The following is a 278,018-nucleotide window of genomic DNA, read 5'->3' as shown; positions in this document are numbered from 1 at the left end:
GTTATTTTTCCTCTTACACTTAGAAAGTGGTTGTATATCCCCAGGTCGAACAGTGTCGCGACGAATTGGACTTTTTCTAGAGCATTAATATGCAAAAAAGTATTGTTGGGCTTTACGTGCCAAAACCACAATCTGGTTATGAGGCACACCGTGGTGGGGGACTCCGGATTACTTTAGTCAACCTGGGGTTCTTTAACGTTCACCCAATGCTGCATTGATATGCACATCAGAGACCGCATTCAACACAGGGCATGCCTACACCAACATTGGTAAAATTTGTTTTTTACGCTGCTCTTTTACGTTAATACTTATGTGTTTTAAACTTTGTTGCAAGTGAAGGGCATGCCCGGCATTTCTAACTACGGATTTAAATGTTATGACCAAGAGCCATCCTCTGACAGCATAAGACCTCAATATTTCACAGGTGAATTATTTTTTTATTTCAACTGGCCACTTAACAAATACTTATGTCTGATTTTGTAACATTTTCGTAGTGAAGCTAATGTCTACATAATTATTTATGTTTAGGGCCATGCTATTAGTGATTCATCATTTTTATAGGCGCTTCAAGTCGGCCGCCAATAAGAACAATGACTCATTAGATGCCCTTGCACACAGTACACAATCATCCACAAAAATTGTATCCCGGTTCAATAATATCACACATATTGCTAATAAAAAACTTGGCACTCGGCCGCGCAACGCTTGAAACAGCGAAGCTGTGTGATCGTAGCCCAGCATTTTCCGGAAGTGCGCGCGAACTTTTCATGTTATTACTCATGTAGACGATAATTTTTTTTCGCGCGTCTCGGACTTACGGCCGACACTGCGCGTTGCACAGCGCAGCTTGCAACACCGACACCGCGTTCCAGGAGACCCGCTCCGTGAATGCGTCGCTCTCTCTCTCTCTCTCTCGCTCTCGTAGCACGCAAAACCTCTTCACCTCGCAGAGCACGAGCGTACAAACGCGCCAGCTGTGGAGGAATACGACGACGCTCGAACGCAATCATATGGTTAGCATAAATGTATGTTCTGGCAGCGTGGCTGTATAGACTACTGGTTCCGACGCTCGCTTTGGGACCGGAGGTACGCGGCCTCGAAACCCACCTCTGCAAGAAAGTTTATTAATTTCTTTTTTTGGTGGTTTCTTGATACGCACCACAAATTACGGCTGGCTTAAACAGCTTCTATGTTAAAAAAAAAGAAATTCGGCAGAGACATTTCAAACTGCTTACGTGTGGCTATGCGAAAGCGATATATTCCCTTTGGTGCAGTTTTGTACGGAACGGCGTTCCAGGAACTAGTTCCTTTTGGGAGGAACGGAGGAATGCCACCATTCCTTTAAGGCTCGGTGGAACTGTAACGGTAACTCGTTATTTTTACAAAGGGACGGCAGAGGGAACAGCGTTCCTTCTGTAAACGTTCCACGGCACTAAACAGGCGCACTGACGCACGCACGTATGCAGCACATCATGCAAGGCGCAAAGAACTACCGCTTGTCTGTCACGTGACCATAGTGCATTTTTTTCGCGAGTTCCGCATTATATTTTTTAATGACTAGGCTTCAAGATTGCCACGTGACGCTCCCTTCTGTAGTTTCTTTCCGCCATGGCGGCCTGTCGGACACTAACATCGAGTTGTAACTCTTGCCGAGTTCAAACAAGGGTCTTTACTAAATTAAGAACATCTATTCTGGACATTTCTTTTTCCGCTCATACTGCAATATTGGATCAGCATTCATTAAACGCCTAAGTATTGTTCCTTTCGATGCGGTTTCTTGTGCTGACATTCAATTATTATCTCCTGAGACCCCTTGCACATTGCCTTCCACATTGTTTTTCGAAATTCACTCGGAAGTGATTACGCAAAATATTAACTCTGGTTGTGAAGAACGGTGCATGTGTAACTACTGTAAAGAAGTGGTTTACTCATATTCTTGTCATCCGCTTTCGAGAAATTTGACAATAAATTGGTCTAAACCTCTGTGTCGTCCCACACGGCCGAAAGACTTCGAGGCGTATGTCGAAGTCACCGAGATTTCGAGAAAATACCGGACGCGGCAGCAATATGGCAATGTACTACACGTAGTTCCATCTTCATCTCAGCGTTCAAACAATGAAATGCAGTTTTTACCACAGCTTACATGAGGAGATGATGGAGATAGTCATTTTTTTCACGTACATGGAGGCGGAGCTTTTGGCATCTTTCCGTGGTATTATAGCGCCCACCGACGCCGCAACGCGGGGCCCTTTGGTCGGCGCTAAGGCACCGCCTGTCAAAGAAGTGAAAAAATTAAGAAGCACAGCGCGTGCTCGAGGCGCAAACTCGGCACGCCCAGTGTCGTTCTAGAAGCTAGCCACGCTGGTCGTCGCAGCCGCCGCTCGGCTCACCACCTTCGCCATTTTGAGTAGGGACGACGGCACGGCTCGTACGGCCGCTGTCACGTCATCCTACAGTGGTGCTACACTATTGAAATTTTAAAAATTGTTTTTCAAGTTCATGACATAACACTAGGCAATAAAAACTACCGTGAAGAGCGATTATGTCCCGTTGTTGTGTCCGGGTCTCAGGAGGCTTTTGGTGCATGCGAGTAACTTTCTATTTGCAGATCTGAAGCGCAGTATCCTGACTGCGCATTTGAAGACCGAAGTGGAAAGCGCCGTATGTGTTGCACTTGTAATAGACGAGCACCAAAGTGGCAGTTAAACATGTCTGGAGTATGTCCGGTGCTGCTTGAAAAAAATTCGTCTAGGAGCGTTGCTTTGGATTCTTTTTATCTCCAGATAATGTGCCGCCGGCAATGTTCAAATTCTTATAATATACTTAGTTTGATGTGAGATTGAAATTGCACACGTTATTTCGTCGCAACATTATCCGACACCACATTTTAATTTCAAACAATCAAAGGTAACGTTAATGTAACGACACGTTACAATGTTAGAAATGTAACTGGAACGCGTTCCATTCGCCTTAAAGTATCTTGTAACGGGAACTCTTTCCAAGATTGGGAAGGAACGAGGAACGAGCTTTCGTTCCTGGTTTAGAGGAACGTGTACAACGCTGCTTTGGTGAAATGTTTTTTCCGCACGTTCCGCCTCCGTGCAAGTTCACCCCTGCGTTCTAACGGCGCTTCGCCGAGGCCAAATGAAAATGCGCTAAACGTCTGAACGCACTCGACGAGTTCGTAACTCGAAGGAGCGCTCCGCGGCGTTCAATTGGACATAAATACAAGGGGTCAGGCAAGGAGACACCCGAAAGGCGAAGCACCAATGGCGATAGCAACTTAGTAGAGAGCTATACGGAGTAAGGATAGTAGTTTTATCAGCTGTATCAACTTGGAGATGCAGCAGCACCCGCAACGCGCAGAACTGTTGTCGACGCCGTCGCTGTTTTGCCCGCGTTCGCACCGAACGCGCGCGGCGTTGGTGACTGTTGCCAGGGCCTCTGGGGGCGGCTCGGAGGTTTTCGACGAGATCAGAACGGGAAACTCGTCGAGCAGCGTCGGAAGTCTTTACCACCTTCTCGCCTCGCAACGTTTTTATATAAATACACATTTGGTGCCACAGTTGAAGGGCCTAGTTTGCAGCGGAGAAGTGGAGAGGGTGTGGAGCTTGGCCTTCTTTTTAGGCCGCGCGGCAGCGCAGGCTGTCGCGTGGAGGGCATCTTGCTCCTTAAATCGCTCGTCAATTTGGCGAGCAAATTCGTCTAGACGGCTAGTGAGGTTGGAGAATTGTTGGGTGAAGGCTTGGATGGCCGTCTGCACCACGGCCTGAATTTTGGCCTCCACGAGTTGTTCGAATTGTGGGGATAGGGCCGGGGTTGCCGCGGCCGATGTTGGTGTGGCCGAGGAGGTAGTGGGAGTTGCAGCCCTCTTCTTGGCCGGCTGTTCGCGAGTAGGAGGAGAAGGTAGTAGGGGAGGGAGTTTATGAGCGGCCGAGGTCATTGTCGCCGGAGTAGGGGTGAGGACCTTCAGGAAGGCACGCAGCTGCGACTGAAGGCGTTGGTTGGTGTTGTGGAGGGAGGCGAGCTGTGCGCGGACATGCAACATTTTCTAGAGGGGGTTGGCGGAGTCCTGGCAGACTACGTCTGCCCAGCTCACCTCACTGGTGTGGCGGCCGGGTTCCTGCGCAGGTGGTTTTTGGGGGACTGGAACTGGGGGTTGCCTGAGTCCGGTCCAGGAGTGGGATCAGGCCATAGGCTTGGTACGGTTGGAGGGCTGTTTCAGGAGATGGCTACGGTTTCAGGCTGTTTCAGATGTATCACCTATATAGTACAGAGGAGTAGTAGAGGTGCTTCGGCACCCAGTCTTGTTCGCAAAGTCTTGTTCGAGGTAGTGGTGTCGGCGTTGTGGGTCGGGAGTGTTGATGAGGACGACGTGTTGGAGGGTGTTGATGATTATACGGTGTCTGGCTTGGCCTCTTGGTGTCCGAGGCGGGCTGCTTGCAGAATCCCATCGCGAAGCGCAACGCCGTTCACGGTCCGAAGGTTGAGGCCGCCACGGGGACGGAGGATGATTTTATGATCGTTGATGGGTAGCTTGGGGTGGCGTAGGCCAGAGAGTTAGGGCGGCCGGGGCCGGCTCCTCGCCAGAGCTTGAGGAGTAGATGGCTGCATACATTTCTCGGCAGCGACGGAATTCGGAGTAGCGGTGGAGCGGGAGTTGCGAGTCGAGCTAGGATGAGTTGGCTAGGATGAGTTTATCCGGTCGTATAGGGGACAAAGTCGGGTCTCCTCCGCGCCCCACAGGCCCGGCTTCGATTCCCGCCCAGATCAAAATTTACCTATTTTTCTTTTCAAATGGATTAGTTTACTTTGTTTACATGAACCTGCCTGCTAAATTTGTCATCAATTCAAGCATTTTTTACGCGTTTTTACTCTTTGCCGTCGGCCATTTTTGGTAGCGTCATTCGGTCACGCCGCCGACTACAACTACGGGTTTTCGCGTAATGGGGCATATAATGCTTTCGCATTAAAAAAGTGGAAAGGAATCGGCCCCAACACGGAGCCTTGCGGCACACCAGACGTAGCAGCAACATCATCTGAGCAACTCCCTTTCAAAACAGCTCTTCGACTTATACCTGTGTCACACGGGTACATTTGGAAGGCCTTCCAGTCGACGGCCTTCGAAACGCCACAACTCTATCGACTCGAAGGAGTTGTCGCGCTGCTACACGGCACTTTTGAAAGGCCGTTGAGTGGTTCAGGCGTTTCTCGCAAAATTGTGTGGCACTGCGGATCTTTATTTTCGTTTTCATGTAACCAAAAGTTAAAGAACATTAAAACCACTTAAAACGCTATAATTTATTTTATGTTGCGAAATGGCGGCGATATGACGGAATCCGGCAACACATGGAGTAGAGGGAGAGTGTACTAGACAACATGGAGGAAGGAATGAACACAAGCACGTCGCTGTTGTCGAGAGTATGTGCAGTTCGCACATATGAAGTGGCGAAAATAGTTTATTGAATAATTAATAACACTCATGTATAGTATTTTTAGAGCATTTTGGTTGGATTTGTTCTTTCTAACCGTGAGTACGAGCACACTGTGAACGAGACGGCATGTTCGCGCTGTTTCCGCTTCCGTTGCTCAAAGGCCATCCAGATTTCAATAGAGTTGTAGGGTGATCCGTTGACTCGATAGACTATTGACTCGGCGGCCTTCGAAACCGCACGTGTAGCAGCTCGAACTTGACCTTTGAGTCAACTGACTATCGGTTGGAAGGCCTTCCAAACGCCCGTGTGACACGGGTATTACTTACTTAACAACACGGAGTTACAGCCTGTATATTCATAAAAGTATTCACGTGTTCATAGTACGGCTAATCTTACCTGGTCAACCTATTAACGCTAATCTTACCTGGCATATCGACATTAGTAACACTGCGGATCGAACGTTGGGTTATTGGCTCCTGTACACTTATAATGCCACCATCCTCTCTCATGTTACTATAGAAAACACAAATAGGAACAAAATTTGAGTATACATCCAATGTGTGAAATTCCATTGTATTTATTACCTCATTAGAACTCAAATTTACTCCAGTCGTTTTATATGTTCAACTTATGATCGAATAGCCACTCTAACCCCAAATAAAGCTAAAGTTGAATTTGTAACCCGTAAACTGATACAGTCGAACCCGGATATATCGAATCTGAACGGGATCACAAGAAGTTCGTTATATAGGTAATTCGGTATATAAAATAATAGGCCCTCAGGTAAGCGGTGGCTTACCGGTTAGTGCATCTGAGAGCCGCTAACTTACTGCACGCAACATGGGGGAAAAAGCAAGCACACTTTATTTACCCGCACAAAAAAATGCTGGTTCACTTTCAACTTCATTGAAAAGTTACACTTGTAGCGGCCATCGCTTGCGGAAAATAAACTTGTGAATAGGCACTCAACCCACACTACGACGCCTCCAAAATCCGATAGAAGGAATGTTGACGTCCGAGGTAGCATGAGGGCTAGCTGAACAGCCTGACGGGGCTCAACTGACTGCACTATTTCTTCTCAACCTCAAGGTGCCAGAATACCTGAATGTGTACAAAGGAGTGCACTATGAGGTCTTCTGCGTGGCGCCGCGTTCGATATATCGAATGTGCTGGTGAACGAGCGTTCTTTATACGCGTGCACCAGCCCGATACATTTGCATGGAATTTTCAAGGGGATTTTACAGCTGTTCGATATACAGAATAATTCGTTATAAGTTGGCTTGATATATCCGCGTACGACTCTATCTCCGTCACCATATATATGGCATCGTATTGATCAGCTGTACAAAATAGGTATCAGATTTAGTCACATCAACTTCCTTCAGCTCTTTCTGGCCTCACACAGCGTTTGAATGGTATCGCCTCCCCAAAGAAATCATAAAGAGTACAAATAAACGCAAGTTTCATGCAACATCAACTACCGTACGTTGTGTAATCTGAATTTGTTAATTACTTACTATGTTCCTTTTAAATTCTTTGTAAGGTCAGGTAATATGGTACAATTGTAAAGCTGCCTTCGTCGCGCGCACTAAAGTTTTTCCCCGTACCACCAGCTAAAAGTCTATGATTAGAAACTTACTTTTTAATCATTCCATTATTTGTTTAGCCTGCTCAACCCATGGTTCCTTTCGTAATGCCTTCGAGTGCTGACGGCGCAAATAAATAAATTATTAAACTCTAAAAAAATATTTCTTGGATGAGAGGTGGTCACCTCCGGTAATGTTTCATCATCATCATCATCAGACTATATTTATGTCCATGGCAGGACGATGGCCTCGCCCAGCGATCTCCAATGACCCCTATCCGGCGATGTATAAAATATGCGCATTATTTAAAGCTACATAGTTTAACACTACGTAGCTAAACTCAGTTATTATTCTGAAATAACTAGTCAGTTGTTCCTCTTAGCCGCTTATTTTGTCTGTGCATGAAAGTCTCTCGTTTTATTTGCTCAAATGACAACCTAATTAACAAGCTTTTGAAACTTATATCGCTGTGGTAAATAAGTTGCTATGTGTTTTTGGACTCACGCGCTAAAATAAAAAAAAAACGTACATTGCTTTATAAATGCAGTGAATGAAATTGCTGCGAAAAGACAAAGCCGTGTAATACATTTGAGCTTTTCATTACATGCCTATAGCCAGGAAGTTTATTCAACCAAATGATTGTGTATTATTACATTCTCAAATTCCTACGGCATTTCCCCTATGTGGAGAAGCCAGTTTAACTTTTAAATGATTCACAATTCGACTTTGTGATGTTTCGACCATATATTTGATAGATAGAAATGTGCATGACGAATAGGAACATATGTTGGAGGCAAAAATTCTTAGCAAATTTTGCAAAATAATCTGTGTTTACCAACTGAACAGCATATTTCTACCCTGGAACAGATAGGAAATTGAAATGAATCACATGCATAAAAGTTTGCAGTGCGAGTATTATGAAGTACAGTTTCAGTTTTCTTTCTTTCAATTTATGATATATGATATTTGATGTGATGACTTCAATTTCCTGTTTTATGTTTAGGCTACTGACACTGCACAAACTATATTTTTTGTCATAACACGGAATACAGGCCCAGAGTGCGGCTCATAAACACATCGGGATAATGAGGTGTAATTTGTGGATAAATTTCTCGCTATGGGTAATATAGGAGCCCCTGTCTCGCAAATATGTCTTGGTTGAGAGCGCATGTGCTGAAAGCAGACTGATTGTCCGCGCTTTCCGTGCAGCTACCGAAGCGACTGTGACAGCCTTTCGCTGTTTAAAGGTTTAAGCCTTTCGATGCCAAGCGCATAATATACACAAACAACGCGCTTGTCCAGAACCAGAAAGGTCGCAAGCATCATGCGATGGGAGAGATTACCCTTCTACGGGTTAGTCGCATCCTTGAGCAAAAAAGAAAAACCGGGGAGTGACAAGTCATTTTTAACGACGGGCTGTCGCTCTTATCGTTATCACAAATGACGACTTGCGGCAACGTACTGCGCTTTGTCGGGAAGCTGTTATGGTTCATTCTTTAGAAAGGGTATTTATTTTTTTCCGCAACGTACCTTACGTCATCGGGGCAGATTTTAAAACATAAAGGTCTTGGGTCAGGCGGTGGTACCTAGGTGACATGAACGCCCGAGAAAAATGGACTTGTACAGTCACTTTCTTTTGGAAGCGCTGATAACGTTGTAATTTTAACCACAATAGCGCTTCGTACATGGTATTTTCCCTAACAGCTTAACAGAAGGCTAATCAGTCCTCATATTAATAAACATAACGTTTTACCAGAGACACTCTCAGATGACTTCTATATATTTACAATAAAGGGCTCCGTAATTTCCACCATGGCTTTACGTAGGTACGTTGGCGCACTTCATGTAATAATCCCAGTCAGCCTACTCACATATAGCGCATTACTAATCACATCTACCATGGCCTCGGCTACATCCCAAGAAGCAATTTCCTACCTATTTTGATTACTTAAGACTCGGTAGGCTTAAGACAGGCCAAAATTCGAATAGGAATGCGTAGTATGGAATTCGTATGGAACCTACAGTGATCTAGAACGTATGCATTACACTCGAGTCTGTCCAGAATTAGACAGCAACATTCATTTACTCTGACTATTCATCTATCATCAGTGTTAATAAACTAAACGCATGCTGTGCCGATCTTTCCCCCCACCTCACCCCAAATTCAGCTGGGCGCAGGCTACCACCCTGCGTCTGCTACAAACAAATACGTACCCTTCACTCGCCCGCCTTTACGTTATATTCCCTGAAGTCTACAGTACACCCAACTGCCGGTGCTGTGGCACTCACCCGGCTATGCTTCCGCATGTGCTGTGGGAGTGCCCAGCACTGTACACACACATAACACCACGACCCCCTCGTCGAGGTTGCGTGAGGCTCTGCGGAGCTCCGCCCTCGACGACCAAACCTGGGTGACCCAGCACGCCCGTGAGGCGGCGGCGAGGCAAGCCCTCGACATCCCCTCATGGGAGGCTTAGGCCCGGCCATGATAAAGTGCTGGCTCTACAATAAATGTTTATTCCTCCTTCTGAGCTTCTATCGCTAGGTTTGCGTCGTGAAGTCGCCTGAGCTTGCACAAGTTCTACAATTCTACGCTCCAATATCCCATCACAAAGAGCTCGGCGCTTGTCATCACGAATAAGCTAAAAAGCAACCTCGCCTTCAGAACGTATAGTCAGCGTCACAAGCTTTCGTACCCCGGAAGGCGAAAATATATTTATATTTCTACGCCTTAGTCACGCATCGTAGTATTCGGATTAACAGCGTATACTGGTCTAGAGTAAACAAAACAAAAGTTTTGCATAGTTTTACTGGCTGCGGGGTAGCTGCGTTGAAAATGAACTTATTCGCAGAACCTCGGCCGCGTAAACTTTTGGCGGGGACTGTGCGATTGAACACCTGCATTTTATTTATTCTGCACACATTTTTTTTAATGAATGGCCTTCCAGTCAACGTCATGCAGTGCTTACACCTGGTTAATTTTCAGGACAGCAGACTCAGACATGACTTATTAAGTAGAAGAACTGAACTATTATGTAGCACGTCATTATTATCACCAATCAGGTGTAATAAATATGTAAACAAATAAAGGATAATAACATTGCCTGTGAACTTTTACTAAAATCTCAGGACTACTTCAAAACTTCGCCTGTTCTTCTTGTGTACGTCCTTATACTTTCTAGCAAACTGAAAGGGAGAAATGCAAGGGTGAAATTGACATCTCTTGTGGCACCATGACAGAAAAGGGAAGGTGTAGCTTAGTGGGCCCATATGAAAGGATCAGCTGCGATTATGCTACTCACGCACAAGGAACGACACTTTTGTATTTTTTTTACAGGCAGTGAAGTGATGAATGGTGTCCGTGGACGCTGGAGTGATCATGACAATACCACCGTACCGATATGGGTGATAAACGATTCTAATAAGGGAACATTTCTGCAAACCTCACGGTCCTTTCTCATGTTTCTTCAATTGTCCAAACACGTTAAATTTAGCGTACGAGAAAATTCTTACAGAATTACTGAAGAATTGTACCAGTAATTATATCATGGTGCTGCGATCTGATTCAGCAATAGAGTTAGTTAAGAACAGAACAGCAGAATGCCATAGTAACTTTGGTGATTCTAGCCGAAAAAAATGTCTTCTTGCAACGCTTTGTGGGCATAACTCAAAAAGGGTGTGGTCTGTGATTGGAGTAGTTCTCTACTTTTACACGACAAACTACATTAACACGCCCCGGTGTCTTTTCGCATTATTTCCAATACTCCTCTGCGTACATCGTGGTAAAAGGGTATGAAGACCTTTAGTATTTCGAGAATTTTGTGAAGGTATATGGGAATGGTTCAAATGATAAGACACGTGCGCTGCATATTGAGGTAGAATGTTTATGTTTCGAGGTATTGGTTTGGACTAAGCAAAAAATCTTGTGAAATAATTCGGACAGCCTTCATTTGCACCGAAGATCCGGTACGCAAAAATTCTGCTTTGATATATTGCAAATATACTAGTCAAATAGCTTCTATATTGCTTTGTAAGAATACTACGTCTGGGGATGCAGCCAAGTTTTCTACTTCTGCGTCTTTTAATTGCACACACGGGAAGCTATTTATTTTTGTGGTACGTTTCAGGCTGAACAAAAGTCGCACAAACACGTCTTTCCATGACATAGCTGAATAGGCAAAAATATTTCTTAGTAATGTCTTCATAAATGTTTGCCTTAAGAAAGAAATCAACTTTGAAAACAGAAAGTTGGGTTTATTGTCTAAAATACATTACACCTAAAGTGAAAAAGAAGTTTGGAAGCACGTTCGCATGTTCACGAAACCAGCCAGCTATTTTTTTTAGGAAGACGTTGGTACAGTAGAAAGAAACGAAACAAGAACCGCAACTAAATGACCTGCGTTTCGGAATATGCCATCTGGCGGGAAACCGCCAAACTAAGCAGCGACAAAGTGATAAAAAAAATAGCGGCGCCGCTGGCTTCGAACCTGCGAACTGCCAATCGTGGTATCAGCGATCCTAATCGGTTTGAGTGCTGCCGGAGGCAAAAACTAGGTTTATATACGTACCACAATAAATTCTGCGACCTTGTTATGAAAACTGCGATTTTGGAACGCCTTTTTTGCCATTTCAAGAGTTGCTGCTGCAACTAGCTGAAAGCCGAGTCATTGAAGTAGATAAATCCCTAATAATACGTCGATCGATGCAATAGGCTCATCGCAAATTGCTTTTTACTGGCCAAAAAAGCCTCCAAAATTTGGCCTTTTCCATGGACTCCCATACTTCGAACTTCGCCCGCAATTTGGGACGGGTTTTCTGTCGTAAGTAATGGTACCGCTTGCATGAGATGTCGGGCTAAGCTTCCAGAGCCTATTTCCACGGTAATAGTTTGAAAGATGGCTTCTATGATTAGTTATTTGGGAAAAACGACGCTCTCCCATAGAAAATGCGCATGTTTTCAGAGGCGGCCGCTAGAGGCGCTGTTCGGCGATGTCCCAGATTCCTGGTATTGTTACACGTAATATGAACGCCGAGATATTTATAACAGTCAGTGGGGGTAAAGAAACATTGTTAAGGAAGTAGGTAGGCATGCTTTGAGTAGAAGAATGCCTAGATATACGCATGCTTTTACATTTAGTTGGGTTGAGTGTCATGAGCCAATTAGTGCACCAAACGAAGATACTGTCGAGGTCACATTGAAGTTCAAGCGAATCTGTTGTGTTAGTTATCTTTTGGTAGATTACACAGTCATCTGCGAATAGCCGGATAGTTGAAGTTGAAACGCAGGAAGAAAGGTCGTTGATGTAGATTAAACAGTGCAAAGGACCGAGAACGGACCCTTGCGGGACGCCAGATGTTACTGCAGTAGGGACAGAAGAGACGTTATTAGTTGTCACGTACATGGTGCGGTTAGACAGAAATTGTTTTATCCATGTTACCACATTGGGATCTATATTAAGCTGACTAAGTTTGAAGATGAGCAGGGCATGCGAAACCGAATCAAAAGCTTTCGCGAAATCAATGAATATACAATCTGTTTCAAATCCCAGGTCTGCATTATTGAACAGGTCATTAGTAAAAGATAGCAGTGGCGTTTCGCACGAAAATGTTTTTCGGAACCCGTGTTGGGAATTACTGAAAAAGCTATTGGACTCAAGAAAATCTATAAGGTGCGAGTGTATTATGTGCTCTAATACTTTGACAGGAATGCACGTTAACGAGATGGGACGGTAATTATCAGGAGAATGTACATCACCTGACTTATGCACGGCAACCACCTTCCCTACCTTCCAGTCCGAGGGCAGCGCCTGCATTTGTAATGACTGTTGAAAAAGTTTCGATAGAATCAGTGATGAATATATTTTCGTACACTTCAGCATTTTCGATGAAATGAAATCAGGACCTGCAGATGACGAAACCTTTAGGTTATCAGTCTTTCAACACCAACAGCATTGATCGCGATAGGGTGCATTGGTAGGAGAGAAAAGCTTGGGAATAGTGGAAATACAGTGGGGACAGCTTTCTGAAAGTGTGTAGCAAATTTAGAGTTTAGCACTGCGCAGCACTTATCAGAAGCTACCCGCGTGCCGGACCGAACTAACTGAAGAAGCGTAAGTTTCGTGCCATTAATTATGCTCCAAAACTTGCGAGGATTAGAAGACAATAACGATGGAAGTATTGTTTCGAAAAATGTCTTTTTGACATTTAACACTGTAGTACAGTACTCTCGATTCACGTTGATGTAAGGCGTCCAACGATCAGTTTTGTGCGACAGTTTTGCGTGCCTGAATACCCGATTCTTTTTGTTGCGCAATCTTTTTAAGGAATTATTGAACCATGGCGAACGGGACTTCGATGGAACTTTTCTTTTTCGCGCAAACTGGTCAACCAGGGACAACAACTTGGTTTTGTAGAGCAACCAGTTGTCTTCAACTGATCGCTGCTCGAAGCCAGAGAAGTAATAGTCCACAAAGACCTGTAATTCCCGGTTTATAGCATTGATGTGTACTTTGCTGTAATCCTGGATGACCTTAATTTGTTTCTTAGTGGAAACCTGTGCTCGCAAAGTGAAGTGGATTATAGAATGGTCGCTGATTCCCGGTAAATATGTTAGAAAAGAAGCTAAATCGGGTGCTGTGGTGAGTATTAGGTCTAAAATGTTCTCAGAAGTGCAAGTCGTGCGTGTGGGATTGAGAACAAGCTGGGTGAAGTTGAAACCATGACATAGATCTAAAAATTCTCTGCATTCTGCTGAATTCTGCCTAAGACAAGCCGAGCCATTTTTTCACATGTCTGGAAAATTGAAATCACCTAAGAGGAAGAGGGGTGATTTTGGGTACCTGACAAGAAGCAGATTAATGACGTCATGAAGTTCACTGCAAAAAGATGACGGCGCGGTTGGCGGTCTGTAGCAAACACAAAGAATGATTTCACGACAAGCAATTACAATGCGCACGCACACAAGTTCAAGTGGAGATACGACTGGAATATCATGAGAAACGATAGTATCGACAACCGCGATCAAACACCACCACCGCAGCGAGCATCGCATCGATAGAATCGATAGCACTTCGCACACTCAAGTATCTCCCGATTTTTTACTTTCGCAGAAAGCCACGTTTCTGTCAAAGCAATGATATCTGCGGAACAGGAATCGATGGCAGAGGACAGCTGGACGCGTTTATTTTGAACACTTCGCACATTGGTAAAGAAAAATGAGGCGTTTTTAGCGCTCGATCGATTAACACATAGCTTTGACGAGCCGGAAGGACTGATGCGTGCAGATAGGGCGGTGACATTGCTTTGCGCATAGGCGGGTCTTGAAATATTTACTTCACAAACACTGTCGTTCGCTGCGCAATAAACATACGTTTTCTTGTTCAGCAAAAGCTTATTAAATTTCAACGAAAACGACTGTCCGCTTGCTTTCCCAAACTCGAGCAATTTTTTCTGGAGTTGAGTGTGGCTCTACAGAAGTCTTCACTAACACTTATTCCCGACCCCCTGAGCTTGCTTTTCTGTGAGAGAATGGCATCTTTTGTTTTGGGCAAAGAAAATTTGAAAATAATGGGTCGCGCCTTCCCAGCTGTGTAAGATCCCAATCGATGCGCCCGAGAAACATCGGTGTCAGAAATTTGTAATTTGATGTTGCGAGACACAATGTCGCGAACAAGGCCCTCAGACTGCGTCCATGTTTCAGAATGGCTGTCAGGGATGCCAAAGAATATCAAATTTTCGCGTCTGGACCTATCCTCAAGGTCGTCCAGGCGAGAACTGAGCGCCTGGCCTTCACTCCTGACAGCTTCCTCAACTAGTTGTGGGATGTCGTTTACGTCTGTGGAAGCTTCAAAAGACTCAACCAAAGCTTCAACCGCTGATAATCTCGTTAGGTCAGCCACAGTCTGCGCTAGAGCCTCTTGCTTTTCTTTTAGATTACCCAGAGCATTCATCACTTCATTGTGGCGGTAGTCAAGTTTTGTGGAAAGTGCAGGAATGGCCGTTAATATATCATTGTTAGGCCCAGGGTTTTCTTCTACATGTCCACAGCTTCACAACAGGAACACTTTCACACAAGCACTCATAAACCACACTTGGGCACGGGAGAAGCAGCAAACAGATGTTGCAAGAGCGCTTACAATATAGCGATGGTGGTTTACTGACCTGCACAAAGAGCAGAAATGGGCTCATGAACGACTGCATAGCTGATGCTCCCCCGTGCCCACTGAAAGGGCTCAGGTGTGACCAGCTGCTTAAGTACTCCCGCGTCGCTGCTGTCGAAGACAGTGTTGCCGACCATTCGTCGATAAACGCCGTATCATCGTCCACTTCTGGTGGAAAGCAGGCTTCAGTAGCATCGATGATCGGAGGCAATAGAAGCACTGGCCCGGATGAAAAGCAGGCAGTGATCGCTGGGTTCACGACTGGTAGCCACGTGCCAAATAGGGCGATAAACTGCATAAAGAGCAGAAATGGGCTCACGAACGACTGCATAGCTGCCGCTCTCCCGTGCCCACTCAATATATATATGACCGCTTGGGCAAGCTGGTCGGGCACCAGCCCCCCCCCCCGGGAAAATGAAAACTTTCCGCCTATGGTTTATTAAACCTTGAAGACTACTTCTCGAGGATTGTGCCAATATGTAGCAGCTTCAGCTCACATATAGCTCACGAAGGTTTGAGTTATTCTCATTTCAAGTGATCAGTGACAGTTGCATAAGTACATCTTCCTCTGCCTATATCTATGACTTAGCTATACGAGCAGCTCGTATGTAGCAGCTTCAGCTGTGTGATTATTGGTGTAGCTGAAGTGATGAATCATACGTAGCTTCCGCACACAATCTGATTGTCCAAAAGTATGCAGGAATTGGCCTTAGAGCTATTGGTTCAGTGGTGGCTTTCCACTAAATTCATTGTTGAAGAGGCAGACCTCACTTCATCAAAAGGCCCAAGTGAAAATGATCCTAGAACACATGACACCAAATGCAGTCACCATTTATGATTGAAGAACAACATGTGACAGAACGATGAACTGTGTAATTCTCTCCTTAGTGTATGAAGTAGTGCAGCTGTGTTCAGCATTTCAGTGCTGGTATACTAAACATAGAACTTTATACGAGTTGTTTAGACGGCATAATCAACAAGACCCCTCTAACAAGTGATGGCACAGGCTAAATAAAAAGCTGTTGCCTCAGGTACTGTCATTAGTTTAAATTATGCATTCTCAGATGCAGCGGATACAGTTCATAAACTGATTTATATACAGGCAAGAAAAGTTGTAACTGCATCACGTGATGAAATTTAAATGGGACCAGCTGAATACCGTATAGAGCATCTTTCATGGGGTATAGTTCGTGCGACATGTCTTGATGTTAGAAGTTGTGCTGTTTTGTTCACAGACATGTATGTAAACGTAATGTACGCATACAATTTTTGTTTACGTGTCACAATGTGCATGAAATGAACAGCACAGCTTATACAATCAATATGTAAATACGAATTTTTTACTGGAATAATTACTATTAGTTACGCAATTTATTTTTCTCGCATACAGTAAATCAACTACGTGCATACGTTAAGCTGATGTTGCTAATCTAAGCTGGGACTGGGTATACCATTACCAGAATATGATAAAATAAAGGAGTGTCCATGTGTATCAGACAAATTGTTGGTTTGGCAATATCTTATCTGGCTGCGTAGTAAATTTGCGCCAAAGAAAAATGCAGCATACTTACCAAAATATTGCGGCCAATATAACATAAGGCGCAAATACTCCGTCGGCAGAGTCACTTGGAAAATTTTGCCACCCGTTCGTCCTCATATTGGCTGGCTTCAATCACATAACTAATGGCGACATAATTGTGAAAATTTCTGTTCAGAATATTATCATGACAGCCAATAGGCACCCTTTTTATTCTGATAGCGGCTTAATTCTCAGGCGCAATCCACTGTGGCCATGAAAATGCTTAAGGATGATGAGGTGAGGCGCCTCTTTCCATAGTCTGGCAGCGCAGCTGAAAACTGTTCAGTTAATGAGTGGAACCATGGCCTGTGCAAAATAAAGATAACCGAGATGGCCACTAATAGTGTCCAACATCATACACCCACGAATATTAGGTAGCAGTACGCTTATAGCTAGATGAAAGTGCCCTGGAAAAACACCTAATGGACCTACTTTGCAGGCTCGTCAGTTTAACGCGCAGTATTAGCTAATGACTGTGGGCAGAATGAACACGAAGATAGAAAATATAGCACTTCCTAGGCAGGTAATGCTGGTACTTGTGATAAATACTGTTCGCAGTAAACTGAAGTATCATGCCAAAACAGGTGACGAACCAGAGAATGAAATAGGCTGGATGCACACAGAAACAGCAAAGTTTCGTTGAGCTTATTTTGCTTGCATTACTAACGTGACCATAGCCAGCTACTGAGGAAGGCCTCTGAGTAAAATTTCTTGCATGCGATTCTGCCGGCTGCTAGCAGAATATATCCCCATACCTGTGCTGCAGTCTTGTTATTTTTTACATGCATATAGTTTTTTTCAGAGAACGTAAATTTTTAATTATTCTTAAGGAAGTAACCAGTACTCATCCATACCGTATTCATCTACAATACCACTGGTTTCTTCACAAACAGACTCTGTGCTTAGTCACCAGCAAAAACCAAGCAGTTAGCATTCTTGGGTATGCAAGCCACCTGCATCACAAAATATAAAGCTATTTACTTCGTGCAATCTATAAATTCGAACTATTCACAACACTGCCCACATGATAAAAATCAAGGCTGCTAGAAATTTACATTGATATACCTTGTGTTTGGCGCTCTTTGGCCGCAGTTGCCCTTGCGCCATAAAAACCTACGGCTAATTAATTTACATTCATATCATTAGTGCTCAGGCGCGTCCACATTTCAGGATAGCGCAGTATGTCTTGTCGTACGTAACTATTATGATGTTCCCTAAATTACCCTCACCGATAAGAGCATCTTCAAAAGTGAAGTAATAACTTTTGAAACGAACGACACATGTACGAAGCAGAAAAGGCCGTTGTGATAGGACTTCTCTATCGGGGTACTACATAAGTAAACGCGATCGGCAACACTTATGCATAGTTCACTTCTGAGCATACGCACATACAGGGTGTTTCAGCGAACACTTTCAAAAATTCTTAAAGGTTGCCTGTGGCAGATAGCACAATTCTAGTTCATGAGCTGGCCTACTTGAAGAGGCGGCCATTACTTGCACAAGAAATTGAAATGCATAATTTAATAATTACCAATGATTCACTAATGAAGTTCTTAACTAATTACCTGATGGCCCATATTACAATTTACAAATTGTAGCCGTGGAGTTCGCAAGGCGAATCCACTTGGAAGGAATTCTCGGGATGACACCAGTTTCGAGATATTAATTCCCGAACTTTGCGGAGAAATGCATTGGCGTTCCAGTTAGTTTCTTAAAAAAAACATCGCTTTCTGCATTGAAGCACAAACTTAACTGGAGCGTCAATGCATTTCCCCGAAAAGTTCAGGAATTAATATCTCGAAACTGATGTCATCCCGAGAATTTGTTCCAAGTGGATCTGCCTTGCTAACTCCACGGCTACAATTTGTAAATTGCAATATGGGCCATCAGGTAATTAGTTAAAAACTTCATTAGTGAATTTTTGTTATTCGTCGATTATGTGCTTAAATTTTTTGTGCAAGTGATGTCTGCCTCTTCGAGTAGGCCAGCTCATTAACTAGAATTGGGCTATCTGCCACAGGCAACCTTAAATAAATTTTGATAGTGTTCGCTGAAACACCCTGTATATCCTGATTTGTATCTTGCGAACACTCCGTAACAGCAACAACACAGCTCGAACATCGTGGTCACCACGGCGCATCGCAGGCGGAAAAACAGGTCACTTAGTATAGCACACGAGGAATGACAGCGATAACGAGGCAACAAATCTTATCGCTACTGATCTTGTCATCACTTCTAAAGGTTGTAAAGGACTGGCGTTCACCACTTCGCGGCAACAAACTGAATACACAGAACACATACAAGTCGCGTGCGCAAGGTGCGCCGATCGGACACCTTTCACTTCGCCACACCCTGAACTTGTGTCGTACTGGGAACGCACGTGTATGTGATGAACTTCTCGTTTGCAATGCGCACGTGAAGCACGGCGCAAAAAATCACGAAGTCGACGGCTTAAAATAGTTCTTCCGACGCTCGCGCAAACACGCCACACTTCCTCCGCTCCGTCTATTGCTGTCGGCGATCGCACGCACTGATGAGGCCTGAAAGGGTACACGGACTTGTTGCATTCGACGACTCTCGCCGTGGGTGCTGGATAACTCTAGTGACAATCACAAGAACGAGAAAAATAGACTATTTCTGACGCGGCTGTAGCTTAGGCCTCGCGTCCCCGTTTCGCTTCGCTTCGAGCAAGCGCCATGTTTGCCGTGATGACGTCCTACGCCGTCGGCCTCGTACCAGCCAATGAGAGACAAGCAGGCATGCGGATAGCAAAGTGGCGTCCGCCCGTCCAGACGATCGGACAGCCATCCGCACCATGTCCGCCAGCGGGCGGACGCGGGCGGAGCGGACGGGCGGATTGAGCGAGTATAGGCCCCTAACCGAGCTGCATCCGAGATGAGCAAAAGTCGTATACTGCATGGGTAGGGGAAAAAAGCAGGTAAGAGATTGATAGAACCGGATCCGTCACACGCATAGGCAACTGTACAATGTGGATATATAGTTTTAGGAAACTGAGAAAAAAATTTGGGAGCGGTGGGCAAAATGCTAAGTCGATAAGAGGAGGAGAGATAACTTATTAAAAAAGCAGAGAGGTTGGCCTGAGCTGGCGTGCCCTGGCCTGCTACACTGCACAGGGGAAAAGGAAAGGGAACAAAAAATAGTAATGAAAGATGATGAGAACAGGAAGGGATGCATATACGGGGTGTCCCAACTATCATGCACCAAGATTTTAAGATATGCAAGTGCCACGTAGCTGGAGAGAACCAAGGTAATGTTGATTGCTGTCGCTTGGAGATACTTAGATTATTATTTAAGTTATATGTGCTGAGCAAAGCGCCTCGAGCGGTCACTCGCGCAGCAATTTTGGGTGTATTCGCGGGCTTCGACGTGCGGAAAAACACTTTTACTTAGCACGTATTGAGCAACAGATAGCTGTATCGGGAGTTTTTGATGTTGCTCGGCAATTTTCTCATTGACACTTTTATCTAATTATAGTATTTGAAAAGTTGATTTATTAATTAAGACTATTTTGTAATTAGGCGGAATGCAAGAAATATTCAGAGTATCTCGAAGCGACGGTAACAACATTACCTTGGTTCCGTGGGCTTTTGTTTGTTTTTAAATCTCGGTGCATAATGGTTAGACAGTAGTTTTTAAAAACTTGCGTCCACTCCGGTGATCTTCAAGTAGTCCGGAGCAGAACTTGTACCTACTGATGCTACTGTACAGTCACACATTGCGGACAAAATAGTACTTTCGGACAATTTTTACCTGCCAATACTTGCTAGCGTCGAAGCCAGCGTCTTCCGCTGTGATGCGTACAGAGGGCAGTCGCAAAACAGATGTTGGAGAGTCTCAAGCACTTGTCAGCGTTCACAGTTCGGGCTGTCTGCACGGCCAATCAGATGTGCATAGCTTCGAGTGAAGGTGACGGCCAGGCGAATCCGGTGAAGTTTAAGGAATTTAGCCGGGAGGCGAGAAGTCCTGCCACCGTCTATTTGCCGCCGGCGCCTGTACCGATGGTCTGGTTGAGCCCAGTAATGTGCTGTACAATATCGCATCAACGCAGTCAACAGAGTTTAGATCGCTTCGCGAGTATGTAATCTTTACGCCGACGGCTGTAGGAACAGCGGTTCTTGCTCCCGCATCAGCTAGCTCGCTGCCGGCCAAGCTGCAGTGACCAGGTACCCATTATAGAAAGCATCTGAGTGACCGTTCCTTTGAGCAAGATGGAATATTTGTAGGATGTCTAATGCTAGCATGTAATACTCGAGAGAGAATCGATGGCTTGCAGCGCTTATTTCGCGTCAGAAAGAATAGTCCAGGTAGGCGAGAAAACGGACAGCTTCCCGTATTGCGACAAGCTGTTGAAGACGATTTGTGGTCCAATGTGTACTGGCGCGATGTGCCTGCAGCTGAGGGATCACAAAGGCCGCGGTCAGGGCACATCAATTAACGGACCCGTCTGTGTATACGTGCACAGAGCCGAAGTTGGTATAGATTACCTGAACAGCTCAAGGAGGCCCCGTTTGTCAGCGCCCCGTTTCAAACGACATGTATAAGCCATTGCCATCATCACGTTAAACATCCGCGATTTGTGATTTTAATGAATGCTCCTATTTTTACATAAGATCAATGCCTGGGCCTCGATTCCTTTTTGCACTGTTCAAGCATTTCGTCATTGGCGAGAGTGACGCTCCACCCGAGCTATCAACAGAATCAGCCAGGCGTGAAAGGGAGTCAATAAGAATAGGAATCGAACGGAAGGCATCACTACATGCACAATCGTGCGCTAAAGAGAGCTTAGCGAGATTGTTCTGGCAAACATTTGTAACGGTCACTATGCACGTTAATTGTTTGCCAGACGAGATTGAGCTCAGTTAGTAAACCTAAGTTTCAACAGTCGGATTTTTACGTTGATTTTTATTATTTGTAGCATAATATTGTTGTAGCATAATATTGTAGCATAGTTAGGTTTAGCTATGCGGAGAATATGGCACTGGGCATAATGAGGATTAAATCATGGCGGCACCTTCGCGGTGGCATTTTTTTTCTCTTTTTTTGTCTAGCTTTTCCTCTAGTTATACAAATTACTTAGTTGAAAGGTTATCGAAGCATTTCAAATGTTTCTGGGAGGTTTTCCGCAAGCAGAAGTCAGAACTGGGTGCTTACACGTTGTTCTTTGACCTCAGATATCACAAAACTGGCGCAGGCAGTGTCTCGAAGAAAGGCGACGCAGTGAACAAAGCGCATTGATTGGCGTAGACGAGTACGGGCGCATTCCCCCATGCAGATTATTCAAGTCAGTTCAGTCTATTTCCAAAAACATCTCTTGGAAGGAAATATGGCTAACATGCGGAACCGATGATGATGATGATGATGATGCCTCAACACTTGGCACAACCCACTGAGGGGGATAGGCAACGAACCGGGTGGTATTATGATAGAAATTTAAAATAAATTAATTTATAAATACATAAGTATAAGAATAAAAATAAGAGACTAATTGAAAATAAGACATAAAGCAATAATAAAAGAATTAAGTATCTATACTAAGTTAGTCAGCCTTGCCTGAATAGGAATAGTAATATGAATTTAACAATAAATTACATACAGCAAACGTAGATTTTGAATAATAATAATAATAATATAATTGAGGATTTGTGACTTTACTTTTCAATTTGCTAAAGCTATAATTTATTCAAGGATAAATATAGCAATCACGTAACAATGGGAAAATATTAATACGGCAATCTTTTTGTGTCACATAGAAAGTTATAAATGGCTCGGCAAACATTCCTGTGGCCGTATCCTAACACCGTGGCTCCAAGTGAGAGTAAAACTGAACTGCTCAACGGCAGTCCTAGATTACGAAGTGGGATTTCTAAACATCGTTGTCGATGATTAGAAAACCGCCGACAGGATAATAAAAAGTGATCGATAGATTCTGGTTCATTGCAGAGGTAGCATAATGGTGATGCCGCCAGACCACATTTGTGCAAGTAAAAATTTAATTGTGGAATACGGCAACGCAGTCTTGTAAATGTTACTTCGAATTGCCGGTTGGGACACCACTGTCGATTCCAAGAATAATTTAGATGTATAAAGTCTGTTGATTTTGCTAGTGCGAGGCTTTTCTTGTCTTCAGTCAAAGAAAACTGCCTATATCTGGCTGCAGTGATATACGCAGTTGCCGGCAGCAGAGATATCGCCGGACCCTTTAAAGACGCTCGTGCTAAAGAATCAGCTATTTCATTAAGTTGGATGTCTCGGTGGCCTGGTACCCATACTAAATGAACTAACTTTAAGAGGGGAGGAGCTAATGTATAAAACGTGTTTAAAGCTGTCAAATTTGTAGATGCGTTAAGCGCGCTGCATACAGAAAGTGAATTTGTGACAATTATAACTTTTGTAACATGTAGCGGTAACTTTCGCAATGCAAGAATTATTGCGAGAAGTTCGGCTTGAAAAACTGATGTGTAATCTGGCAGGCGAAGTGAAAAAGACCAATCGAGGGATGGTGAGTATATTCCCACGCCTGCCTTCTCTTCACAGGAGGAAGCATCAGTCGCTATAACATTTATTGGGAAATGGGCCAAATAATCTTGCAAAAGGGCATTCAAATATGTTGGCGGCAGCAGTTTTGCGTTATTGGGGAAAATATCCGCAAATTCTATTTTAAAGGACAATGTGTACCTATCAAACGGAATGATTTTCCTAATGTGAACATTTAAAGGTGCTAATTGTGCCTGCACAAATACAACCTGTGGGGTATGTAACCGAGGCCACGTGATCTCAAAAAATGAATTTGGTTCACTAATAAATATATATTCTCTACGTCTAAGAGGCGATTCATAAGCCCTTAAGTAGGTTTGAACCGTAAGCATACAGAATCTCGTGTGAAGAGAAGGTAAGCGCGCTTCCTGGTATAACACATAATTAGTAACGAATTTAGGCAGGCCTAAACATATTCGAAGAGCTTCTCTCTCTAAAAGAACAAGTGGTCGTATTTTATATTTTGCACTTCCGGAAAACAAAACACATCCAAATTCTATAATCGGTCGTACGTACATACGGTAGATCATAATTAATGTGTCACTTCGCATAGCAGAACGCCGGTTACTGATTCTGCGTAATAAACCTAGAGCTCGTGTGAAACCACCCACTTGACGAGACCCATTCTTCTTCTTTCTTCTTTCTGGGGTTTCACGTGCCAAAACCAGTTCTGATTATGAGGCACGCCGTAGTGGTGGGCTCAGCATTAATTTTGACCACCTGGGGGGTTGAGGGGGAAGAAGAAGAAGAAATCGACAGTACGGATGTGAAAGTACGCATGCGCTTCCATGACTGTTTTCGGTCTGTTTATTGCTTTATTGTGAGCTAATTTTCACACCAATCGACGCATAAAGTCCCACGAAATCCGTGGATATCAGCATTTTCACGGTGGGTGGACTTTTTCACTGTTTTCAAGACTTTTCTGCGGGGACAACATCGTGCACGACTTAAGCCTAAGGGCTAACCTGCATTGGGGCGACGGCGGCCGCCGTCCATCTCCGCCACGTAAACCCCGGCCAAAGGCGAACAGCATGCCCATGCAAATGCAAGTCTCTGTGGAGGGGGAGGACATCACCCCCGAGGAATTTGAGTCTGCCGGTTGGTCTACGACCAGCAATCGACGCAAGTCGAGGGCTAAGGCTACTTCTGAGTACGCAGAGGCGAGTACGCCACCCGACAATGGGAAGGCATCACCTCGCCGATCGCTTACAACGGTGGAGAAGAGGGTCATCACAGCCTCCAGGCTGTGATGTTCGCTCAAGCCTTGGCCAAGGCAGCAGCGCTCCGCGAAGAAGACGTCGCCGAAGACGTAGTTTGTCTCAATGTAATACAAAACATCGCAGTCATCAGCACTCCGGTGGAAAGAAACGCCATTGCCTACTCCAAAATCAGCAACATCTTCCTCGGAATCACCAACTACGAGGTGAGCGCCTACACGGCCGCTCCAGACAACACCTGCAAAGGGGTGATCAGAGGTGTCGACGTGGACATTAGTCCCGCCCAACTCCAGTCACTCATCGTTCACGGAAGGAATCCCACGGAGCTCCAGGCCAAGCGCATCAAGAACTCCACGACGATCGTGATATTGTTCGACGGTCTCACAGTTCCCAACTACGTCATTTGCGGCACGAGCATGTTTCGATGCACCCTGTTTAGAAGACAAACGGACGTCTGTTACATCTGCGGATGGGTCGGCCATCGCGCCGACGTTTGCCCTAACCCGGAGAAGGCAGTATGTAGAGGCTGCGGTAAATCATTCCCATCGGAGGGTCTCGATTGCAAGCCCGTTTGCAAGCTATGCGGAGGGCCTCATCACACAGCGGACAAGAAATGCCAGCAACGTTTCCAAGTACCGTACATCTTTCGTCACAGGAGAAGAGAAAGGCAGAGAATGGCAAGATCTGCCGCCACATTCGGCACGTCACCAGACTATGACGAAATTGAAGGCTTTCCACCACTGGCGAGGACTGGCGAAGCGTCGCTGCAGCGCCAGAAGAGTCGCGCCCGCTCGAGGGGCGCTCCAGGATCCAGGGGACGCTCGAGATCCGGCGGAAGATCCCACTCCAGGGCCCCACGTCATCGGCATCGCCGAGCGAAACGAAAGCCGAGGGACGTGGGCTTCCAAAGTCACAACAACAGTCAAGACACAACAGCAGCAGCCCCACGTAAAGGGGGGCACAAACCCAGAGCAAATCAGGGACGCGCTAATCGCGCAAATTCAAAAAGAAAATGCTAGTCTGCGCAGCATGGTGGAACAACTCAGGGCAGAAATTGCGGAACTGAGGAAAGAGAGGGAGACATGTTCCCTCCCTCCGCCCGTGCCTTCTCCACTTCCACCCCCAGCAGTCGTTGCGGACGAGGTTACTAACGCGGAGGTACCTATGGATACCCTGTCAGACACTAGAGCCACTAAAAAGAGGGCACTTGACAAGCAGGGAAGGAGCGAGGAAGCTGATTTCTGCACTCAGTTCAAGGACAGTCTAGCCGAAGTCAAAGACGTGCTCAAGCAATTAACTAAAGCGGTAGCGTCCCTTAACACTAGGATGGCCAAATTGAAGAAGGACGTGGTAAAGATCTAGACGGACAATGCAAAACCACAGATTAGGAGGTTAGTTAAGAGCAAGGCGACCTCCATGGCAACGCCTGGTAATAAATCGCAGGTTAAGGTAGTTGCCATTTCCGGCGATGGCTGCGAAACGTAACGTTGAAAATTTCTCGATCGGGCAGTGGAACTGCTGGGGTTTCCTTCAGAAAAGGGCGGTCCTTCAGCAGTTTCTCAGATCACAGGTCGATAAGCCACAGGTCATTCTATTGCAAGAAACACTCACGGATAGAATCACCCTTCCAGGGTACACATCTCACGTTGTCAAGAGTGCGGAAGGCAGGGGCATCTGTACACTGGTATCCAAAAAATACACATTCATAGAACACTATCTACACATGGGGCGCAGCACAATAGAACACTCCTTTGTCGAAATTATTCCAAGTGGTGGCCTTAGAAACAGTTTTTTTCTACTCCACATCTATAGTTCGCCGAGGGGTAGGCATCACCGATTCCATACAATTATTTCTAAAGCGGTCTCCATGGCACGGAAAGAGAGGGCACCCATCGTGGTGGCCGGGGACTTTAATGCACGACATCACGCCTGGGGTTACCCTCGTACCGAGCCCAAGGGGGCCGACCTCTGGCAAACGGCTTCAGATCTTAATCTTACGTTGGTCACGGATCCCGCTTTTCCTACCAGAACAGGCAATTCATGCTCGCGTGATTTCACTCCGGATCTCACTTTTGTGGGCTCCGAGGGGGAAGTTTCGTGGGTTAATCTCGGCATTGATTTTGGCAGTGATCACTGCATACTCAGCACGACTATTCAATTACAAGGCAAACTCCCCAAGGCGTTCACTTTCACGGATTGGGATCTCTTTCGTAAAATCAGATCGGAGAGAGTTGGCGACGAAGGCCTGTCCGACTTTGACGGATGGCTATCCCAGTCCATCTGCGACGTCGAAACGGCCACCAAGTCCATCCAAACGAACCTTGTGGTAGACAAAATAGATAGCAAGTTAGCTCATCTCATAGAGGCCAAAGAGTCTCTACTTTCCTGGTGGAAAACCCAAAATCTTAATCGGAGGCTTCGCAAACGCATCGCGGAATTGAACCGAGAGATGGCCGAATACTGCCAAACGCTAGATAAACAGCATTGGGACGAGGTTTGCAACATGGTGGACGGACAGATGAGAATTGGAGGGAAATGGAACCTCCTCAGGCATTTACTTCATGGGGACAAGTCCAAGTGAAATCAGAGTCGTGCGGTGGACAAGATTCTCCACGCAGAAAGAAATCAAGGTTCCAAAACGGAGATTGCGGACTCGTTGGCCAGGAGGTATTTGCCCTTGGTTGGAGAGTCCGCTACTCCTGCAAGAGATTATCCAAACTATGAGGGAGTACCGGTAGCCGAGCTGGACAAACCCTTTCAAGAAGCAGAAGTACGAAATGCGTTGTTCAACCTGAACGGAAGGTCAACTCCAGGACCCGACGGAATAACGTACAAAATGCTTCGCAATCTCGATGATAATTCGATAAAGATTATCACTGAGGAGGTGAACCGCATTTGGTAGTCTGGGGTCTTCCCTGATAAGTGGAAGATAGCCTCAGTAATTCTCATCCCGAAACCAGGCCGCAGCCCAGGAATAGAGAACTTACGGCCCATATCCCTCACATCCTGTCTAGGGAAAGTAGTTGAGCACGTGATCAATGACAGAATCTCTAAACACATCGAGGACGAGGGGTTGCTCCCCAATAACATGTTCGGCTTTAGACCACACCTGTCTACGCAGGACGTCATGCTGCTCATTAAGCACACCGTATTAGAACGGTATACTAGAGACATCAGGGCCGTTCTGCGGCTTGACCTCGAAAAAGCCTTTGACAACGTAACCCACCATCACATTCTGGACTCCATCTCACGCCTCAACCTCGGAGAGAAGTTTCACAGCTTTGTTAGCTCCTTCCTTAAAGATAGGAAGGCCACCATCAAACTCCGCGATCTCAAATCAGAGCTTTACGAGCTTGGTACCGTTGGCACGCCACAGGGGTCGGTTGTTTCACCGCTTCTTTTCAATATTGCCATGTGCGAGCTCGCGACCGAGCTAGAACATCTAGGCGGTATCCGAAGCGCCATTTACGCTGACGACATCACCGTCTGGTGCACTGGAGGTTCGGACGGAAAAGTCGAACGATCTCTACAGGAGTCAGTCGACTGCGTTGTTAGTCACATAAAGAAAATGGGACTCAAACTCTCGAGGTGAAAATCTGAACTTCTCCTGTATCGCCCAACTAAAAGGGGTCCAAAACCAAAAAATTGGAAGCCCTTAGACGAGATCAATATCAGACAGGCGCGTAGCCAGGGGGGTGGGGGGGGGGGGGGGCTGATGGGGCTTCAGCCCCTTCCCCCCCCCCCCCCTGAAATTTTTTCGTGCTGGCATGCACCGCCGACCAAAACTACCACCGACGCCGGCAATTATTCTGGATTTTGTCTAGAATGTCTTTTTTACGCTCGAAAACACATTTCGGCACAAACATTGCAACCTCGGGCTGGATTTCGTGACAACGCCCTTGCACCTGGAGTCACGTAACACAAGGAGCCCCATCCAAGCACAAACTTTCAACGGCTTTTCGACAGCGAGCGGGCGCGTTGCGGCATCTCGCAGCGACCGCGGAATATACGGAGCGCATGGATTTCAATTACGAAACTTTATGGGTATAAAGTTCTCATAAACTTTTGACGCGAAAGGTGTGCTGACATTTCCAAAGGCATGCTTTAAAAGATTTTCAATTCTAGAACTTTATGGGGTTAATGCTGTTGTAAACTTGGACAAACATGCGTGCACTGGAGCCCTCGTGTCCAAGCCGTTTCAGAAATGAAAGCACGCGCTCACAATCTTGCACCACACACGAAAATACTAAATATCACCGGGACTGTCAGCTAGCAGCTGATACTTTGCTGCAAACATTTTCAGGAAGCGTGCCCAAAGTGATTGATCAGCTGGACCAGGGCAGGCAAAGTAAAATATGAGAAAACAGAAGAAAATAAACGGCCTATTATTGAGATTTTTTTTTTGCGGGCGACAAGGTCTGGCTCTCCATGGCCACACGGACAGGGGCCCTATGGATTTAAGCAATGCCCCTGCTGAAAATACAGGCATTTTCAGAGTGCTTCTTCGCAAACGAGCTGATTGTGGAGATACATATCTGAAGAACCATTTGGAAAGTTGCCCCTGCAATGCCTCGTATTTAAGCCCAAACGCACAAGACCAAATTATAGAAATTTGTGGTGACATTATCAAAGAAAGCCTAGATTCAAAAGCAGGCTGCTTCTCCATACTTCCTGACGAAACGACGGACATCGCTGGAATCGAAAGGTCTACTGTTTCTGCAAGGTACCTAAACAAGTATGCTAACGACATCAAGGGAGTGTTTTAGGCTTCAGCACCAGAATAGATGCCCATCTCCATTGCGACAGCAGGTTCTATGTAAATGTGTAAATACTGCTGCAGCTTCTAGTCACCCTCCCAGTGACCACTGCCAGCGCAGAGAGAATATTGTTTTAGCAAGAGTTTACTTAAAACTACTTGCGCTCTACAATGTCTGTGGAACGCATGGTTAGGCTGGCGCTTCTATACACCCACAGAGACGTCGGCATCAACGTGTCCGAAGTCATTGACCACTTCGCTCAACTTTCCCGCCGAAAGAAGTTTGTCCTTTAGATAGCGAAGCAGCCAAAATCAATGCAAGTAAAAAGCACTGTTCCTTCAGGTCCGTAAGTTCTTAATTATGAAAACGTATGACCGTTCATTAGCTTTTAAAACCGCAGAAATTTTCACCTTTTATTCTAGCAGTTGGCATCATGATCACAATTATCACGCGAATACAAAAAATACGAGAATAGCAATAACCAATTTTGACCGACCTTGCTCATTGAAAGCCCGGCCCACGCGGCGTTCGCCAAAAACACACTCGGATATTGGGTAGTTCAACTTACCGCATCATCTGTGGCCTTCGTTTGTCCTTTTCTTTCATTTTCAGCTACCTGCTTTGATTTCTTTTTTGAAACGAAGGAATACCCTCCTTTAATTTTGGGTGCAGAATAATTGTTGGCGCTATGCAGGCAGTTAAATTACACATTTTCGTACTGATTTATGCATTATATCTCTATTATTCTACCCACATGGCGCTGTCGCGACCGCTGCATGGCCCAAGTACATAACACGATTTCTGCGATCATAGTTGTGTTCTTGCCTAGATCATCTGTATTTCTGTGCGCAAACTTACTATCTGTGACTGAGCAACATGTTTATTTGTCTTATTTGACGCATTATACACTGACGTTTGCTTAAATGCGTAGATTTATTGGAGACTCATACGTATTATTAAATATCCTATTGCGAGGTTTTGTGTATACAAGCAGTGAACTTTGTTTCCAGCGACTCTTTTTTAGCCCTTTAGCGAGTTGTATCTTCGCATTTGTATATTCCATTCTATCTTCGCATTTCTAATGTATATTTTGCAGAACTCCCACTTTTTATTTGTACTCACTGTTGCGAGTATTAGCTCGGTGTAATTACAATACACGACCGGTAACAGCTGCTCCTGCGCAATCGATTGCAACGAGGGATAGCGTCATTGACGTTTCTTCCTGGCCGTTGCATATGTAGAAAAATGTAAACAAGGTTATTGATTGACAAAGATTCATCTAAATATTTGTCCTCAACTTATTCATTTCATGGCCTTTGCGTTTTTCATATAAGCTGCATGCACTGCTTTGCTGGTTTCGAACTGATATTGAACCTTTTCGCGGTGATCCCGCGGGCGCTGCCATAATTGATCACGTGGTGACGCGTCCATTGCTTGCCTCAACTGCCTCTGTTGCCTCCTTGTTTACAATGGAAGTGTATGACGCCGACGCGGCTTAGAGTTTACGGAGATATCGTAGACGGTGACTAGGTGGACGACACGAAGCTTGGATCACAGCTTCAGAGAAAATGCAAAAGCGCTTTCGGAGCTGATTAAGCTATGTCCAAATGGCGCATGCAGTGTATATGGTGCTTCTTCTAAAAGTGGGGCTAAATATGCATTCCTAGCTTTCCGATTATGAATTCAGTCTGGATTAGAGTGTCTTGCTCTTTATTCTTTATTCGGCAAATATTTTGAAGCAGTGGCTTGTCAGTTTCTGACTCAGTGAAGTTCCTCGGTGCGGCCACTATCTGATTATTTTCGGCCTAATCACTCGCGGGTGTGCTCAGTTCCGAATCCGATAGATTTGTTCTTGCTGCGCACAAGGCTTGAAACGTAGCTGTTTTGTACATTGTGATACCTTGTAGCAAATACACATGTATATTACAGCTAGTAACTTGCTTACTCTTGTGGACCGTCACGAAACATTCAGCTTCGACCATTGGTGCGCCATAGGTGTAGTCCGTAATTTATTGTGTGTATGCAGTGCGCATATGTTCAACTGTGCGTCCATTCGCTTATTCTTGATACGTCGGCGATAGAGGGCGTAAGTTTTCCTGTCATTTGGACAGATGTGTAAGGATAACGTGCGTGAATCTTACTATGACAGGAAGCGGCGCTACTCCCTTTGTCATTGTTTAACGAGTGGTTGAGTCACTCTTGCCAACGTTCTGGGGATGAAGCCCTTTCTTTGAAGGTTAGCGATACAAGGCTGGCGGATGAGCAAATTTATGTATCCTCGAGGAAATCTGTACGTCACGAAGTGCCGGTAACACGTTCGGACAGTTGCAGCAGCGGTCCGTGAACTTCGCCAGACAGATTCATGCTATTCCTTAACATGCCAGTCACTTTTTTTGCAGCCAACTACTGCACATGTCTTCAATCCACATTATTCAATCTAACGTGATTGGAGCACAGTGTGTTAGCGGAAACTCAGTTGCATTTCCGACAGCTGATAGCACAGAAGCAAGGTAGAAGCGGTAATGGTTTGGTATTCGTGCGCGGTCGCTGAGGAGAGGTATGGCGTGCCGCCGTGAGCGCCATCTCGTTTCTCTAAAACAAACTGCTCCGCGAAAAGGGTCGATAGTTCTAAAGTTCATGTGATGTTTTCTTTACTTATTAATTAGACAAAAAAAAAAACGCGGAAGCATTGATATCAGTTATTTCTGCCACAAATTTTGGGGCATACGAATATATTCCATTATGAAAACATACATATTTTAATGAACAGTGCATAACGTTCAATAATTCGTTTGCAGCATCTAATATACAATGAAATTGGCAATGCAGTTATTATTCATGCATTTTATCCCTCGACAAATTGTATAAGGAGGAGGCCGCGCTGTAACCTGAGCCCCTCCCCCGAACAAAATTTCTGGCTACGCTACTGATATCAGACTACACACGGCAACTGGGCAAACTATCCCAAGAGTTGACTCTATCCGGGTTTCAGGCATGATTATCGAGGCCAACGGGCACAACGGTCGCACAATCAACAGACTAACCTCGCACGCGGAGGGATTCATTAGACTAATTTCCAGGGTGTCCAACAATACAGGAGGGCTCAAAGAAGACAACCTTCTGAGGATTTACCACGCGTTCCTAATGAGTCATGTAAACTACGTTGCACCTATGCACAAATGGCAAGTTCACAAGCGAACCAAACTAAACACGCTCATTCGCAAGAGTATAAAGAGGGTCCTTGGCCTCTCGATGCGTACTAACACCGAGAGATTCACGAGTCTAGGTGTTCACAACACCCTAGAGGAAGTCATTGAAGCGCAGCAGACGGCGCAGCTTGCTAGACTTTCGTCCACCATCGCGGGGCGAAAAATCCTTGAAGGAGTCAACATCAATCCCATTTTTGCGATGGAACGCAACACGCAGCTGCCAAATCACACGAGATCTTACATTAAGGTTTCTCCACTGCCGAGGAACGTACACCCACAACACAATACAGGCAGAAGGTTAGCTAGGGCCTCTGCACTCCTGACACACCACACGCACACGCGTCGGACGTATGTTTCGTCGATGCCGCTCAATACGAGCGTTCCGCTAGCAGCACCTCCCGTTTTGCGGCCGTCTCCGTTGACAGCAAGTACCGGGTACTTTCGGGCACATCAATCATTACCTCGTCGCCAGGTAAGACAGAACAGCTAGCCCTAGCATTAGCGCTGTTAGATCCAAGCAAAACGGAAGTCTACACAGACTCGAGATCGGCAGCAAGAGCATTCGCATCTGGGGCCGTCTGTAAGGAAGTCGCCAAGATACTCGAAGGAAAAGTACTTGTTCACCACACCATCACCTGGTTCCCGGCCCATGTAGGGTCGAAAGTAGGGGGGGCTTGTCAACGCCAACGAAATGGCCCATGCTCCAGCGCGAGGTCTTGCTTGCCGCGCTGGGCTATCTGGGGCCGGTGCACCGGGCGGGGACCGCGACGGGTCTGGTCCGATCGTGGCAGAGACGGAACCCCCCGCTTTACGGACATACTCTCCACCTTTAACGAACTCACAAAGCATTATCAACTTGCTCGCAGGGCATTTCCGTTGCCCCACCTAAATGTGTGACGGCCTCAATCGGTTACGCTTAGGTTATTACTAACGCACTCGTATCCCAGCCTCTCGATCTATAGTCGTTTCGCGGAGGTCTCTCCTTCGTGTCCCGACTGCGGCAGATACAGCGATTTTAACCATATGCTCTGGGAGTGCCCCTCTTTACAGCACCACACGGATCAAGGGATCCCGCAAGATACATTTTATTTACTGATAAAGAGTCATGACTAGTTCGATCAACTCAACGCAGTCAAGAAGGCCCACGATGCGTCGGTGAGGCTTGGCCTTCCCGTCCCGACGTGGAAGCGGCCCGCGGTCCTCCCGCCATGAAAACGAGGGTGATTGCTTCAGGACGTCAATAAAGTTTACTACCTACCTACCTGGGGGGTTCTTTAACTTGCACTACAACGCCCGCACATGGGTGTTTTTGCATTTCGCCTCCATTGACGAGACCCATAATCCCCCACTAGGCAGTAAGTGACGGCTCATGAAACAATGAAATTGCAATGTAATTGCAATAGAAGAGCATGGAGCAGATAAGTAACAGCGATGAATGCGTTTTCATGCGCATATCAAATAATAAATGCCCTCTTAAACATACGTATTTCCGTAGCAACTGTCCTTTAACTAAGGTCGATGAGTACAACTATTTAGGAGTACACATACGAGTACAAAAATTACAAATCAACCTTACATGGTCCAACAATATTAATAAATTCTGCCCATCTGCATCTAAAAAGCTCGGTTTCTTGCGGCACAAGCTAAAAACAGCGCCATCAGATAACAAACTATTGGCCTCTAATGCTTTTACACGACCTCAATTCGAAAAAAAAAATTATGGGGTTTTACGTGCCAAAACCCCGATCTGATTATGAGGCACGCCGTAGTGGGGGACTCCGGAAATTTGGGCCACCTGGGGTTCTTTAACGTGCACCTAAATCTAAGTACACGGGTGTTTTCGCATTTCGCCCCCATCGAAATGCGGCCGCCGTGGCCGGGATTCGATCCCGCGACCTCGTGCTCAGCAGCCGAACACCATAGCCACTGAGCAACCACGGCGGGTAACCTCAATTCGACCTCAATTCGAATATGCAAGTGCCGTCTGGGACGCAGATCTAAATAAAGACATTAAGAAACTTGAGATGATGCTACAATGAAAAGTGGTTCCTTTGATCTTCAATTATGCTTACGAGAGGAATGATTCACCAACGACTAACCACATTCCTGTCTTACAGTACCGAGGAGCAATTACTAGACTTTACTAGAAGAGCGATTACTAGAAGTTTCTCCACTTGCTCTACTTCCATAAGTTTAATATTAGTCCTGAAACCTACTTAAGATGCCGACATTCTAGACAAACTAGACAAACGCATGTTCATGTCCTTGAACCATAGTTCGCGTGCACTAATCTTTACATGTGTTCCTTTTTTCTTCGGACTGTCAATGAATGGAACGCTTTACCATCTGAAGCCTTTTTGGAAATGGATAACCATGAATTTGAAAATTATGTATCTTTTTCTTCATGACCACATTATTCAAACTATGATGGCTACCACTATCACATTGCTTATGAATGTATGTGACTTGTGCTTTGCTGTGTTGCATGATTTTTAACTTTATATTGTTACTATACTGTGCCCTACTACTGAAACATGTTTTTCACTGCTTATATTTTGTAATTGTTTTCATTTATTTGTTAGTTTTCTTTGTATTATGCCACCCCTGTTTGGTCTACGGACTGCAGTATGTTCTAAATAAATAAACAAAGCAATAACTTTTGCAATAATTTAGCACTACACAAAACATAAATAGGTAATAACGGTATACGTTTTCATGTATACTCATACGTCACCCAGAAGCCACATATGGTACCGCAATTTGCACAGCGCGGGCTAAATTTTGTATCAAAATAGTAATGCGAGAATAAACATACTTCGGAACGGTATTAAAATTCTAAATTATTAAAAAAAACTTGGTGCATGTTCACGAAGTGACATCTCTGGTCTTTTAAAATCACGTTATTTAAAGCTTCCCACTCGTTCAACATAACAGCTTGTTGCGAGGACTGCAGTTTATTGCGAAATGTCGGAGCAGTCCCTGCGGTTGTTGTACACGCGTACAACGGCACCGTGATCGCCTCTCGACAGCAGAGACGCGACCCTCCGGCGCCCCCTCGCACGTGTGTGTTCGCTGGCCTGCCTTGCACGGCGCCGAGGGGGCGGGCGCGGGAGGAGCTTGGCCCGCCCACCGGGTTTTGCTCGCCGGCGCTCAGAGCGTGCGCGCCAGTGCTGCGATGGAGTCGCCGGACTTCTCCGTGCGCCGCCTACTCAAGGAGCCTCAGCGGGGCCTCGACCTGAGCACTGAGCAGGGCAGGCACGCTCCAGCGGGTGAGTCCATCCTTCGGACCCCCATTTCAGCGATCTTGTAAATAACGAGAGTGTACCTTCATTTGTCGCGAGTGCACGCATGCTGTCTTATGCACTTTTGTCTTTAGTAATTGCGATAGAGTTGTGTAGGAGTGCCACGTGGTGCGAAATGCCTCATGATAATGCTTGGCGTACGCTCTCTCGTGTCGCAAACAGCTACAACGCTGCGAGATCTCGCTATCCGGACATAGGCCAAGAAGTAGGCGCGGTAAACCGGCCATCGCCACTTCATTGTATTTAGCAAGAAAAGAACCCCACGAACACATGGTTAATGAATAAACAAATAATTAGGTTCTGCATTATATAATGACAACAAACAACGAAGATAGCTTCCGCTGCTCTTTTATTTCTCATTTTGTCCAGAGCACGAAGAAAACTTAAACGTGCTTTTAACACGCCTTGCAACTGGCGATTGGACAAGAGCTGTTCTCCAAGTTGAATGCTTATTCCGCGCGTAAAGTAATGTACTTCATAGTGTTTAAGAAAAGATGCTGTGCCACAGACAGACAAGGACGAGAGGGTATTGACACGGACAAGCGCAAGCTTGTCACCGCAGCGCGCCGCGCATGAACCTTTCCTCGCTGCTAAACAAGGAGATAGAAGTTTCACTAGCGCATGCGTTCCCTCTTGAGGCAGCATAAAACACTTCCATAGATATCTTGCTTCTGCCCGAAATCTTGATCCCCCCAAGCAGCGGAGGGCGCACGCAAACTAGACCAGAGCAGGCCATTGTTTCTTATCCAAAGCTTATGTACTCTTGCACGATCATTAACACAGGGGCAAGTTTTCCCGATATATGATTTCCACAGGACAGTGGAATTTCATACACAACACATATCAAGCATTTCAAAAACGCCTGAGCGTGTTTTTTTGCCACTCTATAGTTTTTTTCACCATCAGAGGTGATTCTGGGGGGTAGGCCAGTAAGCTTGCGCGAGAAGGAAAGAACGACAGGCACATTGTACCTACACGCGGTCATCTTGATGTAGATGCAAGTCCAGCTTGAGAGCTGAACTTGCATCCATTAAAACTGATCCTGCCTCGCCTATTCTGGCTGATAATAGCGCCGGCCGCCAAAACCGCCAGTACGTTCATTATCACTGTCTTTCACTAACATTCGAAGCCTGCTGCCTGAGCGCGATCTGGTTTGCTCTTTCCTTGGAGATACCTGTTCTGACATACTTTTATTAACTTGCTGAGCACGAGATCGCGGGATCGAATCCCGGCCACGGCGGCCGCATTTCGATGGAGGCGAAATGCAAAAACACCCGTGTGCTTGCGTTGTAGTGCACGTTAAAGAGCCCCAGGTGGTCAAAATTAATCCGGAGCCCTCCACTATGGCGTGTCTCATAATCAGAACTGGTTTTGGCACGTAAAACCCCAGAAAGAAAAGAAATACTTCTATTTACTCAGACGTGGCTGCGTCGATATATAAGGAACAACGATTTTTTTGTGGTAGCACTTTGTATAATGTATATAGACATGACCGCACCGAAAAAACGAGGTAATGGCGTCCTAGTAGCCATCAAAAAAGCTATATCATCCTTTGTTGTTCATACCGAATGTGATCTGGAGATTCTCTGGGTTGCGTGTTCGTCCCCTTCCGTTAAGGGATTAATCTGTGCTTACGACCGCCCACCAGATGAGGACCATATTTTCGTTCAACTGCTGCGAAACAGTATTGAAAGTGCTATCCAGCAATTTTCCGCGAATAATATTTATATTTTGGTGGCTTTATTCTACCGGATATCGATTGGTCCCAACTGTCTTCTAACAATCGAACTTCAGCGGAGTTCGTCAACTTAGCATTAGATTTTAACCTATTTCAGGTAGTGTCTGAGCCCACAACGAGGCTCGAATGTCCTAGATCTGTTATTTAGAAATGTACCTGAAACAGTTGGCCCCATTTCTTGCCTAGAAGGTTTCAGTGACCATACGTTGCTGCATTTACATGTTAATATTCCGTTACCATTCGCAAGCATCGTTGTCAAACAAATTCGTAATTATAGTAAGGCTAACTATGTGCATATGAACGCTGATCTAACTACGTTTTCAAGTGTTACATTCCTGCTCTCTCTTTCTTGTCGTTCAGTTAATGAAAACTGGGCGCACTTTAAAGACACTCTTTTAGCATTAGTTGATAAGTACGTTCCCCTAATTACAATAGCTAATGATAAGTCTAAACCCTGGTTTAACAAGCATCTTCGTGCTTTACGAAACCGAAAAAAACTACTGCATAAACGAGCTAAAAATTCGAGCTGTCCTTCCGCATGGGCTTGTTACAAAGATTACCTAAATATTTACTACGCCGAAATAATCTCAGCTAAAAACAAGTATTACTCGCAACCTTCCCTTCTGAAGACTGACCCGAAAAATTTTTGGCGAACAATTCCTCCTGATCGTGTCACCCATAACGTAACACTCCTTAATGATAACCAAACCCTTAATTCGGCAAAGTGGAAATTAGTCTCATTTTCTCGTAAACAGTCAAAGGTTTATTTTCCGTACACAATAAACAACTATCCAGTGGCTAGGGCGCAGTCATTAAGTACTTGGGCTTAAATCTCGCATCTAATCTTTCATGGGAAACACATATGAGTATATGCGCAAAAGCATCCCAAACATTAGGCTATTTACGTCGCAACCTAAGTCACTCACCCACTAGCACACGCAAATTAGCTTATGTAACTTTCGTTCGTCCGCAGCTTGAATTCGCCTCGTCAATCTGGTGACCTCATCAAGATTACCTCATTTCAATGTTAGAAGCAGTACAAAACAGAGCTGCCAGATTCATCTCATCCAACTACGACCGGCATTCTAGTGTCACTAGAATTAAAGTAGTCTATTCCCTTCAAGCGTTATGTACCCGTAGAACAATCGCTCTGTTATTTCTGATACACAAATACATTCACGGCACAACACAACAACAAAGTGCGCCAACAAAGTGCGGTACCACGTATATGGAGACGCAGCTTTTGGCATCTCACGGTGGTATTTAAATGAATTTTTTTTCAAGTTCATAACATAACAGTACACAATAAAAACCACTTTGAAGTGCGGTTATGTCCCGTAGTTGTGTTCGGGTCTCAGGAGGATATAGTGACGGCGAACAACTACAGTGACACAAGTCAAGTCACGAAACGAACTGTTTATTGGGCGCAGCTGTACCCAGGAAAACAAGCAGCGCAATGAAAGCGGCGAGTACGCTTGTCGAAATCTGATCTGCGGTTCAATTAGGCGCGTCTGCTTTTATACTCGTAGAAGGTTCCCGCGTAATCACTGGTGCCCGCGTACCTTCCTGAAAGTGCTGCACGGTGCGCGTCGAACATACAATCTGATTACACAAGGTTCGGCGAGAACGTACATCACAGCTAGAATCAACGATAACATTCGAGTAAGTTCCAAATCTTGCAGGCGCGTCTTGCATTGAGCGATAACTTTAACAAATGAATTTTGTGGTTTTACGTGCCAAAACCACGATTTGATTGTGAGGCACTCAATAGTGGGAGACTCCGTATTTATTTAGTCCACCAGGGGATCTTTAACGGGCCCCAATGCACGGGACACGGGCGTTTTTTTTTTTTTTTTGCATTTCGCCCCCCATCGACATGACGGCGGGATTTGAACCCACTGCTTCGTGCTTAGCAGCGCAATACCATAGCCGCTAGATCCCCGTTTTAGCGGGCGAAATGCTCACCCCGGAAAAAGGGTAAATAACTACGTGCGTCAATATTTAGAGGGGCGTTCGCCCCAGCTTTTGGATAACTAAGCTGCAAGAAGCTGCCAGAAAGAATACTGTACATATGAAACGAAGCCCCACTGCAGCATTCATGCAAACGCACCCAAACATGTGTTGCGTCAACGCCCCAGGGGAGAATGAATCGACAGGACGGCGAGCAGTCGCAGCTGGCACGACGCAAGCACGCACGGGAACAAGATTTTTGCGCATGCAAGTGCGGTTGAAGCACTGCGTGGCTTTGTGAGGCATCCATCGGAAACGGTGTCAACCTCTCTCCTTGAGGAGACCCATGCAGTGCACGGCACACTAGCCAGTATATCAAGTCTGGAGCTAAGTTTAAGTCTTTTCTCAAGGTAGATGTACGCATGGTAGCGAAGCTCCCATGGAAGCGCATACGTCCCGCAATGACGGTTTGTGGAGGCACGGCAACGCCGTCTACATTTCGCGGGGCCAACTTCTCGATGGAAAAAAGATGAACGTTGGCCGTTCGAGGCCTGCTGCTCCAAGTCGTCTATGCGGCAGCTCTTATCTCATAACATGACAAGAGCAAGCAACTGTACAAATGAAGCGTAGTAAGTCAGACCATCGCGTCACCATTGATTTACGTGTACACCCATCTGTATTTATAGACCTCATTCTATAACGGCAGGCATTACACCGGCAAGCCTTCGAGAGTTTTGCGTGAATTCAGAGTAATCGGTTTACACAGATTTTGAACTAAGTACCACCATGCGGGTGTTCTTAGCACCAACACACATTTGTTATTTAGTTCTCAAGGTGAAATCAACATTATATAATTCATAAAGGCCACACTTCTTCACTAACACAGCGCGCGTGCCACCTGTAGTTTTTCTCTGCTACTGAAGTCATAGGTAAAACATAACATTTAGCAAAAAGGCAGTTAAAACAAAGTGACTAATCAAATCAGGTTAATACTGTATCATCCAGCCAGTCCTCAGCATCTTCACCACGAAGACCAGCGAATAGATGGGGATCGCGCTGGTGGCCGCTGATGATCACAGAAGGTGCGGCTTGCGGAGGTGGGATGGTTAGGGTAGAAGCGCCAGGCTGCTCGTCCTGCGACATGCTGACGGACAGTGGGCACAAGCGGCGACCCGAACGAAGCTCCAGGGAGTAGGCCAGGGGCGTAGAGGACGGGGAACCAAGAAGCACCTCCACCACTTGTGACGTCACAGTAAGGGCGGACCTTTATTGAGCCCGAGAGACGACACGGCGAAGAAGGGCGGCGTCCACAACCAGCCTGAACAGCCTTCGACAGTCCACACTGATGATGATGCGCCCGCACGCGCGATGAAGATGAGGGGCACACGCATGATGATGATAATGTACAGATGATGAAGAAGTGCACAATAAATGCCCACAATATATATATATATATATATATATATATTGTCATTACTCTTTATGGCTACGTATAAGAGTTTTGACGACATATAAAGTGTTAAATACGTAAATACAATCTCGGCATATCTCAGCATGCATCGCCACGCGCTAACTTCAGAAAGCCACCACAGTTTCGTACTCGTAATTATTCGTGGATGAAAGCAAACAGCCTGTAACTGCACATTTTCCTATTCTACTGACACCGTGTGTACTTATTCAAGTGTTTACATTAGTTACGTATTTGATATTTGATACATAATTTTCATCAACTGGTGTTTGGCTCCGCGAGATGTAGTCGCCCTTCAATCGCACGGAACCGCATTTCAGTCCCGCCTTCGCGACCATGTATTTCAATTTTTAAATTTTGAATTTTGCCATTATTTTTCATAAACGTACAATTTATGGGGGATTTAAGGAAAAAGTTGCGCACAGCAACTTGATGCGCCTCAAAACCCAAGTGAATTGACCTTGCTTTTCTACCGCCAAAACTCTCACCGGGTCACTGACGCGTGCGCACGGACTAGTTGGAACCTTCAGCAAAATTAATAACCATCACCGCTAGCTATTTGTAACATCACGTGCCAGCAACAGGATAACACTTGTGTCGGCCGTATCGACTTGTAAACATTCGCTTGCTAACTAAATTAACAAGTGTGGTATCAGCGCGCAGAGAAAACATGAACACATCACACTCTATGACCGCGTACACTCGCTGTCAAAACGCTCGCGTGAGGATACACGGCTGCAGCAGCGAGCGAAGTGACCTTGCGGTTGTCTGTCGCTTCAAAAGAACATTAACATGTATAAACCGTCTGCATACGCTTCAAAAGAAATAACAGCGACACATAGCTGATTAGCCTTTCCACGCACATACAAAAACCCTTTTCAAGCGCTTTAGCGCTTTATCTCCGTTCCCAGTCATTACGCATATGCGCTGGCAATAAAATACAAACAAAATATCACCCCTTACAAGATGCTAGATCTATTGCTCACTTAACATTGAAGACACGCATTTACCCTACACATCATACGGACATTTGGAGCGTGCCGCATTCCCGAACATCTTAAGGTACGCAGATGCTTCGACACACTCTCCCTGATGTTCTCCTGAATTGTTTGCATGAGAATGAGATAGAAAAAGCAAATGTAAGTAGAAAAGCCTACGCGCTTTTTTTGTTATGCAACTGTAAGGCACATTGTATTTACATTGTGTATATTTTGTATAATTGTCTCAAATGGCATTGATTTACATTGGTACGCGCTTCACATTTTCTTTTGCATCCCATTTTGTTACTCGCACCTGTATTTGTACTGCACTTGTATAGTAGGTGCAACTTAATTGTACTACTATGTGCATTTTCACTGCTTACCGCTGCTCTCTGTCATATAAACGGGGGCCTGAACCTTTGTCAAGTGAACTAGTTTTAAATTTTTGTTGAGGCCTCCCTCCATTTCTTTGTGGAAAAATAAACCTGATTTGACTGAGCCATGGCACTCTGACTGTGCGCCTTATTAGCTGAGAAACTGCTTCTGAAAATATCCTTCAGGCAGGTAACAAATCTAGAAAGTTCACCTGAAGTGTACCTTTGAACTTTGATCTTTGAACTGCGCAAATGCAGAAGGAGCCAACAAGTGCCCTTGCATAGTTGAGACCAAGAGACGGGCAATTCAATCAGGACATTTGGTCGATAGCACATACTTTTTTGTCACTTGGCCTGAAATGTAATATATGAATCTTGACTCACTTCGCCTTACATGATACATGTGTTCATCAGTTTCCATTGGCAAAGATCTAGCCAGAACCTCTGTATTTTCCTCTGTTTACAACTTCACTGTCTCCAAAAACATTCCATTCACAGTATCTTGTGTTTGTCAGTTGCCTCAAGAAAAGAGCTGGTCACATCCTCTACGTTGCTGCCAGTGACACTTCGTGCCACGTTAAAAAAAGAAAAGCAATGAACAGTTCGTAAAAACTGCTGCTGCGTTGGGTGACTGTTGCAGCCCGATGAAAGTCTCCATACACCAAAAACGTTGTCAACTTTATCCTCACTAAGCCTCTAAGTTAGCAAAGATTTGAATCTGACCTTTTTGTTCAAGTAGTCAAAAAGCTCGAGCGTTCTTGTAAGTGTTACCGTTAGTGATACAGCTGCTGAATCACTGAGAAAATACTTGTCAGTTTGACACTCCCCCGTGTTCAAAAATTCACGCAAATCTTGTATCTTCGGCACGCTGGTAGAATTGGGTCTCGGAGCTTCTGCTGGGTGCCTAGAAGAAAAATTACAGCAATCAGCGACTTCATTCCTAAAAATGGCTTTTCAGTAACTTCTATGCTGTCACAGCTTTTGTCTTGTTGTGTCTGATAAAGACAAAATGTTTGTTGAGGTCCCTGTCCAAAGAGCTGAAAAGCATAACCTGCTCTCATTTTCTCTTCTTCTTTCTGGGGTTTTACGTGCCAAAACCAGTTCTGATTATGAGGCACGCCGTAGTGGAGGGCTCCGGATTAATTTTGACCACCTGGGGTTCTTTAACGTGCACTACAACGCAAGCACACGGGCGTTTTTGCATTTCGCCTCCATCGAAATACGGCCGCCGGGGCCGGGATTCGATCCCGCGCCCTCGTGCTCAGCAGCGCAACGCCTTAGCTGACTGAGCTACCCCGGCGGGTCTCTCATTTTCTCAAAATTGTTCGTTGCAACATAAACATTCGATATTCCAGGCTTTCCACTCAATGGGAGTGCACTGTTGCGAAGCTTCAGAGCTTCCTTCACAAACTGTATAGCACTTGTCCATCCGTTGTCTCGTAAATCATGCCGGGATGCCGGTTACGAATATTCTTGACAAGTTGCGGGAAATCAGAAAGAAAATAAAAGAACCGGCTACTGTCAACTGAGTATTACTTCTTGCAGATAACTTAATTCATTGATGCCCTTACATTAAACACTCTCCACATCTTTCTATTCCAAGAGGCTGCATTACATGTTATATAGTCAATAAGAGGACTGCTTTTTCAGTGAGTAATCTGGCCTCAAGCAGAATATTCGTAAGCAAATCAACTTTAACATTCGTATGGCTACGAAAGACACCAAGTACTTCCGTCCAACTGCCAACAAGGGACACGAAGATTACAATTAGGCCGTGATTGCATGGCAAGATATTTTTTTCCTCGCTTGTGTACACCGCGGAGTAAGATAAGACCGGAGCGCCGACTCCGCTCGTCTGGAAGGGACATATTCTGAAACGCCGGTTCCTGCTTCACAGCGTGTTCGCCAGATGGCGCTACTAATGAAGAAAAAAACTGCAGCGGAGAGGCGGGCCCAACAAACAGATGGAGCAAAGGCGCGGACACTCTCTCGCGGCTCCTGCTTGCGTATCTGTTTTGTTGTCTGCTCCGCGCACGCCCTGACGCCTGTAGCGCACATAGCTCTTGCGGTTCACGGAGTGACGTTAGCAGGAGAAACAAGTCATGTATCATTTTATTTAATTTATTTTATGCAGACCAAATGTAGGGCATTTGTCAGGTGGCCTACATGGAACTTTACAAGGCACAGGCACAGAAAATAAACAAATTACGGAAACTAAGACGGAAATAAAAACTATAGGAGATGGTAAGGCGATATAACGGCAGTTCGGGAGGCCTCAAGCAATGACAGACGACAGCGAAAAGAAGTTTTTATGCAAAAGCTGACGTTTATCACTCTTTTTTTTATCTGAGCACGCATCAAGTCCAAAGATGCTTCGCTTGCTTCTTTGTTTCTCGCGGCGCTTTTCGCGTCGCCCGGTTCTCTTGCGAGGAGAATCGCCACATTCTCATTATACATAATAATTGGGAATTCCTGCCAGTGTTTCCTGCTCATTATTTCACGAGAGAAGCTCTGATTATGGGTCTGCATAACTGGGGGAATCATCTCGAAGGCGAGGCTAAGAATTTACAGGGTAGCCAGCCGGTATTTACACTGGCTAACCTCCTTGTCTTTCTTTCCCTTTCTTTTTCTCTCTCTACATTACGGCGTGTCTCTGGACAAGGAAAGGCACCTGCACTGTGTGTAGTTGTAGACAAATTTAAATTGAGCTCCTCTCGTCCTTCCGCATTGGCGTCTTCTGATTCCTCCTGGAATTCAGCATCATTGAGCTACGCCAGGCTTCCCTAAACAAATTGAAGGAACGGCTCCGCTTCGAAGTTGAGGCACTTTCTTTACATCTAGTAGGACATCACCTTTGTCTTTGCTGAAGTAACTATCAAGAATAAGCTGCTTCTCGAAGTGTCGCGAACATATTTTGTCCATTGCTTTAAGCGCTCGCTTGCCTTCAGGAATTTGTTTACGCCACTGGTGCAGTAGCTGAAGATCAGATGGCGCCGCGAAGAGCGAAAACTTCTCTCGTCCTTTGCCATACCTAGATTTACAGCCGGGAACAAAACACTGTCCTGTTGCTCAGTCTCTTCACGCACAAGTATCGAGATACCTTGTTCCGTCAGGCATGAATAAACATACTGCAGACATGGTAAACAAAGCGAGGAAGACGAAAATTTCGCACCTTCGCTTCTGCGCAGACGTAGAGGAGTGAAAAACCAGTACTTGTCAAAAACAAGTTGTGTCTTTTTGTAGAGCATCATTTATCGTCTGCTTCCTCTAAAGACATCTAAAAATGTTTCGTATGCGTGCATAAAAGCGCCACCGCCTGTTTATTTGGGCTTTTATTATTTGTGCGCATATATTTTTTGTGTTTGATTGCTGTCAAATTGAGACGGCCGAGGGTCCACGTTTGTAGCAGACAACACGCTCTACGGGTGCCGCGCTGCCGGTTCTGCGACGCCGTCGCCGCCGTCGCCGCCGGTCTCCGCCACTCAGCGCATGCGCACATGGAAGCGAGCTGTTGAGTGTTTTCCACGCGCCTCGACAGATGGCGATGCGCGATGTATAATTTACGTTACACATTTTGTCCCGAGCGAATGCGTTGCGCGGCGGCGGAGTCGGCGCTCCTGTTTATCTTACTCCGTTTGTACACTCCAAGGTCGACAAAGTGACCCTCAATCTTCCCTCCTGTAGTCGCGGAAAGACTCATTTCATGAATGATGATGCCTCCGTGCCTGTGAAGTTCATCTAGTGTCACCGTTTTCTTTTTTTAGTGCAATCAGCAATTTTTGTTAATTTCATCACCACTCCTGTAGTCAGCTGTGTATTTCCTTATTGTCGTTTCACTTTTAAATGTTACAATTTCCTGCTTTCGCATGTATTGGGCTCCAAAGTTTTGATCTCCGCATTTTAAGTAGTATACACTGTAAAATCTACTCTTTGTGATCGATCATCCCACGTGGACTCTTCATCTTTGAAGTCTCAAAACACTGCCTAACTCCAAGCTTCGATGAGAGATGCTTAATGTTTTATGCAAGCACTTGTTCTGTGGTCGCAGCACCACCGGCTGCCATGTTGACCAGGTCTTGCTTCGTTATCTTTGATGCACGGTTCTTGTTCTTGCACGTGCATGCTTGCAGCTTTTGCGATGTTCTCCTTGGCGCGCATTTCGCAGACTACTGAATCAGGACACGTAACCGGTGGGTGAGAAGTGTCTATCTTAAATATTTGCACACACAGCATGGTGTTCCTTCCTTTGTCACTCTACCAAGGCAGTGTATGCTGAAAGTGATCTCCCGCTTGCGCCACTATTTGGTGGCGCAAGCGGTCTGTAAGACTGCTCGTCAAAAGGACCTCGTCTCTCGCAGCAGCACCCTTACAGAGATTCATTTCTTTCACTTGTTACAAAGCATTCATTAAGTCCTGCACTGTGGTCTTCGCGCGGAAACCGCCAGAGCTATCCTCTGTACGAAACACGGCCTTTTTGGCTCTCACTTCATCTGTGATGGCGTTAAGTGTGCCCGATGTGAAACCAACTCCTTCCGCGTCATGCATCTCGTGCAGAGTCCACCGTTCATTAGGTGGAGTTACCTCCTTAATCTCGGCGACAGTCACGACAGAATTTACATCAACACTTGCGCCCCGTACACACAGTCAGCCTCGCGAACATTAGTAGATCCGTCTAGGTTTATGCTCTCCAGCAGTCGACAACCGTACGTTTTTCCTTAGTCTGTTGACGTATTCGGCCGTGCGTTTTCTCTCGTTCCTTCCCGGCACCACGCTCTGGCTTAAATGTGCCGAGGCATTCGGTAAAATTTTTGGCACGACGTCTGATGTGAGCGTAGGCTTTCCATGCGGTAGACGAACTTCTTCGCCGTTGATTAGGCGTACATAGTCACCCACAACAACGTACGGCTTGAAGTATAGTTCAAAAACTGTACTATCGTCTGTAAGTAGTTTGTCCGCTCGGTACATGTTCCGCTCCCAAAGTCTCCGTCGTTGAGGGTTCGCAGGTGTCTTGGAAAGCGAGGGCTTCTTTGTAGCGTTAAGGCCTGTACACGCTTGAGCCGACCATCGCCACAAGCCGCACCGCACGCAGGCGGTTCAGTGGCAGCGGGCAGTCGGCGCAACCACGCACGAAATTTGATTCACGCTGGGAGCGTGCGAGCGGTGCGCTTCGTATGCACCCTTTTGTTGTCCCAATAGGTAACCAGCTACGGCAACATGCACAAGCGCATTCGCATCCTTTGTGAGCTGGTGACCAGCAAAATTTTGCCCCGTGCCAGTATTTTGTCAATGCCTTTGTTTTCTCATTAGTTATTTTTTTATGACATAGCTCGAGCAGTTCGCATGTGGCGGCATCCGGACTCCGATTTGGGGACGTGACGTCTGTTGAGAGCTCGCAACCGAGAGGCGGGGCAAAGATGTTCGAGGTCGGCAACTATCGTCAACAGCAGACGACACTGGCATATTTTGTCGCAGTGGGTTCAAGCTTCCGCGTCCTGGCGAAAACGCGACTGTTGCGCTGTCACATTCTGTATTACAACTGCATGTGTTGCGTTGGTCCGGTGACCGGGCCAACGGTCACCTTTGGAGCACTGTGCAGTCATCATACCTGCGCTACCTTTTTTCTTCTTTTTTTCCTATTGCTACCGCCTAACGTTACAACATAGATCGCTATGTACTCGGTTCTGTGCGGCGCGATGGCCCATTTTTTGTAGGTGTGCTAGCGAAAGCTTGCAAGGCAGCGCGTGCACGCGAACACACGCGTTTTATTGCGATAGCAATTATATGCACACTCCAAAGCGGATTTCTGCCGTCGGCGTCGCCGTTGTCGTCGCCGCCGGTGTCGCCGTGAGGTTCCGTATGACGTCAATGGCGATGAAATCGTCGCCGCGCTCCGGACGCTGTATGTGCGAGTGAAAGGGGGTGAGGGACGCGCGCTTTCACAGGGAGCGAACGCACGTCGAAGAGCAAACGCGCGTTCTGCGCCGTGCTCCCTGAAGGGCCGCAGAATTAAGCGTCTCTTTCTTCCTTTCCATATATAGAGAGCAAACGCGGCTTTTTCCGTAGCGCAAAAGGCTGTGGGGGGATGGGAGGGAGAGAGAGAGGGAAGGCGACGTTTAGCTGCGGCACCAAATGCGTATTTATATAAAAACGTCGCTCGCGTTCAGTGTGAACGCGGGCAAAACGCCGACGGCATCGACAACAGTTCTGCGCGTTGCTGGTGCTGCTGCATGTCCAAATTTATACAGCTGATAAAACTACTATCCTTACTCCGTATAGCTCTCTACTAATTTGCTATCGCAATTGATGCTTCGCCTTTCGGGTGAAACTGCGAAAATTTTTTTAAGCCAATGAACAAGGGATCAGTCGCAGCAGCAGCGCATATCAAGCTGAAGCGCCGCAGCATTATACAGGGCGTTCATTTTTAAGTTTTAGAGATTTTTTAGAAATCGCCTGTGGCAGGTAGCATAATTCTTATCATTGAGCTGGGTTATCGGATGAAGCGGACATTAGTAGGTCGAGAAATCGAAACCTATATTCAACTAATAAACAAAAATTTACTTATGAACTTCTTAGTTAATTACTTTGACGACACATATTGCGAGCTACGAATTGTAGCCGGTGAGCTTGTCAAGCGTGTCCACTTGGAATGAATTTCCAGAATGACACCAGTTTGAAGATATGTGCCGTCAAACTCGCTCTAAAAATGCACTATTGTTCCACTTACTTTTTTACCAAGATGCTGTTTTATAAATTGCAGCACAAAAGTTAGTGCAACGCCCATGTATTTCGTCCCACACTTTGGGAAATAATATCCCGAAACTGGTGTCATCCTGGAAATTCATTTCAAGTGGATGCGTCTTGCAAACTCACCGGCTATAATTCGTAAAGTTGCATTCACACGACCAGACGGAGGAGGAATTTTCACAGCAGTTGGCGTATCACGTGACGCGCGCGTCATCAAAACGTGCCGTCCTCGCCTAGTCCGGCCTCCTCCGCTCGCGGTCCGGATTGAAAATGCTGGCCGGTATTTCCATCCGTCCGTTTGGCGGTCGTCTGACGTCCATTTAGCGTAGTCAGCGTCAAATCTGTCCACATTGGACAGATTGGCGTGGCTACGATGGCGTGTTGTTGGCTTGAAGCCACGTGTGTTTTTGTTATGCAGCAGTGACCGCATGTGCTGTTGTTGTGGTGCATCGAGAAAGGTGAGCCATGGCTTCGCGCGCATTTCTATTTACTCAAACCACGCAGTCTGCGTCACCTCAACATAAGTGAGGTGCACAAGAAAACGCTAAGTCAAAAGGCAACCGTCACTTTTTTTGCTCATGTTGAGGGATTCACGGCACTATGGAATATGAAACGCGCAGCTGCTAAGCGTTGGAGCCGAGAGTAAGCACGCGGATTCCGCAAACGGCGCTCCGGCTGTGGGAATGCGACCTGACTCGGCGGCGCCGGATTCAAGTGATCACGTGACTGTTTGGCCCGCGGAACAGGCGGGATTTTGCCCTCGCGTGTGTATGCACCTTGAATTGCAATATGTGTCGTAAAGGAATTAACTAAGAAGTTCATTCGTCAATTTTTGTCAGTTAGTTGAATACGTGTTTAGATTTCTCGTGCTACTAATGTCCGGCTCATCGAATAACTCAGCTCAACGATAAGAATTATGCTACCTGCCACAGGCGATTTTTAAAAATACCGTAAAAGTTAAAAATTAACACCCTGTATAATAATGTATTTTGATACAGATGGTTCTATTATCGCGGAATACAGCTGTGTAGATCGATAAGTCACTTCTCTTCACCACCGAATACGCGAGTGAATATTCAACTACGGCTTGTTGATTTACTTGCTCACGTGTTTTTTAGTAGCTGCCAAGTTAAAAGTGACCGTACAATTGAATACATGATAGAATATGACTGTGTCACACAGCGCTTGTGTTTGTTCATTCTGTGTTACGTCGTTGTTCCATTGACGAAATAAGCCGGCGAAACAGTGCCCCGGGGCCCGACCAGGTTACTTACAAACTCTTAGCTAACCTCAAAGATCAGGCCCTAGAGACGCTTCTAGACCACTGCAATGACGTTTGGACATCACGCAAGCTATCGCAAGAATGAAAAACAGCCGAAGTACGCTTAATCCCCAAACTGGGCAAGTCCCCGCACATTGACTACCTGCGGCCGATACCCCTCACATCATGCATAGGCATGGTCATGGAAAGGATAGTGCTCAAACGCCTCCAACAACGCCTGGACGAAACCCAGAAAATGCCAGACATGTTTGGCTTTATACGACATCTTGGGGCCCAGGACGTGCTAATTCAATTGAAGGAGGAGATCATCTTCCCTGCCACACGCCACTCACCACGGGCCATTCTCGCGCTAGACCTGAAGGTGGCAATTGACAACGGGGCACACGAGGCGATCCTACGGAATCTGAACAACACAGGCTGCGGGGAAAGAACCTGCAATTGCGTCGTTGATTTTCCACTTCAGCGCACAGCCATACATCCATAGATACATCCATACATACATCCACAGCCATAGATCGGGCATATATGGAATCTCACCCCATCACATTCGGAAGCAGAGACATTCCCCAAGGCTCAGTTCTCTCCCCGCTTCCCTTTAACATCGCGCTCATACGCCATGCACTATACACATATGATGTGACCCTATGGTTGGGTACAGACTCGTTCGGGGGCTTGCTAAACACCCTGCAATTGGCAGCGGACACGGTATTGAAATATGCAGAGGATAGCGGACTTGTCTGCTCGCCTCAGAAGTAAGAGCTTCTTGTGGTCCGGCGGCGTTGCACCAAGGATGAAGATAGCATGCAGGTCATCATAGAGCGACAGGTTATAAAGCCCTGTAAAACCATCAGAATCCTGGGACTCTTGATAAAAGCTGATGGAAAATGTGACCACATGCTCCAATGCCTCTCCAGGACGACGCAGCAGGTCTCACACATGGTTCATAGAATAACAGACACCGATGCATGAAAGAGAACGGCACCATCCGCCTCGTTCGTGGCTTCATCCTCTCTAGGGTGACGTATAGGCAGCACCGTACGTGGTAGTGACGAAAACGGACAAAGACGAACAAAACAAACTCTTTAGAAAAGCCACAAAGCATGCCCTTGGTCTCCATATGAGCAGGTCCACAAACAGACTTCTCCGCATGGGTCTCCATAACCCCGTTGAAGAACTAATAGAGGGCCACCTCTCCCGTCAGAAAATGGGCCTGGCTATGACCCGAACAGGACAGAAAGTTCTTAAGCAAATCAAGTGGAACTACCCTACAGATGCTAAACCACCCAGACGACTTCAAGAAGATTGGCGACGTCACGTCATAACCCATTCCTTACCGAAAAATATGCACTCTGCCCCAAGGGCGGCACGAAGCATGAACCAAGGCCCTCGGCAGGACATACGGGTCCCTCCAGGAGGTGGTCTCCACAGATGCAGCCGCATACCGGGCAGAAGAGCCAAAGCCGCCGTGGTGACGATACAGATGGGTCTCCTCGTCAACGCCACCATGCCAGATGCAACAACACAGGAAGCAGAGGAACTACCCGTGGCATTAGCCCTCACACAAACTACGGCAACATATATCATAACGGATTCTCAAGAAGTTACCTTATGCAAAGATGCTTATCATATATGTTTTCAAGGGGGGAATGTTTGTATAAAAACAAATAATAATTCAGATTGCTGAAAATACACTTCATTTGGTGTGAAAACAAATAATGTGTACAATTCTTGCTGGCGCTAAAAAATGTCGCCGCAAATAGGAGGAGTATTATCTTATTCATGCCTCAAGGGATGACAGAGGTTTATCGGGGCACAAAAGGCAGCAATGCCCATGCAAGAAGACCTGGGTGAGCAATCTGCTGCCCCTTCACTACTTAGTCATACCTCATTCTGCATTTAAAGTACATAAAGCCTGTTGTCAAAGTGCATAGAGGCATGCTTCCTTTCTCAGCAATGGTGACAATCAAGGATGATTTCCTTGAGACTGTTTGCTGCTGTCAACATCATCCATGCACGCATTCTCTTTTCATTCTTTTCCCTAGATTAAAAATACTTTTCCACAGCATGCATGAAGTCAGTGAGCTATAGTAAACTACTCAAGTTGTTTGACTGAGTTGGGCGTGGGCCAAATGTCACTCATGTAGTGACAACCTAGCTAGCTAATGCACAGCCACATTTTGAGAAAGTGAGAACTGCATAGACTAACATGAACAGGTGCACAATACTGGGTATTTCATCTCAAAGCAAACGAAGATGACTAAGTGACTAAGCATTGCAGTGAGTGCATTGGTTTCGCATGCGAAATGGTTGAGGTAGTAAGTGGTTATATATTTGCCTTTCTTAATCCGTAACTGCTTAAACAGGTACGTGATAATTTATTTATTATTTATTTATTTATAGATACTGCGATCTTTTACAAGATCTTAGCAGGGAGGGAACTTACAAGTACACTCATACAAACATAGATTACAAGCAATCTTGCCGACGCTTGAATTCAACATGACAAAAGGACAGAATGCAAGAAAAAAGAAGCAAGTAAATTATGTGCGACAGAGTCAAGAATGCAGGCGGGCCTGAAAAAGGGATAAAGAATTTAGTGTAACGACTTCGTCAGGAAGTTTATTTCAATCAACTGTTGTTCTTGAAAAATAGAGTATTTGAAGGAGTTGTTATGCGTCGTTAACGGGGCTACTGCTTGGGAATGTTTATGACGGGTAGCATAACCAGTTACAGGTGTTTAAATGTGTGAAGTATCAATACGGTAGTGGCCATTCACTAACTGAAAAAAGAATTTTAATCAGGAAACACGATTTTGTTCTGTAATCGAAGAGAAGCCACTACGTTTAAGGAGATCTGTTATAGAAGTTCGACCGTAAGAATTGTAGATAAATCGAACAGATTTCTTTTGAATTTGTTCTAATTTTTCAATATTTGTTTTTGTGTAGGGGTCCCAGATGATTATTGCATACTCTAAAGTAGGTCGAACTATTGTATTATAGGTCAGAAGGCGGGCAGCAGGTGTCGAGAATTTTAATGACCGTCTTAGGTAAACAATTTGCGAAGACAATTAGCCATTACAGTGTCAGTATTGGTTGACCAGGAAAGATTGTGAGATATGTGTACACCGAGATATTTATAGTGAGATTCTTCGGAGATATAAGTGTTGTTGGCAAAATAGTCGAAGAGAAATGACTTTTTCTTTAGTGATATTCTCATAAAGACGGTTTTTTCATAGTTAATAGACATTTGCCGTTGATGGCACCATGTAACTATTTTGCCAAAATCACTACTTAGCCTGATTTGATCTTGGGGAAATTCAATTTCGGCATAAAGTATACAATCATCCGCGTAAAGTTTAATTTCGACAGATAAATTATTCACAATGTCATTTATATAAAGAAAGAAAAAAAGAGGACCCAGCACGGATCCCTGGGGAACGCCAGAAACAACAGGTAATGTATCAGAGGAAGACTGGTTTATCCTAACAAATTGGGAGCGGTTGGTTAGGTACGCTTGTATCCATTTTAATTGTTTATCATTCACAAGTATAAAACTCAATTTGTGAAGTAATTTGCTGTGGGCTACTTTGTCTAATGCTTTACTGAAATCCATAAATATAGCGTCGGTTTGTTTTCGTTCATTTATTGTATTGGCAAAATCATGAATTATTTCTACAAACTGAGTGTTTGTGGAAAAGCCCCGCCGAAATCCGTGCTGAGCGTTCGTCAGCACACAGTAATCATCAAGAAAACCAATTACATGCTTATAGATTATGTGTTCGAAAATTTTGCATGTCGTCGAAGTTAGAGAAATTGGTCGATAGTTTTTTATGCAATTCTTGTTCCCCGATATATGTAAGGGTTTGATTATTGCCGTTTTCCAGTCATGCGGAAGCATGCCTTCCTGAAGCGATTTACTAAACAAAATTTCCAAGTACTTTGCACACCACTCTGCATACCGTTTCAAGAAGGCATTTGGTATACCATCTGGACCGGGGAACTTCTTTTCATCTATTTTTAACAGTAAATGAAAAATAACATGCTCAGAAATAACAATATCAGGAATGGAAGGCAAATCCATGTAAAAAGACGGCAGATAACCATCAACCCTTGTAAATACACTGCTGAAATGGTTGTTAAAAGCAGAACATACAACCTGTTCATCGTGTACACTTTTGCCGTCTATTATGAACATATCAGAAAGCGAGGAAGAATGAGTGATCCTCCTCCAGAATCTCCCTGGAGACGTCTTCATAAAACTAGGAAGCTGTACATTGAAGTAACTCTGTTTATCATTTATGATCATTTGTTTTAAATTATTTGACGCTTCCTCAATGAGCCTTTCGGAACATGAACAAGTTTTATTCTTTGCACGATTTTTAAGCCGTTTAAGCTTGCGTTGCTGGTGCTACGTCTCCCGGGAAATCCAGGGATTCCGACCCGTGGTCTTCCTCGCAATTTTTGGAACAAACTGTTGCACGCAGTTGGAAATAATATCTTTAAATAAAAGCCACAGATCGTTCATGCTAGCATTGTTCTATTTAAAGTCATCCAGATGAAATGCAACAGACTCGTCATCTACATTACAGACTCGTCATCTGCACGAGAAAAATTCGGGTAATACTGAATCTTATCGTTTTTTACTGCGAGGGGCACATTGCAGCGATAATACCACTGCTTCGTGGTCTGAAATGCCATCTGTGACCATACATGAGACATCATCTCGTATATTTCCGCTTACAAGGAATAGATCGAGAACTGCTTTTGAATCATTGTGGATTCTAGGGAATTCCTTAACTGCCTGTAATAAATAGAAATAATAGCAATATCAATCATTTCGCTATCAATATTTGTGGTGGAGTGGGACGAGAATGAGCTCCAGTCAACATTCGGCAGGTTAAAATCACCGGTTAAGATTAGTTTATCTGCTTGTATTAAATGGGTGTACATGTATTCTCTCAAGGATTCCAAGTTTGCAACAGCCGAGTTAGGGGGCCTGTATACGGCACCGAGAATGTATTTGATATCGTTAATATAGAAGTTGCAGAAAACGCTTTCTACTCCCGGGGTGCCTGGCATTCCGAAAACTTGAAGGGAATGTTTAAAGAGAATGGCTACGCCCCCTCCTCTTCTATCGTGGTCTTTGCGCATTACTCTGTAGTTTATCGGGACAAATTCGCTATCGTATATATCTTCATTTAGCCAGGTTTACGCCAATACGGCGATATCGGGGTCAAGCGAGCAAAGGATGCCTTCAAGCTGTTCTACTTTGTTGACAACGCTGCGGCAGTTAAGATTTAAGATGTTGAATGGTGACCGGCAATGGCTAGGATGTCATTTGCTCCTTCTTTTTAGCTTGCAGCGTTTGTCCTTTTCTACATCCCACACAAGCATCTCACCATCTATGCTGCATTTATCAAAAACTAGTTTAACTTTGGAGTCTTGATCACGTTCCTGTTGTGAGCTTTGCCATAATTTCTTTCTTATCTACCGAACTTTCAAAGAAAAGTCCTCTGTTATAGAAACCGTGGTCCCTTTAAGCTTTCTGCACTCTTTCAGCACTGAACTTTTATCGCGATAGTCCAAAAACCTCAAGATCACGGGGCGTGCTTTTTCTTTCTTCCTTCCTAGCCTATGACATCTTTCCACATTATTAATAGTAAGTCCCAGCCTTTCCTTAAAAACATATTCTTTGATCATATTCAAGAGGCTGTCGTTTGTCTCCACCTCTTGCTCATTTAGGCCATACATGATCAAATTGTTTCGTCTACCTCTGTTTTCCAGTTCATCTACTTTACATAGCAAATGGGAGACGTTCTTTTCCAAATCGGTGACTGTTGTCTCGACATTAATGACATCATTTTGCAATGAGCTTAACGTGCTCAGTTGAGTTTCTAAACTAAGCATGCGCTCTTTTAAATCAGCGATATATTTCTTCAATTCTACTCTGTTTAGACAATACATCATTGATAGAGGCTGTCATGCTACTTTGACCAGATAGAAGTTGCGACAACATTTCCTTTTCCGTTGGGCCAGGGTTTGACTCAACATCGCCACATGCCAAAAGATTCATTTTGAAAGGTTACAAAGCTGTCACAGCACTATTTACACGGATTGGGCACAGCAGCAGCACTAAGAAGTGGTTATCACTGCGATAACATTTTGCAGGAATATATTGACTAACCTGCACCAAGAAGCAGAATGGATTTCTGAGCATATTGCTTGCTGTGCTGCTGCCGAAATCAAAATGCTGGCTGATATGGTGCACAAGACACAAGTAGGAGAGAACATTTGCCATGCCTGCTGTCTCACCAATTCCAACATGCTGCAGCTTGTAGACAATGAATGCTTGTTCATTCTGTCAGTGAACTTGCGCCAACCTCTAATCAAAGAACAGATTGTCTGCATTATAGACAATAGTTCATTAGTAGCATCTGCAGGGCGGCACAAGAAAGTAACGGAATGTTCCCATTTTTTATTTTCAAAACCAACCGATAGTTTCTTGGGTGGAGCTTTGTTACGAATGTACAGTATATTCTCTGTAAATCTACAATGTGGACGCGTTCTATCATCATCCGGTCACTCCTTAAGTAGTCAAACAAATGTAGATAGCCCCATGAGCACTGTGAAAGAGAACACAGAAATTTGTAGTTAAGAAGCCACAGTGACACAGCCTCTGTGCTGAACATAAAATGTATCTAAAGCGAAAATGAGACATCCACCCAAATGTAGCAATTGCTACAAAGGAAACCCTTGTAGCAATTGCTACATTTGGGTGGATGTCTCATTTTCCCTTTAATAACTTCTCTCCACCTAGCGGGTTTCCGCTTAACTGTTACGTCATAAAATGTTTCCATGAGAAAAAAATGTGTAGTGGCCAATCGGGTACGCATTCACAAGTACTGTACAAATCCATATCGCAAGTAATCTTTCACTCATTCTCGTTTTGCTTGCAGTTGCACAAACCTTATTGCAGCATTCTCTGGGGTGTAAGTTAACCCTACATATCACAGCTACTTGTTCACTCTATTAACATATATTAGCCCCAGGGTTTCCTGTATTCCTGCACGCATGGTACAATAGCATGGTACAATGCATAATACCCTCGTCCCATTCCTCTGAACTGAATGTGGTGTATGTTTGTTACCAAAATGTGCTTGAAAGCGTAACTGTTTACCATTACTTAAGTCTCTGAAAAGTAAGAATGGATGTTCAGCCTTGCTGGTGTGGCATTTCATAGGTTGTAACCCACCATAATACTTTTAACCAAGCAATGAAGAAATTGTATGGTCACGCCATACCATTAGTACGACTGAGGTGTTGCTTCCCCAAGCAGTCTCACTGCCACCTTCCTCATTTTGTAAATACTTGGACATGTTCAATTTATCTCCACAGCCTGTTTTGCAACACAACAATTGAATCATATTAGCACAGCAGCCCATATATCATTATCTTATTGACTGGAAATACAAACTAGCCCCTGGTATGTAGTCATATTATAGGCAGTTTGTATGCTTGATAAAATGCACCAAGCATTTTCTCACCCTTAGAACCTGGGCTAATGCTGTCTCTCTTATATTAATTACGGAATAACCTTACTCAATGCATTGCTGAGAGAACAATAGCTGGCTTGACAGTAGCACTGCACACATACCCTCAGGCCACATCGTAGACATGCCTCTATAGATACTATAGGCTGGCCACAATAGGGTAACTTTTAAAGCCAGCTGAACAGGGTGCGAGTTCATGTGTATCAACTAAATGTATCTTCCATTAAGATGTTATATATCAGTCTGTAATATAATTATCAATTCAAAATACATATGGCAAAACAATACACAAGACAACACAATCAAGTTCCCTGTGAGAAGCTACTTATTGCCATTATTACATGCAGCAAAATGTGAATTCATAAAGCATCACTATGGCTTGGGTGCCTCTTTGTGCATTGTAGAAGAAGTAGAGGTGGGTGAATGTATATGTTTTCAAATACGAATTGAATAAAATATTATGTATCAAATATTCAATAGTCATACGACGGCACACGTACCTGTAGTAGCAATATTTATTTCCATATAATTAGGTACCACACCTTAATTACCTATTGCAAAAAGAGAGCAAAATTTTGGGGACCAAGGATCAGTTTTAAATGCAAGACTACTAATTGTTATGTAAAAAATCGACATAAATAGTCCTTCAACAACTTTAGGGCCTGCCTGCAAAGGAGCTTTCAAAGAGAGGATGTCGGCTGAATTGGTAGCTTTCAAAAGCGTGCAAAGTACTGTTCCCAAGAAAACATCAAAGTTGTAGAAAAAAAAGATAAGCTTATGAAGGACCTACGTGTCCTAGACATATGTAAAACTACTCGTTGCAAGAAAAACAGCACAGACTTGTAGCATTAAAGATCAATCTGCTGTATCAAGAGATGTGTGGTCACCTTTCGCGCGAAAAAAGCCTATGGGAATGTTTTGTTGCCACTATGACTGAAAGATACTTTCTTCAACGTGCTTGCCTTTGGGAGGCTACATACACTTGTTCACATGCAAGTATCTGTCGCGTATTCATTGTTAAAGAAGTTCAATTATTTTAATGACACCAGAGCCTCCTGTGATCAGGCAAAATGATAGTTGTGTGGTTATATATGCATAACATTTAGAATGTCAAGGTACCCTTTTCCATATTATGCAAGTACTCATGAAAGACAATACTTCAAGAAACAGCACAACACTTCTGCACAATCCATAACTGATTATGTCAACGACATTTGCATTTCATGTGGCAAAATATTTCACAGCCCAGATAGGATGTGACATCTGTGATTCAGAGATACGTCATTGTGTCGGGGCACAAGTATTGTACAACTGATTATTTTGGGAATAAAGAAATAACAAGCATTGATTACCAGTATGCCGCCATGCCACTTGTATGTTAAAGAGAACTATCATTTATATGTCAAGCTTACACCGGGCACACATGCACTGAGCATCATGTTTATGTGACCATACATGTGTACTCCATCTGTAATGAACCGTTGCTTCAAGTTATGACCACTGTCATGTCATTCCTGTACATAATTGTGGTTTTGCACAATATACCTTGAAAGCTTTTGAGCGACATTGCAGTACTTTTCCTTGTATGTGCGCACCGGCTTTCTGTCACAACACCCGCTTTGCATCCATGACAAATGCTGCAGTAAGCAAAATGAGTTTCAGACTAAAGTGCTTTCATTCCAGAAACCCCAACCAAGGTTTAAATTCTTGAGGACACAAGTTACTTGCGTCCTTTGATCTAAGGCTGTTTTCTGCATGACATGAATTTTAAGATTTCTGCTGTGCACATCAATGTCAACCCGATAAAAGGGATGGTGAGCCAAAAGTTTCATTCGTGATACTAGTTACTATACTGTGGCCGCATTAACCTATGGGCTAAGGGGGCTGCAGCTCCAGGCCAGGGGGCCCTGTGAGAAAAATGTTTCCTTAAATTGAACTTTATTTCATGCGTACAGTACATAGTAAAACATAATGTGAACAAATACATTGGGTTCCCTAGCTCGAGGCTCGATCCGATCCATAGAAAACTATGAAGAGGAAACAAAGCAATTAATTTAGCACATACACATGTACTTAAACTAAGGAGCAATATGCACTTTACATTTGAAGAAGTACACAATATAATGCAAAGAATCTTCAAATTGCAAACGATATCATTGAACATTTACAAGTAAAGGAAAATGCACCAGAAAAAAGAAAAAGGAAGCGGTGAATTCATTAATAAACATACGAAAGAAGATCACAAAAAGGCAGTATTATTATCTCTGAAAATTAGCTGCATTTCTAACTTCTGTAGGCTGAACGTTGCTCTCGACTACTCCAACACTTCAAATTCTCCATTTACCATATACATTACAGGCATTCGGAAAACTAGAAAATTTTGTTTTTGTGCACTGCGTGTACAGCGTCCTGATTCGGTTAAGTTCGTAGCAGAGAGTGGGTAGTCGCTAACGATGCTATTATTAACCACTACAAGAGTTTGAAAACTTAGTAATGAGGTAAACGGTAAAGTTTGTACTTGTTGAAAGAGCAGTATTGTGTTAGCATTGTAATGTGAGGAAGTCATAAAGCGGACAGCGCTCTTTTGAAGTTTTACAAATGGCTCAATGTACGAATGGCCCCGAGATTTAACACAGTACCGCAGATGGCTGTGGAACAAGCTGAAATAAAATTCTCGAATGAATTCTGTATCAGAACAATTTCGGCACTTGAGCAGGACATAACAAGCCTTGCTGAGATTTTTGCAAAGCTTGTGAATGTGAGGTTTACCTAGAAACGACTCATCTAATTTGTACAACCCCTTGATGGGCCCCTCATTAATTTAAGAGGACCATTCGCCGGGGCCCTGTGGAAAATTTTAGTTATACTATAAAAGTTGTAAAGTGTCTTCCAAGGAGTATTCTACCACAATAATTCTTTAAAACGGTACAGTAGCAGCTGAAATAGAAGCAAAGAATGTAGTACATGGAGGTGACCTGCTCTTCGTGTACAGAGGCATTCTTTTTTTGCTCGACCAGAAACGCGAAGGACTTTTCTCTCTTGCCAACTCCCGTATAAGAAACGAGGGTTCACCTCCTTCTCTCTCTTTTTTGCAAAACACATGATGTAGCTTTGTTCAATTTTTTAAATTTATATCATCACACAAGCGCGCCTGCAGAGCAGTGGTGATAAATTATGAGCGAAAATGCACGACGAGCGCTACAGTCAACACGCCACATGCAGAAACGGCAGAGTAAATAGCTATCCCTTGCGTTAGCCATAGCGCAAACACAAGCAGATATAGCCATCAGTGATTCCCAGATGGCGATACGAAACTTCGCCAACGGTCGAATCTCCCCAGAGGCACTACGACTCCTAAAATTAGGTAATAACCGCCACAGAAGTATCCATCTGATCTTGACACCCACTCACACACTACCAGACGGTAGCAATGACTGTACCGCATGGCTCGAGAGCTTACAGACCAAGCCTCGGTTAGCCCCGCCTCACCGACTACCGACGAGTGGGAGTGGGAAGATCGAATGACCAGATTTCATGAAATTACACCACACCATAGATTGCAGAGGCGCACATTCCCGCCGCCTCACCCAAAATTTAACAAAACACAGTCTGTCGAATGGCGGCCATTACAAACCAGATCCTATCTGAGTCCAGCTATCATGCACATAATACACCCAGATTTATGCACGACTGACAAGTGCAGACATTGTGGCGCATATTCTATGGGAATGTACGTGTATAGTACACGATAACAGTGACGCAGCCTCAAACAGCGACAGCCTCCACGCGCGCTTAGAGCGCGTCACTCAGCTAGGACCTGCATCACCAGCTATGGGCCGTCCAGCGAGCGGAAGAAGCCGCCAAGGGCAAACAACCCTTGGCCGAAGCCTAGGCGGGGTCCAGGCCCACCCCACCGAATCGCAGGGCACTCAATAAATTTATTTGAATGAATGAATGACAATTGCATAATACATCCATGCTATAGTGACAAGTTGAACTGCAATGAAATTCTTGACAGATGGCTGATGATTAATATCAGCAGTTGGATCGTTGCGAAGGTGTGTAAAGCTAAATAGTCTTCCCTCGTCAATTCCACGTCTTCTCAAGTAACACAGAACGTAGCGTAAACGTTGCCTGATTGTAACAAATGTCAGGCAACGTTAAACAGCCAACCTCAACGTTGAATGCACGTTGCCAGCTGTACGTTCAAGTGATGTCATAAATAAATGTCACAGCAACGTCCTGACACCCACGTTGTGTCAACGTTGCATGTAAACATCAATTTAACGTGTAAATGGTATTAATGTAGCAACGTTACAAAACAGCACGTTCCCAGAACGTTGCCGGATGTCACCAATATTGACATTAATGTGATGCCAGGCTGCTGTAGCATTTCGCATGTATACGTTCATGCAACTATAAGATATTTTCATTTTCAACTGAACATTCATCTTTATCATACAGTGAAGTATGGAGATGTATAGCGGTTATGCAGTAATTAATATCTTCTAAGGAACACCTTGTTAAATTATGTTTATTATGCTTCTCCACAGATAAGATCTGCTACAAATTATATCAAATGGCAGAAGCATTCACGTGGAAAAAATGCGAATTGTTGCAACGGTTCACCTATAGTAGACAAAGTTACGCATAAAAGTATTCCCTTCTTCCACACCAAATGCACAAGACTTTGTGACTGCTTGCACGCCACATGCCCCTAAAATTGGAAACATTAAGCAAGGGCCATCATGAATAGGCCCAAGCCCCATGATACGAGCTGCATAAAAATGACGAACACATGCACACTGCACAGTGGATACACACAGATCATATCTACTTGTCCATATGAAAAACAGTGCATTTTTTCAGTTCACGTATGGTTTACATCATAGAAACGGCACTAGAGCAAATGACTATAAGCCACCAATAGGGCTGCAAACACATCGTACACGAGCGCACATTTCTTTCACACACCACACAGGACACATGCACGCTGCAGACATGTTTTTTAGGAGGAATCTTCGCGAGCCGCACGATAAACACAGAAGGTACGGACGACAGGAGCAAAATCCGCGCACATTCAACACACCGACACGAAAGGAAATGCGGATGATACGGGTGTAACCTGCGCCACACGAGCTATCAACCCTCGTGGATTTGATCCTTTCCGCCTGAAACAGTCACAACGCGCACGGAAACATCGAACACTGCACATCTGTACCTCCGATATCGTGCCAACAATTCCTGAGGCTACAATTCATGTTGACGACATCAGAAAGTTATCTAAAACTAAGTGACGGCGTAGGAAAAGTAGGCAGCATCGCCAAACGTCATGGATTGGCTTCGAGACAGCTTCGAGACAGCCCAAACCGTTCAAATCAGGCCACAGCGACGGCTTGATAAGGATAACGTAAGCTGATCTCGAAGGCCATGCTTATGCTGGCTGCAGACGGCGGAAGCAATTCAAAGGTAAAATACGTTTTAAAATTTGTTTCTACGCTAAACTATAGTGTAAAATATAGATTGTTCTACGGTTATCTTGTCTCCCAACTTCTATACGTAGTTGTGTGTAACCCGGCACAAAATTTTAGTATGTGAGTGTACTGGTTAATATTTTTGTCATCACAGAGGCCACAACATTCTCACAAGTATGCAGGTGGCGCTGTTGTTTTTCCTCCGTGTTCTGTGATGGCGGTCGTATGTGCGGGGTGCTACGAGCGTCGCGTTTGCTTGATCGTGTGTTTTTGTGTTTGCTGTTATGAAGTGGGTCGCAGTTAGCGTGCACAAAAGTGCCTGAAGATACCTTGTGTCATGCTGCAAACTCGCCGTATGCGTGGCGCGCCAGGCAAATGTGGCCCAACGATTTTATGCCGTGGAGTGCGGCGTCTTTGTTCTCGTTCTGGAAAGTTGGGTGGACGTCGCAAAGAAATAATGTGTGTTAGCGCGCCTCAGCTCGTCCACTACGCAGCGGCATGTATGCGGGGAGTAACATCGTCGACGCAACACCGGCAACTTGGAGAGCGCTTCGCGACCGCGTCGTAGCATTCAAAAGGTAAGTAATCATGCTGGATAACTACACGCGTGTTGTGTGAGCTTCTCGTGTGTGCATAGCGTGCGCGAGCGTATGAAATAGAAGTCCCGCGACAACAGTGATACTTGTGCTGATGCTTGCTGAACACTGGTTGTCAGCACTTAGTTACGCAAGTTTATTGCTTCGATGCGAAATTGAAAATCTTGATAAGCGTTTTCTTCCGATGAGAAATATAAAGTTCGAAAATAATCGTGTTCATCATGTGCGTGCGGCGCGTGAGCTCCCGCTTTTCTCCTGAAGTTGCATAATGACTCATTTGCCTCTTCACCGATTCTTATTGCAATGACGTTTCCTTGCTTACATGGCAAGGAAACTTGTTTCATATATACTTGTCCAAGGAAACTTGTTTCCTTGCCTCGACGTTGTAAATAAGATCTGCTTACGAAGTTTTCGGTTTACGACAGTTTTAGAGAAAAAAAATTAAGCGATGACAGCTTGCTACTAGTCCAGCTTACTTTTTAAGACAAGATGTTTTGACATACCTTATACGTAACTAAACATGACAGGGGAAAGTTAAACTGAGTCACGATAAAAAAAATGAATTGTTTTGTAAACAAACATTTCTTTGCTATGTGCTGCTGCGTGTCAATAATTTTACTGTGATCAAAGGGTCCCCATTATCAAGACATTCATCAGTGACTTCTACTTTGTGCTCTGTTGCCACCCTGCAATAATGCAAACATTGTTTTTGTGACTATATTTAGATGCTCCATGCATGTCTAGACAATTTGACAGCTTTATAAAGCCGTGTGCCTCTGCTATAAGTTAACACAGAACTTATTTTATAGTGGCGAGGCTGTGACCCATAACAGTGCCCACATAACGGAGGAGCCACCAGACCCCTTGGCTATGCCTGCCGTAGTGCAACGTGTAATCTGGATGGTCGGGTCAGGTAGTGTACCTGTTCCAAAAAGTAGCATCTTGGTATCATTTGTGGATAAGTTAATCGACATTAGTAAACACAGCTTACTAAATAGGCCAAATATTTATGCAACTTGCTGTTTATTTGGGTTCATAGCTGTTATGCACACCTTATTGTGTTCTATATAAAAGTAGACCTAACATGTCCTGATGTTAAGTATTTTTTCTCGCATCAATCGCTTGGCTGCAAGTTACATTTTAATTTTGCTTAGTACACACTATTTATCACTTTTCATTTTGGTTTTCTTGTTTTGAAACTGTTTCCTATGCTGTAGGATTTTATTTCCGAATTTTTAGTGTTTACACTACACTCTTGTGCAGCTTCTGCGCATATAAGAATTCAAAGTGTAATGGGCCGAATATGTCATAGGTGTAAGCACACAGTGTGCTTACCATTGTTTAACATTCATATTCACGATTATTTCTGTCTTGTTCCAAGAATAACTGCCACTGGAAAATACACATTTGATGAGCTCAAACTTCTTGAAATGATACATTAAGGCCAGTATTCACTGTGCTGCAGTTACTACAGTTCTGAAGTGTTTTCTAGTAAGCTTGCTTTTTTCTCTCCCATTTTTTAATATTCTTGGCAAGCTATCCCCATTCATGCAAGTAGGCATTGAAGCATTTGCGAGTCTATGTCCAGTTACATTATTTTTCTCTTTTTTTCGAGTCAATACAGCATAGAACACATAGCTAACTGTTAGGTAGTTCATTGTATTGATGCTCTATTATTTAAAAAAGCACACTATTTCGCACATGTCTGCTTGCTCTTGCCATGTTTGCTAGTTATTGCAATGTTGCTCGTCAAATGAATTTGATTTCAACTACACCATACCGAACAGTCTTATTGGCTTTAGTGTAATTTTAATAGTGACAATCAACCAACAAGCCCTAATTCTACAACTGTCAAGAAGTATTTCTAATACTTTGGGGTCCCTTTCCATATTTTCTGTTTCATCCTGTGTATTTGGTCAGCACAGTGGGCATTCGCTCTATTCATTCTGCTTGGCGCTGCTCAGGTCAGAATATGTTCAACCTGCAAGTCCAAATTATAATATGTGTACGACTTCATTTACTGGCTGGATGAATTGAAAAAGCATTATATCTAATTCTAAGAGTATTTTTGTCAAAAATATCAGTGTCTAGAACAAGCGTCATATGCACTGCAACTCTTATAGTTTTAAGTTAGGTAGGCAAATATCTATAGGTATGTATACTTGTGCATATACTTTCTACATATTGGCTAGTGTTTTAGCTACACGAAACAGCCTATGTTGTCACTACTCTCAAGTCAAATTTATGGTTGATGCGCCGCTTGTTTTTGTTGTGCACTTACACTTCTGTGGTGTCTTAAGCACTGTAGATGCCTGACAGCTGAAGTATTGCAGCAGTAGACAGCTTTAGTTTAGCGTACGCTATGTCATTACGTACGATATAAAATAGCGGGTCATCACTGCGCATGTGCAGAACGCTATCCGACCGATAGCGTATAGCGTATGCATGCTATTTCTCAGATTTAGCATTACCGTCTGTGCGTGGTTTGCGTAGTTTACGCTAAACATGGCGGTGGTTCCCGCTGCCTGCTTCGAATTGAATTTGGCGTGGCTTTTGCAGAATTCGCTTCGTTCGTAGCAAATGACTGTGTAAACAGCTTTCGCTTACCGTCAGGCCGCTTTGACAACAGTGTAATATGGTTAACCTTGTGGAGTTTTCGAGATCGCTTCTCGTTTTGAACGACACGAAGCCTAACGAGGGAAACCGACATATATCAGCTCCACCTGTCAGTGAAGTCGAGAGATAGGTGCGACGACGGCATATGGCCTCTGATATCGGAAGATCTCGCAGGCCAACTAAAACTAATAAATGTGTGCTGTTTAGTGTACGGTGTACTATAGCGTATAGGCGTACGCTATTAGTTGCATATGCTATACTAAAACTGTCTAGTGTCGAAGCTAACTGGCACTTACTATTGCTACAGTATGCCAACAGATACCTATCACCGTATTTGTGCATTTTCTAAGAACCAGCCGTGTTTGCTAGGTGAAATTTGTAGTGTACGTATGAGTTTGCCGGTCAGTTCATGTAACTTTTCAGGATAGAATTTACATGGGGAGGAAAAGGGTTCCATACAACATGACTGCTGCTAACTGACCATTTATTTTGATGGAAGGATTAAAAATAGCAACACTGGATGTGTGCTTATGTTGTGCACAATTTCGTTCAGAGGGAAGGCGTAAGTTGTAATATAAAGGCATAAAATCACAATAAATGGTATTTGTGTAAAAAGGAAAGTAAATATGCGCAGACTAACTTCAATCACTTGTAATCTAGAAAGGACGCCTTTTATTTCATGAATTGATCATGGGGTCTGGCTCGCATGTCTTGTTTATGTGGTATGCCTCACTGATCTCTCGTGTCAATTTTTCACCGTAGGGGAAAACAGATGATCTTAATCCAGCCTGAAGTCCTATCGCGGCAATGCACGGCCAAACTGGACGAGCAAGCTGGTCTCTTGAGTGAAATATGGGAATTTATTTGGCACATTTAGTTACCGACCAGTCTGCTCTGTGTACATGTGGCCAGGTGTGAAGGAAATACAGTGAGCTGCCTCTCATACACACTAGACAAATTTGGTGGTATCTTTAACCAAGCAAACCTCCCTTGCCTGCTCGCCTTTCTGAATTCACTTGTGAACTGTCGTGCATATCCTGCCTACTTTATTTTTCGCTGGAAATGTGCGTGCATAGCAGTCCACATGAGAATCGAGGCTTGCTGAGAGGGTGATTAGAGACAGTTACTAGGAGAGCTCTTCATCTGGTTGGCTGGCACAAACTGTACCTGTTTCTGCAACTAAAAAAGCTGAAAGACTCTACTTGGGCTCACTGAAACTGTTCTTTAAAATAAACTTGAAACAGGGTAAGCTATATCATTTTGTGTGCGGCCCCCACGCTAATGCCACTGGACGTACCTGCCATTTCCGGTTACATTTATCGCACGGTTAGACATATTTCTTTTAGCTACCAGCACTTAGTGACATAAAACCGATGGCCTATTATTGCACAAGCAATAAAAGCACATCAAAACGCTTGGAGTAATGTCAAATTTAGGTAGGTTCATGTAAACAAAGCAAATTATTTGCTTTAATAAGAAAGTTACGCAGACTGGGTAGGAATAGAACCTGGAGTGTGAAAGGAGCACGCTTCCCTTACGCCACGGCAGCTCTTTGGTTCTGGCTGACTTAAGGTGTGCCTAGTGGGTGTCACACTGTGCACGTCACATTGCAGCCATTTGGTTGACTAAAGGTGCTTTCACGTTCCCACACGTAAGCAGTCTTAATGCGTCTCTGCCATCTTTTATTGCAGGTACACCTAGGAAATGTTGTATACATTGGCAACGATAACTGGGGCCTGCTCCAGTGCCATCGCCGGGATTCTATGTTCTGCAAAGAACTGGCATAACTGATGTGGGGAGCCCTGGCGCTCGGCGTAGGAGCGTCACAGGGGCTCCTTGTCGGTGCTTGAAGGAGGGCAATGCTGTTGAGAAGCCGACATTGAGCCCCGATAAATTGGAAGGTGTGGGTAGTAAGTATCATTCACATTTTTTCAAGTTTTTTAATGTTTGTAACAATGCATGTATTGCACCGAAATGATTAACTTTTCAGATGCATTTGATGCATATCTTTCGAAATGTCGTGCCCCTGAGGAGAAAAAATCATCTTCTCATGCTTGGTTTTGGCCGAGCGGTTGAATCGAGTGACAAAGTTTTTCGCGTTTAGGTAGCCCAAGAAGAAACAAAAGCAGAATTAACAAACCAGCTTATTTGTGGCTACTCATGAGTTGCATTTCTTTGTTTAAAGGTGCCTGCGAAGTGGCGCTTACCTACTTATCAGGTCCAGAATTTTCGATTAACACCGCTTCGAAAAGCTCGCGTTCTAATTTGGTTTTTCCACGGCCAGAACTTCCGTATTCGTCATCCGCGAATAGCAACGACAACTTTTGCAGTGTAGAGCAATATTCAACCCTTCTCCCGATATGCAACACCTGTAGCGTAGTTGTAGCCGGTCGTTCAGGCACTGAATTGCAGTGCAGATGTAGGCAACAACCGAAGAGTCAAGACGAGAGACATGCGGCAACTCTTTAACAAAAAGCTTTATTTTTGCTGGCCCATGTTTATAGCCGTCAGTCACTGCATTGCACATGGGCATATCGCACCCTTCTGTCTCTCTGTCTGACAAGTGTACAGATGGTGTGCTGATACACACAGCCAAGTCGCGAAATCTTTTCAGACTCAATTATTTTACGTGTTAGTTGATCACCGCTTCTGCTGGAAACAGTACACTGAGCAAACGACGGTTCACAGTCACACGAACTGCAATGACATTCAAGCCTACTGTCACGCACATTTTTCTTCACATTGTATGAGTGTTCTCTCAGCCGGTGATTGATACAGTGTCCCATTTGACCTATATACTGTTTACCACAAGGGGGATACAATAAACCACGTTGCTAACACAGGTGACAAACGGAATTTGGTGCTTTGTTGCATATGTGTGGCGTGCTGTGACATTGCCTTTGATTACACAACTTCAGAATGATATGCAATTTTCTTGATATTGTGAGAGCTTAAGAATGTAGGGTATGACGGCCAGTTTTATGTCTGTCAGATGCAGTGACCACATGACCTCTACTCTGAAAAGCGCATGCACCGAGTGGTTGCCATGTGATCACTCCATCGGACAGACTTAAAGTGGCTGTCATACCATACATTCATAAGCTGTCTGATAATATCGTGAAAACTGCCGATCGTTCCAAAGTTAAAGTTGTCTTCTTTGCACCTCAGCTTATAAAGTTGTGTAATCAAAGGAAATGTTTCAGCGCAGCACACAAGTGTAACAAAAAGCACAAAAATCTGGTCGTCACCTATGTTAGCAACATGAATTACTGTACCCCTCTTTCTTGTGGTAAACAGTACATAGACCAAACAGGACGCTGTATCAATGACCAGCTGAGAGAACAATCTACAATGTCAAGAAAAACGTGCATGACAGTTGGCTTGCATGTAGCAGTTCATGTGCCTGTGAACCATTGTTTGCTCGGTTTAGTGTTGTCAGCAGTAGCGGTGATCAACTAACACGTGAAATTATTGAAGCTGAAAAGATTGCGCGACTTGGCTCTGTGTGTGTCAGCATCTGTACACTTATCAGACAGAGTTGACCTTCCTAAGGGTGTGAATTGCACGTGTGCAATGTGATGAGTGACGGCTATAAACACGGGTCGCTGAAAATAAAGCTTTTTGTTGGAACTGAGCACACGTCTATTGTCTCGTCTTTTCTGTCGTCAATATCTGTGCTACAATTGACCAATATATTGTACCAACAAGTCAAATTTATCACTCATTCATTGGAACTTTCTTTCATCACGAATGAAATGTGGTTTTGGTACCGTGGTAGAGCATTCACATCCTTTGTTAATTTTTGTTTTCTTCAAAGACTGAACTGGATGTAACAAGCAGCCGTGGCATTGCAAGGAAGCTTTATGTTAAAGGAATATATTGATACTAACGTCTTAACTGCTTAGCGCAATAAAGGAAGTTGTGGGTATTGTTTTTGTGCTTTCCTTGCTCTTGTGTCCAAACTTAAAGCTATAATGGTTAGATTTTACTGAAATTTGCTTTTTGATGTTTTGCATTATTCTCCTGCGTAAAGTCACTATTGTTTGTTTCACAGTTATGCGAAGCTTAAGTTGTTTGTAAGCATTTTTATAGCCTGTTTTCACAGTAAACATGGCTTCAGTGTTTCAGATGGCACTTTATAGTTTGATGTAATTGATGTCTCTGCAGGTTACCGCATTATTGACTTGGAAACCAGTGAGGTCCGGATGCAAGTGAAGCTACCGAGGGAGGCATGTGTGCATCACTTGTGCTGCTGGCCATCCTCTGCAAAAGTGATGGCTGGCTGTCAGTGCTTGGATGACTTTCTGTCACTCTACGCCTTGGGCTGTGTTGACTACTTCACACTTGCTGCCATGTCTGCAAGCTTAGGCAAAAAGACCGGCTGGATGCTTGGCAGGAGATAGTATCCAACCGCAGTGTTACTGTGTTGTGTTGTTCATTACAAAGTGAAGGAGGACAGTATTTCTGCTGTTATTAAGAAGTATAAATTGTGTTCTGCCATTGAAATAAGGGAACTCGACAAAAAGCAAAAAAAATTCGAAGTCTGACCTACAAGGGAAAGCAAAATATATTGTGTTGCAGTTGTAGCTGTTAGTAGAGTCTTAATATGCGATAGAAGACCTTGATGTTTAATAGAAAATATATTTAAGTGTGTTATCAGTGTGTTATCAGTTTCTAAGTTACTGTTATATAAGTGTCATTTGCTTGCCAGGATGATGTAAGCAGACAGTAAATAAATGCATGGTTTGACATTATAACCAGGTTTGTCTATGGCATTCACTATTATTTAAGGTGGACCAATGCATATTCAGGGGTGTATATTCAACCACCACATATTCCTCCTGCACAAACAATTTCTACATACTAGCGTTTGTTCTTAGCAGCTGATGTTGGCTATTATGCAATTTCTTGAAAGCACATGCAGCTACCGACACTTGATTTTTAGAGCAGTAAGTCGGAAGCAGACTGATCTTTTTCTGTGGTCTAAGCTTAAATGATATGTTTAAGGAAATGAACATTTGTGGAATATATTTACTTTCCTGCTGCAAGAACCTTTATACGAGAACCTCTGCACATTGGACGTGCATGCTGCTTCTCTTGCTGTTATAGCCAAAATGAAAAATTGTTCTTATGAACCACTTTGCAGCTTTGCATTGTGCACTTTTACTTGCAGTTAGCATTTATATGCTGTGGTATGGACAACAGCAACACAAGTCAGGCAAACCACCATGTGAAACACTTTAAAGATTCTGGCTTAGGGCGCGTTGGTACTATATATAGTGCAAGACAGAAGAGCTGCCCGTACAGCAGCGCTGTCAGCATTACACGGCTGACAGCACCGCAAACCCTTAAATTTATAATTGTTTGACAGATAATGCATTCTAGTAGTTTTCATGTCGTATATGAATGAAAATGTAAACAAGAACTGGTGAAAACAGCATTATTTTACGTATATAGTGTATCTTACCACAAGGTAAGGTACACAGATATCTTGGTAAGCTACACAAGATATATACGTAATAAACGCTGTTTTTCACTAATTCTTGTTTCACATTTTCATGCATATGCAACATGAAAACTACTAGAGTAAATTATCTGTCAAGCAAATATAAATTTAAGGGTTTCCGGTGCTGTCAGCCGTGTCATGCTGACAGCACTGCTGTTATGCATGTCTACAAATATTCTGCAATGTCAGTTGAGTGTTGCTTCAACGTCACATACGTACGTTGCCTGAAAGTTCAAGTGACAAAAGGGCAACATCCACATTACGTTGCCAGGAAGTTCTGTTAACGTTCTGTTAACGTCGTGAATGTGCTGCTCAATGCTGCCACAACGTTACGACCCAACGTTGTCTGGCGATCAAAAAAGAGGACATTAGCAGCATGTAGGCAACGTTATACGCCGACATTTGTGCACATTCAGAGAACGTTACGGCAACATTTTGCGTTACTTGGGAATTACGTCTCTCATGTTGTCTAGCTTTCCGTTGTCCTTCGGTGCAGGCTACGGGGCGACGTTCACAAAACATTCACAGGTGTTAGGCCCTTCACGCATGCCGGTCTTGTACTGTGAGTAGGATTACTGTGCCGGTTACTGTGCCGGTTAGCACTGGCAACATTAGTAGCCGCCGTAACCATGATTACGCAGCAACATGGCACCGCCCATGCAGCCTAGACCACCCTTGCACTTCAATCCCAATTTGCACTTTTACTAGCTGTACGCCCTGACAGCAACAAATAAACGGTAAAATCCATCACTGCCTAGTATCATATCATACTGAGGACAAATAATTAGCTATTTTTTTCTTATTGAGATCAGCTGTTTGTTTTGACACTGCTAGTAGTACACAGGCAGTAAAAGTGCTTCAATTTCTATTTAGCAGATGGCACCACAGCAGTAACAATGGTGACGTATTGACGATGCAGAATGCTATGAAGGCCTCATTGTTCACGGCATGATTAATTTCCTACTCCGCTCTAGTCTGGAGAAAAGCACACAAGTAGTCTTTTCTGCATTGAATCAAAACCCATTTTCATCGGCCCATTTGGCGAGCCGATTAACACTTAACTGTATCTGCCGTTCACATATGGACAGGTTGCAAGATTTAAAGCTGATTTGGATGCCGTCCACATAGACAGAATAAGATATCGGGGGTGGTATAACAGAGCGGAACGATTTCATTGTAATTATAAAAAGTGTGCAACTTAGCACTCCTCCCTGTGGTACACCGTTTTCCTGAAGAAAAGTGTGCGATAGTACACTGCCACTTCTTACACGGAACTTCCTTTCGGATAGGTAATTTTGCCGAATGTTAAGCTTACTACTACAAATTCTATAAGACAACAGGTCTTGCAGAATACCGTATCGCCAGGCAGTATCATATGCCTTCTCAAGATCAAAGAATACTGATAGACAGTATCGGTTGTGTACACATGCATCACGTACATATGACTCAAGGAGAACAAGATTATCGGTTGTGGACCTCGCTCTTCGAAAGCCAGATTGGTGAGGGTCCAATATACCATTGTATTCCAAAAAGTTGACAAGGCGGCAGTTAATCATTTTTTCAAATACCTTAAGTAAACAGCTAATGAGTGTAATTGGTCTGTAACTGTTAACTAAGGAAGGATCTTTGCCAGGTTTGAGTATTGGTAGGACCATTGCCTCTTTCCAAGATGAAGGTATACGACCAGTTCCGAAAATCTCATTGTAAAGACCAAAGATACAATTTAGGGTCTGATCAGGCAGATTGTTGATTATTTCATATGTGATTCTGTCAGAACCTGGAGCCGAGCTGCCACAAGAGCCTAGGGCAAGCTTGAGTTCATGGAATGTTATTGGTTTGTTGTAAGCTTCTGATAACGACTTTTTTGGACGCAGAGGAATATTTTCAGCTATTTTTGTATGGCCTAAGAACTTTTCAGAATAATTTTCCGAGCTTGATACCCTCTCAAAGTGCTGACCAAGAGTGTTTGATTGATCTTCTATTGTATCACCGGAGCCAGTCACTGGAGGAAAAGAATTTGGGCGTTGTCCTTATAGTTTACGTACCCTATTATATACTTAGCTCACATCCGTGTATGAGTTTATTGAGGATACGTAACGTGTCCAGCTTTCTCTTTTCGATATTCGGCGGATACGGCGGCCGTTCGCTTTGCAGCACTTAAAATTTATTAGATTTTCTGTTGTTGGGTAGCGTGAACATCTGCTCCATGCTTTGTTCTGGTGTTTCTTTGCAATTTCACACTCTTTGTTCCCCCACGGTTTTGGATTAACTTTATCTGTGCATTACTCAGGTATGCAGTTTTGAGCAGAACAGAGGATATCTTCAGTGATGTAGCTGGTCAGTTCCTCTACACCTAGGTGGTCCACATCTTCCAGGCACAGTGTACATAGGTTTCTAAATTTCAACCAATCTGCACTATGAAGTCTCCATTTTTTGGGGTAAGCTGGTCCATCGTGCCACTTTGTTGTTTCTAAGAGTATTGGAAGTGATCGCTCCCATATGGATTACGAATAACTCTCCATTACAGGTATGGAAGAAGTGATGCTGACCCTATGGCCATTTCTATACATGAATGCGTGTTGTGTGTAGAACTGTAAAAAGTTGGCTCTGCCTTGTTAAACATACAGGCTGCAGATGAAAGAAGGAACTTTTCTATTGCCCGTCCTCTCGCATCACATCTTGAGTCACCCCAGAATGCGCTGTGAGCATTAAGAGAGAGAGAAAAGGTAAATGAAAGACAGGGAGGTTAACCAGAGGTTATCTCTGGTTGGCTACCCTGTACCGGGGGAGGCGTAAAGGGATGCGAAAGATACAGAGAGAGAAAAAAAGAAAAGGAAAATCGCACACACACACACACACACACACACCGCAGGGGCGTCTGCGCAAGCAGGCGTTTGGTGGGTTGCGACACCACGGACCAGAGCACACGGGGTTTGGACCCTCCCACGTGTAGCCGTGGGTGGCTTAGCCGTGTCTGGGGCAAGGGGGATCCTGGAGGTTGAGCCGATGCTGGGTGTTCGGACCTTTAAGGCCCCCCGGCGGAGGCAACACACTTCGCCCTCTGTTTCACATAGACGGCACCTCCAGACTGACCCACCTGGAGGAAATCGGCAGTCGCCTTTTCCTGTCCCCCTCTTCAATCTTTTACCTTCCTCTCTCACTTTTCCATCTTTACTGTCTTCTAGTCACTTCTTCTCACTTCCGAATTTCTGGGCGGCAAGGGTTAACCTGGTGTTGCTATCCAACCTTGGGTATCTTATATTAGGTTATAGCGGCGATGCATGGCTGGCGTCTACAGGTATTCCAACCTTGTAGCGTCCCCTTGTTGGGCTCGGTGGTGGGTGGCTACCATCGCCGCCGAATTTTCCAGTTTTATATGGCAAACCCTTTTCCCCCGCTGCCTGATCGCTCCCTGAAAAGGGGGCGCACCGACGAAACGTTCAACTTCCGCATGAAACCAATAGAAACATTTCCCAAGTACCATGTGATACATAGCCAAAATGAAACAAAGACTGTCCGTACGATATCCCCATTTGTGGTCGCAAAATCTCTTACAGAAGCAATTGGCGCAGGTTACAAAGTAACTAAGATGGGAAGTGGAGACCTTCTTCTAGAAGTCCGTGACAATCTCCAATACAACAAGCTCTCAAAACTTGTGGCGTTTGGGGACATTCCTGTCTCCGTGGGCCCGCACAGATCAATGAACACTGTGCGCGGCGTCATCTCTGATGACGACCTGCTTGAAATTAGTGAGAGTGAGTTGTTGGAAGGATGGCAAGAACAAAACGTGGTAAAGGTCCAAAGAATCAAGATAAGGCGCGACAATAAGGAAATCCCAACCAAACATGTTATCATTACCTTTGGTACAAGCAACCTCCCTGAGACGATTGAAACCGGCTACTGTAAACTGCGTGTACGACCGTGCATACCAAATCCGCGCCGATGCTTCAAGTGTCAGCGTTTTGGGCATGGGTCGCAAAGTTGCCGAGGGCGATCTACCTGTGCAAAATGTGCATCTAAAGACCACTCCTCAGAAGTGTGCACTTCAACAAACCACTGTGCCATGGAAGAACATGGAAGAAAGAAAATGACATAATAGAACTCAAAGTGAAACTAAACATCTTTCCAGAAGCGCGCAAGCGTTTTTCTGCTTTCAATCAGTCTAATCCGTCCTACTCAGATCCGGTGTGCCGGGGGGCTGCACCACATCTTTCGGCGGCCGCCCGAGTCACAGGGAGTGTGACAGCGGTCACGCCATCAGCCCCCCTGGCAGGAGCAGCAAGCGCTGCTCCGCCCCCAGCCAAGAAGGGCCAGCAGACTTCCGGGCCTGCAGGTCCCAGAGCCACTGCTCGTGCAGACAGGCCCGAAAAACCCCCGAGTGTGCTCGCCGAGCGGGCGGCATCCAGCGCCTCTGAAGAGGCGATGGACGCAACCAACACTCCTCCGGTGTCTCAAACGCCGAAGGAACCGCGTAGCTCCACAGAGCCCGCCGGGAAAAAAGAAAAATCACGTATCATGGGGCCTGGAAACGCCTCGTGAGTCTATTCGGTCTAGCTCTTGACACACAGCAATATACGCTTCCAGTATGGCTACATAAATAATACATTGGAACGTTAGAGGTCTACTCCACAATCTGGACGACATAAAGGAACTCCTACACAAGTTCGATCCACGGGTTCTCTGTGTGCAAGAGACAAACCTCAATTCTACACACGCAAACTTTCTGCGCCAATATGCCATTTACCGCAAAGACCGAAACGACGCTCTCGCCTCATCTGGCGGTGTCGCCATAATAGTCGATAAGGCTGTACCCTGCCAGCATTTAGAGCTGCAAACGTCTCTTGAGGCAGTTGCAGTCAGCGCAGTGCTTTTTGGTAAGCTGCTGACAATTACTTCTTTATACATTCCGCCAAGCTATCAACTCTCCAGAACTGAATTTGAAAGCTTTATTGCACAACTTCCGGAACCATACATTGTCGTTGGAGACCTAAATGCACATAATACGTTGTGGGGCGACTCTCGGTGTGATGCCAGAGGGCGCTTGATAGAAAATTTTCTGTTATCTACAGGTGCATGTTTGCTAAATAAGAAACAACCAACCTTTTACAGCGTCGCAAACAAGACATTTTCATGCATAGATTTAAGCATTGCGTCAAGCACAGTCGTGCCCTACTTGGAATGGAAAGTGGTTAACAATCCATACGGTAGTGACCATTTTCCAATTATCTTAAGATTAACAAAACAAGACGAATGCTCACCACATGTGCCCCAGTGGAAAGTCGACTCAGCGGACTGGCAGCGATACCGAGACCTTACACATTTGACCTGGGAAACATTCGTATGCAAAGTATTGACGATGCAGTGGCATATTTAACAGCATTTATTGTGGATGCAGCGTCAATATGTATTCCGCAAACAAATGGATCGCCTTCTAAACGACGTGTTCCCTGATGAAACGATGAATGTAGGGAAGCGCGAAAGAAACAAAATAAGGCTTGGAATAACCTCCGTGACTCGCCGACTACAGAACACCTCATCGTCTTCAAGAAAACAAAGTCGGAAAGTAGAAGAACGCATCGCCGTGCCAAAAGGGAAAGCTGGCAGAAATACATCTCCAGCATTAATTCTTATACAGACGAAAGGAAATTCTGGAACAGGGTTAAAAAAATAAAAGGCCGCGAAACTCATCCTCTACCATTAGTAAACACACAAGGAGACAAACTTGAGGACCAGGTTGATTGTCTAGGAGCACATTTCGAGCACATTTCCAGTACCTCCCATTACACGTTTCTAAGATACCAGCGACAAGCACAGCGACAACCTCTGGGTCGGAAAGGCACAACTAATGAAGCATACAATTGTCCATTTAGCATGGCGGAGTTTTAGGCTTCACTCAATTGTTGTAACAAGTCTGCTCCAGGAAGTGACAGAATACTTTACGAAATGATAAAACACTTACACCCTGAAACCCACAGAACACTACTGTCACTCTTTAAATCCATGTTATCTGCCGGCTACATTCCGTCCGCCTGGAAAGAAGCAATCGTAATTCCTATTCTCAAAGAAGGCAAGGACCCTTCCTCGGCCAGTAACTATAGGCCAATAGCTCTGACAAGTTGTATATGCAAACTCTTTGAAAAAATGATTAACCGGCGCCTCGTCCATTTTCTTGAAAGCAACAAAATACTCGATCCCTTACAATGCGGTTTCAGGGAAGGTAGTTCCACAATAGATCACCTCGTCCGCATCGAGACCAATATCCGTGATGCTTTTGTACACAAACAGTTTTTCCTATCAGTACTTTTAGACACGGAGAAGGCATACGACACAACTTGGCGTTTTGGAATTCTCCGTGAGCTGGCTGGAATGGGAGTCCGAGGCAATTTGTTAAATGTGATTCAGAGCTACCTCTCTGATCGCACGTTCCGTGTTAGAGTTGGTAACGTTCTGTCTCGACAATTCACGCAGGAGGCTGGTGTACCACAAGGTGGTGTGCTGAGCTGTACTTTATTTATTGTCAAAATGAACTCGCTCCAAACTGTCATACCACGTGCAATGTTTTATTCTGTATGTGTGCATGACATCCAAATGGGTTTCAAATCATGTAATCTTAGTACCTGCGACCGACAATTACAGCTTGCCTTAAACAAATTGTCTAAATGGGCGGATGAGATTGGTTTCAAGCTAAACCCGCAACAAAGTACATGCGTACTCTTCTCTAACAAGAGAGGTGTACTACCAGATCCCGCTATAGACCTTCATGGGGAACGTCTATCTGTAAGCTCCGAGCATAAATTCTTAGGTATCATCTTAGACAATAAACTAACCTTTATTTCCCATCTGAAGTACCTTAAAGCGAAGTGCCTCAAGACAATGAACCTCTTGAAGCTGTTGTCATGCACATCCTGGGGAGCCGACAGGAGATGCCTCCTAAGCTTGTATAAAAGTCTAATACGATCACGCCTTGACTACGGAGCCATAGTCTATAATTCTGCTACACCTAGTGCTTTGAAAATGTTAGATACTATCCACCACTTGGGTATCCGCCTTACTACAGGCGCCTTCAGGACAAGTCCTGTACAGAGCCTGTACGTTGAATGTAATGAATGGTCTCTACACTTCAAAGGACATATTTAAGCTTCTCCTATGCCTCGAAGGTGAAATCAGATCTAGATCATCCGTGCCATTCAATTGCTCGCGATTTCTCCACGACCAGGCTGTTCCATAACCGCCCAGCCACTAGGCCTCCTCTGTCCCTCCGGTTGAAAGCACTGCCTGAAGAAACAGACGTCCCTCTTCTAGAGAGTGTCCTAATGGCTCCTACTCAGCTTCCACCGCCTTGGGAGTGGCAGACTATCGAATGTGACATTTTTTTCGTAGAAATTTCAAAACAAGCACCTGAGGCACATATACATTCACATTTCCTTGAGCTTCAGGAGAAATATTCCTGTGCTGAGTTTTATACAGACGCTTTAAAGTCTCCTGCCGGTGTTGCTTACGCAGCTGTAGGACCATCGCTTTTACTATCGGGTACACTTAACCCACATACCAGTATTTTTACGGCTCAAGCATACGCGATCCTCTCTGCAGTAAAACACATAACTGAAACGACTCTCTCTACGGCTGTTGTGTTCACGGACTCCTTGAGTGTAGTGCGAGCCCTAATGAGTTTACGAAAACATAAAAACACTGTCTTTAACGAACTTTATGCATTGCTATGCTCAGCTTATATGGGCAAACAAGTAATCATCCTATGCTGGGTACCTGGACACAGTGGTATAAAAGGCAACGAAGATGCTGATGAGAACGCCACCTCGGTAGCTTTTAGCGACACTGACATAAACATACCCATTCCTGCGACAGACATTAAACCATAGTTGCGGCATAAGCTGAAGAAGCACTGGCAGAAAGAGTGGGATACCCAGGTATCCAATAAACTGCGCTTGATCAAACCTAAATTAGTGCACTGGATATCCGAAAAAACAGCACGATACAAAGAAGTGCTCCGTTGTCGATTAAGAATAGGTCACACCTTCGGCACCCACTCTTACCTATTGACTGGAAGTGATCCTCCATCATGTCGAAGGTGTGGCGACACCCTTACAGTGCTCCATGTCCTAGTCCAGTGCAGAGAATTAGAAACTGAGCGTAAAAAGTACTTCCGTTCTGCGTATCGCCAGCAAATTCCACTTCACCCAGCATTTTTTCTTAGTAACGAACCGCTTTTTAACCTGGAAACAGTTTTTAGCTTTTTAGATGAAGTGAACGTCTTAGAAATAATTTGGCCGGGTCAATTGTAGCAAAGCCTCGCCTTCAAGGCTGTAGCTGCAGTGACATTACTTTTTATAGAACATGCCTCTGAGCTCTCTACTTCAAGAGCCCTGTGGAGACAGTAGTTATTGTATGTCTTTATTAGATCAGTTCATCGTAGTGAAACTTTTATGCACTACTATTTTTTATTACAGCGACCAGTTCTTAGGCCTCTTTACAGCCACACTACATTTACATTTGTAACCCAATTCAATCACTTCATTTATAATACATGAACAATTCATTACCATTTGTCATGGCGCTCTTTGGCCATACTTGGCCCTTGCGCCAATAAACACCACACATCAATCAATCACACACACACACAAAACAGAACCGCTTCTGTGGGCTGTGTCACGCAGTCTGAGAAGGCGTTCTCGTGTTCCATAGTGTCAACGTTCCATCCTACGTAACACAGTGCAGAGTAACAATTTGTCACGGAGTCCGGTGTCTTTTAAATAACGCAGCAGTGCCTTCAGCGTGGCTTGCGCCGTTGTTTGTGTAGGCCAGCTACCAAGGATGTTCTTTTCTGTTATTGGGCGTTTGTCCAGCTGATCAATCGTCGCTGAGAGTGCTGCTCTCTGCGGGTTGAAACGAGGGCACTCACAAAGAAGGTGTGCGATTGTTTCGTCGCAACCGCAGAATTAACAAAGTGGGCTATTGGCCATTCCTATAAGAAAGGAGTACACATTTGAAAATGCTGCTCCAAGCCATATACGGACTAGAAGTGTGCAGTCCCGTCGTGGAAGGTTGAATGGAATACGGAGCTGTAAATTAGGGCCCAGGGCATGAAGGCGTGCACTTGTGAAACAAGATGAATTCCACTGCATCAATGTTAGCTCACGCACAAGTGCTGAAAGTTTTTTCGCTGCGTCGGCTCTCGAAAGAGGAATGGCAACGCAGTTGACACCATCATGGGCAGATCGGGTCGCTGCGTCCGCTCGATCATTGCCATGTGAGCATTAAAGTCTCCGATTACCATATAGGGCTCAGGAAGCTGGTCAATCAGCTTTTCAAATTCTGCTGTATCAAACCGTTCATCAGGTGATATATATATGGAGCAGATAGTTATAAGTTTATTGAACAATATAGCCCGAACAGCCACTGCCTCGAATGAAATCTGGAGCGAAACATGCTGGCATGCTACTGACTTTTGCGCTATAATTGCCACACCGCCTGAAGAATTACCATTATTTCGATGTTTACGGAAAACTATGTATTGTCTTAAGAAGTTCTTGTGTGTGAACTTTAAATGTGTTTCTTGAACACAGAACAGTCGTGGCTGATGTTCCTTTAGTAGATCTTTGACATCATCTAGATTGTGAAGTAGGCTCCTGGCATTCCACTGAATTATTTGTGTAGCCATATTGGGGAGTAGTTGTGTTGTCTGTATTCAAGAGCACGTGGTAAGGATAGATAAATATGTATATAAGGACGGTAACCGTTTATGTTACCGGTCCTTTTCCCGGCGCAGTTACAGGAAGGTTATCCTTCTTAGCGCGCTCCAGAGAGCACTGTTCTTTTGGCGTCGATGACGCCGGGGTTCTTGGATCGACCTCCATAACCTTCTCTGAGGCGCTGGATGATCGAGAACTAGGCGCTGAAACTCGCGTCTCAGGCCGTGGAGTTCGGTTTAGCTTTGGGACCTACGAAACCGGGGTCTGCAGGCCCACCTTCGATGATGATGATGGAGCACCACTTGCTGCTGCCATCAGGGGAGCAGGAGGGGTGATTACCGGACCAATTACCGCGGTAGACTCCCGAGGCATTTGTGACGCTGCCCCCCGTCGGGCCACCTCGGAAAAGCTGCTGTGATCTAAGTATGAAAGGCGTTTCCTTGCTTAGTGAAATGTTATATTTTCTTTGACCTTCAATGCAATAATTTCTTTTTCTTTCTTCCATTTAGGGCACGTCCTACAGTAGGCTGGATAGCTTCCATCACAGTTCACACAATTTGGAGATGAGTCGCAAGTTTCTGATGGATGATCATTCCAGCTGAATTTTGCGCAAGTCTGCCTTCCTGGACAAGTGTGAGATCCGTGCCCATACCTCTGGCACTTAAAGCACCGTCGAGGATTTGGAATGTACGGCCTCACACGGACTTTGGTGTAGACTGCTTCTAGTGTACTAGGGGGCCCACTAGTTCCAAAGGTTAATACAATGTGCTTTGTTCGAAGTTCATTATTCCTGCGGATAAGGATTCTCTGTACTTTGATGACATTTTGGACCTGAAAACCTTCATGCAGCTCTTCATCACTAAGGTCCAAGAAGTCCTCTTCTGAAATTACTCCATGGCTCGTGTTCATGGTTCGATATGCCGACAGTGACTGCTACATCGCCAATGCATTTCAAGTCATTCAATTTCTCAAATTGTGTTTTGTCCTTTAATTCAAGGAGAAGGTCTCCATTGGTCATCTCTGTGACTTTGTAGCCCGGTCCTATCGTGTTTGCAAAGCATTTCGCCGCTATGAAAGGGGAGAATTTACGGACGCTCGTGTTGCCTTCACTGTGGATTACATGGTACTTAGGAAAGGGTTCTTCATTGTTTTTGAAAAATTAATTGAAAAGTTGCATCGGTGCGCCCTCTTTTCAGAGGGCGATCAAGGGAAAGCGGATTACGGGAGGCCATAATATAGGATCATGAGTTCGGCAGCAGCGCCAACTGCCAACACCGAGCCCAACATGGGGACGGAGCATATCTTGCGAGCAAGACAAGCCCTCGCCAGTTGTACGGTGCTAATATAACCCAATCTGGGGTACCCCAGGGTGGCCACCCACACAAGGCTAACCCTCGCTGCCTGGAAAGTCGGAAGCAAATAGAAGAGAGGAGAAGACAGGAAAGATTGAAAGGAAGAAAGACGCAGATTGGAGAGGGGGACAGGAAAAGGCAACTACCGATCCCGGGCGGGTCAGTCCGGGGGTGCCGTCTACGTGACGCAGAGGCCAAAGGGGCCTGCTGCCTCAGCCGAGGCGCCTTAAAGGTCCAAACACTCGGCATTGGCTCAACCCCAAGGATCCCCCTTTCCCCGGACACGGCTAAGCCGCGCATGGCTAGACGCGCTGGTGCTCGTGCGTTCTCGCCGAATAGCTCACGCTCGATGATGATGATTTAATGGCATCCTCTTTGAAACGGGGTGGTGACAAATAGTCACCTAGCCTCCTTGATTTATTCACGTATAATATACATGTTCTTTATCTAGCATTTTTGTACACCTCTCATTCATTTTTTTTCTTTTTTCCCCCAAAATCTACCTTGTACTGCTGCCTATGATTTCAAGAGATCAGGTCGTATCAATCTCTTCCCTGCTTTTTTGCCACCAGTACTCTAATCCTATCTTGCTTATCTCTACAGCTGATTGGTTGATGTTTCCTTCCACTTTAAACCCAAGCGCTTCTGGAAGTTGTCGTAACCTACGGTTCTCGCTGGGTGAATCCCTTCGCATTCCATTAGGATGTGCTGAGTGCTCTCTGGATCTTTACTGCAGCATACACAAGCCTCATCTAGTTCCGAATATTTGCTCCGGTATGTTTTGGTCCTTAGGCAACCGGCTCGAGCCTCAAATAGCAAGGCACTGCGGCTGCGGGAGGCCGGTGCCATCTAGGAGCGACGGCTCACACTACTTCGCCCGCAGCATTGGAAGGTAGAGGGGTAGAGTGTATCGTAAATTAAAATTAAACACGTAGGTCACAATAGGAAGAAAGATTGCTGCGCAATCCTTGATTATAAAATTAGGAATGAAATTTTCGACAGTGTATGGACACTGTACAAAATTTCACCTTCAGCTTTCTTGCGCAGCGGGAAATTGGCCTGAACCATCTGCCAGTGCTTCGGCGGGTCGTCGAACGAAGTCATCTATCGAGTCTAATGCCAACAGAAAACTGGAGCCAAAGTGCCCGGCGAACAAGCTGCAGATATCTTCTGGCTGAACCTAAATCATGCCAGCATTTTTCAAGACAACCGAACTTTTTCTTTTGTTGACATCATTGCATAGCGCCAGAAGCATTGAGGGTCACTTTAAATGTTAACTTCAATATTTTCATGTTAACGCGTTCCATCGTGACGTAAAATTTGTTTGACTACTGTTCGGCAAACGGCAAGCCTTTGGTAACAATATTCGTTTTTCGTATCTTTATAAAGTTTATGGGACCGTTGCTTCCTGCGGAAGTAACATTTCTGCTCATGCGTGAACCAGCCAGGAAATTTCCTAGTTCTTCCACAGAACTTTAGCATGCATTTTTCCATAGCAATTTGTAGAGTTGATCTAACGCGGTCTACGCATGAACTAACGTCATTGTTATAACGTCATTGTTATTAACACATTAGATGATGATTATTGATGGGTTTTAATGGCGCAAGGGCATCTTTGGCCAAAGAGCGCCAAGTATATGGATGATTCAGTGATTTATAAAATACAAGTTGAAATGTGCTACATAAAGGGGTAAAAATCTTGTACTGACAAAGGTGTAAAAGGCCTAGCTAAACAATGGTGTTACTGTTGTATGAGACATTTGAACTGTGCATAGGTTATAAGGAGATATCGCTGACTGTGAGCGATTACTTGTTATATGTTATATGCTATGTATATGTTATGCAGATTATTTACAGTTTTCAGTGAGTATAAGCCATAAATATTTGCCTCGAAGCCATCAGCAAAGTACTTTAACCATGCGATAAAGCTGCGAGACTTCGAGGCATTAATAGCTCAGGCTCCTCACGTATGTGATGGAGCATGGCGGTTTGGATTGTAGTATACAGTGTTTAAGAACTGGACGCCGGCGAGGTATTTAAAAACTCTTTTGACACTAAACATAGGGTCATGGGATAAAAATAATGCAAGATGAGACGGTATGTTGTGTGTAAAAAGTTCTCTAAAATGCTGTACTCTCGCTTGGTGAAGTCTTGCATATTCAATTAAAATGTGCCGGACAGTGAGTTGTTCTCCACATTTTTCGCATATGGGTGGTTGTGTGCCTGTTAACAGGTATATGTGTGTTGCGTATGTGCGTCCTATACGTAGCCTGCACAGTGCGGTTTCTGTTAGTCTAGCGATATTTTGCTGGAAAAATTTGCCTAGTTGAGGTTTTATTGCATGTAATTTGTTTTCCGTTTTTTTATCCCATTGGGACTGCCAGTGCTGTCGTAGCTGGTTACGGGCGTAAGGTTTAATATCTCGACTAGGGACCTCAGTAACTTCAATGTCACCACGTAGAGCAGCTTCTCTAGTACTCTGATCAGCCGACTCAATTCCTGCTATGCCGCAATGCCCCTGTACCCAGCATACCACGAGGAAAAGTTCTTCATTGTAAGCGCTATAAATGGATTTTATCAGGTCATTAAAAACAGGGTTGTCTCCCACCTTTCCCTAAGCTAATGCAGTTACGACACGTAGCGCATCTGTGTAGATAACTGCTTTTTGTATCCTATGCTTTCGTATATGATCCACAGCCAGTCGGATACCATATGCTTCTGCTGTGAATATGCTGCAACTTGTATTAAGAGTTCTTGTAACATTATAGCCGTGACTATGTGCAGCACATGAGACTGCCTTGTGCGTCTTTGAGGCGTCCGTAAAATAGGACGTTGCGTTGTACTTGCCTTCCAGTGATAGGAAGTGTTGCAAAATAGCCTCGCGTGGCACGTTTTTCTTGTCAAGCGCTTTAAAGGACACGTCACACAGAACTGGGCGTAGGCACCAGGGAGCATTGATATCACTACGCCCAGTTTCGTGGACATCTGAGAAACTAATCCCAAGAGTTTCGACAACAGTTGTGATAGCCAAAGGGAACGGCTGAGCTAGTGATGGCCTATTCGCGTACAGCAGTTCTGATGTTCGATTATTAATTAGTGTTCTGCAAGGGTGTTCCCTCTGAGCTAATATGTTGAGGGCATATGTAATTCCTAAATATGTTCTCTGATACTCCAAGGGCCATTGATTGGACTCTGCATAGAGGCTTTGAATAGGGCTAGTCCGAAAAGCACCAGTAGCTAGCCGAATGCCTAAATGGTATATGGGGTCAAGCATCTTTAACGCGGTTTTAGATGCTGAGTGAAATACTATGCTGCGATAGTCCATCTGGGACCGCACAAGACTATTGAAGAGTGACAGCAGACATTGCGTGTCAGTTCCCCAGGAATAATAAGTAAGCATCTTAATGACGTTCATCGATTTTAGGCATTTTAGTTTTATGTTCTTGATCTGTGGAAGAAATGTAAGTTTGCTATCAAAAATGACGCCGAGAAATTTATGTTCACTTTTGACCGTCACTTTGTGTCCATTTAATTCAATGGATGGATCAGGGTGCAGGCCTTTCTTTCTTGTAAATAGTACGCATGCTGGTTTTTCTGTATTAAAGCGGAAACCATTCTCATTTGCCCATTTCAATCGTCTATTTACACTGAGCTGAAGTTGACGCTCGCATATGGATAAGTTGCAAGATTTAAAGCTGACTTGCAAATCATCTACGTAGACCAAATAGGCGATTGTTGGCGGTACAGAAGTTCGAAGAGAGTTCATTTTCACAATAAACTGCGTACAACTAAGCACACCTCCCTGGGGAACACCGTTTTCCTGCACAAAGATTCGAGAAAGTCTGTTTCCTATCCTCACTCGGAACTTTCGATCGGAGAGGTAGCTCTGTATGACTTGGAGCATGTTTCCGTTTATCCCATATGCGTTCAAATTTTGCACTATTCCATACCGCCATGCTGTGTCGTATGCCTTTTCGAGATCAAAGAATACAGAAAGGCAGCACTGATGATGGACAAAGGCGTCTCATATGTACGATTCGAGGAGGACCATGTTGTCGGCTGTTGATATACCTGCACGGAAGCCGGCTTGGAGCGTATCTAGTATACCATTGTATTCTAAAAAGTGTATAATGCGGCGATTCACGATTTGTTCAAAAATTTTGCATAAGCAACTTGTTAAAGCTATCGGCCGATAATTTTCAACCATGGAGGGATCCTTGCCTTGTTTGAGGATCGGTATAACGATTGCCTCTTTCCAACTGTTGGGCAAACATCCAGCATCAAAAATTTTGTTAAAAAGACCCAGCAAACACTCAAGCGTCTGCTTCGGCAGATTCCTTAGCGTGTCGTAACTGATCTGGTCCTTACCCGGAGCTGAACTTCGGCAACTGTTTAGGGCGATGTTCAGTTCGTACATTGTTATAGTGCTGTTATAGCCCTCTCGATTTCGTTTATCGGAAAAAAAGTGGTCTGCTCTCAGCCTGTTTCTTGTGCGCTAAAAACTCTTTCGTATAATGAAGTTAACTAGAAATACTTTCAAAATGCTCACCGAGAGTGTCAGCTTGTTGTTCTAGTGTGTCGCCCAGGTTATTTACTAATCGTAGTGGGCTAGGAGCTTGGAACTTAAGCCTTCGCACCCTCGCATAGACCTTCTTTTTATCTGCATATGAGGTTATGTGCGACAGATAGTTTTTCCAGCTTTCTCTCTTGGCCTCACGTCGGATGTGCCTTCCACTAGCCTTTGCTCGCTTGAAAGCGATTAGATTTTCTGTGTTAGGGTAACGCGAAAGCTTACCCCACGCTTTATTTTGCCTCTTTTTAGCTATTTCACACTCGCCGTTCCACCATGGCTTTGTGTTAGCACGAGTGCGTCCTGTTTGCGGTATGGACTCATGGGCCGCGTTTAATATGTGTTCCGGGAGATATGCATTCATTTCCTCAATTTCTAAGTGTATGATTGAGTCATATGAGAGAATGGAGAGTTCTTTAAATTTATCCCAATTTGCAGCACTGAATTTCCATTTTTTCGGGTAGACAAGAAGATCGAGCGTATCTGCAGTGGTCAACATTAGCGGGAAATGGTCACTTCCGTATGGATGTTTTATGACCTTGCAGTCTAGATATGGCAGTAGTGATGAGGAACCTATAGCAAGGTTAACTGAAGAAAATGTGTGGTGTGCCGAGCTATAAAATCTAGGTTCCTTTCCGTTAAAAAGACACGCACCAGTTGAAATAAGAAATTTTTCTATGAGACGTCCTCTCGAGTCGCAACGTGGGTCGCCCGAAAGCGGATTGTGGGCGTTCCGGTCACCAAGGATTATGTAGGGTTCGTTAAGTTGGTCTATCAGGTTCTCAAACTCAACCATGGTTAGATGGTGATTAGGAGGGATGTATAAAGAGCAAACCGTTACCAACTTGTTAAAAAGTATGGCACGGATTGCTACGGCTTCAAGAGATGTCTGAATATTTAGATGTTGACAAGCAACTGATTTGTCTGTAATTATAGCCACTCCACCTGAGGGGGCAAGACAGTTAGCTCGGTCTTTTCGATATACTAGGAACTGTTTTAGAAAATTTGTGCTGCAGGGTCTTAAGTGTGTTTCCTGAACGCAGAACACTTTTGGTTGGAATTCAGATAAGACTTCTTTTACATCATCTAGATTATGAATAAGTCATCTGACATTCCATTGTAACATTTGTACAGCCATTGTGGCTGGGATAAGTGGTTCTGTGTTCAAGATTGCACAGCTATGTTACTGGACCTTTCACAGCCGCAGTAACTCTTGTGATTTTTCCTGTCCTGGCGCGCTCTAACGAGGCACGCCGATCCTTCGGCGCCGTTGACACCGAAGCGCCTGGGGTTACCTCTATCGCCTCCTGTGAGGCGCTGGACGCCCGCGCGGGCGGCAGTGTGCCACGCGCCACGGGCCTCGACTCTCGCGGGGTTTTGGGAGTCACTGACTCAGCGGTCAGCTTACCTTTTCTCGGGTCAGGAGAGGCAGCGCTCCCACCAAGGGGGCAGGTGGCGAGACTGCCAGCTCACAGCTCGTGATCTTAGCAGCCGCCTTAGGCCGGGGTGGCGCAGCCCCGTGACGCGCCACTTCGGCATACGTTGTGTGCTGAACAAAGGAAAGACGCTTACGCGCTTCCTTGAAAGAAATATTTTGTTTGACCTTGAGCGCAAGCATTTCTTTTTCTTGTTTCCATTTGGGACATGACCGCGAATAGGCGGCATGTCCTCCATTACAGTTAGCACAGTGAAGTTCGCGTTGACAATCATCTGCAGGGTGGTCATTTGCTGCACATTTAGCACACGTCAACCGACCACGGCAGCTCTGTGAGCCGTGGCCAAACCTTTGACATTTAAAACATCGGCGGGGATTCGGTATATATTGACACGTATACATGTTTATCTTTCGCCGACGGACGCTTTCCACCGCCTAACAAATGTTAAACGTTATCGCTCGGCGCAGGACGCGCCTGTATCGGAAGTTTCTAGAACGTTATCGATGCTTCTTTCCGTTGCCTGTTTTCACCGACGCTTATGTTATATGATTGTATGAGCGACGCGAATTGTCTAGAACTTTCTGGAAGACACGCGCGTACCAGGGATTATTCTGGAACCTTCGATGACTCAGGTATAAAAGCCGACGCGTTTTGCCGCTGATCAGATTTTCGACGATCGCCGACTGTGTTCGCCGCTATCGTTGTGCTTCGAGTGTAACTTGCTTTTGTGGGCACAGGTTCGCCCAATAAAGAATCAGTTTCGTCCTTCACAATTTTACGGCTGTTTGCTTCGTCACTACTACGTGACATCTGGTGGAGGTGCTAGTTCGTTCATGCACCGAACGCCCCCGCAAAGCCGCGACCCAAGCCCGAAACCGGAGGACGAGACCAACGTCGCCAAGGACCAGCGAGCTAGCCGCAGGCAGCAAGGACTTGTGCCGGAGTTCGGACTTCTTCCCGAAAAGACCACCACGTCTTGTGTTGGCTAGCTAACTTGAAGGATCCTTCAGGTCGCCTCGCACGATGGAGTCTGAGACTTCAAGAATTCGACATCACCGTCGTTTACAAGTCCGGGCGAAAGCACTCTGACGCCGACTGCTTGTCTCGCGCCCCCGTCGAACCGCCGCCACAGGACGACCAGGATGACGATACTTTCTTGGGACCAATCAGTGCCGAAGAATTCGCCGAACAACAGCGAGCCGACCCGGAACTAAGGAGCCTTGCCTCCAGGTAGTCTACAAGGCCGTCATTGTGCCGAAGGTGTTCAGGCGAGGATTGGCGTCGTTTTTCTTGCAAAACGACATTCTCCTAAAGAAGAACTTCTCGCCTCTCCGAGCCAACTACCTCCTCGTGGTACCCTCAGCATTGCGTCCAGAGGTTCTGCAAGCTCTCCATGACGACCCAATGGCTGGACATCTCGGTTTTTCACGCACTCTCGCGAGGATACAAGAAAAATACTACTGGCCTCGCCTCTCTGCCGACGTCGCCCATCACGTAAGGACATGCCGAGACTGTCAGCGACGCAAAACACCGCCGACAAGGCCAGCCGGACTTCTACAGCCAATCGAGCCACCTCGCTGACCGTTCCAGCAGATCGGGATGGACTTACTGGGGCCTTTTCCGACGTCGACGTCAGGAAATAAATGGATCGTCGTCGCTACGGACTACCTCACCCGCTACGCCGAAACAAAAGCCTTGCCCAAAGGCAGTGCCGCCGAGGTAGCCCGATTATTCATTGAGAACATCCTCCTGCGTCACGGTGGCCCAGAAGTCCTCATCACCGACAGAGGCACGGCCTTTACGGCAGAACTAATTCAAGCCATCCTGCGGTACAGCCAGACAAGCCATCGCCGCACCACCGCCTACCACCCGCAGACGAATGGCCTCACCGAGCGCCTAAATAAGACCATCGCCGACATGCTGGCAATGTACGTCGACGTCGAACACAAGACGTGGGATGCCATCCTTCCGTACGTGACCTTCGTATACAACACGGCCGTGCAAGAAACGACGCACATGGCGCCGTTCAACCTGGTCTACGGAAGGAACCCGGCAACGACGCTTGACGCCATGCTACCAGACGTCGCTGACGAAGAAAATCTCGACGTTGCCACTTATTTGCAGCGTGCCGAAGAAGGTCGACAGCTCGCCCGCCTGCGCATCAAGAACCAGCAGAGGACCGACAGCCGACACTACAATCTACGACGACGCTACGTCGAGTACCAGCCCGGCGATCGTGTTTGGGTCTGGACTCCGATACGCCGACGAGGACTTAGCGAGAAACTGTTGCGTCGCTATTTCGGAGCATATAACATAATCCGACGTATTGGCGCACTGGACTATGAGGTCGTGCCAGACGTCATTTCGCAATCACAGTGGCGCCGGGCACGACCTGAAGTCATCCACGTGGTGCGTCTTAAGCCTTTCTACGCCCGCTGACGAGCTTGTAGGTACTTTGTTACTTTGTTATTTTCTTTCTTTATTACGCGTCGTTTTGTTTTCGCTTTCGCGTTTGTTTGTAGCATCGGGACGATGCTTTTTAAGGGGAGGGTATTGACACGTATACATGTTTATCTTTCGCCGATGGCCGCTTTCCACCGGCTAACAAATGTTAAACGTTATCGCTCGGCGCAGGACGCGTCTGTATCGGAAGTTTCTAGAACGTTATCGATGCTTCTTTCCGTTGCCTGTTTTCACCGACGTTTATGTTGTCTGATTGTATGAGCGACGCGAATTGTCTAGAACTTTCTGGAAGACACGCGCGTACCAGGGATTATTCTGGAACCTTCGATGACTCAGGTATAAAAGCCGACGCGTTTTGCCGCTGATCAGATTTTCGACGATCGCCGACTGTGTTCGCCGCTATCGTTGTGCTTCGAGTGTAACTTGCTTTTGTGGGCACAGGTTCGCCCAATAAAGAATCAGTTTCGTCCTTCACAGTTTTACGGCTGTTTGCTTCGTCACTACTACGTGACAATATGGTCTCACACGGATCTTCATATACCCTGTCTCAATGATCTCTGGTAGGTTGCTCATGGCGAAGGTCAAAATTAGGTGCTTTGTTGGTATTTCTTTGTTATCCCGTCTCAATTTGATTCTCCGTACATTTATTACATCTTGCTCCTTCCATCCTTCAAGAAGTTATGTTTCAGATAGTTCCAAACGGTTTTGATCAGATATTACTCCACGGACTGTGTTAAGTGAACGGTGAGGAGAAATAGAGACAGGGTTGTCCTTAATCGTCTTGAGGTTAGACAGCTTGCGGTGCTGTGTTTTATCACTCAGCTCAAGCAGGAAGTCGCCACTAGCCATCTTCGTTACTTTGTAGCCTGGCCCTATTGCTTCAGTGAGAGACTTTGACACAAGAAATGATGAGATTGTACGAACAGTCTTGTCTGGTTTTTCACAGTGCACAACGTGGAATTTCGGGAACGTTTCTTTAGGTTGAACGAAAAGGTTGAACGGTGCATTGGTGCGTCCCCTTATTGTGAGGGAGACGATCAGGTAGTGGAGGATAACTTGATCCCATAATATGTAGCATTATGTTCAGCAGTGATGCCTGCCACCTACCACCGAGCCCAACAAGGGGACGTGACGACATAGCAAGGACATGTTGTGTACACGTCAGCAGTACATCATTGCTATAACCAAACATGCTGTAATCTAGGTTGATTACCCACACAAGGTTAACCCTTGCCGCCCAGAAATTCGGAAGTGAGAAGAAGTGACTAGAAGACAGGAAAGATGTAAAATTGAGAAAGACAAAAGATCGGAGAGGGGACAGGAAAAGGCGACTACCGATTTCCCCCGGGTGGGTCACTCCGGGGGTGCCGTCTACGTGAAGTCGAGGCCAAAGAGGTGTGTTGCCTCCGCCGGGGGTCATAAAGGTCCAAAAACCCAGCTTCGGCTCAACCTCCAGGATCCCCTTTTCCCCGGACACGGCTAAGCCACGCACGGTTAAGCGCGGGAGGTTCCAACCCTCGTGTGGTCGGGTACATGGTGGCGCAACTCATCAAACGCCTGCTTGCGCAGACGCCCCTGCGGGGTGTAACAAGTTAGAGCAATCCCAGTTGCGAAGGTGATTGTAGAGAGCACAGTAGTCTCCACGTTGGTACACGTATTTCGGGATTGCATCTTCTCGACGGTGAGTGAATTAAAGACAAATAAAAAGAAAGCCTGAGGGGAGAACGAAAATCGTCACCCGCAACAAGAAGATCAGATGAACTGATGTGAAAAATTGGAACGTTTGATAAAAATAGGTCTAAAACAGTTCCAGAGCAATTAGGCGTCGCACTGTGTTGGAAGCCACTGCAGTTTTTGGAAGGTTGACAAAAAAAGGAGCACATTCGCTTCCAATTAAACCTGTACATCCATCAACCTTTGGCAGAATAAAATCTCCATAAATATGTACTTTTTATTTGTAAAAGTAAATTTGATCTTCTAGCGTGTTAAAGTGGTTTTAAAATCATCAGCATTACAGCTCAGAGGAAAGTAATAGCAGCCAACCAAGCAGGCACTGGTAATTCTAGCTATACACATATTGTCGTACGATTCATGGTTTTGCCGCCAAAACGGTTGAAGGCTGCGACTTTGGGTGCTATTTTGTAGCAATTCTATTACTTTCGCCGATTACTTTTTACGTCATCACCCGGCTGCCATTGGTCGAAAATGGCCGGGCCGCGCCCATGTTGTTTGTCAATCACGCGACGTCAGGAACCCGCGGAAACCCGCTACGTCAAAATGACGTTGACGTACTCATTATGCGCAGCAAAAGTGAGTTTTTTAGCACCGCCGGAGGTAGGGTCGTTTCAGAACGCATAAAAAATGGCTGCCCCCTGCGGTGGCTCTTCGCCGTCGCCGACGCGGACACGGGGAGCCACACGACGCGTTTTACATGCCGGATGACCATTTTCGACGGCATTTCCCTCTCTCGAAGGAAACGGTGCGGTTGTTGTGCGAGGAACTGGCGAGGGAACTAGAAGCGGAGCGAGCGACGGGACTGTCGGTGGAGCGGAAGGTGTTGTGCGCGCTGCGCTTCTTTGCTACCGGGAGCAAGCGTCCGTAGGGAGCGAGGAGACGATCCGGCGGGTGTCGCAGTCGACCGGGAGCGAGTGCGTGCGACGCGTGGCCGAGGCTGTCGTAAACGCAGGGGTCCGCAACAAGTGTGACCATTTTCCGAAGACGTCCGAAGAAAAGGCAGCCGTGAAGGAGGGTTTCCATCGGCCCGGCGCTATTCCCGGCGTGATCGGATGCACGGACGACGGCCTCATTGCCATTATCGCACCCAAACGTGAGCGCAAGACTGCGTTCATGTCTCGGAAGGGCTACTACGCCGAAAACTGCATGTTCGTAAGTATACGTCATGTTCTCTAGTGCTGCTCATTCTTTTGACAGTTGTGTTGCACTTGTCAACGCGGACTTTATTCGTTCACACTTTCCGCAGATCTGCGACGCGGACATGAGGATCCTGACCGTGTATCCCATGCGACCGGGGTCAAATCACGACTCATTCGTCTGGCGGACGACATGGCTGCGCCGGCGGTTCCAGGCGGGGCGCATCGCGAATTCCGGTGTATACCTCATCGGTAAGACAAAGCATTTTTTGTCGCAATCACGCTTCATAAGCGAATAGAACGCCATGTCCACCCCAACACAAACTTATTGTAGCGGTCCGGGTAGAATAACTAATCACCAGACATAACTTCGGTAAGACGGGTGTTGTCCGCCATTTAATATTATTCTCCCCCGACCCCTCTTCTTCCTATTCTCCCTTCTCTTCTTCGTCTTCTTTTCACATTCCAGAAGTAGTCCGCTTCACCCTCCCCGGCTTCTTTTGTTTACACCTCCTGGTGTAATATTTGAACACATTGCCGATTGAGGCGCACTCTGTTGGGCCGGTGGCTCCCAGGTACCAAATAGTCTTCAATACACCGTGCTGCGATGCCGTTTTAACCACGGGGAAGAGTCCGTAAAACGTAGCGTTGGTACTTCCAATTTCTTTCCTGACTAGGAAGTGGTCTTCTACTGGTATCTGGTATGTCTACTGGTACTACTGGTACTGGTACTACTTCTACTGGTATATCTGGTATGTCGCTGTTCCGCCTCTTGTCGAAGTTCCTCTTCATGCGCTGTCTGTAGGCGTCTTCTTGTTTCTCGCTTTTCTTGGCTTCACTAAGCGTAAGCTTCTCCAGGATGCCGAGTTCGCAATCCGCAGGAAGAGTAGGCACAATTCCAGAAGTGGCAAAGATAGGACTGCATCCTAAACCGCTCGTATAGGAACGGTTGTGGTGTCTTGTAGCAGCCTCCAGGCAGCACTTCCAGCCACCTCGGAATTTTGGGTACATCTTCATGAATTGCTTGATGTCCCTTATAGCACGTTCAGCAAGGCCGTTTGCTGCAGCATGGTAGGGTGAGCAAAATTTTACTGTTATCCCTTGATCTCGTGTCCAGTTGGCTAACTTTTTGCTCCGAAAGGCCGGGCCATTGTCACACACTATCGTCTTTGTATTTTGGAAGCATTGAGCTTGAAGAAGAGCAATAACACTGTTGGCGTCTTCTTTTCCTGCCTTGGCAGTGATCATTCTTGTGCATTCGTCGATACTGAGTAAAAACGCGTGAGTTTTCTTTGTGCCTTCTCCCTTCTTTTTAAGTTCCGCGAAGTCTAAGTGAATGACTTCAAATGGGATGCTTGAATGCTTTGGGGTTATCATCACATCTGTCGCCTGCTTGAATTTCACTTTGTTCACTTGACATAGGTGGCACGTGCGAATGTAATTTCTGATGTCGTCCTTCATACTTGGCCAAGTAAACATTTCAGGAGTTTGCTGTAAGTGCGCCAGAAGCCGTCATGTCCCCCCGACTCTGGACTGTCATGGTATACTTGAAGTATCTTGGGAACCATTGTCGATGGCACGTGATATCTTCCGTCCACAAACTTCATTTCCTCAGTGCCTTCCCACAACTTTACGTGAGTTATTTCTTGTGGATATTCGCTTGTCTCATGGACAAGTAATCTAGACATAGCGTCCACATCTGTCAGTAGTGGGCCAGGCCGATGTGATACGTCAAAGTCGAACTGTTGTAGGTAATTAACCCATCTCGCGATTCGACCCTTTGGTTGTGCCATGCCTAGGAGATGAGTCAAACCTTGATCATCGGTAAAAATAGTGCATTTCGCGCCTTCTAGATAGGTTCTAAAATATTGCACAGCTTTTAAAACTGCCAGCGCTTCTTTTTTTGTGGTAGTATAATTTACTCCAGCAGGCTTCAATGTATAGCTGTAATATCCAACAACGTAGTGCTTTTGATGATCCGAATGTCGTGGTGGCTTCTGAGATAGAACTGCGCCTGTTGCGTAGTGCGACGCATCAGTATTGAGCACGAAAGGCAACGAGAAGTCTGGTAAGCGTAGGATGGGATCTGACGATATCAGTTCGACAAGTTCACCATAGGCCTTTTCACACTCCAGATTCCATCGGAAAGGCACGTCCTTTTGCATCAAACGTGTAAGACACCTGGTCTTGACCGCATAGTCTTTGATGAAGGACCTGAAATGTCCAGCAAGGCCTAGAAACACCCGGAGAGAGTGGACATCGTATGGTTTCACCAACTTTGAAGTTCTCTCAACGGAGTCGTGCTTCGTGCTTTTAGTAGACCCGTCGAACACCCTGCCGAGGAACACTTTCTCTTGAAAAAATGCGCTTTTGTTGAAGTTGACTTTAAGGTGGGCGTCACTGAGGGCACTCAGGACTTGAGAGAGATGATTCTCGTGTTCTTCTTTAGTCTTCGAAAAAACGATGATGTCATCTATGCAGACATTACAAAAAATACCTAGGTGCGGTTTCAATATGTCATTCATAATCTTTTGAAACCAAGCCGGAGAGTTCTTCCAACCGAACGGCAGGCGATTGTACTCAAATAAGTCAAAAGGCGTAACAAATGCGGTGTACTTCTTTTTGTCCTCAGTAAGCGGAATTTGCCAAAACCCCTTACAAAGATCGATACGAGAAAACCAGCGGCATACACCTGTTTCGTCAATAATGGTATCTATCTTTGGCATTGGGAAAGGTATCAGTTCCGTTTGCTGGTTAAGGGCTCTATAATCAGTGCAAAGACGGAAGCTGCCATCTTCTTTGGGTGCAATTGTTATGGGTGAGGCAAACGGTGAGACGGAAGGTCGAATAATATTAGCCTATAACATGGCTTGCAATTCCTTTTTAAGCCATATTTTCTTTTCTCTTGACATGTTGTATGGAGCTTTCGTACCACCTTTTTATCAGCAATTTCAAATGGAACCGCATGTGACTTCATCGCTGGCGGGTAGTTTCCCACACAAACGAGCTCTGGATACATAGCTCTTATGTCTTCATCGCACTGAATTACTCGTAGTGGTCTAGGTACCTCAGCATTTGCCTTCACTGTTGAGTCTTCTTCAACGAGCACTTTGTCGTCCCAATAAAGATTAATCTTGAGTTTCTTCATGTCAGGGCGAGACAGCAGAAAGTCATATGTAACATCTGGGAATGCTAACACTTGGCTGGTGACTGAATGTCCTTGAAATTCAATTACTACGGACGCCCACTTGTTGTGTAAGCTCACCGAACCATCGTATCCTTGTACACGAACAGCTTTGCCAGTGTGAAAACGACTGATATCCAATCGATTCTTGTTCATAATTGATACTGAAGCTCCACTGTCTACCAAGGCTTTCATTTTGACACCATCTATCTTGACCGGTACCTGTAGTAAACTTGACGACACTACGTACACCGTCTCATGGTGATCGTTACGGTGGTGTCGATGACTTTCACCGAGTTTTGCTTGTAGTTTGTAGGGTGCTTGATCCTGTGCACTGATAGAATGGTGTTCGACGCTGTTCCAGGCATTATCAGCAGATTGGCCCGAACTGTGAATGTAGTTACCTGCATAGCTGTTCGAGGATAGGCACTCCTTATGGGGACTCATCTTATTCACGTCCTGATTATTAAAAACCAGTTGTCTTCTCCACACTGAGCCTTCCTGTTCGAGTTCTGGTCCTGGTAACAGATTCTGGAGGCACTGCAAAAGCTCGTCTAGGGTCTTCGGAGCTTTCATCTGAACTTCATTTCGAATGTCCAAACAGAGACCGTGCATAACTAAGGCAAGAACTGTCGTTGAGGCGAGCCTAGGTTCAGCGGCATGCAGCAAACGACGCTTCTCAAGGACTTACTCTAGAGGAGATCCTGATGCGTACTGGTAACTTAGAGCAGCATCCCATGTTTTTACAGCACTGATTTCGAAAGCAGCCAGGAAACTCACTTTCCATTTCTCCCAACACGGGGCTGCCTTGTCAAGAAGCTGCAAATCATACCATTTCCTGGCGGTGGCATGAAGATAATGTCGCATGTTTTTAATTTTTTCAACATCAGAAATCCACTTATTCTTTTCCGATGCGTACTCATAAAAGGATAGCCATTGGTGAGGACTTTGGTGGTTGCCTTCAAAAATGTCCGGCTCCACAAGCTTTTGCGCTGGTTTGTCTAAGCTGAGTGACTCAACTAGAGTTTTCATTAGTTGACTGTGTTGCGTCATTTGTCGCTGCTGCTCTTCAATAATTTTCATTACGATGCTCACCTTCTCCGCAGTGGTTCCTTGCATGAAGTGTCCACATCGCATTGGCTCGAGGATCAGTTGTTCCAGTGCCGGTAGTGACAGATTCACCTTCACCGATTCCATTTGAAGACGTTGCTCGCGTCCTATGGAGGCTTCTTTCATAACTGTGTCGATGAGGTCTGCTGAACTAACATGACGTGGAAGGTCAGTTGATGGCTCACCTTGCACTTGGTAACTCTTGAAGACAACATGCTGCGGCGACGTCTGGTCGATGCAGAACGTAACCCACATGTTCGTCGTCGGCTGCGCCAAAATATGTAGCGGTCCGGGTAGAATAACTAATCACCAGATATAACTTCGGTAAGACGGGTGTTGTCCGCCATTTATTATTATTCCCCCCAACCCCTCTTCTTCCTCTTCTCCCTTCTCTTCTTCGTCTTCTTTTCACATTCCAGAACTAGTCCGCTTCACTTATCACTAAACATACACACGAGTAAGTGCCTGCGTAAGTAGAGAAAATCAAACCAATTAGTGCTTGCACTGACAATTTTAAAGGTGTTCAGTTGCAAGCATGCTACCAAGTAACTTCCAGGAGCAGAAGAAAGCAACTCGTATTAGTGCTACTACTTTATCATTGGTAGCACCAGTAAGTGTTGATTTCTTCATCTTCAGGGGGGCACCGAGTAGTGCACTTGTAATTTGGTTAACAGTTTGTGTCAGGGAGGACATGCCCAACTCGTGCTCTTACTTGGGACTCACGACAGTGTAAGTCTGCTACGTCTGAACCCTACCTTTCTTGAATGATGCTGTAACTTTGCTCAATTGTCAACTTGCCTCTCGTCAGAGCTGTACTCAGTGTACCATTTCCATTTTCATGCAGGTGACAGCGGCTACCCCTTGGATCCGTGGCTCCTGACCCGGTTCTCAGCCATCCTCCTATGCAAACAGCCGAGGGGAAGTACAACACAGCACATGCCACCTTGCATTCCATAGTGGAGAGGTGTATTGGGCTCTTGATGAGCCGTTTCCGCTGTCTGCAGCGGTACCGCACCATCCTCTACGAGCCAGAATGTGCGGCCAACATTGTCGCTGCATGTGCTGTGTTGCACACACAACCTTCGGCTGTCTGAGGGCGACGAAGACGACGATGATGAAAGTGATGACGACAGCAGCACCAGCAGTAGTAGCAAGCTCGATAACAACGGCGACCCCATACCACGTGGTGTGCCCCGAAACAGCGGGTCTGGATTGAATTATCTATAACGCACACCTAGGTCCTGCACCCTTTTCTCTGGCAACAACCGCAAAATTTCCTGAAAAGGCTGTCAACTGCTCATCCAACTGCTCATCATCAGGCTGCAGTAGTAGAGACATGCAGCATATATCACATCACCTTGTATAAATATCACATACCCTTACACTTGCATCTAAAATATCACAAGTAACGGCACGCATTCTTTCATAAAACTACTGTGCAAACCATAGTTACACAGAAATAGCATCCAGTTTAAACTGTACCAGAAAAGAATACACAGGTGCATAAATTATCACGCACCAACAGAACCATATTTATCACAGCCAGATGTGTAAGCACACCACCACATGTGAAAGGAACATGCTGTTGTGGAGTTACAGAAGAAAAATCGTACTTTGATATTCACAAATATACAAATGAAATGAAGGAGTATAGGCAAGGGATTCTCTTCACATTTTTGTGTGTGTGTGTTCATAGGTTGCTTTCAATGTTAAATTAAGGTCCGAATTCTCCCGCCTCTCAAGAAGTGATCGCCACTATTTGGTGAGACAGGATGAAATTGTGGTGTGGCCTCATGCGCACATTGACATGACAGCAATGAGGCGCCTGGAAATTGCAGTGCCACAGTCAGAATGCTCGCACCGCAAGGCTTACTTGTGCAGGTGAGCCTGATGGCGGGGACACGCCTATTGCTGCAGTATCAATTCAAGCATGAAATCATGCTGCATCTGCTATGCTATTTGTCGTTGCATTAAAGGGTGATATAAGCAATTGGTTGTTGCAAACCAGCAATAGTCTGACTTCATATCATCATTACTTTATTAATTGTTAAAGTGATTAAAACATGTGATGGAAAATTCCTTCCCTATGCTTCTTTACATTTAATGAGGGGCCTGAAATGGGTGAGGGGCTTGGCTTGCACCATGAGAAAGTGCAGCCAGCAACAGCTGCAGGAGGTGTTGACTCGTCCCCTGAGACCGCCGCTCCTCCTCGAGGCACTGCTGCTGTATGTCCCACAGGCTGCGCACTTCTTATGTCAGCTGCCGCAGGCCAGCCATCTGTGCCTTATGGTGCTGTTTGCAAGAAAATAAATTAAAATTTACTTACAGAAGCTCAGAAACAAGGCCTTGGTATGTTGTTGTATTGGTCTGCATTTGCAGGCTTTGGAGTTACTGCAATAATGGTATCGTCACTCTATAGTGAGACACCAAAAATATATTTGTGGCCCATCAAAATGCATTACATGACTACTCGAACTTGACTTTTTTTCTTTTAGCAACATAAGTGCCTAGATATTGCCAGTTATATCCTGCAAATGTGTACAAGAAATGATCATCACGGTACTACATGTAAATTTGTAAATTTAGATCACAGCATTACGCTTGTTTACTGATCGATACAATTAATACAAAGGTCAGCACATGCTGGCCCAGTGACTGCGCCAGCGGCTTGTCATTACCGCTGTTCATTTATAAAGGCTCTACCTCCTCCCCCAGCTCGTTTTTTCGAGCAGAACTAATACGTGGCGAGAACGTAGTAGAAGCAGGCATGGATGCTGCTCGATAAAGTGAAACAGAATAGCGGCCTGTTCCTACGACACGCGTGGGCCTTTCGCAGACATTTTGAAGCCTTTCTAAAAAAGAGAATCTCAGCCCGACCGCAACACAGTAAGGCAAACATTTTGTCTAAACTTATAGCCTGCATAAAACACTCACTTCGATTTGATTACACTGTTTTACCTTTTTATACCATTAATGTAAAAGAACTTAACGTCGCTACTCACATTTACCGTTCTAGCAGCTTCTTTCTCGGAGCGGAACCGTCAGTGCAGGGGCGCCCGACAGAGGAAGGGTTGCCGTCGCTGCGATCACTTTGACGAAGCTATTGTTCTGTCGTGGCGGTGTCTTGACAATTCTCGATACACTATGTTCTGCACTGCTACGAATAATTCTTGTTGGATCTTCCTAAAAAATGAAAGGATCACACGTCATTCAATACATGCAACGAAAACCATACAACAATGCAAGCACTACACGAGAATATTTACTCACCTCTTTCTTGTATCTCACGTTTCCCGGAAGCCACGTCTGAATTTCTTCTCAGACGAAAGTACAGAGTCGTGGGCCGAAATCACTTGTGGAACATTACGGACTAGCGCAAACGCGCGGTGATGCGACAGTCAGCTGCTCGGCTCCAACAGAAACCGCCATTTTGCATGCGCTCAATGGCATGGATTGGATGTACATTCGACAAATATGTGGCTACGGCTTCAAAAATAGAAGCACTTGCGTTCGATTTTCTTTATGCAACGGCCGCTTTCAGGTTGTAAGGTTGCAAAACAAATTTGCTTTACAAAGGATGAACGTGCGCTTTTATTAAATGTCTTCTCACAAAACAAATTTGCTATACAGGCCCCGGGAAAAGAGAAGAGACCACGAAAGACACATCCGCCTTAAAGTCCCTAAATATATTTTTTTTTGCTTAAAAAAAAGAGCAGAAAATCTAGGGACTTTAATCCGCCCAACGGAGGCAGCTGTTGATTGGACTATTCAAAAAACGTCGTGCTGCGTATACACTATTTGCAGAAGCGGTGACGTCGCGCGAAAAGGCATTGTGACTTTGAAAGTCATAGCTACAAAATAGCACCCTTGCACGCTGTTAGAACACCGCCGCCAAACCTAACCGTATAGACGTACTTTCTGTATGCTTTGATTACAGCATACTCATTAGCGAAATAAGACTATTTAGAAGAGCTATGAATTGGGCTAGTTGGTGTGTATTCATTTGTCTTGCGCTAAGTACTATAGGACGCAACACGGACGAAAAAAACATTGGATATAAAACGGAGACAAAGTGATACGGGGGAGCGCAACCTGCCAACTGTTCTTTTTTTTTTGTCAGATGAAAGCACAGTTTTTAAAAGCACACAATGACACATTGCTGACTGCGTGAACTATAGTTATACCAGATCCTATCAGATCGCGTTCTCACGTATCTGGTGGTTATTATTCTATCAGTGCGTTCTGTGTGTGTATGCGTTCCTTGCGTAAGTAATTTCAGCTTTAGTAAGCAAGTCTGAAGGCGGGCTCATACGGTTGTCTTTTTCTTCTTCTATTTCTAAAGCCTCTCGTATTTCCCTGGTTGTTTCATCTTAAGCGACAACTGTCGTCTTGTCAAACTAAGCTGTACATTTGCGCGTTATACGGTGTGTGGCCAGATTGCTGGATACGGCTATTTGCTCGCATGCATAACGATGTTCTCTAAGCCTGTCGTTGAGACAGCGTGCCGTTTGGTCCATGTATACATTGCCGCATTTAAACTGGATATTGCACACCACATTACTTTCACCGGCTACGTATTTTCGCGCGTGTTTTACACTACATGTTCCCTGCGCGCTTTCGTTGTCTGAGTTCACTTTCTTGCACAGCCCTCGTAGCTTGATCGGTGCTAAAAAGAGCACTTTTACGTCGTGCCTTTCTGCCACCTTCTTTAGGCGGTGTGAAAGGTTGTGAACGTAAGGGACAATAATAGCTCGCTTATGTTTGCCCTTATTATTTTGTCATGCTTTCTCGGCCCTGTGATTTGCGTTAGTATTTGCCTCCCCAATTTGCACTATCATGTTGTCAGGTGTTTTCTTTAGTCTAATAATCTGTGTGGTCAGGTTTTCTGAACTGCTTAATTGCCTGTTCAATAACCAATTTTGCTATTCCTCTTTTTATAACCTTTGAATGGCTCGAGTCGTCGCGTAGGGTTTGTTTTTCTCTTCTAATACGACGAACATGTGCGACCATCTCCTATAGTCGGATACAACTTAAGTCTGCAGTGAAGCCCCGCCCACGCCCTCATAACCGCCTGCCACTGTTCCTCCGCGAGGCTGCAACCCACTTTTAATTATCAAACCTCTCGTATTTTGATAATAAATAATTAACCTGATCAGATTGGTTTATTGTTGAAAAAAATGCCGAGAGGGAGACAGCCTTTTAATGAAAAGGCTAAACGTGCCCTTTCATTGGCAGGACGTCATTGACTTCAAACAACGTGATTTGAACCGACGTGATTTGCGAGAAGGTCTGCAAAGGGGTTAGGGTGGTTAAATGTTCGGGTGTAGATATTTCAAAAACTGTGCAAGATCATAATTTGCAACTGGAAGCCTATGACATGTAAAATTTTGCATAAATGATGTAGCGGGCATTTTATGTGGTAATAGAGTTTTAACGTGTGCGGTATTCTGGTAAACGCGGGAGGATTATCGGATGTGCGGAGGCGTAAGCGTGAGCGGGCAGAGCGCTGCCAGCCACCCAGTGGCGAATAGCTCAGCCAGACAAAAACAGCTAATACTGCTAACCATGTGCGTTCCTTTTCGCTGCTAGACTACATTTTCACAGCGGCGTCATTGCACCATGATTCGCCAGCAGCGAAGTACCAATTTACGCCAGCAGTTTTACGCCAGCAGCGAAGTACAGTACACGTGGTTGATGGAATATTAGCTCTGTCTTTGTCTGCTTCAGCGCCGCGAAGACAGGTGGCATCACCTGTCAAGCCACTAATGTTTACGCCTCCCACTGACCTTACAAAACGCCCAGTCCGCCTGCGATTACCGGAGTACCGGACAACTCTTTAATGATGTCTTTCAGACGCTGAGGACAAGAAGAAGCGCTGCCGAGCAGCCTTCTCGCACGCCCAGGTGTACGAGTTGGAACGGCGCTTCAGCGTTCAGCGCTACCTCACCGGAGCAGAACGGGCCGACCTAGCGCAGGCGCTGAAGCTCACAGAGACGCAGGTGGGGTGGATCGTTCTTTCTCGATGCATTGAATGAGGATCTGTGTTCCAATGCGCGCCATATGTACCTACGAAAATATGGGCAATGTTAAGTCGTGTTGGAATTTCATGCTCTTTCCCCATGCCTAGATTAGATTAGATAGATTATATAAGATTAGATAGATTATATAGATAAATACATTAGATGAATAGATTCAATAGAAAAATACATTAAATAGAGAGAGAGGGGGAAACGTTTATTCTTGAAACAGTGTCCAGAGCGAGGCCCGGTATCACCCTGATGCGGGAAGGTTCCTTAGTCCAGGAACCCTCTGGCTTTGACTGCCCTCTTGGCCACGGCCGCTCGATGAAACGCACGAGGTGCGGCCTGCCACGTCGCGCGGCGAAGTATGGGCGGAGCTGTGAAGCGAATGTTGACATTTGCCGCCGCTTTTTTAGGAGTGGCGCTACTGCTGCGGGACTGCTTCCCTCCGGGAGGTGCCGCGGGAGAGATTTCGCGTCTTGCACGCCTTTTGTCCGCACACGTGGTAGTATAAATGTGTCGAGGTCTTTGTCGTGTTGCATGTGGCACTATCCCGCGCAACTGTTGCTTGCCGCTGTGTGTTATAACGCAAGAAAAGAACCATTAATCCGGTACCCTGAGTTTCCGAGTGACAGAAACTCAGGAAAACTCGGGGTACTTTTTTCAGCATGGCTGAAAAAAAAATTTCGTGACGGGGACAAGTGGCAAAGGAAGCATTTGGGAGCCGATGGACACGTTTTTAATTGGTTTGTTCGCTTCCCTTCACCGACAGCCACACCGAGGAACTGTGTAAGGAGTTTCTAAACAAATTGTTACAGCCGCTACTGGCGAACTTTCTATAAGCTTCCGTCACGGAAGGTAGTACGATTTTAAAGCTGTTGAACGAGGCGCTCTTCCAAAACTTCACATCGTGTGAATAAAGAAAATACAGCCTCCCTCGATCTTTTTTCTTTTCACCATTGCAATTGCTCTATTCACACTGAACAATTTTTTTTCACGGCACCGTCTTCACATAAATATGCTACACATCGGTAATGTGGTTAATGTACGATCCGTTATAAACTGCTATCTACCCCATTTTTCTAGAAAGGTGAAACTAACGAAATCTATCAGAAAATAGTTATACAAACCTGTCATTATGCACGCATTTGTAAAAAGTTTCATATTACAGGGTGCTTTTTTTTACCATAGGAAGTGCTCTATTCATGCTGACTAACTTCTTTTTTTTTTTCACTGCGTCGTCTTTACATAAATATGCCACACGCCGGCAATCTGGCTGAATATACAATCCGTTATAAACTGCTACTTACCCCATTTTTCTAGAAAGGTGAAACTAAAGAAACTATTTTATAATAGTTATACAAACCTATGTCATTGTGCACGCATTTGTAAAAAGTTTCATTTAACGGTTTTTTTTTTCGTTTTTTTTAACCAGCGAACAAGCACGTCAAGCGACACAAGTAAATAAGCACACTCAACAAAAGCGCCCACAGTATCAGCAGTACTGCCACTCGATAAAGACCTCGCCAGTTCTCTTGAACGGTGGTCATAAGGCTCGAAACCAGCGGCAGAAGTGTGCTGTCCTGGCCTATGTAAGCCTATTAGCGGCCCAATACCGACTCCTGGGTATATTGATATCCTTGCAGGCAGCGTTGATGTTTTATTTTATATTTTGGAAACAAAAAGCACAACTCTCGCGTCAATAAAATGTAAACGCGAAGCGCGGCCGCTTCGCGAAGCATGTGGACGGCGCTTAGGAAACGCTCCCACTCGCGCGCCTGTCCCGGAGCAGTGGCGCCGCTGCGATGGCGCGGAGAACTAGGCGCCTCACACCGGTTTCGGGCGACGTGGCAGGCCGCACCTCGAGCGTTTCATCGAGCGGCCGTGTCTTGGCCCTGGTGACGAGTTGTCGTTGGTCTTACAGGTCCCCGAGGGCGAGCTTGGCCTCCCACGTTTCGGCTAGGTGGTCTTCGTTTGCTTGTGGTGTTCGGTTCGCGTCCGTTTCCGGTTGCATTTCACTGTCTTCATGCCACGGGCATTCCAGGACAAAGGGTGCCAGGGTGTCGGGAACGTTGCAGAGTGGGCAGAGGTAACCGCGGAGCGTCGGGTACAGGCGGTGCATTATCGTTCCATGAGTGTACGTGTTGCTTGGTAGGCGTCTCAGGATCACACTTTCTTCTCTGCCAAGTTTTGGGTGCGGTGGAGGGTACACTCGGCGCTCGAGTTGTAATATCGCTGAATATTTGGTGGGTACGGCCTCCGCCTCTTCTACCGCGGGTTTGAGAGCGTGTGGGGCGAGGGCAGCCTGGCCGACGTGCTCGCGGGCAGCGACGTGGGTCGCTTTGTTCCCTTCTAGTGCCTCGTGCCCAGGTACTCACGTTACGAAGGTGTATGGGAGCGGAGTGCTTCGTCGTTTTAGTATCATGAGTGCATCTGCCGAAATGAGGCCCATCGCGAAGTTATCACAGGCGGCCTCAGAGTCGGTGAAAATGACGGCTGCGTCGGTACATGTGGTAGTGGCGAGAGCGATTGCCGCTTCTTCCGCCGTTTCCAGGTTGCGTGCCTTGACGGTTGCCGATGCTAACTGGCACTCACAGGAGTCTACGACGCTGAGAGCGTACTCGCTTCGATGCGTATACTTGGCCGCGTCGCCGTAGCGGGCGTCCGAGCAGTGTTGCCAGGTCCGACGGGGCGGCGTAGCCAAATGCTAGAGAAGCTGTAGCCCAAATGTAGCCAAACACAAAAAAGTGCAAAAAAATTTCGTAGCCAAATATAGCCATTATTATCTGCAGTTTTATTTGTGTATACATTTTCACATTCGACTACGGCAATCCTTTTTTTGCACAACCCGGTGTAACAAATTGTCCGTGCCGCCATTACGGTCGGCCCTTGACATTAACATCAGTGACATCGTGCTTGCACAGAACACTTTTTTGTTGGACCGGGAAACTCTTAAGTTCCAGCGAATCGCAGCAGCCAGAGGTCGAAATCAGTGCTTTTATTTTATGACAGATAGTACTAAGTTATTATTTTTAGTAATTTACAGCTATTTACAGTAATAATATTAACTACAAACTCGGCTTTTTAGCTGTCGTGAACGCAAAATAATGTTTACCATCATCGATCTCTCACGTCATCTCTGCCTACGGCGTAAAAGTTCAGCGGTCCAGCGGTCTGCGACGTGCTCACGGTTTCTTTTTATGAGCTAAAACAAGCTTTGATATCTCGTGTTATTTGTCTCATCATCCTATCTTGTTTTCGCTTTTTTTATTTAGCTTGGCCCGGGTTAGCTGGTACATGATCTGTACGCTGTTCATTTACCCCAACCTGGCCGCCATCTTAGGTCTCTAGCACGGCAAGAACATGCGTTAAAATTAAGTGTCAGACAACAGATGCCACTCGCTCTATGAATCGGTATAAGCGAAGTTTTAAAAGATTACTGCACAAAACGGCGCACCAGTGTCAGAAGCGCGCAGCCGTTTTCGGCGACGAGCACGTCCCGAACATAACTCGCTCGAAATGGTAAAAGCCGCGACAGCACGCAAAGAGCAAAGGTGAACAACAAAGTGATGACAGTGTTTATGCTGTGAAAACCGGTTACTGTCAAAAAGCATATCATGTTGATGTGCTAATAAAGTTTTAGAATAGGGGCCCCCAACGTTTGGGGCCTCAAAGAGCTTTGCGGGTCAAGTTAGCGTTGGGTCATAAATATTAAAATAAAGCATAATATTTTATGATAAGAGTAATTTAGATTTACGTGTGTCATTACAATTTAGAACTAGTTCTATTAGCATCAAGCAACTTGTTGCGGTTAGTTTTGAGTAACCAACTTTACGTACCTTCACGCAGCCAAGTCAATCCGTGTTAGGCCTACGAGCCATGAATTCGGAATCAGCGGTGTCTAATGAATCAATCCTCATTACACATGTTAGTTGAGAGAAAGCGATAACCGCCATCACTTCTCCTAGCTTACGAACTTCACGCGTTACCACGAATTGAGCCCAGTTCGGTGCTAGGTTAGAGCCGTCGCTTCGATGGGCGCCGCCATGTTTGTTGACAAAAGCTTTTGGAGCATCTTTTGGGGCTCCTGCTAAATTGCTGAAATAGCGTGCCTGACGCAAAATCCAAGCACAGTGTGCGTCTTGCGCATGCGCAGTGGCTTCGACGCTATTTCTCTGGGGTCCCCAAAAGTTTGAGGCCCCTATTCTAATACTCTCTAATAATTGCTGGGGTTTTACGTGCCAAAACCACGATATGTTAGGGAGACATGACGCACTGGGGGACTACGGATTAATTTTCGCCACCTCTGTTTCTTTAACGTACACCTAAATCTTAGTACGCGGGTGTTCCTGCATTGCGCCTTGATCGAAATGCGGCCGTCGTGGCCGAGAATGAAACCCGCGTCCTCCAGCCAGCAGCGCGACACCACCTGCTAAGCTAACATGGTGGGTGAAGTTCATGTGACGTGGTGCACTGATGTCATCGTGGCAAACATGTTTCAATATTATCAAAATGAGTATCTGTATCCGTGACATTACGGGCAAACCATCTAGAAGTAAAAGCACCAGAACCCACCTTTGGCTCATGGTCCTGCTCCCATTATTTCTTATACGTTCTTGCATACTTGGCCTACTTCCCCATGTTTGGATTCTCCTCTCTTAGGAGGATCCGATCTTACGTCCAACCTATCGAAATGAATCTCGAATGTAAGCACGAACAAAAATTCTTCTAGCAGGTGAAGGAAAATGGATGTAAAGCTTCGCGCGAGATACGTGGAGTAGGTCGAAAGCTGTGCCCGGCGCGATACTTCATCCAGAATTAAGACATGGCCATGAACACACTGGGGCGTGTCACACACTGACCCGTGCTTCCATTTTTCGATGTCGGCGCCCCGATCGCCCGACGGCCCCGACCATATGTTATTGCTCTCCCTTCCTGAGCATACCCATGTTAGTAGTGTACTGCGAAAAACCCACTACTCCCAGGTTCACCCCCATGCCCGGGAATCGGGTGCATAACGTTCAAGCGGGGTGTAAGTTTAAGTGCATCAAAGATCAAAGCCACCGGCTCAGACAACGGCGCAGAGAGGGAAGGGAAGGGGAGGGGCGGTCATTTCGCGCACGCACACATACACAACCGCGCTGCCGGCTCAGCCAGCTAAAACAAAGGGCGCGTTAAGTTAAGGCGCTCGAGCGCGCTCTAGGCAGCAGAGGGCGCTCTTTTAAACTTAACGGCTAAAAAGCGACTTCCGGTGCGTGTTACGGAGCGCGCTCTACGCGCTCCACCCTGGAAACGGTGCGCGAGAGCGCGCTCCTGCTACGGCTTCCGGAAAAATGACGTGTTTCCGACTCTTTCCACTTATGCAAGTCCGTGCTCCTTGCCCACTAGTTCCTGCCACCACTGGGCAGCCGGGCGTCTGCTCTAAGACATGATCGGGAACTTCACGTGTTGGCGCGTTTGAGCTTATCACGAACCGAAAATGATGGCCCGATCATTACTTGCCAGACGCTCAGGTACGTAACCGAACAGTCGCAGTTTGGCGCCTTCTCGTCGCTACGTTCATGTGTATGACTTCTTCAGGTCCTCATGTTATCGTGGAAGATGTTGGGGCACTGCTCTTTGAATTGTGTGTCCGTGTATCTGGGCACAAGATTGATCACATAATCCTGGATGCTTCGGATCATAAGGCTTTCTGTCCTCTTGCGATCGGCAATGAGTCATCAGTCAGCATACCGCGGAGCAGAAATAAATCCTCTCATAGGGTACCTCTAAGAACAGCACGAACAGTTTGCATCGCATACATAAGCCGCTGCTGCTGCGTCCGCCGCCGCGCGTCAAGTTATTCTAGCTCTTCATCGTCTATCAAGAACTGCAGGAGGGTGTTTATCGGCGACGCCATCTTCAAAAAGCGCGCGCAATGCGATAGCGGTCGCGGAAGCAACATAATTCGCCAGACGGCGCGTTCGTGCGCCCGAAAGCAGTCGGCGAAAATCGCCGTTAAGTTAAGCTCCGAAGGCGTCGCACTCGAGCGCACTCGAGCGTGCTCCTTTGGAGTTCGGAGCGCGCTAACTTAACGCGCCCAAAGCCTTCGATATTTGCTTCTACCCGATCAAGGCGACCTCTGGGGCATGGATTAGGGCGCCACTTATAGCCCAAACAAAGCCAAGTCGCAGATTTTCAGTAGCCCCAAAATAGCCACATATTTAACTCGTCCATGTGGACGCCAAAAATTGTTTTCCTGTAGCCCAATTTGGCTATATATAGCCAAACCTGGCAACACTGCGTCCGAGTCTTGCTTGAATCTTCCTTTGATGCCATCGGCGCTAGCTTGCCTTCTATTCTTGTGGTATATGGGATGCATGCTGTGCGGTGAGACTCTCGAACGTCCGGTGCGATTCGTCCTTTGTTGTCCGTGTCTGCGACGTACGTCTCGCTGTAGTTCATGTGTCAGAGTACTGATCTCCCGGTGGGCGTGAGCTTGAGTCGTTCCAGTTGGCTGTTCTTGTGCGCTTCGGCGAGCTCTTGCCATGTGTTGGGGGCGCTCAGCTTAAGAAGACGTGTAGTAGAGGCCATTGGGGGGTAGTCCCATGGCGACTTTGATTTCCTTCCTTATCATGATGTCGATTTTTGCTACTTCTGCGTTCTTTAAAGCCAGGTTGGCATGCCATTATGTGATGCGGCTGGTGAGCTGTGCTTGCATCATTCTTAGCGCGTCTTGCTCCTTAAGCCCGCTTCTGTGGCTTGAGACTCTCTTGACGAGGTGCGTCAGTTGCGAAAAGGTGCATTGTAGTCTTGGTAGGCTGGGCGCTCCCGATTCGTCCTTGTGGATGAGGAGTCCAAGTATTCGTAGAGTATCGACTTTCGGGATTGGTGTCCCATTGAGGGTGACGCAGGGTTCGGGGTCTTCGTAGCTGGATGGCCTGCCTCTCGTTCTTGTTCTGAGGACGAGGTGCTCAGACTTCTCGGGGGCTCAGCGGATGCCAAAGTTTCGTAGAGAGCTTTCCATGGTGTTTAAGGCTTTTTGTAGGGCAATTTCTTGCCTTCCAGTGTTCGCAGCTGTGGCCCAGAGCGTGATGTCATCAGCTGACATCGCGTGACGCAGATCTGGTATGGTCTCGAGGAGTTTGCGTAGCTTCATCATAGCCATGTTGAATTGTAGCGGTGAGATGACCGACCCTTGCGGGGTGCCTCTTGTTGGAAGTTGGAAACTTTTCCTGCGGATGTTGTAGATCGCGACGGTTGCCGTGCGGTCGGTGAGAAAGTTTCTGACGTACACGTAGGTCCTAATGCCGCAGCCGGTATCTTCGAGGTTGTTGAGGTTCACGTCGTGGCTGACGTTATCAAATGCTCCCTTGACGTCTACTGCCAGTATGCACTACTTGGTTCGATTGTTAAGGTGATCGAGGAGGCCTTCTTTCAGTTGTAAGAGTACTTCCTGCGTTGAGAGGTGCTGTCTGAAGCCAAACGTGGTGTCCGGTAGGTGGCCATTTTTTCGAGGTACTGGGTAATGCAGTCGTGCACCATATGTTCGAAGAGCTTTCCCACGCACGAGGTGAGGGAGATCGGGTGTAGGTTCTCTATGCTGAGAGGTTTTTTGGCTCGGGGATCATGGTGATCTCCGAGCGCTTCCACACAGCAGGCAGTTCTCTTTTCTAACAGCACTCGTTGTAGCACCGGAGGAGAGCCGCGGTGACCTGCTGCGGTAGGTTGCGTAGATGTCTGTTGGCAATCCGGTCTTTCCCGGGGCTGGTATTTCTTGTCAGCTTGGATAGGTAGTTCAGCCCTACGTGGCTTTGGAAGCTTCCAACTTCCAAAGAGAGGCACCCCGCAAGGGTCGGTCATCTCACCGCTACTCTTCAACGTGGCTATGATCAAGCTACCCAAACTCCTCGAGATCATACAAGATCTGCGTCACGTGATGTCCGCTGATGACATCACGCTCTGGACCAGAGCTGCGAACATTGGAAGGCAAGAAAGCGCCCTACAAGAAGCGGTAACCTAGAGTTCAGCCTGCGTCGGCCGAGTTCTAGATTTGGTTTTCCTGCGTATTCTTTGCTGTGAGTTGACGCGCGAGAAGGTACGTCTCTGCAGAGTCTCTTTTGTATTTCTCGGAGGAGGTGTTCTTCTGATCCGCCGTGGTTGTGGATAAGTCTGTGTAGATGTTGTTTCTGTTTAGCGTTCGTAGGTTAAGTGGCTAGGAGTGTGCGTAGGAGGTGAAAGGTCCTCTTGGTTCTCAGAGTCCCCTGTAGCTTGTCGCAGAAAGCGTGCCAGTTCTGCCTGGCGAGTTGGTCTGCATAGTCTTGAGCCTGCTTGTTCAGGAGAGCAACGCGTGTCTTTAACTTTCTGTTGAGTTTTTCTCGCTTCTATTTCTCCAGGAGGGCACTTCTTGCATCCCAGAGGTGGAAGAGATGCGCGTCGACCACGGGCGTATCGGCACCGAGTTGTATGACCTTGGTGTGGCGTTCTGCTGTATCTAGTTCCTTCTTGAGCCACTCGTCAATGTCGGTTATAGTTGCTCCGGAATCTAGGTTATCCCTAAAGGAGTTCCATTCAGTTAGCCGTGCAATTCTGGTCTTGGTCTGTCTTCGGGTGTGTGCTTCATCTAATTGGAGGATATGGTGATCGCTACCTAGGGTTTCCGGAAGTCGACTCCACTCTGCCCAAGGGACGTCCGCCGTAAAGCTGAGATCGGGGTTTGTGTCCCTGGAGACACAGTTTCCAATTCTCGTGGTCTGGAGAGGATAATTCCTGAGGGTGAGTCTGTCCAGCTGGGCGGCATCGTGCACCCTAGCACTCTTCCTCGTGGTGGTATAATAGCTCCATGCTGTGTGCGAGGCATCGCCCAGTATTGCGACTTCGTGGCCATTTATAGATTCGCAACTGGTCCCAAGGGGGGATGTACACGCTTGCCATGAATAGGCTTTTCTGCGTCTTTCGTTCTGGTAAAACCTAAATTAGGGCGTGTTCTGTCTGGTTATTCTCTACGTCGTGTTCTTGCGCTGTGAGAGTTTTGTTGACCAGTATGACAGTGCGTTGGGTTTTTGCATAAGTGGTGTACCCTTGCAGTCGGACATTCTGCGTGTTGGTTTCCTGTAGTGCTATGACGTCAGGCTGATCCAGCTTGACAAATTCATGCAGGCTGGCGTGTCGAGGGCGGTACGATCGACAGTTCCATTGCCATATGTGTGTAGTTGAAAGCTGGTTCTTCTCCTTGTGGTTAGGGGGCCGCCATCGTCGATGGATTCGAATTCGCGTCGGAGATCGCGAGTGGGCGAGATGGAGTGAGAGTCGCTGTGCCTGTTCGCTCGCGCCTTCCTCCGAGTCGTGTGGCGCGAATTGTCGAGCTGTGCCTTGGTGGCGTAGTTGTTCTTTACATGCGCGATAAAATTGTTGATCTTGGTGCTTAACGTGGCGATCTTGTTTCCAAAAGTTGCGGCTGTTTTTTTTTACCCGATTCCATCGATTTTGGCGTTTAGTGTGACGATCTTGTTTTCGAACGCTGCGGCTGTTTTTTCTACTGCTGATTGGACGATTTTTTCCATTGTGGCGTGAATGTTCTTCATAAAGGCTTCTTGAAATATCAGGCACTTTGCATCTACTATGGCTTCGACTTCCGCCTTGGTCAGCGTCGTTCCCGACTACCTGTTTATGTTTTCGAGCTCCTGGCATTTTTGATGTTGTTCCTTGAATTTTTGTAGCAGTTTGTCGGTGAGCATCTGCTGTCTCTGTTGACTGCGAAGTACTTTGTCTGTGAGGTTTTGCTGGCTTTGCAATTGTCTGTGCTGATTGTGCCGTTTGATCGGCTGGTTCTGCTGTTTGTTTTCGATGACCCGTATGGCTACAGTGTACTAGAAAGCTTCTAGTACACTGTAGTATGGCTGCGGCTTCGACCGACGAGGAGTTTGAACTGCTCGTACCACTCGAGTCGCTCGAGCCACTTGCCACGTTGGCGTAGCTCGCGCTTGACCGAGCGGGCAGTACTGCCACACGTGCGGCAGTACTGCACTGACTTGCGATATGGACTACAGCAGAAGTAAACGCTCTGGAAGATGATGCAGTAGGGAACGTGCGGCCCTTCGAAGAATACGACTGCCGCGGCGCGCGCGAAGAACGGTGTATCTTGCCGGGGCTCGGATTCGTGCCATGAGTTCTCTCCGGGTATGAGGCCATTGATGACGCCTCTGGAGACGTCGTCCGGGGTTCGTATGCTGCCTTTGACGTTGTTGTAAGTGCCTCCAAGCTATATTCTGTTGATGCTGACCAGCATCTTGCCGTCTTCCTTGTCGACGATGCTTGCGATGATTACATTTTCTATTTTCTGTACTTGCACACGTACTTTGCCATTGAAGTCTTGCTGCGATAGTCCACTCGCTCTGCCGATGGCGTGCATGACTGCGACGGTGTTTCATTTGGCAAGGTCGAGACCTGCTTGCGGGCGGTACGTAGACGATCTTAACGTCGTCTAGTGGCTGGGGCAGCATCCTTGGTCTGCGTTGTTGCTGTGACGGTGCTGGATTGGACGTGTGCTCATTGGTTGTCTAATATAAATACAGGACAAGAGAACAGCATGCAGCGTGTCTCAACCAGAACAGCTCAGGCAATCTCGAGCTCGCGCCTCCCGGACGACTGGCGATGTGGCTGCAGCGCCGGGTATTCCTCTTCACTACAATCACCCCCATCGGAAAAGGAGCCATCCTGGCGACTCATGGTGAACATAGAATCATTGGGTCGTAATACGGCTTCAGGCGTTGTACGCGGACGGTTTCACGACCACGGCAGCGTTGGTCCGTAGGTGGCGTGACAGGCTCGACAATATAGTTCACAGGCGATGTCTGTGCTACAACACGGTAGGGTCCTTGATATTTGGAAACAAGCTTGGATGAGAGTCCAGCAGGAACAGCAGGAACCCAAAGCCACACAAGGGAGTCCGGAAGAAAGTGACAATGCGGGTGCTCATCGTCACGTCAAGATTTTTGTTGCCATTGGTCGACGGCTGTAAAGGAACGGGTGAGCTGACGGCATTCCTCTGCGCGGTGGGCAGCTTCAGAGATGGGCGTACATTCGGATGAGTATGGTCTGTACGGAAGAATGGTGTCGAGGGTAGTCGAAGGTTCGCGGCCATATAAGAGGAAGAATGGGGAGAAGTTTGTGGTCGCCTGTGGTGCAGTGTTGTAGGCGAACGTGATGAATGGCAAAATGAGGTCCCAATCAGTGTGATCAGAGGCGACGTATTTGAAGAGCATGTCGCCAAGGGTGCGGTTAAATGTTTCCGTCAAACCATTAGTTTGAGGATGGTAGGCGGTGCAATGAACGATGCGACATTCAGCAAGGAGCGCGTTTACGACTTCGGGGAGGAAGACACGTCCTGTATCACTCAAAAGTTCGCGAGGTGCACCGTGACGGAGAATAAAGTTTTTCAGGAGGAACGATGTTATTTCATGAGCGGTGGCAGCAGGCAGAGCGGCTGTTTCTACGTAGCGCGTCAAATGGTCGATGGCGACGACTATCCATCGGTTTCCGGAAGTCGTGCTCGGAAGGGGTCCATACAGGTCAATGCCAATGCGATCGAAGGGCCTGGCCGGACACGGGATTGGCTGGAGCGGACCAGAGGCATGCTGAGCAGAAACTTTGCGGCGTTGGCACTGAGGGCACGACCGAATGTATTTGCACACAAAGGTGTACATGCCACGCCAATAAAACCTGGAGCAAAGCTGGGTGTACGTCTTGAACACACCCGCATGTGCACACTGCTGGTCAGTATGGAAGGCAGAACATATTTCACCACGAAGATGTCGAGGTATGACCAGCAACCACTTCCGGACATCAGAGGCGTAATTCCGGCGACAGAGAAGTCCATCTCGAATTTCGAAGTGAGATGCTTGACGGCGCAAAGCTCGAGAAGGTGGAGGAACAGTCGAAGGGTTTGAAAGGAAGCGGATAAGATCACTAATCCAGGCATCCTTGCGTTGCTCCGAAGCCATGTCGCAGCCTGCTGGGAACGAAAGCACCTGGTCAACGGCAGAGAGGCAGCTATCGCTTTCGGTTGACACGGGCGAACGGGAAAGCGCGTCGGCATCGGTGTGGCGGCGGCCAGACCTGTAGACAACGCGCACGTCGAAATCTTGCAACCGCAAAGCCCAACGAGCTAATTGACCTGAGGGGTCCTTCAACGTGGACAGCCAACAAAGTGCTTGGTGATCTGTAATCATGTCGAAGGGGTGGCCATAAAGGTAGGGTCGAAATTTACCAAGTGCCCAGATAATGACCAAACACTCCTTCTCCGTAACGGAATAATTCTTCTCGGCTTTGGTGAGGGTGCGGCTTGCGTATGCAACGACGTACTCGTCGAATCCAGATTTGCGTTGCGTGAGCACAGCGCCGAGTCCAACACCGCTGGCGTCGGTATATACTTCTGTCGGAGCTGTCGCGTCGAAGTGACGCAGTATAGGCGGCGAGGTCAGTAAACGACGCAACTCTTGGAAGGCACCGTCACAAGCGGACGACCAGGCGTAATCGTTCAAGTCGCTCCGTAGAAGCTGATTCAAGGGAGCGGTGATGGACGCAAAATTCCGAATGAAGCGGCGAAAGTAAGAGCACAGTCCAAGGAAGCTGCGAAGTTCTCTTACGGAGGAAGGTTTGGGAAAATCAGCAACTGCACGGAGCTTGGCGGCGTCAGGAAGAATACCGTGTTTAGATACCACGTGGCCAAGGATGGTGAGCTGACTTGCGCCAAAGTGGCATTTCTTCAGGTTGAGCTGAAGGCCGGCGGATGTTAGGCACCGTAACACTTCCTCCAGCCTACAGAGATGGGTGGGAAAATCGGGCGAAAAAATAACCACATCATCTAAGTAGCACAGGCACGTTTTCCACTTGAGACCACGCAAAAGGTTGTCCATCATACGCTCAAATGTTGCGGGGGCGTTGCAAAGCCCAAAAGGCATAACGCGAAATTCATATAGGCCATCTGGTGTTACAAAGGCCGTTTTAGGTTGGTCTTCGGGTGCCATGGGCACTTGCCAATAGCCGCTGCGTAAGTCGATAGAAGAGAAGAACTCCGCGCCTTGGAGACAGTCAAGGGCGTCGTCAATTCTCGGAAGAGGGTAAGCATCTTTACGAGTTATTTTGTTAAGACGACGGTAATCGACACAGAATCGAATCGATCCATCCTTCTTCTTAACAAGAACAACAGGAGATGCCCAGGGACTATCCGATGCCTGAATGACACCGCGCTTGGGCATGTCAGCTACTTGGTCATCGATAACACGGCGCTCTGTCGCGGATACACGATATGGTCTTTGTCGCAGTGGCGCACTGGTACCCGTGCCGATGCGATGACAAACAGTTGACGTGCGGCCCAAGGGAACATGCTGGTAGTCGAAAGACGAACGGAACTTGTCGAGAAGGTGTAGAAGCTGGGCGCGTTGGGAAACAGTCAACGTGTCGGCGATGGATCCATGTAAAACATCGGGCAAAGTCGGCTCCTGCGCGGGGTTACAGGTCACTCCGGCGACCTCATGACTGGCGATGGAACCAGTTGGCATGTCAACGATGGCAGCAGGGTCGACACACGTGACGCGGCCAACGCACTCCCCACGAAGCAACGTGAGAGGACAGGACAATCGGTTGGCGACGAGCAGTCTGCTGACGCCGGCATGAACATCCAAAAGAGCGAAAGGCAGTGGGGAACATTTGCGACGAGCGAAAATGGCAGATGGCGTAAAATGTGCGCTGGCACCCTCAACGATGTTGCATGACACTGTGGCAAGGGCGGATGAGTGCGGTGGAATTGTAACGTCTTCGGCAACAAATACATTATCTTCAGGTTCACAAGCGTTAAGAAGTGGGGCATCACATAGCGTTTGAAATTCCACTTCAGCACGAGAACAGTCGATGACGGCCTTATTAGCGGAAAGGAAGTCCCAGCCCGAAATGAGATCGTGGGAACAAGAACACAGCACCAAATTCGACGATGTAGAGGAGGCCGTTGATCACAACGCGAGCAGTACACGCAGCTGCAGGCGTGATGCGGTCGGCGCTTGCAGTACGAAGTGATACGTTCGACAGGAGCGTCGTAACTTTTCTGAGAGAACGGCAAAGTTGGGCACTAATAACTGAAACTGCGGCACCAGCCCCCGCAGGGGCGTCTGCGTCAGCAGACGTTTGGTGAGTTGCGGCACCACGTACCCGAGCACATGGGGGTTGGACCCTCCCGCGTGTAGCCGTGCGCGGCTCAGCCGTTTCTGGGGAAAGGGAGATCCTGGGGGTTGAGCCGATGCCGGGTGTTCGGACCTTTAAGGTGGAAGTATCACTGTCGCCATCTTGCGTGTAGTTCAGATTCTCCCACCAGGCGACGCCACTCAGTCATGTTTGGAAAAATCGGAAAAAGAAATCTGCTCTTCGCCGCCGCAGCATGCCCCGGGATGGCCCTCTTGCGACGCGGCGACAGGTGATTCGCCGAACTGAGGAAAAGTCCCCCTCCCCCCTTCTTTTCACGAGTTGTCCCTCGGACCATTGTTGTTTTGTTGCTGCGCGTGGTAGCTTTCCCCCCTCGGATACTTTCAACAATAGCTCGCTCAAACTTTGTAAAATCGTCAATGCCGATGATGCTGGCAATTAGTGGTTCGCCACTGCCACTTTTGGCGTGGCCGTCAGGTGAGTGCAGGCCGCTGCTTCGAAAGCCGTCCCGGCAGATGGCCTGCAGACCAGTGCTCACTGCAGAACCTTGAGTGTCGTTGATCCTCAACAAGTTTTGTTTCGTCCTCTTCGAAGTGTACTTCTTTAGCATTTTTCAAAGTGCGGACCCGCTAAACGAAGAATCTAGGCTTGAAATGGTCACTGTTTCTTTGTGCCTATAAAGATAAATAAAGGAAAGGGAAGGAAATTGCTACGACCGCAGTAACTGTCTAGCGTAAGCCCCGTTTACATGAATGCGACAGTGTCGCATCGCATCGCATTTCTAGCGCATCGCATTCATGTAAACAGCGGTAATGCAATGTGCCAGGCGAGGGTAGATTTACGGGCGCTAGTCGACTCTCGCGGAGCATGTAAACGCAGGGCGCCTAACAAGACCTTCGATGACAACCGCGAAGCTACTGAGAGGCGCCGCTACTAAGAGGGGAGAACGGAGGCGAGGGCGCCTAACAATAACTTCGATGACAACCGCGAAGACGCTATCGAGAAACAAGCGAGAGCCGAGGGGGGCCTCTAAATACCACCATGCCCTGTGTCACCGACCTGACAATGGCCACTGCACTCTCTCCACGGCTCTAGCCACTCTAGTCATTCATGTGGCGCTACGTTCTCTGCGCTTCATGTAAACGGCGTCGCATCGCCTTTCCCAAATGCGCTTGGAAATGCGATGCGCCACTTTCGCATTCATGTAAACGGGGCTGTAGTCTGCTGACGCCTGAAACAGCGGTCAGCAGTGGAGGAGAGATGGCGGTAAAAGAGTAGGGGTAAAGGTTAGTATAGAGTAACAGCAAAATATTTAGCTTTCACTCGCACATACAGCATAGAAAGTGAAAGCGCGCGAGGGGAGCCGACGATCACGGCTTAGTCTGGCGCCCGCAAAAGAGGAAAGCTAAGAGGAAGCCGCCTTCCGTTGCGCGAAAGGCCGTGCGGGGATGGGAGAGGGGGGCCGGCGTTGCTCTCCGACAGCTACTGCGCATTTCGTGACCGCGCGCATGGGGAACACTAGCTCAGGACCTGTAGTTTGTAGCGATGCCGTATGACTTATTCTATACCAGTCTTATCATCCACCGCTCACGGCCGGCTGATCCCGTTGATAACGGGAGCGGACCATCGCGCTGACCACTGACAAAGCGCGATAAGCGCGAAAAGGCATTATTACCGGAAAGGCATCGCTACAAAATACCGGCCCAGCTTTTGCAAGAGGCCCACCGAGAAGGCACATAGAAGCGACTGTGTTACAGCGAAGCTGTTGCATGCTAGGTTGCGCGTCCGTGTACACCGGAAGTAGGCAACTATTTTGTGGCGTCTCGTTCACTTGGTATATACCAAAATTGGCAAGGAAAGTGAGAAAGAAGGAAGGTAAGAAAGAAATGACGTGTGGCTCATACCCGCGTTGGATATGGGGGTATGAGCCTCCGAGAGCAGGAGTGGGAGAGATCTCGTCGCGCCAACGCCTCGGCAGATCGGGCCCGCGATACGGAGCGTATCGTGGGTGGACTTGGCGCAGCAAATGCACTACTTGACCATCGCGCCGGGCGAAAACAAGATGCTGGATTTCTTGCTTTTTGACGAACATGCCGAGGACGCTCAATGTTGTCAATAATGATAATACATGAATTCACTATAGCAACATTCACTACAGCAGACCCACCATTGCCACAGCTTCGCGGGCTTCCATCTTCACAGTAGTGGAAGGGCTCTAAATTTTTGTGTACTACTTTGGAATTTCTTCCTCACAGGGTGCATTGACAAAGAAGCGCAACGTGATGTGCAGAAGCTAAGTATGTTTCTGCACATCACATCAGACTTGCTGAAGGCCTTGACTATTTGGGGAAAGCACATATTTTGCAGTAATTATTTTCGGTGAAGAAGAAAATTGCGGGGGGGCCTAGGCCCCCCGGCTACGGGCCTGGTAGTCGTTACAACTCTGTCACGGGACAGCAGCTAGAAATTTGTAAGTTGCAGGTGCACAGTGGAGACAAGTTTTCCAGAAAGGAAATACTAGTAGGTGTGTGCGAATATTCATTACTTTGGACGAATCAAATGACGTACTGTGCAATTCGGTTTTCGAATCGCATGGTCATTATTCGATTCGACTTTTCTTTGACTGTATTCGATTCGATTCGGTGACAACAGTTATTATTCCAGGGCCCCTATCAAATCGGCAGCATAGTACACGTGGCTAGGCTGCTTTATTGGGGTAGAAATTACGTGCATAATCGCGCGGTCACGGGTTCGGTGGCGCAGCCGCTAGATTCCGCGCGAATAGTTTTGGAGATCACGTCATTTGAGTTCCAGAGCCGCGGTACAGTGGAATGGTAAATGAAGCGGTTGCACAGAACGTTTGCTTTAGGAAATTCACACGCGTTCACCGCTGCTAGCGCTCATCGCGCTAGCGTTATGATTACGATGGCCATCGCAAGCACTCGCGCACAGCCTTGCGCGCAGCCCTCAGAAGTTGTGCATGTTTCGCCGACAGCCGTTTTCGTGACACAGGCGTTCAATACCAAGTCCTCACATTAGCCTATGGCATAAGATCACATTATCTACACAAGCAGGGACTGTATAAACAAATTATTTGCGAGAAGTACTTCTTATAATAGTCATCGAACTATATAGTGTAAATTGTGCACGTGTTGTCGGCCTTTTTCGCGCTGTCCATGCTTTCATTTATCTCTCTCTCTCAACTTTTGTTTGCTGAATTCGGAGACTTTCGAGCGCATGTGAGATTGTATTCTGTTGTGAACACTGTTGTGCTTGCAATGGCGGAAAAGAAAAGGCTGAAAACTCTGCTCGGTCGGCTGCCATGCGCCACAACAAGCAAACTGCAGTCACTACAGTGATTTTCAAGGGTACGGTGATCACTCAAAAAAGTAAGTGGGAGTGGGACCACTATGCGAGTGCGATGATTACGCGGATAAATACGTTATATATTTCAACGAGAAAAGCACCTACTGGAAATCATGTGTTTCAAAACTTCACTGGGCGTCTGAACACGTGACATTTGTTTAGTAGCACGCGGCTTGGAATGCAGCAGGTCACGCACCCATCAGCACTTTTCGCTGCAGTCTGTAAGGCTCGCTCATTGTTTGCTGCTAATCTTATCGTTCCACCGGCGTCGCGTACAATAGTCAAACACAGTACCCTGCCACACACGTCGCACCTCATCGCATGGGGAAAGCAAGTTTCCCGATATCGTCGTACAAGCCTGCAAAATAGAGGGGGCGAGGGCAATTTGCAATTCTCCTTGGCACAATGGCCTAACCTGCTGGCGATCTGGCATGCCCTCATGATGTACCGTGCACGGCGCTTTATTTATTCATTTATTTTTCTCCCCGCAGCCACAAGTTAGTGAAATATGGCTTAGTAAAACTTTCTGCTGGGCGAGTTGGTTCATACTTGCAAAGGAGATGGTTATGCGCAAAAAAAAAAAAAAAACACGGACACAGAAGTAGACGGGGACGAGCGCAAACTTTCAACTGACTTTATTTTTTTCCTGCGTTGTCAATATATACTCTGAACGACGTAGGTACAACAACGGTGATCACATGACACACTTACAACGTGCAGCGCAAGAACATCATCTCAGTTTCTTTTAAAGAAATTGAAGTATCACTTATACAGCCATCTCCTTTTGACGAAATATGAAACGCTTCCAACAGTTCACGGGCAGTAGTATCACGGCTTTTGCCCAAAATTTTGATGCCTCGGAAATTTGGTACACACATGCAATGCCGGACGTGCGCAGGCAAATGCGCATTCTCATTATTTTTTTTTAATCGACAGCTCATGTTCCCTTGCACGAACGTTGACACACCGCCCAGTTTGCCCTACGTACGTCTTTCCACATGATAGCGGAATTTCGTACACAACGCCAACCGCGCATTTTCCGTAGGGCGGCTCGTGCTTTTTGCCGCATCCTCCAGGATTCTTCTTGTTAGTCGCACAAATCCTGGGCAGAGCCCAGCGAGCTTACGCGGGGCTGAAAAAACAATTGGCACAGCGTGCCTACTCGCAACCTTCTTCAAATTATGAGAGGTGCGATGTATGTAGGGCAACACTTCAGGACGGCTCCAGCACTGCAGCCCAGTTTCTGCACCAGCGCGGGCTGCTTTCGACTCTCGCAGAAGTACCTCTGCAACTGCCGTAACTATCGTGCAAGGGTAGCCGGCATCCAACACACGCCGAACCTGGACATTAAAACTATCCTGCATAGCATGTGGGCACGATTTCCTGAGCGCGGAACGCAGACAAAGTTTCACAATTCCCCGCTTGACGAGCTTAGACTGCGCAGAATCATATGGCAATAATGCCTTTTGCGCTCGGGGATTATAAGACCAACAAACATGATCATTTAAAAACCGAAGCTGTAGATCTAAAAAATGCAGCGAATCATTAGAAGGGATTTCATGTGTGAAGGCCAGTCCCTTCCCATACTGCCGAAAGGCGTCAAGAATAGCATCAACCATCAACCACTGTAACCACTCTTAACCATCAACCACTGTAATGCTCTCTGAGCGAATGTGGGAATGAATAATAAATAAATAAATAAACAGACTTGTCTAAGGTAAATACAGGTGGTTTCTTTAAAAGTATTAAAAAGTCGTCAACATACCTAAAAACTTTGATAACGTTACTTTTCTCTAAGATTTTTGACAAACAACGATCCACGTCAGCTAAAAAAATGTTGCACAAGACAGGTGCCACACAAGACCCAATGCAAATCCCTTGACGCTGCAAATAAAAACTATTCTCAAAGGCCACAAAAGTTGACCGGAGGTAAAATTCAAGTAAACTGATAAAATCATCTACCGACATGCCAGCAGAATATTGAAAGGCAATGGTCCCGCTGGCATCAATGCAGTCTCGAACAGCAACGAATAAATGCCCATGAGGAATAGAATAGAATAAACTGAGATGATGTTCTTGCGCGGCACGTTGTGTGTCATGTGATCACCGTTGTTGTACCTACGTCGTTCAGAGTATATATTGACAACGCAGGAAAAAATAAAGTCAGTTGAAAGTTTGCGCTCGTCCCCGTCTACTTCTGTGTCCGTGTTTTTTTTTTTTTTGCGCATAACCATCTCCTTTGCAAGTATGAACCAACTCGCCCAGCAGAAAGTTTTACTAAGCCATATTTCTACTACAGCGGGCCCTTTCTTCAATGTATGTACTTCCCCTTCGTTGTCAACCTTCAACTTTCTGGTGAGCCACATTGTCACGGCAACTTGCCGAGCAAGATATCTCGCTTTCTGTTTACGGAAAGGACTTGTACCTGCAGAAGTTCTGGGACTGTTTGGTTTTGCTTGGCCCTCTCCGGGACATGCAAAACGTGTGTGTCGCTTACTACGTGCTGAACTTTGGAGGCAGATTCGACTTCTTCAGGATTACCTACGCGTTCTGTGCTATGTCAGTGACCCTCCCTGGAAGGCAGAAGTGAAGTTACGGTCCTTAAGGACTTCTACTGCTCGTATGGTCGAAATTTGGTGGACAGCCTACCTGAGCAGCGTACTGTGCCAGCTGAACAAGAAAGAGGACAAGAAAAGGGGTGTGTCTCAGGTTTTGCTTCTAGGAGAGGATGTGAAAATCCCGGATAACGTTGAATGCCTGCTCAAGAAAGGGCCGAAATATAGCCTTGAACCCGTTGTTCCGCCTCATGAGTTGTTGGCGTTTAACAGGCGTATAGCTAATAGAGCGCCTCAGGATCAATCCACCCGGTGCCTCCTTGAGGGGGTTGATGCGTTATCCAGAACTGTACGAAAGAACAACCACCGCCAGTACCGGGAACCGACAGATCTCATTGTGAAGCATTTTAGGGACAACGACCTCCGTCTGCTCCAAGCCGATAAGGAGGGGGGGTTTGTGGTGTTAAATGCTGCTTCTTTTGCTGAGAAGACTAGGAAGGCCATTTCTAAGAATTTCATTCCGGTTAAAAGCAGTGCCGTCCGTGTAAAGACAAAGGCAGCTAATTTGTGTCAAAACCTTCAGCTTCTCAAATTGGCTAGGGATATTAAATCTTCTAAGGTCAATTCTCTCAGTGTTTGCTTTACGGCAAAAACGCACAAGCCAGAAGTACCATTTCGCACAATCATAAGTGAGAAGGGATCTTGGCAGCACTTGGTCAGCCAATTCTTGCTTAAGAAACTAAATGTACTTTCAGTTAATGATCCCTTTGATACCAAGAGTTCGGATGATGTGGTGCGATTTTTGCAGGGGGGAACATTTTTTGATTTTATGTTCTCTGTCGATGTTGAGGATTTATTCTATTCTATTCCTCATGGGCATTTATTCGTTGCTGTTCGAGACTGCATTGATGCCAGCGGGGCCATTGCCTTTCAAAATTCTGCTGGCATGTCGGTAGATGATTTTATCAGTTTACTTGAATTTTACCTCCGGTCAACTTTTGTGGCCTTTGAGAATAGTTTTTATTTGCAGCGTCAGGGGATTTGCATTGGGTCTTGTGTGGCACCTGTCTTGTGCAACATTTTTTTAGCTGACGTGGATCGTTGTTTGTCAAAAATCTTAGAGAAAAGTAACGTTATCAAAGTTTTTAGGTATGTTGACGACTTTTTAATACTTTTAAAGAAACCACCTGTATTTACCTTAGACAAGTCTGTTGATACTATTCTTGACGCCTTTCGGCAGTATGGGAAGGGACTGGCCTTCACACATGAAATCCCTTCTAATGATTCGCTGCATTTTTTAGATCTACAGCTTCGGTTTTTAAATGATCATGTTTGTTGGTCTTATAATCCCCGAGCGCAAAAGGCATTATTGCCATATGATTCTGCGCAGTCTAAGCTCGTCAAGCGGGGAATTGTGAAACTTTGTCTGCGTTCCGCGCTCAGGAAATCGTGCCCACATGCTATGCAGGATAGTTTTAATGTCCAGGTTCGGCGTGTGTTGGATGCCGGCTACCCTTGCACGATAGTTACGGCAGTTGCAGAGGTACTTCTGCGAGAGTCGAAAGTAGCCCGCGCTGGTGCAGAAACTGGGCTGCAGTGCTGGAGCCGTCCTGAAGTGTTGCCCTACATACATCGCACCTCTCATAATTTGAAGAAGGTTGCGAGTAGGCACGCTGTGCCAATTGTTTTTTCAGCCCCGCGTAAGCTCGCTGGGCTCTGCCCCAGGATTTGTGCGACTAACAAGAAGAATCCTGGAGGATGCGGCAAAAAGCACGAGCCGCCCTACGGAAAATGCGCGGTTGGCGTTGTGTACGAAATTCCGCTATCATGTGGAAAGACGTACGTAGGGCAAACTGGGCGGTGTGTCAACGTTCGTGCAAGGGAACATGAGCTGTCGATTAAAAATAATGAGAATGCGCATTTGCCTGCGCACGTCCGGCATTGCATGTGTGTACCAAATTTCCGAGGCATCAAAATTTTGGGCAAAAGCCGTGATACTACTGCCCGTGAACTGTTGGAAGCGTTTCATATTTCGTCAAAAGGAGATGGCTGTATAAGTGATACTTCAATTTCTTTAAAAGAAACTGAGATGATGTTCTTGCGCGGCACGTTGTAAGTGTGTCATGTGATCACCGTTGTTGTACCTACGTCGTTCAGAGTATATATTGACAACGCAGGAAAAAATAAAGTCAGTTGAAAGTTTGCGCTCGTCCCCGTCTACTTCTGTGTCCGTGTTTTTTTGTTTTTTGCGCATAATCATCTCCTTTGCAAGTTAGTGAACTCGTGTAGGACTATATTGAAGGCGTGGTTGCAGACACGTGTGCTTGAAGGAAGTGGGGGAGGCGCCGTGACTAGACTGAGCCAAACACTCAAACCTGGAGAAAGAATTCCCTCCGCGTTTTGCCCGCTTTGTAATGTTTAGTGGCGCCACATTTGAGAAACGTTGGAACTGACGTGAAACAGCTTGATATCTTTTTGCACAGATGGCGCCACCACCGAAAATCGCCTGTGAGATTTATTATTTATTTAAAATCTTCTGTTTCAAGCACTGCTCAGTAAAACTCGTGAGTGCTAGTAATTACATGACACTGTATGGTTATAGTAATGTGCAGTAATTGTTGTGAATTAGCGTTTACATGAAAAAGAATGCCAATTTGCACGGACCTGGTAAGCAGATAAATTAGCTAAATTCACTACTCCCCTGTAGATTCCCTAATTAACGTAAGCCAATTTTCTCTTCATAGAAATGGAGATAAGGGCTTGCTGTGTGATTATTGAAAATTTCAGTTTCAGCTCGAATAGTTTTGTCCCGTCGCCGGTAATGCGTGACCAAGTATAGTCATAAATTGCCAAATGTAAGTAATAATACCTCATAAACTGTTCAGTAGAACACAAAACAACTTTGCATAGATGATAAGTACACTGTAGCCTAGAAAACCACTAAATATTGTTGTCTTGAGTTTAAAAGAAAAAAGATATTCATTCATAAACTTTTGCAGTTTTGGACATTTTTATTGGTGCCTACATACACTTCTAATTGCTTTACACGAAATTCATTTTCATAGAAACCTTGTATAACATTTCATTTAAAGACACAGAAAAATTCATTTTGTTATGTTGAACAGTTTAGTCGGAATGGCAGTACAGCGGAGACTAGTAAAGCAAAAAGGCCGTTTTTTGCTCCCACTGTTTTGACTGCCGTTAGGTGACCCTTCAGGCTAGGCGATAATACTAGGTATCATTGGAAGGCCCAGAAAGTAAGCTTTCTAACGCAATAAAGTTCACATTTGTCCAATGAACGCAGGAAGCACAGTGCGTCCGCAAACAATGACTAAAATGCCGAGCGCGTGCCACCGGAGTGGGACCGCCACCTGAAGGCCCCCCGGTGGAGGCAACACACCTCTTCGGCCTCTGCTTCACATAGACCGCACCTCCCCCCGGCCTGGGCTGACCCACCCAGGGGAAATCAGCAGTTGCCTTTCCCTGTCCTCCTCTTAAATCTTCTTCTTTCTCTATCACTTTCAATCTATCCTGTCTTCTGTTCACTTCCTTTACTTCCAATTTCCTAAGCAGCTAGAGTTAACCTTGTGTGGGTAGCCAATCTTGGATACTCCATATTTGGTTATAGTGGTTACGTACAGCTGGCGTCTGCAGGCCTTGTGTTTACAGGCCCTGGAGCGTCCCCTTGTTGGGCTCCATGGTGCGTGGCTGGCGTCGCTGCCGAAAAATCCATATATACCTATGGCAAGTTCATTCCCTCCACTCCGTGATCGCCGTCTGAAACGAGGGCGCACCTATGAAGTCTTCCAGTTTTTCGGTCACCAAAGAGAAACTTTTCTCCGATTCCATGTAGTTCACCCAGAAAAAACAGACAAATCAGTACGAACAATTTCACCCTTCCTTGTGTCAAAGACTGATATTTTTGGACCAGGCTATAAAGCATCCAGGATGGCAAGCGGGGATCTCCTCTTGGAGCTCCGTGATCTGAAACAATATGAGAAACTGCCTAACCTAGTGTCATTTGGAGAAGCTCAAGTAACAGTAACCCCGCACCGTACCATGAATACCACCCGTGGCGTTGTATCAGATGATGATCTGTTGCAGCTGAGTGAGGCTGAACTCCTAGAGTGTTTCAGAGAGCAGAATGTAACCAATGTTAAGCGGATCAAGATGAGGCGCGACGGTAAGGAAATCGAGACCAAGCACCTGATACTTACTTTTAACTCAAGTGTTCTGCCAGAATGCATCGAGGCCGGATACATCAAACTTCGTGTTAGGCCATACGTGCCAAATCCTCTCCGATGCTTCAAATGCCAGCGGTTCGGCCACAGTTCACAGAACTGCTGAGGCCGCCAAACTTGTGCGAACTGCAGTGCTCATGAACACTCCTCCGAGTCTTGTGAAAGCTCTCTACATTGTGTTAACTGTGATGGGGAGCACGCCGCATACTCGCGGTCGTGCCCATCCTGGAAAAAAGAATAGGAAATAGTAACAATTAAAGTAAAAGAAAATTTAACATTCAAGGAGGCACGCAGGCGGGTATCCTACCTGCCCAAAAACACCTTCGCCGATGTGACGCGTCAGGGGGCAGCGACACAACGGCTTTAGGCGGCTGTCTGGCCCACACACAGTGAGCCGGCAGTGACGCCATCCGCCCCCTCGGCGGCTGCAGCTAGCGCTGCTCCGCCAACTCACAAGAAGGGGCCATCGACCTCCGGGCTGGTGGCCTCCAGGGCCTCGTCCCTCGAGGCGAGGCCTTCTCGTCAAACCAACCGCTCGCAAGAGCGCGTGTCCAGCACCTCGCAAGAGGCTATAGACACAACAACCAGCCAGACGGCGCCACTTGCGACTAAGGAGCCGCGAGAGTCTCGCGATCGCTCCAAACAAGAAAAACACCGAATCACGGCGCCCGGAAAGGGCTCTGTGAAGTAATTCCTCTTTCTTAACACACAGCAAAAAACCCACATTCAACATGGATACACAAATATTACAGTGGAATGTCCGAGGACTCCTCCAAAATCTCGATGACATCAAAGAACTACTGCATAAGTATAATTCAAAGGTGCTGTGTGTCCAAAAAACACACCTCAAACACACGCAAACAAATTTTCTCCGACAATACGCCATTTTTCGTAAGGACCGCGATCACACATTCGTGTCTTCCGGTGGTGTGGCTATTGTAGTCGACAGAGGTATTGCCTGCCGGGAACTAAAACTTCGTACGCCCCTAGAGGCAGTTGCTGTCCGAGGGGTGTTGTTTGACAAGCTGGTCACTGTCAGCTCTATATACATCCCTCTCAATTATCAACTACATAAAACCGAATTCCAAAACTACATAAATGAACTTCCAGAGTCATACATAGTTGTCGGAGATTTCAACGCGCATAACACTTTCTGGGGAGACTCACGTTGCGATGCGAGAGGTCACCTAATTGAAAATTTTCTGTTTTCTTCAGGCGTATCATTACTTAACAAGAAAGAGGCTACGTATTACAGCGTTACACATAACACATATTCATCCATTGACTTAAGTATAGCATCGAGTACACTAATGCCATACCTGGAGTGGTCCGTTCTCAAGAACCCCTTTGGGAGCGACTACTTCCCCATTATGCTAGGCTTAACAGAACAAGATAGATGCTCGCCACACGTTCCCCGATGGAAGGGTGACTCGGCTAACTGGGAACTTTTCCGACAAGTAACATATACACGCCACAGCATCGTCTATGCTAAAAGAGGCAATGTCATCACGGCCTAAATAACAGGTTTTATCATTAACGCTGCTGAAAGGTGCATACAACAAACTAATGGACTGGCTAATAAACGTCGCCTGCCTTGGTGGAATTATGAATGCCAAAAAGCACGTAAAAAGCAAAACAAAGCCTGGGGATTGTTTCGCAACTCACCAACAGCTGAAAACCTGATAAATTTTAAACAAGGAAAGTCACAGGGCAGAAGAACACGTCGACGTGCAAAAAGAGAGAGTTGGGAAAGGTACATTTCCAGTATAAATTCATACACCGACCAAACAAAAGTCTGGAATAGGGTAAATAAACTAATAGGCCGGGAGTCACATCCTCTACCCTTAGTAAGTAGCCAACGTGATAGCCTGGAAGACCAGGCAGATTGTCTAGGTGAACACTTTGAGTATGTATCAAGTGAATGGCATTATACAGAAACTTTCCTGAAGTTCAAAGAACGCGAAGAGCGGCAGCCTCTTAACCGCAAAGGTTATTCGAGTGAGGCTTACAATCAACCATTTAGCTTAGCCGAACTTAAAGCATATCTCGCTTGTTGTAACAACTCGGCGTCAGGTGGCAATCGTATCATGTACGAAATGATTAGGTACTTACACCCCGAAACACTGACAACACTCCTGTCTCTTTTTAATGCCATCTGGGCGGCTGGCTGTATTCCGTCCTCATGGAAAGAAGCCATGGTCATCCCGGTACTTAAACAAGGCAAAGACCCGTCCTTAGCCAGCAGCTACAGGCCAATAGCTCTAACAAGCTGCCTGTGCAAGCTGTATGAAAAAATTATAAACTGGCGTTTAATCAGTTTCCTAGAAAAATAGTTGCAGTGGCTTAGCTCGGCTATTCCGGGATATACGTAGCGTTAGCAAAGGTGCAGCTTAAGGTCCGAGTCGCACTGGCGGTTTCGCTGAGTTTCACAGTATATTCAGTCGATCGGCGAGCCTTGACGTCATCGACGGCGTTTTGTTGTTGCTGCAGGGGTGGTCGGGCACGTCGCTCAGGCTCCTGGCGACGCCGCTTTGCTAGACGTTCGTCCCTTTGCTCCAGTGTCTCCGCAGCACGTTTAGCCTTCTTCTGTTCATTCCTCCTACGCTCAACTGCTAATTGCCAGGCAACTACTTCGGGATCCGATGAGTCAAGCTTCTCCGTTCTTCTGCGCTGTTGAGCAGCATTTGTGCTCTCCTTCTCCATGGCTATACAACACTCGTAAACGCCAGTCAGAAACGCAGCGGCTCCAGCGCAGTGTCAGACGGCGACTGCACAGCGAGCGCGCGTCGGCGCCAGTGCGTCTACCACGGCTACGACGTCACTCCTCTGGAATGCGCAGACCGGCGGCGGTGAGTCGCGCGCGGCGGCGGCGGAGTGCGCGAGAGGTGCCGGCTCCGGTGGCTCCGGTGCGCAAGCCGTGTGACATCACTGATCCTTGCGCATGCGCAGCACGGCTCTTGATGTGCCGCGCGAAACGGGCTTGGCTAGGCCAGTGTAGCTAACGCTACAATAACAAAATACTAGACCCCTTCCAGTGTGGCTTCCGAGAAGGCAGGTCGACAATAGACCACCTTGTTCGCATCGAGGCAAACATCAGTGATGCGCTTATTCATAAACAGTTTTTATTTTCTGTATTTATACATTTAGAGAAAGCGTACGACACGACATGGCGCTTCGGGATTCGGCGAGATCTTTCTGCGATGGGGGTCTGCGGAAATAGGTTAAACACAGTCGAAAGCTACTTGTCTAACCGCACGTTTCGCGTAAGAGTGGGCAATGTTTTATCTAGAACATTCACCCAGGAGGCTGGCGTGCCGCAAGGGGGTGTACTTAGTTGCACTCTCTTCATTGTAAAAATGAACTCCCTGCATACAGTCATTCCACGCAGCATGTTTTATTCTGTGTATGTCGATGACGTACAGACAGGTTTCAAATCATGTAACATCGCTAGCTGTGAACGACAGGTGCAGTTTGGATTACACAAGTTGTCTAAATGGGCGGATGTAAATGGGTTCAAAATAAACGCACAGAAAAGTACATGCATACTCTTCTCAAACAAATGAGGCGTGACACCGGTGCCAAATCTCACGATCAATCGAGAGGAACTATCCATGAGCAGTGAACTCAAATTCTTGGGCATAATTCTGGACTCTAAGCTTACCTTCATCCCCCATCTTAAATATCTGAAGACAAAGTGTCTGAAGACTATGAACCTTTTAAACATTCTCTCGCACACAACATGGGGTAGTGATCGAAAATGCCTCCTAAACTTGCACAACAGTCTTGTCCGCTCACGCCTTGATTACGGAGCTATGATTTATAACTCCGCAACGCCAAGTGCATTAAGGATACTAGACCGCGTTCACCATTTAGGTATCCGCCTCGCGACCGGTGCCTTCCGAACAAGCCCGATCCAGAGTCTCTATGTAGAGTCGAACCAGTGGTCACTCCACCTGCAGCGTTCATATAGCAGTTTCACGTATTTTCTTACAGTACAAGCAAACAATGAACATCCTTCTTATTCCACCATAAACGATATGACCGCTGCTACACTCTTCCATAACCGACCTGCAGCGAGGAAAACGTTCTCTTTACGCGTAAGGACTCTTAGTGAGCAAATGGGTGTTCCAGTGCTTGAACACCGACCTATGGCTCCTGCTAAACTGTTACCGCCGTGGCAGTGGCAGATCATAGAGTGCGACACATCGTTCGTAGAGGTCACGAAAGACGCTCCAGAGGCACCCATTAAAATGCATTTCCTAGAGCTTCAATCCAAGTACTCGTGTACAGAGTTTTTCACAGACGCTTCTAGATCACATGCCGGGGTTTCTTATGCAGCCGTCGGCCCATCTTTCTCGGAATACGCAAACAAGTATCTTTACGGCTGAGGCCTATGCACTATTGTCGGCTGTGAATCATGTAACGAAAACAAAACTTCAAAAAACAGTTATATTTACAGACTCTCTAAGCGTTGTGAAAGCCCTGATGTCACTCTGCAAACAAAAAAAAACCCTGTACTCATTGAGCTCTATTCCACCCTATGCAGAGCGTATATAGCAAACCAGCATGTAATAATATGCTGGGTGCCGGGCCATAGAGGTATTGAGGGTAATGTGCGAGCAGACCAAATGGCCATATAAGCTACATCACACACTAGTAATCATACAGTAGCTGTTCCTGTAACAGACTTGAAACCTTTCTTGCGAAAGAAACTGCGAAGCCACTGGCAACGCTTGTGGGACGCTGAAACAAATAATAAACTTTATAAACTTCACATGATTAAACCACAGTTAGGTTTCTGGCCCTCAGCTACGAAAACACGACGAATTGACGTCATATTTAGCCGCCTCAGACCCCGCAGGGGCGTCTGCGTGAGCAGGCGTTTGGTGAGTTGCGCCACCACGTACCCGAGCACACGAGGGTTGGACCCTCCCGCGTATAGCCGTGCGCGGCTTAGCCGTGTCTGGGGAAAGGGGGATCCTGGGGGTTGAGCCGATGCTGGGTGTTCGGACCTTTAAGGCCCCCCGGCGGAGGCAACACACCTCTTCGGCCTCTGCTTCACATAGACGGCACCCCCGGACTGACCCACCCGGGGGAAATCGGCAGTCGCCCTTTCCTGTCCTCCTCAATATTCGTCTTTCTCTCTGACTTTCAATCTTTCCTGTCTCCTACTCACTTCCTTTTACTTCTGATTTTCTGGGCGGCAAGGGTTAACCTTGTGTGGGTAGCCAACCTTGGATATTCTATATTTGGTTATAGTGGTGACGTACAGCTGGCGTCTGCAGGTCTTGTGTTTACAGGCCCTGCAGCGTCCCCTTGTTGGGCTCCATGGTGGGTGGCTGGCGTTGCTGCCGAAAACCCAGATATTCTTATGGCTAGTCCTTTTCCACCACTCCCTGATCGCCGTCTGAAAAGAGGGCGCACCGAAGATGTGTTCCAGTTTTTTGGTCACCAAAGAGAAACTTTTCTCCGATTCCATGTAGTTCACCCAGAAAAAACAGACAAATCAGTAAGAACAATCTCACCTTTCCTTGTGTCAAAGACTCTGACTGATATTTTTGGACCAGGCTATAAAGCATCCAGGATGGCAAGCGGGGATCTCCTCTTGGAGCTCCGTGATCTGAAACAATATGAGAAACTGCCTAACCTAGTGTCATTTGGAGAAGCTCAAGTAACAGTAACCCCGCACCGTACCATGAATACCACCCGTGGCGTTGTATCAGATGATGATCTGTTGCAGCTGAGTGAGGCTGAACTCCTAGAGTGTTTCAGAGAGCAGAATGTAACCAATGTTAAGCGGATCAAGATGAGGCGCGACGGTAAGGAAATCGAGACCAAGCACCTGATACTTACTTTTAACTCAAGTGTTCTGCCAGAATGCATCGAGGCCGGATACATCAAACTTCGTGTTAGGCCATACGTGCCAAATCCTCTCCGATGCTTCAAATGCCAGCGGTTCGGCCACAGTTCACAGAACTGCTGAGGCCGCCAAACTTGTGCGAACTGCAGTGCTCATGAACACTCCTCCGAGTCTTGTGAAAGCTCTCTACATTGTGTTAACTGTGATGGGGAGCACGCCGCATACTCGCGGTCGTGCCCATCCTGGAAAAAAGAATAGGAAATAGTAACAATTAAAGTAAAAGAAAATTTAACATTCAAGGAGGCACGCAGGCGGGTATCCTACCTGCCCAAAAACACCTTCGCCGATGTGACGCGTCAGGGGGCAGCGACACAACGGCTTTAGGCGGCTGTCTGGCCCACACACAGTGAGCCGGCAGTGACGCCATCCGCCCCCTCGGCGGCTGCAGCTAGCGCTGCTCCGCCAACTCACAAGAAGGGGCCATCGACCTCCGGGCTGGTGGCCTCCAGGGCCTCGTCCCTCGAGGCGAGGCCTTCTCGTCAAACCAACCGCTCGCAAGAGCGCGTGTCCAGCACCTCGCAAGAGGCTATAGACACAACAACCAGCCAGACGGCGCCACTTGCGACTAAGGAGCCGCGAGAGTCTCGCGATCGCTCCAAACAAGAAAAACACCGAATCACGGCGCCCGGAAAGGGCTCTGTGAAGTAATTCCTCTTTCTTAACACACAGCAAAAAACCCACATTCAACATGGATACACAAATATTACAGTGGAATGTCCGAGGACTCCTCCAAAATCTCGATGACATCAAAGAACTACTGCATAAGTATAATTCAAAGGTGCTGTGTGTCCAAAAAACACACCTCAAACACACGCAAACAAATTTTCTCCGACAATACGCCATTTTTCGTAAGGACCGCGATCACACATTCGTGTCTTCCGGTGGTGTGGCTATTGTAGTCGACAGAGGTATTGCCTGCCGGGAACTAAAACTTCGTACGCCCCTAGAGGCAGTTGCTGTCCGAGGGGTGTTGTTTGACAAGCTGGTCACTGTCAGCTCTATATACATCCCTCTCAATTATCAACTACATAAAACCGAATTCCAAAACTACATAAATGAACTTCCAGAGTCATACATAGTTGTCGGAGATTTCAACGCGCATAACACTTTCTGGGGAGACTCACGTTGCGATGCGAGAGGTCACCTAATTGAAAATTTTCTGTTTTCTTCAGGCGTATCATTACTTAACAAGAAAGAGGCTACGTATTACAGCGTTACACATAACACATATTCATCCATTGACTTAAGTATAGCATCGAGTACACTAATGCCATACCTGGAGTGGTCCGTTCTCAAGAACCCCTTTGGGAGCGACTACTTCCCCATTATGCTAGGCTTAACAGAACAAGATAGATGCTCGCCACACGTTCCCCGATGGAAGGGTGACTCGGCTAACTGGGAACTTTTCCGACAAGTAACATATACACGCCACAGCATCGTCTATGCTAAAAGAGGCAATGTCATCACGGCCTAAATAACAGGTTTTATCATTAACGCTGCTGAAAGGTGCATACAACAAACTAATGGACTGGCTAATAAACGTCGCCTGCCTTGGTGGAATTATGAATGCCAAAAAGCACGTAAAAAGCAAAACAAAGCCTGGGGATTGTTTCGCAACTCACCAACAGCTGAAAACCTGATAAATTTTAAACAAGGAAAGTCACAGGGCAGAAGAACACGTCGACGTGCAAAAAGAGAGAGTTGGGAAAGGTACATTTCCAGTATAAATTCATACACCGACCAAACAAAAGTCTGGAATAGGGTAAATAAACTAATAGGCCGGGAGTCACATCCTCTACCCTTAGTAAGTAGCCAACGTGATAGCCTGGAAGACCAGGCAGATTGTCTAGGTGAACACTTTGAGTATGTATCAAGTGAATGGCATTATACAGAAACTTTCCTGAAGTTCAAAGAACGCGAAGAGCGGCAGCCTCTTAACCGCAAAGGTTATTCGAGTGAGGCTTACAATCAACCATTTAGCTTAGCCGAACTTAAAGCATATCTCGCTTGTTGTAACAACTCGGCGTCAGGTGGCAATCGTATCATGTACGAAATGATTAGGTACTTACACCCCGAAACACTGACAACACTCCTGTCTCTTTTTAATGCCATCTGGGCGGCTGGCTGTATTCCGTCCTCATGGAAAGAAGCCATGGTCATCCCGGTACTTAAACAAGGCAAAGACCCGTCCTTAGCCAGCAGCTACAGGCCAATAGCTCTAACAAGCTGCCTGTGCAAGCTGTATGAAAAAATTATAAACTGGCGTTTAATCAGTTTCCTAGAAAAATAGTTGCAGTGGCTTAGCTCGGCTATTCCGGGATATACGTAGCGTTAGCAAAGGTGCAGCTTAAGGTCCGAGTCGCACTGGCGGTTTCGCTGAGTTTCACAGTATATTCAGTCGATCGGCGAGCCTTGACGTCATCGACGGCGTTTTGTTGTTGCTGCAGGGGTGGTCGGGCACGTCGCTCAGGCTCCTGGCGACGCCGCTTTGCTAGACGTTCGTCCCTTTGCTCCAGTGTCTCCGCAGCACGTTTAGCCTTCTTCTGTTCATTCCTCCTACGCTCAACTGCTAATTGCCAGGCAACTACTTCGGGATCCGATGAGTCAAGCTTCTCCGTTCTTCTGCGCTGTTGAGCAGCATTTGTGCTCTCCTTCTCCATGGCTATACAACACTCGTAAACGCCAGTCAGAAACGCAGCGGCTCCAGCGCAGTGTCAGACGGCGACTGCACAGCGAGCGCGCGTCGGCGCCAGTGCGTCTACCACGGCTACGACGTCACTCCTCTGGAATGCGCAGACCGGCGGCGGTGAGTCGCGCGCGGCGGCGGCGGAGTGCGCGAGAGGTGCCGGCTCCGGTGGCTCCGGTGCGCAAGCCGTGTGACATCACTGATCCTTGCGCATGCGCAGCACGGCTCTTGATGTGCCGCGCGAAACGGGCTTGGCTAGGCCAGTGTAGCTAACGCTACAATAACAAAATACTAGACCCCTTCCAGTGTGGCTTCCGAGAAGGCAGGTCGACAATAGACCACCTTGTTCGCATCGAGGCAAACATCAGTGATGCGCTTATTCATAAACAGTTTTTATTTTCTGTATTTATACATTTAGAGAAAGCGTACGACACGACATGGCGCTTCGGGATTCGGCGAGATCTTTCTGCGATGGGGGTCTGCGGAAATAGGTTAAACACAGTCGAAAGCTACTTGTCTAACCGCACGTTTCGCGTAAGAGTGGGCAATGTTTTATCTAGAACATTCACCCAGGAGGCTGGCGTGCCGCAAGGGGGTGTACTTAGTTGCACTCTCTTCATTGTAAAAATGAACTCCCTGCATACAGTCATTCCACGCAGCATGTTTTATTCTGTGTATGTCGATGACGTACAGACAGGTTTCAAATCATGTAACATCGCTAGCTGTGAACGACAGGTGCAGTTTGGATTACACAAGTTGTCTAAATGGGCGGATGTAAATGGGTTCAAAATAAACGCACAGAAAAGTACATGCATACTCTTCTCAAACAAATGAGGCGTGACACCGGTGCCAAATCTCACGATCAATCGAGAGGAACTATCCATGAGCAGTGAACTCAAATTCTTGGGCATAATTCTGGACTCTAAGCTTACCTTCATCCCCCATCTTAAATATCTGAAGACAAAGTGTCTGAAGACTATGAACCTTTTAAACATTCTCTCGCACACAACATGGGGTAGTGATCGAAAATGCCTCCTAAACTTGCACAACAGTCTTGTCCGCTCACGCCTTGATTACGGAGCTATGATTTATAACTCCGCAACGCCAAGTGCATTAAGGATACTAGACCGCGTTCACCATTTAGGTATCCGCCTCGCGACCGGTGCCTTCCGAACAAGCCCGATCCAGAGTCTCTATGTAGAGTCGAACCAGTGGTCACTCCACCTGCAGCGTTCATATAGCAGTTTCACGTATTTTCTTACAGTACAAGCAAACAATGAACATCCTTCTTATTCCACCATAAACGATATGACCGCTGCTACACTCTTCCATAACCGACCTGCAGCGAGGAAAACGTTCTCTTTACGCGTAAGGACTCTTAGTGAGCAAATGGGTGTTCCAGTGCTTGAACACCGACCTATGGCTCCTGCTAAACTGTTACCGCCGTGGCAGTGGCAGATCATAGAGTGCGACACATCGTTCGTAGAGGTCACGAAAGACGCTCCAGAGGCACCCATTAAAATGCATTTCCTAGAGCTTCAATCCAAGTACTCGTGTACAGAGTTTTTCACAGACGCTTCTAGATCACATGCCGGGGTTTCTTATGCAGCCGTCGGCCCATCTTTCTCGGAATACGCAAACAAGTATCTTTACGGCTGAGGCCTATGCACTATTGTCGGCTGTGAATCATGTAACGAAAACAAAACTTCAAAAAACAGTTATATTTACAGACTCTCTAAGCGTTGTGAAAGCCCTGATGTCACTCTGCAAACAAAAAAAAAACCCTGTACTCATTGAGCTCTATTCCACCCTATGCAGAGCGTATATAGCAAACCAGCATGTAATAATATGCTGGGTGCCGGGCCATAGAGGTATTGAGGGTAATGTGCGAGCAGACCAAATGGCCATATAAGCTACATCACACACTAGTAATCATACAGTAGCTGTTCCTGTAACAGACTTGAAACCTTTCTTGCGAAAGAAACTGCGAAGCCACTGGCAACGCTTGTGGGACGCTGAAACAAATAATAAACTTTATAAACTTCACATGATTAAACCACAGTTAGGTTTCTGGCCCTCAGCTACGAAAACACGACGAATTGACGTCATATTTAGCCGCCTCAGACCCCGCAGGGGCGTCTGCGTGAGCAGGCGTTTGGTGAGTTGCGCCACCACGTACCCGAGCACACGAGGGTTGGACCCTCCCGCGTATAGCCGTGCGCGGCTTAGCCGTGTCTGGGGAAAGGGGGATCCTGGGGGTTGAGCCGATGCTGGGTGTTCGGACCTTTAAGGCCCCCCGGCGGAGGCAACACACCTCTTCGGCCTCTGCTTCACATAGACGGCACCCCCGGACTGACCCACCCGGGGGAAATCGGCAGTCGCCCTTTCCTGTCCTCCTCAATATTCGTCTTTCTCTCTGACTTTCAATCTTTCCTGTCTCCTACTCACTTCCTTTTACTTCTGATTTTCTGGGCGGCAAGGGTTAACCTTGTGTGGGTAGCCAACCTTGGATATTCTATATTTGGTTATAGTGGTGACGTACAGCTGGCGTCTGCAGGTCTTGTGTTTACAGGCCCTGCAGCGTCCCCTTGTTGGGCTCCATGGTGGGTGGCTGGCGTTGCTGCCGAAAACCCAGATATTCTTATGGCTAGTCCTTTTCCACCACTCCCTGATCGCCGTCTGAAAAGAGGGCGCACCGAAGATGTGTTCCAGTTTTTTGGTCACCAAAGAGAAACTTTTCTCCGATTCCATGTAGTTCACCCAGAAAAAACAGACAAATCAGTAAGAACAATCTCACCTTTCCTTGTGTCAAAGACTCTGACTGATATTTTTGGACCAGGCTATAAAGCATCCAGGATGGCAAGCGGGGATCTCCTCTTGGAGCTCCGTGATCTAAAACAATACGAGAAACTGCCCAATCTAGTGTCATTTGGAGATGCCCGACTAACAGTAACCCCACACCGTACTATGAATACCACCCGTGGCGTTGTCTCAGATGATGACCTGTTGCAGCTGAGTGAGGCTGAACTCCTTGAGGGTTTCAGTGACCAGAATGTCATAAATGTTAAACGGATTAAAATGAGGCGTGATGGCAAAGAACTCCAGACCAAGCACTTAATACTTACTTTCAATTCAAGTGTTCTGCCCGAGTCTATCGAGGCCGGGTACATCAAACTTCGTGTAAGGCCATACGTGCCAAATCCTCTGAGATGTTTTAAGTGCCAGCGGTTCGGCCATAGTTCCCAGAACTGCCGAGGTCGCCAAACTTGTGCAAAATGCAGTGCTCCTGAACATTCCTCCGAGTCTTGTGAAAGCTCTCTACATTGTGTTAACTGTGATGGGGACCACGCCGCCTACTCGCGGTCGTGCCCATCCTGGAAAAAAGAAAAAGAAATAGTAACTATTAAAGTAAAGGAAAACATAACTTTCAAGGAGGCACGCAGGCGGGTATCGCACCTGCCGAAAACCAGCTTTGCCGAAGTGGTGCGTCAGGGGGCAGCACCACAACGGCTTCCGGCGGCTGTCTGGCACACGCATAGTGAGCCGGCGGTGACGCCATCCGCCCCCTCGGCGGCTGCAGCTAGCGCTGCTCCGCCATCTCAGAACAAGGGGCCATCGACCTCCGGGCTGGTGGCCTCCAAGGTCCCGTCCCTCGAGACGAGGCCTTCACGTCAAACTAACCGCTCGCAAGAGCGTGTGTCCAGCGCGTCGCAAGATGCAATGGACACAACAACCGGCCAGACGGCGCCACCAGCGCCTAAGGAGCGCCGCGATTCTATCGACCGCTCCAAAAAAGAAAAATCTCGTGTCACGGCGCCTGGAAAAGGCCCGTGAGCCAACATTGCATTCTTGAACATGCAGCATAAAACGCTATTCAAATGGACACACAAATCCTACAATGGAATGTGAGAGGACTTCTTCATAACCTCGACGATATCACAGAACTCCTCCATAAATATAAGCCAAAAGTGCTGTGTGTTCAGGAAACGCATTTAAAACCCCAACAAACAAACTTCCTCAGACAATATGCTATCTTCCGGAGGGACCGTGACGACGCTGTCACCCCGTCCGGTGGAGTAGCAATGATAGTAGATAAGTCTGTTGCTTGTCATAACCTTTCTCTTCAGACGTCCCTTGAGGCGGTATCTGTGCGAGCAATTCTCTTTAAAAAATTAGTAACCATCTGTTGCATTTACATACCGCCTCATCACCAACTTAGCAAAACAGAGTTCTACAAGCTGACTGACCAGCTCCCGGAGCCCTATATTATAACCGGTGATTTTAACGCTCACAGTACTTTGTGGGGAGACTCCCGGTGTGATGCCAGGGGTCGACTTATTGAAAACTTTTTGGTAACATCTCGTGTGTGCCTCTTTAATAAAAAAGAGCCCACGTATTATAATATCCACAATAATTCATATTCTTCTATAGATTTAGCGATTGGCACTGCGAGCCTCCTTCCTTACATAGACTGGAATGTTGTCAAGAACCCATTTGGGAGCGACCACTTTCCTGTAATACTTAACTTAATACAGGAACATGATAGTCCACCCCACGCCCCTCGTTGGAAAATACCGTCCGCTGATTGGAAAAGTTTTAAAGAGTCAACATACTTATCAGAAGATGTTATGAACAATTTTAATATTGAAGACGCAGTAGCGTATTTTACTGGTTTTATAATCGACGCAGCGGAAAAATTCATTCCACAAACAAAAGGTCTCTCAGGTAAAAGACAGGTCCCCTGGTGGAATGAGGAGTGCAGACTGGCACGAAAGAAACAGAACTGAGCGTGGGGTGTACTCCGTCGCTCCCCGACTGCGGAAAATCTCATAGAATTTAAACTGGCAAAATCGGAGGGAAGACGCACGCGGCGACAAGCAAAGAGGGCTAGCTGGGAGAGGTTTCTGTCTGGCATAACATCTTACACACAAGAGTCTAAAGTATGGAATGGCCTTAGAAGGCTAAAGGGGCAGGAAACCCACCCATTACCGCTTGTCAATGAACAAGGGAACGGCTTGGAGGACCAGGCGAATGCTCTCGGTGAACACTTTGAGCGTGTGTCGAGCTGGACCCAGTACTCCGAATCATTTCTTAAGCACAAACAGATGGCTGAACGCAAGGCACTCGACCGCAAGTGCACAAAGAACAACGCTTATAACCTTCCTTTTAGTATCGCTGAGCTAAAAGCTTCTTTGAACATGTGTAAAAGCTCTGCCCCGGGGGCCGACAGAATCATGTATGACATGATTAAAAACCTCCACACAGACACATTAAGGACGCTCCTAGTACTTTTTAATAAAATTTTTACTGCCGGGTACCTTCCAGCTGCATGGAAACAAGCTGTTGTTATTCCAGTTCTGAAGCAGGGTAAAGATCCCTCCTCTGTAACAAGCTACCGCCCAATAGCGCTTACGAGTTGCCTTTGTAAGCTTTTCGAAAAGATGGTTAATCGCCGTCTTCTACATTTTCTGGAATCGAACAAACTGCTTGATGCGTGCCAGTGTGGCTTTAGGGAAGGCCGGTCGACGACTGACCATCTCGTACGCATTGAGGGCATTTGTTCGTGATGCCTTCATTCATAAACAATTCTTTCTATCGGTATTCCTCGATATGGAAAAAGCATACGATACTACCTGGCGTTACGGAATATTAAGAGACCTTTCCGAAATGGGAATCCGTGGAAACATGTTTAGCTTAATTGAAAGCTACCTTTCTAACCGGACATTCCGTGTTAGAATTGGAAACATTTTGTCTAGGCAATTTGTCCAGGAAACTGGAGTGCCTCAGGGTGGCGTCCTTAGTTGCACCCTTTTTATTGTCAAAATGAATTCATTGCGCTCCTGTATTCCGCGAAGTTTATTTTATTGCGCATATGTTGATGACGTGCAGATAGGATTCAAGTCATGTAACCTGTCCATCTGTGAGCGACAAGTTCAGCTAGGCCTGAACAAACTGTCTAAGTGGGCTAATGAGAATGGATTTAAGCTCAATCCCCAAAAGAGCTCCTGTGTCCTGTTTACACGAAAAAGATGCTTGGTCCCAGAGCCCATTATTGAACTCCATGGAGAACGCGTTCCTGTGAATGCAGAACACAAATTCTTAGGCGTCATACTAGATTCAAAGCTTACCTTTATTTCTCACATAAAGCACATTAAAGGTAAATGCCTAAGGACGCTAAATATCCTTAAAATCCTGTCGCACACAACGTGGGGTAGTGACAGGAAGTGCCTCATGACTCTGCACAAAAGCCTTATATGGTCGCGGTTAGACTACGGTGCTATAGTCTACCAATCCGCTTCACCCAGCGCTCTGAAGATGCTAGATCCTGTGCACCATCTAGGTATCCGCCTTGCGACCGGTGCCTTCAGAACAAGTCCCATACAGAGCCTGTATGTAGAATCAGATGTGTGGTCTCTTGAACTGCAGAGGACATACACTAGTTTCTTATACTTTCTGAAAGTAAGTTCCAACTGTGAACATCCATGCTATTCAACGATAAACGATACAACGTCTAGTATACTTTTTCAAAACCGACCTTCAGTGAGACAGCCCTTTTCACTGCGTGTAAGGAAACTGAGTGAGGACATGGGTATTCCGCTCCCTACACATGAAATAATGGCTCCAGCAAAGCCGCTTTCGCCATGGCTGTGGCAGGAGATAGTGTGTGACTTATCATTTGAGGAAATCACGAAACACGCTTCAGAAGTACACATTCGTATGCAGTTCCTTGAACTCCAGTGGAAGTATTCTTGTCCACAATTCTACACAGACGCATCGAAGTCACACTCCGGCGTATCATATGCAGCTGCTGGTCCGTCATTTTCAGAATCCGACGTCCTGCACCCGGAAACCAGCATCTTCACCGCAGAAGCTTATGCAGTGATGGCAGCTGTGAAACATATTAGAAAAACAAATCTCACAAAAGCCATTATATTCACAGACTCTTTAAGTGTAGTGAAAACTTTAAAATCAATACACAAACATAAAAATCCTATAATAAACGACCTTTATGCACTGCTATGCAGAACCTACATGTCAAACCAACATGTTGTATTATGCTGGGTGCCTGGGCACAGAGGCATCGAAGGAAATGTACTAGTAGATGAAATGGCTAAAGCCACGGTAACGAAAGCTAGCAGTTTCTCCATAGCAGTCCCAGCCACAGACCTAAAGCCATTCCTTCGTAAAAAGCTCAGGAGCCATTGGCAACACTTGTGGGATGCCGAAACCTTGAATAAGCTGCATGCAATCAAACCCCAGTTAGGGAATTGGTCGCCACTATCAAAATCACGACGATGTGATGTGCTCTTTTGCCGACTGAGAATAGGGCACACCTATGGTACCCATTCTTATCTTTTAACTGATGCTGAACCTCCTAGCTGTGGTAGATGTGGCGAGAGGCTGACCGTCCTCCACGTCTTGGTGGAGTGTCGGGAAGCGGAACCTGAACGAAAAAAGCATTTTCCTCAAGCTTACCAGCAGTGTATCCCCATTCATCCCGCACTATTTCTTGGCGCAGAACCACTCTTCGGGTCTAAAGCAGTGCTTAATTTCTTAAACGATGTTGTGTTGCACGTTATTAGCCCAAGAGATTCGTAGCACGCCCTCTCTATAGAGGGTGCAGCTGCGATAGCAGTACTGTAAGGCACAAGCCTCTGGGCCCTTGCGCTCAAGGGCACTGGTGAGGCAGCTGTGCCATTGGGTTGTCAAATTTTATTGTATTATTCAGACACAGAGTATGTTTTGTGATCATAGCCCATATCACTTGTCATTCTCATTATTTTAGTGTCTATATATTTTACGCCATTTACAGCGTATGTTTTAGGCCCCTATACAGCCCATGTGCAATGACCATCTGCCATTTACCACTTCATAGACTACTTCATACGATCTTTCTTGGCGCTCTTTGGCCATCCCTGGCCCTTGCGCCAATAAAATCCATATATCATCATCATCATCTGCCGTCTCAGAATAGGGCACACGTACGGCACCTACAATTTTTTGCTTACTGGTGATGAACCACCAACCTGTGGTAGATGTGGTGAGAGGCTGACCGTCCTCCACGTCCTGTTGGAGTGTCGGGAAGCCGAAACGGAGAGAAGAAAACATTTTAATGTAGCATACCGCTATCATATCCCTTTTAATCCCATGATGTTTATTGGTGAAGAACCACTTTTTAATGCCAATGCAATCCTCGGCTTTTTGAACGATGTTGTGCTACATGTTATTAGCCCAATAAGTTCGTAGCGCATCCTCTCACTAGATGCCGCTGTGATAGTTTTTTATAGCACAGGCCTCCAGGCCCTTGTGGTTCAAGGGCTCTGTCTAGGCAGTTGTGCTTCTTGCCAATTACTGTATCCTAAATATTTTAAATATCGTGTCATTTTTTCTCAATGCATTCTTCATTGCATAGTACACCTCATAAGTCATTGCCATGATTTTATTACATGTATATTTTACGCACTTTACAGCGATTATTTTTAGGCCCCCTTACAGCCACGCCTCATCTACTTCTCAGATTTCATCGCTCCACTGCAAACTCACAAACACTGGCATGGCGCTCTTTGACCATACTTGGCCCTTGCGCCAATAAACATCATACATCATCATCATGCGGCACCAGTGTCAACGAGAGCGAGTGCAGCGACGCCGTCCACATATACGTCAATAACATTAGTCGGAGAAGAGAGAGGCCTTGTTGTGTTCGTGGGTGACGCAGTTCTTGCCTCTGGAACTGCGGCGATTAGTTTTCTAGTTGAGGCGTAGAAGGACGACGACGCATCGGCGAAAGCGAGCGGCGTCGAGGTGATGGCGAACGGCGGTCAACAAGAGGGCGGTGGTCGGAATAGGAAAACATCGGGCGAGGGTTCTGAGACGCGGAGGATGACGGGTATGGGGAAACGTGTGGTTGGGTGTCGAAGCGACGGCGGTAGGATGGTGCACGTCGACGACAAAATCGTGCAATGTGGCCAGGTAGACCACACTCAAAACATATTGGCCGGTTGTCAGGAGTGCGCCATTGTCCAGTGCTGTGTGGGTACCGCGGTTGAACGAATTGAGGAGCTGGACGCAGTGGCACGGCTGATGGGAATGGCGCAAAGGCCTGAGGTGGGGGCCGCGCGAGAGCCTCGGCATAGCTGAGAGGTGCAGTCACCTCGGGAAAAGCAACGGGAGTTGGCACCGCTGGAGTCTCGCGGGCGGAAGGGAGAGCTGCGCAAACTTGCTCGTGGATGACCTGGCGAAGGTTGGCCGACAAAGGCGAGGGTGGTGGCGTGGTTGAGGACAGCAGCGAAAGCTGACGAGCGACCTCAGCACGGACGAACTCTTTTATCTGGCAGAGCAGGGAGTCCATTTCAGGGGCCGCGGCCACGCTCGCGAGGCTTTCATCGGACACATGTGGGCGCCGTGTGAGAAGACGCTGTCTGCAGAACTCGTCGAAACTCTGGCAAAGCTCAATGACCTGAGAAAAAGTGCCGGGGTTTTTGGACAGCAGCATATGAAAGGCATCGTCGGAAATGCCCTTCATGATGTGGCGTACCTTGTCCGCCTCTGCCATCGTCGGGTTGACACGCCGGCAGAGGTCGACGATGTCCTCAATGTAGCTGGTGAACGTTTCACCAGTTTGCTATGATCGGGTTCACAGGCGTTGTTCAGCGCGAAGTTTGTGCACGCCAGGGCGACCGAAAACGTCCGCGATGCTGGTTTTGAAGCTAGCCCACGTGCGGAGATCTGCTTCGTGGTTCCCCGCAGGGGCGTCTGCGCAAGCAGGCCCCTGCATTACAGATTACAGCATATTTGGTTATAGCAGTGATGTACTGCTGACGTGTACGCAACTTGTCCTTGCTATGTCGTCACGTCCCCTTGTTGGGCTCAGTGGTGGGTGGCAGGCATCACTGCGGAACATAATGCTACATATTATAGGATCAAGCTGTCCTCCACTACCTCATCGTCTCCTTACAAAGGGGACGCACCGATGCAACGTTCAACTTTTTCGTTCAACCTAAAGAAACGTTCCCGAAATTTCACGTTGTGCACTGTGAAAATCCAGACAAGACTGTTCGTACAATCTCACCATTTCTTGTGTCAAAGTCTCTCACTGAAGCAATAGGGCAAGGCTACAAAGTAACGAAGATGGCTAGTGGCGACTTGCTGCTTGAGCTGAGTGATAAAACACAGCACAGCAAGCTGTCTAACCTCAAGAGGATTGGGGACAACCCTGTCTCTATTTCTCCTCACCGTTCACTTAACACAGTCCGTGGAGTAATATCTGATCAAGACCTTTTGGAACTATCTGAAACAGAACTTCTTGAAGTATGGAAGGAGCAAGATGTAATAAGTGTACAGATAATCAAATTGAGACGGGATAACAAAGAAATACCAACAAAGCACCTAATTTTGGTGAGTTGCGCCACCATGTACCCGACCACACGAGGGTTGGAACCTCCCGCGCTTAACCGTGCGTGGCTTAGCCGTGTCCGGGGAAAAGGGGATCCTGGAGGTTGAGCCGAAGCTGGGTGTTTGAAACTTTATGGCCCCCCGGCGGAGGCAACACACCTCTTTGGCCTCGACATCACGTAGACGGCACCCCCGGAGTGACCCACCCGGGGGAAATCGGTAGTCGCCTTTTCCTGTCCCCCTCTCCGATCTTTTGTCTTTCTCACTTTTACATCTTTCCTGTCTTCTAGTGACTTCTTCTCACTTCCGAATTTCTGGGCGGCAAGGGTTAACCTTGTGTGGGTAATCAACCTAGATTACAGCATATTTGGTTATAGCAGTGATGTACTGCTGACGTGTACGCAACTTGTCCTTGCTATGTCGTCACGTCCCCTTGTTGGGCTCAGTGGTGGGTGGCAGGCATCACTGCGGAACATAATGCTACATATTATGGGATCAAGCTGTCCTCCACTACCTCATCGTCTCCTTACAAAGGGGACGCACCGATGCAACGTTCAACTTTTTCGTTCAACCTAAAGAAACGTTCCCGAAATTTCACGTTGTGCACTGTGAAAATCCAGACAAGACTGTTCGTACAATCTCACCATTTCTTGTGTCAAAGTCTCTCACTGAAGCAATAGGGCCAGGCTACAAAGTAACGAAGATGGCTAGTGGCGACTTGCTGCTTGAGCTGAGTGATAAAACACAGCACAGCAAGCTGTCTAACCTCAAGAGGATTGGGGACAACCCTGTCTCTATTTCTCCTCACCGTTCACTTAACACAGTCCGTGGAGTAATATCTGATCAAGACCTTTTGGAACTATCTGAAACAGAACTTCTTGAAGTATGGAAGGAGCAAGATGTAATAAGTGTACAGATAATCAAATTGAGACGGGATAACAAAGAAATACCAACAAAGCACCTAATTTTGACCTTCGCCATGAGCAACCTACCGGAGACCATTCAGACACCCTGAATATGAAGATCCGTGTGAGACCATATATACCGAATGCCCGCTGATGTTTTAAATGTCAAAGGTTTGGCCACGGCTCGCAGAGCTGCCGTGGTCGGTTGACGTGTGCTAAATGTGCAGCAAATGACCACCCTGATTGTCAACGCGAACTTCACTGTGCTAACTGTAATGGAGGACACGCCGCCTACTCGCGGTCATGTCCCAAATAGAAACAAGAAAAAGAAATCCTTGCGCTCAAGGTCAAACAAAACATTTCTTTCAAGGAAGCGCGTAAGCGTCTTTCCTTTGTTCAGCACACAACGTATGCCGAAGTGGCACGTCAGGGGGCTGCGCCGCCCTGGCGTAAGGCGGCTGCTAAGATCACGAGCTGTGAGCTGGCAGTCTCGCCACCTGCCCCCTTGGTGGGAGCAGCTAGCGCTGCCTCACCTGACCCGAGAAAAGGTAAGCTGACGACTGAGTCAGTGACTCCCAAAACCCCGCGAGAGTCGAGGCCCGTGGCGCGTGGCACTCTGCCCCCCGCGCGGGCGCCCAGCGCCTCACAGGAGGCGATAGAGGTATCCCCATGCCCTTCGGTGTCAACGGCGCCGAAGGATCGGCGTGCCTCGTTAGAGCGCTCCAGGACAGGAAAAATCACATGTGAAAGGTCCAGTAACATAGCTGTGCAATCTTGAACACAGAACCACTTATCCCAGCCACAATGGCTGTACAAATGTTACAATGGAATGTCAGAGGACTTATTCATAATCTAAATGATGTAAAAGAACTCTTATCTGAATTCCAACCAAAAGTGTTCTGTGTTCAGGAAACACACTTAAGACCCTGCCACACAAATTTTCTAAAACAGTTCATAGTACATCGAAAAGACCGAGCTAACTGTCTTGCCCCTTCAGGAGGAGTGGCTATAATTACAGACAAATCAGTTGCTTGTCTACATCTAAATATTCAGACATCCCTTGAAGCCGTAGCAATCCGTGCCATACTTTTTAACAAGTTGGTAACGGTTTGCTCTTTATACATCCCTCCTAATCACCATCTAACCATGGTTGAGTTTGAGAACCTGATAGACCACCTTAACGAACCCTACATAATCCTTGGTGACCTGAACGCCCAGAATCCGCTTTGGGGCGACCCACGTTGCGACTCGAGAGGACGTCTCACAGAAAAATTTCTTGTTTCAACTGGTGCGTGTCTTTTTAACGGAAAGGAACCTACATTTTATAGCTCGGCACACCATACATTTTCTTCCGTTGACCTTGCTATAGGTTCCTCATCACTACTGCCATATCTAGAATGCAAGGTCATAAAAAATCCATACGGAAGTGACCATTTTCCGCTAATGTTGACAACTGCAGATACGCTCGATCCTGTTGTCTACCCGAAAAAATGGAAATTTAGTGCTGCAAATTGGGATAAATTTAAAGAACTCTCCATTCTCTCGCATGACTCAATCATACACTTAGAAATTGAGGAAATGAGTGCATATCTCCCGGAACACATATTAAACGCGGCCTAAGAGTCCATACCGCAAACAGGATGCACTCGTGCTAACACCAAGCCATGGTGGAACCGCGAGTGTGAAATAGCTAAAAAGAGGCAAAATAAAGCGTGCGGTAAGCTTTCGCGTTAGCCTAACATAGAAAATCTAATCGCTTTCAAGCGAGCAAAGGCTAGTGGAAGGCACATCCGACGTGAGGCCGAGAGAGAAAGCTGGAAAAACTATCTGTCGCACATAACCTCATATGCAGATAAAAAGAAGGTCTATGCGAGGGTGCGAAGGCTTAAGTGCCGAGCTCCTAGCCCACTACCATTAGTAAATAACCTTGGCGACACACTAGAACAACAAGCTGACACTCTAGGTGAGCATTTTGAAAGTATTTCTAGTTCACTTCATTATACGAAAGAGTTTTTAGCGCACAAGAAACAGGCTGAGCGCAGACCACTTTTTTCCGATAAACGAAATCGAGAGGGCTATAACAGCTCTATAACAATGCACGAACTGAACTTCGCCCTAAACAGTTGCCGAAGTTCAGCTCCGGGTAAGAACCAGATCAGTTACGACATGCTAAGGAAACTGCCGAAGCAGACGCTTGAGTGTTTGCTGGGCCTTTTTAACAAAATTTTTGATGCTGGATGTTTGCCCAACAGTTGGAAAGAGGCAATCGTTATACCGATCCTCAAACAAGGCAAGGATCCCTCCATGGTTGAAAATTATCTGCTGATAGCTTTAACAAGTTTCTTATGCAAAATGTTTGAAAAAATCGTGAATCGCCCCATTATACACTATTTAGAATACAATGATATTGCTACACGCGTGTAGCAATATCGTGAAGTTCGTGGAGAACAGCCGAGCGAAGGTGTTTAGGGATCACAAGGAGTAATGCTGGGCCGTCGGGGTGAACGTTGTGGCGGTAGAGTACGCCATCTTGAAGTGTGAATAAGCGAAGGGAACTGTCGGCAAGTTGAGATTCCAGGCGGTCAATGATGACACGCAAGGACGGGTCACGGCGCTGCTCGTCGGCGACATGGACCAGTGGAAAAACAGAGAGAACGCAGGCGTCGGTGTCAGGCTCAGACGTAGAGGTCGGGTCTTCGACTGGGTAGCGAGAGAGGCAATCTGCGTTCTGGTGTTGTCGTCCCAACTTGTATGTCACTGTGTAGGGATATTCTTGTAGTCGGAGAGCCCAACGACCGAGCCGGCCAGTAGGATCCTTGAGCGACGAAAGCCAACACAGCGCACGATGGTCTGTGATTACTGAGAAGGGCTTGCCATATAAATATGGGCGGAACTTTGAAACAACCCAGACGAGAGCAAGACATTCGCGCTCGGTAATCGAATAGTTGCGCTCTGCAGTTGTCAGGAGTCGGCTAGCGTAGGCTATAACGCGGTCGTGTCCGTGTTGGCGTTGCGCTAAGACGGCGCCGATCCCATAACCACTGGCATCGGTTCGGACCTCTGTTGGTGCGGACGGGTCAAAGTGGGCCAATATCGGTGGATTAGTCAGAATCGTGATAAGGCGTGAAAATGCGGCAGCCTGAGGGGAACCCCACGTAAAAGGCACGTCTTTCTTCATAAGTTCTGTGAGTGGTTGAGCGATTGCTGCGAAATCTTTCACGAACCGTCTGAAATAAGAACAGAGCCCCACAAAACTCCGGACGTCTTTGACAGACTGAGGTACAGGGAAAGCCGTTACTGCTCGAACCTTCTCCGGGTCGGGTTGTACGCCGGAAGCATCGACGAGATGGCCGAGCACTGTAATCTGTCGGCGCCCGAAGTGGCACTTCAATGAGTTTAATTGGAGCCCAGCCTTGCGGAAGACGTCAAGGATGGCTGCAACGTGCTCAAGGTGCGTCTCAAATGTAGGAGAAAACACAAGGACGTCGTCGAGGTAACAAAGGCAAGTTGACCATTTGAAACCTTGAAGCAGAGAGTCCATCATCCGTTCGAACGTGGCGGGGGCATTGCATAAACCGAACGGCATAACCTTAAATTGGTAGAGGCCATCTGGAGTGACGAAAGCGGTCTTTTCTTGATCTTGCTCATCGACGGAAATCTGCCAATAACCAGATCGAAGGTCAATGGAAGAAAAGTATTTGGCACCGTGAAGACAATCAAGAGCGTCGTCAATTCGTGGTAAAGGGTAAACGTCCTTCTTAGTGATTTGGTTTAGGTGGCGGTAATCAACGCAGAAACGCCACGTGCCATCTTTCTTTTTGACGAGCACGACCGGCGACGCCCAAGGACTCGACGAGGGCTCAACAATGCCTTTGTTGAGCATCTTGTTTACTTCCTGCTGAATAACTTGCCGCTCTGCCGTGGACACACGATACGGTCGGCGGTAAATGGGAACAGCATCACCAGTGTTTATCCGATGCTGAACAAGGGACGTCTGACCAAGTGGGCGATTTTCAGTGTCAAATATGTCGCGGTAGGACAACAAAAGGCGATATAGGGCGGCTGCTTGGTCAGGGGCGAGGCCCGGAGCGACCATGGGACGTAATGGGCCGTCGAGGTTCAAGGCATTCTGTGGGTAATCAGGAGGATCTGGAGACGCGTCGGCTGCAAAAGCAGTGACGTGGTCGTCTGTCACAGACCGGAGCGTGGCCACCACTATGCCTTCAGGTAACACTTGCTTCGTCAAGCCAAAATTGATGACGGGGAGACACATCCGATTAGCGGCAAGGGTAACGACGGAGTGAGGCACAGAGACGTCGCGCGCCAGGAGGACGTCACGAATAGGTGCAATGACATAGTCGTCATCAGGCACGGGTGCCGTTGAGGCCAATTCGACGAAGGTTAGGGCTTTGGGAGGTAACCGAACAAACGCTGTAGTGCAGAGGGTGTTCGGTGGTTCGGGGCGAATGTCGGAAACAAGAGGAAGCTCGAGGCACAGCGTACCGGTGGAACAGTCGATGAGGGCAGAATGCGTCGTCAGAAAGTCGAGCCCGAAGATGAGGTCGTGAGGGCAACTGGTCAGCACGGTGAACAGGACTGGAACGTGGCGGCCAGCAATTCCTACGCGCGCAGTGCACATACCACTGACGGCAACAGTGGCGCCATTGGCGACGCGTACGGCCCGAGTGATGGCAGGCGTAAGAACTTTTTTGAGGCGACGACAAAGATTAGCGCTCATTATGGACACTTGGGCTCCAGTATCAACCAATGCCTTGAATGGAACACCATCCACGTCTACGTCAATTAGGTTCGCGTTCGTGAGGAGCGTCAGCGGAGGATTTGTACAGGACGGACGGGATGCAGCAATATACTAGATACGCTTGAAGCCGGCTTCCGTGCAGGTAGATCAACAACCGACAACATGGTCCTCCTCGAATCGTACATACGAGACGCCTTTGTCCATAATCAGTACTGCCTTTCTCTATTCTTTGATCTCGAAAAGGCATACGATACAGCATGGCGGTATGGCATAGCGCAAGATTTGAACGCATATGGGATAAACGGAAACATGCTCCAAGTCATACAGAGCTACCTCTCCGATCGAAAGTTCCGAGTGAAGATAGGAAACAGACTTCCTCGAATCTTTGTGCAGGAAAACGGTGTTCCCCAGGGAGGTGTGCTTAGTTGTACGCTGTTTATTGTCAAAATGAACTCTCTTCGAACTTCTGTACCGCCAACAATCAATCGCCTACTCGGTCTACGTAGATGATTTGCAAGTCAGCTTTAAATCTTGCAACTTATCCATATGCGAGCGTCGAGTTCAGCTCAGTGTAAATAGCCTATCGAAATGGGCAAATGAGAATGGTTTCCGCTTTAATACAGAAAAAAGCAACATGCGTACTATTTACAAGAAAGAAAGGCCTGCACCCTGATCCATCCATTGAATTAAATGGACACAAAGTGATGGTCAAAAGTGAACATAAATTTCTCGCCGTCATTTTTGATAGCAAACTTACATTTCTTCCACACATCAAGAACATAAAACTAAAATGCCTAAAATCGTTGAATGTCATAAAGATCCTTACTCATTATTCCTGAGGAACTGACACGCAATGTCTGATATCACTCTTCAATAGTCTTGTGCGGTCCCAGATGGACTATGGCAGCATAGTATTTCAGTCAGCATCTAAAACCGCGTTAAAGATGCTTGACCCCATATACCATTTATGCATTCGGCTAGCTACTGGTGCTTTTCGGATTAGCCCTATTCAAAGGCTCTATGCGGAGTCCAATGACCCTTGGAGTATCAGAGAACATATTTAGGAATTACATATGCCCTCAACATATTAGCTCAGAGGGAACACCCTTGCAGAACACTAATTAATAATCGAACATCAGAACTGCTACGCGAATAGGCCATCACTAGCTCAGCCGTTTCCTTTGGCTATCACAACTGTTGCCGAAACTCTTGGGTTTAGTTTCTCAGATGTCCACGAAACTGGGCGTAGTGATCTCATTGCTCCCTGGTGCCTACGTCCAGTTCTGTGTGACATGTCCTTTAAAGCGCTTAACAAGGAAAACGTGCCACGCGAGGCTATTTTGCAACACTTCCTATCACTGGAAGACAAGTACAACGTAACGTCCTATTTTACGGACGCCTCAAAGACGCACAAGGCAGTCTCATGTGCTGCACATAGTCACGGCTATAATGTTACAAGAACTCTTAATACAAGTTGCAGCATATTCACAGCAGAAGCATATGGTATCCGACTGGCTGTGGATCATATAAGACAACATAGGATACAAAAAGCTGTTATCTACACAGATGCGCTAAGTGTCGCAACTGCACTAGCTTCGGGAAAGGTGGGAGACAACCCTGTTTTTAATGACCTGATAAAATCCATTTATAACGCTTACAATGAAGAACTTTACCTCGTGGTATGCTGGGTACCAGGGCATTGCGGCATAGGAGCAAATGAGACGGCTGATCAGAGGGCTAGAGAAGCTGCTCTACGTGGTGACAGTGAAGTTACTGAGGTCCCTAGTCGAGATATTAAACCTTACGCCCGTAACCGGCTACGACAGCACTGGCAGTCCCAGTGGGATAAAGAAACTGAAAACAAATTACATGCAATGAAACCTCAACTAGGCAAATTTTTCCAGCAAAATATCGCTAGACTAACAGAAACCGCACTGTGCAGGCTACGTATAGGACGCACATACGCAACACACATATACCTGTTAACAGGCACACAACCACCCATATGCGAAAAATGTGGAGAACAACTCACTGTCCGGCACATTTTAATTGAATATGCAAGACTTCACCAAGCGAGAGTACAGCATTTTAGAGAACTTTTTACACACAACATATCGTCTCATCTTGCATTATTTTTATCCCATGACCCTATGTTTAGTGTCAAAAGAGTTTTTAAATACCTCGCCCACGTCCAGTTCTTAAACACTGTATACTCCAATTCAAACCGCCATGCTCCATCACATACGTGAGGAGCCTGAGCTATTTATGCCTCGAAGTCTCGCAGCTTTATCGCATGGTTAAAGTACTTTGCTGATGGCTTCGAGGCAAATATTTATGGCTTATACTCACTGAAAACTGTAAATAATCTGCATAACATATACATAGCATATAACATATAACAAGTAATCGCTCACAGTCAGCGATATCTCCTTATAACCTATGCACAGTTCAAATGTCTCATACAACAGTAACACCATTGTTTAGCTAGGCCTTTTACACCTTTGTCAGTACAAGATTTTTACCCCTTTATGTAGCACATTTCAACTTGTATTTTATAAATCACTGAATCATCCATAGACTTGGCGCTCTTTGGCCAAAAATGCCCTTGCGCCATCAAAACCCATCAATCATCATCGGCTTCGTGGTTTTTAAACCAGAGCTTGGTGACGCCCGATAAATAGAAGATCGCGTTGCTGAGTTTGAAGGGATAGTCCCATTTGTTGGTGTTGCTGGCGCGTTCGTACGATTCCAGCCAATCTTCAACGTCTTTCTCATCGGTGCCGCTGAAGATGTCATTATCCCGCTGACACTGGGCACCGGCACATACGATGGCTAGAGTAACCGGTGGGGATGTCTGGCTGGGGTCGTTAGGCATGACGGACGGCAGAGTTCGGGTGCGTAATTCCAGGTTGGGGGAAAACCGCAACACCTCCACCAGAATCTAATATGAATACAGGACAAGAGAACAGCAGGTAGCGTGTGTCAACCAGAGCAGCTCAGGTAATCTCGAGCTCGCGCCTCCCGGACGACTGGCGATGTGGCTGCAGCGCCGGGTATTCCTCCTCACTACAGTTTTTTTTTTTTTTTTTTTGCCGGCGCATTTATCTTCGCGATGGCCTTCTTGCCCTATTTGTTTCTCGTGATCTAGGCCCGTTCCACTTTGATTGTTCTGCCTCTTTCTGCGTCATAGTTCCATTTATGTTCCCCGGTGTTTTCTTCGGTCTGTTCCGCCTGCATTGCATTTTCTTCCTCTTCTTTCTGGTTCTTTGACATTTCGCTTGCGTGAGCTGCCTCTCGGCTCATCGTAGGGTCCACTTGCTTTGCCTTTGCTTCTCTTTTCTGCTTTTTTGACGCCTTCGTGTCCACAGCTGCAGCTGCCTGTCGGCTCATCGTATGGGCTCTTCACCGTGGTGTGGGCGAGCGCTCGTGTTCACCTGGCGCGCACCGCGACGAAGTTTCTTTCGATGGGATGCGGGAGCTGCTTTGACGTTAGGCTTTACCGGGCGGTTGTGCGGCCGTCTTGATATCTTGAAATAAGGTGCACGTACCCGAAAGTGGCTAGTGTCCGCCGATTTCTCTCGTCTTGCCGGTTGCACCGGTGCAAAACTTGGATTCGTCACTGGCCTTGTTCTGCGGTGCGACACGAAAAGCGGGAGCTCATGTGAGACGTGTCTGTTCTCCACGGTCACCTGGCGGCGAGTCCTATATTAAATTGAAAAATAGATTAAATAAGTAGATAGATACGCAGATAGATAAATAGATTAGATAGATTATATAGAAAAATAGATTAAATAGATAGATAGACTCAACGCATCTAAATTCGTAAGGAATGCTTCTCAAATAAATGCTATCTTTTAACCCATTCTAAAGAAAATAACGTGCTTGCGCGAGAATGCATCAGGTCTTCGACGGTGCATAGACAGACAATGTCCGAAAGAGGAGGCACGCCCGTGACGCGCCCCAAAAAGGCGTGGTAAGCGGCTGGCGTCGTACATGGTGATAGATAGGGGGACAGTCACGGTATTGCCGTATTACGTTCATAACAATAAGCGGTGCTGGCGCGTAACATTGGCCAGTCTTCTGTATTTAAATAGAGAAAGCGGAGTGCGTAGGGTGCGCTCGTGTTGACATACGTGGCTTTAGCGAGTGCACATTCACTTATTACCGTCGAAATCACACTATTCTTGAAGCTGATCGATATAAATATCTTGACGTAACATTATACAATAGATAATCATGGTGCATGCACATAGTAGATATATATGCTACATCTTTTCGAAAATTAATAAATTAAAAAATAATAATAAGGCACAGTAATGGTATAGTAATCACTAAGACTTTATTATATAATTCTTGGGTCAGAAGCAATTTAGAATATGCGTCAATCCTGTCGGACCCACTCATACAAAAATAAATTTTGCAACTCGGGCGTGTACAAAGGAAATCTGTAATGCTTCCTTTCGGAAAATATAAAACACTAGATTCCCACTCACAACTCATGAGGACAAACAATATTGCTACAGTCGAAACACGCAGCAAAATTAAACGACTATAATGTTGGTGTACACGTCTTTCAGGAACGCTGTAATAAATCTTGCGGATTGTATGAAACATTCTACAGCCAGGTAAACAAGACACAACTGAACATTCGCTGACACCAATTTTCGCATGAATAAATTTCCATAACTACAATATTTTCCCGATAACCGTGAAAGAATGGAACGAATTACAAACCAGTGTGTTTAAATCTAATGATTTTCTGCAAGAGCTAAGATCTTTTTTGCGTTATCGGAGAAAAATAAATATTTTTTTCTTTGTTACAAAATCTTTATTGTTAGATTGTCTATCCCTGTGCTATATTGTGTATTTTCACTTTTATGTTTACGTTCATTTGTGTGATAGTTTGGATGTTTATTTAAAACTATGCATGTCACTCCTGCTACAGCCAGATAATTGGCCTGTAGTATGTGTAAATAAACAAAATTATAAAAAAACATCGCATTCTAAGGCATCCTGATCTCTCTCGGAATTAAAGAGCTTCCCTTTGAGTTATCATAAATTGTTTCTTTCATGATTTCGTTTTTGCCTCTTAGGTATTCACTCACGCAGATTTCTTTTCCATTGCCACCACCTATGAGATTGTCTCAGCCTCCCTGATTTTCCGCTTGACGTTCTTTGTTTGCCATATTCCTTACTATACCGGTCGAATACTTGCTGGTAAGCTTCGTAGTTCTTTTCCTCCGATGTGAGTCAATATTTTTCTTGTACAGATACCTGAACAATCTCGAAAGCCATTTACTTTCTTTCATGTTCCTCATTCGTTCTTCGAAATCACTTTTACTCTGAGCTTCCCTAACTTTAAAATTTGCCCAGTTATCACCCAGTACGGCTTCATTTCTAGTGCTCACGTGAGCCCACAATGCAAGGTGTCCCACTGATCCTTGGGTCCCATCGAGAATTGATTGCACCTCGATTTCAAGCAAACAACCGCATTTCCAAATGTAATCCTGGAACCATTACATCTTTCAACGCACCCCGTGGTACCTCGCACCTATTGTATCCCTGTATCGCTATGTGTTCCATTATGGCCGCATTTCTCTTCCCCTTTCCTATTATTTTTTCCTGTGTTTCCATGTGAATCCAAACGCCAAGATGTTTGTATTCTTTTAGGTGAGGTATTTTTTCGCCTGTATTGACACTGTCTTTCGACTGGTTTCATTGAATACCGTAAGACCAGGTTTTTTAACACTTAACTTCAGTCCTTAATTCTCCCCTTCCTGTCCACAGATATTAGGCAGACGTTGCATAACAATTTGCATGTTAGCAAGAAACACAATGTCGTCTGCATAAAACAACCGTGGGAGCTGCTGCTCTACTACTGTGCCCGCTTGTTTGCATGAGATAAAAACACGATGTCGATTCTTTCTAGCGCTGTTTCCATCCTTACACCCGGCGACAAAATATTACGTACCATGAAATCTGAAAAAAAAAGCTGAATATTGACACATGTACTTGTTTATCTTCCTCTGGTGACCCCGTTTCACCGTCTAACAAATGTTATCTCTCAGCGCAAGACGCACCTGCATGTATTGGAAGTTTCCCGAATGTTATCGATGGTTCTATCCGCTGTCTGTTGTCACCGATCCTTGTGTAATCTGACTGCATGCATGCGCGCCGCGAATTCGGACTGGTCATTTTTCGCTGCTTGCTCTCTGTCTTACCTACATATTATATTTTCTAAGCTACGCGTTTATAGTGACTCTCTGTGCTGCTTATCACAAATTCGTTTTGTTATCAGGGAGTAATCAATGGTCGATTGCCTATTTCCGACTTCCCATGTGATCTGGCCATCACATTTAGGTCCCGTTTCACTATAGCGAGGTTAATGTTGGTCGCACAGATCTAGCATTAACTTCCCGTTGTTGTCGGTATAACCGTCTAGATCCTACATGTGGGCATTCATGTCGCCTAACAAGATGTTTCGGCATCATTCCCGGAACCCTTAATATCAGTGCTTAGGCATTCCACTGACTTTTGATTCTTTTCTTTGCAAATTTTTTCCGGTCCAGAAATATGTTACGCCCAGCCAAGTTTTCTTCACATTCACTGTGCCTGATAAACATAGATGCTCTTGACACTTCTAATTTACTCTTTCGCATTTGGCTTCCTGATGTATGATCCTTCCGACTCCCCCTTCATTTCCCCCTTTTCGGTTTACTTCTGTTGCACCCTTCCCAAACACAATTATCTATCACTGGTGACTCTCCCAAGCCTCTCAAGTGTGTTTCAGTAACCTCATACACACCTATTTGTTCTCGGTTTAACTGCTCCTCAATATCTAACCGTTCTGCCTTTTTTTTGCCACCCTACACGTTTATGTAGCCTATTGCCTGGCGAGCTCTCTTTCTTTTCCTCCTTTTTTTCTGTTCTGGAAGGTGATACTGGCGTGAGATTCCCCTAGGGGACCTTGTTCATTACCCCAGCCAATTGCAAAAAAAAAAGCTCTTTCGCTACCAGCAAGTCGCCAGCCCACTTCTCGCCCAAGTACATGCTGAAGTGGCGCCAATTGCTGGCGGCTACAAAAGCAGCGTCAGTTACGGGTGCTCCCGGAACACACTGCCCCATCTAGTACACTGTAGCGCCATCCGAAGTAATGGATTCGCACCAACTAGCCCAATCACAATGCTTGCTACGAATTCTTCGCATTAAGACGGTCACCGCCCCCCCCCCCCGAAAAAAAAACGCGTGTTGTATCTGACGCCATTGTAGCTGTGTAAAATATATGTATCTCAAAGTTGCTATCCAAACATTGCTATCCCATACTTTGGTAATTAGAGGCAGCTAAATTCTACCGAATTTGTTTTACGTCGGTAAACTTCATTGAAGCATGGGGTGCACCACTTGAACAAACTTTTCCTGTTGCCAAAGTGGCATCGCCTTTTAACAGACTTTTTGATGCGCAAGCGTCAACTGGCCCATTGAGCGAAAGAGCCGGTGGCGAGAGACAGGACTGATGGGCACATAGCGATACATCTGGCACAGAAAGAGACGCTCAGTAGAAGCTACTGCCAGCGAGGCCTGAAAGGCTAACTCCACCTGTAGCAAAATCACCACCGCCGTTATCATCTTTATCATCAGCCTATATTTATGTCCACTGCAGGACGAAGGCCTCTCCCTGTCATCTTCAATTACCCCTGTTTTGCGCTAGCCGATTCCAACTTGCGCCTGCAAATTTCTTAACTTCATCACCCCACCTAGTTTTCTGCTGTCCTCGACTGCGCTTCCCTTCTCTTGGTATCCATTCTGTAACTCCAATGGCCCAGCGGTTATCCATCCCACGCATTACATGGCCTGCCCAGCTCAATTTTTTCCGCTTAATGTCAACTAGAATATCGGCTATCCCCATTTGTTCTCTGATCGACACCGCTCTCTTCGTGTCTCTTAACGTTAGGCCTAGCATTTTTTGTTCCATCGCTCTTTGTGCGGTTCTTAACTTGTTCTCGAGCTTCTTTGTTAACCTCAAAGTTTCTGCCCCGTATGTTAGCACCGGTAGAATGCAATAATTGTGCACTTTTCTTTTCAACGACTTTGGTAAGCTTCGTGTCAGAATTTGGCAATGCCTGCCGTATGCACTCCAACCCAATTTGATTTTTGTATAAATTTCTTTCTCATGATTAGTTTCCCTATGAGTAATTGACCTAGACATGCGTACTCCTTTACAGACTCTGGAGGCTGACTGGCGATCACGAATTCTTGTTCCCTTGCCAGGCTATTTACCATTATCTTTGTCTTCTGCATGTCAATCTTCAACCCCACTCTTGGACTTTCTAGGTTAAGGTCCTCAATCATTTGCTGTAATTCGTCCCCAATGTTGCTGAACAGGACAATATCATCTGCAAACTGAAGGTTGCTGAGATATTCGCCGTTGATCCTCACTCCTAAGCCTTCCCAGTCAAAAAGCTAGAATACTTCTTATAAGCATGCAGTGAATAGCATTCGAGAGATTGTGTCTCCTTCACGAGCTCCACCACCACCTCATTACAAAGCAACCAAATATCTTTATTCATGCGAAAGCGTCAAATGGCCTTGGAGCGAAAAACGCGGCGGCGTCTGTAGCAGCGAAATTGCACCTAAATTCCAATTGGCTGTGACGCCACGTCTCGAGCGCGCCTCGTGACGCTGGCTCGCACTTGCTGGCTCGGGCCTCGACGGAGCAGAGCGGGCGAAACCGAACAACTGCTGGGCGAGAGCGCGCCAGATGTTGCGTGAGGGGAGTGGGTTTTCGCCGCGACGCCACGTCACCAGTGCGCCTCGACGGAGCAGATAGGGTGACGCGACGCCGCGGGGCGTCGCGTCGATGTCCCGTTGATGGCCGCTGCTGCTTCCTCGGTCTCTCGTTGCGCACGACGTTGGTGGCATGCGGCGTTCTTGATTTCTCAGCAATATCGTCCAAATTATTCCGGTATACAGCCAATATGCTAACGTAGCAGCTGTACAAATGAAATTTCCAGCGCCAATTTATTCGCAAACTAGCAAAACCTGCACAAAAACTCGAAAACGTTACTCGCAGCGTAAAACTAGAAGGACCTGCGTTTAAGTGCACAATAATGCTTTCGCATTCAAAACTCAGAAGTGCTAAATTGTCCTCGGATTTTTTAAATAGGTGTCAAAAAGCAGCCGAGGCACCGTGATGAATGCGCGTAGACGTTTGTTGATTATTGTGCAGTTTGGGAATGAGTTGCGCAGGTACGGAGAAACATTCATGTACACATAAATACAAAGGTAATTAGTGAGAATACCTCCTCAACGCCGCGTCGGTGCCTGGCTCGTCTCCGGCACTGGCGGAGCAGGTCGCGGTGGCCCTCGCCCTCCGGGACGGGAGCAGGCTGCAGATCTACACGGGCGGCGGTCAGGGCCTTCGCGACGGGTTCGGTCTCGAGGGAAGCGGCCTCCCTGCTTTGCGGCAGGAGCGTCTCCCCCCACGTCATCACTTGGTTCCCGGCCCACATGGGGCCTCAGCTCTCCACCGTCGTTCCCAACGCCAACGAGCTGACCCACGTCGGCGCGCGCGAACTCACCCACCGCGCCGGGGAAACGCCGCTCGTGGGCGCGGAGGCGGGGTTCCATAAGGACTCGCTCCACACGTTTAACGAGATTTCAAAGCACTATCAGCTCGGCTGGAGGGTCTATCCCACGCCCCACGCCAAGCTTTCAAGACCTCAGTCTACTACCCTTGGCGTGCTGCAGACCAGGTCCTATCCCACTCTAGCCAGGGTCAGTAGGTACGCGGACTCGTTCGAGCCCGATTGTCCGGATTGCGGCGACCCCTTCTGCACTTTAGAACACATGCTCTGGCGGTGTCCCTCGTTACGGGACCACGATAATCTCACCACGGAAGAAGAGTGGGTGGAGGCGCTCAAGAGCTCCGAACTCACCGCTCAGCTACGGGCTGTCCAGAGGGCCCACGACGCGGCGGTCAGGCACGGCCTGCCCGTCCCAACGTGGGAGCGGCCCGCGGTGGCTCCTCCCCCGTAAGGGGTTCTAGGAGTCGCTCCTCAGGACCAAAAATAAAGTTCACTGCCTGCCTGCCTGCCCTGTGTTTGCTAATGATTTGAGTGCCTTCCACGCCTCCTTACCCTGGCCAGAAGCGTGTTTTTTTTTCTTTAACTTCATGTTTGATCTCAGCGAGCTGTCGTATATGCTATGTGGTGTCGAAGACAGCGCGAATGCACATCTCAATTACATATATTAGAACTCCGAACTTCTATTCTGTAGCAAAAGAAAAAGCCAGTATTATACATTTCACTTATATTGCTGTTGTTCTTATTGCAATAGAAATTGTAGAGGCACTCCAGGTGAACTTTCACCGTTGGCGTCAGCGTCGCCGTGACGCTCCATATAAAGTCCAAGTGCGATAAAATCCGATGGCGCCCCGCGTGCCCTATGCTGTGGATACAAGAGATAGAGTGCGAGGGTGAAAATAAAGACGACTTGATGCGCGCCAAATATTGGGGGTCACGTGATAATGCGCGCGAGGGGAGGGGGGAGAGCTCACCACGTGTCTCCGCTCTCCCGGCCGTGGTCGCACATGACTGTCTGCACAAGCACCGCCACAGGCACAGCAGAACATATCGCCGGCGCCTTATCTTAATGTAATTCTCGCAGAAGCAATGACTGGGAGATCCGAGATGGCTGGTGGCTCCATGTGCCCTGTCTTACGTGTGCCTAGTGCTAGAGGTCGGGTAATCTCAACTTTCAAAGAAGCGATGACGCGAGACACAGCACGAAGCGTCCGATCTCCTACGCCGTCGCACTTCATCACGCCAGCGTTGTGACGGCGAGTGTTCGCTATCATCGTGTTGTATATATTTGTTTGCCTGTGCAAGCGTGACATACGCCATTGTTCGTATTTTGATTAGTAAATGAATGCTGGTGGCAATTTCTACAGTCACTAAAACAACGAAGTTCGTTTAGTTTTCTAATACTTTAAAACCTAAAACCTAAACGGCAAACTATAGCAAAGCATGGTTCGCGCTTATCCCGGTGTCGATATTGCTTACGTGGGGCGGAGTCTTACACTGGCTAAGGGTGGACAAAAAGGCTGAAAGCATGCAGAGATTGTGCCCCGGGAATGATCTGTACTACACGAGCGCTATGCGGGGCTTGGAGGCGCCAAGCTTGTGTTGAACCATGGCCCACAAAACGTATCTTGCACCCTTTACAGCCGTGGCTACCGCGGAATAAATATTTTACGGAATGAATTAGCAACCGCATTGTTATGGTTACATGTAGGCCATGCAGTTGAACTCGCCATTTTCTTATATTTTTTCTTATCATCTTTTCTTGTCTCCTTGTATCCAGGCGGGCGTATTTTACGGTTTATATATGTATAGTAAGCGGGGAGCTGACATAACGGCTGAATTAGCAGTTTCGACAAGAATGGTGAATCCACTGAGTCGAAGAAACGATGTTTCAGCTACGGAACCCAATTGGCATGACCGAGTTGAAAAGTGCAAGCGTCTATGCCAAGGTAGAAGAGGGGCAACATGCCCGAAGTAGAGATGCTGGGAGGAGAGGAAATCTCTCGCGAAGAAGCGAATCGCCCTGGTTGGACGACAGCGCTGGGCAAAAACAAGAAAGCTCGTGTAGAAACGCCAGTTCCGGCGGGCAATGCAACGCACGTGGCCTGGAAGGGAGGCCGCTGCACGGCAGCGCCGCAAGGCGCAATGAAGTGCCTCGCAGCCGCATCGAGGCTCCCCCGGCTACCGAGGGACCGCATACGATTTATCGTCAGGACGAGGGACGGACTTGACATCAGAAAAACAAGCCAAATTAATCTCGCACAAGCTCTTGCCATGACGGCTGCTCTAGCCCCGGTAGAGACCGAGGGTGACATCGTTTGCCCTAACGTTGCCCAGAACATTCTCGTCGTTTCCACTCCGGCGAAGAAGAATGCAAACGCTTACGCAGGGATCCAACAGATTCGACTAAGCGAAGGATTATACAAGGTGGTGGCATATATGGCGGCCCCCGTTAACACCTGTAAAGGAGTCATACGAGGCGTGGACACTGACATCAGCGAGGCCCAGCTCCAAACGATGATTGTCAACCAGCGAAATCCAAAGGCCCTAGACGCCAAGAGTACAAGAACACCACAACGGTGGTAGTGCTTTTCGACGGCATGATGGTGCCAAACTACGTCATGTGCGGCGTCAGCTTGCTACGCGGCACGCTCTACAAGCGCCAAACCGACGTGTGCTACGCGTGTGGAGGCCTAGGCCACAGGACCGATGTTTGCCCCAAACCAAACAAGAGGGTGTGTAGAGGCTGTGGACTCGCCTCGCCACCCGAAGATCACCAGTGCTCTCCGAAATCTGCCCTTTGCGGAGGACCACATCCCATGGCGGACAGAACGTGTAAAGAACGCTTTCAAGTTCCTTACATCGTGCGACGGAGAAGATGGCGCCGAAAGGGCACCAAAAAGACTCAGCAACAGCTGGCCCAGGAGGGCCGGCCACGTGATTGCAGCGTGGCACGTGCTCCCAGGCGGGTGCGCTCCGTCACGCCAGCTGGCCGCCGGCGCAACTCTCGCTCTCACTCCAGAGGGCGCTCTCACTCCCTGGTGCGGATCCAGGAAGAGCCTACCTGGGCGGATCATGCCAAGCCGAAGCCAGCGGCGTCGCTATACCAAAGGTAACGCAGGTAGCATTGCCTGAGCATAGGGAAGACCTCAGGGTAGCTACGTTGATCCAAGAGAATGCTCGCCTGAAGGCCGAGCGTCAACAGATGAGGGCTGACTTTGAGTCGTTCCACAAATCTTACTCCTCGCAGGGCGAGAGACAGCAGATGCCCCCACCAGGGGAGGCACAGGCGGGCTCGGGTAAACGTAGGGCCTCGCTCCCGCAAGGGGAGCGAGGCCTCCCCTTGCGGGAGCGAGTCCGAGTCCAACAGCAAGGCACTGGAAAGCATGCAGCAATCGATTAAACAACTTGCTGATAGCATGACTACCCTACTTAAAAGAGTGCCGTCTCTTGAAAGTACGCAGGCAGCGCTAGCTACAGCACGCTCGCCTCCGAAAGGCCTGAACATTGCACAGTCACCTTCAGGCGCTGTAGCAGTGAACCCCATAAGGGAGTGGCTAATTGAGAAGAGTAATCATGGCGGGCAACCCTAATCGGCTGGTCGTGCGGCAGTGGAACTGCACTAGTTTCAAAAGGCGCAGGGCTCCGCTGCAGCAGTTTGTTGCTTCTCAGGCGGTCAAACCGCACGCAATTATATTACAGGAAACTCTCGGTGATGCGCTAACCTTTCCGGGCTATCGAGTCGTCTCGGTGCGCGAGGAGGGGAAGCGGGGTTTGGCAACCTTGATCACAAGAAAATGCTCCTTTCAGGACCACATATTACAACTGGGCAAAACCAGGGCGGAGGTGATTATGGTCTACAGCTCGCCGTCAGACAACCGGCAGGCGTTCGCTTCAATCATGGCAAAACCGGTGGCTCTGGCCAAGGCAGTCCCCATCAAGGTAGCGGGAGACTTTAATGCTCCGCACGACGCTTGGGGCTACCATAGGCAATCCCCCAAGGGTTAACAATCTCCTAGAGGCGGTATGGGACTGCTCGATGGAACTTATTACGGATCCACAATACCCGACGAGAACTGGCACGTCGGTGGCCCGTGACACAACTCCGGACTTGGCGTTCGTCAAGTACGTCCCAGGGGCAGGGTGGCAAAATTTACACGAGAACCTAGGTAGCGACCACTTCATATTGGCTATTACGCTAGCAGTCAATGCAGCTCCCCTCAGAGATTTTAAAGTGATGGACTGGGATGTCTTTCGGAAATTGCGAAAGGAGGACCAGGATGAATGCGACAGCTTAGACAGCCTCTTTGCAAGGCTGAAGGAGGATGCTAATGCTGCAACCAAGGTTGTCAAAACGGACCTGAGGGTTGATCGGATAATGCGCGTCTCGCGCACCTCTTAGAGGTCAAGAATCCCATCCTAGCCCGATGGAGGATGCAAAGATTAAATGGTAGACCTCGAAAGAAAATTGCGCAGCTGAATCGCGAGATTGAAGCCTACTCTATTGAACTGTCGAAACAGCAGTGGAACGAAGTTTCTTCTTCGGTTGACGGACAGATGAGAGTGGGAGGCAAGTGAAACAATTACTGGATGACTCGCAGTCCAAGGGTAATCAGAGATTGGCTATTGACAGAATCGTGCATAGCCAAAAAGCGAAGGGGGTGTCAGAAAAGGCCCTCCTGCAGGGGTTAGCAGACAGATATCTTCCGCTGGGCCTATCCGGGGATGCATACTATCTTCGTTACCCGGGGGGACTGGTTGAGGAGCTGGACGCACCTTTCACTGAACCCGAAATTCGGGAGGTCCTCCATTAGCTCAACGGGCGCTCGGCACCGGGCCCGGATGGGATCTCAAATAAGCTCTTACGTAACTTGGACGGTAAATCCATCGAGAAGCTCACTGAGGAAGTCAATAAAATCAGGGAGACGGGGCTGGTCCCCAAATCCTGGAAGACAGCCTCGGTTGTGCTCATCCCAAAGCCAGGTGAACCTCTAGCGCTGGAGAACATGCGGCCCATCTCGCTTACGTCCTACGTGGGCAAGGTGGCCGAACGTGCGATTCACAATCGGGTATCCCGGTACATAGAATGCAAAGAGCTATTTCCACACAATATGGTGGGTGGGATTTAGGCCTGCACTATCGACACAGGATGTCATACTGACGAGGAAATTGCGGTCACTGACCAAGTCAATTGTTAGGCCGCGCTTCTATGGAACATACAGAATGGGCGGTGTAGGGCTGCATGATTGTTTTGTATATATTGTCGCAGTGCCGCAACTTGTCCACGTCTTTTATGAATAGGGAGGCGGTCACTCCCAAGCGCGTCCGGGCAGCAACCGTTTCTGTTTTTGAGGGGTCGAACGGCCCGCGTGGTGTCGGGTGACGAGCCGCGGCGCGCGCCGGGGGTGCGCGGTGCGGATGCGGAGAACGGATTCGGAGAACGCGGTCTTGCGCACACTGGGTTGGCATACCGCCGATGGCCATAATAGGTCAACGCAGACAAACCTCGAGTGGAACGGCTGTACGCAGTGTTGTGGCGCCGGCTTCTGAGTCCCCTGAGGGCTAGAGACGGCGCCGAGGTTTATGGCCTAGCATTGTTGACCATGGGTTGCGCGTACGGAGCGGGGGTCCACTCCCCTACGCGTCCGGGCGGCAACCACGTATATCTTGTGTTGAGCGCTGAGAAAAGCCCGCGTGGTTTCGAGTGTCAGCTTGCAGTGCGCGCCGTAGAGGCGCCGTGCGCATGCGAGGATCGCGTTCGAAGAACGTCGTCTTGAAAACACCGGGTCCAAATGCCGCCAATGGTCATTATTTTCCCACGCGGAAAAACCTTGAGGGGGGGACTGCGGTACGCAGTGTTGTGACACCAGCCCCGGAGCCCCCTGCTGGCTAGAAACGCCACCGAGGTTTGAGATGGCCGAGCAATAAATCGTGCGTGCCTGGCGTGTTTGCTGAGGCCGTCACTGACCACGTGGAAATAGCAGAGGGAAACGGAGTTGCGGAAAGAAGGAAAACAGGGTTGTTTTCCAATACATTTACTTTTAATTGTAAGCCCATCCCTTTGGGTTGTGGCTTAACAAACTTTCAGCTCTCATTGGCAACTGCTTCCGTGGGATGGGCCAACGGTCCTACCGCCCTTTTTCTTTGTCAATTTCACCTATAACAATCGAGACGAGGTGCTTGTTTCTCATTCTAGGCTGTAATCACTAAACCTGATAGATCAGTAAGACTCCGTACGATGCAACGCTAGTCTGGGCCGTAACCACTTAGTGGTAGAACAGTGAGACTCGGTTGGTCGTATGTAGTGACAGTTGTCCTAGGCTCTAACTTAAGAAAAAGTCGAAGAGTAAGGCGCTGTTTACTTGTGTGTTTTGCATCAGTGTTGTTTTGCTAACTCTGCATTTGACTGTGTAAATATTTTCGTTGCAATATATCTTCAAGTTTTGTTACCTGCAACCTGCCTCCTGCTTCATCAACGTCGATAAACACCTTGAGGAGACTTTCATCGACTTCAAGGACAAAGAAGAAACTTAACTGGCGCAGTCGAACAGGGATCGGCGAGATCTACAACATCAAATACTGGACCAGTGGTGAGAAGATCAAGTCATCCAACGGCCACCTCCGGCACCTTCGAGAAGACCCCAAAGCAGCCAAGTCCGGCACCGTGGAGCAGATCCGGAAACGGCAGTGCATTCAGCAACGGGTGAGCAGGATTTCTTGCGTCTTTCTCAAGTTGGCATGGCAGTTGGTGTGTAGAGCTCATGGTGAGGACACGCGGGGGCGCAGAGACAATGGAGTCTAATGGAGTTGAGGGTGCGACTGTGGCGGAAATGGATCGGAATCAGGAGTTATCAAATGACGGTATTCTAAATTCCGATAACTCAAATGAAGTGAGAGCACCCATTCAGAGCCAGGAATTGTCGAAGCAGGTATCTCAGCCTTTGCAAATTCCAAATGATACAAGAATGCTCGAGCTCGAAGTTCTAAAGCTTCAACTTCAGATTGAGTGCGAAAGGCTGTTGCAGACAAGGACGAGTGCTGAACGTCTCAATGATTCGTCGCCGAGCACTGGGTCTGAGCGGGGCGATCAGAGGCGGATGGGTTTCGATTCTATCGAGCAATGCGCAAAAGTGCTGAAAGGGTTCCGCCTGCCGTGTGACGCGGATGTGCCATTATGGTTTGAGGAAGTCGAAAAACTTTTTGCTACGTACAGGGTACCGTATGAGAGTCGCGTGCATCTGGTCATGCCAGCGCTAACTGAATGCGTTCGCTACCTACTGCGTAACCTCAACCAGGAAGATAGTACAGATTAGGAGTCAGTTAAAGAGGCAGTGTTGATGGAACTGAAGCTTTTTCCGGCAGAGTATCTGCAGAGGTTTGAGAGAGCAGTGAAGCGCAAGGAGGAGACGTGGTCACAGTTCGCGTCGCGAGTGAAAACGTATTTCTCTTACTACCTCCAAGTGAGAGGGGCCGACACTATAGAGGTGATGGCAGAACTCATGGTAGCGGATCGTATAAAATCGGACCTTGGTATAGAGGGTCTCGAGTACGTGAGGCTACGAGAAGGCCAGGGATGGCTTAAGCCACCTGAGATCGCCAATGTGCTACAAACTTTTGAACAGGCGAAAGGCAAGTGGTACGCTTCAAAGCCGTCAGCGGCAGACATGGAGCAAGAGCCGCCTCGAGTAGAGAAAGGCGCTCTCAAATGTCACTTGTGTCACAGCTCGGGCCATTTCGCTAAGGATTGCCCGAAATCTAGCGATAAGATAAATCAATCAAAGAGGGCTATCGAGCCAAGGCAGAGGGTACAAAAGGTGGCGATTGCCCACGAGACGGTAGGTGAGATACCTGAGGGAAGTGAGATTCCTGATGGAATCCTTACTGCAAATATAAAAGCCGTGAGACGCAACTGTGAAGGGATGACTAAAGTACAGTTAATTCCTATCTCATGCGGAGATGTATCCACAGTTGCGATTATGGATACAGGGAGTGAAATAACTGTTATACGGGAGAATCTGCTTCCGAAAAGTCTCGTGGTGCCGTCAGGCATGGTAAGATTGGTGTCTGCTTTTGGAAAAATTATCCAGACAAAACTGGCTACGTTGCCGAAAAGGTTAAATAGCCCGAATATGGCTGCGGAACCTCAGAACTTCGACCTACTCTGTGCGTTGACTAATGAGCTCGTCGAGGGCACGGATTGTTTGTTGACCCATGAAGATTTGGAACTTTTGCTGAAGGCCAACAGCTCTGTGCCATCCCGTGGAGCACCGGCCGAGCCTTTCCATGTGTTAGAACAATCAAATGAGTTGGTAAGCCGGAGAGAGGAGTTCCGTAGGGTGCAGCTAGCTAACTCTACCCTAGAAAAGGCTGAGCTGAAAGCCAGTGCGGAAAAGTGTCAAGTTGCACAAGCCCACATTCATCGCTTCGGGCATATTGTCGGCTCAGGGACGCACGCACACGATCTAGAAAAAATAGCTGCAATTAAGAATCCGGTTTCACCGTGCACCAAAGGAAACTACGCAGCATGCTAGGACTGTGCGGCCACTATCGCGAGCACGGCCGAGGATGTGCAGAGGTGGAGAACCGCCTTATGCGGTTAGCAGAGAAAGCGGTACTCAATCAGATACGTTGCTCGGAGGAAGCTCAGACGGCATTTGAGGTTCTGAAACTTTCCCTCTGCGACTCCGTGGCACTCAGCACTCCGGATCCATTTGGGCCCTACTGGCTTTTCACAGACGTATCAGCTACGGCTCATGGAAGGCATCGTAATAATATAGTGCCATGCCAACTGGATTGGCGTGAATGTTCCTGCTCACCTGACGCTGTATATTGTGGACTTTGAGAGTGCCGATCCAAGACACAGACACTAGAGTGCTCTTATAGCTTGGAACTGCAATCGTGTGCTTAATTGTTTACTGACATGTATTGTGTATTTCTCTTTCCTCTCTTCTTGCTTTGTTATTTTGCGGGTTGGTTTGTTGTTGTTCATCTAATTAGGCCATAGTGGGGTTAGAAAGTTCGATTACGCAATCGCGGCAGTGATTTCTCGTATCACTAAGCAAAAATCAGCCCAGTATACTCTTTAGGGGGGACGTGTTAGGCCGCGCTTCTGTCGAACATACAGAATGGGCAGTGTAGGGCTGCATGATTGTTTTGTATATATTGTCGCAGTGCCGCAACTTGCCCACGTGTTTTATGAATAGGGAGGCGGTCACTCCCCAGCGCGTCCGGGCAGCAACCGTTTCTGTTTTTGAGGGGTCGAACGGCCCGCGTGGTGTCGGGTGACAAGCCGCGGCGCGCGCCGGGGGTGCGCGGTGCGGATGCGGAGAACGGATTCGGAGAACGCGGTCTTGCGCACACTGGGTTGGCATTCCGCCGATGGTCATAATAGGTCAACGCGGACAAACCTCGAGTGGAACGGCTGTACGCAGTGTTGTGGCGCCGGCTTCTGAGTCCCCTGAGGGCTAGAGACGGCGCCGAGGTTTATGGCCTAGCATTGTTGACCATGGGTTGCGCGTACGGAGCGGGGGTCCACTCCCCTACGCGTCCGGGCGGCAACCACGTATATCTTGTGTTGAGCGCTGAGAAAAGCCCGCGTGGTGTCGAGTGTCAGCTTGCAGTGCGCGCCGTAGAGGCGCCGTGCGCATGCGAGGATCGCGTTCGAAGAACGTCGTCTTGAAAACACCGGGTCCAAATGCCGCCAATGGTCATTATTTTCCCACGCGGAAAAACCTTGAGGGGGGGACTGCGGTACGCAGTGTTGTGACACCAGCCCCCGAGCCCCCTGCTGGCTAGAAACGCCACCGAGGTTTGAGATGGCCGAGCAATAAATCGTGCATGCCTGGCGTGTTTGCTGAGGCCGTCACTGACCACGTGGAAATAGCAGAGGGAAACGGAGTTGCGGAAAGAAGGAAAACAGGGTTGTTTTCCAATGCATTTACTTTTAATTGTAAGCCCATCCCTTTGGGTTGTGGCTTAACAAACTTTCAGCTCTCATTGGCAACTGCTTCCGTGGGATGGGCCAACGGTCCTACCGCCCTTTTTCTTTGTCTATTTCACCTATAACAATCGAGACGAGGTGCTTGTTCCTCAGTCTAGCTGTAATCACTAAACCTGATAGATCAGTAAGACTCCGTACGATGCAACGCTAGTCTGGGCCGTAACCACTTAGTGGTAGAACAGTGAGACTCGGTTGGTCGTATGTAGTGACAGTTGTCCTAGGCTCTAACTTAAGAAAAAGTCGAAGAGTAAGGCGCTGTTTACTTGTGTGTTTTGCATCAGTGTTGTTTTGCTAACTCTGCATTTGACTGTGCAAATATTTTCGTTGCAATATATCTTCAAGTTTTGTTACCCCCAACCTGCCTCCTGCTTCATCAACGCCGATAAACACCTTGAAGAGACTTTCATCGACTTGAAGGACAAAGAACAAACTTAACTTCAATGGTGAAAATAACACAGAGACGTTTCGAGACCCGTATCGGTTCCTTGATCACACTAAAAGCGGGCAAGAGCCGCAAGTCGTTTTTATGCCAAAATATGCCGTAGAGAACGAGTGTAGTTGGCAGGCAGATTTCCATCAATCCTGTTGATACTGTTGTCCGTAGTTTGAATAAATAAAGATTCTAACAAAAGTCGCGTCATGGGATTCTTTTCCTTAGCTATTATAGCAGCGTTTTCCCAATCGATAAGGTGACTGCGATTGTCGACGTGTTCGGCAAGGGCGTTCGATGCTTTTTTCTTGTTGGAGACGTCCCTTTGATGCTGCTTTAATCTTCTTGTGAATTTGCCGGTTTCGCGGATGTAACTTCCTGCAGATAAAGGAAACGCCATCGTGTTGCTCAACAGAAGTGACTACGATCAAAAAGTTAAGGATTTGCTCTCAAACGAGGATACTTACGTCGCGATCCAAAAAGACCCCACGGCAAACCTGCAAACAAAAGTGCAAGAGCTCCTCTCCAAAGTTTTTAATTTGTACCACCACAGCAAAAGCATCTCTACCATCGCCTCTTGTGTACTAACGGGTCTGCTCTTGCAATATTCGGATTACCAAAAGTTCACAAGCCAGGCGTTCCACTACGGCCCATTGTCGACTTGACAACGTCACCGCTTCACTGGTTATCAGGTTACCTACACCAAGTGTTGGGCCCGCTCGCCGGCAAGAGAGCAACGGACATTTCGAATTCTTCAGCCTTCGTGGAGAAAGCGCGCGACATTTCCCTCGATAAAGACGACCTTATGGCGTGATTTGACGTGAAGTCGCTCTTTACTTCAGTGCCTGTTGACCTGGCCGTAGCAACTTGCAGAGATGTCCTGCTGGCCGACGACACGCTCGCTGAGCGCACCCCTTTGGAGGTACAGGACATTTGCGAGCTTTTGGAGTTTTGTTTGAGCAACACCTACTTCACTTACGGCCAACAGTTTTATAGGCAGATCAACGGAACTGCCATGGGTGCTTCCATTTCCGTTACTACTGCCAACTTGGTCATGGAGGTTATTGAACATAAGGCCCTCGCTGACTTCGCCCCAACGCCAAAGGTTTTCCTCCGCTACGTAAACGACTGCTTCTGAATTGTGCAAAGGCAGGACGCTTGACGCCTCCTGAGTCTTCTCAACTCAGCAGAAGCAGCCATACAATTTACTACAGAATACGAGTGTGACAACAGCCTCCCCTTCCTTGACGTCCTCGTGCGGCGAAGGGGAACGAGACTCACATTTGCCGTGCACAGGAAGGCGACTCATACCGGCCGGTACATAAACTACAATTCATGTCACCCTGCTAAGCAATCCATCGTCTCGTCTCTCGAGACGCGAGCCACACGCATCTGCTCAAGTGACGATGAACTGAAGAACGAACTGAAGACAATTCGTCACGAATTATCCAGGAACGGGTACCAAAAGAAGTTTATTACCAAAATGGAAGCTCGTGTCCTCCATCCCAAGTCGTCTCAAGGCAAGTCGTTCTCAAAACGCGCTGGCGTCCCATATGTGCCTGGCGTCAGTGAAGCCGTTAGCCACGTATTCTCAAGATACGACCTTAGAATAGCACACATGCCATCCAACAAGCTGAGAAATCAGATTGTTAATGTAAAGGATCGGCTCGAAAGCAAGAATTACCCCGATGTTGTTTACAAGGTGCCATGCGCAGACTGCAGCTGCAGTTACATCGGCGAAACCGGCAAATTCACAAGAAGATTAAAGGAGCACCAAAGGGACTTCTTGAACAAGAAAAAAGCTTCAAACGCCCTTGCCGAACACGCCGACAATCGCAGTCACCGCATCAATTGGGAAAACGCTGCTATAATAGCTAAGGAAAAGAATGCCATGACGCGGCCGTTGTTAGAATCATTATTTATTCAAACTACCGATAACAGTATCAGAAGCACTGATGTAAATCAGCCGGCCAACTACACCCGTTCTCTACGTCACATTTTGGCGTATAAACGACTTGCGGCTCTTGCCCGCTTTGAGTGTGATCAAGGAAGCCGTACGGGTCCCGAAACGTCTCTGTGTTATTTTCACCATTGACTTGGTCAGTGACCGCAATTTCCTCGTCATCATGTTACCTGACCAGACGAACTATCGTCGAACTTTTGACTATAGGATGTCATGCTCCTTATCAAGAGACAAATTATTGACAACTTCACCAGGAATACTGGAGGCATACTAGCTCTAGACCTGGCCAAAGCTTTTGACAATATCTCGCACAAGTTTGTGCTTTAGGCGGTCTCGGATATGGGACTGGGACATCGCCCTAATAGGCCTCCCGCCGCTCCTCGATAACATCCCGGGGATCCGGCATGGCCTATATGCAGACGACATTACCATCTGGTCGTCCACGGGGTCCTTCGGGGCAATGGAGAGCCGCTTGCAAGAAGCAGCAGACGTGGTGAGCGACTATGCTAAGTCTTGCGGCCTCAACTGCGCCCCCCAAAAGTCAGAGCTACTCCTGGTCTCACCGCGAAAGAAGCATGCATCCGACTCGCCCACTATCAAAATACAACTGGAGGGACACACCATCGTTCCGTCTCAGAGCGTAAAGATATTGGGAATGGTTTTCCAGTCGGATCGCACCAACACAATATTAATTAACAAGCTTAAGAATACTACAGCCCAAGTTACCCACATGATCCGGCGAATAACAACCAAGACAAGAGGCATGGGGGAGGCGGACACGCTTCGGCTTGTCCAAGCCTTCGTCGTGTCTCGAATAACTTACGTTATTCCATACGCACTACTGAACGCAACGGAATTCACAAAAATCAACACAATGATCAGAAAGGCATATAAGCAGGCGATGGGCCTGCCGATCAGTACGTCCACAGAACGCCTACTACGACTAGGCGTGCACAACACGGCCGAGGAGCTGATCGAGGCACATTTATCCAGCGAGCGAACAAGGTTGGCTGTTACGGAAGCGGGGAGGTCCATCCTCTTACGCCTGGGGCTATCTGCTCCTCTCAGCCATCCGCCGCCTCAGACTGTTAGCTTACCCCATGCCATCCGGAGCAACATCACCGTACCTCCTCTACCTCGCAACATGCACCCAGTGCACCACGCACAGCGAAGGGAGGCCCGGGCTCGGGCCATACACAAGCGATACGGGACTGTGCCCTCTACAGCCTACACGGATGCGGCGTCTTACCCCAGACGCGCAGCCACAACAGCCACCGTAATCGTCAACAAAAAACATCGGAGCAGCATTTCGCTCACCGGATACAATCCCCTCCAAGCCGAGGAAGCGGCCATAGCCCTCGCGCTCGCCCAAACACAGGTTGAAGTCATAGTTACCGACTCCCAACAGGCGTGCCGCAACTTCGCTAGCGGAAGAATTCATGCCACTACGCTCAAGATAATTAATCAAAAGCCGCCAACCAGATCAGTCATAATCATCTGGGCGCCAGCTCATCACGGCATTCCTGGCAACGAGGTCGCCAACCACGTGGCTCGAGATTTGACCCACCGAGCCGACGCCGAGGAATCTGAACCGGAGTGTATGCACCCTCTAGTCTCATACCAAGACATCACACAACACTACAAGCTAACCCGCAGAACATATGCACCCCCACACAAGTCACTACCTAGAGAGCAGGAGCGATTCCTCCGAGCTCTACAGGTTAACACATTTCCCCACCCAACCAGAAACCACCTCATAGCCCCTACACAATTCTCTCCGCAATGCCGCTTCTGCGCAGAGCCCGGGTCCCTCAGGCACATAGTAGGGGGCTGCAGAGAGGCACCACTCAATCCTCCGAACCCCTACCACACCTACGAGCTTTGGGAGAGAGCCTTGGCCAGCTCCGACCTCGAAGATCAGCAACGGCTGATTGCGAGGGCCCAGGACGCGGCCCGAGCTCAAGGCATCCTGGAATGAGGACGCCTCTCCCAAGCTGCATTTATACATTAAAGATGTTTATTCTCTCTCTCTGGGACAACGTTTCCACGCGTACGTTAGCTCCTTTCTCAGGGATCGCAGGGCTACCATAAAGATCGGTCAAGTCAAATCTGAGGAATTTACCTTGGGAGAGAGAGGCACCCCACAGGGGGCAGTGATATCTCCGCTACTCTTCGATATTGCCATGAAGGGCCTCTCGGAGCGACTCGCCATGGTGCGCGGGACTAACCATGCTCTCTACGCGGACGATATCACCGTGTGGTGCATGGGAGGGTCCGACGCCGGTGTAGAGCAGGCGCCTCATCTAGCACTAGACATCACGGAGAACTTTCTTGTCGGTTCGGGCCTGAGGCTGTCACCGGCTATGTCCGAGTTATCACTGTACAGATCCACCCGACAAAGGGGTGAGGAACTTCACTCCTTTAGAGCAGATTCCCATAGCTCTATACACATGGGATGGGCTGATGATCCCCAGGGTAGACTCCATCAGGATCCTCGGACTCCTACTGGAGTCCAAGGGGGGCAACTCACCGACTATAGCCCGTATCACCTCCAAAACGGAGAACATGCTTAGGGTCATACTCAGGGTCTCGAACCGCAGGGGAGGGCTGAGCGAGAGCAACCTCCTTCGGCTCTACCATGCGTTTCTCATGAGCCACATTAATTACGTCGCTTCGGCGCTCTACTGACCCAAAAGGGAAGAGGCAAAAATCAATGCACTAATGTGCAAAAGTATGAGGCGAGTTCTAGGCTTGCCTATCACCACCAGCACCGAGAAGCTCATATAATTAGGCATGCATAACTCCCTCTCGGAGGTGATCGAGGCCCCGCAGATGGCTCAGGTCGTGCGTCTATCGTCCTCGCGGGCTGGTACGCGCATCCTGGAATCCATAGGCTGCGGTCTTACGGAGACTAACGAACGTAAAGTGACTCTACCGTCCTCAGTCAGAGGTACGTTTACGGTAGCTCTACTTCCAAGAAATGTCCACCCGCAATACAATGTAGGGCGCCGCATAGCTCGGGCCCGTTCTTTATTAAAAGCGGTTGCAGATAGTCGGGATCTCGGAGTCTTTGTCGATGCAGCCCAGTACGGGCGTTCCGATTGCTTCGCAGTGGTTTCTGTCGACCATACTGGGAAACTCCTATGTTCTGCCTCGGTTCGAAATGTTTCGGCAACGGTGGCTCAGCAAATGGCCGTCGCTATAGCAATGAAGGACCCGTCGCGTCCAAATATATTCACGGACTCGCGGTCCGCAGCTAGGGCTTTCGCTTCGGGCTCGATCTCGCGGGAAGCAGCGGCCATCTCGGCAGCAAGGGGGCTGCCGGGTTTCACACCATAAAATGGTTCCCGGCCCACATGGGGGCCAACGTACTACATCCCGATGTTCCCAACGCCAATGAATTTGCCCATGACCGTGCGCGAGGTTTCGCTCATCACGGCGGTCCCGGCGGATTCGAATGCGGGGACGCCGGGAGGTACAGGGACTCGCTCCTGACTTTCCACGAGATCTTGACTCATTATCATCTTTCTCGGAGAGCTTTTCCACTTCCTCACCCTAGACTCACTCGATCGCAATCGACGGCCTTTAGGATGCTCCAAACGGGGTGTTTCCCTTCGAGGGGCAGATTTAGCCACTCCTCGCCCAACATCGAACCGCAATGTCAGGACTGCGGAGAGGCGTACTGCTCATTAGCTCATATTCTCTGGCAATGTCCTGCGTTATGCGACACAGAGTTCCACAAAGAAGAGGAGTGGGAGGAAGCCCTTAAAAGTGGCGACCTCTCGGTTCAACTTCGGGCTGTCCAGAGGGCCTGCGAGAGGGTGGAGGGCCATGGTCTTCCGGTCCCTGCGTGGGAGCGGCCGGCGACTGCTACCGACTCCCTCTGAAATGGGGCGTCCCAACGCAGTTCCTCAGGACCTGAATAAAAGTTCTTTGTCTGTCTGTCTGTCTGTCTGCCAAGGTAGTCGTACTTACCAGCACAAGCCGATTCTCTATCTTTATTCTCGCAAATAACGGATCTCGTGGATGGTAGCAGTCTGGTAACAGGGTGCGCCAACCGAAGAAACAGTTATATTGAATAATTGCAACTTTTTCGAGCCCCCGTTGTGGTCCTACATGCTTGAAACGCTTCGTTAGAAACTTGTAACCACTAATATTTTTATTGGGATAGCAATTATACGGACATTCCAGGCAAATTTCCATCGTCGGCGTCGCCGTAATGTTCCATATAAGGTCCCAGTGCGATAGCATCGTGGCCGCGCGCCGTATGATCTAGTTGCGAACGAAAGCTTGCCAGGGTAAGCCGAGAAGGATGGTGGCCGGCTTGATCGGCGGTGTCTTTTCGCGCTCGAAAGGGACGAAGGCAGGGAGGGTGCGCAAGGGAGAAGGGAGGGGGTAGGTAAGTGCGCCTCTGCTTTTATACTCCAGCAGCGGCGGCCGTGCGCCTCCTATTTTGCAGGCAATCTGCGCTGGATTCGAAGGCTAGCCGACCTGAGCTAGATAATGGCATCGTGTGCGCTGTGTTCTCTCGCGCCTGTACGCATTGAAGCGAGAGGTGGCACGAAGGAGAATTCATTCGCCGCTGCTGCCGCTCTTCATCACGCCAGCGTTCTGACAGCGAGTGTCCGCGGTCATCGAGTGAATTAATGTTCTTGTTTGCCTGTGCGTGCTTGACAACGTCGTCGCTAATTTATTTAGTAAGCAAATCTTCACAGAACTTTATGCAGCTGATGAAGTGACTAACCTTACTTCCTATAGCTGTAGGTTAGTCATGTCATCAGCTGCATAAACTGCTGCGAAGATTCTTTTCCTATACTTACTTCCTGTAGCTGGCGATGGCGTTGAGCAGAGGTAAAACACCAGGCCTCTAATCAGAAGGTCGTAGGTTTGAATCCTCCTCCAGTCCACTACATTTTCAGGCTTGGAGTGACGCCTGACACAGGCAAAAAATAGTTGCCGAGAGCTAGTGGGGCTGTTCTAGTCCAGGTGCAGCCAAATTAGGAAGGCCCACTGAGCTTCAACAAAGGCACTCCCTCACCGAAACACGAACTGGCCTCCCGGGTGCAGTATTCGACCACTACCTCCCTCATGACCCCTGCAATGAACCCATGGCCCTCAGTCCCCAGCGGCTGTGGAGCACCTGACCAAGACGGCGGTCAGACCTGCGACGCGGCAGAGGCTGCTAAGAATCTGGGTCCGGACAGGCCGCTACAGGAAAATGAACCTGGCAACGTTCCACACGCGAATTCTCTCGAGTGAGGCTAGCTTAGCAGGGCTGACTGAGGAATTATCAGGAATTGCTTAGAATATTATTGGCCTTAGTGAAGTTAGAAGACCTATGAGGCTTATACAGTGCTGACTAACGGCCACGTCCTCTGCTACAGAGGTCTTCCAGATAGGAGAGCATATGGGGTAGGACTTCTAATTCATAAGGACACAGCAGGCAATATTGACGAATTCTACAGCATTAATGTCAGTATACTATAGTCATGGACGACTTCAATGCACATCTGGAGAAAAAGCAGGCTGGTGAGCAAGCAATTGGCAATTCGGCATCAATTCTAGGAACACTAGAGGAGAGATGTTGGTAGAATTCACGGAAAGGAATAGGCTACGAATAAGAATACCTTCTTCAGGAAGCGTAGCAACAGGAAGTGGACCTGGAAAGGCCCTAATGGAGAAACAAGAAAAGAAATAGATTTCATACTCTTTGCCAATCCCAGCACAGTGCAGGATGTAGAAGTGTTAGGTAGGCCTGCCTGGGATTTCTGCTTTAAATATTTCTTGTACGGGAACCTTATGTATTTTAGGAAGAAGGTAGAAGCGGCCGGCTTCTTTGTTATTCGGCATCATGAAGCGATATTCAGACTGGGTGATTAGTTCCTGGGATAGCAGCTGCGCTATTGTAATTTTGACAAGGTTGCTGTAAACCGAAGTTGGGTTAGAGTCGAGTTTTGTGTCATCGGCGTTGTGGCTCAGTAGTTTTAAGGCCTCATTTTTGTGCTTTTCTATGGGCCAGATTACGATAGTGTCACCTTTGTCTGCTAGTCTTATTACAATATCATTGCTTTCCGCAAGTTCTTTAAGAATTTTGTGTTCAGCGGGGGACAAATGTTTGCGCTTGCGGCAATGCCACGTTGACTCTAGATTTTCCTTTGAGATTGGTTTTATGTATAAGTCAAGGTCTGGGCACTGCTTGGCTTCCGGTTTCCACGTGCTAGGTGGCCTCAGAGAGTCTTTATCATGTTTTCCTACGTTTGGCCTATCGAAAAAAAATTCCTTGATGCGCATACGTCTTGAAAACTATGTTATGTCTTTGTGGAGTTCATACTTATTTACTGTGTTGTTCGTGGGACAAAACGTTAGACCACGTTTGAGGAGATCAACTTCATCGGGGTTTAAACTATGTGATATGTCTAATACGTTGCTGCAGTGCTATGGATGCTCGCTCTTAGCACTATTGGGGGAGCTATGTGCTGTAGAGGTCATAGTAGTTTTCTTAGGTGGATCTGCAGCACCAACACTTTTGTGTTCGTATGTGTCTAGTAGGTTTTCCTCCCTAGTTTCGACGAATTGTTCAAGTTCTCTCTTTACCGGTTCAGTTCCCTCTTTTTCCGGTTCTGTCGAGCTTAGGTTCGGCTAGGTTAGGTTGTTCCACATCTGTCGCCATGGTTTGTGAGTGGTGGCGCTGGCTAACACTCCCAGAGTTAGTTCTAGTTGTAAAACATAAATACCCCAGAAAGTGGACGGAAAAGCGGCTCCGTGGTAGCTCAATGGTAAGAGCATCGTACGCGTAATGCGAAGACGTGGGTTAGTTCCCCACCTGCAGACAGTTGTTTTTTCATCCATTTTTGTTTACAATAATTTATCATATTTTAGTCAATTAGTAAGTACAAGTAATTTCCCCTATGTTGTCCTTGGTGTCATTGTTTGTTGGCTTCTTATGATACTAAACTCGGGGAACATGAGAAAACACGGATTAGATCCACACGAAGGCACATGAATCCATGCACTGAATGGGCCAAAGTCAAATTTATCACATAGAGTGAGCTCATCACAAATTTATAATTATTTGTTTATACAAAATTCCCCTAAAGGCCCTCGCAACCGATGGTCTTACATACGGAGGGTGGGGGTGGGGGGGCACAAACACAACGACAAAAGGAACACATGTGACACTATATAACAATTTAGAATTTCGTTATACAGTTATAACACTATGCAACACTATACAGAATAATAACAGCTATACAACCTACAAACAAATGTATTAACATTCTACTCAATAGTTTCCGAGAATATTGCTCGCTTCTAGAAATCTTTGGAGGGCCAGTAACGCTGAGCTTTGCAATGCGTATGTTGGCCATGGACCTAAGGCCTTCCTGAGTCTAAAGGGCCTGCGGTCCAATGCTATTAAACCACGAGCTAAACGTTGTCTGTGTGTCTCGTGTCACGGACATTCTAGCAGATGTTAAAAAATTCAATTAAATTTTGTAGTTTTACGTGTCAAAACCACTATGTGGTTATGAGGCACGCCGTAGTGAGGGGCTCCGGACTAATTTTGACCACTTTATTTTTTTTAACGTGCACTCAATGCACGGGACACTGGCCTTTTTCCATTTCGCCCCCCATCAAAAAGTGGCCGCCGCGGCCGGGATTCGATCCCGCGACCTCGTGCTTAGCAACGCAACCCCACAGCCGCTAAGCCACCGCGGCTGGTAGCAGAAGACGTATATCCTTATCCGCGTGACCACAAGTGCATTCCGGACAATCAGCTCTTGAAATGTTTCGCAGAAAGTGTTTTGTATACGCTGTAGTGAGACGCGGACGGTGCATCGATGTGTCAAGGGCTCTGGTTCTATCCAAACTGCTGTTCATTATTCCAAAACTATTCTAAATGTATTGGACATGCGATTCGATTCGCTTATGGAACTCTGCGATTTAAGCAGGCTTACATGCCCTGTGTCACATGCCCAAGTTGGGCCAATGTTTGGGTTCGAACCCTGTTCCCTCAGCACGGTCTCCCGAAGCCAATAAACCATGGGCTATCTAGTGACCAAAGCTGGTAGCGAAGCAATGAGAGGCACAGATAGGTAGCCTGTGGGAAGTGCGTGAATTACCCTACATACCACTAAATGTGGAAGAGTGATACAGTGTCGGTGCTATACTTTCAATTTTCACAACAGTGCAAACGCGGTAATAGACAAATCCTCCGCTGTGTTGCTTTTTAAGCACATGCCGTGCTATTCAATCGCATGTGCCGTTCGTCTCTTCCACTTTCCTTTGGCGCTAATTGACGTTGCGTTTCTTCATTTTTGGCTCTGGTATTGAGAGACCGCATTAGTGTGAATAGCCGCGCACTTGCAGGGTTGATTGCACTGTAATTTGCAGCCAGTGCTCCTAGAATAGTCTTGCAGTCTCTGAACAGTCAAGTCTTGAACATTCAGACTCGCCAGAAGAGCGAGAACAAGGCCGTGCACGTAATGCGAGCGAGAGAAAACCCACGCAACGCCCTATCGTTCTCTGGCGAACGAAAGGAAGCAGCGCACGAAACCAAGTCTTCTCGTTAAACTTGCCGCTATCACGTTTGTCCTCCGGTTTCACATGTCATTCATGTGCGCCCGGACTTTCACAACTTCAATTACAACACTAGAAGCGAGAATCAAACGCGAGCGGAAAAGGCGCAGTCCTGATTAGTTGCCTCTTCCTGATATCATCATTATCATTCATTAGCCCTTTTCCTCCCCGTTCCTCTTCCCCAGTGTAGAGCCAGAGTAAATTATAGCTCAGGCTGACCGCTCTGCCTTTCTGTAGATAAATTTCTCTCTTTATTGTACTTTATTATCGGCTTCGACAAACAGCAGCATGCGACGCGCCCTCTAGAGAGGGAAATAAATCTCAGTGGTTGCATTGCAATGCAAGGTTGCTTTAGGGACTTGAAGCAAACAATTTGAGAACACATGAGCAACTTTTAGGTTAGGGTTTCTAGGCAATGTCCCTTGAGTATGCCATCGGGAAGGCTATGAAAGGGTACAACAAATTGGTTTATCCCTTTTTAATACAATTCGGTCATAACATGAAAGTGAAAGGAGTCTCCATAGAACTAGTGGCAGCTTTGTTGGACGTTCATACAAAACCGTAAATTTGCACGGTGTATTTTGCGTTTGGGCTTGCATGCCATCCTTTGACGTGCTGCACAGTTCGTAGTACGCGCCCAGTACGTGCGAATTCGTTGTGCTTCCCGCTGGCGTGTCCAACGAAGTCAGTTTTCTGAAATTCACCTGTAGACCTCACTGCCTTTCTGCTGCGCTTAACGCAGCAGCACTGTCATTTAGCGCCATTGTAAGGGAAGCAGTAGGCGATAGTCAAGCGCCATAGGCAATCCGATGCGGAGGAGAATCCATGTGGCGAAACTGCTTCGTTACCGCAGACCGTTAGAACACAAAGCTCAAAGGATGGCCAATAGCCACCATCTCACGGGGTGCTAGAAAACTCGCCTGCTCTGTTCGTGGTTTCGTTTCCGCGATGTTCGTACACGCGAGAATTCTTGGTGAAGCCCACCATAAACCACTTCCGTGTTAATAAGAACATTAACGAAGAGTTAAAAATATTCCCGCATTTGTCTTCTGCTGTATGTAGCGAAGCCACCGTCTTTGTTCCCATTTTTGAGCAAATATGACTATTTAAACATTAGAGATTGCAGAAAATAGCCCATGCGCCAACGCGAAACAAGCCACCTGTCGGCGCTGCGGGTGCGTGAGCCACTGTTTACTTATTTATTTTCAGATACTTCCACGACCCTTGCGGCAATTGCAAAAAAGAGTCGTAAGGCATTCTTGGAAGGGCAGCAAACATCGAACACAAGCGAAGTGGTAAATGGTGCAACATTACGCTTTTGATTAGCAATACAAATAATTACATTGATGTACGCCGGTGCATTGCTGTGTACGAAAAAAAAATGCGAAAAAAAATCTTAACAATATACACAGGCTGAAGTGCATTCTCTAAAGCTTCTTTGAAGTTGGAAGTGTCTTGAACGGCAGCTACGGTGCTGGAAAGGGGGTTCCAGTCGCTGCAAGTTCTTGGAATAAAACAGTAGCTATACGCATTGGTACGACAATATGGAACAGCTACTTTGTGTCTGTGGTCAACGCAAGAAGAAATGCACTGAGGGGAAGTGAGAAGAAAATATATATAAGAAAAAATAATGGACCCAGCACTGATCCTTGGTGGACACAGAAGTTACAGCAGAAGGAGAAGATGAATGATCAATAACGGTAACATATTGCGACCACATTACTTCATCTGCTACGCAAAAGTCACTTTTTCTTCGCAGATCACTTCAACTGGCACCCTTGTCAACAAAAATCCTAGCATACAAAACATTCGTTAGGCCAATCCTCGAATACGGAAATACTGTATGGTTTCCTCAAACCCAGACTAACATAAATAACAATACAAAGGAAGGCCATTCGATTCATCCATAACAATCTTAAACGGAAAGACTGTCCCAGTAACGTTCTAGCTATTTATGGGCTCCTTACCCTAGAAGCACGAGCGAAACAGGCACGTTGAAAACTTATTTATCAACTCCTGCATAATTATTTCAAAATTCACATCTTAAATTACATTTCTTATTAACAAACACGACCTACGAGACACAAACATACAAATACTTTAGTAGAGTATAAATGTAATAATGATGTGTTTAAATATTCTTTTTTTTCTGGTTGCCATTCGTGAATGGAATATGTTAAAGCCTCTCATCACTAACGCTGAGTCACTGTCTGAGTTTGAATTAAAAATTAAAAAAAATTGCCTAGCAGGTTGAAATTGCTGGTTCTATTATTCGATCATGCAAACCAGCATGTAATTTTACCCTGTGTAAGTAGTCGTGTATGCAGCGTAGAATGCTTAAATTGTCATTTTATTCTATCTTGAAAATTAGCATGTACTTGTATTTGTTGCATATATTATGTAGTGTAAATTGCCTATGTGTAAAGTATGAAGTTGATGTTATACATTTTATATATTACACATGTTACACATATATATGCAATACATGTTATACATGTATTGCTTGATCCTTAACGAGATAAGCGTTCTTTCCATCTGTGCATATACATAGTGCCCACCTGCTATGGTCTCAGTAGAGACTGGCAGTATTGTAAATAAATAAATAAGAATAAAAATATTCGGCTCGGTTGAAAAGACACTCCTTTATTAAATTAAGTACCAGCGGATAAATCTTTAGCTGAGAAAGCTTCCAAATGAGTAAGTCGTGTGAGAAAGTGTCAAAGGCAATAGGGTAATCAAGATAGTCAGTTTCAATTCCAAGGTCGGCATAAGAAGAAAGGTCAGTAGTAAACGATAGGAGCTGTGTTTCGCAAGAGAACATTTTCCTAAAGAATGGGTATTTCAGATAATGTTTTATTAAGCACTCTAAACTGTTTCTTAGCAAAGAAGTAAGAATAAGGTAAGCAATAATTAAGCGTATATGCTTTATACTACTTATTTTATAACTAGAAAACAACGTGTGTATAGAGTTACTAATCGGGACGTTCGCGATATGCAGTACTCTTTTTTTGTAATAGAAGAATGGCATTTTTGTTACGTAACTTTGTGCTGCCCCAGACATGGAAACAATACCTTATATGGATAGCCCATGGTAAATCTGCAGCTTAACATTTTTTGTGTGTCTCTATTGTGACAGAACGCCAGCTTCACGCGGTAAGATTTGGTCAATTCTTTTATGTGACATGTTCATGTGATATCAGCAAAAAAAGTTACACCCCAAATTTTATGTCTATCAGCTGACTCAACGGGTATGCCTTCAAGTGTTATTGGATAGTTTATCTTAGCCTCGGTGCGTCTGCATCTGAACAGCACGGCTATTGTTGTTTTTTTTTCGCATTTATACGTAGCCAATTAGCAGTGGAGCATTCCATCACATCAGAAAGCACACTCGGCGCTTCGGCAACAGTTTCACTGGCATGTTTTCTAGAAACGAAGAAGCTAGCTTCATCTGGGCAAAGCAGGCACAAGGTGTCGTCATTATTATTAACAATATCATTTACATAGATATTGAAGACCATCGGTCCCAAAATGCTTTCTTGATGTACACTTCAAGAGATAGTTTCACAAGAATAATTGCGCTCAGTATTCCGACACATTCATTTCTTCCGTGAAAAATTTGAATAAACAGTGAATGAGCCGCGCGCCGCACACCATAAGCCCCCGAGAAAAATGTCAGAGTTTAGGTTATCGACAGGGGCTCCGGAACCGGGGTGGCTGTGGGGGCAGTCGCCCCCACTATAGGTTCTAAACCAGTGGGGGCATTCCCCCACACTCAAAGCTGTTCCGATCACCTCCCCCCCCCCTTCCCCGTTTTCTCCCCTCCCACCACCCGTGATGCCTGCGATTCCTTTGACTAGTTAAAGGGAGCTCCCTTCCCTCAACAAACGAAACAAAATTCTGAAGTCAAGCATATACCAAAATCTCGTCTGGTCGAGGGGAATCATGGCGTAAACAAGAAACAGACGCCGACCACGGTGCAATTTTTTTTTTACAGCGGAGCTATTTATGGCCAGGCTTCGATGCATTTTTCCTGTGCGTGTGCAAAAATGTGAACCGATCCTGATGATAGTGCAGAAAGGGTCCAAGGGCAATAGGCACTGCCGCCCCCGAGCAAGGACTGCCGTGGATGTACTCGGTCGACGCGTTCACTGGAAGATACAACGCCTCAGATCTGCTACGATCGTATCTGTCTATACGCGGCCTCCCCATTCTGTCGCACCTCTGTGTCATGTGCTAAACAGCTTCACTGACCATTCATCTTCACTCTGTGGATTGGCTCGTAACTTTTTCCTAACTGACGTTTCGGCCCCCACACCGGAGCCTTGTTCACAAACATCAAGTCGTGGATCTGACGAAATCTCGTCTGGCAAAAACACCAAGGCGAACAGAAAACACCAAGGCCCACCAAGGCGAACATTTTTTTTGCGAACTGTCATTTGGCCCCCGCACGGGAGCCTTGTTCAGGTTTGTGAACAAGGCTAAAAGGCTAAAAAAGCAAGGCAAAAATAAATAAATACAAAGAAAAATGTAATGAATGCTCCCGTACGTGTGGGGGCCGAAACGTCCGTTAGGGAAAAAAATTCAGCTGCGTCGGTGTCTGTTTCCTAATTTTGCCATGAAACAAAATTTTCTGGAAGCTTCTGACTTCTGAGACTCTCTCTGTCGGTGCATTTTTTACGTCGAGAGCCCTTGCAGGAGCACGTCTCAGTGCCACTAGTTTAGGATGTCTCTCGTTCTCTCCCTTTTTCCTTGCATCTATCCAAACCCATGAAAAGCAAGAAGATAACAAATGTCGGTGTAAGCCTGTTCCTAAAAAAGCACGATTTAAATCATTAACCTCTCACTAGTGAAGCTGGAAATCTGCGTTTTAATATGGTTCGGCCCAAACCGCCTTGGCCACACGGAATGATCGCAGTGAAAACTAGTTGTGAAATTGGGAGTGAATTTGGCCACGTATTGTTTGATATGATGGCGCACCGTCCAGTATATAACTGAAAAAAATTATTGTGTATGACCCGAAGTTGAAGAAAAAGTGCGGGTTTTTAATTTTGTGCATCGTTGTAATATGGATTCTATGTGTATATGGTATGTCTATATGTATGCGTCTGTATAGTTGGTGATATGTATTCTTCCTTTGGAGACCTTGTTAACCCGTTCGTTTGAAGTTGTCATTCATTGTTTGCCCAATATGTGCGTTCTCACTGATAAATCTCCGAAGATTCTACCAGGCAGCAGCCTTCAATTCTCTGCACTGTGCTTCGTTGCTTGGTCAGTGGCCGTTGAAAAAGCTTAGCACGGGTGTGTGCGACAACTTTGATTTCTTTAAAATGGACTTTCCAAAAGGAGTAGGCATGTATTTGGAGAACTCGGCAGACCATGCGAACATCGCACCTGCATGCTAAGCTATGGCCTCCTGAAAATCCGAATGAGGGGACAGTTATCACTTAAAGAATTTATTAGATATATCGCACGTAAGTTCACCCTTGTCCAAACAGTGCCGGACGCCAGAATTAACCACACATGAAATAAATCACGCTTTTTGTGTTTTATTAATACAGAATTCTGTCATAAAAAGCAGGTATATATATATATATATATATATATATATATAGAGAGAGAGAGAGAGAGAGAGAGGGTGTCCCAGGTATCACGCAGCACGATGTAAAAAAGAGGAACGGCGTTACGCGAAGAAAACCTAGTGCGTATTGTTTCGAGTGCAGTGGAGTAGCCGCCAGTAATTTTTGCGTTGCTGAGTTTTCATTGGCTAATTGTCATTAATTAGCTAACTCGAGAAGTACTGCCCTAATTGTTAAAGCGTCAATGATAAAATTATAGAGCAACATGAAAAACTCCCGATGCAGCTTTCTGTTGCTCAGTACGTGCTGCATAAAAGTGTTTTTCCGAGCGTGCAAGAAGCCCGCGAATACACGCAAAGTGCCTCCAGCGACCAGTCGCGCGGCAATTCTGCGTGCATTCGCGGGCTCCTCTCCGCTGCAGTATTTGTCCCAGCAAAATCTACAGTAATAAAATTCCGGACATCGCACTTGACATCGACGACGGCTGTCGAACTTACAGCTCTGTGTGCAGCAATGAAATTTATCGACCAGGAACCGCCCCAGAAATGGTCTATCTTCTGCGTTTCCAAGGCCTCTCCAGCGTTTGCTCTCTGCACTACGCCGTGGACCCCACGAACGACTTGTCGCGGACGCGCGCGAAATTTACCACCAGGCAGCTGACAAAGGACATCACATCGTCTTTCAATGGCTGCCAAGTCACTGTGGTATCTTTGGAAACGGGCAAGCGGACGCAGCCGCTCGATCTTCACATACCAGTACCGATTGCGTCGCTGTATGTATGTCTAGAACAGACGCAGGACGAAAGCTCCGTGCGCTTGCTCGCGAGCTTACATTAGCCCACTGGAATTCAACGGACTTTAAAAACCAGCGCCTCTGTTCCCTGGATCCTAATCTGTTCAACGGACTTTAAAAACCAGCGCCTCTGTTCCCTGGATCCTAATCTGAAGCTCTGCCTTACACATGGCTTACCACGACGGGAGGTAACTCTCATTTGTCGCCTAAGACTTGGAGTAGCTTTCACCAACGCAGACTCCTACGTTATCGGAATGGCCACAAGTACAGATTGTGAAACTTGCGGGTGCAAAGAGACGATAGCACATCTTCTGTGTGATTGTCGTCGTTTTACTGCACAAAGGAAAGTCCTCAGAACCACGCTCGACAAGATAGACAGCCGTCCCCTTACGGAAGCCATAATTCTTGGTCCCTGGTCCCAGCCGACGTCGGAACGAACTGCTTTAAAAGCGCTAGACGCTTTTTAAAAGAAACAGGACTTCGTGAAAAACTATAGAATTGTGCGGACTGATGTGTCTTTTTTGTTTTTTTTTTCTTGTTTTTTTTTCTTTTTTTAATCTTCTCTTGTTTTCTAATCTTTTCTGCCATTACCCCATCCCCCGTGCAGAGTAGCCAACCGGACACTTAACCTGGTTAACCTCTCTGCCTTTCGCCTCTTATTTTCCTTCCTTCCTTCCTTCCTTCCTACACAACATGTATGCGCCAAGAAAGATCGCAACTGATGTGGATGCCGAGGTACTTGTAAGAGGCCACATGATCTAGTAGGATACCGTCAAGAAAATACGCGCTACCAGTAGTGTGGCACCGTCTAGTTATTTGCATGCTTTTGCATTCCGTGATGTTTAGACACATCCTCCATTTATTTCACCATAAGGACAAATGGTTAAGATCTTGAAGTTTCTGCTGATCAGATGGTTGGGCTTGTTTTTTATAGAGGACGCAATCGTCAGCAAACAGCTTTATTGATGAAAATGTGATGCAGTCAGGGAGGTCGTTAATGTAAATGAGAAAGAGCAAGGGTCCCAACACAGATCCTTGTGGAACGCCGGATGAGACAGAAGAAAGTGTAGAAGAACAGTTAGCAATGACAAACTGGGTGCGCTCAAAAAGAAATTATTTAATCAGGTGGAATACCTTGATGTCTATGTAAAGTTTGCTTAATTTAAGAAGAAGTAAGTCATGCGCCACCCCATCAAAACCTTTAGCGAAATCCCAGAATATACAATCTGTGGCAGAGCCGGTGTCATTATGTATAAAGAGATCATTAGCAAACGATAATAGCTGCGTTTCACGGGAAAACATTTTCCCGAAACCATGCTGCCAGTTAGTGAAGAAAGAGTTGTCTTCTAGAAATTCGATTAGCTGAGAATAAATAACGTGCTCAAGAAGCTTACATGGGATGCTTGTAAGTGATATAGGTCTGTAATTATCGGGAAGATGTACATTACCTGACTTATGGATAGGGACCACCTTCCCTACCTTCCAATCACCGGGAATCGTGGAGCACTCTAAAGATAGAGCAAAAATATTGGACAGGACAACAGAGGAGTACACTTCCATTATTTTCAGTATTTTTGACGTAATTGAATCACAGCCACACGATGATGAAACCTTAAGATTGCTAATGAGTTTAGCGATTCCCATAGAATCAATGATTATGGGATCCATAGCAAGAAAGTTTCGGTCGCGAAAACATGGGGAAGAAACAGGCGTGGTTTTACAGAAAAAAGAAACAAACGCATCGTTCAACACTGAGCAGCATTGGGGAGGAGGGATTAAAGTGGTATCATTGCGTCCAAGTTGGATAAGGTGATTGTCCGAGCCACTGACAATATTCCAGAATTTGCGCGGGTTAGTTTGCAACATTTTCGGCAAAGTAGGGTTAAAAAAGAGACCCTTGGCCCGCTCGATGTTGTTATTGTACTGCATGGTAACTTCGAAATAGGCAGCCCAATGATTCTGGTTATTGGTTCGCTTATCACTACGCAATAAACGTTTCTTTTTTTTCGAAAGCCGTTTTAGAGCAGTAGTAAACCAGGGCGACCGTGTGTTAGAAATTATCTTTCGCTGTCGTATGAAACATTGGATTAGAGAACCCAGTTTATTTTCATAGAGGCACCACTTTTCCTCAACTGTGCGCCTGAAGAAATCGCACATTAAATGAAGGTGGAACGATTGCATTTCGGCTATTATCGATGTTACGTCTGCCCGACCGTAATCGCGAATTATTTTATGCTTTTTGTCAGATAAGCTCCATGCTTTGACGGTAAAGTGAATAAAACAATGATTACTTATGCCAGGAAGGTATGTAAGAGGGCCAACTACGTCAGGCGTGGTGGTCAACACAAGATAAAGGATGTTGGAGACAGAAGCAGTGATTCGGGTTGGTTGAAAAACAAGTTGGGTCAGATTAAAATCTTTACAGAGGCTGAGGAAATTAAATCCAATGCGTGGTCTCAGCGTTTCCTTCGTCACTACCCAGTCACAAGAGCGGCATTTATTTTATCCAAAGAAACTGCATCCCAACGTCATTCAGTCAGCGTCATACCCGACAAGTTTGTTATGATCTAGTCGCTTTTTGTTATAGCCTGAAACTATGTGTATCAAGAGTGTTTCATCCAGACTGCACATGTGGTTGAGCATGAAGAACCCTAGTCTGTTTTTGTGTTGTTTTTCTTGCATAGCCGCACGGCGGAGAAGGGAAGAGCAAAGCTGGTTCAGACTTGACATCGGTGTTATGCGTGTCGTGATAGCCCGGCGCATCTTTTTCCGTTTAAGAAACCACAAAGATGAAACTTCTACGTCATATGGTCTTGAAATGACGCTAGGTGAGTTGACAAAATTTCGCTTCGTTTTGGGGCTTTCTGAACTCGCGGGTCCACTTGCGGGGCTCCGCCAATGGCTCTGCTTCCAAAGCTGTTCGTTTTCAGGTTGGGAGTCGCAGCGAAGGACCAAATTCAAGACTAGCAACACATCACTGAGTCCGATGAAAGTGACGAAGAGTTAGAAAGATTGCAATAACTGGATGACCACCACTATATGACGATGATGGAGCGACCACAAATGCATCAGGACACCGACGACATACGTAGGGGCTCAATTTAGTTGACAACTTGAGTCACATGGAGTAGGAGGATAGATGGATAGATAGATAAATACATAGATAGATAGATAGATAGATAGTGCCAGAAGTATGCAAAGAAAGCTAATCGCATTGAAAAGTGGGGCGTATAGTAGGTGCGGGTGATCCCTGGTACCGTTTTCTCTGTGACAGAAGAGCACCGTTAATGTACACTACTCTGCGCATCGTATCGCTGCTGTGTCATGGCCTGCCTGCCAGGACTTTCCCAGAAAAGGAGAGACACCCTGACCTAAAATTTTCATAGAACTGCAGTGTTAATAGTCTTCCGTCTTGCGTAATTGCATATATTATGCCCGGACCTAATGAAGAAACGACAAAGCATGAGTGTCAAACTAACGAAATCATATAAAATTCGCTGAACTGTCAAAACTGAATAACAAGAAGAAAGTAAGGAATATTCGAAATTATAACGTGGAAAAGATTGAGGAAGCTGTAAAATATGGACGCAGCATAAAATCAGTGAGAAGAAAACTTGGCAGAGGACAAGGCAAGATGTATTCACTGAAAGATAAGCCGGGTAATAACATCAGTAATTTAGATGACAAAGTAAAAGCAGCGGGAGAATCGTATACTGACCTGTACAGTCCCCAGAGCAGCCAAGCTACTTTCAATCGAAGTAGTGATGAGTGGGATACAGAGACTCCTTCTATAATTATCGATGAAGTTAGAAGGGCCTTGCAAGACATTATCAGGGGGAAAGCAGCCCGAGAAGATGGAATAACAGTCGACTTAATTAAAGGTGGAGGAGATATTATGCTTGAAACACTTGTGGCCCTTTATAAGCAATGCCTCACGACTTCAAGTGTGCCAGAAAGCTGGAAGAACGCCAACATTATACTAATCCATAAGAAGGGAGACGTTAAAGAATTGAAGAATTATAGACCCATTAGCTTGCTTTCAGTATTCTATAAAATATTCACCAAGATAATTTCCCATTGAATCAGGACAACACTTGGCTTCAGCCAGCCAAGAGAACAGGCTGGCTTCATAAAGGGATATTCTACAATGGATCGCATCCATCTCACCAATAAAGTAATCGAGAAATCTGCGGAGTGCAACAAACCTCTCCATATGGCTTTCATAGATTATGAAAAGGCATTTGATTCTGTAAAGATACCAGCAGTGATAGAGGCATTGCGTAATCAAGGAATACAGGAGCCATACGTGAATATCTTGGGAAATATCTACAAAGATTCCACAGCTACCTTGGTTCTCCACAAAAAAAAGTAGAAAGTTGCTTATCAAATCTGTCCAATGCTATTCACTGCATGCTTAGAAGAAGTATTCAAGCTCTTAGACTGGGAAGGGTTAGGAGTGAGGATCAACGGCGAATAAACTCAGCAACCTTTGGTTTGCTTATGACATTGTCTTGTTCAGCAGCAATGAGGACGAATTGCAACAAATGACTGAGGACCTTAACCGAGAAAGTGTAAAAGTGGAGTTGAAGCTTAGTATGCAGAAGACAAAGATAATGTTGAATAGCATGGCAAGGGAACAAGATTTCAGGATCACCTATCAGCCTCTAGAGCCTGTAAACGACTACGTTTATCTAGGACAATTACTAACAGGGGGCCCTGATCATGAGAAGGAAATTTACAGAAGAATAAAATTGGTTTAGAAGAACTTGTTGGGCGAGTTGGCACATATTATCGAACATTGTCTAACTGCGCGAAAAACGGACCACAGAGACAGCATGACAATTTGAGTCAACGAACTCAGAAGCTGTTACTAGGTTCATAGAGCCGAATGACAACATTGGTCATGCCCTTTCCATTGACATAAGATTTGTTTTATTCGGTCCCTCAAGTTGCATTGTTTCAGGCTGTTCGCCATTCACCTCAATACATTTCCGAAGTGTCTTTTCAGAATTCTGCCGGGTTAAGTGTTGATAGGTTTTTAGCGTAGCTTGAATTTTACATCAACTCTACCTTCGTCTAGTTTAAAGAAGACTTTTACGTGCAGCAACAAGGCATATGCATAGGCTCTTGCGCTGCTCCTATCTTCTGCAATGTTTTCTTATCGGAATTTGACAGATCGGTAAACGAAGGGACCGATCGTGACCAGGTTGTTACCGTGTTTCGTTATGTTGATGATTTTCTTGTACTTTTAAAGAAGCAAGCCAGTTCCATATATGACGACGCCATCGCAGGTGTACTACACATCTTTCAGCGCCTTGGCAAAGGTTTAAGACATTCACCCATGAACTAACAAAGGATAGCAATATCCAGTTTTTAGAGAACGCTATAACCTTCTGTGACAACCATGTGTGCTGAAATGTAACCCAAGGTCCCAAAAGAAATTGTTGCCCTATGATTCGGCTCATTCGAGAGCGGTGAAGCGGGCAAAAGCCACCCAGTGTTTCATGTTAGCCTTAAGAAAGTCATGCACACACAAAATACAGGAAAGCTTTGACAGGCCCATTGTAATGTTAGAAGAAGCAGGTTTCCCGCAATCAGTCATTTCAGCAGTAGCGGAGGCAGTGCTTAAGAAGATAATGACTACAAAGAATATTACTGAAGACTGAAGGGAGCGCAAAGATAAGAAACGTAAAGTTGTGCCATATGTACACAAGACTTCCAACAACTTCAAAAAGGTTGTGAAACGACATGGAGTTGAGTTCTAGGCTCCCGGCAAGCTCGCTGGCATATGCTCGCACATAGGAAGAAGCACAGATTGGCACATAGAAGAAGCACAGAACGCACACCAATTCACACATAGAGTGCAGTGTTGGAGTAGTGTATCAGATACCTCTATCATGTGGGAAAGTCTACCTAGGCGAAACAGGAAGGTGCATAAATGTACGCTTGCGTGAGCATGAATTGTCAATTAGGAATAAAGCGAATGGGCACCTTCCTGTCCACTGCTTGGCGTGCCCGTGTAAGCCGATCATGAAAAAGTAAATATTTTGTGTCGCTGCCGATATAGCCGAGCGAGAGAGCTACTCGAGGCGTACCATATAAGAAAGAAGGGACAAGATTGTGTCAGCGCGCACCTCAGTTTATCTGCACAACAGTGAGGTGAGGTTTATTGACGAGCATAGGTAAGTTGCGTTTGGCATAAACAAGGTTTTTTTTATTTATTCGCGCACGCGCAGTAGTGTATGCCTGGGTTGTACTTATATGTGGTCTGTGTGGAATAAACTTTAGTTGCAAGTCTGCGCCCGTCCTTGTTCCATGCTCTCTGTGGTCCGTTTTTTCGCACAGTTAAACAATGTTCGCGGATAAAATGGGGTTGTAGTGCATAAGGCAGGCATTGCGAAATTCTGACTGGGAGGTTACCACTGTCGTTCAAAAGAAAAGTGTACAATCATTACATTCTACAGATACTAACATATGGGGCAAAAATTTGGAGGTTAACAAAGGAGCTCGAGAACAAGTTAAGGACCGCACAAAGAGCTATGGAACGAAAAATGTTAGGCCTAAAGTTCTTTGGCCCGGGCCCAAGTGAGTTATTGCTTACCCGGCCTGAGCCCGGCTCGCAGGCTAGCCTTGCGCTTTCTGGCCAGCCTGGGCCCGTGCAGTGCTCTACCGCGTACTGTCGATTATTTTCCTGGTGTTGTCCCGATACCGCAGATGAGGACTTCAAGGTCTACGAAGCTATCTTGTTGACCTTTCCGATTGTCGTGAACTTGAGCGCTATTACAGCACGACGAAAATTGATTCTTCCTTTGAATGCTTAGCAGTTTTCTTAGGCTAGGCATTGCGATAGCCGCATGCACCCTACCACGTTGCATGCACCGGCGTTTTTGCTCTTCGTCGCTTTCATTTCGCCGGGTTGGTATTGGACTGCTAAGCACGAGGTCGCGCGATCAAATCCCGGCCACGGCGGCTGCATTTCTATGAGGGCGAAATGCAGAAAACAGCCGTGTACTTAGATTTAGGTGCACGGTAAAGTACCCCAAGTGGACTAAATAAATCCGGAGTCTCCCAACGGCGTGCCTCATAATCAGATGGTTGGTTTGGTACGTAAAGCACCATAATTTAAATTCTGCCGGGTGAAGTAAATTGCCACGCGGCATTTTGCTCTAGCTACTTGGGCTGCTTTTCAAATGTCTTCGGCTTTCTGGAATTTCTTGTTCCGGAACAGTTTCCCTACAATAGCCTTGTCAGTGGTCCCTAATACAATCTCGTGCCTAATCAAGTATTCTGCAAGGTTCCCGAAATTTCCAAGCTTTGCTTGCGCTCGCCGGTTGCATCCAAACCGCTCAAATTGCCCCATCTCACCATAGACCCGCACATGAAGCACACGGTGTTTCTAGACCTCGTTCCGTCACTCAAGGCAGCTTCATTCATATTTGCACACCACCGTCTGGTAGTCATGCTGGAGCTCACTTACCACAAAGGTGAATTTGTTGTAGAATTCAAGCGCTTCGTCACCTGCGATGCTCTAGAAGATCGCTGCCTCAAGCGCTTCCGTTCAGGGGTGGGTTTTCTGCAGAGATAGCCGTCAAAAACAGGTGCAGCCTTTGCTTGAAAACCTCCCAGTTCTGCCGTTTTCTGTCAGTTGCAGTAGACCCGGTGGTTTTCTGACGTCCATTCCATGTTTCCTGTGGCGCTATCATGGGCATTTCTGACACCACCAAGCCGACACATCTAGTGGTTGAGCATGAACTATATATTTTTTTTGTATAGCCTCATGCGGAAGGGTGCAGAAGGGGAGGGGAAAGAAAACTGGTTCTCGGCATGTGTAATGTAATGGCAAAGCACAACGCATAAGAAACGTGGTGGCGTAGTGGCTATGGCGTCGTGGTACTAAGCCTAAGGGCGCGGGAACGAATTCTAGCCGCGGCTGCCGCATTTTGATGGAGGCGAAACGCAAAAGCACCCGTGTGCCGTGCATTGGGGGCACACTAAAGATCCCCAGGTGGTAAAAATTAATCCGGAGTCCCTCACTAAAGCATGCCTCAAAATCAAATTGGTGTTTTGGGACCTAAAACCCCAGAATTCCTTCACTCACGCATGAGAAAGAAACAGGGGAGGCGCGGTTCCAGCGGGTCTTGATAACATTGGATCAGAAGCAGCGAGCCCGAACGGTCAGTCTTCTAAGTTCATGTCTTTCCTTACACTGCAATGCCCGAACCTGTTACATTTTTATTGAAGGGCATTCTCGGAACAAAGGAGCAAACAATTAGAGAGAGATCTCTAGACGTGGCGTCTATTCTTTCTTTTCGGAGCCTGGAATCACGGCTTCCTACCAAAGGGCAGGTTATTAATTGATAAGATTTGGCTTTGCATGACGTCACTGTTTGACGCAAGCTATTTTGAACCATTTCACATGTCTTGTGGTGCAGGAAATACAATGCTCCGATAGTTCCGATAAGAATGTTGTACAGCTTTTTAGAAAATTTGGGCTACACTGGTATACCGGACGATCTCAACGAAATGAGATTGGTTTACGGAAAATAGCTGGTATGTTTTGATTTTATTTAGCCTAAATTATAGGCATGTCCGAGAATTCCTGTCACAAATGTAGCTATCGTTGAACCGAGACAATAATTTTTCCCTTCAGTACGTAACTTCTCCTAGCAGAACTTTTAGGGAACTGGAAATAAATTTATCTTATTTGCACCCAGAAAGATCCACTATATCAGCAAAATGCAGTTCCCAAAAAGGTAGTGCTGTTCAAAATGCCTTACTCACAATTGAAGAAAAATTTAATTGAATTGAATTGCTCATCGCTAATTTCGAAATTATACAGCCAACAACTTAGTAACATTCGATTGCATGCTAGATTTTAAATTTGATTGGACGTTGCAGGCTCTTAGGTTGCCGTCTGCACGCGTAGCGTCATGTGAAGAGCTTCTAGGATTTGTTTGTTGATTGCGAGCCCACCACGTGTGTTCGTAGGTGAAAATCTGGTTCCAGAACAGGCGCTACAAGACCAAGCGGCGCCAGCAAGGAGCCCAGGAGCCGACGTTCACCAGCAGCGATACGTGCCGCACAGTGAAGGTGAAGGTTCTCGTCCGAGACGACCAGCGCCTGTACCGACCTGGAGAACTCGGCCCGAGGCCAGCCATGCTGCTACCCTCAGTGCCCTTGCCGGGGCTGCAGGCAGCCTTGAGACCAGGCTACCCAGCGTGCTAGATCTGGCTGTTCGCGCTCCGAAGAGAGAGTAGGAACGTTTGTAGAACAATGCAGAGGGTAGCAACGTACACTGTAAGATAATTTATAACCTTAAAAGTGAATAAGGGTGTTATTCCGTCTATAACTCACACGTGTAAGCGTGTGAGTTGCAAGGTTGTTATAAATGTGTAATTGCTGTAAGGGTGTAATACGGCTTTTATAAGGGTGTAAACCTGTCTATTACTGACACCCTCTCACTTAACGTGTGAGCTACAAGGGTGTAATAACCCTATTTCAAAACCTAGTACCCAGTGTCCAGTGCCATGCCGGACTATGGGCCCATGCCGCGCGTTGAATGCTGGAGTGCTGAACTAGCGCAGTTTACTGAACGGCGCTGGGTACTGGTGCGAAAAACAGACCTAGAGCGAGAAAAACGCCGTGCCTGGCTACCGTATACGTCTTTTTTTTAAATAAAGGAAGCAACATAGGGCGTTTTAATGCAATAAAAAACGAAAAGAAACCTGACCACCACCAGGATTCAATCATCTGACCTAGAGATCACAAGCCCAGTACTTCACCACTACGTCACGCCGTTACAGTGTGGTTTCTGAATATTTCACCACGTCAACACCCAGGCACAGTTTCAGTTTCACGCGGACATGTCTCGCACAGACATGGTAGATGCGCTATGGCCCCTCAACTAAAACTTACGCCTCTATCTGGAAAAAAAATGTCGGTATGGAATGGCACGCGTTAAAGTGCCGCAACACTGATGTTTCTTTCTGATTGGTATTTTAACACTGAATGCAACATTTCCTTAGTTCAACAATGCGTTTCAATCGATGCGTCTGTGTAGTCACATATCTCCGTCAGAGAAGCTTCGGTTCAGCCGGCATCTTGCGGCGACAGCACATATACGTATACATATATTGCGACACATCGGCGCTCATCGGGTCTTGTGCTGTCACTGTAGACACGAAAAAAATTGTTTCACACTGGTGTGAAATCTACACTATCGAGTTAGATTTGTTTATTCCCGAGCCCAGCGGGGCCCATAGCCTGTACACGCATACGCAGGTACGGTAGGCCTAAGCTTCGGTGGAAGGGAACGATCTTGGCGCGGGTACCTGGCGAATGCTAATATGTGTGTATTATAGCCTCAGAACCTTCTTACTGTTATTGTTTAGTACACTAGGAAAAGTGCAAGCACAAGAATTGCCTCCAGTTTGTTGCCGTTGCGATAATATCAATCAGTGGCAGGCTTCCTGGAACCGGTTCGAACGCATCCGAACGGCTGCTGCGTTTGTTTATTTACTGTCCACTCCACAACACTGCGACAACTCGCATTCGTCGGTTGCGTCATCGCTTATAAACAAATCTAAGACTACAAAAGGAACACGTCACGGACACACACATAAGCAGTGCAGTGAACGGGCACGAAATATAAACATACGCTGCTGCTGAGCCTTCGTTGACACCAGGTAAAAGAAAATACAAACTACTGCAAAACGAGGTGTTGCCTGTGGTTGCGTATTCTACTTCAAGAATATAGCGATCCGCACAGACAAAATAATACAAGAAACAAAAGTGATTTTCCGTGCATGCATAAATGGAGCAGCTCACGTACCTTTATTCCAAGCTGCGGCACAAAACAGACATCTATGGCCTCAAAATATAGCGTTAATTAGTTCACGAGACTAGTATCTCCCGATAAAATTTTATCAAGCATATGATATTCAAAAGTGCCTATTATCCTCGCGTACTGGAACCAGTGTGGTACAAACACAACCTCTGCAATTTCCAGTACGATCCTGCGAACTTAAACGAAAACCAGCGCGTTTACCGCACATACCAGTGCGCCCCGGCGTCATAGCAGTGAAACCATACATCTCGTACAGTCTAACTCAGTGACCTCAGTGGTGTCTCAATTACTCTCAGCAAGTGCCACTGCGATCCAGGGTCAAAGAACGCGCTGGTTTCAGACTGTAAGGCACTGGAAGCCGTTGGTTTTTGCAATAAGGAAGGGTGTTACAAGGGCGCAGTAAGAGAGCTAAAGGGTGTAAACCTGCCTATAACTCACGTCCTTACACCCTTTGGCTGTAAAAGTGCGAGCTATCGACACATATACACGCTTATTCATTTTTAAAGGTGTAAGCAATTTTCAGTTTAGGGTGCCTTGATAGCGCGCTCTCGCGAGGCACGTGACAGCAGCACCTCTGGTAGCGACATCTTTTGACGAAATGTTGAACCAGGTGGCACATAGGGATCTGCTATGTGTCGCTTAACTATGTGTAGAGCGTTGGTGATGACAGGACGGTAAATGTGCAGTTCTTCATGATTTTCCTTGGAAGAGAACACTGATGGCCTGATCTCGCTCAATCCGCCCGCCATTCCGCACTCCATTCAGATGCTCCATCTCGCGTGGCGCATGGCTAGGCGGATATATCAAGAAACGTCATAAACTTTTCGAACCGCATGCATGCTCTTCTTTCAGTGGCTTATCCGAGAGGGATGGGGTGTGACGTGCTCACGGCAAACATGACGCTTGCTAGAAGTAAAGTGGGGGCGTGAGGCCTAAGCTGCAGGCGCATCAAAAGCAGTTTATTTTGTGAGGCAGCCAAGCCGGTGGCGTACCCCTCCAGACCTCATAAGTGCGTGCGTTCGCCGACAGATATAGACGGAGTGTAGAAAGTGTGTTTTGTTTACGCGAGGGACGAAGAAATATTTGAAGCGGTCGGCATTGTGATTTTTTGTGCCGCGCTTCACGTATGCTTTGCAAACGAGACGTCCATCACGTATATTCTAAACCCGATACGTGTTCAGTGTGCGCCAAAATAAAAAGCTTCCGATCGTCGCACCCACCGTACGCACCTTGTATGTTGTTTGTGTATGCGGTTCGCTGCCGCGAAGTGGTGAATGCCAGTCCTCTACATCTTTCAGAAGGGATGATCAGTAGTGGCAAATTTAATTGCCTCGTTATCACCGTCATTCGTCGCGTGTGATCCTTTTAGCCGGCTGAGACATCGGAGGGCTCGTGTTCTTGCTGTTACGAAGTCTGTACAAATAATTGTATATATGTGCTATGTGCCACAGCGGTGCTTTTTGTGCAATGTGCGTGGGCTTAGAAATGAACAGTGCATAAGCGTAGCCGGTCAGGTTTTCTTATGCAGCCCTATGCAGTAGCTCTATCAAACCGAACTTTCCTGCTTCGTACACGTATCGTTTGTTTCAAAAGTTGTTACTGCACTTTGTATGAATCTAGGGAACAGTTCAAAACCTGCACCTGTTAATATGTAGAGCGCTGTCATGAAATCCGGACACGCCTGAGAGCACTGCTGTCATGAATGAAAATTTCGGGCAGCCTTGATTTTTATCCTCTGGACAATGGAGTGAAGAGCCAGAATTTCTGGATTGCACGAAATCCATAGCGTTATATTTGTAGGTGCAAGCGGTTTGCATACCCAAAAACCCAAACTGCTTTGTTTTTGCTGGTCCCTAGGCAAGGCTGCTTGTGCAGACACCGGTACATGGTAGGTGATCATATTATGAGCCCGCCGTAATGGCGTAGTGGTTTTGGTGTTGTGCTGCTAATAAGCCGGGGTTGCGGGATCGAATCCCGGGAAATCCGGCCGCATTTAGGCGGGCGCGAAACGCAAACACCCGTGTACCATGCATGGGTGCATTTTGAATAAACCATGGTGGTCAAAGGTAATTCGGAGTCCCCGACTGATCCAAGCAGCTTCAGACAAAGCGAAGTTTGTCGTTACTTTTCAGGTCCGGCCAATTTCATTTTGTGGTTGGTGCCTTCCGTTTGAGCCACCACCCTTTAGTGTAACGCCAACGAAATTTATTACTGGTACTAGCATAATCTGCCTGGGAACTGCTTTAAGTTCTTCCATCTCGTTGACTCTGCCGACAGTCAGTGCCAAGTAACGTACCTTAAACTGACTTGCGCCTGCAAAGTATTCCCATAAAGTACTTTGCCGGTGCTCTTCCATCTAGCTGTAAGCGTACTGGTACCAACCATGCGGGGGTGTAGTACGTTGGATGCTAGGTGGCTATCACGTTCATCATTATTTTGCACAGGCTGAGGTTCCACTCATGAACGCAACCATTTTCAGCTGCGCTGCCAGATTATGGAAAGGGGCGCCTCGCCTCTTTATACGCTATTGCATGTTCACGGCCACGGTGCTATGAGCCCAGCTCTATCACAACACAAAGAAAGCATATTGGCTGCCATGAGGATATTCTGTGAAATGTAGGACCTTGGGCATCTTGGTAGTTCATGTGAAAAGAAGAACAGCGTGTGTTCTTTCTTCATGTGTCCCTTTCTCTCGCGTTGTGCAAGAATATTGTGAACACAAATTCTCTCAAATATGTCACATTATTAAAGTGATCGAAGCCGGCTAATGATGACGAACTGCTGCCGATATTTTTGCATGACTCTGCCGGCAGAAATCGGCTCCCTATGTTAAATTTGCCAGACTGTTTTTGCCAGAGTTGTACATTTTTCATACAACGGAAAGACGCAACACACCAAGAAAAAGAGAGACTTGCCTGGCGCCACTCTCGGTACATTTTTATTTAACGTGAATATACTACTCAGCCAGATAACATATTGTTACGATGCGGCATTCACAAGATACAGATGTATTTACAATACTGTAAGAGTGACAACGATACATAAACAAGATGGCTGTCGAGACCGATTCCACCACCACACGTCAAATCGTCTTCTTCTGACTGGCGCCACTCTTGGTTGCGCCGTAACATAACCCCCACCAGTAAAGTCGCCGTCTCGCCGCTAACTAAAAGGCACGAGAACTCGCGGCAAAGTAAGGCTTCAGCCGGGACACATGCACAACGTTAGTGGGACCACGCGAGTCCAGCGGAGCGATCACGTAGTTGACATCGCCAAGCTGACACAATATCGTATAAGGCCCTGTGTAGCACGGCATCAGCTTTTCAGACAAGCCGATGCGACGTCCGCGGTGTGAGCCCGGGCGAAGAGGTCTTGAACATATTCAGTGGAAGTGTTCGTCGAGGAAGGAAGCAATGTGTCTAAGGGCGGAGTAGGGTGGCGGCCGAATAGAAGGTAAAATGGTGAAAAGCCACCGGTCTCGTGACGGGATGAATTACAGGCGAAGTTCACGAAGGGTAACGAGCAGTCCTAATGACTGTGGTCGTGAGAAACGTACATAGACAGCATTTCTGACAACGTGTGATTGAGCCACTCCGTGAGAGCGTTTTGTCTGCGCTTGGTAGGCGGTGGAAAGCTTGTGCTCGGCGGAACAGGAGCGAAGTAGGCCTTCAACAACTCGGGACAAGAAGGTGCGGCGGCGATCAGTGAGGAGCTGCCGCACCTTCTGATCAGCACCTTCTACCGCACCTTCTGATCAGCTGCCGCACCTTCTACCGCACCTTCGTGATGGAGGATGACGTCATGTAAAATGAAATATGCCACCTCAGTTGCACAGATTGTGGGTAAAGCTCGTGTGATCGCGTACCGTGTCGCGAAGTCTGTCGCGACAACGACCCACTTATTGCCAGATTTCTACGTCGGAAAAGTGCCGACAAGATCGAAAACGACGTGAGAGAATGGTTCTGAGGGCACATCAATGGGATGAAGACGCCCAGCGGGAAGCGTAGCAATTTTTTTGCGGCGCTGACAGAGCGCACAGGCTGCAACGTAGCGACGCCCAGAGCGGTACAGGCCTGGCCAGTAGACGCGGCGCCATACGCGGTCGTAAGTACGAGAACCGCCGAGGTGGCCTGCAGTAGGTGCGTCATGCAACTGCTCAAGAACAGAGTCTTACGATCGCATGGCACAACGAGTAATAATTCAGGTCCTTTAGGGCGTAAGATGCGACGGTACAGAACGTCGTCGCGGAGCACGAACATGCGCAGCGTGGGCTCCGAATGTCCAGATTGGAGACGAACGATGAGAACACGTAAGCAGCCATCACGCCATTGCTGAGTACAAATGTCACGGAGATCAGAGAAGGCTAGGACGCAAGCGTCGCTGTCATGCGCATAATATTTAGGGCCGTCGACAGGATGACGGGAGAGGCAGTCGGCGGTCTGACTTGTACAAAAAAGCAAATGATATTATTGGAGCCTTAGCTCCCATCTGCCCAATTGTTCCGTGGGGTCTTTAAGTGACGATAGCCAGCACAAGGGGTGGTGATCAGTAACCACGGAAAATGTGCAGCCGTACAAGTACTGACGGAATTTGGCTACTGTTCAAACTAACGCCAGGCACTTCCGTTCATTAATTGGAAAATTCCTCTCGGCGGGTAACAAGAGCTGGCGTACGCAATAACGCGCGCTGCGTTACGCTGCCATTGAACGAGTACAGCTCCAATTCCATGGCCACTGGCATCCGTGTGAAGTTCGGTGGGAACAGATGGATCATAATGAGCCAGTAATGGGGGAGCCGTTGGCAAGCATATGAGGGTCGAGAAGGCTTTGGTCTGAGCAAGGCCTATGTGAAGGCAACGTCCTTCTTAAGTAAGTCGGTAAGTGTGTGCGAGCTGTGTCGGCCAAATTATTGATGAAGCGACGGAAGTACGAGCATAGTCCGACAAGGCTTCTTACGTCTGCTGTCGAAGATGGAACGGGAAAGTCCTGGACAGCGCGAATCTTGTCAAGGTCGGGTTGAACGCCAGTAGCCGCGTTTACATGAATGCGACAACAGACGCATCGCATCGCAACACGTGAAATTTCTAGCGCATCGCATCCATTAAACGAGGATAAGGCGCTAGGAAAGCGCGTCACATTAATGCGCCAGTGAGGGGTGGATTGAGACGAGTAAGTCGGCTTTCGCAGTGCACGTAAACGCGATCGCATCGCATTAGGAATTAAGGGAAATGCAACTTGCTGTGGATCTGCAGCAGTCGCCGAGCGGCGGCGTGGCGTGACGCCGGAAGTGTCTGCAAGCGCTGCTTTGCCTTCGATGTGCGACATAGTGTGCCGCCAAAATCGCACGAGGGCCCTGCTGACGCGCTGCATGTAAATGCTGGCGGATCGCATTACTCGTGATGCGCTAGTAAATGTGATGCGCTACTGTTGTATTCTGTCTCACTCATGTAAATGCGGCTAGTGGCACTGACGAGATGTCCAAGAAGAGTAATTTGACGACCTCCAAAGTGGCACTTGGATGAGTTCAATTGCAGGCCGGCGCGTCGAAAAAAAATGTCACAGTTTCGCCCTAAGGGCGAAGCAATGAATGCGATAGCAACACAGCAATGTCATACGAAGTAAGGTGAGCGGCTTTGGTAGCAATATGAATTGTAGTAAACATGAGCTGATTAAGTAAGCAGGTGTGCTGCGGCGTAAGTAGACCGACATGAAGAGAGACTCGATGACCACGAGAAGGCGCGTGTGAAACGGTGGTGTTGATGAAAAGCGCTTCCCGTTGGCAGCTCGTGCGAAGGGAAACACCTGTAGCGCTGCACTGCCGATCCGGGCAGCATTGCATGTGTAGCGTGCGTTGCAAAATGTGGCCCGACTATTACTAACTGAATGAACAAGCGTGGTGTGAGCGCGCACAAACAAACATGAATAGATCACAGTGAATGACTGCAGACAACGACCGTCAAAACTCTGGCAGCAAGCGGATACGCCGAAGCGGCGAAGGTACGTGCGGTCTATCGCTTCAACGGAAACTGAGCGGCGAATGCACGCGGCGCATAAAGGTCAGAGCCGTGTGGAGATAAGAGACGGTGCGAGCGAGCGACGAGCGCGGTTGTTGGCAGAGTGGAAGTGCGCCCCCCCCCCCCCCGCTCCCTCCGGCGCTGGCTTCCCGCTTCCTTGCTTGCGCGTGGGAGATTGAGTGCGTTCGCTCTCCGTGATAGCGCGCGTCCCCGCACGCTTCCGCTCGGGCATACGGCACGCGGCGAAGATTTTATCTATAGGGAACCTCACGGCGACGGCGACGACGACGACGACGGCGACGCCGACGGCAGAAATCCGGTTGAAGTGTCCATATAATTCCTATCGCAATAAAACAGCAAGAATGGCTGACAGACGTATTAGATGACTCGCGAAAGTTGGTGAAAAGGCTATCACATTGTCGAGACACCACAGAAATGTAGACCATTTATAGCCGCGAAGTAAGGAGTCCATCATTAAGGAGTCCATCATGTACACGGACTGCAAAATGGCTCTATAACGACTTTAGTCAACATCTTATCGACTTCTCGTAGCACTTGTCGTTCAGACTGTGAAACACGGTGCGGCCGGCGGCGTATCGTATTGGCATCTCCGGTGTAAATACGATGGGTGACCACCGATGTCTGGGCTAAAGGGCAGCCGTCAAGGTCAAAAATGTCGCTGTAAGTTTCCAAGAGACGGCAGACGTCACCAGATTGTGCAGGAAGAAGGTTAGGAGGAATCATCCTGCTAAGTTGGAATCAGCTAGCGCAAGACAGGGGTAATTGTAAATCACAGGGAGAGGCCTTCGTACTGCAGTGGACATAAATATAGGCTGATGATGATGATGATCTTTTTAACTTCGTCTGAGACTACAGTAGGTGAATCGGAGGTTCCCGTAGAGGGCAACGGAATTGCTGCGTCAAAAGCAAATACCTCGCAACCGTCGACAGACAAAATGTCGGCCAAAGACATATCGATGCGAGCAGCTAAAATTAATTAGCCGGAGCGAAGTATGATTGCCTGTAATAGTGAGCATGGTATGCGGAACGGCCAAATTCTTTTCAAGCACTATGTCAGCGGTGGGACATAGCATTGACGCCGTCAGTAGCAGGAATAATAACTGGCTAATGGTTTCGTCGAGGGGAGGAGACAGTGCGGTTATCACAACGGCGAGCAACGTGACCGATACGCTGGCTGGCAAAACAGATTGGCCGATTGTCTGCGGTTCGCCACTTGGCCGGATTTCGGTAGCGCGCGGGATACCGCTGACTAGGGGGGATGGAGAAGGAGCATTGGACAGCTGTGAAGCGGCAACGGCCCATACAGAATGAACTTCAATATTACGGAATTCTTGGCGGACTATTGCTTGCACAAAGGTTACTGTAGGCAAGTTGTTCGGCTCACTGGGGCGGGAAAAAGGGGCTGCAGGAGCCATGGCTTCAAGTTCTCGCTGCACTATTCGCGTCAATTCGTTTGATGATGGCGGCTGCTGCATTCCAAGCCTATCGTCACATGAGGATGGCGCAGCTGTGTTCGGCAGACGTGCGAACGGCGTTGCAATGCGGCGGATCTTCGCTTTCTCAAAGCATTGCTACTCTTTTGTGATTACCTGTACTGTCTCACAATTTTTGCACATGAGCTGGTTGAAAGCATCGTCAGTGACCCCCGTCAGCACATGACCAACCTTGTCTGACTCAGTCACGGCACAGAGCCAGCACGTCCTGGGTTTAAGAGACGTATGATTCTTTGGACGTTTGCACGCAGGTCGCTAGTTCTTTCTTAGCGGCACTCTTCCGCCCGGCGGGACGGCCAAACAAGTCCCTTAGCTTCTGCTGGCACGTGTCCCAGTCATTAAACTCTTCCTCGTGGTTATCATACCAAACCTTGGCCGTGCTTTGTAGGTAGAACGCCGAGTTAGCTAACATAATCGTCGGATCCTTTTTGTTGTGGGCACTTCCACGCTCATATGGGGCGATCCAGTTTTCTAGGTCAAGGTGGTCGATGCCGCACAACGTTCCTGGATCCCGCCGCTGAGCTAGGACAACCGTCGGGGTTTTAGGCGTTGATGTGGGCCGTGCATTTCTGGCCTTGTTTCGTCCGTCATGTTGTCCAGTCCGAGGTGACGACCACTGCGGAGCTCCGTTGTTGTCTTTCGTGGTTACGCCGCATATCCACCAATTTGTTACGATGTGGAAGTTACAGATAAATGCGTATTTACACTATTTACCAGAGTGACATCGATACATAAAAAGATGGCTGTTGAGACCACCACCTCCCCACGCCAAATCGCCTTGACTGGCGCCACTCTTGGTTGTGCCGTAACAATATCGAGAAACTATTACCTTTAGAGCAATAAAAAGCGACACTTTTATTTTCTGATATTCTCAAGATGATACCTGAGCCCAGCTTATATGCACAACATTACCTTAACTTACGCGCAGTTAACTTCCTGCATTAGAGAATAAGAAATCATTGCGTAGCGAATAAGAATCAGGTATGTACAGAATAAACTAGTACTTATTCTCTGCATTGTATACGGGGTGCTGTTCATTTGACACGCACAGGAACACATAAACATACAATGTATGCAATCCTTGCGTTTACATGTATGCCATCGTAAATGAAACAACGCACCTAATTCCTTCAAGACATCCCTACTAACTAGCCCCCATCGAAGCTGTTCTATACAGTATTCAGCTGGTCTAATGTAAATTTTATCACGTGGTGTAGTTCCAACATTTCATACCTGTACGTAAACCAGTTTACGCACTGTATCCGCTTCATGTACATATTCTAGACCAATATCTGCACCTAAGGCAGCAGTATCTTAAAGCGAAGCTTTCTATGTCTCACTGATTCGCCCGTGAGTGCCGACACCGCACTGCAGGAAAGCCAGCTTACACAATGGCACACAATAGAACAATCTGCGCATTTGTGCACACAATCGTAGAACGCTACACATTCGCTGCTGTACCGATAAGAACAATGGGAACTGCAACGCCACACTACCCATACGAACCGTATATATCTGCATTTCATTACTCGCGTCACGCGATGCATTTCCGGCTGTCACCATGGCTAGGCCGCGGGTGCAGCGCACGGTAGAAGAGGCCGTCGTAGGAGAAAGTAAGCGCGAACGCGGTCGTGCCCGTAAGGCCGATCCCGTGTATCGTGTGAAAATGTGAGTGTGTGCGTGTAATCAATGGCTACATGATCTAAAATAAAGGTTATGCAACTTAACGAAATGTGTCTTCATTCAACTTTAACTTTCGCAAAATACAATCCTAAACAAGTAATCAAATCCCATATGCATCGCATCGGGCCGCTCAGCATTTATTGGGTTCGTTGCGTGGTCGTTGGCTTTGGACTTTGACTTTGATTTAGTTTGCATGGGCGAAAGCTTCGCGTTCAACCATCTTTCTTTAAGGGGCTTTGATTTTTTTATTTGTCTTTGCCATCGCCGATTAGAGTGATCAAGTGATATTGTTATATGTCTCCTAAGCAACCTAATCTTTTCAGTTTAGTATGCCAGCATACTACACCTACACTACTTTATACACTAGTGAGACGAATTCCACTGCTCATCATTTTCTATCGTGTTTCCCTTCAGTCATACATGACAACTGCATTTGGTGTCATTTGTTACAACACTGGCTTTCGCTTGAGCCTATCGGTCAAGTGTAAAAGTGAAATCTCCATCTTCAACAGTCTCCTTTATTGGAAAACCACTACCTAATCGACAGCTCGAAGACTCATTCCTGGACACTGTTGGCCAACCAGAATGTGTGCGGAAGCTCTGTGTGAGAAGCACTTCAGCTACACCAATAAACACACAACTGAGCACGCACACAATTCACTGACAGACGCAGATGAAGCTGTGGAACGCGTGCAACCGTTACTCATCCCTTGAAACTCGAATGAGTGAGTGAAATAACTTTATTGAGGTCCAGAGAAGACTCGAATTACTCAAACCTTCATGAGCACATCACTCACAACCGTGTGACAGCACAAGTGGGAACCAATTTTAGAGTAGTGCCGTCATCTTAGTTGCCTTGGCATGCTGTTCTTGTCTGCAGGTTTCTTTTGTATATATAATAAGGTTTCTATCATACGAATTCAAAGCTTTCGTAACAGTTACTGCACTTTTCAAGGCACAGAACAGACACTTGCACTGACTGGGGTATTTGTACATGTACAGAGTAATGAAAAAGGATTCTATACATAGCCATGCTGTTTTAGCATGCCTACAGGATTACAACAGTACCTGCATGTGCCATCTAGTCATGTGTAATAAATTGCGCAAGTACAAAACCAAAGCGGTTGATACGAAGTTGACAATATTTAGCAGCATAATTAGCCACATGCAAAATTGCATTCAATGTACTGAATTGCCACAGCTTTGACTTGTCAGGTTATTTCGCTCCCAAGACAGCGTCGTAATGAAGTCTGTACAATGGAGAGCAATGCGCAAAGGCATGAAAGATTACTTGTGATGTGTGGATGTAACGGGTACATGTGAATACATACCCAATGTGGCGGTATGCATGTTTTTTGTGGAACAATGTTATGTTTGGCGCCGAGGCTTAACCACTGTGGCCTCTTGACGGCGCATTTTCTGTAATCCCTTTCACACTGCTCATGGGGCTACCCCCATTTGTTAGGTTAGTCGTGTTGTGACTAGATGATACTAGAATTCACTAGTCTTGCTGATTCAGAAAGAACACATTTGTTACAAAGCTGCACCCAAGAAACTGTGCATTGGTTTGTTACGAAAATAAAGAACGGAAACAAACGCTTCCTTTATTTCCAGTGTTGCCCTGTCTTTTGCCATATAAGCGCGTACTTTATTTTCTTGTTATATGCCTGTTAAAGCAGCTACTAATTAAGAAAGGCATACGGAAAACCACTTACTACATCAATGTTTTCACTCAACGTCAGATCACTGTACTCAATGCGAAGCTTATTCAGTTGAAAATTTTGGTTTGCTTTCAGATGAAATGCAGGTACGTACTAGCCATCTGTTTAAGTTATGCTTTGCACTTTTTATTTTTTTAATGTGGGTGCACATTAGCGAGCTACGCTGTCACTATTTCAATGACATCCAACCCATGCCCGATGCACTGAAATAACATGAGTAGAGCTCACAATATTTGACTGAGCTCGTACACCCTGTGCCAGCTATATCTTTATATAAAGGAAAATGTTCAAAAGAGAATGCACACATGGATGATGCTCACAGCATCAAACGGTCTCAAGTAAATTATCCTTGGTTGTCGCCATGGCGCAGAGGGAGCATACTTGTCACGGTACTGTTTAACTTTTGTGCACATTGGTGCACTAAATAGTTAAGGGGTAGCAGGTTGGCCACACAGGCCAGGAGAAAGAATGTGATTATATAAGTTTGCTCAAAATAAGTTATGTAGTAAGCAAAATTATTATTTGCTTTCATATAAGTATTTATTTCTTGAAAACATTTGATCGGTATCTATACATGAGGTGACCATTAAGCGCACAGTTCCTTCTGTGCCAGTTCTACACTCGCACTGCTTAATGTTCACTTCCTTGCTGCATCAAGTGAACTGTTTATGCACAACATTTTTACACGCGGTAACAGCTTCATCCATGGCTGAGCACATATTTTATTTTTCTGCTTGAGTTAAACTTGTATTTAACTTTTAAGGCATTAAGCAATAAATTCCTAAATAACTTGTTTTATGCCGCACTTCCTCTGGGGTGGTTTTATATATATAAAAAGCAAGAGGCATCCCATGCATCAAACTAATTTAGGTACGCTCTTCAAATTGCCAGAGTAAAGGAAAACAATTATCAGATCTCACGCACCGTAGGAATTGATATAAGGGAAGCTTTCTGTGCTGTTTGCGTTGGCTGGCAAAATGTGGCAGTGATGTGGACGGCATCGTACGCAGATCATTTGCATTTGTCTACGTAGCGCACAGAACACACAATGAGACGTACTTGCATGAGGCATTGTCGTGCGCCATTGTTCGTAGCTTCCGATAAGGTTAGCCTTGTGATTGCCTCAAACGGAACATCGTATCGTAGCTTAATTGCTGGCTTGCTTGCGTATTATCTTCTTGATGCTGCAGTGCATCAATGTGGCTTTGCACGCCCTGCATCATTTGTCCGCATGGGCAAACTTTCAAGGTAGTATTTGTCAGAAATAGCAGAATTGTGCCGTAGCGTACCTTGAATATAAATGCTTCCAGTTTGTCTGCAACGTTAGCCGTGTCTAGTAGTAGCGTTTCATTTATTTATTCATTTATTTCTCCAGTAGCCTAGGCATGGGGTTTTACATGAGGAGTGGGTAAATATTTAGTGATAAACATTCAATGTAAATCTCGAAATCATATGTGTCGGAGTGGAGCACAGCGTCCTTGGGAAGAGCATTCCAGTTACTTCTGGTCTTTACGAAAAAGGAGCGCAGGTGAGCAGAAATGTGCGCCAGCGCAGTTTAAACTGCTTTTGTGTGGTTTGGGTGGCACGAGGTACGGTGAGCTCGCATGAATACTGAGTTGCTAAATGAGGAAAGGTAAAACAGCATTGAACAAATTTGTATAGAATAAAGGTAGTGCAAGCCTACGCTCCATCCTCCAGCCATTATGATGACGAAATAGAACAGTTTTATAAAGATGTTGAATTAGCAATGAGTAAGGTGCAATCTCAGTGTGCTGTAGTAATTGGCAACTTCAATGCAAACGTGGAGGAAAAGCAGGCTGGGGAGCATGAAACTGGAAACTACGGCATCGATTCTAAGAAACCAAAAGTAGAGATGTTGGTAGAAATAGCGGAAAGGAATAGAATCCAAGTAATCAATACCTTATTGAGGAAGCGCAGTAACATGAAGTGGACCTGGAAATGTCATAATTGTGAAACAAGAACTGAAATAGATGTCATACTCTATGCCGATACCAGCAAAGTGCAGGATGTTGAAGTGCTTGGTAGGTTAAAGGGCAGTGACCACACGTAAATGAGGCCTAAGATTTACCTCGATTTGAAGAGAGAAAGAGTAAAATTAATCAAAAAGAAATAGACCAACCTAAACGCAGTAAGCGAAAAGCAGACGAGTTCAGGCTGGTGCTCGCAAACAAATATGCAGCTTTAGAACAGAAAGATGAAGATAACATAGAGGGAATGATTGAAACCGTAACTACGCTGATTTAAGAAGCGGGAATTGAAGTAGGAGGTAACCCAGTGGGTAAGCTCTCCCAAGTAACAAGGGACCTGATAAAATAACGACAAAACATGAAAGTGGCAAACTCGAGAGATCATATAGAATTCACTCAACTATCAAAACTGATAAGAAACAAGAAAGTAAGTGATATGCGAAATTATGAAGTGGGAAAGATTGAGGAAGCAGTAAAAAATGGCTGCAGCATTCAGTAAGTGAAAATAAAACTTGGCATAGGACAAGGCAGGATGTATGACCTGAAAGATAAGCAGGGTAATGTCATCAGCAATTTCGATGTGATATTGACCAGAACAGTACCCAGAGCAGCCTCGCTACCTTCATTTGAAGTTTAAAAAAATATGGGGTTTTACGTGCCAAAACCACGATCTGATTATGAGGCACGCCGTAGTGGGGGACTCCGGAAATTTGGATCACCAGGGGTTCTTTAACGTGCACCTAAATCTAAGTACACGGGTGTTTTCGCATTTCGCCCCCATCGAAATGCGGCCGCCACGACCTCGTGCTCAGCAGCCCAACACCATAGCCACTGAGCAACCACGGCGGGTTCATTTTAAATAGTGATGAGCAGCGACAGAGGCTCCTATAACTAGCGATGAAGTTAGAAGGGCCTTGCAAGACATTCCCCGGGGAATATCGGCTGGAAAAGATGGAATAGCAGTCTATTTAATTAAAGATGGAGGAGATATCATGCTTGAAAAGCTTGCGGGCCTTTATACGCAATGCATCACGACTTCAAGTTTATCAGCCAGCTGGAAGAATGCCAAAATTATAATAATGCATAAGAAGGGAGACGTTAAAGCATTAAACAATTATAGGTTCATTAGCTTGCTCTCCGTATTGTATAAGACATTCACCAGGATAATTTCCAATAGAGTCAGTGCAACACTTGACTTCATATACCAAGAGAACAGGCTGGCTTCAGGGAGGGATTATCTACGATGAATCACAACCACGTCAACAATCAGGTAATTTAGAAATCTGCGGAGTATGGTCAACATCTACACAAGGGTTTGATAGATTATCAAAAGGCGTTTGATTCAGTAGAGATACCAGCAGTTAGAGGCAATGCATAATCAAAGAGTACAGGAGGCATACGCGAATATCTTGCGAAATATCTACAAAGATTCCACTGCTACCTTGGTCCTCCACAAGAAAAGTAGAAAATCACGTAAGTAAATTGACAAAAATGCGTACGTCACACCGACTCTAGAGTAGACATCACGCTGCTGAAGAAGTCTTCCTGTAGCGTACGCCCTCTTTCTCTGGTGGTAGCAGTGCGTGCCTGACTTGACGTACTCGTTTAAGGCGCGATAACACTGGACCGGTACGACAGCGACAAGAAATCATGGCGCCAACCATTGGCTGAATATTGACCAGACTGTGTCGCTGAGAGAGCATTTTGTCATACTAGGGCGAAACCAATGCAACCGATGACCACTAGTCGTCGTAGTGGGATGGTCTTCCGGGACAACGGCGCCGACCAAATCAGCCTGCCGACCATCGATCGACCAGTCTCTTTGCGATCAGCCGCCGAGTGAACCAACAACATAATGTGCCTTCGCATGCATATGTATTTATTGCCTCAGAGAATCACTCGAAATACATTTCCATGAAGTGTATTTCGACACCCACAAAAAGCCACCCACATGAAGTTTTAGCGGATGTTGATCCCGTTTAGCGACGATTAAGCTTATCTGAACCAATGATAGCGTGTACCTGATACCACTGGACCTCACCAGTTGTATCAGATTCACGAAACCAGTTAGGACAAAGCAAACTGCTTCTGTAGTTAAGTTATGGTTCTTAGCGACTTGAAATCGCCCACTTCTTACTTGGCGCGCAACAATAAGCGGGAAACGGCGACACCACGCGGTGCCAGAGTTGGTATGGCGCCGTTCCCAGTCGCCGGTGCATACCCTCAATGAAACTCGACTGCGTACGTGGGCGGGTCTGTACACATTATTATGCTGAAACACTTGTTAGTACCCAAAATGCACTGTTAACCTCTTGCGTCAAATATCTGCCTTCGGTACGAAAGCGTAAACAAGCGCCTCGTTCATTAGCGAACGGCGTCAGCACTGGAAGACACGTTCTTGAGTGAGAAAAATACACGCGCTATATATGCGCCCATTGTTCCTCTCACAATACTTTATTGAAAGCGCGAACTGACAAATGACAAGCGTAATAAAAAACGAGAACCCGCTATCAAAATCCAGAATATCAACTCCCGTCGCCGTTGTGGATGAATATCGACTCGTCTAATGGTGGAACGACACCGCTCATATGTGTTTAGCAACGTTTCACGGTGTTTTCTATGAGTGATGCACTGTTCGCACTATATTTGAAACTAACGACCAGATATATATATATATATCCATGCTAATGTAAAAAAATGCACCGCTATGGTAAATCGGTATTCACACGCGGAAAGCTGCGCTGTCAAGTTTCTTGAAAAGAACATGCGAAATGTGTGAAAACGTGGTAAAAGCATACCTGCAAACTCTCCCAAATTATTTCTGAGCTTTACGAATTTGCGCTGGGTTTGCGATTTTAGGATTGTGGCTAGCGTCAAGTTGTACAAAAACAAATTCTGTTCGCGAAAATATTTCCGTCATTGGTCCACCATTTCTCCTTTCGAAGTAGAGATATGGGATCCCATATTCGAAACTTTCGAATGACGAATTGAATAGTGTCCTGTTCGATTCCGTCTTCGAATCCAATGGTCACTGTTCGTAAATCGAACTTTCTTGGAATACTTTTCGAATAGTCCAAAACGTCAACTGCGCCCAATTGAACATAGAATTAGAGCGAAAGTAGGGTAAGTATTAACGCCAGTGCGCATAGCATAGGCGTAAAATATGAGAGCTTGCCTAGTGGAGCAAGGTAGCCATACTTTATAGGCTCTCTGAAGAGTCCTGTGCATGCGAAGAAACTACTGTTTCGTCCCAATGCTCCATTTGTGATTTTAATAAACAACGCTTCCTAACGTATTATTTAGTGGCAGAAATTTCAAAACTCTATGACTACTAGCGTATGAACGTCGTTTTATATTAACTGTGATAATGGCTGTTCATTATTAGAAACTTGTTTAAAAACTATTCGCTTCGCTTCTGGTTCGATTCATATTCGATTTCGCGTCGAAAATCACTATTCGCACACCCTATTTGGAATTCATCCGATTCACAGGGAAAGAATCTAAACGTGCACATGATTCGTGCAAGTTTACAGAGACAAGTTGCTGAAGCAGTCGCGGGAAAAGTCGCAGTGATCTAAATGCAATGCGTTGCTTGCCTCTATCTGCGGTGTCAAGTTTGTTGTGTTGGTTGAGTTTGTTGTTGTTGGTCGAAAGGTAAATAATTTTCAATAAAGTGAGTATGTATGCCTTGAAAGCTGTGTGCTTAGAGAAATGTCATTAGTCCAGTGCGCGAAAACAAGTGCGTGGCTGGTGTGAAGAAAACACGACAACAAAGAATGGGCACGCGGACATGAGTGCAGTACTCGGAAAAAAGTTATGGCTAACCCACCCGGCATCTACAAGGAGGATGATATCTCACAGACCTGTACACGGCTACGAGCCTAGTCAGCAAATCCAACGGTATAGGTTATGCACCGGTGCCACGCGACAGCTTAAATGCACAGTTGCTGCCCACCATGATGTGCTACCGCCTCGCGAAAAACAAACGCAAAGGGACACCATATGACGACTAGCCAAACTATGTTTCTACACGTATATATCCATCGGGGCAAACGCAGCACGCGATATCCATTCAAACGAGTTCTTTATCAACACAGCTGCGCATTCATACCACATGACTGCGTGCTGCACGTTAGCAGTGACAATTAATCCAGACGCTGTACGTCTTCGCCTAATTAATCATTTCTTATTTGGAAGAATATTCACCTCAGAAAGAATTAAGGCTCGGGGCAGGCATCAGCATGGTTCTCCAGTGGATGAGCAGATCGCCTGCTTTCTCTGGCCATGTCATTTAGCCCTATCATATCTCCCCGACCCTTTGCCAGGTTTCATGAGTGAATGCATACAGCGACTCAGCCTCGCGTCGAAGTGTGCCCAAGTGAAACAACACAAACCTGGAAATACCTCTTTGTTACCTTGTTCTGTTATGTGAAAGGTACATGCATGCGAGGACGTCACTCACAATGTTATGGTCATTGCGCTAAGGCGGCTCGCCTTGATGGCCGATATTTTTCATGATGTCAGCAGTTACGTGTTCAGTGTATCCTTTGTTCCCATTGAGGACAGCCGAAGGTCGAAGAAAACAGGCTAGCCAGAAGAACGTAATCCGAATAGCCATTTTGTTCGCATAGGCGGCTTACTCAATTTTATGCAGCTGATTGTCCGGCTCATTAGCCGTAAGAGTAACCAAGAAACACAGCTCAGTGTTCAATGAAGACAAGTGCGTGCGTGGGTCTAGACAACTGTGACTTCCACTCCGTCCTTCCTGAGGTGTCGAAATCGTTTCGAAGTCAAGTATTGAAAACCAAATGCCACTTTATATCCCATTTAAAGTCCAGCTGCAACGAAATTTCACTTCGGCTAAGTTGGTTGTAAATGTGTAGCGAATATGTTATCATTTAAATATTGGCACAGATGCGGAGCTGGTAATGTTTTTTGTTTTGATTTTGTTTTTTTATTACAAATCGCAAGTATCACTTAAGGAGTCGGCTCGTGCCCACCATACTTAGCGGATATGGCGCAATTCCTAAATCTGATTCTCAATGTTTTGAGCTAGCCGATTCTCAATGTTATGAATGCCGTGTCATTTCCGCGAGGGAGTGGCGTTTTAGCAGTTTCAGTGTCGATAACGTGTATTTTTCTAACTTGCCCTGATGCACCACCCCGTTGTGTTTCAAGCATAATACTTTGCACGAAGGTTGTTCTTGCCTGCGCTCTCTGAAGCTAGGCCACTTTTGCTGCCCGTAATTATGAGGCAGTCAGTCAGCAAAGAAATGGAAAATAATTTATGCGGTAAGGCACATTAATGTTCGTTTTTTTCGTAGATAAGACTGAGCTCCAGTGAGTCCTGTAGAGAAAGAAAAGCATAGCACTAATTAGTCATTTATGCATGTTACTAGCCTTCGCCCCATTGCTCCTCTCCTATTAAAAAAGCCTGGGTTTGTTATTTCACTTATCTGCTGCATTTATACAGGCCTCTATAAGCAGGATTAGATCACTATATATTGCTTGCTTTCAAGGACTTGCCAAAACTGCGTTTTAGCGCATTACATACTAAAAGGCACGAAATACTTTTTTACGTAAAAGAAAGACATGCGCATGATTGTAGTTGTCCAAGGAATAAACTCTTATTATAAACGCAAAGAATTAACAAATGAGCAACAGATTGCTACGGTTTAGGAAGGAAAAACTGAAAATATAATATTTCAAGAGCACCACCTAAAAACTATGATGAAGACCGAAACCAAATCCAGAGTTTTCTGTACAGTGGTGGCAGACTGTGAAACGAAGTCCAATGTGGCTCAAAAGTAATATCACGGTATTGAATGGCTGCCAGAATGACGCGGGTGGTGCGTGCCTTCAAACCACTCGGCCACGGCTTCCACCGCTCATGAGTAGTACCCTTGGGCTTATCAGATGCCAGGTGAATTTGCTCGACTGTGTTTCAAAAACCACTTTTGGGGACAATGTTACGCCATGTGTGGAGAGTCGAGACAGGCATCAATCCAAAGCTTAGTCTCCGGACTACATTCGCTGTAGCGACTATTACGACAGCAGCTGTAGTTTTTTCACAGTGATCGCTTTACAGCGAAGCTGTAAATGGCTAGGTTCGGGCCAAAAGTGCGTGCCTCGACAGGGTGTGTAGAAAAAAGTCACGTCGACGAAATTGAATCCACAGTAGCCTGCTGCGCGCTGGTGGTGCTCCGTGGCTCTGGAGTGGATGGTGAATAATAAAACGTCATTGTGTACCCACCAATGTCTGTGCCCCGTTTTAGAGCGAAAGCTCTGAAAGTCATGTCTCGCCATCGCGTCGCAAGGACATTGATCCACTGGGGCGCCAGCCACCGGAGCGCGTGTCGCAGGTGTGACGTCACGCCACGTGATCCGCTACGGAGAGGCGTCTCAGCTGCGCTCTCTCGGAGCCTCGCCGCTGCGGTACCACGTGATAAGACGAGCGCGTAGCGCCTGCTTCGCCGACGTTTGGTTGCTCAGTCTCGCCATGGATGGCGCGCCGGCTGGGCCGTCTGTGCGTGCGCTTCAGTGGAAGCGACAGGCATAATCAATAATCCAGTGGATATAGGTAGACGGCAGACTCCGAAATCTCAAGCAAAGGCAAAGTTGGCAGCTGACCCGCAGGGGCGTCTGCGTGAGTAGGCGTTTGGTGTGCTGCGACACCACGGACCCGAGCACAAGAGGGTTGGACTCTCCCGCGTGTTGCCGTGCGCGGCTTAGCCGTGTCTGGGGAAAGGGGGATCCTGGAGGTTGAGCCGATGCCGGGTGTTTGGACCTTTAAGGCTCCCCGGCAGAGGCAACACACCTCTTCGGCCTCTGCTTCACATAGACGGCACCTCCAGACTGACCTACCTGGAGGAAATCGGCAGTCGCCTTTTCCTGTCCCCCTCTTCAATCTTTTGTCTTTCTCTCTCACTTTTCCATCTGTCCTGTCTTCTAGTCACTTCTTCTCACTTCCGAATTTCTGGGCGGCAAGGGTTAAACCTGGTGTAGCTATCCAACCTTGGGTATTTTATATTAGGTTATAGCGGCGATGCATGGCTGGCGTCTGCAAGCATTCCATCCTTGTAGCGTCCCCTTGTTGGGCTCGGTGGTGGGTGGCTACCATCGCCGCCAAATTTAGCAATTTCATATGGCAAATCCTTTTCCCCCACTTCCTGATCGCTCCCTGAAAAGGGGGCGCACCGATGACACTTTCAACTTTTTCATGAAACCCAAAGAAATATTTCCCAAGTACCATGTCATTCATAGCCAACACGAAACGAAGAGAGTCTGTACTATATCTCCATTTGTCGTAGCAAAATGCCTGACAGAAGCAATCGGCCCAGGTTACAAGGTAACTAAGATGGGAAGCGGAGACCTCCTTCTGGAAGTGCGTGATAAACCCCAGTATAACAAATTGTCTAAACTTGTTGCATTTGGTGACATCCCCGTCTCAGTCGGCCCTCACAGGTCAATGAACACTGTACGTGGTGTCATCTCGGATGACGACCTTCTAGAACTCAGCGAAAGCGAGCTGTTGGATGGATGGCAAGACCAAAACGTAGTAAAGGTTCAAAGAAATAAGTTAAGGCGTGACGACAAGGAAATTCCCACAAAGCATGTAATTATTACGTTTGGAACAAGTGACCTTCCAGATTCAATCGAGACGGGATATTATAAGCTCCGTGTAGTACCGTACATACCCAATCCGCGCCGATGCTTCAAGTGTCAGCGTTTTGGGCATGGGTCTCAGAGCTGCCGAGGGCGCGCTACTTGTGCTAAATGTGCTTCTAAAGAACACGCCTCAGATAACTGCACTTCCACAACCCATTGTGCCAACTGTGACGGAGACCACCCCGCCTATTCGCGATCGTGCCCGTCATGGAAGAAAGAAAAAGAAATATTACAACTCAAAGTCAAGCTAAACATTTCCTTTCCAGAGGCGCGCAAGCGTTTTTCTGCCCACAACCAGTCCAGTCCTTCCTACACCGATGTGGCGCGCCGGGGGGCAGCGTCACATCCTGCGGCGGATGCCCGAGTCACACAGAGTGTGACGGCGGTGACGCCATCAGCCCCCCTGGCAGGAGCAGCCAGTGCTGTTCCGCCCCCTACAACGCAGGGCCAGCAGTCCTCCGGGCCTGGCGGTCCCAGGGCCACTGCTCGTGCAGACCGGCCCCAAAAACCCCCTAGTGTGCCAGCGGAGCGGGCAGCAGCCAGCGCCTCTGACGAGGCAATGGATGCAATCATCACTACTCCGGCGTCCCAGGTGCCGAAGGAACGGCGTAGCTCCATGGAGCGCGTCGGGACAAAAGAAAAATCCCGTATTACGGGGCCTGGAAAGGTCTCGTGAACTAACCTCTATCTTTCTGTACACACATCACTAACTTCTTTTCCATTGTGGATACCCAAGTATTACAATGGAACGTGAGAGGACTTCTACGTAATCTTGACGATGTTAAAGAACTCCTCCGCAAATTCAGTCCAAAGGTGATGTGTGTACAAGAAACACACCTAAAATTAACACAGACAAACTTTTTAAGGCAATATGTCACTTTCCGCAAAGACCGCGACGACGTTCTCGCCTCGTCAGGCGGTGTGGCCGTAATGGTCGATAAGGGCGTTGCATGTCAGCAATTAAGCCTCCGAACGTCCCTTGAGGCAGTTGCTGTCCGAGCAGTGTTGTTTGGTAAACTAGTCACAATTAGCTCCATCTACATTCCCCCTTCCCATCAGCTTTCCAGAACAGAATTTCAGAGCTTCATCGATGAACTTCCTCCGTCATACATAGTCGCTGGTGACCTTAACGCTCATAACCCCATGTGGGGCGACTCTCGTTGCGATGCGCGAGGCCGCCTTATAGAAATTTTTCTGTTTTCTTCAGGTGAATGTGTATTGAACAAGAAAGAACATACGTACTACAGTATTACACATAACACATACTCGTCCATAGACTTAAGCATAGTGTCGAGCACACTACTGCCATACCTGGAGTGGTCCGTCCTCAAGAACTTCTATGGAAGCGACCACTTCCCAATTATGTTGAACTCAGCGAAGCGAGATGGATGCTTGTCACCACCTCCTCGATGGAACGTCGACTCGGCGAACTGGGAACTGTTCCGAGAGCTCACACACTTAGGCCGTGATGACATTGTTGCTCTTAACGTGGACGACGCCGTAGCATATCTAACTGGTTTTAATATTGACGCTGCTACAAAATGTATTAAACAAACTAGCGGACTGGCTCAGAAGCGCCGCATTCCTTGGTGGAATGAAGAATGTCGTAAAGCGCGCAAAAATCAAAACAAAGCTTGGGGATTGCTTCGCGATTCTCCTACTGCCGAAAATCTTATTAATTTCAAACAGGTTAAATCGCAAGGCAGAAGGACACGTCGACGTGCCAAGAGAGAGAGTTTTGAGAGGTACATTTCTGGAATAAATTCCTACACAGACGAGGCAAAAGTATGGAACAGGGTGAATAAATTAAAGGGCCGTGAGACGAACCCGCTGCCCTTAGTGAGTACCCAAGGAGATGGCCTGGAGAATCAGGCAAACTGTCTGGGCGAACACTTTGAATATGTCTCCAGTGCATCTCATTATACACAAACATTCCTGAGGTTCAAAGAACGCGCAGAGCGACAGCCCCTCGATCGGAAATGCGCCCGAAATGAACATTACAACTGCCCGTTCAGTTTAGCTGAACTTAAAGCTTCTCTTGCTTGTTGCAACGGTTCGGCACCAGGTGCTGACCGTATCATGTATGAAATGATCAAGCACCTACACCCTGAAACACAAAAGACACTCCTCTCTCTTTTTAATGTCATGTGGGCTGCTGGTTCCATTCCATCTTCTTGGAAAGAAGCTATAGTAATCCCCATACTTAAACAGGGCAAGGACCCGTCCTTACCTAGTAGCTACAGACCCAATGCTTTGACAAGCTGTCTGTGCAAGCTCTTCGAAAAGATGATTAACCGGCGCCTAATATGTGTCCTAGAAAGCAACGGAATACTAGATCCTTACGAATGTGGCTTCCGAGAAGGTAGGTCGACTACAGACCACCTTGTCCGCATCGAGGCAATCATAAGGGATGCCTTTATACACAAACAGTTTTTTCTCTCCGTATTTCTTGATTTGGAGAAGGCATATGACACCACATGGCGCTTCGGTATTATCCGAGACCTTTCCGCTATGGGTATCCACGGCAACATGTTGAGTACTATCCAAAGTTACCTTTCTAACCGTACCTTTCGTGTAAGGGTGGGCCAGTCCTTGTCTAGGTCTTTCACCCAGGAAACTGGTGTCCCGCAAGGCGGTGTGCTTAGCTGTACACTGTTTATTGTGAAAATGAATTCTCTACGCACGGCTATTCCACTAACGATGTTCTACTGTGTATATGTAGATGATGTCCAGATTGGCTTTAAATCGTGCAACTTTGCTGTCTGCGAACGACATGTCCAGCATGGCTTAAATAAAGTGGCTAAATGGGCTGATGAAAACGGTTTTAGGTTGAGCCCACAGAAATGCACATGCGTCCTTTTCACTAATAAGAGAGGAATAGTACCAGACCCTGCTATTGAGCTGTCTGGTACCACATTACCTGTAAGCAAAGAGCACAAGTTTCTAGGCATTATATTGAACTCAAAACTCACATTCGTTCCGCACATCAAATATTTGAAGGCTAAGTGCCTGAAAACAATGAACTTATTGAAGCTGCTGTCGCGTACAACATGGGGCAGTGACAGGAAATGCATTTTGAACTTGTACAGGTGCCTTGTCGGCTCACGACTTGACTACGGGGCGATAGTTTACCAGTCTGTTGCACCCAGCGCTTTAAAAATGTTGGATCCTGTTCACCATTTAGGAATCCGCCTCGCGACTGGGGCCTTCAGGACAAGCCCCTACAAAGCCTTTATGTGGAAGCGAACGTGTGGTCGCTCCACCTTCAGAGGACTTATGCCAGCTTTACATATTTCCTTAAAATAAATTCAAACCGTACACATCCTACCTATTTTACCATAAACGATACCACATCTGCCACACTATTTAATAATCGGCCAAAGCGAAGCAGCCCTTCTCGCTACGCGTGAGAAAGCTCAGTGAAGAAATGGGTGCTGCACTACTTGAACATTGCCTAATGCCTCCAGCGAAGCTGCTACCGCCGTGGCAGTGGCAGCTGGTTGAATGTGACACATCGTTTATTGAAGTCACAAAACACGCGCCAGATGCACACATTCAAATGCAATTTTTAGAACTAAAGTCAAAATACTCTTGCCCTGAATTTTACACAGACGCATCAAAGTCACATGCTGGCGTTTCCTATGCGGCAGTCGGTCCGTCCTTCTCGGAATCCGATGTACTTTATCCCCACACAAGCATCTTTACGGCAGAGGCCTATGCAGTACTATCGGCGGTGAAACACATTGATAGATTGAAACTCCAAAAGGCTGTAATATTTACCGACTCTTTAAGCGTTGAAAGCGTTAATGATGCCGCAAAAACATAAACACCCTGTAATTATCAACCTCTACTCACTGATCTGCTCTGTTTATGCATCTAAACAACAAATCATAATATGCTGGGTGCCTGGGCATAGAGACATCGAGGGTAATGTTCTTGCCGATCAAATGACCACATCAATAACATTGCACGCTATTAATCCTACCGCTGCTGTCCCTGTAACAGATTTGAAACCTTTCTTGCGGAAGAAACTGCGAAGCTACTGGCAACGCTTGTGCGATGCGCAAACAAATAATAAGCTTCACTTGATTAAGCCACACTTAGGTTTCTGGCCCTCTGCATCAAAAACACGGCGAACTGAAGTCCTATTCTGTCGCCTCAGAATAGGACACACATATGGTAACCACAATTTTCTATTGAATGGTAATGATCCTCCAACCTGTGGTAGATGTGGCGAGAGGCTCACCGTTCTTCACGTCCTCCTGGAGTGTAGGGAAGCCGAGAGAGAGAGGAAGAAACATTTTCCTCTGGCATACCGCTGTTCTATCCCTCTTCATCCCGCTATGTTTCTTGGCAAACAACCGCTTTTCATTACCAAAGCAGTCCTCGCCTTTTTGAATGATGTTGTCTTGCATGTTATCAGCCCAAGAAATACGTAGCGCATCCTCTCTCAAGAGGATGCCACCGTGATAATAGCTCAGTATAGCACATGCCTCCAGGCCCTTACATCTCAAGGGCTCTGTTAAGGCATTAGTGTTTTTGAAACTTTTAGCCTCTGACATATCTTAGTATATCATCAATCTTTCACAATGCATCCCTCGTATCCATAGCACACTTCATTAGTCATTGCCATATTCTTAGTACCTATAGATTTTACGCATTTTACAGCGACTATTTTAGGCCTCTTTACAGCCATGCCACATCTGTTTTATCCACACCTTCTAATTCACCATTCATGTACCAATGACAAGTCATTATCATCGCCTTGGCGCTCTTTGGCCACATCTGGCCCTTGCGCCAAAAAACTCCAACAATCATCAAAGTTGGCAGCTGAAACACCGGACAAAGGGAGACCAATTAGCACGTTATAGAGAAGCTTACCAAGCGCGGAAGCGTGCATTAATGAAACACTGTGTGCATAGTCTTGGCAAAACCAAGCCAAACAGACATTTCGCGCGTGATAACTAGGTTTTAGAGCACTGCACGGGCCGATTATTCCCGGGCTCGTTTTTAGGTTGGGCGGCCCGCCCGAGCCCGACCAAAAGTTTTATGGTGTAACCCAGGCGCGGCCCGGGCCCGGAAATAATCTACGTTACCCGCCCGGCCCGCCACCCCTTTATCTTAGGCCCCAGCCCGGCCCAAGCCCAGCTTGAAACCGGCCCGAACCCGGCCCGAGACCGACAAAGACATGTTTTTTTGAAGCGAGAAGCGCGAGGATAACTCGCTGCACGTTACATGCACACCACCAGAAAGTTCGAGCCCAGCCCGGGCCCGCATCAAAAAACCCGAGCCCAGATCCGGCCCGGGTAAACAAGCACATGCCGTGCTCGAGCCCGGCCCCAGCCCGTGAAGAAACTGCCCTACCCGGCCCGGCCCACGGGCCAGGCCGGGCCGGGCTTTCGAGAAAGCCCGTGCAGTGCTCTACTAGGTTTACAAGAGTTCAACCTCTGTCAATTTTTCTTCTCACGTCGACATCGCTCTAGCTACGTTGTCAGCAGTTGTACTTTGTCTGCTATGGCCAGGACGCGCGCAATTCGTACTCTTCTGAAGAAGAACAACGTGCGTTGAAAGAGCACCGGCGTGATAAACGGCGTGAATGGGCACGAAGGCGACGGGAAGTCGCAATAGCCGAAGGGGTCTCGTTCGAAGGCTCGGCGACGTCGGATATCCGCTCTGTGACCGATGAAGAACAACAGCGTGCCCTTGAGGATCGCCTACGAGAACAGAAGCGGGAGTGGGCGCGAAAGCATCGGCAACCAATTGTGCACTACGTGATCACAAAGCAATGGTTACCATGGGGACAAAGTAAAGAGAAAATAACAGACGACAACGAAATTATGTGTCTGTATTCAGTCAATATAGCAATTAACCATATATATCTCAACATAGTTTTTAATTATTTATTCAATACTGCCGCAAGCTTTTGGCCGCCAAGGCAGGAGTGGTTACAGTGCATTATAGGTTACATTTGTAACAAATAGTTGCCGCGTTATGACGACAAAGAAACAATGAAATACACAAACACCAACAAAAGCAATACAAGAAACAATCAACACTTATTACCATATCACTTTCTCGGTAAGAAAACACGCCCAGCAATTACAAGAAGGGAACAACGGCCGCTAAAAAAGATTCAGACGTTGTCAAGTTCACCACCTCATTCGGCAGCCCGTTCTACTCAGCAATAGTTATCAAGAAGTGCAGCTTCGCTGGTCTTCCATCTTCACATAGTGGAAGGGCTCCTAATTTTTTTGTCGGAAAAATCGAGTACAAAGTTCCGTTGTTTCCATATGATTTCGTTGCTGAATTTTTAACCACTATGGGAACAAAATTATACCTTTCCGCAGAATAATCACTGCATTTGTCTCGGGTAGCTTGTCTTCTAGAACCTGTATGTCACCTGCAATTTTAAAAAGGGACCTGTACTTTTGATTATTCGCCAAAACCCCGCTCGTTCCATTGAAAATATGCTAGCTTCGCGCCGCGGCCGCTGGGGGCGCTAGTTCGTACGTGTTCGTGTACGTGAATTCCTTATGTTAAGGGCACAGAAATACGACTGGAAAACAGGGAATTAGGATTTGATTTATCATAAATGCGTAATGGACTAATGGTGCAACAGAAGGTCCCAAGACTGATGTATGCGGGTGACATAGTGCTACTAGCGGACAATGAAAGAGATTTACAGACACTTGAGGATATCTGTAGCAATGAAGCGACAAATATAGGCCTTCCAGAAGCACTTCGATTTAAATTGGACGGAAACATCAACCGGTCAGCAGTCGAGATAAGCAACAGACGTTTAGAGGTGGAAACAAGTATTGGTGAAAAAAAAAGCAGGGAAGAAATTAATACGACTGGATCCGTTACAGGCTTAGGTAGCGGTACAAGGTAGCTCGAGAAGTTTTAAGGAATCGAAAGAAAGATTAAGAAAGAGAAAAAAAGAAAAGAAATATTTATTCAAACGTAATGTACTACAAAATGGTTGACAGTATCATCTAGATCATTAGCCTATGTGGCTAGTTTTGGATCCATACCATAAACGTCAGCATAAATTTCAATCCAAAGCAAAGAGCAAAAGCAGGTAATCCTATACACACGCTTTGAAGTGATGTTTTAATGATGGAATAGCATTTGGAAGATTTCTTATTAAGCTGGGTATTTCATTCCATATTTTTGCACCGACAAGTGATAGGGAACGTTGACCGTATGCATTATGAGCTTTCGGCAAGTTGAATTTCTTATGCTCAGCTTGTCTAGTGTCCCTTGTAGGCCTGATAAACATGGATGAGATATCTAGCTTGTTCGTGGTTAGTATTCTGTGTATTAGTATAGCTGTGTTGTAGTCCCGAGCTTGGATGAGTGGCATTATATTTAACTGTCCAAACGTTGTGCAGAGGGCGCGTCCTTAGTGGCCGATGCAATTATTCTCACCGCACGTTTTTGAATTTTGATTAAAAGATCAATGTACGAGGCGTAGGTGAAACCCCAAGATTCTATGCAGTATGTTAAATGGCAGTCAAAAATGCTGAAATAAGTGAGCCGTAATGTTTGAGGTGGAAGTGTTTCCGCGCCTTTAATGTGATATAACAACCAAAAACAATTTTTTTAGTTACTTGGTCAATATGTGGAGCCAAGTGCTGCAGCGACGAAGACAGTTATTCCTAGATATTTATAACTACTAATTTGTTGAATTTGTGTGTTTCCGAGGTACAAGTTGTACTTAGTAGGAGTAGTCTTTCGGTTAGAAGCAAATACTACGAACTTGGTCTTTTTGGAGTTTAAGATCTGTTTGTTAGGTTCAAACCATGCTAAAGTATTCTGCAGCTCACTTTGAGCGATTTTTTCTGCTTCCTGAAGTGAATTATTTATTAAATTATGGGGTTTTACGTGCCAAAAGCACGACCTGATTATGAGGCACGCCGTAGTGGGGGACTCCGGAAATCTGGACCACCTGCTGTTTTTTAACGCGCTCCTAAATCTAAGTACGCGGGTGCTTTCGCACTTCGCCCCCATCGAGATACGGACGCCGTGGCCGGGATTCGATCCCGCGACCTCGCGCTCAGCAGCCCAAAACCATAGCCACTGAGCAACCACGGTGGGTGCGAAGTAATGGACTCGCACCAACTATCCCAATCACAATGCTTGCTACGAATGCTTCGCATTAAGGCGGTCACCCCCCCCCCCACCCCCCCCCCCAAAAAAAAAGTATGCGCATTGCATCTGACGCCATTGTACCTGTATAGCAATGTTGCTATATATAGATTGCTATCCCATACTTGGGCAATTAGTGGCAGCTAAATTCTACCGAATTTGTTTTACGTCGGTAAACTCGAGCGAAGGACGGGGTGCACCACTTGAAAAGACTCTTCCTGTTTTCACAGTGGCATCGTCTTTTAGCAGATTTTTGATGCGAAAGTGTCAACTGGCCCATTGAGCGAAACAGCAAAAGTGACACTAAATTTCCCAGTGTGACAGAAAAAATTAAATTATGGGGCTTTACGTGCCAAAACCAGTTCTGATTATGAGGCACGCCGTAGTGGGGGACTCCGGAAATTTGGACCACCTGGGGTTCTGTAACGGGCACCTAAATCTAAGTACACGGGTGCTTTCGCATTTCGCCCCCATCGAAATGCGGCCGCCGTGGCCGGGATTCGATCCCGCGACCTCGTGCTCAGCAGCCCAACACCACAGCCACTGAGCAACCACGGCGGGTCCCCAGTGTGACAGGGGTATAACACTTTCCCCTATAGTAATTTCCCCTATATTGTCCTTGGTGTCATTGTTTGTTGACTTCTTATTTTATATAATATATATATATATATATATATATATATATATATTGTTACGGGCCGCCTCCTTGCATTAAGGAAGAAGACGACGATCGCCGGGGAACGCTGCGCGCGTTCAGCCATCTTGACCATCTCTGTCAACAGTCACTGTATATAAATCCTGTCCCTCTTTTATCTATTTGACGCCCCGTCACACATTGGTGGAGGTGCGGGGTATTCTCGTCAGACGACGGAGCTCCGAAACGGTTGGTGCTGCGGTGGGACCACCATGGCACACCAACCGGAAGCTGCTTCTGCACACCGCGGACACTGATTGTAGTAGTCCAACCCCGACACCCTGGAACGTTCAACGGCACCGATGGTATCGGCGTTGACCCAGGCGGCACGTCAGCTCGGACCAACGTTCGATACGTATTGGCACTTCCTGGCCGAGTGATGGCCTAAGGTTAACAGCATGGTTCCAATATGGGCTGGGCCATTCTAATTCCTGGCCGAATGATGGCCTAAGATTAACAGTGTGGCGCGAATATAGGCTGTACCATTCTGATAGAGATCCAACGCTGGCCCGCATTACACATTCAGTAAACAATATTAGCTCGTCCATTCAACAAGGCGGGAATTATTGGACCAACTTTCATATGAACTTGCCAACATGGGTTACTAAGTTGGCTATCTTTGGGCTACATTGGTCCGTAATAAGCCAATTTACGCCTTATCAATTTTTAATACTTTTTGGTACGACTTGCTAAGGTTAAATAGCATGTTTGAAAGACTAATGCACTGATCACAGGCACACTGCGCAGGAACCCGAAATACGTGTGCAAGCTGTGACCCCTTCAACAGAGCTGATACCACGTTGGTTAATTAATTAGTTCGCTTGAGGATACTACTTTCGTTGAGATTTAATAACAGCTTCGCTGATATGCTTATCTGTCACGGGGGACGGGCTGATCGATTTGCTGTGACAGACCGCGGGTTGTTCACAGCAGGGCACGGGTATATACTGGCGCCTGCCGCTTAAGTGTGCTCCACACGTGATAATTAAGCAATGGTTTGTGAATGACCTTATGATAAAAATTAATTACGAGGAACGTATGCTTGCATTACGGTCAGAGGATTACGTAGTACAGTAATCGCAAGTGGCTGCATGTATGGGCGGTTGCCGAGTGCTTGAAGCGTGTACATGACCACTCAAAATTTGTTTCGCGTCACTTTGGGCAGAAGCAAACAAATCAGTGCGACCTTGCAATGTTCGCTAGAATGCTATGCTTCCAAGTTTTCGCACGACAGCCGATGGAATAGCAAATTTGGTCCTTTTCTTGGCGCTTCGGCAGAAAAGGCACTCGACTCGATCATTGCTGTCGACGGCATGTCGAGGCAATGTCTTTGTTATCAAATCGAACCTTAAAGAGACGTTTAAGCGTCACTGTTTCTGTAAACCCAAAAACTGATATATATATATATATATATATATATATAATATATATATATATATATATATATATATATATTACTACGTAAAATACACCGCTGGCTGCTTCGTGTAAGTGGTCGTGTGCGTGGGGTGCGGATACCTTATCACCATTCTCGGCAAAACGCGTGTTCGAATCCTGCTCTTTACCTGATTTTTTTTCTTTTTTTCCCTTGTCTTTTTTTTTAAGTTGCTTATTAATGCGCGGTTACCGTTTGTAATTCCATGCGTTTTCACCCCGATTAATCTGTGGTTATTGGGAGAAATGCCGCTGAAGTGCTAGCATTTCTGGGGAACTTCCGAAGAAAACAATTAAATTGTGGGGTTTTACGTGCCAAAACCACGATCTGATTATGAGGCACGCCGTAGTGGGGGACTCCGGAAATTTGGACAACCTGGGGTTCTTTAACGTGCACTGGTGTTTTCGCATTTTGCCCCCATCGATATGGGCCGCCGTGGCCGGGATTCGATCCCGCGATCGAGGACTTCCGAGACATGCTCACAAAAGTGTGGATGGATGGGTGGATAAGGCTGCACCCTTTAAATCGGGCGGCGGCACACGCAACCTAGCCGTGACTAATAAGTTATTTTGTACTTAGCGGAGGGTGAGCTTGCAGTATAGGCCGCCCCCTGTCTTAACAGGCGACTATATAGCAGCATTGGTGAAGTGAGGTTGAGGCTAATGTGCCTGGATTAAAATATGTTAGAAGTTTCTATGGCAACAAATCATATAACACGAAACATACACATACTCACGTTTCATCACAGACTTATGAATTCATCATTAAAAAAATGCCACAGTCATCCATTACACTGTGCACAATAATAACAGCTCATACAAGTGACCAAATGCTGTGCATAAAAAGATTTCATTCATGGGGTTTGATGTCCCTAAGCAACAGGCGTGTATGCATGTAGCTGTGATAAATGGTGTGGTGGAAGAAAATGGATTCATTTTGACCTCCTGGGAGTCCAACATGCAGCCAAAGTGCATTATACACAAGCATTATTTTGCATTTTGCCCACATTCATTGCATTGTGGCCACTGCTGGTAGGATCGAGTAGTATTTTCAGTGTTATTCATACAGAAAGGCAATGTAAACTTCCATGGCAATCATATATCACAAGGCCTTTTTCCTGAATGTTGCACCATCTGACACATATGTAGTCACAACTCTGAACCCTCAAAACGCTTGTCCCTTGTCTACTCTTTCTTTCGTGCCATGTCTGCTTTTTTTTTGGGGGGGGGGGTTCTTAAATCATGTTTCATATGCACCAACTAGGCTTCTAAATGCCCTTTTATATGAACTACAGTTTATTAAAAAGCTTGTTGTTTCTTTGTGTGGTGTTCATCTTTAGCACTGCAAACAGCTTAAAATCTGCAAAACTAATGACAACTGGAAAGTTCGTGTGGTACCCTGATGAAATGGCACACACATTTTAACTAAACTTTAGTTTATAGTCACTGCATTATCTGTTTCTTCTTTTGTGTTTGTCTTCAGTGCTTTTTCATCATGTTAATTACCTCACCAAACCATCAGCTGTTCCTACTTATGGATACATTCTAAACTGTTTACAGTGCAGAAGTTATGTGTGAGAATCCTGCTACCAGTTGTTTGAAGGAAGTACAGTAGGTGTTTGCAATTAACATACACTTTGTGGTAGTAATTGTAACTAGACCTAAGAAATGCAAGCCCAAGTGGCTATTGCATTCACTCTAACCAAATCGTCATTATCTCCCATGCCAATGCACACAGGAAAATTCTCATGTTTCTGGTGTCTGTTTTCATAACCATGTAATCACCTCAGATAAGGCTCAACTGTAACAGCAATTTTACACTTTACATTATAGGTGTGCTAAAGGGGACTACCAAGTTAGGCAGTATTCGTAAATTATGCACTGCAATAGCAAAACGGCCCCTGTTAACAAAAGAGGCAGCTTGGCAAGTCCGAGAAGAAACAAAATTGGAAGACGAGTGGTAGTGCTGCGGTGAAGTTCTATAGCACCAGGCTCACTGTGATGTCTTGAGTTTTGACAAGACCTACTCGGGTCTACTTGTTTATCTGGTCAAGAATGACTTCATTCTAAAGAAGCGAAAAAATAACCTTAGAAACTTTTAAGTACTTCCCCTGTCTTAACACATCCTGAATATGAGGAAACACACTGAAATCTTTCATACTACCACATTGATGCACCAATACGACATTAAAAAGAAAAAAAAACCATTTGGCCTTTATATTCTGCAGTAAAAGTCAACCTAAGTCAGTCTAAGATCACTTAGTTTCGCTCTTTAGTGTCCCTATGCTACGTATACTGAAAGGCAGTGGTTAAGCTGTTGCTTCATTCATAAGGGGCATCATGTCGAAGATGACATGTGCATGACAACTATAAGGACATGCCATGACGCATCACAGATACAGTAATTGTGCCATCTCTCATCTTCCATGGCACAGCTTGAGATAATGTAAATTGAGTGTGGATTAATGTGGTGCTTCCATTGTGCTAATGCACACCAAAAGGCTGCTCCAGTGACAATGTGCATGCTGCATGCATAGATGCAGATTTATATACTGTGTTCACGCTAGCTTTCCACATGTGTGGAAGCAGCAAGGGCTGCTGCCATTAAGATGTGAGGCTTAGATAGGCAAGGTGCTGAATGATGACTAACCTGCTCTATTATGTAGTCACTGTCAGGCTTAGCCCCAAATATGTTGCAATCTAGGCAGAACTACATTGCTGCACCTCACTGCAGCTCATTTTTCAAGCATTAGGCATGTTGTTATTAATGTCTTGAAAGAGTGCTGCATTCACTCAAATGAATAGAGGTGTCAGCAAGGAATTTGTTGCCTGGAAGCTGATGGGCATTTCAGTAGTGCCACTGATGTGGTGGCACAGTGACTGAAAAAAAAAATCAGATGGGCAGCAATATGCACGTCAAGGTGATCACAACAGAGAAGAATAAACAACGAAATAATCTAATATTTGTGCATTTTTGCACAAGAAAGTAGAGAAGGGGCCCAATGTGAATCGACGGTTTTCAGCACACAGCAAGCTTGATGGCTTCTGTAGCCATATTGCAAACCAATTCAAGGGTGGCTACATGACAAAATATGCCACAGAGTTCACATGCCACAGAAATAATTTGCAGAGCCCTTTTACATGTGGCAGGGTTTACATTCATTGATGAGCGCATCAATGATAGAATGCGTGAACGTTGCTTTTGCTGCCCATGGGTACACAGGTGGCCATTTATTCTTTCATTGTTGTGAATGCAGCTATACCTCCGGTTTTTATGATGTGCATGAGATGGGAAAGGCATGTACAACTCTTGAAAGTGAGCTTCTGGAAATGTACTAATTAAGAAACACAGCTCCTGACATGCAAGCATGACATCTGTTTTTCACACTGATAAAGAACGCAGACATTTAGAATAACCTATGAACCTTGTTAAGGTGAGATGTGGCTGCAGGGATCACTCACATACAAAACATTTAGTTGCGATATATCTTTTGAATAACCCCAGAAAGCCTAAAACCCATTTTGCTAAAACAAAACAAAAAACAAACTATGGCGTCTCTGTTGGCACGACGTTTATTCGGCCCGAGTACTCGGCAGCGAACCAGCAAAAGCACACACCCGATGATGATGATCACACATAACTGAAGATGAGGATCGCGCAACGTAGGATGATGATGATAATATACAGATGAAGAAGACGTGCGTAATAAACGCCCACACTAATTTCCCCCCCACGTGGAAGCGGCCATCCTGGCCGCAAGTCAAGGCGACGAAGACCGCCGCGTGAACGGTTTCATGCGGGAGACATGAACGACCTCGGTGCTGCGACAACGGCGGTCTGTGGCGGCGACAACAGGAGTCACGCGATAATTGACGGGTGATGTCTGCTCCAGGACGATGTAGGGCCCGATGAAACGCGGCTGGAACTTGTCGCACAAACCAGGCCTGCGAAGGGGCGTCAATAGAAGTATTTCGTCACCAGGTCGGAAGGACACAACGCGATGGAGGGTGTCATAAATGATCTTCCGGTCGTGTTGCCTGGCCGCCGTGTTGACGCGAGCACGCTGGCGACACTGGGCGAGTCGTGAAAGGAATTCTTCGCTAGACGATGCAGATGGATTGACAGGAGCATCGAAGAAAGAAACGTCTAGAAGGGAAGTAGGCGACCGTCCGTAAACTAAGTAAAATGGCGAGTAGCCGGTGGTACGCTGAACGGCCGTGTTGTAGGCGAAAGTGACGAAAGGTAGAATTTTGTCCCAATTCTTGTGATCAGGCTGAATATATACGGCGATCATGTCGGCAAGCGTGCGATGAAATCGCTCTGTCAAGCCGTTAGTCTGTGGATGGTAACTCGACGCTGTTTTGTGGGTGGTACCAGAGGCGCGCAGGACTTCGTTTAAAAGTTGCGAGAGAAAGACCTTTCCACGGTCGCTGAGCAGTACTCGAGGAGCACCATGGCGCAGAATTATAGCTTGAAGGACGAAGTCGGCAACCTCCGAAGCTGAGCCAGTGATCACTGATGTTGTCTCAGCGTAGCGCGTCAGGTGGTCGATGGCGGTCACTATCCACCGATATCCAGCTGCAGTAACAGGAAGGGGCCCGTAAAGGTCGATACCAACAACCTCAAATGGTGCGTCAGGACACGGAATAGGCAGTAATTCGCCGGCAGGAGCAGAGGTTGGGAGTTTGCGACGCTGACACGGAGAACAGGAACCGACGTATCTCGCCACACTAGTAGAAAGGCCAGGCCAATAGTAACGGCTTCGAATGCGATCATAGGTTTTGTGGAAGCCGAGATGGCCAGCAGTCATGTCATCGTGGAATGCTTTGAGGACATGGGCTCGAAGAGAGCGTGGTAGAACGGGCACCCAGCGTTGACCGTCAAGGTGGTAAATGCGCCGATACAGCACGTGATTGTTCAGCTTGAATTGTGCGAGTTGGCGTCGAAGCCGCGCGTTAGGTGGGCGAGAAGCGCCAGAGAGGTGGTCTATCATACGCCGACAATATGGGTCAGCCCTTTGGCGAAATGCAAATGTTTGATCGTCGTCCGGAGAAAGGCGGTCTATGGTGGCTAGAGAGGAAAACGGCGCAGAAGTGACATCCGAAGAGCTGCTTTGCGACGCAGTTGCCGAGGTGTCAAGTGGGTGCGCAGGAAGCGGGCAACGAGAAAGAGCGTCAGCATCTTGGTGTTTTTTGCCTGACTTATGAATAATGTCAAAGTCATATTCTTGCAGGCGGAGAACCCAGCGACCCAGCCGTCCAGTCAAGTTCTTGAGAGTGGAGAGCCAGCATAATGCGTGGTGGTCCGTAACAATTGTAAAATGACGCCCGTGCAAATAGGGACGAAACTTCTGTACGGACCAAACAATCACCAGGCACTCCTGCTCAGTTATTGTATAGTTCTTCTCGGCATCGGTGTTCCTCCCGATGATGATGATCACACATAACTGAAGATGAGGATCGCGCAACGTAGGATGATGATGATAATATACAGATGAAGAAGACGTGCGTAATAAACGCCCACAAAACAAATAATAAAAACGATTAAAAAACAACTTAAACTTTGTCACCTAGAAAGTACATTTGTATCCTCCCCCCACCTGAAAAAAGTATTTATAACTTAGTAATTAATTATATATTGACTATCTGAGCTACCTGCAATTTAAGCTATGGTTCAGTGTGTCGAAGACACTAGCGTGAATTTCGCAAACTTTCCCACCCTTACATCAGCATTTTGAGCTACCGAACTCTTGTGTGTCAAAAATGCCATGTTGGGCAGTGTAAAGATAAACTAATATCTCCAAGTCTAACTCTTGTTCTGTCACTTGTTTTGCTTCTGTCCTCCTGGATTTTATGCTGGTTCTTTTTTTTTCTTTTATTGAAACAAAACTCGCAGCGCCATTGGCATTACTGCCAGGGGCATAATACAGAATAAAACACATCGACAGAGTTTTGGCTCACAACATCAGCCGGTAACAAATTCCACTCCGATATGGTCCTCAGAAAGAAAGAAAACTTAAAAAGGTTAGTCCTGGGGGCATACTCCTGAACCTTGACCACATGGTCTCTTCGGGTGGACAAGTAATATGGAGGACGCAGATATGACGAGGCCTCGATTCCAGTTTGATTATTATATATAGCGTAAAAAAAGCTTGAGGCGAAGATTTTTGCGGCGTTCGCTTAGAGGAGTCCATCCTACATTTCTTTTTCATTCCTTTGCACTATCAAACCGATTGTACCGCCCCAGGACATACCTTGCAGCACTAGACTGTATGCGTTCCAACGCTTTAATTCGTACAGAATGGCATTGCACAGAATGGGATCTGTTCTAAAACAAAGCAGCTCTATTTAAAGCATGCCAATTACAGAAATGAATTGAGAATATATTTGAGTCAGTTTTGACAATATATTAAGCTAGCACAAACAGGGCACTTATCACTGGAAAACACCAGAATGGTGGCGCTTGTTCTCTTGAGACCGAAATGATGCAATCGTGCTGCTGCATGAACTTTGGGAAATGTCACCCAGTTTTCAATGTGCTGCCCTTTTTGATTGCATCGCTCGCACGCATAATAGCCAGTGTGGCCAACAATACATTTGACATAGCTCCTTGCAGGATCATCGCAAACCATGGCTCCAATGCTCACCCGAACATGAGCACCTCCTATGCTTAACCCCTGAGAGGTTAGGTCGGAGACTTCTTGCACATATGGCTCTAGGTAATCCTGCAGACATAGCGTCTTCCCTGCACCACAATACACACTGACAAGAAATGGCGGTGATGCCTCCACATTTTTATGCGGCACAAAATGGACCAAAAGGCAAGCTGGCTACTTCTGTAAAGAGGGACTCCGTCAATGTTGCCTTGTAGCTTCAGTTCACTTGGAACTACTTGCCCCGGCTGCAACACTTGACGAATTCCTTCTGCAAGCCCAAAGTGCACAAATGAACCATTTTGCTCCACCTGAGCTTTGCGCTCAGTTTTCAAAACTGTCCTAGCATCTTTTGGAAGGTCAGAGATGCCTCTTCGCCGGCAGAAATCGAGGACATCGTTAATGCATGCATGCATCATATTATGTTTGGAAGCAATTATAGCAAGCTCTTCACTTGCAGACAGTTCGGAAAGTACATGAGAGAGCGTTAGACTACAAGTGAAGGCTATTCGTTCATCTGGCCCAGTGAAGCTGTCTGAAGCGAGAAAGTCATCAGACTCATCACTTGAATCGCTACCTTGAGGACCTCCTTTGTCACTTGAGCTGCTATCAGTCGCTGTGTTCATGCTCACGCTGTCATTCAATGATTCTGGTGCGACACACGCGACTTGAACGCGCTTCCCGGTATGCTTGTATTTATTGCGTATCATCCGCCGTAATTAATTAAATAATAATGTACTTTTGCACTGGCGATTCGAGAGGTGACTCAAAAAAAAAGAAAAAAGAGAGCGTCGGTTCCTCGATTTCCTTTCTCTCCTTTCGTCCCGGAATTTGCGCCATCGCCATCGCCATCGACGACAGCCTTGCCTTGTGCGCAACGGGGTAACCAAGGAGACTGAAGTCAACGTGTGCGTGAGTATGCATTTTTTAATACGAGAGTTTTCTTGTCGTGATTGTACCTTATGTGCATTCTCATCTACGGGTCAACGTCGTGTGCGAGTATTTGCGTAGTTAATGGCGTGTGCCAAATATGCAGCGAGCGCACGTGTGGCTAGGCCGATCGGTCGCGTACTACGTGCGCTCGAGATGAGTTCAATCATGCGCGCATGTTATATACTCCGGAATGGCATTGACTAGACCACTTTTTTGATGCACAGAAAGACGCTGGGCGTAGATTTCATGCACGACTTGCGCGACATAGCTACACTATAGATCTTGAATGAGGTCTGTCGGGGATCTATGCTCGTGTTACCCGGCCACAAGCACTTCATCTCCTGCATCGTTTAGGGCAGCGGAGTCTACACGCAACCGTGCCGGCCAGGAAATAAATTAGCCGTTTTCGCGAGAAATTCCGACGTCACTGCTGCGGTGGTGCCAAACAAAGCCATGTGGATTCTATGCGAACATTAAAGCACCTGAAAAATAATCTAAGAGACTTCTTTAGTGCTCGGCGTGGCCTAATGGCTCCCTGTTCGTCCAGTACGAGTGGTGCGTGTTAGTGCCACAATATGAGATCATGTAACACTTCGCTTCAGCCACGTGTTGTTCACAACTTAGCCTAAAATTTCACCGCCTTCCGCTAGCTTTGCTCTCCATGGGAGACGAGCTTAATTGTACCTCGTGCAAAAGGATACATGCTCTAATGAAACCACCGATTTCGCATGCTTGCACAGAAAGCTCCAGCCTTATGCAGTGGATCGACCACATGAATCAAACGGCGCATGTAAATAGCGGAGCGCTTGTGGCACACGTGGATCTTTACCATCTAAAACAGATTCGGTGCATAGAAAAAAACTTCTCAATTGCAGCGTGCCGCGTACTAGACGCGGAGACGGCGCAGAATGGCTCCTTATACGCGCGGCGATTCTGATGTCATGCCAGCTTCCTTAGGCAGAAATTATGAGATAATGTGCAGCTGTCAACACGCTTCTCGGCAAGTCATGAGGTGGTTTACGTCAGTAGCAATAGTTCTGCACCTAACTTTTGCACCAATTGCTTATTCGTGACAGTCGCGTTTCCACACAGACGATTTTTGTTCTTAGTGAGACTGAAATTTCATTACATATACAAAATTCATGGGTGTTAAGTTTCGTTAAGTAGCTGGTCAGGGAGGTTTGCCGCATGTTGCCTGCTCCTGGAACATGTGGCAAACCTCCCTGACCAGCTGCTTTCTACAGCAGGCAGCGACACAAGTTTATGCTAGTGCTCTCGTTGCAGCAGGTCACATCCCCACAATTGAAGGCACATTCTCACTTTTTTTTTTCTAAAAGCACCAGGCAATTAACTGTGGTAAGTGTCATACTCAACGAAGGCGACCCCAAAATGTGATCGTTCTGCAAAATTTGAGCAAGAACAGCGCAGTGATGAGTGCAAAACCTTTTTTCGAACAGGTGCAGCGAAATTATTCAGCACCCTGTAGAAGTTTGACGTACATATCACGGCTAACCTTATGCTCGGCTATCTTAACTGACGGTTGAACTTGTACCTTGAACTCGTATATACCAAGTAAATCAAAAGAGTAGTATTGTCATCTCATTCAAACAGTTTAAGTTCAAGATTATGAGTTTATGAGGGCAGTAACTGCAATGTATTGCTGCAGCCCTTTCACTGTCTCATGGCTGTATTAAGTGCTCATATGCTAAATGTACCAATTACTGTACCATGCTTTCCTTTTGTTTTGACCTAATATTGTGTCGCATTAATACGGTTCTTTCTTCTCGTATTATTGCAACAGCTAACATTGGATAAGTAGGAATGACATTGTGTTGTACCTAATCCTTGTACCTGTGACCACTACCCTCTGTAACAAAAAACCCCTGATGGTATAGTGTCCCAGCTGTTATGTAACATGCTTTAAAAATACACAGATAATTTTACACAAATAAAACCAAGTGCATGTTATTCACAGTCCAGTTGAGAAATGGCCAGTAATTTATTAGCCCTTGGCACCTAATTAGTTATAGCTAACGCTTTTAATTTAGTCATCTATCCGTTAGGGTGTTGATCAGGAAGTTGTATGATATGAGTGACATGCTTCTAGCAAGGTCCACATCATGTTTTTTTTTCTCGTGGAGAGAAGCCTGCAAGTATGAAAACTGCCATGCGTCAATGCACTCGTGTGCAAAAGGTTGCTGTGCCATCCAACAGTCTCAGCGGGGAAAGTTAACTGTCCTTTCTGGGGTTTTACGTGCCAAAACCAATTCCGAGGAGCTGTTGGGGAGCTGTTGGTGCATTTTGTAAAGAATATTTATGTTATTGTCAATGACAGGGCCAGCTTGCTTACCAACTAAGACAGTATCAGGGCCCTGCAATTCCATGCACATGATCTTTTTCAAGTTTCATGGGGGGGGGGGGGTTCATTGCCGGAAAAAATAAGCACACAATGTGGTCCTCACTGGAAACGGTTTGTTTTGGTGTCACTTATGATGCTCATTCCCAAATTAACATCTTGACAATTAGAACAAATAAAAAGTAGGCTCATTGCTTTGCTACTTGGATGACGTGCATCATGAATACTAGCACTTTTTCAACCAAACTCCAAAGAACATGCACTTTGTTTTGTTTGTGTAGACTGAACAGTATTTACTGATGCAGAAGTACTTTTCTCTTTAGTGTCCCTTTAAGACCACGGTGGTCAGGACCAACACAGTTCGTTTGCCTCCCCCCCCCCCCTTTTTTTCTTTAAATTAAAGTTTATGTATGATGCACTCTGTATAGCTGTTGAAAATGTTGCAATTGTTGTTGACAAGCACCATTGTTGCACATACAGGAAAGTAATCAAGCCTTCGCTGTTTGTTATTATGCATAATTTTTCCCCGCCTAGCTTGCAATCTGTAAAATTAGCAATAACTTCAATATTAACAGCACTCTTGTCATTTTATGGCTGATATCTTGCAGGTGTAAACATGCCTTAGAAGGTTGCATAGTTTGTTAAAAATCTAACTTTAAAAACTGTGCATCAAGAGGCTTGCACCTTTTGGCCAGTTTGAATGTTGCCATCCCAAGTTATACCAAATGCAATCTGCATTTTTGCATTGAATGGGGTTTGTAATAATAAATGATTCATTGTTTATTGAGATTTGCAGGTGCTTGACTGTCTCCGATATGTCATAACATTGACTGTTGGTGGCGGTGGGTGCAACTGAAAACTTGCAAAGAATATAAAAACAATGACAAACTAATTCTTTAGTGTCATTCTACAGTTCCTGAGTTATGTTAACTTGTACCACTGATACTTTGACGTCATCAAAGCTGTGCCAGCTTGTTCACAATGTCTGCGCAGTTTGCTTTGGGCATTCACAGAGGTCACAAATATTTTTTCGTGACATTTGTCCGTTGAATGTAGCCTGCACAGCTTAACAGGTTGCTTGTCGTTCTAGTGTCTATTATAATCTGTTTTGAATATTTTTACTTTGTTCAAAGGCACTTATGACAAGGCATAGAGGAGGGCCAAGAAGGCGGAATGCGAGTTGGCTGTGGACACCACGGAGCTGTCGGGTAATTGCTAGTGTTTTTTTGTTTTTTTATGCTCATGCTTGTGTGAAAGGGGAAGGCAAACTTGGAGCAGGGTTACATTTACAGAGCACTCGCTCTGCCAACTGGGCTGACCAGGAAGCTAGAGGTGACAGCTTCAGGCTAAAGTGGCAAGTCGAAGTGCATGCAACAAACGTTTTTTTTTTTTTCTGGAAAAGCTGCCGGTTTGAGGGGTTGAGTCTTATAAAAGATGCGACTTATAGACCAGAAAATATGGTACTCCCCATTAGGACCCAATAGAATGGTTCCACCTCTCCTTCTATTGCTGGAGGTACCCTTGAAAGTCTTTAAATACCTATGAGTTTTTGTCACCGAGACCTGTACAAATCCTGATACTTTGCATTTACCAGAGTGCTCTGAAACAACCAAATATGCCATAAATCTACCGCTTCTGCTGTGAAGTAAATATTTTTGTGTTTCAGCGATGCTGCTGCGGGTGCAGCTGAGGCAAGAAGTATGGGTCGTGTCTGAGAGGCTGGATGAAACTGAGCCTCTTAACAAGACCCGTGCAGTGTCTCAGCCTGCCTTGTCGACGGTGCCTCCAGTTCTTCCTCGGCTACCTGCCGACAATAATAAAGGATTAGAGGCAGCCGTGCGGGATGAGGCTGTGGCTGCCACCTTGGTTTGTACTGCCCTTTTATTTTTAATTATGAGGCTATGTAACATGTGGAAGTTCTGTGCTGTTTCATGAAACATGGTGTGGGTTCTATGTGAAGGAACTTTGCATAGCACACACTAAAGAGTTCATGGAAATAATTTGTTCCCTGCTGTATAGTTTCTAATGACATATTTGGACTGGACCTTAGTTTCTTTAACATGCATCTAAGCGTACACTAGTGTTCTTGCAATGAGACCTCATCGAAATGTGACCCTGACTGCCAGAATCAAATCTTTCACCTCGAGCTCAGCACCGCAACGCCATAGGCACTGAGCTACCATAGTGGCTTGCTGAATCGGTGATTTCCAACAGCTCTCCGTAGAGATACATTCATGAAGCAGGAGTAAATCGTTAAGTTATTAAAAATCTATTGCTGTGTAAGGAAGAAGAAGTACGCCGTGCAGAGCTCCGCAGCCGGATTGCCAGTGCTACTGAAGTGGGGCTCGGGCTCGACGCTGTTCCTGGTGCGCCTGGCTAAGCCTACGCAGTTGTGTCTTCCTGTCGGCATCCTTCGTGTCGTCCACAGCCGTGCCAGACTTCTTTGTCATATTTGGTGGAGGTTTGCTGGGTCCTCTCTCATCCTGGAATTGCGTAGCCGGATTCTCCCTGCTACCATGACCTCCGCAAGCGCCACGAGCTTACCACCAGCTGCTCCCCAGTCCTCCCTATGCCCCGGCACACTCCGTCAGCGGGACCCTCCCATCTTTAGCGGCAGTGATGACCACGACGTTGATGACTGGCTGTCATCATACGAACGCGTGAGTCGCAACAACAAATAGGATGACATCACGAAATTGACCACCGTCCCATTTTACCTCACCGGAATTGCCGACTTGTGGTTTAGAAACCACGAAAGCGAAGTCTCAAGCTGGACCGTGTTCAAGACGAAGTTCGGCGAGGTCTTCGGCCGTCCTGCTGTTCAAAAGCTTCGTGCCGAACAGCGTCTGCAGTCGCGCGCTCAGCAGCCTGGTGAGACCTTTACCAGCTACATGGAAGATGTCATCGATCTCTGCAAACGCGTCGATGCATCCATGCCTGAGGGCAATAAAATCAAACAAATACTGAAGGGCATCGACGAGGACGCGTTTCAAATGCTGATTTCAAAGAACCCCTCTACGGTTGCCCAAGTCATTGAACTATGCCAAAGCTATGACGAGCTACGCCGTCAACGCCTCCTCACCCGCCGCCCTAATCCCCATCAGGAATCGTTGTCGGGCTTGACCTCCCCTTTTCCAGATTCCACCCTCCTCTCGCAGATCAAGGCATTCGTCCGGGAAGAAGTTGCTCGCCAGCTCTCCCTTATCTGCAACAACCCGCCGGAGTCAAGTTCGTCCCTTAGTCCGACCCTACGACACGTTATAGAAGAACAAGTGTCCGAAGTTCTTCCTCTGGAGCGGGCGCCTCAACTCACCACCCCATTGACTTACGCCGACGCCGTCGCACGACCACGCCCACCGACGTTCCGGGCTCCGCCTCCGATGCCTAGCCCTGTTTTTACCTCCACGCCCTCACGACGTCCGGTGCATCGAGTAAATCCTTGGCGCACAGCGGACAATCGGCCCATCTGCTATTCATGTGGTATTGCCGGACACGTTGCACGCCTGTGCCGCCGCCGTCCACTTCATCCACGTGACGACCCACGCACAGCAGCGCACGACCATCCATTGTCTTACGCTCCAGACCGCGATTTACCCCTTCCCCGCCCAAGCCATCGCCCAGTTTCTGACCGCCGTTCTCCTTCTCCTCGTCGTCGCTCGCTCTCCCCGATGCGTCGACGTCCCTCTACCACTGACACGGAAAACTAAGTGGCGCAGTTCCCGAGGCAAGAACTGCGTCATCGTCGCAACGCTCAAGCCCTCTTCTTTCGCCGCCCAACGTTATTGATGTCGCTGTTGAAGGTGTCTCTGTGCTTGCCCTTATTGACACAGGTGCCGCCATATCTGTGATTGCCGAAAAACTATGCCGCTCAATACGAAAAGTCACGACGCCTTTCTTCGGTCCATTACTCCGCACGGCCACAGCACAGCACGTCCAGCCAGTGAATGCGTGCACCGCCAGACTTGAAATTCAAGGAGTGCTCTACTTCGTCGAGTTCGTCGTTATTCCCCACTGTTCCCACGATATTAATTTAGGTTGGGATTTTCTCTCCCGTCACCAAGCTGTTATTGATTGCTCCCGTGCAGAAGTCGCCTTCTCTTCGCTTGGAAATGCCATATCTGACGACGTTTCGCTTTCCCGCACCAAGTTGTCCCTCACTGACGACCTCCAGATACCTCCGCACGCATCCGTTCTGGCACCTGTGTCCTGTTCTGTTGCCTGCGACTCTACCGTACTCTTCACACCTTCCACTGCTTTCGTTCATCGCCACATCTCACCACTGCCAACCGCGCTGCTTGGCCTTCAAGCAGGCGCGACTCACCTTCCTGTATACAACCACTTCCCATTCCCGATTACGTTGCTTCGCGGTGAATCTCTCGGCACTGTGGAGCCTTACGACACCATTACCACGTTGAAACTTCTTGGATCGTCCGAGGTCAACACCCTCTCTGGTAGTCCCGCACCTGCCACATCGCCTGAAGACGTTCTCAGCCACGTCATCGACAGCGCCTTAAACCCCAAGCAACCCCATGACCTTCTCCGTCTCCTCGAGAAATTTCGCCCTGCTTTTGACAGCCATAGCACTTCCCTGGGTCGAACGACGACTGTATGTCACCGGATTGACACTGGTGCTCACTCACCGCTACGGCAGCGACCATACCGCGTATCGTCGACAGAACGACGCGTCATTGATGAGCAAGTAGGTGAAATGCTGCAGCGGGGTGTCATTGAACCGTCCGACAGTCCATGGGCATCGCTAGTTGTTTTGGTTAAAAAGAAGGATGGCTCGATCCGCTTTTGCGTGGATTACCGTCGCCTAAACAAAATAACTCGAAAGGATGTTTATCCATTGCCGCGGATCGATGACGCCTTAGACTGCTTACAAGGCGCAGAGTTCTTTTCCTCCCTCGATCTACGCTCTGGTTATTGGCAAGTGCCTATGGCTGCAGACGATAAGCCTAAAACTGCTTTAATCACACCAGATGGCTTATACGAATTTCCTGTGATGCCATTCGGCCTTTGCAACGCACCCGGCACTTTTGAGCGGATGATGGATACTATTCTTCGAGGCCTCAAATGGAACACGTGCTTGTGTTATTTGGATGATGTAGTAGTGTTTGCACCAGATTTTCCTACTCACCTTCATCGCTTGGAGCAGGTTTTACGTTGTCTCAGTGACGCTGGCCTCCAACTCAACCTGACGTAATGTCACTTTGGGGCACGAAAGCTGACAATTCTCGGACATGTCGTATCGAAGGATGGCGTTCTCCCCGATGCCACAAAGCTCCGTGCTGTTAAAGAATTCCCAAGGCCGACGACTCTAAAAGACTTGCGTAGTTTCATTGGCCTCTGCTCGTACTTCCGCCGCTTCATTCGAAATTTCGCTTCGTTTATGGCACCGCTGACAGAGCTTCTTCGGGGAGACCCCAATCTTTCCGCATGGTCACCGCCTTGCGACGAGGCCTTCGCGACGCTACGGCGCCTGCTTACAACACCACCGATACTGCGCCATTTCGATCCCACTGCTCCCACGGAAATCCATACGGATACTAGCGGCGTTGGTCTTGGCGCTGTGCTCGCCCAGCGAAAGCCCGGCTACCAGGAATATGTTGTTACTTACGCGAGCCGCACTCTCACCAAAGCTGAGCCGAATTATTCAGTCACTGAAAAAGAATGCCTAGCGATCATCTGGGCCATTACAAAGTTTCGCCCATACCTGTACGGCCGGTCCTTCGATGTCGTACCGATCACCACGCACTTTGCTGGTTGTCGTCCCTCAAGGATCCCTGCGGCCGCCTTGCCCGGTGGGCACTGAGGCTCCAAGAGTACGACATCCGTGTTGTCTACCGCTCCGGCAAGAAGCATGCCGATGCCGATGCTCTTTCGCGCTCGCCTGTCCACGCCGAAATTGTCAGTGTCTCCGTTCTAGATGACCCAGTTCCCCCATTCGCTTCTGTCGACATGGCTTTGGAGCAGCGCAAGGACTCCTGGATTTCATCTTTGATAGATTACATCTCTGATTCACCTGCACGCCCACCATCCCGAGCGCTCCGCCGACAAGCTTCGCACTTCGCCATCCGCGACGGAATCGTCTATCGTCGTAACTACAGTTCCGACGGCCGCAAATGGCTGCTTGTCATACCCCGGCAGCTCCGCACTGATGTATGCGCCGCTTTCCACGCCGACCCTCAGTGTGCACACGCTGGTCTCTTCAAGACCTACACCAGACTACGTCATAGGTTTTATTGGCGCGATATGTACACATTTGTGCAAAAGTACATTCGCTCTTGCACACAATGTCAACGCCGCAAGCCTGATCCTTGCCGCTCTTCTGGACCAATGCAACCTTTACCGTGCCCTTCGCGACCCTTTGACCGCGTTGGAATAGACCTATACGGGCCTCTGCCATACACAGCTGCTGGCAATCGCTGGGTCATTGTAGCCATAGACCACCTCACGAGGTATGCAGAAACGGCCGCTCTACCAGCCGCGACAGCTCATGACGTTGCCTCCTTCCTGCTTCAACGCTTCGTTCTCCAGCACGGCGCCCCCCGCGAACTCCTGAGCGACCGAGGTCGCGTCTTTCTCGCCGATGTCATTCAAGAACTTCTCACTGAATGCCGCATTATTCATCGCTGCGCCACCGCATATCACCCGCAAACAAATGGATTGACAGAGCGGTTTAACCGAACTCTTGGCGACATGCTTTCGATGTATGTCGCCTCCAACCACACAAACTGGGACCTCATCCTTCCCTATGTCACGTACGCCTACAATACGGCACCCCAGGCAACGACGGGCTTTTCTCCCTTCTTTCTTCTATACGGCCGAGAACCGTCATTTCCGATTGACACTATTCTTCCTTACCATCCCGACTTATCAGAGGGTACACCGGTTTCCGAAGCCGCCCGGTATGCAGAAGAATGTCGGCAACTAGCTCGCTCTCTAACAACGCAAGAACAAGCGCTACAGAAATTTCGTCATGACGACGGGCGCCCCCACAACCAGTTTTCGCCTGACGCTCTCGTTTGGTTGTGGGTGCCTCCTACTTCGACACCAGGTGTCTCCTCCAAGTTTGTATCCCGATACCATGGACCCTACCGGGTTCTACAGCAAACTTCTCCGGTGAACTACGTCATCGAACCTCTGACGCCCCCTACGGACCTGCGTCGCCGAAGCCGCGCAACTGTCCATGTCGATCGGCTCAAGCCGTATCACGAGCCCTTCATCCTTACGACGCCTTAGGCCTCCTGTGCGGCTCCGTCTTCAGCGAGGGGGGAAGATGTAATAGAGCACTGCACGGGCCGATTTTTGCGGCCCGAGCCCGGCCCGGGCCCGTTTTTACATTGAGCGGCCCGCCCGAGCCCGATCAAAATTTTTATGGCGAGACCCGGGCCCGGCCCGGGCCCGGAAATAATCTACGTTACCCGCCCGGCCCGGCCCGCCAACCCTTTACCTTAAGCCCGAGCCCGGCCCGAGCCCGGCTCGAAACCAGCCCGAACGCGGCCCGAGAGCGAAAAATACATGTTTTTCAGAGTTGAGAAGCCCGAGAATAACTCGCAGAAAGCCCGAGCCCGGCCCGGGCCCGCGTCAAAAAACCCGAGCCCGGCCCGGGCCCGGGTGAAAAAGCACACGCCGTGCCCGAGCCCGGCCCGAGCCCGTGAAAAAACTGCTCTACCCCGGGCCCGGGCTTTCGGGTAAGCCCGAGCCCGTGCAGTGCTCTAAGATGTAAGGAAGAAGAAGTACGCCGTGCAGAGCTCCGCAGCCGGATTGCCAGCGCTACTGAAGTGGGGCTCGGGCTCGACGCTGTTCCTGGTGCGCCTGGCTAAGCCTACGCAGTTGTGTCTTCCCGTCGGCGTCCTTCGTGTCGTCCACAGCCGTGCCAGACTTCTTTGTCATAGCTGATATAAAATGCAAACTGTGGCAGCTTTCTACAGAAGGACACAATGTAGAGCACTTGTGAATAAATTCTTTTTGTTAGACGAGTTGGCACATCGTGAATGATAAATAGCAGTGCAAACAAGTGGGACACAGTACAGGAAAAGGGGTGCAATGATGTTCTGTATATACTGTATTTACCTCATTTTAATCTACAGCTTTGTTTTCTAAATAATGGAGTTTGAAAATTGCATTGCGGTCGGATATGTAATGAAAACCACATTTGCAGCAAGTCTAGTGTACCTGTTGTCGAATTGCCTGATTGCACTAAATTGTTTTTTCTTGTGCTACAAGCCCATGAAACAAACTCCTAAACTATCCAGTTTCATGCAATGGTTCAAAGAATTTTCTAGAGCACTAGCAATTACTTTAAGAATGTAAACCCACATACCCTGTGGCCCCTGTTACTTTTTATTCCACTACTCTGATTTTTCTGTGCTTTGTTTTATCTACCACTATGCTACATTATGTAAGAGAATTTATGCTCTTCAGATTGAATAAGTGAAATACCCTATTTACTTATGTAATGGACAAGCTCGAATAATGAACATACCCCCAACTTTCGTTGTCACAATTTCATTTTTTTTCTCCCGCGAAATAAACACACCCTGAACTTGCTGCCGTGAAGTAGGAGAGACACAGTACGATTCGGCGTCCGATATGGCATTCAGTGGGTACGATTGTATCAGATGCTGAATCGTACGTGTGTCTCCTACTTTTATAGCGGTAGCATCATATGGACACTCCAGGTGCATTTTTGAAGTTGGCGGCAATGATCGCGGCTTTATCCCGCATTGGAGGGAAGAAAGCGGGTAGGAAACGCGCCGTATTTCGTCGTGTGCATGGCGCCGTTGGGAGGGGAGGGAGGCGGCACAGCAACTGCACATTGCACAGCCGGGCGTGCCCTATCTTGAAAACGATCTGCGTCGCAGGCTGAGTCTAGGTGCGACGGCAGCTTATACTTTTGAGCGTACTCCGTTATCGCCGCTCAGTTTGCGTTGAAGTGATACATGGCATGAAGGTCACTTCGCTCGCTGTTGCTGCAGCGCTTCCTCACACCAGCATTTCAACTGTGAGTGTCCGCGGTCATCGTGTGTGATTGGTTCATGTTTGCCTGTGCGCGCTGACACCATGCTGGTTAAATTACTTTGGAAGTTTATACGGGCGATAGAACTACTATCTTTACTTTGTATAGCTCTCTGCGCATTTGCTATCGCAGTCGATGGTTGCGGCTTTCTTTAGAGGTGGCCGCGGAAAAAGAAATCATTCAAAATTTTACCCTGCATAATAAACGCACCCCCCCCCCAACTTGCGCATATTTTCAAAGGAAAAAAAGTGCGTTCATTATTCGAGTAAATACGGTATTGTAATGGGGGTGCCCCATTTTCCATGCCGTAATGACAAGGGTTGGGAAAGTTGGTCAAATTGCGAACAGCTCGAACCATTGCATTGAACATTCATGGCAAAAACAGATGCTGGCCATAGAGAGAACATGGCCCCCGTGAAGGGGAAATAGCATTGTTTAATGTTTTTTCACCTTGGTTGCCATCCGTTTTGTTTTTTGACAGGCTTTTTCCCACCCAGTTTAAACCCACAATGAATGTAATGCAGACCAAAATGGTGTTGTTGAAGGGGTTATATGTTCTGCCTTCCCCATGAAGCCTTGTTCACTGACATAGTCGTTGGCCATATGCCTGTTGTAGCTAAATGAAATCAATAATAGTCAGTGAACAAGGCTTCTGTGTAGAAGCCAAAACATCCTTTCGACAAGCAAGTCGAAGCAAGTGTCGAACCTTCCGATGTCTTACGTGGTTGCCTTCTGTGCCATGATGTTATGAGAGGGAGAAAGCTAAACGAAACCTGGCTGTAGAAAAACTAGTATAAATGAGGTATTTAGTGCACTCTGGGGTTTGCTTGTATATTTCTGGGGTTTTAGAGTCCGGAACCTTCACGTAAAGGGACGGACAACTGCTCGGAACATGAATTGAGAAAACCGCTTGTGCAAAAATGACCTATCCTACTGGTTAAAATAAGCCATGTTTTTCTCATTAAATGGGGATTTATATTTTTAATTCTTCCCCAAAAATTGCGAAAAATGACCCTTGGCGCGCCACATGGCAAAAACATGAAGATGCATAAGTGGCCTGAAGAGGAGGGCAAACTGGAACAACTTGGTATTGATTCATGGTAAATAAGGAACAGCGCACTGAAAACGTAGACGAAGGGAGACTTGACACACCACAAGTGCTGACTTTCAACTGGAAAACTTATTGAATGAACGAGTTTATGAACACTTGAGCTGTGCATGCACTTGCAAGGCCGTGAACAATTCATGACATGCACTCGTGGTTAGATCAGGTGATACTAAACAAGAATGAATTAAAAAAAAACATCACACTGCTCGGCTGTCAACGATTTCCGGGGTCTAAAAAGGAAATTTCTCTTTCTTGGAAGACTATTGTAGGCGACTAATGCAACCTGGTCCTGCTTTCTGTATTCTATAGGCCTCGCAAATTTCATGAGTCAATTGGTCTGTGTGGCGAGAAAGATTCTCGGTCTGAGAGAATTCTGCAGTGCACCCGAATTGCCAAATGCGAGGCGCAAACAGTGCATTTTGGTGCTCCCTGAGGCGCACGTTTACACACCGCCCTGATTGTCCCACGTACACTCGGCCACAGGTGAGGGGGTTGCTGTACACGATTGCAGTGGCGCAAGGCACACGCATATTAGTGTGCCTTACAGGGCAGACTCTTTTTTGCATTTGCACCTTTCTCCACACATTTTGTAACTGCTGTGCAGATGCTACCCACTTTCTGGCTGAAAAAAAAATCTATGCCATGCCACGATCCCCTCCGCCCCCCCCCCTTTTTTTTTGTTTCAACCTGTGCTAACGCTAGTGTCCATAGCATGCTTCAATTCTTGCACGAACTTTCCACAAGACAGCATGCTATTGGCGTCTTAAGGAAAGCTTGTGCGAAGAGTAAAGTTTGGAGAGTAAAGATACGGCACCAAGAAGGAAGCCGTTAGCCATACATCCACTAGCGTTCGCACAGGTTGAAGGGGGGGGGGGGGATCGTGGCATGGCATAGATTTGTTTGTTCTTTTCAGCCAGAAAGAAAGTAGGTAGCGTATGCCCTGTAAGGCACACTAACATGTGTGTTTGCCTTGCGCCACTGCAATCGTGTACAGCATCCCCCTCACCTGTGGCCGAGTGTACGTGGGACAATCAAGGGCAGTGTGTAAACATGGGCCTCAGGGAGCACCAAAATGCACTGTTTGCGCCTTGCATTTCGCAATGCATTGCCATGACTGAGGGTGCACTGCAGAATTCTCTCGGACCGAGATTTTTTTTCGTCTCACAGACCAATTGACGCATGAAATTTTCGAGGCCTATAGAATACAGAAAGCAGGACCAGGTTGCATTAGTCAGCCTGCAATAGTCTTCTTAGAAGAAATTTCCTTTTTGAACCACGCAAATCGTTGACAGCGGAGCATCGCGATGGTTTTTATTTTTGTTAATTCATTATTGTTTAGTATCACCTGATCTAACCATGAGTGCATGTCATAAATTGTTCACTGCCTTCCAGGTGTATGTGCAGTTGAACTGTTCATGAACTCGTTCATTCAATAAACTTACCAGTTGAAAGTCCGCACTTGGGCTGTGTCTACGTCTCCCTACGCTTTCAGGACACTGTTCCTTATTTACCATGAATAAGAGGCCTATCACATGGCTTTCTATTATTGTATGGGTTTCATGGTATTCTTATTAGTATTGAAATGCAGTCCACATTTTGCTGTTATTTTTTTTACCTTACAATATGCTGATAAGCCTTCGTTCGTAGTGAAAGTGGCACTGCCTTTTTTTTTTGATGAGTTGGCTTGGTAAGTGAATAATGATAACGGGGGCCAGGCAGCCATGATGTAGGTGTGTATGTGGGGGAAAAACGCTGTACAAATGTAAGAAGGTCTGTACGACAATGCAAACTTATTGTACCAGCTTTATATCTTCAAAAGTGGTTGAAAAGGCCAAAATGTAGGCAGTTAACTGCAGTTGCACTCACTCCTGTGAAGCAGAATGATAGGCTGCTTTCACAATTTGCGAAGCTGCAGGTGCAAACATTGCTGAGGGTTAACTTTTGGTTACCACAAAACCACATCTTTAAAAACTGGTTGTCCGTCGCTTTAACGCAAAATGTGAAGGTCTGAAAATATCATGTCGGTATGCCTTTAAGCTGTTTTGTGCCACACGTATGTAGATCTGGCTTTCCTGCACTCTAATGTCACATCCCCTTATTATGCATTGGGAATTTGCATGGGAGTAGAGTTGGTGCGCTTACAAATGATAGTGAAAGCTTGGAGAGGTAGTTACTATGAAACGTAGTTACTGTGCTAAGGGTTATGAAACACAAGCATGAAATGCACAGAACAGACAAGACCTGATGCACTTCGTGTTTGTGTTTATTCCAGTAACGCTAACGTGTTGTAGAGCACACTTACAATTAAAGGGCATTGCGTCACAAACCTCTTCCAGCAAAAATGTTTTGCTCTGCACTCAGCTAAAAATTCACTTCACTTGGCAATAAATTATATTCTGGTAGTATTGGGTAGATTTTTCAACTTGAAAACATTGCCGCATACAATGCTCATTTCCACATCTCTGGCAATTTTTGTCTTTTGCAGCGCAAGCACCTCCTGCAAATAGGAGGGAAGTCACTGCGCGAGGTGGCATCGTATGCCATGAAGGCTGTAATGGCGCACCCCGTCCAAGTGCTTTACAGCCTTCATAGCAGGAAGGGGAAGAGGGCATTCATCAATTTGAAGTTATGCCGGATAGTCACAGGTAAAGCTTCCTCAGTCATCCTTTTGCATTGTTGAAGTATTGTGTGTACAGCGGAACTCCTCTACAGCGAAATGGCTTGCATAACAACAGGTTGTCCTTGCCAAAATCGTGTCTTTCATATAAATTGTCAACTTCTACAACGAAGAAATTTGGACGTCCCTGTTGGCTGATTTCATTTTTTACAATGAAAGCCACATACTCAGTCACCACTGCCCTTGCAGAAATTGCGAAAGTGTGCTCTGCACTAGCACCAATGGCAGCTTAGGTGAATTGCTTGACGAGCATGCCGATGAATTGCATCACACCAGGCAGCTTACACGTTTAGAATCAGCGGGTGAGACACTTGAATATGTCTCGGTTAGTAAAGACATGGTGTGATCATCACTGATGACGTTAACGCTATGTTAGGGTGAAAAAACAAGAATGTCAACGAAGGCAACAGGGATGAAGATCCTGTAAATGGATCAAGAATTTTCATGGCGGGGAAGGCGATAGCATTTAATTATCCGCAGCATTACTTTGCGTATCCTGCATTTCGCCGCTGAGCATGCTGTGAACCTCGGATTCAATAAGGTTGGCTGCGGTTGCAAATTCTGTCAGATAAACTCTGTGCTAAAGACTTAGCAACTTATTTCACTAAGTCTCATGAAGGTTTTCTTTTGTTGAATGTGTTTGCCTGCTCTATGGTGGGTGATCTTTACGGTGCATGCTGTATGTACTAATTGTGGTCTTTGCACGTTTGTGTGCAGATGTCATCTGTGCGAAAGGGGGGGGGGGCGACCTGACACAAGCACAGGACTTCATTAAGTGGTTCCCAGGGTCTGTGGACAGCGGTGGTGGCAGGAAGAGGCGTTTCACAGAAACGTTTGCAGCAGAGCAGCCCGATGATCCCTCCCTTCAGGGCAGGAATCATTGCCTGCCCACTGCTGCCCTCTCCCTGCCCCACGCTTGCCCTCAGGTCCCTGGCAAGTCCACCGTCGGCCCCTCCTGTCCGGCTGCTGCTGCCCCTGCTCCTTCCCCTGCTGCAGCCCCTGCCGCCCCTGCCCTTCCTCCTGCTACTGCCCCTGGAGCTGAGCACCCCTACTGATGCCTGCATCAGTTCAAGGATTGTATTGTAAATAGTAAAATAGTACTGTAAATAGTATACTAAATAAATTATATTTTCGTTTACGCTTTGCGTGTGTCTGCAGGAAGTTTCCTTCCCGCGCTTATTTCCATCACATTTTCTTCGCTACTAATTGTATAGGCAGTAAGCTAGCATACAAGCAACAGAATGGCTAAGTACAGGCTATGCTTGAAACACGTTGGATACAGAATGGCTGAGCACTGGGTATTCTTGAAACATGTTGGATACAGAATGGCTGAGCACTGGGTATTCTTGGAACACGTTGGATACAGAATGGCTGAGCACTGGATCTTCTTGAAACATGTTGGATACAGAATGGCTGAGCAGTGGATGTTCTTGAAAGACTGGATACAGGATGGCTGTGCACTGGCTCTATGCTTGAACTACATTGGATTCTACAATGGCAAACTGTACGGCCAATCTTGGCTCAAACAGTGGGTGAACCTTGGATTGGATTGCACTTTGCCATGATGCCAGGATTGGGCCAAAGTTCGTACCAATTTCTGCGAGCATTGGACCATGCTTGGCCCAGTGCTGTCGTGCTGCCTGGGGAGGAATGTCTCACGTTTATACGAACGGGTGAGCGATTCCAACCACTCGGACCTGACAGTAATGCTGGCCAATGTGGTGTTTTATCTTAGTGGAACAGCGAAGTTGTGGTATGACAATCACGAGGCCGACTTTGGGAGCTGAGATACATTCAAACAAAAGCTCCGTGACCTGTTCGGTAGGGCCTCCAGTGGAAAAATCGCTGCGAAGCAACAGCTGTCAACCCGCGCCCAGACGTCCACGGAATCATACTTGTCGTACATACAGGATGTACGGGCGCTGTGCCGTAAAGCTGACAGTAACATGCCAGAGTCTGACAAGGTTGGCCACGTGCTGAAAGGGATAGCGGACGACGCATTCAATTTGCTCATGTGTAGAAATTGTGCTACCGTCGATGCCATGATCGAGGAGTGTCAGCGCTTCGAGCAGGCTAAGAGCCGCCGTATTGAACGACCATTCGCCCGGCTTCCCAACACCACTGCAACGTCTTCGTGTGAAGAGCGGCCGCCATCTAACCTTTCGCCGCCGTCGGCCGAATTCACGAGGATTGTCCGCCGTGAAATCGAGGCAATGGCTCCCGCTAGCCTTTTTACCAGCTCTAACGCTGGCGACTCGAGCACACCATCGGTTTCACTCGTCCAAGCCATCGTGCGAAACGAACTCGCGAATCTCGGGGTTCACGCTGCTTGAGCGGTTGTCAACCCTACAGCCCCTTCCGGGGCCCCGACATCGTTCTCTCGGTATCCACGGTTTGTTCCACGATCTCGGAACCCTGCAGATTGGCGAACTGGAGACGATCGGCCTATCTGCTTTAACTGCCGCCGTGTCGTACACGTTGCTCGCTACTGTAACAACCGCTGGTCGTTCCCGCCAGGTACTCCATCCTTTGGCCATGCTCGCCGCCTTGAACGCAGCCCTTTTGAGTCACTATCTGCGGCACACCCCTGCAATCCTGACGCTGCCACGACATGGTACAGCCGCTCGCCGTCACCTAGAGGTCACCAGTTGCATTCGCAACCGTACCGCCGTCCGTCCTCCCGCTCCCCGCCACCTCGCCGCGCCCCGTCGCCGAGCAACCGTGGCTCCTTCACTCCGGAAAACTAAACGATGCAGCGCCCGGAGGTAACGCTTTATCTACGACTCTGCCCCAAAACCCTCTAGTTACTCTGCCGACTCGACGCTGTGTGTTGGACGTTGACGTTGATGGCGTGACAATTTCTGCACTTGTCGACACCGGGGCTTATATTTCTGTCATGACTCTGGTCTTCGCCGTCGCCTAAAGAAGGTGCGCACACCTGCTGCTTCCGACGTTGTAAGAGTGGTCGATGGAGGAACTCCCACCTTCCTTGGCATGTGCACTGCCCGCGTCACAATCGCCAGTCACCCAACTACTGTTTTATTTGCCGTCCTTGAGCAACGTCCGTACCACATTATACTTGGTCTGGACTTTCTCGCAACTCACTTTGCCCTAATTGACTGTGCAACTGGCCTCCTGCAGCTCGAAGTACCTCACCTAGCCGATGCCCCAACCACGCCTTCGGCCCGTCCCTGCTCTCTCGAGTATGTGCGCATGCCCCCGCAAGCCGTCATGTTTGACGTAATAGTTCAGCGGAAACCCGCTAGGTGGAGAGAAGTAATTAAAAGGAAAATGAGAAATCCACCAAAATGTAGCAGTTGCTACAGAGGAAACCCATACGGGTTCCTCGAAAGAAAAAGCCTCGCAAGAGGAAACCCATACGGGTTCCTCGAAAGAGGAACCCGTAAAAGGAACCCGTATGGTTTTCCTTTGTAGCAACTCCTACATTTGGGTGGATGTCTCATTTTCCCTTTAAGCCGCCATGTATATCGCCATGGTCTCGAGACCTCCTGTCGCTGGTGGAAATTACGTGCTATCCCCGGTAACAGACGTTCTGCTCCCCAAGAACGTCGCCGTGCCTAACACCTTCGTGACTGTCACCGGCAACCGCATCGCCATTCCGATTTTAAATTTCAGCGCCTCTCCTCAACTGATTCCGGCAGGCATGTCACTCGCCGCGATCACTGCTGCCGAAGACTGCGAAATTTGCGCGTTGGATTCCACCACTCCCTCCAGTTCGTCCTTCATTTGCACCACAATCAGTTCGCCGCGCGATGTCTTTGTCAGAATGATGCCTGCTGACCTTCCTTCTGATCAAGCTACTGACCTTCGCCGCCTTCTGCAGTCCTACCACGACATTTTCGACTTCGACGATCGTTCTCTCAGACAAACGTCTGTTGTCCAACATCGCATCGACACGGCAAACGCGAGCCCTATCCGCCGCCGTCCCTATCGCCGTGTGATCCAAGGTGAAGTTGACAAAATGCTCACAAAAGGCGTTATCGAACCTTTCTACAGTCCGTGCGCGTCCCCTGTGGTGCTAGTAAAAAAGAAAGACGGCAGCTGGCGCTTTTGTGTTGATTATCGACACTTGAACAACATCACACGCAAGGACGTCTACCCCCTGCCCCGAATTGATGACGCCTTGGACTGCCTCCACGGCGCCACGTACTTTTCCTCCCTCGACCTACGCTCCGGATACTGGCAGATTACCGTTGATGCCATGGACAGTGAAAAAACTGCCTTCGTCACACCAGATGGAGTTTACCAATTCAAGGTTGTGCCTTTTGTATTATGTAATGCCCCCGAAACCTTTGAGCGAACGATGGATTCTCTCCTTCGGGGCTATAAGTGGTCTACTTGTTTATGCTATCTAGATGACGTGATTGTGACTTTTGAGGACCACCTAGTGCGCCTGTCGGCCATTCTAGATGTGTTTCGCCGCGCTGGCCTGCAACTTAACACCTCCAAGTGTCGTTTCGCTCGGCGTCACATCACCGTTCTCGGTCACCTTGTTAGTGCTAGCGGTGTCCCACCTGACCCCGACAAGGTGCGTGCCGTCCGAGACTTCCCTATTCCTCACTCAGTTAGCGATGTACGGAGCTTTGTCGGCTTGTGTTCCTACTTCCGCCGCTTTGTCAGGAATTTTGCCGACATTGCCCGGCCTCTTACTGGCCTACTCAAGAAGGACATCTCTTTTTCCTGGGGTCGTGCCCAAGCTGCCGCATTCACGACCCTGGTCAGTTTACTGACTTCACCGCCCATTTTGACGCATTATGACTCGTGGGCCCCTACAGAAGTTCGCACCGACGCTAGTGACCACGGCATAGGTGCAGTACTCGCCCAACGCCAGAACGACCAGGACCGCGTCATTTCCTACGCTAGCCGCGTTCTCTCGTCGTCGAAGCGGGATTATTAGATAACTGAGCGCGAATGCCTGGCTTTGGTCTGGGCTGTGGCAAAATTCCGCCCTTATTTGTACGGCCGAACGTTTTTTGTTGTCACGGACTACCATGCCCTTTGCTGGCTCTCGTCGCTGAAGGATCCTACAGGAAGGCTTGGTCGCTCGGCGTTACGACTGCAGGAGTACACCTTTGACGTGCTCTACTAATGTGGCCGGATTCACCAAGATGCTGACTGTTTATCCCGTTACCCTGTCGACCCTCCCGACACCGCCGAACGTGATACCGGTGACTTCGTCATAGCTATTGCAGATCTGGCCAACATACGGGCTGAACAGCAAAGTGACGACACGTTACGATCTATAATTGGCCGCCTCCATTCTCGTCAGCCCGACCCATCGCTTCGTCTGTTTGTGTTTCACAACAATATTCTTTACCCTTGTAGTACCATTCCCGACGGCCCAGAGCTTCTGCTTGTTCTCCCCAAGCATCTTTGTGCTACTGTTCTCCAAGAACTCCACGATGCTCCAGCCGCTGGCAATCTTGGCGTATCCCGCACATACGATGACGTGCGGTGCCTGTTTTTCTGGCCTGGTCTGTACCGATCTGTTCGACGTTACGTTGCTGCGTGTGACCTTTGTCAGCGACGTAAACGGCCCTCAGGATTGCCTGCCGGCCTTCTGCATCCTATTCATATACCCCAGGAGCCATTCTACTGCGTCGGTCTCGACCTCCTCGGTCCATTTCTTACGTCTGCTTCAGGGAACAAGTGGATCGCAGTTGCGACCGACTACGCTACGCGTTTTGCCATCACGCGAGCTCTGCCGACAAGTTGCGCCACTGGTGTCACCGATTTCTTCCTTCATAACGTCATCCTTGGTCATGGTGCTCCTCGGCAACTGCTCACAGACCGAGGCCGCTACTTCTTGTCGAAAGTTGTCGATGACCTCCTTCGTTCCTGTTCTGTGGAGCACAAGTGAACTACTGCGTACCACCCGCAGGCCAACGGGCTCACCGAAAGGCTGAACCGCACTTTAACCGATATGCTGTCGATGTACGTGTCTGACGATCATCGGGACTGGGACAGCGCTTTGCCATACCTCACGTTCGCGTACACACGACACCGCCGGTTTTTCGCCATTTTACCTCCTGTATGGACACCACCCTGCATTGCCTTTTGACACGCTACTACCTTCTGGTGTACAACATACCACAGAGTATGCCCGCGATGCTGCCGCGCGAGCCCATCTGGCACGTCAGATCGCTCATGAACGACTCTCCGACTCACAATTATGCTAAAAGGACCGTTATTACCTTAGCCACCGACACCTCTGCTTTTCTCCGGGATCTCTTGTGCTCCTCTGGAACCCTTCTCGTCGCGTCGGTCTTTCTGACAAGCTTTTATCGCGTTACACCGGACCTTACAAGGTTTTACGGCAACTTAGTGACGTGAACTATGAGATCACCCCACTGAACAGTTCTTCACCATCTACCCTGCCATCTTGTGACGTCGTGCACGTATCCCGACTAAAGCGGTACTTTTCCGTCACATCCTCATGTAATTAGTCTGCGCCCAGACGGCACTCAGCCGGGGCGGTTAGATGTTACGGGCCGCCTCCTTGCATCAAGGAAGAATACGACGATCGCCGGGTAACGCTGGGCGTGTTCAGAAATCTTGGCCATCTCTGTTAACAGTCCCTGTATATAAATCCTGTCGCTATTTTATCTATTTGACGCCCCGTCACAATATATAACTCTTGCGGTATACATACAAGCATCGGCCATAAGTAAAACAACAGTATTTGCACGGTAGGCGTACTGGCGGCCTCAGCAAAGACCACAGCCACGGACTGGCGCGCCCGTATGACCTATCGTCGCCAGCGCTATCCCGTAATGTCCCGTCACGGCAACCGCATCGTTTTCTGAATCGCCAAGGCGCTGGCCTCACCGATACACTTACCCAGTCCGGCCGCCGAAAGACAGGGGACGGCGTATTCGGTAACCTGAACCCAAGCAGAACACCTGCTGCCGCCAAGCAGTAGCTAAATAAACAGCTTTTAAAGACATAACATGAAGGTCTTCATTTCTTGATCGGCAGCGCGTGTGGCGTAGACTCGTAGCGTCGCTGGAATGCGTACAACACGCTTTTATTAACCCAAACGAGCCACCGATATTTGTTGCTAGCAGACTAAAGCCGTCACGTGCTGGATAACCAAGCTACACGCAGCAATCGCGCGCTACCTGCACAACCAGGAGCGGACTGTGCGCGGAGAGTGACGCTCACAAGAAGCGTACCCGCAAAGCTACGCAATGTGAGCTTAGTAGGCGACCTGCAGCGCACCATCGCAGGGGGGGCATCGGCCCTACGCGGCAGCAGATACCGCACACAAAGTGTATCTTATCCGCTTCTTTCGAGTCGACACGTGGAAACGGCAAACGTTTCTTTGGAAATAATTTATTGTGCGCACGCGGCAGAATGCGGTATAACGTTTCGACATAATCCCCCCCCCCCGCCCCCCCGCTCAACGCAACTTTGTCAGCGCTTACAAAGTGCCTGCATTCCCATAGAAAAGACATCAATTGGGAGTGCGCGCGATCACTCCTGCTTCGCATGGCGTGCGTCTTCATGAGAACGAAACACCTTGGAGCCCAGGGCTTCTTTTAGTAGTTCGAACATATTGACGTCGCTCGGGGAAAGATCTGGGGAGTATGGTGGATACGGAAGACAATCAAGCTTAATTCAGGTCTCTTACTGTCGCAACTGTTGCACGGGCTGCATGGGGCTGCGAATTGTCATGTTGCTACAGAAGACCCGCAGACAGCAACCAAGTGTTCATTTAATTGCAGACCGAAGATGATTGTTTAGGAGGTGAGAGCACGAATCACTAGTGATAGTGTTCCCTCGCGACGTGTAGTGCTCCAAGATGATGTCTTTTTCGCCCCAAAAGATGGTCAGCGTAACCTTCCTTGCCGATCACTGTGTTCGGAGCTTCTTTGGTTTAGCTGATGATGAATGGAGCCATTACTTACTCGCTTGCTTCGTTCTTGGTTGGTGATAGTGAACCCAGGTTTCGTACCCGGTTACGATTCTTCCGAGGACGGCAACCTCCAGTTAAACGATACGCAGAAGTTGTTCACACTTATCAGCACCGTCACGGTTTCAATTCAGGATTCAGCTGCCGGAGCACTCTTCTAGCAGACACTTAGCAAAATCCGAGCACATCATGCCCAATGTGGCATGCTGAACCATGACTCATTCATTCACTTGCTGCAATGCCATCCAGCGTCACTCGGTAGTTTTCCATCACGATGGTTTCAACGGCTGCAATGTTTTCTGGAATCACAATGGGGTTTGCCTGACCCGGACGTGGAGCATGGGCCACGGGCGTCACAAAATTTGCGAATTTGTGACGGTATTCGTACACTTACTGCAGCGACACACATGCACCACCATACCACGATGAATTTCGATAGCCTTCACACCTGCACTATGGGCAAACCGAATAACATAACGCTGTTCCTCTCTGGTGCAAGTTTCTAGTGGGGCGACCATTGTTACTCTGCCTCTGTGTCAATGTTTGTGCCCCTGAGCCATGCTGCCTAAAATGAGCATCGCGTGCACTGTTAGGCTCATGTCTGCTAACCTAAAGCCCACAGGCTTCATCTTTCGCTTTTTTATTTCTTTAGACATTTGCGGTTTTCATTTGACTGATCCTCGTATCTCTCAAGAGCCCCGAATACAACAAAGCTCGCACAAACACGGTCACTGTGCATGGCCCCCCGTGTTGCACCGAACCCTTCAATAACTTAAATCAGCGCCTGAGCTCATGTATAAACCATATACATACACGAAACACGCAGCGGCCGTTGAAAACCACTTACCATGGAGTCTTAAAGTTCAAACCTGCGCTAGACACAAACAATCGCAGCAGAAGGCGCCGTTGCTTTAATGGCTGCCGCTTGACCCCTTTTTGCGCACGCGTTCCGAAGCCCTGTGCTCCTCAGCGCGTACTTTCAGCTTTCGACTGCAGCGCCAATGCGCAGCTATTCTGAGCAGGAAAAAAAAAACAGCGCGGAGACACATTGCATGGAATATTCTAAATCCGACTGCAGAAATAATTCTTAACTTGTCGCTCAGGCTGACAGCCATGTTGGACATTTCATTTCATTTCATTTATTTCTGAAAGTGCCCAAGAATACCTCTAGACCTTAGTATTGGTGCACTTGTGTTGCACAAAAAACAAACAACAAACAAAACAGAAAACCTGAAAGTACAACGGTAAAATGCAACAAAACCTTGAATTACAATGACAGAAATCAGATAATGAGCAAATGCAAGAGCTGAAAATATCAACATCATAACGCAAGGTATATTGTTGTGTCACAAGATGTGTTATAGCGTTAGAGGCGCAAGAGGAGTTAACGTAGAAAACGCTGGGATTACGCAAGTTTGGGCGAGGCACGCACAGCGTTACAGCCGACAGTAACCGCGGAGAGGAAAAGTGGTTATAAATTAGTTTATACAAGAATAAGTAATCGTGATATTTTCGCCTTATTTCTCGGCGTGTAATATTAAACATGCGCACTACACTCTCATATATGGGCATAAAATACACGGCGTCCCATAAATCGATCGTACAGGATACGAATGAAACGTCGCTGAACTTATTCAATTTTAGCCACATTGGACAAATAATACAGTTCCATACAACGGAACTAAACTCTAACTTGGTGCGGACAAAAGAAGAATATAAGACAACAACGCAGTTGACATTCGTAAATTTTTTGTCATTTTTGATATAATACCTAACTTTCTGTAGGATGCATTAAAAATGCTTGAAACATGTTGTTCGAAAGTTAGTCGGCAGTTAACCAATACTCCTAAGACGCGCGTACAACTCGCTTTTTTTAAAGGAATGTAATCATGTGAGTATTTGTATGATAAAGTGGATAATTTACGACTAAAGGAAACAACAAGTGTCTTAGTTGGGTTAATAGGCAATAAGTTAGAAGCACACCACTCTGCGACAGAATTCACATCTTCCTGTAATAATTCACAATCCTGCGCTGTTTCTATTCCACGCTAAAGCTTAGGGAAAACAAGGGTGATGCGGGAGATGGTGATTCAAGACGATGAGTAACACGAGTAACACGCTAAAGCTTAATATCATCAGCGTACAAAAGGAGACGCGAATGACGCAAACATTCTTCAAGATTATTAGCAAAGATATTGTCACCAGGTCACGAGCTGCGGCGAGCGCGAGCCAGTATTCAGGCAAGGAAAGAAGAACTTTGCGTTTTGGTGTCGGCCATCTTCTTGGCTAGTGCACGTCTCTGCCGGTGCAGTACTTGTTGTTATAAAGGCCTTCTTGTTATAAATAACGGACCTAATATAGACCCTTGCGGAACACCGGAAGTTGATTCAAAAGGTCAAGAGTATTTAGCACCAACGCGAACATAATTTAACCGAGTGGACAGGTGGCACGTGTCGTATATGTTTGAACACTCCCTATTTACCCTACGCACAGTTATTTCTCGTAAAACACCATTTTATTACCTAGCAAGAACAGGCGATGTCGCTTGAATGTACCGCTAAATGAGGCCGGTGGAAAAATATTGCTTTTAGCTCATTTTCATCTTTGAATGAGTACTGATTTTATGCTTGGGAGGAAGAGGCGCATTTCAGGTGTTAAAACGCCCATATGGGCTAATTTGTGCTTATACAGTGTCGTACTCAGCGCCGAGTCCTCGCAGCAGAGCAGAACGTGCACTGCCGTCAAGAAGACACGCAGCTGGCTTCGAAATTCCCGGCCTCTACTTACCAGCACAGTGCCATTTTCGGCAGCTCGCCTTTAGGTGCGACGGTTGGAAGGAGGCTGCAATTCCATCCGCGATCAATCCACCGCACTGATGAAATCCCTCCTTTACGATCGGATTCTAGTATTTCGGAGGTTGCAGACTTGTTCAGTGTAGCGCCGTAAATAGTTACTTCCAGCACACGTCACACGCTCACTGGAGGAAAGCCGAGCGAGTCCAGTCGACTCGTCGCGTGGCAGCGAGCCCACCAACGCCGTTCACTCCAATCCCTATTGCCGTTCGGGCGCCTCGCACGTTTCCCGGCACATCCACGTCATAGATTTCTTCGGTAAGCAAAAATGGCATCGAAATTGAATATTCCGAACGTCGAACAAGTCGTCGGACCAAAATTAGTTCTCGCTCCACCAGCCAGTGGAGGAGCGACCACTACGCAGCCATTTTAAAGCTTTCGTTGCCTTTCCTGCGACTTATCTACTGTTTCTGCTGCGGCTGTCTGCCACGCCGTGTCGAGTGGTGGCAGGACCCGGCAGAGAGGAAAGGCGCCGTGAAAGACTCCTTCAACCTTTCCATCGCGTCGCCACAATGCCCTCTCGAGCTCCCTGGACTGCAGCTCCCTGGACTCACAATTCCCTCCAGACTGCTGTAATTATCCGTCAGCCATCTGCAAAAGCATTGAAGAAGCTGTAGCGCTTATCTTTGCACTCAGGCGCACCCGTGCAGAGCGGAAGTATATAGATTGATATGAAGGACGTAGGGAGAGGAGACAGGCAATGCTGTAAAATCTATGCAGTCACGAAACAAGTAAAAAGCAGCCTTCCCACTCTATCCTCATGGCAGCTCGCGAACTAGGCTAGAGTGTGGGAGAGAGAAAGAGTGATGTGAGAATGCAAGGAAGCCCTACTTCTAGACGCAACAGTAGTTGACGAAGAACTGGATAAATACAATTTAAAGGTACGGTACATGTCTGATATTTCTGAAAACTAGACACCATACTAATGTGTCAAGCGAATAACTGACGCTGGGCGTACAGACGCAAAACACCATTGAATAACATAACATTGTGAAAATCAGCGTCAATGATCCCCAATCAACGCAAACAGCCCCGAAAGCTTCGCTTACATCGATTCCCGTAGTGCGTGGGATCCGCATTACTTTCGGAACTGGGCAATAGCTGGCTTTCCCAAACGCTTGCGTTTTGTTCGGCATAATTATGCACAATTAGAGCGTGCACGTCAGTTGGACGTGTGGGCTTTTAGCGTTAGCGGTTACCTGACGCCTCGTGACATACAGGGGAAATGGGCTTGGCCCCAAAAAGTTTGACCAATCATGGAGTGAAACTAGGGCTAATGGAGGAAATAAAAAAAGAAACAAATACAATACCTTTACGTAATCGCGTTCCGGTAATCTTTTTTTGTAGATGACGTTTGTGTCCTGTAACATCGGATACCTAAAATATATCACACGCATGCCAGGGTCTTGGTATTTTTATTTTTGTTTTGTTTTTATTAGCCGAACCACGTGTTATCTAATGAATAAGTCACTGGCACGAGAAAAGCTAAGACAGGGGCATCATACACAAGCAAGATTCGTATACGTGTGCCAACTGCCATTCGTTTCACCAGGACGGCAAGTGCAGCCACTCCACACTCGTCGGCGGTGGACTTCGGTGGCAGGTGCCTCTTGCTACGAAACGTTTTCTGTTACGCAGATTTTTTTTTTTTTTTTTTTTTGCAGAGCAGTAGAATTCACCATAGCGAGAACAGTCTGATCGTGTGATATAAAGACCAGCATAACTTTGTACCTAACAATAAAATATTCAGAAGACACGAAGCAAAATTTAAAAAATCAAATATAAGAGAAAAAAAAGCGACAACGAAGACTGCCTCGTAGCAAAGCAGAGTTATAACAAAAACAGCTGTAGCAATTGAAAATCTACAAAACCTACAACAAGGTGCTAGACATTGGCAAGTTTTTTACAAATAAAGTGAAAACGGGAACAAAAAAGCAAGATGCAGGAGTATCATTGCGCATTCTTGCAGACAGGTTTTCTGGAGCAGTCCTTTTTTTCTTTTTAAACATGCGTGCTGCTGACGTGAGCAAGGCACAGAAGCTACAAAATACACAGTTGCAAGGCATAAAACCGCCACCAAAGTAAAGTCACACTTTGAGGGCACAGGTAATAGAAAAGCCCTCAAAAGAAAAACGTGACCGCTTTTGGAAATTTCAGGAAGAGTAGTTTCCGTGACGAACAAAGTGTTGATGTTATTTTGATGGTTTTAAAACACCATTCCAATCAAGTGAAGTGCTAAGGAAGTTTTTGACAGCTCATAACAAAAATGACCCTGGAACTCTTTATTACATCTATTTTGTGAAACGTCCGTCTCCAGGAGTTTCTGCTAATTCCAGAAAGGTTATTGTGACAGGGAAGCAGGACGCTGAGAAAGGCGATGCTATTTTGAACCATAATGTTGGAATTTGCTGTCACTGAAATGGCGCCTACTACAACCTGTCTATTCATTATGTATTCCTCATGTTCAACATCTATTTCATAACCTTACCCCTCGGCGCTTTGCCATTTTCGATATCGCTGCGTGTCTGCAAGTGGAAGCTTCGCGGGACACGAGAGGCTGCAGTTTTCACTTCAGGGGGCCCCTTGTCGCCCGCACTTACATCTCTGGCGCTCTTGTATTGAGTTGCAGGGAAAGCACTCCCGCGGAGGCAAGCAACAATGGACACGCATCCACCAAGTACGGCGCTGCTCGGCCTTTGTGTCAAGTGTAAACGAGGTGTCAGTTTCGGCGGCTGTACTTGAAAAGCGCTTGCGCGCCACACTCCCTTCATTTTGGTACCATTTTACAAAGGCTGGCTCGGGGGAAACCAAGAACACGGCGAAAGCAATCTCTTCTTCGAAAATATTGCCCTTTCAAGAAGTGAAAATTGGTCACGGCTTTATAACGCCGAAAGGCTGTAGCGGTGGGGCGCTATGTGTTAAGACCATCGCGAACAATATGATTTGATTGCAGATTTCGTGTAGCTGAATTATTATTATATTTTCCTTTTTTGAATAGCAACAATATGAAAAAAAGATGGTTACGTAATTAGAATTAGGCACAGAAATGAACTGAATAAATCACTATTCTGTCTTTATTGACCCAACTTTATCGCAAGAATGGCTATATTTTGGTATTTAGCATGCCAGAACGGCTATGCGATTGCCGTAGGCACGCCGTAGTGGGGACTCCCAATTGATTTTGAGCATGGCGAAAAAAGAATAACGGGACAACAAATACAAAAGAGAGCACGCTGTGTTTTGCCATGAATCTGAGCCAACAAGCTCAGTTTACCACCCTTTAAAAGTTGGATTTTGATCACCTGTGGATTTTTAACGTGTGCCTAAATCTAAGTATATGAGCGTTGTTTGCATTTCGTACCCATCGAAAAGCGGCCGCAGTGGCCAGGTGCAAACCCGCCACCTTAAACTCAACAGTGCAACGCCTTAGCCACTGCAGTTTAAATTAATTCAAACCCCTATTAGTGAAAAATGGTGTAACTCAATTTATAACTCACTCTTTTACACCCTTTTTAAGTGTAAGGCTGTGAGTTATAGAGTGATTTACACCCTATTGTCTTTTAAGGGTGTAAACTGTGTGGGCTACCGCGGGGGTTGTTCATTCTTCCAAACAATGTCTTAAGGGTGCGTTGTTGTTGCTGCTCCCTGTAGAGATTAAATGAAACCCGGGACCTTGGTGATGCATGAATTGCTTCGTGACCTTACAAGCATTCAGTTAAGCACTCGGCATCGCAGTCGGCGTAGAAAAATCAATCGATGAACGTTTTGCAGTATTAGATGACACGTTTAAATAGCTAGTGCACTATAACGAAAAAAACACTAGAATGAAGTATGAGATTGCCTCTTTAGCAGAGGTGGTTGCGGATATGAGCACATGTCCAATTGCAACTCCCTCGTCCTATAGGTCAGTTGGTTTGCTCAAGTCTTAATAGTACTTTCTGTCTTATACCGCAACCACCGCTGCTGCTTCTCTTTGCACTTGTGTTTTCGCCAGGTTTCGAACTTGTCGATTTGCGAGGCCTACGCGTATCGAATTAGCTAAATGAATAGATGACCTTGAAGCAAAATTTGACCATCGAATGACAGAGCTCGTTGACAAAATCGTTGTTGATGTAAAAATTAACCTACGAGAATCGGGATTTGATCTCAGTGCTTTTAACTCGGAAGTTACGAGCATGGATGGTAGCCTGAACATGCTTAATGACATTTGTTGAGGCAGCCAGTGATCAGCAGCAAGGGCTTTGTTATGCTAACAAAGCTCTGAAATATGAGAATGAGGCTCTAAGAAAGAAGGTAGCTGACTTCGAGCAGTATAGTTGACCCAACAATGTTGAGATCAAGGGGGTCCCTTCAACGCAAGGAGAGGACTGCGTTGGCATAATGCAGTCGAGTGGCAACAAAATTAACTGTCCCGTATGAAACACTGATCTTGATGTTCTTCACCGAGTGCTAGCAAAGTCCAGGCAACAAAACAATGTTGCCCGTTTCTGTTCCCGTGTGAAAAAGACTGACTTTGTTAGGAAGGCAGGAAATCTCGCCTTAACTCCCGTTACATTAGATTTTCAGGCCAGAATACCCAGGCTGCCTTTGTCAACGATCACCTTTCGCCAGGCAACAAGAAGCTTTTCGCTAAAGCCCTCTCCCTCAAAAAAGAGAAACATTGGGCGTTTCTCTGGGCAGATAACTGTCAGATAAAATTAACGAAATCTGCTGACAGCAGGTATTTCGCCTAAAATCGGAGCTCGACCTATCTATCTTCTCCTAGATATATTTATAACCCAGCGTCTGCAGCGTCTATCTAATCGTACGATGGCTTATATTTTAACTCTTGATCACAACTGTCTCTACCATGTAGGTCGTTCGTCCATTTTAATGCTCGAAGTCAAAGAAGCAACTCTGATAATATTACAAACTTCTTGTCGTCCAATGGACACCATTTCTCCATTATATGTATTAGTGAAACCTGGCTATGTGAAAGTGATAAAGACCTGTTGACGGTACCTTCTTATGCTTCTGAATACTGTCACCGAAATGATGATGCTCATGGTGGTGCAGCTGTTTGTATATCAACCAGTGTTGCCAGGTTTGGCTATATATAGCCAAATTGGGCTACGGGAAAAATATTTCGGCGTCGGCTTGGACGAGTTGGCTATGTGGTTATATTTGGGCTACTGAAAATCTGCGACTTGGCTGTGTTTGGGCCATAAGTGGCGCCCTAATCCACGCTCCAGAGGTGGCTCTGATCGGGTCAAAGCAAATCTCGAAAGCTGTGTTTTAGCTGGCCGAGCCGGCCGCGTGGCTGTGCGTGTGTGCGTGCGCAAAATGACCCCCCCCCCCCGCCTTTCCTTCCTCTCTCCGCCGTTGTCTGAGCCGGTGGCTTAGATCTTTGTTGCACTTAAACTTACACCCTGTTTGACCGTTAGGCACACGATCCCCGGGCATCGGGATGAACCTAGGAGTAGTGGGTTTTTCACAGTCCTCTGTACTAACATGGCTATGCTTCGGAAGGGAGCCCAATAACATAGGGTCGGGGCCGTCGGGCGATCGTGGCACCGACATGAAAGAAGGGCAGCACGTGTGGATGGCACGCTCCAGTGTGTTCATGGCCATGTCTTCCGGATGAAGTATCGCGCCGGGCACAGCTTTCAACCTACTCAACGTTTCTGGCGCGAAGCTTTACTGCCATCTTCCTTTTCCTGCTAGATGAATTTTTCTTCGGGCTTAGATTCGAGATTCATTTCGATAGGTTGGACGTAAGATCGGATCCTCCTCAGAGAGGAGGATCCAAACGTGGGGAAGTGGGCCAAGTATGCGAGAACGTATAAAAAAGAATAGGAGCAATTGACCCCGAGCCAAAGGTGGGTTCTGGTGCTTTTACTTCTAGATTTTTTGCCCGTAACGTCATGGATGCAGATTCTCACTCTGTTAACATCGAAAAATGTTTGCCACGATGACATCAGTGCACCACGTCGCATGAACTTCACCCACCGTGTTAGCTTAGCTTGTGAAGTGTCGTGCTGCTGCCTCGAGGACGCGGGTTTGATTCCCGGCCACGGCGGCCGCATTTCGATCAAGGCGAAATGCAGGAACACCAGTGTACTTTGGTGTACGTTAAAGAAACCGAGGTGGCCAAAATTATTCCGGAGTCCCCCACTGCATCAGGCCTCCCAATCATATCGTAGTTTTGGCACGTGAAACACCAGCAATTATTAGAGTTTTAGAATAGGGGCCTCAAACGTAGTGGGGCCCCAAACAAATAGCGTCGAAGCCACTGCGCATGCGCAAGACGGAAACTGTGTTTGGGTTTTGCGTCGGGCACGCTATTTCCTCGATTTAGCGGGAGCCCCCAAAGCTGCCCCGAAAGCTTTCGTCAGCAAACATGACGGCGCCCATCGAAGCGACGGCTCTAACCTAGCACCAAACTGCGCTTGATTCGTGGTAACGCGTTAAGTTCGTAAGCTAGGAGAAGTGATTGCGGTTATCGCTTCCTCTCAACTAACATGTGTAATGAATATTGATTCATTAGACGCCGGTGATTCCGAATTGAATTATCGATTTCATGGCTCGTAGGCCTAACACGGATTGAGTTGGCTGGGGAAAGGTACGTAAAGTTGGTTACTCAAAACTAAGCGCAACAAGTTGCTTCCTGCCAATAGAATAAGTTCTGAATTGTAATTAAACGTGAGAATCTAAATTACTCTTAGTATCATAAAATGGTATATTTTATTTTAATATTTATGCCCCAACGCTAACACCCGCAAAGCTCTTTGGGGCTCCAAACTTTAGGGGCGCCTATATTCGAAAACTTTATTAGCCATCAAAATGGTTTGCTTTTTGACAGTAACCGATTTTCACAGCATTACCACTGTTATCAATTTGTTGTTTACCGTTGCTCTTTGCGCGCCGTCGCTGCTTGTACCATTTAGAGCCAGTTAGTTCGGGACGTGCTCGTCGCAGAAAATGACTGCGCGCTTCTTACACTAGTGTGCCCGTTTGCGCAGTAATCCTTTAAAGCTGCGCTTACACCGATTCAGACAGTGGGTGGCATCTGTTTTCTGTCCCTTTTCTTAACGCATGTTCTTGGCATGCTAGACACCTAAGATGGCGGCCAGGTTGATGTAAATTAACACTATATAAGTAGTGTGTGTCCCAGCTAATCCGGGCCAGGCTAACTGAAAAACAAAAATACAAAAATGAGAAAACAAGATAGGACAATGAGACAAATAACGCGAGATCGCTGGACAACTGAACTTCTACGCCGTAGGCAGAGATAACGTGAGAGATCGCTGACGCTGAACATTATGTTGTGTTCACGACAGCTAAAAAGCAGAGTTCGTAGTTAATATTACTGTAAATAACAAAAAAGTAAAACTTAGTACTATCTGTCATAAAATAAAAGCACTGATTTCGCCCTCTGCAGCGATTCGCTGGAACTTAAGAGCTTCCGGGGCCAACCAAAAAGTGGTCTGTGCAAGCATGCTGGCGCTTTTATTGATGTCAAGGGCCGACCCACACGGCGGCACGGACATTTTGTTACGACATGTTGTGCAAAAAAGGATTGCCGCAGTCGAATGTGAAAATGTATACATAAATAAAATGGAAAATAAGAATGGCTATATTTGGCTACGAAATATTTTGGACTTTTTTTCTGTTTGGCTACATTTGGGCTACAACTTCTCAAGCTTTTGGCCACGCCGCCTCGTAGGACCTGGCAACACTGATATCAACATGCCTGCAATATCACAAGCGACCAGATTTGGCATTAAATGTTCACAAATGTGACTCCGTATGAATACAAATTCATGAACCGCACTTATCGCAAGCCAGTAATAATTTTGTTGTTGCCTGCATCTACAGCTCGCCGTCATCATCTATCACACAGTTCTGCTTAGCTTTAGGTGATGTGCTGAATGCGCTATGACTAGGAGGAAAAAGGGTAATTATTTTAGGTGATATTGTTACGCGAAGTACGAGTCAATTAGACGAGCAACTATTTACAGATTATATTTACAACAACCGTTGCAGCGCCGACCGGTTGAATTCACAGCGCGAGCCCAGTTCGTTCTTCCTCCTCTTTTCTCGAGTGATGGCGGTCGCGAACCTCGTTGAAACAAGCAAATACAACACGCGTGCAGCATTATGAACATCAACCTCCTTGATAGTACAAGCGCAAAGGTTTCTAGATACATTACTTGTTTCAGTGGGTATGATTATGAATTCCTCATATCTACGCCCACTCGTGTTTCTCTTCATGCTAATGGTATTCTCGTTGATCACATCTTGTCTAACCACGTTAGTCCTCCTAAATCTGGTTTTGTCAAGATGTCTGTAACAGATCATTCCCGTGTTTTAGCACGTCTAACCACTCCAAGTATTATCAAAATGTGCCGGCACTTTAAGAATCACGTAAACATCGCGTCATTCAATAATAATATTGAGCAATGTAATTGGTCTCAATTTTGAAGTGTATTAATGCAGAAATTGCCTACCAACAATTTTCATTTATCATTGAAAATGTACTTACAGCCGCCTCGACATTGCTATCATGCTGGAAAAAATATGTTGCCCCAAATAATCCGTGGCGGACACCTAATCTATTTAAATGCCAGCGGAAAAATAGTAACTCATACAAACAAAAAACAAAAATCGTCTTTAATGTTAATCTACAGAGGCGCTATAAAGAGTATTCAAACACGTTAGGAAAATTGCTTGAGGCCGCTAAAAGGCAGTGCTTCCACGGGAAAATAAAACGGGCCAGGAGTGAAGGTAAGCAACAGTGGAAAATTGTAAGTTCCTTTCTTGAGAGAACTACTACGAATTCACAGATAACGTTGATTCACTCTTGAAACTAAGTGATTTAAAACCCATCTGATATCGCGAATGCTTTCAATGAGTTATTCGGCATTGATCCATCCCAATCGACAGCAACCCTCGACTACACATTCTTTTCTTCTTTATCCGGCTTCATATGGAGAAGTTTACACGGTAATCATTAGTATTAAAAATAAAGGCGCTGGTATTGATAATTTTTATTCTGCCAACGTAAAAATGATAGCGCATTCAATCTGCGACGTTTTCTGTCACATAGTCAATCTTGTATGTTAAACTGGGTTGTTCCCAACAGCGCTGAAAGGAGCAAAACTTATTCCCGTCTTTAAGCAACTAATCTGTAATTACCGCCTCATAGCAGTTCTTTCATTTTTCAGCAAAGTCTTAAAAAACTTTTTGCAAGACGTTTAAGATCTTATCTAGCCATGTTTTGTATCCTTCTCAATAACCACTACGGTTTCAGACCGGGACACTCAACTAAATTAGCTCTAATATCACTAACGGATAAAATTAAATCTGTCATTGACACCGGTAATGTCGTCGTTAGTGTATTTATTGATCTTTAAAAAGCTTTTGATTCGATTATGAACGGTATTTTAGTTCAGAAAGCGTAGTCAATCGGTGTATCTGGGCCCCCATTAGAACTAATTCGTAGTTATATGCATGGTCGGGAACAAATCGCACCTATTCTAACCCCCGAACCATCAACATCGGCGTTCCGCAGGGCTCAGTACTGGGTCCGCTTTTATTTCTCATTTACATCAATGATCTTCTGCAAAGTCTTGTGCATTCTTCCTGCATACTTTATGCAGACGATACCACTACAATAACCGCCGATAAAGAGGTCGACTCGATGTTGTTTAAACTAAATACCAACTTAATAATTGCTTTTAACTGGTTCAACAAGAATAAATTAAATAAAAATGCCAAGAAATGTACCTTTGTTATATTTTTATCAACTAAGCGAATTATTCCTAACAATCCCTTTGTCAACGTGCGCGATACTTGGATTCAAGCTACCTCCAGTGCAATGTTTCTCTAGAATTTTAATAAAATTTCGTCCTTTCTTTCGTTTTGAAACATTGTTGTTCCTTTATTACGCTTTCTTTCACAGCAATATTGACTATTACATCTCATCATGGTGAAACACGTAGGTTACACATTTATCAACCATTCCGCACTTCCACAATCAGGCAATAAGAGTAATACCCACAGCTGCTTTATGTCCAATGCGTCCTTGTTACTCTACTCACATGGCATTATATCAGTTCAGAAACTGAACAAATACTTCCTCGGCAATCTTATATATAAATATATGAATGGAAAGCTACCAATTCCTTTCCTAAACAATATTCTGCTTCCTGATGTATCATCAACTCGCTTTGCAAAATTAAATGACTTTCTCTTACCTAAGCACAGGACTAACTATGGCAAGTCCATTGCTAACTTCTCATCAGTATCATTTTGGAATTTCGTGCTTGTAGGTATCAAGAACGGAGCCTTCGAAATATTTAAAAAGGCTTTGCACTCATACTAGTTAAAGGGGTCCCTGAACCACCCCTCGGGCTAGGTGAAATAACATAGTCTACGGGTAGCGTACGCTGTTGTGAACATCTCAGCCAATTCTGTTGTCGTACGCGGTTCGTGCAGCTTGCAAGCGGAGCGCGAAGTCACTTTTCTCTCAAACGCTCTCGTTTCAAAAGACCCCATGATCCTCACTCTTTTCTGTGTGCTTTATTTCGTAATAAAGCACACTCCAATACACGGTTACTGTTGGTCGCTGCGGTCGGCTACACCACGGCCGCCACGAGGTGTCGCCACGAGTCCACTGGCTAAGCGCACTGCGGCTCGTTGAAGACAACCGCGTTTGGCTTACGTTTAGCGCTTCGTAGGCACCAAAATCGCAAGTCCAAAATGAAATTTGAACTGCGCGCTACGGTGACGTTTCGGAGGCGGAGCGTTGTGGCCCCGCCCCACTCCGCCGTAGACTTTGCAGTGCAAGGCATTGAAGGAGGAAGGGGAGTACAACGGAGGCCGTGGTTGATTGCCAATAACTTTGCTTGTGCTTAACGCAATGAAGTACTTATTGCGGCAAAGTGATGCGGAAATAGCCTATTTTGACTTCAAATGTCTTTCTCTACTTCGAAAAAAAAGTGGTTCTGGCCCTTTAAACTCATAAACACTTCTTAATATTCATAATAAGTGCTCTTATATTTAAGTATATATGTTTTATTTCTAGCTTAACTGAACATTTTTATAACACAACTTTCTGTGTTTACCACTGTTTACCGAAATGTTGCTTTCTGATGTAAGGTTCTATAGGAATTCTCACTCTCAGTCTTGCAACTTTGAGACTTCCTTCTGTATTTATATGTCACGTCCAATGTATTTATTACATGTGCTTCGATAATAAAATCTTGAATCTTGATATGTTGAAAAGTGATCATTTGACAATAAACGGAATTGAATTACTACCGTCGTTTGATATTGATTTCCAATCTTCTTGAACCCTATTGGGAAAATGTTAGCAGTTTATAAGAACAAGGTATAGATGATGCAACCAGCATGTAATAACAGTCTCTTGTCTTGAGATGCATGAGCTGAGTGGTACTAAACTTTTCTGACTTTGTTTAAGACAGTTACTTGAAGCTCAACACTTTCAGCATTTATTTATTTTTATTATTCAGATATTTGCTTGCCCTGTATATACTTTCTTGCCACCTAAGAAACAAGATGCTGTAGTGGCTGAGTGCCAATGGCGTTCTGCTGCTGAGGTTCCTGCTCTGGGAGCCACATGTTGATAGAGGCGAACTGCAAAAACACTCGGGCATCTGATGCATGTTACGAAAACCTAAATAGCTAACGTTAGTCCGGTGCCCTCCATAACTTCGCCCAAGACGTTAAACTACAAAATTATTTTTTCTAAAGCAAATAAAACACACTATGAGCCCTCCATCTTCCTCATCGGCACACATTCATCATCATGGCCAGCGTCATCCTCTTCAGCTCGTCGCCCTGCAGAAAAAAACGTCGGGCAAACCTCACAAGTGGTGGAGGTTGCTTTCGATCCCTTGGTCCTCTTCGAGCTTTCCTGAAGCGTCGTTCAGGTCACCGCTTGCTCCGCCTTTCCGGCGCCATACACAAATTAGAGCCACCAGGAGCCTCCTGCGTCACCGTCTCTGCCCAACCGGCTGCTCCCTCATGGATCGTCAGCACTCGGCAGCGCGA

At 46.7% G+C, this 278,018-nt stretch overlaps 1 protein-coding gene and 2 long non-coding RNA genes across 3 annotated transcripts; all 3 read left to right on the top strand.

Moving 5' to 3' along the window:
* Nucleotides 1-35,616: 35,616 nt before the first annotated feature.
* Nucleotides 35,617-199,952, top strand: LOC119446964 (homeobox protein Nkx-3.2). Its single transcript, XM_049660722.1, has 3 exons — nt 35,617-35,766; nt 104,622-104,767; nt 199,698-199,952. Exons 1-3 carry the CDS (start codon nt 35,673-35,675, stop codon nt 199,932-199,934), a joined length of 477 nt encoding a protein of 158 aa, XP_049516679.1. The 5' UTR covers nt 35,617-35,672; the 3' UTR covers nt 199,935-199,952.
* A 40,011-nt stretch (nt 199,953-239,963) lies between these two features.
* On the top strand, nt 239,964-244,098 carry LOC125942541 (uncharacterized). Its single transcript, XR_007465193.1, has 3 exons — nt 239,964-239,986; nt 243,497-243,571; nt 244,030-244,098. It is a non-coding gene; the product is annotated as an uncharacterized LOC125942541 (long non-coding RNA).
* Nucleotides 244,099-244,122: 24 nt separating this feature from the next.
* LOC125942540 (uncharacterized) lies at nt 244,123-256,031 on the top strand. The gene is made up of 3 exons (XR_007465192.1): nt 244,123-244,229; nt 254,982-255,141; nt 255,891-256,031. It is a non-coding gene; the product is annotated as an uncharacterized LOC125942540 (long non-coding RNA).
* Nucleotides 256,032-278,018: the final 21,987 nt, after the last annotated feature.

This window comes from Dermacentor silvarum, chromosome 1 (assembly GCF_013339745.2).
Source record: "Dermacentor silvarum isolate Dsil-2018 chromosome 1, BIME_Dsil_1.4, whole genome shotgun sequence".
Taxonomy (NCBI): Eukaryota; Metazoa; Arthropoda; class Arachnida; order Ixodida; family Ixodidae; genus Dermacentor; species Dermacentor silvarum.
Note: the sequence above shows the minus strand (reverse complement) of the source record. Positions and strands in the feature narration are given on the sequence as shown.

Excerpts from the sequence above, each read along its gene's own strand:
- LOC119446964 (XM_049660722.1), top strand. The coding sequence starts at position 35,673 with ATGGAGTCGCCGGACTTCTCCGTGCGCCGCCTACTCAAGGAGCCTCAG. Across the intron at positions 35,767-104,621 it reads GGGCAGGCACGCTCCAGCGG|ACGCTGAGGACAAGAAGAAG; the intron begins GTGAGTCCATCC and ends GATGTCTTTCAG. Across the intron at positions 104,768-199,697 it reads TGAAGCTCACAGAGACGCAG|GTGAAAATCTGGTTCCAGAA; the intron begins GTGGGGTGGATC and ends GTGTGTTCGTAG.